We start from the raw sequence: 288,358 nt of genomic DNA on the forward strand, positions 1-288,358 counted from the left end.
AATCTATACCCTAAAATCTAGGGGCTAGTACATTTGAGTAGAAGATTCCAATGACTCCCATAGCAAGCATCTTTTTGGCTTCATAGGACCACCCACTCCACAAAAATAGATCCCATAGCCCCCCTCATGGGAACACACCCTTAGAGATTCTTGAGGTTGGATAAGGATGTGATATTCCAAAAATGCTAGATTCCATAGAAGTAGAATGGCAATTTAAATCTTTGGAACTCATCCTAGTTTTTCAAGCCTTTATCCCCTAGTTATACTATTTCCCCCTTTCATATGTCATAGATTTAAGCTTCCCTAGTGACCCTAAAGTGTTTGAATAATACTTGCCAGGTCTTATTCCTAAAAAGGATGATGGCTCTAAGGATTTAGAAAACTCTTTCCTTACATTCAATAGAGTTGGGAATAAGATATAATATGATTAAGGGTGGTGGTGAGAAGGTTATTGTTTCAAATGAATATCTCTCATAAGAAATTCATATATTGAAGGCCATTACTAAAGAAGACCACAAGGCCAACTATTGAAGAATGGGTTAGGAGGATGAAGCTTGATGGCAAGTTGGGTGGTGGTTTGGTGATAGATTACACAATTATGAGTAGCTTGAGGAGCGGGTGGTGGATATTTAGAATAGAATACCCTAGGAAGAAGAAAAAGATGAAATCCTTAAGAATAGATGAAAACAAAAAAAAACTAAAAATTAGTTGGGGGACCAAATATAATCTAGTCTTTTGCCATAATTTTGTGCAAGCCAAGATGTAGTCTAAAAATTTTCATCTGAAATTATAGCTGGAAGAAAATTCAACTAAGGGAAAGAAAAGGGACAAGATCCAAAGTATAGAGGAGGAATATATGTAGGCTTCTGAGGGGATGAGTCAAGTTGTATCTTTTTCCTAAGGGTGGTGTGTTTTGGGGTGCTTGATGGTTTCATGTTTTTGTTGCTAGTGGTGTTTTCTAGTTTGGTGTGGTTATACTTGGTCCATGCTTCATCGTTTAGTTGGTTCAATGTTGTTGGTCTTTTTGGTTGTTTCCTGATCTATTTTTTGACCTTCTATGTAGTTGCTAGGATTATTGTTTTTGGCCTCCCTGCCTATTTGAGGCTCTTAAGTTTTTTTCTTGTTGATTTAGATTTTTTTTCAATTTGATTTTGGTTTGTAGGTGTTACTTCTTATGACCTTATCTCTACATCTTAAATTGATGTTAATTATTTTGTAAGGGTTTGAGCCCTATCCTTCTTTATTTATTCTAGACATTCTTCTAAAACTAAAAATACCCTTTTATAGATCTTAGTTTCAAGATCACCATCATATAAATTTGATAATGTTTTAATTTATTATTTTATGTTATAATTTCAAAATACTACAAGTAGATAAGTAGATATTTTAATATTTTAATATGATTAAGTACAAGCCATGTGTGGCTATTAAGAATATTTGGATAATGGAGACTCTTAGGAATATGGTTAATTATATTGCTAGTTTAGTTTCTAGTCTTTATTGTTTTAGTACTATCTACTATGGTAACACATGGTTAGATATTTGGATGCTAAACTATATTTATAGTATTGTGTTTTTTTAATTGAATATGGGTGACTAGTGTGTAGTTTTGTTAGTCAATGTGTTGTGGATTGGTTGATAGTGACTATGTCACTAGTGTGTTCCTTTGGGCTAGTTACCTATTTTTTATTATTTCTTAATATCAAAAACATCAAAAAAGATCCTACTTCAAAAAAGGATTAAAAGTAGTAAAACATATTAAAAAGAATCAAAATTCATATTTAGCACTAAAGGAGAGAGTCCTCTTCAATAATATGCCATTATTTTCTAAAAGTGCAAAGATTTGGTAGGGAAGTTTTGAGGAGAGGAAAAAAATTATTGATTTCTAATAAGTTCAACTTTGAGTACTTTTAATAGAGAAAATATACATGTAGAACTATTATTTATATTTTTTCTGCACTAGATATAGATGCCATGTATAATATATTTTAAAATCAAACCAAAAAAATTTATTTAGATGGACATATTTTAGGGGAACTACACTGCATATTTTTCACAAATAAAAAAAGACTTCAATTTTTTTATAAAATGAATAAATTATTTCTATTTTAAAAAAATTATAAACTTAAAATTCATCAAGTTTTACACATCTCATCAGTTTACACCATTTTCAAATTCTAAATGCAAATACCACTTTTATATTGTTAAAATTTAACAATTTGCATTATGTCATCATTTTCCTTTACAAAAAGGTGGTAGATGTTTGTGCTTTTACCTTGATTTGATAGGCTATTTTGATTCTAATTGAGAAAAAGAACCAAATGATTGTAACTGAACAATTTATTATGCATTCAATATAGGATCAAGTGTTGTTTCTTGGACTAGCAAGAAGCAACCAACTATTTCTTTTTCATCTACAAAAGCTGAGTATATAGCATTGTGTAGTGCTACCTGTGAAATAATTTGGCTTAGGAGAATTCTTGAAGATATGAGAAAAAATAAAGAAGGACCTACTTCAATAAAGTGTGACAATCAAAGTACAATCAACCTTGTAAAAAAATCTATTTATCATGCAAGATCAAAGCATATTGAAACAAAACATCTTTTTGTAAGAGAGAAAATTTAGTCTCATATTAGGAGTCAAATAAAAATTTATTATTTCTTGAGTGGGCATATTAGAATAAGAAATTATCACTTCGACACTTATGGCAACTCATGTTTGAGTTGTTTGTAGCATGAGTTTAGTTTAGATACAGATTCCACCAATAATTTTGTATCATCATTTGTTTGTTGCACCCCATAAAGTAAATGACACTTTAAAATTTTGGGTGCCTAATGAAAATGAGATGATCCAAGATATTTAAACTCTTCCATGAAATCAACTTTATCATTCAAATTCACATCCACATTTCCCATCTTGTTAACTATTGAATTCCCTTCATGCATGGTATGACTAAGTTGAAATTCTTTCAACCCCTTCGAAAGCCTTCTTATATGCCAATTGAAGGGAAAAAATTGCCACCAAACATTTGGCTATGTTTTTTGTTCCATCTAGCAATGACTTTGCACCTAGAGTTAAATTGTTATCTTTAGCATCTAGTATAACACAACCCGCTCCACATCTACCTAAGCTACATTTGGATGCTCCATCAAAATGCACTATATCCCACCCTTCTGCTAACTTTATTGGAGTCTCCTCTCTTTCTTGAGACTTTAGAAGGATTATCCCTTGAAAGCACCTAAATGGTCCTAAAATAAATCAAGGCCCAACTAACATCTATTCCTATTGAAATAACAATTGTCATTAACATTGAATTTGGTCAAGTATTGTTAACTTTGAATTCAATCTATTCCCATGTGATGTCAAGTGGATTTGTCTCATAACATTAAATAATGTTGTTGCTTCACATTCCAAATAGATAATTATTTTATAAGAAGTGATAATGGGAGCTTCAAAACTAGGTAGAGGCATTAATTGAATTACAATAGAGACTGGATTATAGTTTTATGTTATAGTGGCTATTTGTTGAGCTATATATTTGTGCAAGCTGTGACAAATATATGTAATGATCCTAAGATATATATCATATTCAAGGTTTTTTTTTTTTTTTTTTCGTTTTATCTAAAGTAAATTCTAAAAGAGTCTAAACATAAACTCTATACGTAATTGTTAATTTCAAAACTATTTTTTTATAATTGTTGTGTCTTATTTTATTCTCCATTAATTATGATTGTATAGTACATAGAGCAATTTATATTCATATTTTTACTAAAATGTAAACATTGCAAAGAATGTATGTTAGTTTCATTAAATAATCAATTATATTTTCTCTCATTTCTAAATCATTCCTCGATTATCATAAAGCTTGGAAAGACAAATAAAGTAAAACATAATTATACCAATAATAGCAGTTGTAAATTTTGTATAAATTATTTTAAAATTTTCAAATACTAGTTAAAATTATAGTGGTTTTGAATTAAGATGATAGGGAGAGGGCCCAATGTTTAGAAAAATCCTTTCTAAATTTGTAGTTTGTACTAGTAAGGTTTAATTTTTTTGTAGTTTTTTACATGGCCATTATTTTGCATAAAAATGTCATTGTACAATTATTTTTTATTGGTAAACAACTGAAGCCTTATATATTATATTAATAAAAAGAGAAAGATGACAAATGTCTTTGTTCAAAAAGGCACTGGTAGGAAATAACGGAGAAGAAACCTCCAATCTTGCTCAAGAGCTTGGTCCTTTACAAAGCACATATGTAAAGGGGGCATACCCCAGTTTTAAATCTTTATTGCCATTTTTTTGAAAAAATCTATACTATATGTTAATATTTTATATGCTTTGTGGTACAAATGGGGTCTTAGGGAAACATTATTTCCTTTGCTTTCTTTCATTTTCTTCTTTATTTCTTGGATTGATCATGTGAATGTTCATCTGTGTGGGTTTTTGAATCCATGATCAACCTCTTGACTATTTGTTCTACAATTAACATTCTTGATGAGAAGTTCCTTACTAATTCTCTGCAACCACGAATCACTTCATACTCATCTTTAATTATTAGTTCTCTCAATCCAACATATATTCTATTACTACTTGAAATATTTGATATTTGAATTTCCAAAATTAGATACTGATACACAAACTTCTTTAACTCGGGGTAATGACACATGGTTAATTTGATGCATTTAATGTTAACTCCATCTATATTATGTGCAATTATTAATGGTCCATACTTCTAAATTGATTAGATTATGTTAGTTGTTAAAATTTAGAGTACATGTTATTTCAGTACAAATACTTTCCATATTCTCATTTGCAAATAGCAAAGTTCTAAAGTATCTAATAATCTCCTCAGATCAAAGGATGAGTCTAACTAGTATTTTTTTAAGTTAGTCTTAGTTTAATTCTTTTAAATTAATAGACTATTATGAATATTGTTAGATGGGTATAAATTTTTAATTGAATCAAAATATAATATGTAACCTCCTATTATGATCAAAATGAGGAGGAATACTTTATCCTTTCTGGTTTACTAATTGAATCTTAAAATTAAGGTCCAAATTCTTTTTTAAAAAGATCTAAACTATAATTCTTGGTAGTAATGTTCTCAGTGTTCACTAATTTTTAATCATTATGAAGTAATCTCCCACTCTATTTACCTATTGATAGCCTTGATAATGAGTGATTCTAAGAATGGATAGGAGCCATGTACCAAGTTTATGAGCTTTACTATCCCCATCATGTTAAAAATTAGTTTAATTACATCCTCTATATACTATAATGACAATTACCATTTCTTAGTTGGTAGAAATCTGATTGTGCTTAAGTTCTCATAATAAATCCTCAATGGTAAAATCTTAAAGGGTAAAAGTACAAAGATGTGTCACCTTTCAGACTGACTTATCAGAACCACTAAATTTGAGTATTTCTATCTTAAAAACATTTTTTTTCAAACATATGATCTTGATAAAATTATTCTAGCTAAGTTATATATGGTCTCACACTTTTCCAATTCGAAATGAATATTAAATACATGTTTTATACTAGTAAGTATCTAATTAATAAAAAATACAACTATTTTAGAAAATTGATGTTTCAATAACTCTTACTATTTATTTTTTTAATAACATATAAACACCATTTTATAAAGCTCAAAATCAAGAATATTCTCATATAAAGTTTATAGTGTTTAAATTAGATATATTATATAGTAATTAAAAAATTCAACAAGTACATATTTTAACACTCGAGAAGATATCAATTTTGAGAAAGAAAAAAATATTAAATAATCTCAAAAAAAATTGAAAATTATGTAGTGTTCTTGAGGAGAGAATCCTCTTCGAGAATCTATAATTCTTTTTTTGGTTGGAATGGATTTATTTCAAAAAAATGTGGTGGGAGATGAAAACTATCAACTTGAATAAGTTGAAATTTGAATCATTATAAAAGAGAAAATATAGGTCTAAAGCCCATTTTTATTTTTGATTATTCTAGCTACATATATTATCAATAACATAATCTAAGATCAAAGGAAAATAAGTTTATTTCCATATAGTTTTGTGGTGGGAACTAGACCCCTAATTTCCAGCATTTTTCAACAACTAAAATTTATCTTTAAAAAATAGGAAAATATATAATTTCTTATTCTAAATAACTATTAAAAATTATAATCCTAAAATTCATCCATTTCTAGGCATTTCATTAGTTTACTTCATTTTAAAATTCTAAATAATAATACTAGTTTTATGTCATTGGATGTGAACAACTACACTTTTGTTAGCCTTTTCCTTTGTAAAAGGGTGACACAAGTTTGTGCGTTTACCCTAAACTCCTAGTTTGTGTCAATTCTATGAAAATAAAGCTCATGAACCATTGATGTAAACTATAACAATTTGATAAAAAGCATAAAAAAGAGGTTCCATAATTAAACTTTATCAAAGATTTACATTATATTAAAAGTTTGAATTTACATATAGTCTACAATATATAGATCGGGATAAATTTATATTGATCTGGATATCAAGATGAGCAAGATCCCTTGAACTATGAGTATCATCTAACAACATATGCCAAAATCCATAATATCTTATGAACATCAAGTCACAAAATTGTATACACTAACCTAGAAATTAAGAGACCATAACACTCAAGGATTGATAAAACCAACCAAAATTAGGACATACCAAAATTTGACAAAAAAGCTAAAAGGAGCCTAACCAAAAACAAGAGACATACCTTGGAGATACTACCACTGAAGAAGAGATAGAGGTATCTAAACATAGTCAAAAAGAAAAAAGAGATGGAGAAAAGATCATAATCCTCCTCTTTCTTCCAAAACACCATGATTAGGTCTTCCACTTCCTCTATGTCAATCACCATCACTCTTGGTGCTAAAACATATGTTGTTTCAACCTACTAGATTTATACAAATTAGGAAGGGAGAAATCCTATTTATTTAGGTCATTGAATCCCACCCTAGGTTCAAGGTAGGTGTTGAATATCCATAGATACTGGTGAAGCCAATCCTTGTTCTATTCTGGGACAATGCCCCTCCAATAGAGGAGAAAGTTAATACTGGCCTCTATCTTAGGTCATTCCTTGTTAAACTAGATGTTATCCCTGATATGTAGAATTGGATGTCTAATAACATTATCTTTCTCCGAACGACCTAGAGGATATGACATATAAACTTTAGCAAGAGGGATTTCCATCTATTAGTTAATTTTAAGCATTGCATGCTCAAGGCCCTCTAGTCAAGTTTGATCAAAGATATTTTGACATAAGCAAATAATCTCTCAATGACCAACATAGGGCCTGACCAGACATGCTATAAATGAGCCTATACTAGAACTATTGGTTTTCTAGGTGTAGTCATATTTGAAAGCATACTCACCAAGTACCCTACTCATAGTCACTCTAGACATATCATCAATAGGGTTTAAAATCCTATTCCATCTCTCAGGTTTGATATTTCTCATGAAGGGTAGAGTTTGGACCTTTTGAATATGAAATAAAGAGATTGTTGACTCCATTATGGACACCTATAGACTGCTAGAAAAATACTTAATAGAGAGTACAAATTAAAATGATAGGAAGGATTAGAGAAAATAAGGAATAAATAAGCCACAAAATCATTAGTCCTTCTTGAGAATCCTAGAAAGTAATAGTTAATGAGTGGAAAGAAGCTGGAGCCAATTCATGTTGGAACTAAGGTTAAATACCAATGATTAGACATTGTTATGTATGAGATCCCCTCCTAATACCAAATTGCATATGGTAATTTGTTTTACTAAATTTATTCTTTTAAATAAGGAGGCAAAAATTAAATAACATTTTAATTATAAATTGACTATACGATGTTTAGAATAAAGGAAAATGTTTATAAATTAGTACTAAACATGGGATAGCATGTCTAAGTCAAAGAGGGTTCTTTGTTTCTTGAATAGTGAAATCCTCTCCTTCCACACCTTTTTTTTCTAAATGGTTTTTTTTTATATTTCCTTCTTGATATATATGCAGATTCCTCAAACTTGTCAACAAGGCTTAGTACATTCTCAATCTTCGAGTTCATTAACCAATTTAGAGTCATCCTTTTTCTTAAAGTATTCAGAACGATTTAAGAATCCACTTCTACAATTAGTTTCTTTATGGCCAATTGTAAACTCAAACTAAGCCCTTCCTAGAGATCCTCAAGTTTTGCTCTATTATTTGTTGTGATGCCTAATGGTTTAGCTCTCTTGATGATCTAGTTTCTAGATTCAGTGTACATAATACATTGTTTCCCTGTCATGCCCAGGTCTCCTCTTGAAGCTCCATCAAAATTTAGTTTTGTCCACCCATGTGGTGGGGGTTCTCATCTGCATTCTTTCCTTGCTTTCTAATTTTTGTTATGATAGACAATCTTCCAGTGGTGTATTAAGGAAGAAAGATTCAAATTTCTTAGCATTCACTTTTTAGTTTGATGCTTTCGTATATTCTTGTAAATTTTTTTAAAAAAATTGGGCTTCTTCTATTGTACTTTCTCTTGGTAGGATTCTATGACTGGAAAACTATTGATGAGTAATGTTTGCGATGTTGTTTTCTATAGTTATTTCTATAATTTTTCCTTTTTCTTGAGTTGTATTTATTGCTCTTCCAAATGCTTCATTCATGATTATGAATTAAAATGGGGATATCGAGTCTCCTTGTTGTAATCCTCTAGAAATGTTGAAAAAACCTTCTGGAGTGCCATTTAAGAGGAGTGAAATTTTCCCTATCAAAATACATTTATATATAATGTTAATCCATTGGTAAGAAAACCCAAAAGCTTCCAATGTAACACATAAATATCTCCAATCCACCATGTGATATGCTTTTTGTATATCTAATTTCATGAACATACATGTGTCCTTGTTCCTAATGGCTAAATGAATGGTTTCTTGTGTGATCAAGATGCCATCTGGGATGGATTTGCCCAGGACAAAACTAGTTTTTTCTTCTGAGTCAATATGCTAGAGCTTTGGATAGTATTTTGTATATTGTATTACATAGTGCTATTGGTCTAAAACCTCCAGGTTCTTCAGAGATAATTTTATTAGGTATCGGTGTTAAAAAAGTATGATTGATCTCTAACAATAATGATCCTACATTTATTGATGCTTCTATTGCCTTCCAAAGGTCCACGCCTATAATCTCCTAGCATTTTTGGAAAAAAGAATGATTAGAAGCCATTGGATCCTGGTCATTTATCAGGGTTAGATTGAAAAGATTCATTTTAATTTCCTGTAAAATAAAGGGTTTATTAAGAAAATGGTAGTCTTCTGAGGTAACCAACTTTGGGATTTCTTTTAGCATCTTGTCCTGTGCTGTCCAATTAGAGCTATCAAAGTTATGAAGAATATTATTGGGTGAATGCACAAAGTTGGGTCAGAATTCCACGGGAGTCAAATCCACAGAATGAGACCTCTTAGAAACAAGTACCCGATTTTTAAAAATGGGCACCCATTTTCGGCTCAAGTACCCGACCCTAAATTTAAAAAATGGGCACCCATTTTTTAAAATCGGGTACCCATTTTTTAAAAGTAAAAAATGGGTACCTATTTCTTAAAAAGGGGTTTTACATGCCGCTTTTAGTTTTTCAAAACGGGTAACCATTTTCTAAAATTCAAATAATGGGTGTCCGTTTCTTACAACATGAGGGAAGATTTTTTTTTCCTCCCTCGAATTTTGGTTTTTGACAAGCTTGGTGAGACCAAGCCTATGCCTTGGCCTCTCAAGATTTGGCTAAGGCATTGAACTAACAAATTCATGCCTTGCCATAATTTTTAGAGGGTCTTCTCGATCAAATTTTTTACGAAACAAAAACCCATTAGAGCTCTCTCTGTCCTAATTTCAAATATATAAATTTTATAGTGTTATGATTTTATTTACTATTTTCTTATTATTTTTTAATCAAAGGTGGTACCTAAATGTATAATAGCAATGTTCACTAAAACTTTAATAACTTTTTTATTTTATAATTTTTCTTAAATTAATTTATATGTCATCAATCTACATTCAATTCTTTTGAAGTTTAAAAAAACTGAAAAAGGTGAAATTTTGATCAATTTATGGTGTTTGTACATGAGAGGTTTTTAAATTTACCTTTATAGCCAATTAAAAATTAATAATTAAAACAAAATTATTAAAAAAATTAAGAAAAATACTCTCATCAATCTTTGGTGTGTCAGGTAACTCCATTTAAAAGGATTCACAAAAATTCATTCAGTTGTGTCAAATTATGGTGTTTGCACACGATCGTGGTATGGTCCTGAAACAGGCATTTTGAAAAAGTGGTTTTTAAAGATCCATACCAAAAAAATAATCTATCATATGGTTATACAAATAAATTACATATTCAAAAAGAAGATCTCAAACACTACAATTTTTATTGCTGAAGTTTTTTTACTTTTTAATCTCTAAATGGCTCAAATTTTGGCATCAATTGACAAAATATTTCAAAAATAGGAAAAACACTTCCACTTTTTGGCCAAAAGTGAGACCCATCTTCTTGCACTGACCCTATTATAATAGTCTTCAAAGACCTCTGCTGTCTTGGTGGCTTCTTCTATCCTCCCCGATTTGTTTTTAATTTGTAATATTTTGTTTATTGATCTATTGTTAATGGAACTATTATGAAAGAATTGCATATTACAATCCCCTTCTACTAACCATTTCTCCATTGACTTCTACCTCCAAAAGACCTCTTCTTTTGCTAGAATGTCTTCATATTTTGCTAATAATTCTTTTTCTTTATTAAATTTTTCATCATCCATTCCATTTTTGATAACTTCTTTGTTCAATTTCTTAAGTTTGTCTTCATTACTTTTTTTTCTTTAAATATGTTGCTAAAGTGAGTTTTATTCCATTTCACAATCTTTTCTTTAAGAATTTTAAGTTTGCAAACTAAACAATATATTTTTAACCCTTTAAAGTTCCCTTCTTGCCACCATTGCTTTACATTTCATATGAATTTTTTTATCTAAGAATGATATATTTTTTCATGTGAATGGATACCTAGAAGGTTTTACAATTTTGACTAATTCAATTCTAACTAGGTAATGAGCTGAGCCTACATATGGTAGTATATCTGATTGAATTTACAGATCTATATTACTTATTTCTCCTTTAAAGAATAACCTATCTAGTTTTTCTACTATGTGGTTGATTCCTTTTCTTTGTTTTTCTAAGCGTAAATTTTGTTGCTAGTTGGAATATCCAGTAGACTGATTTTCTCAACCCATTATTTGAAGTCTATTTTTGCCTGAGTTACCACATGGGATCCCCCATACTTTTCCTCCAAGTTTAAGATTGCATTAAAGTCACCGCCAATGATGAAGCTATCTTTGAGGTTACCTCCCATAAAAGTACTAATCTCATCCCATATTTTTTTCTTATCTATTTTCTGGGTGGGCCCATAAACATTAATCAAGATTATTTGAAGATTATGCATAAATATTTTTATTCTACATCTCATCCAGTTTTTGCTTGAATCCATTACATTAAGTGTTATTTTCCTTGGGTTCCATATGAAACATGGATCCCTCCTGATGCCCCATTAGATTCTACAAATTTTGTTTTCTAGCTACCTAGTCTCTTTTCTAATCTACCTCCTTTATTTAATTTGGTCTCCTAAATTAATATTACTTCAGATTCAAATAAATTAAGGTTATGTTTTAATAAACATTTCTTGCTAGGGGCATTAAGTCCCCTAGAATTCTAGGTTGTGATCCTCATTGATCCATGGGAAGGCTCTTCCCCATCCCTGCATTTAAGATTTCATTGATCCTTTTCTATTCCTTTGCTTTCCTATCAGCAGATCTCATTTCCTTGAGTGATTTCATTCCATGTTTCATTTTCTGTCTACCACATTTTGGGGTGTTGAAACCTTCCTAGTTAATTGAAATGCCTAAATTTTCTATGTACTTTTGAGCATTGTTGATACTATATGAGTTTCTTTCTTCTTTCACCTCCTCCTCCTCTTCCACTATTCCCTTAAAAATCTATTCTCCTAGTTCCATTTCCTCATAATCTCGTTCCTTACTCTTTACAAGTTGTTGTTCCATCTCTTTTCCCTCACTTTTTTGGTCTACATCATTAAGAACCCTAAATTTTTCTCATATTTGATAATTTTCAATTGCACTACTGCCATCTTCTGTCCTCAGTTCTTCACAAGTATTTTGGTTTTCTTGGTTTACTTCCTAAATGTATGTTGTGAATTCCATTGGTATTTAGGGCTCCTTAGAATTTTTCCTTTCCTTAGATATTTGTTGTTCCTCCTTATCATTGTCTTCAAAGAGGTCTTTTCCATTGGTAGGATTTAACTAGAATTTGTGAGTTCTTTTCTATGATTTTTTTTTGGATTATCACATTACTCCAATGTGCTCAAAATGTTGGAGGTATAATATCTTCTTGAATCTATTCTTCTATATAAGTTCCTATTTCTGTAACCTCTTCAATCTTATTAGTTTTTTTCTAATCTGTAGTGTCATTTTCAGTTGTCCTTTTTGGAAGTTCTTTGTCTTCCTTTTCTTGATTTTGTCTTTCCTTTTTTAGAATTTCCATATTATGTTTTGATATGCCTTGGATTTCTACTGTGTGATTTTCTATCTAAGTTGAGATTTCATTACAGCTCTAACTTTTGAGTTGACTATTTTCCTTTATTAATTTCTTTCTTGTTCCATCTTCCAATTTTCCATCTTCCTTTTTGTTGCTGAGTTTTTAATTTTCTCTTCTTTGTTCCCCTAGAGTTCTATTTTCCCATGTTCTCTATGTAGTTAATCTCCTAATTTTATTTGATCATCAATATCATTCTTCATGAGTAGGATTTCATGAATTAGTCTATTGTGATTTTTTAAGTTGTCATCTAAATCTTCTAAAATTCTATTCACTCTTTAACATAATACACAAGTTTGAACTTTGTGATTTTGCTTCGTAGCTCTGGACTTTCCTTAACCCCATTTTTAGTCACTTCTGTAATATTGATTTCCTTTTGAGTTCCCTCTTGTTGTTTTGAGTTCTCTTTTTCTATTAATTCCCTCTACTTCTTCCATAATCTTACTTCATCATCTTTTATTGTTTCAACCTAATTTCCTTTTCTTCCTTTGTCTATTTTTTGTTTGGGTTCTTTTATTTCTCTTTTTTTTTATGTTTCATATTTTGTTTTTTCCTTCCTGAAGCTAATATTACTTAGTGCCTCTTTGATATTATTGAGTCTAGATTCAAGTTTAAGATTGCGTTTAACAAAACCTTGATTTCTCATTGAAATCTTTTGAAAGATTATTCATAGATGAATCTATTTTTTATAATATTTTGGTATTAAGTGTCTTTAGTCCTAATTCTATGTCCAAAAAAATTAATATTGTTGGATTTGTAAAAATATGATTCAATGCTCAATAATTTTCCTAGAGATTTACCAATTTTGTTAAGGATTTGGTTGTGGTTAAGTTCAGGAGGAAAGTTTTTACATTCAAACCAATTAGGTGCATGAAACTTCTTAATTTTTTTTTCATTCTAGTTTGGTTCCCAAGCTAAAAGTTTAACTAAATATCCTCTATATAAACAATACAAAATTGTGACCAGTCTATTTCTAATATCTTTATTTACACAATGTAAATATAGTAAACACTTAGAATAAGTTATGATACTTACCTGATTCACACAAATCATTTAAAGTCTTCTTACCAATTTTGAGGTTAGTTTTTCTAGGTCACTCCAATATGTGTATACACCTAACTCTAAACACTCTAGTCATCTATCCTCTATGTAACAATCACTTATAATCTAGATATCTTTATAATTCTTTTGGTTATCTAGGGTTTCTTCTTTTGGGGTGTTATTATGAATCTCTAAGTATTTATAATTATCCTTATCTCAAGATGATCTTCTATGTGGGGAAATATAAACTTTCAAGCTTTTTTTGAGGGTGTTAAGATACTTGGGTAAATATGGTTCAACAAATCTATTGTGTTTTTTAAGGCTTAAGGGTATATTATTGGCTATTGAAACTATTTTGGGTCAAGGCTTGTTACTGTAATTTGGACTATTGTTTCCTTTGTTCTTCTGGTTGGACGCTATCAAAAGAAAATAGGCCATGTAATTTAACACTCCATCTAATAGAAGAGTTTTTAGTTATAGTATCAATGAGCCAATCTACATGTGTTCTTTATCATAGTGTTTAGAATAATCGTCATGAGGAACCTTGTTTTTTTCATGCATATTATCAAAATTAACTAAGGAATGTCATTAATTTCAATTTCATACTTAAGATCTCATTAGTAGGTGGAGAGAGAGAGAGAGAGAGAGAGAGAGAGAGAGAGAGAGAGAGAGAGAGAGAGAGAGAGAGAGAGAGAGAGAGAGAGAGAGAGAGAGAGAGAGAGAGAGAGAGAGAGAGAGATTATCTCAAATTAAGAGGTCAAGGAGTTATTTTGACCAGCCTTGCAATGGTTCATTTAAGCTAGAGATCATAATCGTGTATCTTAGGGTAGTAAGTATTCAGGTCTAGCTTCAATTAGTGTGCATGGAAGATACCCGAAACATCCATCACAGGATGGTACAATAACTAAAAAACAACATCCTTAACACAACACATGGAATACATTCTAACATGTCATATCAAGAAACTAACACTTGCAATCTACCATAAAAACTAACACTTGTCCACATCCATGGTCATTATATAGATGATATACTAGTAAAATGAGCTATAAAACAAAATGAGACAGTATTCACCCTAACAAACCTGGTATATGAATTGAAGTATGATAATGAAGAGAGATTGATGTGTGTTCGCATCATAGGTTTTAGATTTTATTTTTGAGTTTTCCATGAGTTTTTTAGCTTTATGCATTTAATATTTTTATACATTGGTTCTTAAGATTAAATGCATGAAATTCTAAATCAGCATGATATTAGATGCATATGGACAAATTTGAAGTTTGAATTGAGTAATGCATTTAGCTACCGATTTGATGATTTCGTGATGGTTGAGTGCCATTATTGAAGTCTTGAAAGTGTTATGAGGTAGAGCATAATTGTTAGTATTGATTGAGTCATGGTATTGATAGAGTGAAATGGAAGAAAGTGAGACTAGTGAGGTTTGTAGTGAAGGCAGAGACAATTGTTATACACCCACAAAAGGTGTGTAGTATTAATGAGGTCCTAAAATTGAATTTTTGAGCTACATAGTGAATTATTTGAATCATTTTGTTCACTTTTCATTCGAGTTATCTAAGAGTGGATTGAGATAAAGTTCTTTTCAGCAATTTGAGTGAGTTTGTGAAAGATTTGTTATGTTCCTTTAGCAATAGAATGGCATGAAGTTCATATGCAATTGATAAGAAAATGAAATTGAAGGTTAGTAATGCTTAATTGGTTAAGGCTGAAGCATGTCACCCACCAAAATTTAGAGCATATCTAGAGATATGTGTAAGATCCTACCTAGGGTTATAATGATTCACAATGTAAGATCATGTTATATGTGTAAGATTGAATAAATAGGTGATTTTGAAATGAGGAATGCATATGAAAAGTTATGTGAGAATAGAAGGATGAATGACAAGCATAAAATTGTTGCCAAGAAAGGGTCAATACATGCCCAAAATTTTCTAAGGGTTTTCAAAGGAGAATGGATCAAGATTGTTTTAAGCAAAATTCATGACATGAAACTTTGGTTGGAAGATGGATCAATAAGGATTACCAAGAAAATCATTCATCATGTTACTAGTTACCCTATTACAGAAAGGGTAAAGAATATCTAGTGTTAAGGAAAATATGTGATTGACGAAAACACATTGGCCAAATGGAACAAAAGATGAATGACAATATCTACCATCAAGGATGCGAAGATTGAGTTTGTTGTGAGAATCATTGTACACAAATTCAATTAGTGTAGTCAACCTAATGGTGTGCCATGTGTTTTTATTGATTTGGCATGAAATATTATCAAGAAAGATCAAACTTATGACCTCACAGATCTCTAGCTAACACAACTAGCTAAGAACTTGAGTAGTATAAAGAAAGCAAAGAACAGGTTGTGTAAGTTTGGTTCTCTAATGGTTTGTATTTTCTTCTATGTACAGAATTCATTTCTTACAATTTCTAATGTTGTTTGGGATAGAAATAAATATGTAACTCAAAAAATAAAAGAGATCACAAGTCAAATGGGTGCCAATTTTTAGACAATCATGGATGGGCATTTTGAAGAGTTCATGAGAAAGATGAAGAATAGAACAAGGATTCCTCAATCTATCGTTGATCAATACTACACTGATATATGTTTCCTAGTTGACATAGATTATATTTGTGACAACAAGTTATACCTAGGATTTCATGGTTGAGACCCCTACCATATGAGGTTAAAATTGAGGAAATTAAAATAATAATTACTACTTTTTTGGCTGAGGAAGATGATAAGGAGGCCAAGCCATTTGAAAAAGATGAAAAAGTTATATTGAAGATAGTTTTACAAATCAATACTCCAAAGATAAAGAAGAAGAGGAGTGTGATTGAAAACCTAGAGAAAGCATCAAGAGAAGGAGCTGAGAAGGAGATGCCTCTACAAATCATTGAAGGAAGAGATGAGGAGATGAGTAGTGAGGATGAAGAGGAAGATGACAATGAAGAAGAAGAAGAAGTAAAAGGAAAAGGAAAAGAGATAGTGGTTGTTGATCCATAAAAGGGTAAAAGATAAGAAATTGTAATTACCAAGCCCCAAGTGCAGGAGAGCTTAAAGATAATTACTAAGCCTGCATCTACATCACAAAGAGTAACTAGGTAGAGGTTTAGAGAATCCACCACTTCAGCTATGGGTGGGCCAAAGAAAGGAGTATCTAAGGCTACTACACCTTTCTACGAGAATATTTTGAAAAAGAGAAAGAGTAATTTTGATGAGGCTAAGTCAAGCAAGCCTACTAAGAAGCCAAGGAGAAGGCATGTAATTGTTAAAGAGGATGACAAAGAAGACAAAATCAAAAGATATAAGATAGTTTAGAGTTGCAGTACACAATCCCCCAAAGACAATTGATTAAATTCATCACAACATAAAGGAAAGTGTAGGACTTTCATGATATCATTTTATTAAGAAAGAAAAATTGTATGTTGCTAATAAGAACAAGCTTGATGAAGCTAGTTTAGATATGATGGCTAAATTCAAATACACCCTATTGGAGTTAGGAAACATGATTCCTAATGAATTGTATGCCAAAGTTGAGAGATGGAAATTTGCACTAAGAATTGAAAGAAAAAATAGAGAAGGTGCACTTGCTATGGTTATGCCTGAATTGAGTAGGAAACAAATTTCAAAGGAAATGAAAGATTATACTAAGAAATTTGTTCCTAAAACTAGAGCATTTATGATTCTAAAAGGCTAAATTGAACATTTTTTATAGGAAATTAAAATTATATGGAAGAAGGTATATGGTTTCATGCATGCAGATGAATGGGAGAATGATGACAAGGAGGATAAATAGATAGAACTGGATAATCATGAAGGTTTCAATGATGACAGTGTTCAATTGGGTAAAGAACAAATAGAGACAATTACAATAGCATATGATCTTGAGGAGAATCCAATGAAGGTTGTAACCAATAAGAAATCTAAACCAAAAAGGGATGTGTTAAGATGGGAGCTCCACAAATCAAGTTAGCACAAGAGGTAGTGCTAAACCCAAATCCTGTGCTAGTACAAGTAAAGGACTATCGTAAGATAGACTTACAAGTAGTCACACAACTAGTAGATTATACACCAATTATTCCTATTCTTCACATCTTTTTAGTAAGTTCAAATGTTGGTCAAGGTGAAGCTAAAGATGATGATGTCAAACAATAGGATATGCCAACTAATGAAGGAAATAATACACCTGATCTTGAAAAAGAAAATGATGCTATTGAGGAAAACATTAATATAAATGTAGAAGATGAGAAGGAAGAAAAGAACATAAATGGTCAATAATATCAATCTTCTATAGGTAATAGACCAAGTGGCTCAGAACCTCAACAGTAGGAAACAAAGAAGGTAGGACATCCAAATTTAGCAAGCAAACTCCAAATAGATAATGTTAAGGATAAACAAGATGACTTGATACAATAGCTGGGTACAAATAAGACCAAGGAGAGAAGAAAAATTCTAGTGAAGCATCATAGAAGTGTGAGGTGACCAAGATGGAGCAACAAAAACCAAGTCTAGAGGTACAAACACAAGGTCTGCAACAGACTATACCGAGTAGCACCACACCAAAATCTAAAGGTAAGAGATTGAAGAAGAAAATGAAGTATCCAACAATAATCAAAGGTAAGCCTATTACATTGGATGATGAGATTATAATTCCTAAATGTAATACATCCAACCTGACTAAAGAGGAAATGAGGATTTTCAATAATTTGCTGGCAAGGAAGGCCATGTAAAGAAAAATGAAGAGAGACCATCAACAGAAATGGGCATTATATGACATCAAGGATATATTTTTGATATAGTTGTTGATTATTTAGATGAAAAATATCATATAATTCAGCAATTGGTAAAGATGGTGGAGGAATTGAATGACCCAGACATTAATCCAGAAGAAAATCTTATGCATTGGTTAGAAAAAATAAATTAAATAGAGTGTTAGAGAATGCATCCTAATAGATGGAAATACAATAGATTAAGCTATCCATAATCATAAATGATTTGGAAAAATTAGTTACAAATATAAATACATTTTTTAAATTTTGTAATGATATCCCCTCATATTATAAAATAATAAGGGAGAGAGAGGATAAGATTGATGTCGATCTTTAGAAGGACAACAAAACATTGAGCATGGATCCATGTTCCAGCTTAGTATATTATACTCAAATCAATTTTTTGTAGGGTAAGTAGTCATAATTGTTACATGAAGAATTCCATATTCAAGATGAGGTAACTTTTATTCAAGCCTGGTTACTACCTCATATGGAAATAATGCAAGGACACCTACAAATTGAAAAAGATCTTATTTAAAACCAAAACTTATCTATTGTTGGTAACATGGTGAATCTAGCAACAAAGATAGAAATTGAGAAGTAGATTCTTGAAACTTTGAAGACTAATTAGGACAGCACAATGGCCATAATTATCAAATTGCACCATCTAGTTTTGAAAGAGTTTGGTATACTCTTTGAGCCCCAATTGGATATTATTTCTAGGTCTAAGTGACAAAAACAAGGGGAAAATAGTCTGATCAAATTGTATGATCAAGTAAGTATGAGTATGTATGAGATTTTTTAATGTATATTTTGCACTCAAAAGAAATGGAGTAATAAGGAGATTTATGTTTTGATGTTGGAAAACAAAAAGATTTTGAAAATGCAAGATATAGAAGAATATGTAGATTGAGCTATAGGTATGGTGTACATCCTAAGGGGGAGTACATAGTTTTGAAGTTTTTGGTATGCTAAGTTTTGATCATCACAAGTGTTTTGTCCACTAATGCCAAAGGGGATAGTTTTGGTCATAAAAAAATCATAGTAATGTTAGTTAGTGCAAAACACTTAGTCATTTACAAGGTAGAGTTGGTCAATCATCAATGTGATTGAGCTACTTTATATAGGTTGAGCTATGTAAAGGAGAAGTCTATGCATTAACTTATTTCTAAGTAGTAGTGAATGTCAATCAAATCAATATTCATTGAGTATTAAGTGGTTGTTAATTTATACAGGAGGCAAAACATGGGCTAAGTTCTATAGATGCTAAGAAATAAAATAGAAGTTGAGGACACTACACATTCAGGGACAACATGAAGAACAAGCATAACTAAGTATCAGGAGGGTATATGTGTCGACTTAGACAATATTTGTATATATGTTTAAAATGGCACAAAATCTTATGCAAACCATTCTTTTCAAGATGGCATCATGTTCTTATGATCGACAAGTTAATCAAGGAGGTAATTATACTTGTAATTACAAATTATTAATCCCTACGCAATAGGATTAGCCAATCAAAAAATGGAAGGACTAAGCAGCGAAAAAAGATGAATTTGGATCATTGCTTGAGATCTAGAAATTTCAAAATTGGCTATTTAAGCACAATTTTGAGCAAAAAAATTTCCTTGGAGAGTTATAAGATTTCATGTGTGAAGCTAAGGTGAATTAACAAAGTGTGAAGTAAGGTGACCAAGCAATGCAGAGAGTAATTATTGCAGATAATTCATAAAGAGGTGATTAAATATTGCAAAGAGGTGATATGCCATCAGCATTCAAGTGCAATCCAAAGGATCAAGGTAATGTTACATTCTAACATGTGTATCAAGGTGAATCTCTTAATAGAGTGGTCCTAAGAGGCCTATGTAAATCTCTTAATAGAGTGCTCACTTAATTGTGTAGTTTAAATCCTTTTATCAATGTAGACTTAACAATCTTGTAAGCTCTTAATAGGATAGACCCCTCATAGGGTAGGTAATCAGAAGTGGTCAACCTTTATAGCCCTAACATGCACACTTTATTACTGTAGTAGTTAAGACATTGTGGGTGTCATCCCCAACATAGTTTTACCTTCACCTTGGAGCATTTCTACATCACCATATTTCTTGGGGTGTTTTGATTATGTGTTTATATGTTTTATTCATGCAAGTAGATGTAAGATTTGATATTTCATGTAGTTGCATGTTTGATTACATACAAGGTTAAGGGTAATGAATTGTGAATTGAGTATGAGTATGGTTTATGTTTTATATGGTAAAAAATTTTAGAGATCCTAATTTCACCACCCACACCCACACCCCCCCCCACCCACCCATTGCCCCCCTTATTCTTAGTACCTTACTTTCTAACTAGATTTCTAACATCATGATCAAATGACTCTTTCTAATGAAGACACACAATAGCATGACATTCTTTTTTATAATTATTGTATGTTGGAGCAAGACATCCTAATGACATTAGCATTCATCAATTTAAGGTTCATTCAAATACTTTTTTAGAAATAAATGATGTTAACATGTTAGAGGAACTAGAAAAACTAGAAGATTATTAAGTGCAAAATAATTATCAAATATAATTAAAAATAATAATCCTAATAATTAATAGAAATCAAAATAATTTTAATCATGGTATGCTTAAATAATTATTTGAACTAAGATATGATAAGAATTAGTCACTAAATTACTTTAAGCTAAAATATTTGGATATGTAAAATTATTAATTCATATTCATAAATGATGAACACAATTTGTTTTACTAATAAGAGTATGTTTTAATATAATCTATACTTATACAAGTGGATTTTGTTTCCTATTTGATCAATCTAATATTTTATTCATTTAATATTTTTTTTTTTTAATGTTGAGATAATTCCCTCTTTCAATATAAAATATTTTCTTGTAAAAATGCTAAAATCTATTGATGTAATGGATTGTGCCATTATCTTTATTTGGCACATATGCTCGTATAAAGGTTGATTTTGTAGAAGGAAAAATTGCAATTCATGTATATAGGTGGTTGTACTATATTTGTATTAGAAAAAATCTTAAATAAATCATCTAATACTAATTAGACAAGATCAATGAATTAATTACTCATTTATTGAATCTTTGGGAATCTTATAAAACTAGCTATCGCAATATTAGCCAATACGAAGAGATGGAGTAGCTCGAAGTTAAAGAGGTTGATTCAGGTCATGAGTCTTCTTCTAGTGATGATTTAAGAGAAAACTACGAAAAAAAGAAAAACTTGACCATCACGAATAAAGAAGCATATCAAAGAAACCAAAGATGGTAGCCAAAGAAATTAGGGTTTACGGTGAGTTCCAAAGAACCTCATATTCGGATAGCTAGAAAACCTAGCGACAAACAAGGTAGGGCAAGGAAGGACTTTGATCTACACCCATCCTCTACTAAAAATCTAGCAAAAATCAACTTCACTATTAAAATGTCAAATCCATTTGCTATCCTAGACAAAACATGCAAACTGGAACATCTAGACAAGCAACAAAACAATCACAAAGTGAAGTCAATCTCAAGAGTAAACTCGATAAACAATGAAGAAAGAGTAGGGCATCAAACATTAAAGACACCAAACAACAATTTTAGCAACCGATTCAAATGGTGCCCTAATCAAGTGTCTTTGGTTCCTTCTTCCCATGCCAAGATTTATTCTATTAAACATTCACCTACAATTCAAATTGCAAATAGATATCCCCACCTGATTACCTTCTTAACACTTAGTCTAGATAGACAAATCAATTTTTTCAACCTCACCAAATATGCAATTTTTAATAAAAATACGTTGTTTTCTCAATAGACAGGCTTTCTAGTGGATCCCCTTGTGGATCATAATTCCCTTCTCAAGAGTTACCCCAAGAAGATTGAGAACTCTAGCATCAATCCTCCCCCCTCCACCCCTAAAACATATATTCCACCACACAAAAGAATTATGGACTCTAATCCCTAGCCCCATTCTTCTTTTTTGCCCCTTTCCTATCCTATCCAAACTTGAAGAAAAGATCATCATTATCAGCAATCAAGATAGTGAAAAATGATGTAGGAGTGCTCATATGTCTGTGTATTTGCATTTTGGAATGGGCCTAGATCAAAAATGCTCAATCTTATAACTTGGCTTGAAATTTTTTACAAAGATCAGGTAAGCATTTCTCACCATTCTGACAAATTGCTATACATTCATTGTAGGGATGAGTTTATTAAAAAAGATTTCCTCTACGTATTTGATTGCTTCTTCAAAGGATATGTAGTTAGATTCTTTGAGTGGTTTCTAGATTGTAAGGAAGATAATTTAGATTTTATGATTCCCACCTAGATCACCCTTCAATCCACTCCACCGGAATTAATGCATATAGAAATTATTAGGAAAATAGGTTTTTCAATTGGAGACTTCATTGATTTAGATGACTCTTTTAATTTATGTAATAACATTAAACTTAAATTAATTAAATGCAAAGCAAACACCTCAAAGATCAATCCCATTAAAGTAATTACCAACAAATCTCTCTATAAACTAAATTTTCAGAGATGGGAAGGCAAAATCTCAAAAAAATTCAGACTAGATGATGAGAGGAAAATAACATTCAAAAAGCTTCAATCTACTACAGATCTCACTTGTACCTTCTTCATGATGAATATTAGAAATCAAAGACTACAACAAAAGAAATCTATTATGGATATTAATAAGATCGAGTTTCAATAGAAAATGAAAGTAATATTTAAAGAGTTGGGAGAAGTAAGAAGAGGCAAGCCAACTAAACCAATCTCAGTTTCAAATGATACCAATTGCCCTCTACACATCGCCAAGAAAGTTCAGGGATTAGATCTTACGTGTTATCAAGAGGACATAAAGGGAAAAACTCAAAATATAGAGCTGGAGAATCCCCCTTTATTAGTTAAGGATATAGGTTCTAGTGATATGACAGTCTTGAGGGAATCAAAGGACACCAAGACTAATAAGAAATTCTAGCCTAAGCAAGATGAGATAAGCTGCAAAGAACCTAGTGGAGGATACACTGAAACCAACCAAGCTATGGCCAACATAAGAAGACAGAATTTGGCAATCAGCAGTAGAAAGTGTAAAACTAAATCAAAGTATGCAAAGAAGGGTAAAACTCCAAAAGGCCTCAAAAAATAAAAGACATTTTTAGATGTTGAGCATAAGAGCAAGAATACAAAATCCTCCGGCAACAAAACTAATAGCATAGAAGAGATTGAAAATAGTCTATTATTCTCTGCTGGAACCCAAAATAATGAAAAGATCAAATTTATGGAAGGAAACATGTTGACCCCGTAGAAGTAGCTAGAAGAACTATAGACCACAAAATCTCTGATATCAAGGCAATAAACATGTTTACTAAATTTTGGTAAACTCCTTCTGCAAGGATAGATTGTCCATATCATAACCTATGTGAACATAAGGCAAAGGATAATGGATAGAGTGAGGCAAAAGGATTATTAATTCAAGATCTTAAGAATTTTTTAAATAAAGATATGGAAAAGATAGAAGATCAGGAAATGGTAGTGTTAAATGAGACAGAGAAGGAATATTTGGAACTTTCATCTAAAGAATTGATCCAGGTATTCGATTATGAGAATCTAGACAAGAGCAACAAATCATAGAAAGAGGATCTTATGCAGCAAGTGTTAAATCTAGGTGGAGACAACTATTCTTATGAAGATCTTAAAAAGGACTTGAGGTTAATTAAGGAAGAAGAAAGGAATAGTCTAAACCTCAATAGGAAAGAACACATATTACTAACAGCATAGGGAGATGATCCTAATGAGTATAGTCCTACAAAAGCAGCAAACTACCAAATGGATAACCATTTAATCAAGGAAATCTTAGCAGAGGACAATCAGGTAACATTAGTATCTGAACTTGCAGAAAGAGTAAATAATCAAATAATTTTGGAAAATTTGGGTTTATCTATGAACTAGGAAGGATTAATGACTCCAAATTATGGTAAACTAAAATAGAAACGAGGACAAAAATCATTAAAAGAGTTAAGGGAGGCAGCATGACAAGCAAAGGAACAAACTAAGATCATAGATATTCTACAGGGTGGGAAGGGGAAGAACCTTCCCAAGGAACAATGAAATTCACTACATGGAATGCTAGGGGCCTAAACACCCCTAGCAAAAAATATTTATTAAAACATAATCTAACACTATTTGATATAGAGATTCTATTGATCCAAGAAACTAAATTAAGCAAAGAAGAAGGTCTAAAGTTAGGCCCGAGATTAGGAAATTGGAAATCAAAATTCAAACCATCACAAGGAGCCTCAAGACAACTGGGTATTATCTAAAACTCACGAAAAGTCAATTTAGAAGACATAATGTCCTACACAAACTGGATGGGAAGTAGAGTTTCCAGTACTAAAACCAATCTAAAAATGATAATTATTAATGTTTATGGGCCAACATAGATAGAAGACAAATTATCAATTTGGAGAGAGATCAACACTTTCCTCAATACACCACAAAATGAGAATATCATTATTGGGGAAGACTTTAATGCAATATTAAGCAGACAGGAAAAATATGGAGGGATAAGAACAATATCCAAAGCTATAGAAGAGTTTAGAGAATGGACAGAAAGGAATTCTCTCATTGACATTCCAACAAAAAATAGAGTGTATACATGGAATAATAGAAGAAAAGATTTTAGTTACATAGCAAAAAAATTGGATAGATTTTTCTTTAAGGGAGATTTAAGCAAACTAAATAGAGAAATCAAGGCAGAAATTCTACCTATGGCAGGATCTGATCACTTCTTGGTTAAAATGGAGATCATGGAATAGACTAAGCCAAGAAGGAATCCTTTCAGATGCGAAAAGATATGGTTTATGGAAAAAAACTTTATAAACAATATTCAAAAATGGTGGCAAGAAGAAAAATTTTAGGGATCCAAACTAAAAAGCATAAAAGAAAAAATACTAAAATGGGATAATACACAATTAAAAAATATATTTAAAGAAAATTTAGACATAGAAGAGAAACTGGAAAAAATAAAGAAAGAAGTTATCAAAAAAGGAATGAATAATTAAACCTATCAACTAGAAAAATATTATTTACTAAAACAAGGAGAAATACTAGCTAAAGAAGAGGTATACTAGAAACAAAAATCTAGAGAAAAATGGCTAGCAGAAGGAGATCACAACACAAAAAAATTTCACAACACCCTCCTTCATAGAAATCATAACAACATTTCAAAAATTAAAAATATGCAAGGTGAATCGATAGAAAATCTAGACGATATAGAAAAAATCTTCATGGAATTAAAAATATCCTTAATAATTATGATTCTTATAATAGATTAGAACAAGAACAAATACCTAAGGTAATTTCACTTGACAACAATATAATCCTCAATAAACCATTTTCCTTGCAAGAAATTGAAACAACTCTTTTTAATATTAATCCTAATAAATCACTTGGACTAGATAGATTTCAAGTTTTTTTCTTCCAAAAAAGTTGGGAGATAATAGGAAAAGATTTATGGAAAGCATTGGAAGCATCAAGGAATGGAAGAACTCTATTAGCAGAAATCAACCACACCTTCTTGACTCTCATACCTAAGAAAAACAAGTGTGATGAACTAGGAGATTTTCCCTATGCAATACAATCTATAAAATCTTCTCAAAAACTCTAGCAAATCGTCTTTAAAAACTCCTTCCTAAATTAGTATCAAAAGAACAAATAGGATTTGTTCCTAGGAGATCTATCGTGGATGGTATTTCAATCATCCAAGAAATGATTCATTCAGCAATCAAAAAAAATGAAGCATGAATGCTACTAAAATTAGATATTCAAAAAGCTTATGACAAAGTACATTGGAGATTCCTTTGTAAAACTCTCGAAGCTTTCGATCTTTTGAAGCAATGGATCAACATCATCTTTCAATGCATCTCCACCCCAAAAATCTCACTTCTCATCAATGGTACCCCAAAAGGTTTCTTTAGTATATCTAGGGGGCTCATACAAGTTGATCCTATTTCACCTTTCCTCTTTATCATTCTAGCAGAATCCTTTGGAAGAGAAATCAAATCTGTGCAACTTCAAGATAAATTTAAAGGATTAAAGGTCACCAAAAATGTGAAAAATACCACGCACAAGCAATTCACTGATGATATGATTTTAGCCGGAGTAAGCACTAAGAAAGAGGTAGATAATTTTGAAACAATCCTAAATAATTATACAAAATCCTCTAGACAAATAATTAATGCAAAAAAATTAGAAATACCTTTTTTAAATACTCCAGTAGATAGAGAAGACTATATATGCAATAAAATAGGATTTAAAAAGGGTATCTTCCCTTTCAAATACTTAGGAATTTATTTAGATAAAGGTAACAAAAACAACCAAGGATGGGAATAAACCTTGGAAAAAATAGATAACCAGGCAGAAGCATGGAAAGAGAAATGGCTAAGTAAGGTTGGGAAAACAACAAAAATCAAGTTTGTATTATTAGCTCTACCTATTTATTAACTCTCATGCTTACAAGTACCTAAGAACATAAATTGAAAAATCGAAAAGAAATTAAGAGACTTCTTTTGGAATGGTCTAGAAGATAAAAAGAAGGCAGTGTTGATCCGCTGGGAAAAAATATGTAGGCCTAAAGCAGTAGGAGGCTTAGGCATTAAAAACCTAGAATGGCAAAATGAAGCATTAGCAGGAAAATAGGTATGAAGAATGTATCAAGACAGAGATAGAAAATGGGCTAGAATTCTATATAATAAATATCTCAATGCAACAGAGAACACTTCATTATTTAGAACTAGGAATCCTCCCAGAGGTTTGGCAGCATGGAATTTCATAATGAAGTGTCATCCCATCATAAATAAATATACAACATGGGATATTGGGAAAGGTGATATAGTATTATTTTGGGAAGATTCTTGGAATGGGTACCCCCCCCCCCCCAAACTTGAGTCCACTGTTGTAAACATTAACACCAAAATTCACTTAAAAACTTTATGGGGCAACAAAGTTAAAGATTATATCAAAGAAACCCAAAGCATCATGGGAACCTCCTGGGAGTGGAAACCCGTAGTCAATTGTGGCCTAAACTAGACAGATCAAGAAACCCTTGAAAACATTCTGAAAGATCGGCCAATCATAGTTAAAAATAGGGAAGATAGACTCATCTGGGCAACATCTAAAGATGGAAATTACAAAGTAAAAGAAGGATATAAACAAATTACAAACTCGTAAAAAATGGGAATCATTAAATATCTTGATGAATCTTTGTTGGGATCCAGCAGGGCTTCCCAAAGCTGGCATCTTCCTATGGGCAGCTACTCAAAATAGAATCCTTACAACGGACAAAATTAGAAAAATGGGAATTTAAGGTCCATCAAGATGTATTCTTTGTAAGGAAGATTCAGAAACAACATAGCATATGCTATATCAATGCAAATTTGTGAAGGAATGTTGGATATGGCTCAAATCAAAACTCAATTGGACAACCCCTCTTCCAAAAAAATGGCACGATCACTTAATATGATGGCCAAAGACATTAGACAAGAAAGTATATGGAAAAATCTAGAACATCACCCCAGCAATACTAGTATGGGAGATATGGAAAGAGAGAAACAGGTGAATCTTCCAAGACAAAGAACTAAACTTTCTATCACTCTACAACAAAATTGAGGCTACTATAGTGGAGGTAATAAATAGTGACATAAGGAAAAAGATGATAGAAGAAGGATCATTTTCAGAATGAGATGCAGAAATTAAAAAACATTGGAAACCCCTGATTAATCCACCCCTCATATATAAGAAGAACAATAGTGCAGCTAGAAAAGAATGCGAATGGAAACCACCCCCGAAAGACTAGAAGAAATTTAATTTTGATGGGGCTTCTAGAGGAAACCCTAGCAAGGTAGGAATAGGATGTATAATTAGGGAAGAATCAGGCAACTGGCTAGCAAAAATAGCAAAACCTCTAGGAATTGTTTCAAATAACATGGCAGAACTTGAAGCAATAGAAGAAGGTCTAAAAATTTGTATCAATCTAAAAATCAAGAAAATTATAACCGAAGGTGACTCCCAAATTGTCCTAAATGTGCTAAAAAAAGGGGCAACTCCAAATTGGATATTAAACTCCCGGTTGGAAGCAACATTAAAACTTCTGGAAGAATTTGAAGAAATTAGATTCTCTCATATATTTAGAGAAGGTAATGTTGAAGCTGATAATTTAGCAAATAGGGGCACAGATGGAGAACACTTATTAATTTTCAATCATGACTAATTCATAATTTTTTCAGTTTGGAAGTTCTTCAATGTATACTCTATTAATATTAATTCAATATCCTTACTTAATTATTCTCTACCAGTTTTGCATCTGTTTTAGTATTGGTTTCTGGAAGGTTTTTTTTTTAATGTAAGCTCTGGTGTCGTATGTTATTCTCACAGATTTTTTAATTGACTCGACGAATGCTCGTTTCTCAATTGATTGGGGCTGGGCTCGGCCCTTTTATTAAGTAACATTTTTTCTTGTTTGTATATGGACACGAAATCTTGATATCTGAATAAATCAAAATGTACCCAATTTTTTAATTTTTTTTTCACTCTTTGCTTACTCTCGACTGGGTTTCATTAATTTAGACCATATCACTGCAATCGAGCATGCAATTTAGCTCTAGCCTGCTCACCCCTCACCCCGTAATCTTTAATATTTAAAACTAAAACTACGAAGGGTTTTTGAGGTATGTTTGCATCTCTCCATATCTATCACCCAAAATAGCTATTAATTGCAAATCAAGTAATAAAATTAAACATCAAAAAAGAAAAGAAAAATAGGCATTACTTCACCATATTAAATCATAAGTAGGCCAAATACTTAAAATTCAGCTCAGAGTCAATGCTATAACATTTTAGAGCATTTAGCTAATCCATTGGCAGTTGGAAATTCTCATTTTTATCCTTAGGTTTTGATAGCAACTTTTTCTCTTTTTAAATTAGTCCTAATCAGGCTTTAGCTTTTATCATTCTAATTTTATTTATGCTTAACCCTCTTGGCTGTTAGTTGTTGTTGTTGTTCATTTACCTTATCGACAGGTTTCTGGTTTACCAATGCCCATCAGAACAGAGAATTCTTGTAATTTTTGTTATTTTTTGCTTATCTAATATAATATAAGGCTCCAGCAATTTACCAATTTAAAAAAAAAACTAAATAAATAAATTAAAATTAATAAATGAATTTAACAAATACTATATATATATATATATATAAACAGGCTCGGTTAAGCACTGAAACATCAAAATGGCTTTAAGCAATGTTTGCAATGTTGTATGTCAATCTATCGAAGATCGTATCCTGTACAGACAAATTAACTGAAGCACTGAAGACATAAAAATTGCTATTGATACTAATTACTAACGAATAATTAAAATTTATATTGCGGAGTGTACGTCATGGAGGTATGCGACAACTGTAAGCGAACACAGAAATGGTTCTAAAGCGTTAAAAACAACCCAAGTAAATGATAATGAAGGTGAAACATGGGAAAGACCATTGAAGAAACAAGCAGACATAATGAAATCCTAGGGTAGTCAGATATTGTGTTAGTAAAATCATGTTACTCATGAGAAATGAAATAGCTGGCTATACAGCATCAAAAGCCGTAGGACAATGATATTTATTTTGAATTTAATAATAAAATTAGGAATAGAGAATGACTGTATTCTATCTTATTATCACAGTCCTTTCGATACATGTATACACAATTCCAAAGAAATGGTGGACGGATATTTTTTAATTTAATAATAAAATTAGAAATCGAATATGCTTGTATTCCGTCGTATGCAGGCCTGTTGATGCCTGTATAGATAATTCTAGAAATGAGGGCCAACAAAAAGGCTTTTGAACCTTCGCAAGAGTGTAACACATTGGTTATAAAACAGAGTTGTTATATCACGTCTGAGACACATCTCATATGGCAAATCCTTTTTCATTCTTCTTTCTCTTCTTATTTTGCAGTCAACAATTGCCAGCAGATGGACGGAGTGGATTTAACTACAGTTACTCTTTCCCGAGAGAAATATTGTTGCATGGAAACGCTCTGCCTGCCTCTATTGGGAACACCCCATACATTTCTCTCACGCCATGGTCAAATCTTCCAACGGAAAACTGGGGGTAGGCAACTTATAACAAAGCAGTTCCCTTGTGGATTCACTCTGCCTCCTCTCGCGCTCTCGCCAATTTCTCTTCCTCTTTTTCCTTCGATGTCTCTCCAAATGTCGCCAACAAATACGGGGGTGGACTCACTTTTTTCATGGCTCCATTTGAGTTGGAACCACCTGCAAATGGCGGGAGAAAATGGCTTGGCCTCTTCAATCAGACATCTGATGGAAAAATCTCCAATCAAATTGTGGCAGTGAAGTTTGACACGTTCAAGAATTACCCTTTCGACATTGATAACAACCACGTGGGAAACGACGTCAATAGCGTTATTTCCAAGGTGAATGTCTCTGTGAGCCCTGGTTAACTCATGGACGGCCAGGCATGGAGAGCATGGGTGGACTACGATGGGGCAGCGAAGAAGCTCCAACTCTATCTTACGACTGAATCATTGTATTCATTGGGAAGACCCACAACGCCGATCTTGTCTTATGATATAGACCTCAGTGCGTATCTTCCTCAGATGGTCAAGATTGATTTCTCCGCTTCCAGGGAGTCTGGTTCAACGGAGTCTCACAACATCTGGAATTGGAACTTCTGTTCCCAATATTCATGGGAAATCGAAACACAGTTTCGACATTCACAGCTCCACAGAAGTAGAAAAAGGAATGTTATTCTGCTGTACTTTGTCACAGTCTGTGGGGTGGTAGTTGTGTGTGCAGCAATGGTGTGTTTGGTACTGCTTTTGGCCCGGAGAACTGGACAAACACTTTGCTCATGAAGGCCCGCAAAAGTTCTCCTATTCTCTCCTCCGCGCTGCCACGAACAACTTCAGTAACGACCAAATGCTTGGAAAGGGAGGCTTCGGGCAAGTCTACAGAGGTTTCTTGTCTTCCTCAAAGGAGATCGTGGCAGTGAAGAGAATATCCCAAGGCTCGAAACAAGGTGAAAAGGAGTATATAACAGAAGTGAGTATAATCTCCAAGCTGAGGCACCGGAACCTTGTTCAGCTCTACGGATGGTGTCATGAAAAGGGCCAACTTCTTCTTGTCTACGAATATCTGCCCAACGGAAGTTTGGACAAATATCTATTTGGGAATCACACGAAGGACTATTTGAATTGGAAGACAAGGTACAGCATCACATGTGACATAGCCTCTGCTCTTCTGTATCTCCACGAAGAATGGGACCAGCGTGTTGTGCACAGAGATATAAAGGCAAGCAATGTAATATTGGACGGCCATTTCAATGGAAAGCTTGGTGACTTCGGGCTAGCTAGAGTGATTGAACGTGAGCGTGCAGCATCTGACACGACAATGGTGGCAGGGACATGTGGGTATGTTGCACCCGAGTGTTTCATTACAAGGAAGGCGAGCTTAGAATCGGATGTGTTCAGCTTTGGGGCAGTGTGTCTAGAAATCGCGTGCGGAAGAAAGGCTATAGACCGGACTTTGGATGACCACAATTGGAGGTTAGTCGAATGGGTTTGGGACTTGTATGGAACGGGTATGATTTGGGACGCCGCAGATGCAGACAGGTGGTTGATATCCTGAAAATAAAAACTCTGCTCCCTCCTCTTCCACCGAGTTATCCAGAAATAGTGTACGCTACCTGTCATGGTCCTGTCTCTGCTTTATCGTCCATGTCTGATGGAAAATTTTGCACTGCAGAGAACACCTGGAATATTGAGAGTGCATAACAAATATATGTATTCCCATTTAATGATTATGGCCATGGCCGATTCACAAGGCATGTAATTTGAGAAAAAATAATAGGGATTAAAATTTATATCATACTCAACACAAAATTTATTTTGGAATCACCCCAAAAGCTACAAGTCTACTTCAATCTCCAAGAAATGGTTTAAAGGAAAAAAAATCTTACACATAACTAGATCATTTATTCGAACACTAAGCAGAATATCTCTTCATACAGCATTAATCATTTCTTCAAACGTGCAACAAAATTTGTATTCACACGCACCCATGGCAATGGTTGTACACTAGTTAAAGCTAACCATCGTTACATATTATTTACATATTATATACTCGAACTATTATTTATTTATTATGATTTATTTAAATATCATAGAATGTCACGTGTAATTAAAAAAATGTCTATTGAGAGTTTGAATAAGTTATTCAGACAATAAATATATTCCAGATTTAAATATAATGAAAATAATCAAAAGGATATTCTAGGAAAATAACATATCAAATTAATAGCATGAAAATATAGTTTACTAATAGAAATATTACATGATTCTAGAATTATTTATATTAGATAATTAAAGTATTAGAAATTTTAAAATATAAATATTATTTGAATAACAATATTTTGTAAATTTGTGATCATCTTGTTAATCTTTCTATTATAGGTAACAATGTAGAATTACGATTCATAAATATTATGGATGCAGTCATTACGACTCATGAAATCTTACACTCAATGAATGTCAATGTTAAACTTGTTGGAAATATTCAAGATATGATAAGTTATTGAGAGGGGACGGTTGAATCAGTAACCTTAAAACTTTTCATTAATTTACCCCACATCCATCTATGCTATTGCATGCATTAGTTCTGAAACATAAAACATTCATTACACAAAAAAACACAATATTTTGGTGACCTAGAAACCTTCCAAATAGAAAGTAAAATTGGAGTGGGGATGATACCCACAAAACTTCAATAATGCAGCATAAAGTTGGCCTGTTAAGGCTTACATTGACCATTTCTGGTGATCTGCCCTGTTAGGAGCACAAAGGACTACTAAGTCCACCTTGTTAGAGGATTTACAAACATACAATGAAGTATGTACTCAGTTAGGAGATTTATATAAAGACTATTAAGTCTACCTTGTTAGAGCATTTAGAAAATTGATTCACCTGTTAAGATGAAGAAGTGGATCTACTTACAACTGATTGCTGATAAGATCCTTTATGCATTGATCACCTTATGTGATGAATATAACTTTTCTACCTCTGTATTGACCTTGTTGTATTCCTTGAACTTCTGATGAAAATCCTTCATAGATACTTTTCAAAATTTCTTCACATTATTTCGCTATTCCTTTCATATATGTTTGATATTTTAAAATACATCTTACATATATACCTTTCAAATTTACAAAATTGCAAGGTTGGCCAAAAGACAAGTGAACAAATACATTACAAAGTCGGCCCAATAGTAAATAACTTGGGTTCACTGAACTGACTGGGTGACCTTCTGATACATGACATCCACTGCATTACTCGGCATCATCATGCACTCGGTAGAAGTGAAGGCTCGGTCCATACTAATCACTCAATGCAATTCTAAACTCAGTAACCATTGGTGACTTGGTAGATGTAGTGTCACTCGGTAGATATTGCACACTGAGTTTACCTTGCTTCACTCGGTAAACATTGCTTCTTTCAATGCTCGGTTTACATTGAATCTCCATGACACAAACTTACTGCTTGGTAGACACTGTGAAGCACAATAGACATTGAGAAACTTGGTAGACACTATTGGTCTTCACATTGCCTGTATTTACTCAGTAGCTTCAGGAATGCTAGTGTAAACTACATAATTTCTAAGCTTACAAGGTAACCAATGGATGCTCAGTAAGCATTCAGAATTGAGTAAGTGTTGTCACTAATGAAAAAAATAATCATAATGCCAACAAAACTAGCTATGGTTCTCAAGCTCTACATTTCTAAAGCTTACGATAGGGTGAAATGGTCTTTCCATGATAAAGTGTTAACCAAATTTGGTTTCTCTAGAAAGTTCCACAAAATGATTATGAACTATGTCACATTGATGAGTTGTGATGTTGTTGTCAATAGTACCCTTCGAGGTTTTTTACTATTGGTTTCGGCCTCAAGCAAGGAGACCCTCTCTCCCCTTACCAATTTATAATTGTGGCAAATGTCCTAAGTAGGAACCTAAACAAACTAAAGCTCTCTAGAGCTATTTGTGGTGTCAAAGCAGTCACTAATATCCCCACTGCAACACATGAGCAATTCATGGATGATGTTGTCCTTTTTGGAGAAGCTATTCTATCTAAAGCTAAGGCTTGGAAGTCCCTATTACCTAACTATGCCAATTTGTCTAGCCAATACATTAACTTTCATAAGAGTAAACTCTTCTTTTCTAACACTCAACAAGACATGCAAAGAAACTTTTCAAAATTACTTCACATTACTTCGCTATTCCTTTCATATATGTTTGATATTTTACAATACATCTTACATATATACCTTTCAAATTTAAAAATTTCAAGGTCATCCATAACACAAGTGAACAAATACATTACAAAGTCGGCCCAACAGTAAATAACTCGATTTCACTAAACTGACTCGGTGACCTTCTGATACACGGCATCAACTACATTACTCGGCATCATCATGCACTCGATAGAAGTGAAGGCTCGGTCCATACTAATCACTTGATGTAATTCTGAACTCAGTAACCACTGATGATTAGTAGATGTAGTGTCACTCGGTAGATATTGCACACTGAGTTTACCTTGCTTCACTCGGTAAACACTGCTTCTTTCAATGCTCAATTTACACTGAATCTCCATGACAAAAACTTACTACTTGGTAGACACTATGAAGCATGGTAGACACTGTTGGTCTTCACATTGCCTGTATTTACTCGATAGCTTCAGGAATGCTTAGTGTAAACTGCATAACTGCTAAGCTTATAAGGTAACCACTGGATGCTCGGTAAGCATTTAGAATTGAGTAAGTGTTGTCACTAATGACAAAAATAATCATAATGCCAACAAAACTAGCTATGGTTCTCAAGCTCTACATTTCTAAAGCTTACAGTAGGGTGAAAAGGTCTTTCCGTGATAAAGTGTTAACCAAATTTGGTTTCTCTAGAAAGTTCCACAAAATGATTATGAACTGTGTCACATTGACGAGCTGTGATGTTCTTGTCAATAGTGCTCCTTCAAGGTTTTCTACTATTGGTTTGGGCCTCAAGCAAGGAAACCCTCTCTCCTCTTACCAATTTATAATTGTGGCAAATGTCCTAAGCAGGAACCTAAACAAACTAAAGCTCTCTAGAGCTATTTGTGGTGTCAAAGCAGTCACTAATATCCCCACTGCAACACATGAGCAACTCATGGATGATGCTATCTTTTTTGGAGAAGCTATTTTGTCTGAAGCTAAGGCTTGGAAGTCCCTAGTACCTAACTATGCCAATTTGTTTGGCCAATACATTAACTTTCATAAGAGTAAACTCTTCTTTTCTAACACTCAACAAGACATGCAAAGAAACATTTCTATCAAACTAGAATGCCAAATCCAATCATTCTTGGATATGTACCTTGGTCTTCCTTCCTCCCCAAATAAACCTAGTCACAAATTACTATAATAGTGTCATAGAGAAGTTTCAAAAGACATTGGCGTGATGGAAAGGAAAACTATTAAGTTTTGGGGGTAAGCTCATTTTCCTTAAAGTGTGCCTCCAAAGTATCACTATGTACTTTATGTCTTTTTCTTTAATGCCTATGAAGGTGGCAGATATCCTAGAGAAAATCTAAAAGATATTTCTATGGTCAGGAGTGGTGGAAAAGAGAAAGATAGCTCTTGTTAAGTGGAATCAAGTTTGTAAACCCAAAGAGAATGGTGGCCATGGTGTTAGAAATCTTAAAAGTATGAACAAAGCTCTTGTCTCTAAATTGGGATGGTTAACTTTAGAAGGAGTTAAAGATTGGACTAAGATTCTAAAGGCTAGATACTTATCTTATGGTCCTTCTTGTTTATATCTAAGCAACAATAACCCCAATGGTAGCTTTGTTTTATGGAAGAACATTCTAAAAACCAAGAGCCTGATCAAAAGAGGCAATAGAACCCAAATAGGAAATGACAGAAAAAGCCTTCTCTATAAAAAAATATGGAAGGATGAGGCTCCTATCAAGGAGGTGGTAAATGACCTTCATCTAATAGATTGGTTGAAGGTGAATGTGTTGATAAAAATTATTCAATTATATATTGTCATTGATGTTACACAAAAGTTATACTCTTACCAAGCACTACCAGTTGGAATCAAGTTCAGAAGACTCCAGTATTCACTGAGCAAAAGTTCAAAAGAAGAGAAGTTTATCAATTCCTGTGTAAACTGAGTTAGGTCAGTTACCAAAGGAGTTAAGTGTATACCAAGTTAGAAACTGATTACCAAGTCCTGAACTCAGTGGTAACTAAATGATCCAGTTTTAGCAGACCTCCAGCAGATTAGTTTTATCCATTTGTTGGTTTATGCAAGCTAACTCAATGGATGTTATTTGTTTGTTTGTAAGGGTATTCAAGCCAACTTGACATTGGATTTTATATATATGAAATTTTAAGATGTGAATTGAATGGAGTGCAAGAAGTGAAGAAGATTAGATGCAAATAAGCAAGGATATATGATTAAGAGAGGAGTATCGAATGAGCTGGAAAGAACATTCTAATCAAGGAGGATCTAGAGGATAAGCTAAAATAGTGATTTGAATCTGTAATCTAGTTGCTTCATAAATCCGATCAATCATTGTTACTCTCTAACAATTGTAGCAGTGAAGAAATTCTTAATAGAGTTGACTTAATAGTCATTTTGTAAATCCTCTAACCAGCTGGCATCTCTAGATTGAAGTGTCTTAAGACCTCTAACAAGGACACTCCTAACAGGGTCACACCTAATAGTGTGTTTTGTAGCCTTTAATAGGGTTGGCTCCTAACAACCCACTTCAAAAGAGTGAAAAGTTGTAACTAGTTGCATTAGTAGTTTTCCCAATTTGGGTTTCCGCATTAAATCTTGATGTCACATTTGTTCATGTTATTTTCTTATTTCTTTATCTTTCTACAACTAAGTTACTAAAGGTTAATATATCATGTTGTTTTTTTAACCGAGTTATAGTGAATATCTAATTCTAATCGAGCTTTGAGTTTAAAGAAAGTTTCTATTGACATCTAAGAAATTTGGAATTGTTTTAGTGGTAACTAATTAACCCCTCCCCTCTCAGTTACTCCTCTTATTTTTCCAACAATTGGCATCTGAGTTGTTGGTGCTTGTAAAAAAAGGTTTCAAGGACCTAAGCTAAAGATAAAGATGTCTTATAGAAGAGAGATTCCTAAGTTGAACATAGGTAACTTCAAAGCATGGTAGGATCTCATGAAGTTGCATTTGGGAACCATTGGAGATACATGCCTAAAATTCCTAGCCAAAAAGTATGTGTCACCTCCTGATCCTTTGACTGTGGATCAAATGGTTAAAAAGAATAATATAACACAATGATGATTAGCATTGCTTCTTCTCAGGAAAATATGCTAAGTTTGATGAAGTCAAAGATTGTCCTATTGCTCATGAAATGTGGAACAAGCTACAAAATATCTATGGAGGAGATGACAATGTGAGGAGAGCCAAAATAGAAAGTTTAAGACATCAACTTGATCAGATGAAGATGAGAGAAGATGAAAACATAGAAAAATATAGTGAGAGAATCAAAGCAAGTGTGAGTGCAATTGGAGCCTCTGGAGGAAAAATCGAAGATGCAACAGTATTCAGCAAGGTATTAAGAACTCTTCTTCCTATTTATACAATTCGAGTTTCATCTATTCAAGAGATGACAAAAATGATATAACTTTGGATGCACTAGTGGGAAGGTTAATGGCTATTGATTTGGATAACATTGATAACTATCTTCCTAGATCTCCCAACATAGAATAAACATTCAAAAAAAAATAACCCTTCGCAGAAAGCAAGGAAACTCAAAATAAAAATAGTCTGACAATGAAGAGGATGGAGAATCTAATGATGATCTTGAAGCCATTGAAGACCTCCTTGCAAGGAAGTTACCAAAAGGAAAAGTTAAATATAAAGACAAAATTCTATTGATTTGTTTTTATTGTGAAGAAGTTGGTCACATTATTGCAAGGTGTCCAAACAAGGAAAGTAAAGATGATAGAAAATCCACCAAGTTCAAAGGCAAGAAAGATATCAAAAGCTACAAAGACTACAAAGAAAAAGGTAAGAAATCTTGTTATATTGCTAAAGATTTTGATAGTGATGATGAAAATGAAATGGTATATATTTCTCTTTAAGATGAATTAGATGATGATGATGATAATGAAAAGATGGCACTTATTTCTTATGTAAGCAAGAATGACATGTGGATAATAGATAGTGGTTGTTCTCATCACACGATTGGTGATAAAACAAAGTTTGAACACTTTGAGAACTATGACGATGGAAGTCTTAAATTTGGAAATAATGAACCATGTTATGTGAAGGGAAAAGGTTGCATTGCATTAATTGATGAAATTAGATGTGATAATGCCTACTAGGTTGAAGGAATGAGACATAATCTTCTAAGTGTAGCATAGCTAGACTTGGATTCATTGTAGAATTCATGAATGGGAAGGATGGGATTTTGAAGGGTAAAGGAAACCTAATTAGAACTAGCAATTAGACAAAAGGTAATTTGTTTTACTTGAACTTCACTGAAACTACATATTTGCAAGCTCAAGTGGAGGAAGTCAAGTCACGAACTGTGAGAACTGAGTCTCGAATAAAGGAGACCAAGTTGCAGCCAGTGCAACCTGAGTTGTAGTAAGTACATCCCAAGTTGGAGACAGTTCAAACCGAGTCTCTATCATTAGAAGACAAGTTGCAGATAGAGGAGATATTGAAGACCTTTCAAATGGAAGATTCCAAACCAATTGGAACCCCTATGTCTACTTAACATAAGTTGAATGATGATTCAAAAGAGGTAAATTGGACTACCTATAGATTTATAATTGGGAAACTTTGGTATGTTGTTCATACAAGACCTAATAATGCATTAGCAGTTGGTATAGTTTTATGGTTCTCTACGAATCCCAGAGAAAATCATATGATGGCAATAGAAAGAATTATGAGATATATAGAAGGTACTCAAGACTATGGTCTATGGTACAAGAAAGGAGGGAGCTTCGAGCTGAAATCCTTTACTAATGTTGATTAGGATGGAAGCATTGATGATAGGAAGAGCACTAGTGGAGGAGTATTCTTTCTTGGAAAGGCATTAATATCTTGGACAAGTAAGAAGAAAAATTGCATCTCTCAATCTATAGCAGAGGAAAAATATGTTGATGAAGTAGTTAGCTGCTCCGACGTAACGTGGTTCACGTAACTATTATTAGTAATGAAGGAAGAAATCAAGGATCTAGTGGTTATCTATTGTGATAACACAAATACAATCAATATATATCTAAAAATCCAATGATGCACACCAAGATAAAATACATTGCAATCAAGTATCATTTTCTGAGAGAATTAGTTCAAGATAAACAGGTTAGATTGGAATATGTTAACACAAAGGAGCAAGTTGTTGGCATATTTAGCAAACCATTACCTAAGGATGCATTTTGGTATCTAAGAGGAAGGTTAGGGGTCATTCCCCTATCTGATGATCACTAGAGTATAGATTAGTGATGCATCAACCAAACTACTTTGAAGATCTATCAAGTTGATGCAAAGAAGTCAAAGCTCATTGCATATGAATCAGTATGTTGGGTACATTGTAAAAGGATAAGAGCACAAAGTTGGGTCGCAATTTCATGCAAGTCAAATCTGCGGAATTGGACCTCTCAGAAATGGGTACCTAATTTTCTTAGAATCGAGTACCCATTTCTAAAATCTCACTTCAGACACTTGATCCACTTTTCAGAAATCGAGTGCCTAATTTTTGAATCATAGCTTAGGTGCCTGAACCACTTAAGAATCGAGTGCCCAATTCTAAAAATATCAGGTACCCAATTTTCAAAAACTACAAATGTCCCATTTTTGGCATTTTTGTTGTCATTTTTGTCATTTAGAAAATGGGAGCCCGATTTTAGAGCAATATAGGAGCCCATTTTGACCTCTACCGACCCCCCTGCTGCTATTTTCTGACATACTAGGTATTTTATTTTGTTTTGTACTATTTTATTTTATTATTTTCAGTTTTACGTTTTATATACCGTCAATTTATTATTATTTTTTTCAATTTTAATATACATAAAATTGTAAATTTTCATTGTTAATGAGTATTATCTTCAGATTATTATATTTGTTAATTTAAATAATAGTTCCGTAGATGTTCATTTAAAAATTATTATTTTAGATGTTTTGAAATGTATTTAATATGTAAATTACAATGTTGAATGACTAGATAGATGTAAATTCATTGTTTAAACATGTAATTACATTCAATATTTTATATTTATTTCAAATAAATAGTGATTAATTATAGATTAGTTTGTAAACCATATAGAAAAGAAAGTAAAACTAACTATATTCGTAAGTCTTTAACCTCGACCTAACTATAACTATACAATAAAACCCTAAACATATAACTAAGTATTTAATCATGTAACATCCTCCCAAGGGATCCAAACACAAAGCTTAGTATTTAGTGATTTTACTTATTGTATTGTACTTTGTTTCATTGATCAAAAATGGATGATGTGAACTATTTTATAAATGTATATTCTTTCATCCTCTCATACCCTATGACATGTACAGTGGATGATTGTGCATTCCGAATTAATGCCAATTGGCATTTGGAACAAATGTATATTGTTTAAATGGATTGAACTTGCAGTTATTCTTTCATGTGGATGTGTCATTTATTTTACTTATAGTACTTATAATTATTTAAAAATGAAATGTAAATGTGCTTGTTAAGGAATCGTTAAGGAATGTAATCTCTTATGCTTTTTATGTAAATTATTGTACATGTTATTGCTTGCTTAGTAAAACTTTAGGTTAGTTCTTTGGATCCCTTGGTTGGGTGTTACATAATGTGCTCCCTTACTTTAAATCAAAGTTATTATTATGGTTAGGGTTAGGGTTCAAGTATTAGGAATAGGATTTACACTACTAGTTTTGGATTAAGGCAAAACATTTAGGATTAACTATAATCCCAATTTTAACCAAAACTCTAATCATAACCCTTATTGTCATCCTAACCATAATCTTAATTTGCTAAAACCTACACCTTAATGTAAATAATTAAATAAGTATCCTAAGAACCAAGTACTAATTATAAAAGTCAAACCATAATCCTAACCTTAAATGATAAACTATTATCCTAAATGCTTAACCCTTATCTTAAATATTAATATTCCTAATCCTAACCCTGTCCCTAAATCCTAACACTTATACAATCTCTAACTTTTATTAAAACACTAACCCTAATCCTAAAATATTTACATATATCTAAAGTATTAAATACTAAATATTAGATCCATACCTAAGCAATAACCCTAAGTTATAGTAAATGATAATTTAAAATGAAAAAATCTAAACTCTTCAAATACTAAACTATAGTTGTCAATGATATTTAATCTCATCCCTAATTATAAATTCTGAAATTGTGCTTTAAATGGTAAAACAATGACCTAATACAAAATATTAAACCTTGACATTAAGTTTTAAATTCTAATCTCAAGTCTAACCCTTATCCTAAACCTTTATCCTGAATTCTTAACCCTTAGCCTAACTAATATATCCAAAATGCTAAACCTTTATCCTAAAAATAATCATAAATGCTAAGCCCTTCTCCTAATTCTAAATAAAAATACTAAGCTTAGATATTAAAACCTAATCGTGACATTAACTATGATTTACATATAAGGTTAGGGTTTAACATTTAACATTTAAGATTAGGATCTAGTATTAGGATTTGTATTCAATTCTAGAATATAAATAGGATAAGTATTATAATTTAGATTTTATAATTAAGGTTTATATTTAGATTTATGATTAAGGTTTATAATTAAGATTTATTATTAAGGTTTATAATTAAGGTTTATATCCACCAACTCATTAAAACAACTTAAGAAAGATGATAATTTATGAAGTTGCTTCCACCTACAAATCAAAATTAGGAAAACATCTTTTATTAATCATTGAAACTACTGAGGCTAATGTTTGGATGAGCCAAGAGTAGTTCGCATGTGGAAGACAAGTAAGCATCCAAAAGTAATTATAAAAGATGTGATTAATATAATACAATTTTTTCTAATAGTAAAAAGACTTTGGTCATAATTAGAAAATGCAATTAATATAACACATTCCAACATAGAGATTTAGAGGGAAGAAAAGTTCTATTAGCAATTCATAACAATTGTTAAATAATAAGTTAAGATTTAAATTACTAAAGAAGATATTATAAGTTTAAGTATTATGATTAGAATTAGGATTATGATTAGAATTAGGATGATTATGGTTAGGGATAGGGTTCATGTATTAGAATTAGGATCTAGACTTATAGTTTGCATTAGCGGATAATATTTAGGATGAACTATAATCATAAATATAAATCAAATCATAATTCTATCTCTAAGCTTTCATTCTAATTGTAACCTTAACTCTCATCCTAACACCATCTATTATATATCCTTTAAACAATAGCACCATAATAAATATCTAAAACCTAAATATAATTTTAACTAAAACCATAATCCTAGGTAAACCCTAACAATCTTAAGCTTAGCCATCATGAAAACCTTAAACATAACAAAATTCTAAACCATAACCTTGCCATAATCTTAACTTTGTTTTATCCTGAGATGAACATATAGTCCATAATGAGAATACAATCCCCCAATGTCACAAAATACATGTACATAAAAATTGATCTAGCTACTTGAATATAGAAAAGGGAAACAATTTTGAGGCAAACCCTAGAACAAACAACACATTAGAAGTTGCATTCTTAGTCGCCCTGCTGATTTCTGCATACTTTCCTTCAATAATCTTAATTATCCTCATTTTTATCTCATCTTGTCCTTATATTTCTTAATGATTTTGTGCATTTCCTCACAAGTTTAGTAGGCCAAATAAATGCATAAATAGTGTTGAATAACAAATCTTGTAGGAGTATCAAAATATATTTCTAATTTGATATTCGTTGCCACAACCAAATGAGAATAGTGTAAAATCTTCTTTTCGGATTGGTAGTCTTCAAATGCTAGTAAACCATTTCTTCTTGTTAGGTATCTACGTAGCTAGGTGCTAACTATAATGACACACCCAACTGGATACTGAAAATCATCATCATCTACTTGATGACATATCAATTTTTTCTTAGGTTCCACATATCTAGCTAGCCAATACTCAGTTTGTTCATTGTTATTACTAGGTGCAATAACAGCATAAACATGTCCTACAAGATAAGATAACATACATAAACACTTTAGTCACATGAGTACATATGCAAATTATATAAATATAAGCATGAGATCACAACAAAATCTAATTAAATTGTGCATACCAGGTTCTATGAGGTCTGAAATATGATCATAGTCTTCTGATGCAAAAGTAACATTATGGCCTTCATTTACTATATCATCTTGAAAATGTGTGTCAGTAGGTGCTAATGGTTTTTGTTTCCAATCTTCAACCCATTATGTATTCTCGCATTCTTCCCATTCACTTGCAAGACAAAATTGACAAAAACAAGCAAGCTCCCTAGTCAATATAGTCCAAGTGTTAGAATCTGAACTCCTAAATGAATGCCATTTAGCTGACCCACTAATTGTATCACAGTCATATCTTGAAAGGATATTCTTCTCTTCAATGAGGTAGAAGAAATGTTTGATTGTAGAGTTCTCACTTGATCCCGTGTATAAATATTTGTTACACCATTCGACAATCTCATGTGTATTTTTCAATTTAGGTTTTTCCTCAAATTTTAATTGCTCTCTACTAAGGGCTCTCTTCACGCATGCACCAGCACCATCATGTTCTCTTTTACCATGTCCAACCTCAAAAAAACTCCACACATGTTGGATGTTAGTTTGTTTGTGCTTCCTACTCAACCAATAGAACATTCTAGCATTCTTGAATTGTCTTGTACAATTATCTAACCATATCCAATGTTGTGTCATTTGAATTTGTCTTTCTTTTAAATTATCATAAAAGACCATGAAACAATATTGGATAAACTCAGATGAATGGAGTTTATTATCATTCATATAAAAATGGTACTCTCTCAATATTTTTTGATCCTCCTTTGTGCTATCAGGTGCATGCCTATAAACTATATGAACATAAATTGTTACTTGCACTGAATTGTAATATTGTGGTTGTACCTCTTCTTACAATGCAAGTGTGTAGTTCTCTGCAAAGTCAACAACTGAAAGTATAGTACCAATTAGAAATGTATTTTCTTATATATGTGAAATTATCCATCAAGCCATCTAGCATATTGAGGGTGTTTAACATATTTTTGTATGATCATGCACTCTTAACCTCATCCACAAATGCAAGACAACTAACTTTATCTGTAACTATATCACATCTTCTTCCAATATTTCCATCCTTCAATGGATATTCAATAGTTTTGAATCTTTTTACCTCAACTAATTTTTGTCCAAAAGTAGTCAAAACATTTTTATGTAAACATTCATCTAACAAAGAAAGATTGCTACACATATCACATGTACCAAAAAGACATGCATTGAAAAGAAAGTATTGATCATTAGGTGGCTTACAAAATAAACCTGATATGAAATCCTTTATAGTTTGAGGTGGTACTTTTATACCACATTCCTGCAACATTTCTTTACTATGCATGGTACCACATATAGATCAAAATACATCATAATGGTAATGAAATTGAATATGAGTATTACAACAACATGTGATTCTTTCCTTGTTAATCCTTACATACCATGGTTTACAATTTTCAAAAGACCTTTGACTAATGGTAATATTTAATACCTTACCATCTACAAATTTTCTAAACAATTCAGTTTGAGTCATGTCCAAAAGGTGTTTAGGATGTGGATCACGTATTTTTGACCAAATTCTCAATTTAAGAACATCTTTTGAATTAGGTGATACTCTTGTATTATCATGCCAAAAAAATTCAACAAAACTTTTAAGTTCACTAGTAAGTTTCATATCACATCTCGGGAGTCTACCACTAGAAGTCCACAAAATATTTGCTAGATCACATTCAAAGTTAACCCTTCTCTTTATAGCTATTTTTAAAGTCTTAGAATTCACATTAAGATATCCACTTATGTTGCTAATCAATCTTTTGTTAGTTGTTGATTTGTTCACTAAAGCTGTTTTTATTGCTCATCATGCTGCATTCTTATCTTTAGAGTGACTTCTCTTTTCAATAACATCAAAGGCACTAGCAACAGTGGATACAACTTGTTTTAAAGACTCATTTTTATTCTTGAGTTTTGCATACATTCCTAACCTTCTCATTACTTTTTGCATTTTAGACATTTTAATTAATTGCAACATCAACTGACATTGAAATCCAAATTTCTTATTATAAAAAAAATGTCTATATAATCTATTAGCATGTGTCCTAATTTGTCTCCATGAAACCAATCCCTCAAGATTATCTAGTACATCATTAAGAATATGAAAATTATGTTCAGACACTTTACTATTATTCTAACATGTTTGTTCAGTAGTTGGTATTTCTATGTCTACATTCATGCAATTTTTATTTTCAATTGACATTTCATTTTCACTATTATTTGAGATTTGAATCTCAATTTCAATTTTTCTTGGTATTTCTTTCGAGGCATGAATTTCCATTGGAGTTTTTTATGCATGATCATTTGAAAATTTATTTTCGTGAAGAAGATCTAAATCGTTTAAATCATAACCTACTTCTGAAAAATTACCAATTTTATCACGAAAAAAATTTGAGGGTTTGGAGACACACCTATATTGAATGTATGATTAGAATGTGCACCTGAATTTCCTTGTATTGGGTTCTCTTCTTTGGCCCCTTCATCCATCATGGTATCCTCAATTTCTTTCTCGTTTGAAACATTGTTCAAGTTGTTCAAGTCTCTAATTCTTTCTCTTCTCTCTCATTGACGTCGTGATTCATTCTCTTTATTTGTTGCAATCTCCTCATCAGTCAAAACTTTTATTTTCTTCTTTCTTCATTCTTTTGATCCTATGTTTGCACCAGTTTTGAATTTGAATCAATAGCTTGCAAATTGTAAAACAAGACAAGAAAATAGAATAACTATGACAAAAAAATTTGTTGCTGATCGAAACTATTATTCAATCATTGAAAGTCAGCCTATGGGGTAGCTTTTGGGGCCCAACAGGTACATAAGAATCAGGTACCCGATTGTTTAAAAATTGGGTACCTGATTCTTTAAAAATTGGGTACCCACTTACAAATCAAGTACCCAATTTTTAAACAATCGGGTACCTAATTTTGAATTACAAATCAGGTGCCGATTCTTGAGACATGATTGGGAATTTGGAATGGCAGCAACTTTTGCATGGGATTTTACTTTAGGGAAAGGCATGGCATAGGCTTGGTCCCACCAATCCATGCCTTTATGATCCATTTTTTTCGAAGGCATTTAATCGACAATTTTAGGGATTGTCATAATTTTTATATGGTCATCCCCATTGAATTTTTTGATGAAACAAAAACCCATTATAGGTCTTACTGTTCTGATTTCAAAAATATAAATTTTATAGTGTTATTAGTTTATTTGTTATTTTTCCATTATTTATTAATTAAGACTATCTCTTAAACATTAAAAAGTGACATTCACTAAAACTTTAATAACTTTTTTATTTTATTTTCTTAAATTAATTTATATGTCATCAATCTACATACAATTCTTTTGAGGTTAAAATAAATTAAAAAAAGTGAAATTTTGATAAAATTATGGTGTCTGTACACGAGAGGTTTTAAAATTTACCATTGTTGTAGAAGTTAAGAAAACCAACTTCACAAATCCTCAAGAACACCTACATGCAAATATCCTATAATGAAGAGAAACCAAAAAAATGGAAAAAGCAGAGCTTAGACCTTCTTAAGAATGTGAGAGCAAAAATGTATTCTAAGTTATGAAAACAAAATACAAAAGTTTAACCTTTTAAGGTGAACGAAACCCTAAAGGAAAGAAAACTAGGTTTACGCATTAAAATTAATATAAAATATTAATTATATGCACCTAAGAGAGCTAAAGCAACTAGAGTAACAAATAACTTACTCTAACACCCCCCTTAAGCAAAGCTTAGGAGGAAGCAAACCTAGCAAACCTATGAAAGCAGGAAAATGGATCCCGACAATAAGGCCTAATCAAGTACCCAATACAAGGAAATCTCTGTAAACTAGAGAAAAAGGAGAAAACCCAGTGGGAAAAACCCCTCTCCAAAAAGAGATGAAAAAACAAAAACAAAAAAATAAAAGGCTCAAGAGACTCTCTCAAAACCATAAACAACCCCCCCATGAGAGAGAGATGAGACATCAAAGCCCCCCCCAGAATAAGGAAGCCCCTGTAGAAATGAACGAACCAATGGAACTCCAATGCGAAAGAAACAAGGGCATAGAACAAGGAAACCACTGAATGATAAGAAGGCCTAACTGATGCTCAAAGGAGTAGACATGAGGATCTTGAAAAGGAATCCCCAATGCAGGTGTGCTGACACTGTCATTAAAGAGGAGATGAATGTCCTCTATAGAATCTGCAACAAGTTCTCTTGAAGGCTAGATGAGTGGAGCTGGAGGGTCTAGCAAAGCTGAAGAAGAAACAACTTCAACGGGATGTGGTGTGGTGATCTCAAGAACAATACAAAGGTTCATGTGTCTTGATGCTCTTGCGAAAGAGAAGAAGTATGCTTCAATGATGGAGATGGTGGACCAAAGTGCGAGAAGGTGTAGAGATAGGTGGTATGATCAACTATCCCTATAGCAATAAAGTCTCCTATTTCACTATCTCAAATGTAGACTAAATCGACAATGAACTCAACTGTCTTCACTGATCCAGTGTGTGTAATCTAATACATCGAGAGAAGGTTTACAAAGAGAGATGGAACATATAATACATCATTGAATGTGTCATCCTGAATGCGAACTGAACCTTTCCTGCAGACTGTTAGAGCAGTGTTATTCCCCATGAGAATATGAGGAATCGGAGAAGCCTCAATAGAGGAGAAGACCCCTTGAGAAGATGCCATATGGTGAGAAGCACCTGAATCTAGTTTCTAAGGGACCTGAGAAGGGGATGCAATGGAAGCCTATAATGCATGACTCTGTCCAAAATCTGGTGAAGATGTCGAAGAGGTGGATTAAGACTAAAAGGTAGACCTCAAGAACACCTGCATGCAAATATCCTGCAATGAAGAGAAACTAAAAAAATGGAAAAAGCAAAGGTTAGAACTTCTCAAGAATGTGAGAGCAAAAATGTATTCTAAGTTATGAAAAAAAAATTAAAAAGTTCAACCTTTTAAGGTGAACGAAACCCTAAAGGAAAAAAAAACTAGGTTTGTGCATTATAATTAATATAGAATATTAATTATATGCACCTAAGAGAGCTAAAGCAACTAGAGTAATAAATAACTTACTCTAACAATTATAGCCAATTAATAGTTAATAATAATAAAATTATTCAATAAAAAAAAAAGAAAAAATATTGTCATCAATCTTAGGTGTATTAGGTAACTCCCTTTAAAAGGATTTACGAAAATTCATTTATTTGTGTCAAATTATGGTGTTCGTACATGAGCGTGGTATGGTCCTAAAATAGGCTTTTTGAAAAAAGTGGTTTTTAAATATCCATACCAAAAATATAATCTATCATATGGGTACACAAATAAATTACATATTCAAAAACTAGATTGTGAACACTAAAAATTTTATTTCTAAAGTTTTTTTATATTCGATCTCTAAATGCCTCAAATTTTGACATCAATTGACAAATAATTTTAAAATTAGGAAAAACACTTCCACTTTTTGCCCAAAAGTAAGACCCAACTTCTTGCACTAACCCAAAATCACTATATCAAGTCTTTGGCATTTGATGTCAAAGAGGGCAAGAACCATGTCATTGGGAGAGATTGCTATAATCAAAGAAGAATCAAAGGTGATAATCTACACGAGGGAGAACTTGATCTAATGGAGTTTGAAGATAAAATGGTAGAGGGAGAATCTCAAAGGGAGTTCTCATTGATGGATAGAGAATTAGAAAAAAACTAAAGATATTATAAAATATTATAAATTGTTTGATTGCTCTAAGTTTTATTTTCTTAATGATATGTTGTCTTGTCATCAATGCCAAAGAGGGAGATTGTTGATAACAATTATTCAATTGTATATTGTCATTGGTGTTACACAAATGTTATGCTCTTACCTAGCACTGCCAGTTGGAACTAAGTTCAGAAGACTCTAGTATTCTCTGAGAAAAAGTTCAGAAAAAGGGAAGTTTAGGAATTCATGTGTAAACTGAGCTAGGTTGATTACCAAAGGAGTTTAGTGTAAACTAACTTAGGTCAATTACCAAGGAGCTCACTGGTAACCGAGTGACTCAGTTTTAGCTGACCTCCAACATATTAGTTTAATCTATTCGTTGGTTTATGAAAGCCAACTTAGTTGATGTTATTTGTTTGTTTGTAAGGGTATTAAAGCCAACTTGACATTGGATTTCATATATATGAAAGGTCAAGATGTGGAGTCAATGGAGTGCAATAAGTGAAGAAGATTAGTTGCGAATAAAGAAGGATATCTGATTAAGAGCAGAGTATCCAAGGAGCTACAAAGAACATTTTAATCAAGGAGGATCTAGAGGATAAGCCAAATTAGTTATCTGAATCTGCAATCCAGTTGCTTCATAAATCAAGTCAATCATTGGTACTCTCTAACAATTGTAGCATTGAAGAAATATCTTAACAGAGTTAACTTAAAAGTCATTTTGTAAATCCTCTAACTAGGTGACATTTCTAGATTGAAGTGTCTCAAGACCTCTAACAAGGCCACTCCTAACAAAGTGATTTAAATCCTTTAACAAGTTCACACCTAACAATGTATTTTGTAACCTTTAATAGAGTTGGCTTCTAACATGGCTCGCTTCAGAAGAGTGAAAAGTTATAACTACTTGCATTGGTGGTTTTCCCAAATTGGGATTCTACATTAAATCTTGGTGTTACATGTGGTCATGTTATTTTCTTATTGCTTTATCTTTTTGCAACTAAGTTACTAAAGGTTAATACACAATAATATATCAAATTTCTTTGTTAACTGAGTTATAGTGAATATCTATTTCTAACCAAGTTGTGAGTTTAAATGAAGTTTGTATTGACATCTAAGGGATTTGGAATTGTTTTAGTGGTAACTGATTCACCCCTCCCCTCTTAGTTACTCCTCTTATATTTCTAGCAGGATGTGGGGGAGAAAGTGGAAAACTACTTAGAATGGGAGAATGGTAATTCTAGATAGAAGGACCTTATTAGTTTGTGGCATGTTCAACATGAGGCTAGAAGAATTAGGCATGTTAGTAAGGATGTAGTTACCTTTATTATGAACTTGCTCCCTAATCCTAATCTCTTTAATCAAGCCCAATAGGAAAAAATGTTCTGGAGATATAACAACAATGGTATCTTCTTTGTTAGTTTGGCCTATAGATCACTTGAAGATACTTTAGTTGCTAACGATTTCTGGAAGAGTATCTGGACTCATAATCTTCCACCAAAAATTGAATATATTTAGTGGACTATGGTTCATGGAAAAATCCTCACACTAAACAACCTATCTAAATGTGGTCTCATGTTAGCTAATAAATGTGCCTTATGTGAAAATAATGCAAAGTCTGTTAGTCACATTCTATTACATTGCTCATTCAAAATTGAGATATGGAATTTGGTGTTCATGGAATTTCATCTCACCATGGTGTTCCCTAAAAATATTAAGGATCTAATGATACAATGGAAGGTCTCTCCTTTCTCTCACCCTATCTCTTCTAATGTTTGGGAAATAATACTTCTTTTGTTCAGCTCGTGTGTTTGAAAAGAAAGAAACGACATAATTTATAGAGAGAAAAATATGGAAACTGGTTCCATCTTCCAAATTATTAAAAACATCACCAAGGATAGTATAAATTGTGCTTGTTTCCCAAAAGCCTTACATTCTCCAACCTTCTTGATCCAAAGCTAAAACAAAACTGAAATATCAAATAAATTTTGATACATATGAACTGGTAGAAGATCTGGAAAAGGAAAAGGTGCTAGTGGATTATGCCCAAGAAGGGATTGTTAAACTATAATGTGGATGGTTGTTCCAAAGGCAACCTTGATATTACTAAAGCTAGAGGAATTATCAAAGACTAGAAAGGTGATATTATACTTGGCTTTGCCAAGTTGTTGGGAATTAGGTTCAACAACTATATTGAGGCTATAGCAATGTGGTTTGGTACTAAAACTCTACAAGACTTGGAAGTGGACAAAGTTGAGTTGGAAGGAGACTCAAAAATCATTATTGGCCTTCTTTTAAATAGAGTCAAACGCCCATGGAGTATTGCCCCTTTAATTGATGATCAGAAAAGAAGGTTTTCATCCTTTGACAGTGTGGTAATTAAGCACACCCTTAGAGAAGGGAATAAAGTTGCAGACTACCTAGCTATATGGGGTTTAAACTATGAGGAATGGAAGATGGTGACTAAGATGGAGGGAACACAAGAGTTCAATCTAATAGTTTTAAATGATAACAAAAAATATAATGGTACATGGTAGGAGTATAGGAGGTTCCAGGTGGACTGCCAAGTAGCCAAGTCAGTAGGGTTTGGGCCCTATGATCATTAAAGGAAACAATCCTATTGAGATATTTTTAAAAATTATTCATAATATTCACATTAATGAGGTGTTAATCCCCGTGAATCTAAAAATTAAAATTAAAATTGTTTCAATAATAAGGTTTAATCATGTGAATCTTAACCCATCTCTCTCTCTCTCTCTCTCTCTCTCTCTCTCTCTCTCTCTCTCTCTCTCTCTCTCTCTCTCTCTCTCTCTCTCTCTCTCTCTCTCTCTCTCTCTCTCTCACACACACACACACACACACACACACACACACACATATTTCCCAAGATGGTTAATAATCTTGTTGTCAAAAATTTATGGAGTCAATTTGGAAATTACCCCACTCAACCAAGGCATTTTGTGTCACATGTCATCATGATTTACTACATGTGTCACATCAACAATAGGGAAAGGGCTAGCTTTGTGAAAGGGTACAAAGCTAAGATCGAGAGTAAGATCTGTAGTAAGATTTTTATAATATTAATGGTTTATATTTTTCATCACCCTAATTTGGAAATAGAAAATTCTACTGTGCACTCAAACCTACTTAATAACATCCATTTCCTTTAGTTTTTGGAGGAAGTTTCCATGATGAGTAGTGTTGTAGACAAAGGTGTTGACAAGTTGAACTTGGGTTTTGAGAAAACTAACCAGTTGTTTGAGAAGGAGAACATCATGGGTGGACCACCGAAATGTGTTGAACCTAGAAATAGAAAAGAACTGGAGTAAAACAAGGAAATTTGGAGTTAATTTGTCAAGGAGGGATTACATTTTTATATTCAAGCAATGAAAAACAACAACATCATTCTTTTGACTAACATTCTTATATTCAAGCAATGAAAGACAACAACATCATTCTTTTGACTAAGTTTGCTAATTCTTGGAACAAGGGTCGGGTGTAGATCAAGAGTATCAAATTTGTGGTGATGTCAGAGCTGATTTGTAAAGTGACAGGCTTGGATTATGTTGGTGTTCAAGTTGACAGAAGAGCTATGCTAGATTATAGTAAATTTAGGCATAATTTCTTTGAAGGAATAGAAGAACCAATTAGAGTTAGTTCTAGAAATGGGTATGGTAGGCTCTCCCTTCCTAGTCATTTTTGTGTCATATTTTATAGGTTAATCAAGAATTTCACTCTTGAAGGTCGATATATGACCTATCATGCCTACCATTTTCCTTTCCTTCGCATGTTGAGAATAGTGAAAAAGTTACCATCCTGTTCTTCCTGATTTCTTCTTTGGTCAACAACATTGTCTTGGGAGAAAACCATTTCATTCACCAAGGGCTCATTTTTTCCCTCCACCATCATGTTTGTGCTCACAATCCAGGTTTTTGTAGATGTCTCCCACTCATAGAAAAGCCTAGAATGCCTAAAGAATCTAGCACTTCTATGGTTATTGAAGAAATCTGCATTAATAAATCCCAAATGGAATCACCCCATCTCTCAGATAACCCTCTTTCCTCCAAATCCAAGAAGCATAACATTTCTTTGAAACAATCTATTTTTCTTGAGGCCCCCAAAAAATGGAATGATGCTTCTACTAAATCTAGCTCTATCAGTACCCCTAAAAAATAGAAAATGGTAGAAGACATTATTGATATCAGAAAAAATGATGTGTGGGAATTTTTTGAATTTGAGGTAGACGATAGAGATATCAACACCAAAACGTAGAAGGGGAACTCTAGTTCTGAGGAGAGAAGATCAATGAGATTTTTAAAAAATAGGGAAGAGCTATAAGGAATAAATCAAGGAGGAATCCCACAATTCCCAAATGGAAGGATAAGGTGGAAGAGACGGAAGTGGAGGACATGCCGAAGAGAATTGAGGTTTTCTCCTCTAAAGATGCAAATTTTGAAGCGGAAGTGGAGGATACTGATGAGTAAATTCAATTTCCCTAAGAATCGTAAGTGGTGGTGGACTTAGGATTTTTGGTGATGAAGAGATCAAGTCTTATGATAAAACTGAGGTTGGGGAACAAGAATTTTTGCCTCCTAAATTGTCCAAAGTCATTTGAAAGACTTCAAAAAGGACAACAAAAAAAGTTTTTTTGAAATTAATGAGAAGATTCAAGAGATAAAAAAATAAGTTCAAAAAGGCCATTGCTAAACATGAACTAGGAGTGGCTATTTATGCCATCTACAAGGTGCAGAAGAAAATGATGAGAAAGGTTGTGTTTAGGGTGATCAATGGGAAGAGTAAACTGAGAAAGAAGAGACAAACCAAGGAAGAGAAGTGCGATGAGATAAAGAGTGTGATACGGATAGAGAACTAGATTGAAAAAATCAAGTACCTTAATGAAGATCTAGGAGAACATTAAACAAGCCTACTTCCTCATTCCTATGTTTTTGGTTCTTATTGGGTTTTTTGGTGGTTTCCTATTTCATATGTGGTTTCTCAAAGTAGTTTTCTTTCCCTTCAACATTGTCAAGTTTTCTTCTATTAACTAATAACTGTGATGATCCCCATTATTTTTGGGGTAGTAAGACTTTTAATTTGGTTAGTAAGTTTACTAGTTTAAAGTTAAGACTTAAGTTAGTTTTAGATGTGGATGGTTTAAACTATTCAAAAAACATGGCTAGTTTTGATTAATTTTGATTTCCTATAAGTTTTGGGTTGGTATTAGAGTTTTCTTCTCTGCTTCTTGGCTATAATGGCCCAGGGCAGAGATGGTATGTGCTCTTTGTTTTTTTTTTCTAGGTTTAGGACCCTCTTCCTACCTTTTTGAATCAAAATAATGTAGAATTGTCTTGCACACCTACATCTATTAGTTTGACTTTATTGATGATTGTGGTTGGATATTCCCCTATGATCCTATGTACTCATAAGTTCATATAAGACTTTGTCACAAGATGACCACCTTTTTTTTAGACTACTCTTTTTTATTTCTCACATAGCTCTCTAAGGAATGTATTTTCTATCAACCTAAATACATCCTAGATATGCCTTATTTCTTCCTTATGTACTTATGTGGTTATTTCAACTACGAAGCGGTCAATAATACCTTTTCTCAAAATAAAAAGTTTGATCTACACATTTTGTCAATTTCTAATCGATTTTTTTTACCTACATAAGTAGGTTTTAGCTCACATGGCTCCTATAGTCAAGGATAACATGGAGATTTAGTCAGGCTTAAGTAGGACACTCATATTTGGTTCAATTACTTAGGTGGCACTTGTGGGCTCATTTCTATTGTTTTCATTTCTTGTTTCTACCAACACCAACATCTATTTTTTTCTTTATAAGTGATAATATTTTATTAATTAACAAAAAGAGGTTACATACATGCATTCAAAATAAGGCTTGAATGCATGAATCTACCATTCCATCCATTCAAAGTAGCAACATCAATTGTACTACCCCATCTACCATCAAAACACAAATGTACATTTATCTTATGCAGAGAGACAGATTAACCTTATTAGGGAAAATGGACACACAAAATAGCACCAGTCTGACACGTGAGATTACACATTGTTTCCCAAATGCTTCAGCATCTCCTCTCTAGACTCATTCTCCATTACTCCACCTTGCTTTGTATCAATCCTACCACTGGAAATAAAACCATCCTAGAAATCTCTCCTACCTCATTTTCCCTTATCTTGGTGTGAGTGTGCTTCCGCTTCCTCCTCCTTTATTTTGCCATCATGTGTTGGTCAACCTCGTACTGTTCAATGAAAATAATGAATTCAATCCAAGTCATCCTTACCTCCTCTACCCTCTACAAAATAAGAGTCAATGAGATAAAACCCATGAACAATTGAAAGCCATCAATTGCACCCTCTACTTGCCTCCAAAGTCCTTTTGTAGTTCAAAACTGTACACCAATCTCTCCCATGTCCAACCAGTGCATAACACCAAAATGCTACTTTGACTCCATACAAATTTTTATCACCATTGGTGCTTCATCTCTTCTCTAAGGCAGAAGGAAAGTCTAAACAAAAAAAAAAGAGGAGATGTACACATTAGTCCTTGGTTGAAAGTCTTTGCTAATAAACTCCTTTCAAAATAGCCTTCAAATAATACCAATAAACACCTCTTTATCAACAAGAAACACCTCAGCCAATCGTCTTGGCATTAGTTACCCTCAAAATCTCAAAAAAAAAATTCTTCTTTGGTGTCATCAAATTTTTTAAAATTCTACCATGATCTTGTTCTTCTCAATTGCTCCCTTCAAACATTATTGATTGAAAGGTCCTATGTTGTGTGGCCCTAATCAAAGATCCTCCTAAATCTAGAAAAAAATTCCTATTCACTTTACACCACAAGGGATGATTTCATTCCAATCATTGCACCATCTTTCCATTGCCAAAAATCTATCTCACATGCCCTAAGTCATTGTCTCCACACATAAATTCCCCCAATCATTTTGTGTCATCATTTCTTTGTTACACCCCATAAAGTAAATGACACTCTTAAATTTTGGGTCCCCAATGAAAAGGAGATGATCCAAGATCTTTAAACTTTTCCACCAACTCAACTATATCTTTCAAATTCACACCAGCATTTCCCATCCTGTTGACACAATTTTGGGATAAGTTATATTGAAATTTGATTGCTTTCTTTATATTGGGTATTTTAATTTTCTTTTGCATACCTAAAAAAAAAAAAAAATTTATATTTATTCATATGACTATATTAGCACGAAGAAAATATTATGTTTCTAATTATTTTGTAAGTTCTATTTTCTTGGCCAATCGAAGCTACTACAATGAAATCTTGATGGAAAAGTGGTTATGGTTAGTTGTAAGATTTAGATGGGTTATATGTAATGATTTCAATAAGAATATCTATTTCTTCTCGTTTCATCTTTTGACATTTAAGGATACATATTGATATTTTCATTGTGATTATGGTATGTATAGAGAATTAATGATTTCATTGAGTAAAAGTTGAACTGCCAATATGTTTTCCATGGGTAAGATGGAATTGCATTTAAATGAAACGGTAAAGAAAGTAAACTTGGATGTTTAAAATTTCTTAAGTGATTTCATGTATTAGTGTGTCCATGATTTGTCTTATTTAAATATATTAATGACTTAGGACACAAATTTCATTACTTCATAGTTTTACCTTGTTAGCTTGCCTCTAGCTAGTTGGCTATCCTTCATATCAAGAAGGATTCTGGGGAACGTTAATATTTCATGGTAGGGTGGAAACACACTCCTACAATTTTCTCACCTTAGATAACTTTTTTAAACAAATTTTTAAATATTCTTTTAATAAGGACTTTTTTGAGGACTATGTGTTCCTTTGTTTCCGACAAGGTGGTAATGGTAATTTGATTACTTATTTTTGTCATTGATATGTATTCATATTTTATCTAATCAATATCTTCCATTGATATGTATTCATATTTTATCTAATCGATATCTTCCATTGATATGTATCGACAAGCTGGTCAAACTTTTATTTAAATTAATATAATATCTCTTATGGTCTATATGCTAGGACTTATGATAGAGGGTCGACAAAGTGACTAAGTGGGGTCGGAAAAGCTACATTAGTTCGGCATTTTTTTTTTCCTTTTCCTTGTTTTCTTATGTGGCTCTGCATTGTATTTACTTCATCTTATGCTCATTCTATAGCTTTGGGATCCGGATGAGAGAAGAACAACCCCACTAACAACACCCGTTCCATCTCTTCACCATTGCAATTCTAATCCATGGAAAAAGATAACGTGAAAATTAAACTAACATTACTTTCGAACCAAAAGAATGAATGTGGGCAAAATGATAAATGATTTTGAGAGGAATAAAAAAATAAAGGAAGATTGAGGTTGCTAATAGCACGGACAAACTCAAATAATTTGTATAGCGTAGGCAGCGATTATCTCGATATCTATGAGGTAACACAGGACTGGTTGAAGGAGCCGCTGGGAGGAATCAATGTGTAGAAGATGAAATGAGACATTAGGTTTCAGCGATCAGGTGAAGTAAAGATAATGTGTCAGGCAACCAAAACCATATACAGAGAAATGATGTCACCCTGCGAATTAAACTAACCCTCGACGTGGATCAGTGGAGCGGTTATGAAAGCCATGGCGGGCATTTGCAATGTGTAGTGGAAAGCAGGTAAACTGAAAATCTAACTACTTCGACCATGGCACCTGTATATGTAGAGACTTACACGCAGTCATTTTACAATCAACTCACTTGCATCTCACCTCATTCGGTTAGCTAAACGAAATTGGAATATTTGGAGGAGAGAATGGCACCTAGGACTAAAGAACTTTTTCTGATGGTTCTTATTGTGTGTTGTAGCTACGTGAGTGCAAGTAGAAGATTATTAACAGATAAAGAGAACCCACCGGCAGAAGAGGAAGAGCCATCAAGTCCAAAGACCATCATATTCTTCATGCATCACATTGCGGAAGGAACCAACCCCACTGCTAAGCCTGGACTTCCCATGGGCAGTGGTCCTCTCCCGTTAACCATTCCAAGTGGAGCAATCAACAATTCTCCATTCACCACTGGAGGACTACAGGGCTTAGGGTTTCAGAATTCCTTCCCCAACACAAACATTGTTAACGGCGGGCAAAATGCGTTTGGAGGGGTCTCGCCTATTCCGCTGAACAATGTAAATGGAGGAGCGCAAGGCATAGGCTCACTTATTCCCGGCTTAGGTTTTCAGAACTCTTTTCCCAACACAAACATTATTAATGGCGGTCTAAATCCTCAGAATCCTCTTGGAAGTGCCTCAGGTATGGTGTTGAATAATGTGGTTGTGATTGAAGACACGTTAACAGAAGGGCCTGATCTCCACTTCTCTGCTGTGCTTGGAAAAGGGGAGGGATATTACTATCACTTGCCCACTCCTGCTGAGGAGGAAGATCTCAATACAATGCTTTTGGCTTTTACAGCCAAATTTGAAGGGTCTGAATACGGAGGCAGCAGCATTGAATTCTCGGGCAAAGACGACATGGCATTGGAAGAGAGGGAGATTGCAGTGGTGGGAGGCAGCGGTGTGTTCCACAATGCTCAAGGCCATGCTCTCATTGAGACCGTTTCCCACACAGTGGATGAGACGGTGCTTAAATTTACGGCCACTCTCACCTATGAATGAAGTCGTCCTGACGTTTCTCACTCCACAACGTTTCTTTTGTTTCTCTCACTTTGGGCTCATCTTCTTCTATATAGTGGCTATATCCATTTTCAATAGTTGTATGTTTCTATATGTTCCATTAAGTTTCATTTTTCAAAGTTTCATAAATTTTCATAGATTAAAAGTGTTAAAAGTCAAAGTTGACTTATTTTCTCAAGCTCTCTCAGTTCATGCTATGATTCTAATCTAGAGAAAGTACACATTCAAATGATTTTTCAAAAACTAAACTGTTATGTCTCTATAATTTGTGAAAAATGAAGTTTCCTAAATGAAAAAAATTATAATATAGAATTTGAAAATATATTTAAGAATTGTAAATTGATGGGTGTTTTAAAATTAATAAGATAATGATATTTGTAGAGAATATTTTCGAATGGGTGTCATTTTACAATCTATTTGATGTCAAATATAGAAGTATTGTATCAAGTTATTAGTAAATTAAATAAGATTAAATTTAGAACAAGTGAAAACATTATAAATGTTCTTTATTTTTTTATCCCACCAAATTGATATGTGTTACCTTGAATTGTTAAGTGTTATATAATGTATGATTAGGTGATAAGTATCTGATTTATAAAGTGAAAATACTAGTAGTGAAACATCAAATTGTATTAAGATTTTATTTAATCAATTTAAGATTTATAGATTATGTTGGCTGAATTTCAATTTAAAAGAGATACATTCCTAACTATAGATTTTTTTACAAATGTTCTGACACTGAAATTCAAGAGATAAACAAGTACATAGAAGAAAATGGGTAAATTAACACACTAACTTATCAATATATCTAAAAGCTACACAAAGTGAATGTGTTAAAATGTGTATAAATGAACATGATGTAAGTGCCCACAAAATAATCATAATATAAATTTTATAACACAAAATATACAACTTTACATAATTGAAAAAAACCTTCACAAGATAATTGCATAAACAATTCTCAAATAAAATTTCTCTGGATATTCTTTTATATTTAAATTTTTTAATTTGAAGTCGTCTTATTTGTTTCTAACTTTCTTGGATATTTTAAATGTTTTAGTTTTGAGATTATATTTTTTTATAATTTTATTGATTAAAATTTATAAGGTAAATGTGCTTATTCAAAATTTCTTTTGACTATGGGAAAGTTACTTTTTAAAACAAATGAGAGGATTTCAAATGGTCATCAATAAAATCAAATTTTGATGGAGTCTTAAATGTTTTCAAGAAATATCAAGGGTTGAATATCTACTTGCAAATGAATAAAACTAGTGTAGACCTAAATTTAGATAAAGATATGTAAATGATGCCAAGAGGTATCATTCTCAAGGTATTTATTTTGTTTTATTATAATTATTCCATTTTATGTAAAGTACACTATAAAAGATTCCCAACATAAACTCTATGCACAATTTTGTTAGATTAAAAAATATCTTTGTTATAAATTTTGTGAATTTGATTATGAGTGTATATTAGATAGAGTAATTCATATTCATTGTTTACTCAGTATTAACAATTTGAAACTTCTCTTAGGAAACTTCATTAGTTATTCCCAAAATGGGTTTATCCCAAGAAGATAGATTTTGGATGAGGTCATCACTTCCAATGAAGTTATGCATTCTATGGAAATAAGCAAGAATCCAGGCATGGCCATGAAGCTAGACATTTCCAAACCCTATGTTGGGCGATTAGGCTTTGATGAGATATTCATCTCATTGGTTAGAGAGATAGTTAACTCTATTCAATTTGGTGTGCTCTTTAATGGAACCCCAGGAAAAAATTTCAAGAACGCAAGGGGGGTGAGACAAAGGGACCATCTCTCACCATATTTATTGATTATTGTGGCAGAAGTGCTTGGAAGGAACTTCCTAGCTATGGCAGAACAAGTTCAGTTAAAGGGAATTAAACCAACCACCACTCTCCCCTTGGAGGTGATACAATAGTTTATGGATGACACGTTTCTCTATGGGATTGTGTCTATCAAGGAAGTTAGGCAATGGAAGAAGGTACTGGGGGGATTATGTTATAGTGTCAAGCCAGCATATCAATTAGCAAAATCTAATTCATTAACACTATGAGGAGCTTACAAGATAAAATCACTAGAGAATTATAATGCCAACAAGCTGACCTCCCCAATAAATATTTTGGATTACCCTCATTGTTAAGGAAGTGTATCCCCAATTTTGGAATACCATCATCAAACTTACACAGAGGAAGCTTGTGGGGTGGAAAGGGAAGGTTCTGAGTAATGTCAGTAAATTACAACTCCCTATTGCCTCCTTACAAGGTATCCATGTTTACTTCCTATCCCTATTCAAAATCTTTGGTAAGGTTAGAGACTCTATTGAGAAGATCCAACATAACTTTCAATGGGCTAGGATGAAGGACAAGGATGAGTTTAGTGGCTTAGGGAAAGGTCTACAAACCAAAAACTCAAGGGGGGTTAAATTTAAAAAGAACCTTTGATCCTAACAAAGCCTTAATGTCAAAGATTGGATGAAGGTTAATTAAGGAGCCTTGGTGGTGCAAGATCATGAAGGAAAAATATATAACAAGAGGTTCTTTCCAATACAACCTTGGAAATTATGGTCTTCCAAGGGACTCAAGGATATGGATTAATATTGTGAATAGTTAGAAAATTTTGAGTAAAGGTATAAGATGGGTAATGGGGGATGGGAGACGGGTTAGATTCTGGGAGGATAACTAGTTGAGTCTCGCCCTAGACCAGACCCAATTCAGTCAGCTAAAGGAGGTGTGTATAGACTGATTTGGCTCGAAAGTGAGTAACTATATAAAAAATAATAGCAGATGGATTAATCTACAACAAAAACTATTAGCTCATCCTCTGGCCTAAAACTTGTAGAAATGCTTAGATAAATTATGGGTCCCAACTTTCCCAATGGAGGATGTTGTGGTGTGGTAGCATAATACCTCGAGAGACTTTATTATTAAATCAGCCTACAAATCCTCATTGATCCAAAGAAATGCATTAATTGGAAATATGTCTAGAACCTGGGGATCATTCTCAAAGTGAACTTTTTTGGGTGGATGGCTCTAGACATGGTAGCATACTTACAATTGACAATCTTAAAAGGAAAAGATTCTAGTTGATGAATAGGTGTGTCTTGTGTCAGTCAAAGGAAGAAACTACCCCCTACTTGTTGATCCACTGTCCTTATGCTAGGGAAGTGTGGTTAGGCATCCTGATTCGATGTGCAATGGATTTTCAATGACAATCTTCAACAATTTGTTCATGGATGAGAGCTCCATGTTTAACATCCTCTCATAAGACTACTTTGAAAATTGATTCCCCCATATGTCTATTGGTAGAACTATAGAATTAGGAAAGAAACAATCAAATTTTCAAGGATAGATCTCCCCACCCCACCCCCCGCTTCTATTACTCTCCAATTGATTACTACAACATTACATGAGTTTATCCTCATTAGAAATGGCAGACCCCCTCTCACCCCTGACACCTTTTGAATGTGTTATTGTAGATAATTGGTGAATTAAGGATTTGGTCTCCAAGGTTGACAACTCTAAATTGTTGCCCAAGTAGCTTGTTAAATGGGAACCTCCCCCTCTCTAGTTCAAACTTAAAAATTTGATGGTGCACGGGGGAGGGTCAGGTTGTTGCAAGTGGCATTTTAAGAGACAACCATGGCAATCTCTTTATGGCATATTCTTACAACTATGAAGAAAATAGTAGTAATTTTGGCAAAGTTATGAGTCTATTTTTGGGGGTTAAATTTTCCAACCTATGGGATATTCAAAATTTGATTGTGGAGGGAGATTCTGAGCTAATTATTGAAGCTCTAAAAGGAAGAAATAGAGTTAGCTAGAATATATCCCAAATAATTAAAGATCGTCATAATTTTATATCGAGACTTCGGGATACATGTCTATTCAGCATATTCATTGTGAAGGCAATGGTGTAGCAAATGCATTTTCAGTGAAGGTATATGAAACTCTGGACACATGCACCTAGGAAAATGTAAATGAGCTTCCAACTCACATTTAGGAATTAATCAATAAAGATGCCAAATGTTGATGAGATCTTTTACTAATTCTACTTATATGGCTTTTTGGATGGTAATTATTACTTGGGGCAGCTTGCTAAAAGGTGACCATATAAGTATTAATTTAGATAACACCATGATTGGATAGTGAAAAGGTGATAAAGTTGTCCAAAAACTTGCCTATATTCATACACCATTTTTTTTCAATATTTTAGTGAGATTTTGTTAGAAAGGAAAGGATGAAGATTTTTTAAATTAAAGGTAATCACATCAAAAATAAAGAAAGTGGGGTTTTAGATGAGGTGGAAAGTACCAAAGATAATAATGGGTTTTTGTGGATTGACCATGTTGAGTGGCTTTATTTCTTGATGCCATTGTATTTGGGTATTCGTCATTTTATTTTCTTAACTTCAAATTTTTTGGGTGCTCTCTCTAGTTTTTTTAGTCTTCATCCGATCCTATGTCAGATATCTCAAAAGATTTTACTGAGGATCTAGTGAGAGTGGGGATATGGGTGGGAACCTTGTTCATATTGAGCCGCGTACTATTGAAAACTAGAAAGAGGTGACATGGACGTATCTAAGAGAGAGGTTTGGTGCCATTTATGCAGTGTATTGAAGGATATGATGAAGTGATGTCTATGTAGTTTGTGAACTCTTGGTAATAGGAGAGTGGTTGTGAATGGGATCTCATTGAGATCAATTAAGATGTCATAGCTAAGGTTGGTGGTTTCTCCTTGAAGGGAACAAAATGGAGGAAACAAACCTATGTCACTAATGAAATGAGTCTCAATCTTCTATTATGACCTATAGAAAGCCTGGTGTAGAATCGTGGTCGGTTTGTCAAAATGGAGCTTCTAGATCCCTGGAAGGATGTATGCTATGCTATTATGCGACATCTCAAACTTGAGGGTAGATTTCATAAATTTTCTACTACTACCATTTCCTCATATTAAATCATTTTTGGAATCATGACCACATATCCTTCCTATTTTTTCTTCTACATTCTATGGAAGACAATGTCTTTAAGGTTAGGGAGAAGATTAAAAAAGGGAAACCCTACACTATCCTTTACCAGGCCTTTATGTGTAAATTGTAGGATTTTCAAAAGAACCTTTACCTCATCCATACTATAAATGTGCAAGTGGTTCTTCCTAATTTGGCTCTTTCTACCTCTACCACATGAATCTCTTCTGAGGTGTTGTCCACTGTGGAAACCAAAACCACGAAACCCACCCTCTTGAAGCAAATCAAAATGGAGAAGGATATCCAGATTGTGAACTTAGATGTTGAAATTGAAGGTGGAAGGAGGTGATCCTTGAGAAATAAGAAGAGGGTCAATGTTGTCCTTGGACCTAAGCTAGAAAACCCCCTAGCTATGAATCCATTGATAGTGGTAAGCACAAACCACCTTAGAAAAATAGAAGAGAAAGAGCTCTCAGAGGAAATATGTTAGAGAAGAGGAAGAAGAAACTATTAGTGAGGGAAAGGGCGAGGATAGTAGTTAATTGAGTCGTCTTCTATCTCATGTCTTTGATACTCATAAGAACAATACCCTTGATATGTCGAGGGTGATAAGGAGGAGACTCTCACCTCCCCCAGCATCCTACCGAAAAAGGTGATCAAGCCCCTGAGAGAGACACTCCACAATCCCCACCTACTAGTGTTCAAAATGAGGATTTGGGGCTCACTAAAAGAAACCTTAAAAGATTGGAGGAAAGGCAGTAGATCTTGGAGTAGAAGTTTGATGAGGTCACTAGGTTTGTTATGAGGGTAATGCATTTGGTGGCCTCCACCCTTCACCTTTTGCATGCGCAAAAAGAGGGTCTGACTTCTGCAGCAGGAGTTGACACTACGGGTTCTCTTTACAAGTTCTTGGCAAATTATTAGTTCCAACTACTACTAGATAAACCAGAAGGGAGGGAGAAGGACAAGGTGAATTAGTTCCCCCTTTAGTTTAAGTTTAAGTTTTTGTTATGCTTACTGTTACAACACTCAGTCTATGAGGGTTATGTTAATGATGCTTTTATGACCTCATGTTTATTATAATGTTTGTATATTTGGTGTTGTATACAATCTGTAGAACTTGCTTTCTCATAGTTGGGAAACTTCAGTGTGGGGTTTTTTGAAATGGAAAAGTGGGGTTGGTTACTTATGGTTTTCCCTTATTGTTAGCTATTCTGTAGTTTCTTGTTATTCGAGTCAGCCCTCATTTTTGGTTGATTTCAATTTCAAAAACATTGCAAAGTACGTAGGTGAATTTCCTTAAGTAATCAATTATATTTTCTCCCATTTCTAAATTATTCCTCAGTTATCATAAATTGGAAAGGAGGTATAGAAAAACATAGCTATATGAATGATAGTGCTTTTGAAGATTATAGACATTGTTAAAAATGTTTTCAAATACTAACTAAACATCTGGATAATGTTAAGAAGAAGAAAATGAATAATAAGTCCTTTCAATATGACCCATATCAATACTAATGGTGGGAAAACGAAAAATTTCATAATAGTATATATGGTGTTCAACTTTTTTTAAGCATATAGATATGAAAAAGGACTCCAATGGTTTTCTCTCAATATTTCAGAAGAGGGAGTACAACATAGGAAACCTTGTCTACCTAACTGAAGAAAGATTTTTCATAAAAGAAGTTTTGTTGAGTTTTTCATATATATATATATATATATATATATATATATATAAGTGGTGCACTATCATTAAGAAGGAAAATGAAAGCTTAACCATTACTCGTCAATTAGGGCTATCATATTTTCACAATCCACAAGAATTCTATGTTTTTTTTTGCGGGTTTGAATATGTGCAAGAATTTTAGCATCAGCATTTCAATTTGCATTCCATCATTTGAGCTATTGATGTTTTTTTCTTCTTCATTTGTTTGGTGAGAGATGCATTTTGATCTCACTTGTAGACATTCAAGATGAATTACGAAAACTAAATTGTTGTGTCTCCTTAGTTTGTGGAACATGAGGTTTCCTAAATGAAAAAAATAGTATAGAATTTGAAAATATATTTAAGAATGGTAAACTAATTTGTCAAACATGTAAAATTTGCTTGAAGAATTTAGAGTAAACTATATATGTTAAATGTATTTTTTGCAAAAATTTATTTGAAAATAAAAATAAAAATATTGATGTTATACAATTAATTTTTCAATCAAACTATGTTAAAAGATATATATATATATATATATATATATATGCAAATCAATGTAGATATGCATTAAAAATGAATATAGAAATGTGTGTGTGTGTGTGTGTGCCTATATATATATATATATATATATATATATATATATATATATATATATATATATATATATATATATATATATATATATATATATATATATATATCCAAGAACAAATACATTCAAATTTGTAATGATTAATTTAAGAATTTTTTTTTCAAAATTATTTTGAAATTTAATTATTAAATTCAAAAATTAAAAATTAAAAAAATCATTATTTATTTATTTATTTCAAAAAAAAAAATTACTTATTTTTTAATAAATGGGTTTTAATATTAATGATTTTACTTTTACAAGTCTAGTTAAATTACTGATTGGATATAATTTATTACATGTTTATTAGTTTGAGAATAATTAGAAGTTTATATATATATATATATATATATATATATATATATATATATATATATATATATATATATATATAAGTGAAGTTGTAGTGGAGTTCACTAAATAATCATCTAGTTATGGTTATTTGATATTATATGAAGAATTATAAATAATTAATTAAAATTATAATGTAATTGGAGTTATCTGTAATTACACTATGAAAAAGGAAAATTAAATATTAAATTTAAAATTTATTATTAGATAACAAGAGAGTATATGGTTCAAGATAGTTTTATATTTTAAATTATAGATTTATTTTGGATTATTCAAGAATTAAGAAGAATGATATATTTAAAACTTTATTTATTATTGTTAGGGTATGTACACAAATACGGGGGACTTAAAAGTTGCCACTTTTTGAATTTCACCCATCCAAGACATAGTACATATAAACTATATTGCATATAATGCACTATGCTTTATATTACTCAAACCATAGGATTGGGGAAGAAAAAAATTAGGGCATATGCAATATGTTTTTTCACAGTGTGTACACACTATTTTTCTCATAGTGCGTAGACACTATAATGCATACATAAAATTTTAAAATAGCATTAAAATGTTATTTTTTCATATTTTTACATGTGTATGCACTATAGTGCATGCGCACGATGGAAGGCAATTAAGATTACCATTCCTAAGGGTTGTATTTGTCATGGATATCCAATCCAAAGGCTTGGATGTCTTAAACTAGTCTAAGACATGATTTTCAATAAATTTACAAAATAAAATGTATATTTAGTTGTGGCATTCATCAAGTTTACTTGCAGTTATATAATGAGATAATCGAGTTACATGAGATCATGCATCTCTTTGTTAACTATCTAACCATATAACTTTTTTATATTCAAATTATGTTAAGTCTTTCAGTATTAATTTGTTTTGCAATGAATGTCCATTTTTTGCCAAAAATCAACATGTAGTATTCTATGGATAGATTTTTGTTCTTTTGTTATTTGTTACAACAAGTTACATTTTTAGAAACTAGAGTCCATTCTACACACTTTTTTATTAAAAATGACTTCTGATTAGTCTTCAATGATTTCAAGGATTGCCTAAAAAAAATTCACATTTTCGAGATGACGACACTTAAAAAATTCATAATAAATCAAATATAGAGTTTAAAAGTACAAAAAAATCTAGGGTAAACTACAGAGTGTTAGCTAACTTTTGACAAGAGTTATTTAAGTTTTCAAAAAAAAAAAAGATTTTACAAGGAGTAGACCTATTGCTATGTTATAAATTTACAAAAAAAAAAAGGACCATTTTGTGTGCTCCCCATTTTTCAAGCCCTTAAACTCCACCATTGAACAATAAAGTTAGTAGTTTAGAAACTAGATTGAAAGGGATGTTGCTTTTGTTCTTGTCATATCTTCAAATATTGAGCAGAACTATCTTTCATTTCTTGTTAAAGTTCGAATTTTTCATATTTCATAAAAAAGTGGCAACTTATACCCATTTTATCACACTATGTCAAAAGAAATTATAAGCTGCAACTTATACAATGTTAGGTAACTTGATTTTATCGATATTCAACCACACAAAAACCTGGTGGAGAGCACACAAGAAAAGTAATCCATTTTTCGATATGCTTGTTTGAAAACATGTCTCAAACCTATCTGAAGCCACCAAGCCTTTGAGTTGGATCTCTAAGGCAAATGCAATCCTTGGGCTTGTTATATCATTAAAAAGTGTGCTCGTACAATAGTGCTAGCACACTATAGCGCGAGCACACTATTAAAATATAGTAGTTTAACTAGCACACACATGCTATAGTGGGCACACACTATAGTGCGTACTCTTGCAACAATAAATAAAGACTAGAAAACCCATTTAAACAGGACAGAGTCATGTCAATTTGAGCACTGGGATCATATACATAAAATATAGCGTTTAAGTATACATAAAATATAAAATATACACTAAAATATAAATTTTAGGGCATACTCATGCAAATTTGGGCGCTCTCTCTCTCTCTCTCTCTCTCTCTCTCTCTCTCTCTCTCTCTCTCTCTCTCTCTCTCTCTCTCTCTCTCTCACACACACACACACACACACACACACACCCCTTGTCCTTAGACATATCATATGGTCAAATGGGTATAAGGGATCATAAGATATCTTGTGACCCCTTTTGACCCATTCATGGCATTATATATGTGCTAAGGGGTCCTTGGACCCCTTTAAAGAAACATTATTCAATTGAATGGGTCAACAGGGGTCATAGGGTAGCCTATGACTACTTTTGACCCATTTGACATGTAGTATGTTTGTTAACGGGTCCCTCAGCCCCTCAAGACACACATTATGTGATTGAATGGGTCAAAAAGGTTTGTAGAGTATTCTATGACCATTTTTACCCATTGTAACGTTAAGATGTGCGTTAAGGGGTTCTTAGATTGTTTCAAACACACATTATGTTGTCAAATGGGTCAAAAGGGGCCATAGGGTACCCTATGGCACCTTTTGACATGTTTGAACAATTATATATGTATCAAGGGGTACTTAGACACCTTAAGATAAAAAATATTTGATTGAATGGATCAAAGGAGTGATAGAGTACCCTAAGACCCCTTTTGACCCTTTGAAACCATTATATCTATGCTAAGGGGTCCTTATACTCTCTTTTAGCCAATTTGATCATATTATATGTGCTATGGGTCCTCAAACCCTTCAGACACACATTATGTTATCCAATGGGTCAAAAGGGATCATAGGGTACCCTATGACCCCTTTTGACCATTTTCAAATACTTTATAGGGTGAAAGTACAAAGTTGTGTCACCCTCTGTGATATTGAAGAGGGTTATGACTAAAATGCTTACGGTCGTACCTATTTTGGCTATACCAATTTCAGCTAGAGATGTGTGGTAGTTTTGTGTGCCTATGAGGCCTGTAACATTTCAGCTGAAAGGGTTTCGGTTGAAACACCACAGTTTTATAAAACTGTCGAAAACACTTTGCGACTACCATTTTCACTATAGCGGTTTCGAATTTCTTGGAGAGCGGTCTAGGTGTTTTAGCCGTAACGGGTTAGTGGCTTTTTTTCCTTTTTTTAAATTTTTTTAAAGTGTTTTTTTATTAGTAAATGTTAATGGTAGTAAAATTAATTGTTTTTTGCATGTTTTATGAGTGAATTATTTAGATTTGATAATTTTTTAATATATTTAAACTGGTTTTTAGATTTGTAAGTAAATTATTTAAAACATAAGCAAGAATGTAGTCAAACATTAGGTAAAAATGTAGAAAAACATTAGTTTAAAATGTAGAAAAACATTAGGTGAAAATGTTAAAAAATATTAGTTAAAAAATGTAGAAAAACATTAGGTAAAAATGTAAAAAAAATTAGTTAAACAAGAGACGCGAAGCGTCATAGTTGCTCCCTATACCAACAATCCCAGTCCTCCTAATGCAAGTGTTAATTAACAAGCTAACACGAATATGAATGCTCATTTAATTCAGATGGATAGCTAATAGCCCTCATTTTATTCAGGTGGATAGCTAACAAGCTTTCATTAAATGATATCCGTGCAAATTTAGTTTCTCAGACTTTGATTTTTTAAGGTTTTTTTCTAATTTCTGATTGGAAAAAATATTTTGCTTCTTGCCTTTATTGTTTGAAGCCAATGAAATCTTAGATAGATAGTATTTTAATTGTTTGAAAAATATGTGAAAAATAATAGACTTTGTAATAAACTATTGAACTGAAAAAATATTGAAATCTTATTGGACAATTTAATAATGTATAAGCATCTTAACAAATGCATAAGTATTCCTGCCATGGGCAAGAACTAAAAATGCAGAAAAATATTAGGTAAAAATGTAGGAAAACATTAGCTAAAATGTACTACCCTGTAGTTAAATCAAAATCTAATTTAGTCAAGAATTTTATTTTTTTTATCGCATATACATGTGTACACATAATTATAATTTAATCAAGAAAATTTATTTTTTAAATTATCACATATACATGTACATTTACGAATATTTGTTTTTCACATTTGCATGAGCACGTTAAAATACATTAGATATGGTCTATAAGATAATTTGTTTTAAAAAATGCATACATTACATGATTGAATAGCACCATACATTTAATGTTGTGTATTTATATGTACGTGTGTTTCAAATTAAATTTAACTTTTATTATTTTAATTTATACACTTGTATGTTTGTGTGTGTGTGTGTGTGTGTGTGCACGCGCTCGTGCGCGCGTGCGGGTATGTGCAGATCTCTAGATATTTATCAGTCTTGTAGCTTCACACTCATATCCTCATACATTATATACATATATACATTATGGCATCTAGTTTTGGGAATGGTGGTCCTGCATCCTTAGGGGATGCTAGTGTCCATAGAGGGGATCAGAGTGCTAAGTCTAGCACAGCACGCAAATCGACATCCTCCATTGAGGATAGAGAGCAGTTATTTAGAGATACACTTGCCAGATTATCTCCTGCTATAGGGATTTTGGACTCCTCACTTTCCTCTTCTACCACCCTCCCTAATAGGGAGAAGATCATAGTGATGCGAGAGGAGCTATTTCGTATGATTCAAACCATTCAATCATACAACCCTTTTGATGATATTAGTATTGAGACATTTTATTCTTCTCTATCTCACAATGTCACTAGCACTATGAAGTATAGATAGGTTGACACTAAGGTCTCCATTTTCATGGTGAAGACCATGTTTTCATTTTATATAAATAGAGCTAGAGTTAGAGGCTACTTTGCGACGAAGTGTACTGATGAGCTCGTCGCACCATTCATGTATCCTTGCTGGTTGGCTACTCATCATAGTTGGCCATAGAAGGATGAATTCCCTTTGTATTTCTGCAAACAATTGTTTGTAGAATTTCATTTACACCACAATGTTGATTACACAGATTATCCAGGTCATGTTGGGCAGGGTTTGGGGAGACTTTCAGACAGATTCAGACCCACAAACACTCCTGCACCCATTAACAAACGGACAACAGTGGGTCCAAACCTTTTGGTTATGCTGAGAGGTCCAGAGATGGTTGTTGCAAGCCAGAGTGTTCCTGATGACACAATCAGGACACAGATGTATTCGAGCATTGCCACCATCGCCATACAGTTGCAGGAGATTTCTTCTGATCGGTGTGGTAGATATATGTTACGGTCTCGAGGTACCAATGCAACTGCATCATCTAGCGCAGGTGTTGATGATGCATATGGGGTAGTAGACATACCTTCTCCACTAGAGGTTTCTGCAGTCTCATATTTGGATGCATTGCATCATTTGGGATCCTGTTTAGTATCTGATCTTTTGGATTCATATCGAGCATTATCTATAGTCACAGAGATTCCACTTCATGACATCAGCTCTCAGATTAGTCATATTATGTCACGTACAACAAGATCAAAGGGTTCACAGAGTCAGGAGGAAATTCCTGCACCTTCTACTGCTACACAAGCCCCTACATCACCAACCCCAGCTACTCAGGACCCTACAGCACACCCCCCCCCCCCCCCCCCACCAACTCAGGATTTCACTACTAGACAACCTAATCTATTTACCTCTATGCTTTCAAATGACACTATCGACTTGGACACTGATAATGTTTTACCATTGCATGATTCAGATATCAGTCAAATTGGCAGAGCATTACATGATGCTACGGTAAATATGTCTATATGTTTAAATTTATTTTAATTATGGTAAATATGTCTATATGTTTAAATTTATATTTATGTGTGTGTTTGTGTATGTGTCATAGGGTCTGAGTGATAGTATGTTACATTTTGGTGATCTCCAAACACGAACAAATCCTACATATCTTGAGTCTCAGGTATGAACATTACAATTTAAATATATATTTGATTTATATGTATGGTATAATTTGTCTAAACATAATTTGACACTATCATTTGACACAGGGTTCAGATGCAACTGATAGACCCTTTTGGGGACATCCAGGATCAGGAGGGGATGTAGCCGATTAGATCATGGCCTTTTATTTTATACATGTTATTTTGGAGACATTTCATATAGTAGTTTGGGTTTACATGTTTATATGGACACTTTGATGTTTTATATGTTATTTCCAGATACATGTTTATATGGAAACTTTGATGTTTTATTTATGTTATTTGGAGACATTTGATACATGATATTTTTATACATTTTCTATGGGTACATTATTCTCCAGATGTATTTTATTATATATATGTACATGTCTCAAATGTTATTTCATAGATGTATATGTACATATGTTCATGTTGAATGTGCATGCATATTTTCAATATTCATATTTTTATTAATGTTTATGTACATGTTACTGGTCTTTTAATGTCTTAATATTTTGTGTTTATGTATGTGTTATTCATGTTTTTGTATATGTTATTCATCTTAATGCCTTATTCATGTTTTCAATATTCAAGTTTACATGTATATGTTATTCATCTTAATGTCTTAATCTAAGTGTAATTTACTATATTTAACGACATGTCTTAAGGGGAGATCCTAAATTATACATAAGAATGTAGATTAATTTAATGTATTGTTTATTTCATAGATGTAGGTATATATGTTCATGTTAAAAGTAGACATGTATTTTTTCAATATTCACATTTTTATGTATATGTTATTGATTTTAATGTCTTTATCTAAGTGTAATTGACTATATTTAATGACATGTCTTAAGGGAAGATCCTAAATTATACATAAGAATGTAGATTAAAATCTTATTAAACTGTGTGGTGCTACATTTTCCTAATACATTTTGACAAACATTAAAACTTATATAATAACTTTGATTTATCTCCCCTGTTTCTTCTACAAAGCTCTCCATGTATTGTTGTTTCTTCTAATCCTTTGCACAACAACCAAAGATATCTCTGAGTTTAATTGAGTCTTCTCAATAATCAATGGGTTTTGCTATGTTGCAACAATCACCCATTACTATCACCATCTCTCATGTATGTTTTCAATATTCGCATTTTTATGTATATGTTATTGATTTTAATGTCTTTCTCTAAGTGTAATTGACTATATTTAATGACATGTCTTAACGGGAGATCCTAAATTATACATAAGAATGTAGATTAATGTATATTTTATTTCATAGATGTATGTAAATATGTTCATGTTAAATGTACACATCTATGTTTTCAATATTCATGTTTATGTATATGTTATTGTTTTTAATGCCTTAATCTAAGTATAATTAAATATATTTAATGACATGTCTTAAGGGGAGATCCTAAATTAAATATTTTATAAGAATGTAGATTAATGCATAGGTAAGAATATAACATATACATGTACATAAGAACATATAAAGAGTATAACCTAAAGAATGCATGTTACAACATTCAATTAATAAAAGTTAATACATATAAGAACATAAAGATTATATACAAACATAAAGAACATGTATCATATAAGAACAGAAAGATTATATACATAAATACATAAGAGCATTAACAATCAATAAGAAAACATAAACAATGTATATAAATACATACAAATTTACTAAAAGGGTTGTCTTAAGGAGAGGTCTTGGTGCTAAGGGGATGTCCTAATAGGTGGTCTTAAGGGGAGGTTAGGTAATAGGTAGTCCTAAGGGGAGGTCTTAAGAGGTTCTCTTTAGGAGAGGTCCTAAGAGGTTGTCTTAAATGAGATATCTATGTCTAATTTAAATAAAAATAACAAAACATGTCTAATTTTGCATATCCACTTGATAAATGATCCAATGTATACAAATTTATAAAACAAATGTCCTGTCAACATTAAATGTGAAAGTATAATCTAGCTATATAGACATAGCTAAACTAAAGCTCCAAAATAAGTACATAGGTAAACTAGAGCTCCACAAACATTGTATTGTTAGGATCCTCTCTAGTTTTTATTATCTCTAGAAGTTTTTCATGTTCTTCAATAGACAGTTTCCACTTTTGATTTCCACAACGTCCTCTTCTTTATATTGCTTCAAATTGTAACTTTGTTGCTATAACATGGATACTGTAATGTAAAACTTTTCCTCCAGGCTTGTATTCAATAAATTCAATACCACTATCAATTACCCTTGTTTTTTGATAGTATGTTCCTTCAATAACAACTGATCCAATTGGATATGATTGTCCATCAGCAGCTATAGTTCCTTCTAGCAACTTGTGTTTTTCTTTTGTGCATCTTAAAAGATAATAGTCCACATTTTCTGCATTATCTGGTAAGGCTTGAACTACAAAAATATCTCCTGCATGTATATAAAAATAGATAAATATAAATTAATTTTAAAATGAATATACATGTATATTAATTTATATGTGTATGTGTGTGTGTGTGTGTGTGTGTGTGTGTGTGCATACAAACCTGCCATAACTAAATCAGAAATGCGCTCATAATCAGCTAAATATACAAGATCATGAATGTCAATGTCAATGATAGCATCTTCAAAAGGAGGCTTTCTAACTATCTCCTTCAAATTCCAATGTGAAACATATCCATTCACAATATTTTCACATACACTCATTGGATTGTCCTTAATGCAGTCATCACAAAAACATGTTTTCTCTCTTACTTTAATTACTGGGGGTTTATGGTTTCCTGTAGTCATCGCTTGATGTAAACTTCTAATACCAGGAATCATTTAACAATTGTAAGGATTAGATCGATCTATATCTGTTACAAATACAAAAAGTAATTGTCATATTGCAAAATAAATATTTAATAAAAAAACTCAAGAATTTGAAAAATAAACTAAAAATAAATATAACTTCGTTCACCTTTCACTTCCCAAAAGTAACACTTATTGTATTCAGTATCTCGAGTAGCAAAATGAACTTTGCACCATTCAACAATTTGATTTGCACTCTCTATCCTATTCCATGTATGTACATACAACATGCATATATATAATTTAAAATATATGCACTACTAGTATTAAACATGCACATTAAATGCATATTTACCTGCAAGTTCATGTTGTCAAAGCGCATGCTTTATACATGCTCATGCTCCATCATGCTCCCCTTTTTCATGTCCACTTTCAAAAAAATTCCATAAAAACCTAACATTGGTTCTAGCATGTTGGATTGCTAACCAATTAAATGCTTTTGCAGATTTGAATTGTCCTGTGAACATGAAACATGATAAGTAGAAACATTTATCTGTCTACATGTATCAAATCAAAATAGGCATGTCCAAATAAATATAAGTTAAAATAAAGTTAAATAAATGTGTAAGTTTGTGTATACTAACCTGCACATCCATTAGACCAAATCCAGTGCACATTTATTCCACAATTTCTAAGATCTTCAGAGAACATTGCAAAACAATGAGCCACATAACTCCTATCATGAACTCTATCATCACTAATATAGAAATGAATCTCTTTGATGATGATGTGTTCATTTTCATCCAACCTTTCTATCTCATCCACCTCAAATTGTGCATGTCTATAGGTCACTTGCACAAACATTGCAACTTGTTCAGAATGATAATATTGCCCTTGAAGCTCTGTTTGAGGTGCAAATGTATAATTCTCAGAAAAATCTACAACTGAAACTATACAACCAGGTGGAAAATAATTTTTGGAATCATGAAATTGTTTAGCTTGCAATCATGCACCATGACAATGTTGGATATGTGGATATATCAATGGACGGAACTTGGTCATAAACTTATCATAACGCAATTCACTCTCCTTCAATACAATTTTTTTGGATTCATCTCCTGTCTTATTTTGGTATGTTTCATATTCATATCTCATCCATGACACTGGTGTCGATTCATTAATATTCTCAATTTGCATTTCAGAAAATTTGTGTAAATCTCCACAATCTTTAGACTAATTTTTGATGCATTGCACTTTGAACTCATCTGAATCTTCTAATTTATCACATAATATGGAATTCACAAATTGTGTTGCACTGCTAGGGATGACCAAATTAGGATCAAGTATTGCCATAAATTTTTTATATGATTGCAAGTGTAGACCAAATTCAACATGGTTTCAACAACAAGAAGTTTCACACATCTTACTCATGTGTACAAAGGAAGGACACAAACTCTCAAACATTCTCTGACATATTTTGACATTTGAAAATTCTTTCTTGAATGTTTGAAATAATTCACTTTGAGTTATATCTATGAAATTTTTTGGATGTTCAATTTTGGCCCCTGTCTCTTGATCTTTAATTTGTATAGTATCATGTCTGTTGGAAGAAACACAAGAATGTGTGGTCCAAAATTCAATAACTTGTCTTTTCACATCTTTAGAAATTATGTCTTTTCGAGGAACTCTACAAATATTGACCCAATTATTGTCAATGTTATCATCTAGCATATTTCTCCTCTTGATGTATCTCTGAACAGTTCTTCTAGACATATGTGGTATATCAAAAATTGCACATACCTATTTTCTATGTGTCAATTTTTTACTAGATATAGTAGTCATCAATGCTCTACGTGCATTACTCAAATCACCTCCTCAAGTTGTGTTGTCAATTTTGTTATAAGCATTTTGCAAGTTTTCAACTATTGCTTTATTAATACTATGTGCATGATTTTTCCTATTATCAAGACCCAACAACTCCAAAACATGTCTCATATATTTTCTCCTAAATAACTTGACAAATAATTGTGCCTGTTCAAATATACTTTTATCTTTGAAATATTCATCACACATGTTCTGACAATGCTTTCTAATAGTGTTATCATTTATCATATCTTTAGATGGAATTTAGTTTAAAAGTAGTTCCTCATCCAAATTCATCAAATTTGTTATGCCTTCTAATTTGTTTCTATCAGTAGAACTGCCAATTTCTTCTTCATTGCTTTCATTCTCTTCATGAATCTCATCCTATTCAGAAATTTCAGTAAGTTGGTTTTGGTTACATTTTGTATGACCTTTCATTTTGTCATCTCTTATTCTATCATATTTCCTTGATCTTTTCCTTTTACTGCCCATTAAATACTTTAATCTACAGAAACAAAAAATTTAATTTAGATTTTGAACAATAAACACTAGCTAATGCTTCAATTTAGAATACATAAAAATAAAAATAAGTAGATGGGAAAAAACACCTTTAAAATATTCGATCCTTTGCAATTATGGTTAAATTTGCAAAATAGTTGCTGAAAATGGCTTAAAAAATCGTTGTCTTTTGAAAATGCTCTTCTATTTTTCATTATTTTCCATATTTATTAAAAAAAAGAAAACACAAATCTTATTTTATACATGAAACAACCAAACTAACCGCTAGCAATTTGATGGGTCGACAGGGGTTTCAGCCGAAACCCTTTCGGCCATAACTTTCTATGTGGTAGCCACATAAGCAAAATTAAGAACTTCTGCAAACATCTCACTTTGAAGGCCAATTTGACCTACTAAATTGAAGTTTTTTTTGAAAACTAAAAATATACTTTGGTAGGTCTCGGAGTCAAGATTATGATCATATAACTTTTTTATTATTTTGATTATGGATAATATGTTATAATTTGAAAATATTACAAGTAGGTATTTTAAGATTCAAGAAGATGTCTATTCAAAAATAGGAAAAAAATAGTAAATCATGTTCAAAAATTATTATTTTTTAATGTTGCACTAGAGGAGAGTCTTCTTCAAGAATATGTAATTTGTTTTTTAAAAATATGTAAATTTGATGGAAAAAGTTTGACGGGAGGGAAAAAAAAAAGTCAATTTCTGATAACTTTGACTTTGACCAGTTGTAACTTGAAAAATATTAGCCGAATTTTAATTTTTCTTTTTTGGTGCACTAGGTATACATGTCAACTCTAACATATTCCATAATCAGACCAAAATATGAACATTTTCATATATTTGTTTGACAGGAAAAAACTCTATATTTTCAACATTTTTAAAAAATAAAAAAATAGAGTTTAAAAAATAAAAAATAAATAAAATTTTCACTTCATTTTTAAAAAAAAAAATTACAAATATAAACTTCATCCAATTTTACACATTTCATTAGTTTACATCATCTTCAAATTCTAAACACAAATGCCACTTTTATGTCATTAAAGTTGAAGAGTTTAAATTCTGATATCACTTTTCCTTTATAAAAAGTGACACAGATTTGTGCTTTTACCCTATAATTATCAAGGGCTCTAATCACCCCTTTAGACACACATAATGCAATCAAATTGGTCAGAATGGGTCACAAGGTACCCTATACCCCTTTTGACCTATTTGAACCATTATATGTGTTATAAGGGGGTCCTTAAACCACTCAAGAAAGACAATATACAATCAAATGGGCCAAAAGGGATCATAGGGTACCATATAACTCCTTTTGACCCATTTGAACCATTGTATATGTACTTAGGGGTCCTTAGGCCCTTAAGACACACATTATGCAGTTGAATATGTCAAAAGGGGTCACAAAGTACCCTATGACACCTTTTGATCCATTTGAACCATTATATGTGTGCTAAGGGGTTCTTAAATCCCTTGAGACACACATTATGTGATCAAATAAGCCAAAAGGGTCAGAGGATAGTTTGAACCATTATATGTGTAAGGGGTCCTTAAGCCCCTTAAGATACATATTATATGATTGAATGGATTAAAAGGGATAACAGGGTACCTGAAGACACCATTTGACCCATTCAACCCATTATATGTGTGCTAAGGGAACTTTGGACCCCTTAAGACACAAATCATGTGATCGAATGGGTCATAGTGTACCCTATGGCCCCTTTTAAACATTTCAATTGTATTATGTGTGCTAAGGGGTCCTTAGACCTGTTAGGACACACATTATGTGATTGAATGGGTCAAAAGAGGCTATAGAAAACACTATGACCCCTTTTGACCCATTCAATCATATTATATGTGCTAAGGGGTCCTCAGATCACTTAAGGGGTACATTATATGATCTAATGGCTCAAAACAGGTCATAATATACCTTATGACCTCTTTTAACCCATTCAAATGATTATATATGTGTTGAGGGGTCTTTGGACACCTTAAATCATACATTATGCCTTTGAATGGGTTTAAAGGGGTCATAGGGTATCCTATGACTCCTTTTGACCCATTCAAATCATTGTATGTCTAATAATGTGTTCTTAGATACTTAAAACACATTATACTATCAAGTGGGTCAAATGGCTCATAGGGTATCCTATGACCTCTTTTGACTCATTAGATCCATTATACGTGTGTTAAGGGGACATTATGTGATCAAATGGGTCAAAAGTCATGGTAGGGTACCCTAAGACACATTTTGACCCATTCAATCACATTATGTGTGCTAAGGGATCCTCAAACCCCTTACGACACACATTATATGATCCAATGGATCAAAAAGGGTCCTAGGGTACCATATGACCCAATCAAACCATTATATGTGTGCTAAGGGGTCCTCAAACCACTTAAGACCAATTCAAACCATTATATGTTTGATAAAGGGTCCTCAAACCACTTAAGACATATTATGTGATGGAATGGGTCAAAAGGGGTTGTATGGTACCATATGACCCAATCAAACCATTATATGTGTGCTAAGGGCTCTGTAGACCCCTTTGGGAAACATTCTGCAATAAAGTGGGTCAAAAGGGGTCATAGGGTTCCCTATGACTTCATTTGACCCACTAGATCCAATATATTTGTGCTAAGGGGCTTGAAGACCCCTAAAGACATACATTGTGTGATTAGATGTGTAAAAAGTGGTCATAAGTTCCCTTATGACCCCTTTGAACGCATTCAAATGATTATATGTGTGCTAGTGGGTTCACAGACCCCTTAAGACACATATTATGTGATATCAAATGTGTTAAAAGGGGTTATAGAGTACCCTACAACCCCTTTTAAGCAATTCTATCACATTATGTGTGCTAAGGGGTCCTCCAAGGCACACGTTTGTGATCAAATAGGTCGAAAGTAGTCGCAGGATACCATATAACCCATTTTGACCCAATCAAACCATTATATATATGTGGCAAGGGCTCCTTACACTCCTTAAAACCCATAGTATGAGATCGAATGGGTCAAAAGGGGTTATAGGGTACTCTATTTTACTTTTTACGCATTGGATCCATCATATGTGCATTAAGGGGTCTAGAGACCCCTTAAGACACACATTATGCAATCAAATGGGTCAAAAGGGATTGTAGGATAACCTATAACTCCTTTTGACACATTCAAACCATTATGTGTGTGCTATGGGGTACTTAGACCACTTATAACAAACATTACTTGAAAATCTAGAATAATTTTTTTACATAGAAATATACTATGTTGAAAATTTACACAGTGCACTAACGCTATAGCGTGCTAGCACTATTTTTTTGAAAAAAATCAAGTCTATGGTTCACACTATCTGAACCATAGTGCAATCATGCAATACCGCAATCACACTATTGCGCGATTGCACTATGTTTGGATTGGAAAAAAAAAGTGACATATTTTTGGTACCACAACTTCGTGCACTTACCCTTGTGATTTTTATATGAACATTTTGCAACCAAACTAAACTCTAACAAATACTTGTATCATTTATACATCTCGTATTGAGCTTTTGAGTTTTGTCTATTAAGTGCATTTAATGCTTTATTTGGTGGTGTTCATATGAGAAACTTAGTTGGCCATTTAGGAATGCACACTACAGGCTTGTGAGGTAGATTTTTATGGTGAGTTGTTATTATTACTTTAGTTATTTGTTAATTTGAGGCTTATGTGTATGGTGTATGCTTTTGAGAGCATTTATATGACATTTGAGGTTTGAGAACCAGTTTGAATTAGTTGCCTTTCATGGAAACGAAATTGATTATCATTATTTTTGTGTTTTATGAGACATATTTGTGATTTGTGAACTTAGGGTATGTTGTATTGGTACATTCTAAGGAGTGGCTTACAATAGGGATTTGGGGCTCAAAGTGGCTAGCATTAGGGTAATCTATCATAAGTTTGGTAACAAGTGATAACATTGTAATAATATTTAGGATAAAATATTAAAACTATAAATAGTGTTATTGCCTCACCAATGCCTTTAGTGCTTGTATAAGCTAAGGGTGAGAAAGGGATGATACCTAGTGAGAGGTATAACTAGTATTCAATCTTCATGAGATGATAATTTGGTTCTGCACGGGTCACATTGAGGATCTAGGGTCCAATGTGACTAGTCCAAGGTAATTCAACGCTTGAGGGTTTGGGGTCTAGTTAGAGACTAATCTAGGGTAACTCAAGTAGTTTGACCACATGATGACACAACCTAATATGTATCCTAAGTCTCCTCCATATATTTTGTATTTTCCTATGGTGGGGGTTGTATAGTTTTGGTGGTTGGTACTTATTGGTTGTTGTCATTTATTCATTGGTTATTATTCTTTTGATGACTAGAATTTGATTTAGAAGTTGATATTCATTTAGTGGTTGTTCTATTTTACCATTTGTACTTAATTTGGAGTTGGTATATGATTATTGAATTTGGTATGTGGTTTTGGTTTTGGTCTATTATTGTTTCGACATTCATTATCTTTTCTTTATCAACTGTTGTTCTACCCTTGAGGTAGAGAGAGCTTTTAGGATCACTTGTGTAGGAATGGTTTTTGAGATATGATATTTTTGTTTGGATCATATGTTATCTCCCTAGAAAGGTGGGAGTGGGCTTGATTAGGTCACCACAAGGTCGAGAGGTAGTGAATCTCTTACCATTAAGGTCCCCCACTAATTTGCATGGCTGTTGGATGGTCCATTTTTGTTCTTATCTCTTGAAGACTTTCTATTTAGATATTGTACCTATGTAACCATGTATCATATATTTGTATCTTGAGGTTCTTACGGGGCAATGTATTTGTATTTGGTTGATCATACATACTCCATGGCATGTGTAGTGTATGTTATGTATTTGGGTGTACCTCATTATATTGATTGTACTTATGTATTTATTATGAGAGTATGTATCTATTTTCTTTTATAGATGTGAACATTGAACATATGAATAAATCTAATTAATAATATTTAAACAATTGTGATTCAACGTTAAGGAACCCTTGAGAAATGGAAATTGGTATTCTATTGCTTATATGTATATGATGTGTATGTGTTATATTACTTCTGCATTGTGGTTATATTCAGTAAACTTAGTGTTATATTTAGGTTAATTTATCTTGGGATCCCTAGTTGGGTGTTACAATTATCTATGTTTTTATTTATCTCCTCTGCAATTTTTTTTAAGGAACTCGCCCAAAATATTTGAGATGCTCCATGTTTCATTTACATCATTTCAATGATTCTTGTAAAACCTTTTCATGCACAAGCTTTATGGGTCATCTATTAAGTATATAACCTCACCCAAATATTCATTTGAAAGCCTCTTGGCTTAAAACGTAGTTCTTAACACTTTCTTGATAGTCATATTCTCTCTTTCTTACTCTTTTTAGCTATGGAGTAGAGTTGTAGATTTTTATTATTATCCCTATTCCTACAAAAGATTAACAATGTTTTGGTGGAGTACCCTCCTTTATTAGATCAAAGGACCTTGATAAGACATTTGCACTACTAATACAAGGCCTTGAACTCTTTAATTGTACCTTCTATTTTTTTCCTTTAATGAGCAGGCCTATTCCTTTCACTTGTAGTAATCAATGAAGGTCATAAAAAAATGTTTTCTCCTAAATGGTGAGAGTTTACAAGTGGACACATAAATCTAATGACACTTACACAAATTGTGTTTTTTTTTTCTCCTCTCCTAGACTTTCCTAATAAATCTATCATTTAATTTTTTATTTTTCTCCTTGGGTAAAAAATTATAAGGCAATCACCCTTTAAATTTGGGATGCTCCATGTTTCATTTACATATTTTTAGTGCTTCTTGTAAAACCTTGTCGCACGCGGCCTTTTTTGAGATCTATTAAGCATACAACCTCACCCAATATTCATTTGGAAGTCGCTTGGCCCCTAAAACATAATTCTTACCATTTTCTTGATAGTCATATTCTCTCCTTATTCTTTAACAATGGAGTAGTGTTGCATATTTTTTCATAATATCCACATTCCTACAAAAAATGTAAAATGCTTGTAGGCATACCCTCCTCTATTTGATCTAAGGACATTGATAAGGCATCCACAATACTAATACAAGGCCTTAAGGGTACGTTTGGTAGCTTGAACTAGATAAAGATAGAATTGTCAAATTCCAATATTTGATAATTCTAGAAGATTTAAATCTAGAAAATGGTTACAAATATGGTTGAAACCATTTGGTTCACTTGGAATTCATAAATAGTAGATGCATTTTCTGCATTCAATTCCATATTTCTAAAATTGGGATACTACCTACACTAAGTATTTTCCAAAATAATAAAGAATCTCAATCAATACACAACAAGGTCATGCATATTCCACCATACAAAAAATATGTTCGTTCGTTCATTCATTCCTTCGTTCGTTCGTTCGTGCATTCGTTCATGCATGCGTGCGTGCGTTGTGAAAGACAAGAATAGATATTAACTTTCCCAACTTGAGCACTAAATACATATCAAGTACACCAAAATGTAGCCATGGAACCTTAGATAGTGTTCATTCGTTCGTTAGTTCGTGCGTGCATGTGTGCATGCATTGTGATCTATAAGACAAGAATAGATATTAACTTTCCCAACTTGAGCACTAAATACATATCAAGTACACCAAAATGCAGCATGGAACCTTAGATAGTGTATAGAATGGAAAAAATGATTTGATAGTAATAACGAGGAATTAAACCCAATTGATAAAATAGAAATTCCTATTTACACTTATGACAGTAAATCTCTACCCCAAATACATGGATACAGACAACACATAATTTAACATTGTCTTCTCTTTCTATAAATTTGTACATCAATCTAATCTCACACACAAGATTTTATTCAGTTTGTAAAGGGTGGGTAGATCAAACCAGTTGCAACACCTATTGAAGTTAGTCTTAACTTGTCTACTTTGGACGTGTCAAATCTTGTGAACCCCAATCGTTACAAGTGGTTGATTGGAAGCTTGATGTACTTAACAACCAACATCCAACTGTTATATATGTAGTGAGTTTGGTCTCTAGGTTCGTGTCAGAGCCTAAGGAAACACATTAGAATGCAACTAAAAGAATTCTCATATATGTAAAAGGGACATTGAGTTATGGTCTCAAATTTCAACATTCAGAGGATAGTTGATTGATTGGCTATACGGATCTAGATTGGGAAGGTTCTACAAATGATAGGAAATATACTTCTAGTTACACTTTTAGCCTTGGTTTTGTAGGATTCTCTTGGAATTCCGAGAAACAACCAATGGTATCACTTTCTACAACAGAGGTGGAACACAAAGCTACAACATCAACAACTTGTCAAGTTGTATGGCTGAGAAAACTATTAGAAGACTTGCACAAAATTCAGAATGAACTTATCTTGTTGTATTGTGACAACAAAAGTGCTATACAAATGACAAAGAATCCAATTTTTCATAGTAGAACCAAACATATTGAGATACAACATCACTATATCAAGGAATTGGTTTAAGAAGGTTTCATTGAAATTGTGTACTACAGTACAAAAGATCATTTTGCAGATATCTTCACAAAGGCTCTAGCTCGTGAAAGATTCTAGAAGCCCAAAGATCTACTTTATGTTCTTCCCAATGGTCATTATGAGGGAGAATGACAATAGTAATGCGCATTGGGTTTCCTTTCTTGACTCTACTATACCATATTAAATATATGGTTGTATGTATTTACTTTTCTAGTTGACAATTGCAACTCTTTAATATTGTATTTTGGTTGTTGGTACATATGGTTGAATTCCATAATGTCACCTACCATTTATATAATAGATGTCTTGCCTCTCATTTCTTCAAGGCAATTTGGGGCTTTTGTGATTCTATTTGTTTTGTGATCACCAGATCACCTATTCTTTAATCTAGTTGCCTTCAATTCTTGCTCCTTTTTTTGTTAAAGATAAGCACTCTCTAACTTTCATCAACAGTTTATATCATTTTTCACCAATTGTCCAAGAGTCGGAAGTTTCTAATCTATCTATAGAAAATCATAAATATCATCTATTTTTTGGCACTATGCTTAGTCTGGATCATGAAAAATGTTTTACACACCATTAAAACTATTTCATTTTTCTCCATTTTGATCTCTAACTAGACATTTTATCAATGAAGGCAAATAGGTTTTCATTTGCACTCATGATTGTTGCATCTACTATCAAAATACAAACTTTAGCATTGTCTTGCTAAATTACGTTATACATGGTAAATATTTCAATTATATGGAATCAACCACCTCATTAGTCATAATTTCATTTTCTTTTGACTAATTGCAATGTGTTTCTTGTATTCATTAGCAAAATTACCATACTTAGGAAAATAATAGTACTGAACAATATTTCTATCATGTCTCTTATTTGAGATATTATTGTTTTATCTCTGCAAATAGTTGTGAGTTGCTTGCTTTGTCTTGGTTGATAACATCTTTTTTTTTCCTCCTCCCATTAGAGTTTCATTTGGATTTTTACTTCCTCTCTGCCTACCACTCATATTGGCTTAAGCTTTGAAGAATACTCATGGGTTTAAAGTAAATTCATCAAATTACCAACAATTGTTTGTGAAATCTTTATTCTTGTATATCGCAATGAGTATGGGGTTAACTAAATAAGAATACTTTTAAGAGATTTTCAACAATCTTTTGATCTTAATATGTACACCCTAAATTTCAATTCAATTGTTAATATACAAACTCTTGTATGGAACTTTGAATTGAACTCAGCACATGATTCCAATCTCCCTTCTGAAAAATAACAATTTGACTTCATCCTATCAATCTATAAGTAAGAGTTTTGAAGAATTTCCATGTATTTTTTTATATTTAGTTGGAAATTGCTATTCTGAAAAGAACGACCTCTACCAAACTCCTTTTCATCTTAAAAGTTATGTCTGAAAAAATAGTATTATTCTAAGCTTTATGCATACATCTTTATATTATTATTTTCATGGTCATTACCCTTATCGTGCTATTTAAGCTCCAAAGTTGACATCTGCGAGAATGATTTGAACAGTATTAATGAGATGCATGAGTTTTCAATACATTTTAGATTTCACAACATAAGACTTAGTAAAAACAGCATCTCAATATCAGACAGGGACCGCAGCTATATTACCACAGACCTATGGCTTGTTCTTTTAATGTTAAACATTTTGTTCATTAAGCATCATGAGGGTGAAGAATAGATGTCACCACACGGCATAAGTATCAAATCGGAGAAATATCATTATACCCAAATTTGACAGTGGATTCTTTCGTTAGAATATGGAAAAATTTAGCCCTTTTAAATTAAGCTTTGCCTCATCTAGAAGCACAAATCTGAAAAAGACATAATAAAGCAAATTCGGATTCCATTAGTCTGGTCAATTCTGTCTTGTGTCTATTTGGACCTGGAATTAATGCGCCTTAAAGTATTTAACCCACCATTACCGTAATTGAATCCAGCTCAATAATGGGTTCCAGCACAAAAGCATAGGGGTGTATACATTCGATGCTCTGCTTTATTCTCATGTGTGGTAAAGAAAAAGAAATCCATCTATTCTAACAAAAGATAAGGGCCGAAAGACTAAAAGCAGATAATATATTGCTTTTCTGATCAATAAATTTGAGTGCAAATTAAAACCTTTCAAACTTGCAGAGGCGTGATCATCTTTATGATTTGTGTTACAAAATCTTTAGTCCTTATGCTCTTGGTGTCGAGCGTTGGAGAGGAAGAGGCATGGTGGGGGTAGTTGAATTGGTGGCATATGTGACATGGGATATATGGAAGGCCAAGCCGAGAAGAGCCCTTCTCCCTCTCAAGCATAATAAGTTGCTTCGAACCTCAGATGATCCGAGTGACAGCATATGAGGCAGACACAAAAATGAGGAATTGAAGTAACTCATTGGCAAGCAAGTGTCAATCGATTCTTTCAATTTGTGTTTGTCCGATGAACTTCTAAATGAACTTCTCAACTGAATATATCACATATCATCTTTGTTTTCTATTTATTCAATTGATATTTTTTATTGTATTGCACATCATTTTTATTTTAAAAATTTATAAGATTTTTTTTTAATATATTTTTTAAGAGTATACATATCCTTGTCAGTGCTATTCTAAATGATAGAGCCTTGAGGCTTACCTGCAATAACAAAGACTCTTTTACTTATCCAACCAGTGTTTTTTTCTTTAAGACTACTTCAAGGAGAGTTAAAGTGTGAAGGCCAACAGTCATGTTTGTCTTTCAGTTATGAGTTGCATAAAATCTCTGTGACATAAGCATATCTAACATTTTTCATTAATTGCTCTAAAATTTCTGATTCATAGGCCTATTAATATAAACTATGATCAAGCGTACGAAGCTTGGGTCCTAGCAAGCATACGAGGCTGAGTACCAAGAAGGCTATTGAAGTAGCGTCAGGTTTGATTGCAAAAGACTCAATTGAAGAAGTTGCTATTATTGGAAAGAATTTGGCTAGAGCAGCTAAGGAGTTGGTTTAGTAGGTTACTTTCTTTTTTTGTCTTTTTCGGCTCAACTTCAAGGTTTGTGGTCCTAGTCTTTGGTTCTGGTTTCTGGCCCTAGTTATGCTGGTAACTGGTAGCTGTTTCCCTTTGGGGATTTTGATTTGGTCGTAATTGTATCTATTTTCAAGTTTCAGGTATGTTGGAACTATAGACACATCTTTTATGAATGATTGATTTGTATGGGATTGCAGGTCCCCGCAAAACCTGTTTTTAGTTAATTCAATATATATATATAGATAAACTATGATCTATAAAACAAGATGGATTTACTTATCTTCAAATTACACTTCCATAAAAAAATTCCCACATCCTCTATTTATATTGTGGTGTGCTCACAAAACTAGAGGGCACATAGAGGACACTCACCCAAAAGATAAGAAGAGCTCAAAAGATAATTTTAATCTTAATCAATCCACTCATAAATGGAAGCCTTTTTTTCCAAGAGGACATTGGTTTCTGGAATTTAGAGCTTATTTGCTTCTAAAGCTCTCTAGTGATGCCACTATTGAAAGAGGCATATTATGGTAGGTATGTGACAAGTTTTTGATATAAGGTAAAATAGGTATTAGAGGGACTTGAAATTCTTTACATAGAAATGTCACCTAAGAGATAGACAGCCAGCTGACAGCTAAACCCACCAATGAATCAACACAAAAACTAACAAAAAAGAAAGGAAGCAAACTATTGTGACTCCTTATGAGTCTTAGTTGTTCAAGTTTGTGTTGATAGAATTGATTATGACCATCTCCAGCAGCTCCTATTCACTTTCAAAGGGGTTCTTGGAATGATTTGAAGCACAAGCACTTAAACCTTGTTCACCTAAATAAGTCCCTTGTTTGCCTTTAATCACAACTCCACTTGCATTATAAGCATCATTTGACACACTCGCTAAATCTTCTTCCCTCAAATTCTCGGACTTTCTAGTGCACTTAGAGCCCTTTAGCATTGTTTTCAATGGTGTTTTGGCTCACCTTGACAACCATATCCAGATTCTGATAGACCTGCTGAAGTTTATCTTCCAATGCCTTGATGTGGTCCTCATAATTATTCTTCAACAAGCTAACATACTTTGCCACACTAGTGCAGGAGCACCAAGTAGGTGATCAACTTGGTTGGTGTAGGCTTGATGTTTTAGAGGATGTAAGAGACCTATGTAGGTCATGAGTCAATAAGGGAAACCTTAAAGACAATTTAGGCACCATAGAATAAGCAATAGATTTTCTAGGTCTTACTGGATCAATCAATGCTAAAAGTTGCTACTAGAGCAAGTAGGGCCAAATGTTGCTCGGAATGGGATTTATGGGAAAATTGGTCATATCTGATGTAATAGGGGAGGAATGATGTTGTTTTTGTCCTATGAGTATGTTTATTCCCTTGGGATTCATTTAGAAGCATCTGGGAGCAAATTCACACCTTTATGTGAAAACTTGTTCAAAACTTGCATGACAACTTTTTATGTTGCTTGAGCAATTTTTTTGCATTATTTTGCAAAAGTTGCTATGCAGGAGAAAATCAGTTATGGAGGCCTCAATTCGATTGAGAAGGTTGAGTAGGAGCTAGTTTAAATATGTTTTATGTCCATTATACACAGGTGGGACAGTTTTTGCAGATATAAAACACTGTGATAATTTTCCTTAATCTGTACAAACATACTATAATCTCTTGCACCATTTTGGATTGATCTCTTTTTTTTTCTGTTGATGTATAGTAACTACTAGTTGATATCTTTCATTTTGCATTGGTATTTTCATTTGTTTCAAGTTAATAGGAGGATAAATAAATTATTGCCTAAAACCGCTTCTTATTGGCAGTTCTAGGGTTTATACATAAAAATGCACCTAACTTGAATTCTATCCATGAGATTTGCATGCCCTTTGGAGGGATGAAAATAGGGGTCTTGTACTTCATGTTGCAATTGGAATTTCATAAGAGAACAATCTCTGTTATTTTAAAGAGCAAGCCCTAGGTGAGAAACCTGTTATGCCCGGCTAGGAAATTGCAGATGTAGACCAAATAACATGGAGGGGTGGAATGATTAGTTGATTGTAATGGTAGGAAGAAGTCAATTGAAGGTAGAGAGACCTAATTGAAAGGTTAAAAATTAAAATCAATGTTGAATCCTTTTCTCAATTGTTAATCCAAAAGTTGTGGTTCTAAGCCTTACTGAGCCTAAATACACCCAATTTTGGAACAAAGGATTGTACAGAGGACACTAACCTAAAATCTCTTAATTCTTTGAGATCTCCCAAAAGGGTATTGGGAATGGTCATTTGTTCATGTGTCCTTTGGAACAATTTTTATTTTTTCCTTGAAAATTGAAACCCTAGGCCTAATTGGGGGCTTGTCCTAGTAGGTCCAAAGCACCTATTTGTGAACTCGATAAGGAATAGATTCAAGAGACTTCAAGAGTGATTTATACTAAGCAAAAGAGAATTGAGTATGGTCATTTCACGTAGTGTTGCTCCATGAATACATTTGGAAGAGGATATGAGCAGAAATGTCAGCCTACCTTATGCTGTGGAGAATTTTCATTCGTCTAGTTTGGGGAAGCCTTGGGGGAAACTTATTGTATGTTATGGGAAGATCATCTAGAACATACCATTTGTCGAAGGAAAAAAGAGTGAGTGAGTTGAACCATTGGAAGGTATAAAGAATAGGTTGAACCTAGGGCCTTTCCTATCACACACCTTCAAGAATAGATAACATACTTTTATTCTCAACTCTATTCTTAGGAGAATCAACTTTTAGGAAAGAGCAAGTGCTATAATAGCCATTGTCTCTACCAGAAGGTTTATAAAGATTGTGAGGAAGAATCTTTGTTAGGACACTTTTACAAGATACTATTGATCTTTTAAAGCCACTAACATCTATGTTGAAGAAAAACGTGTCTTTCAGAAGGACAAGGGAAGGAAAAATAACTTTTCAGAACATAAAAGAAGCCACAACAGCAGCCCCCACTCTTGTAAATCCTAATTTTTCTAAGGACTTTACCTCATGTTCTTATCGAAATTTTGATACCATCTCAACTATATGTGAAAATGAATGAGGAAGGTTTTAAAAGGTGGAGCAAGAGTAATTGGGTCACAAAGAACAGATGTAGAGCAATTTGGGAGCTCAGTTTGAGTATCATCTAAGCATATAGGAGCAGTTCCAAGCCAAGTCAGCCTCATCCCAAATAAAAAATGCTGCAGATGAAATCAAGGCAACGGAGACACTTCAGCAACCACTCCTCTTAGTTTCCCAATCATGCAGATCTGGTCTTTCTTGACATTTATTTCCCTCAGAGATGTTATCGTATATTCTCTCTATTGTTGGATGTAGGCAGCAACTATGCCAGGAATAGTCAAATAAGACTTTTGTCAGTTAATGTAATAAAACATACTTTCGAGGGGGTGTTAGTTGTGTTATCACTTGGTGACGGTTGGAGACTTAACCATGTTGATTCTATTTGCATGGAGTTTGTAACAAGTGAAAGGGTGGTGAATGTTAGTATGGATGTTAATGTAAGACTTTGGTACAATCAATAGAGTAACATTCTTCCATTTGAATGTATTATGTGTTTGCTATAGTATTGTTCTTAACTTCTTCATACTGTTCCTTTATGATTAACAGAACTTTCTGCATGACATTAGTACATAGTTAAAGTGATAATATTACTTCCTTATGTAGCATATAAACACTTCCATATTTGGCACACAACGTTGAAGATGAGAAACGACGACTCATAGGGCTTAGTTTATTTAATTCTGCAATTTTCAGCTAAGGGTTGTAAAATATCCCACCCCTCTATGGATATTTAATTTTCTGATTTTTTGACTTTCTTTTATTTCTGATTTCTGATTTTTATTTTGATTTTTCTTGCGTATAATGAAAATGAATGTTTGAAAATGAAATTAAACAATTCCTAGTACAAAAGACAAATAACTTCTCCAAACTTACATATATTATTTGCATTTAATTACAATATCTAGTTACAATACTGAGCATACCCCAGCCCAACCACCTCAGTAGGCAAGATCTATCAACTGATATTAAGGGTCTAAATGTTCTCAAACAATAGCAGAACTGATGCTTACAGTTCTGAAAATATGATGTAAGTACTCTTTTCCCAATGCCTAGGGTTCCAAGGCAACACAACACCCCAAATGACCACCTAGAAAGATGAATTTCCTAATTAAATACAGATGTATATTGGTCAAGACTGGCATGCCCTGATTCAGGGTCTGGATCTGGTCTGAAATGGCATTCCCAAAACCCATGTTGGTTCATGGAGAGGAACAACCTGATTTGGAGATGGTACAGCCAGCAATGGCAAACCTCTAGTGCATCCAATATGTAATTAAAACCCTTCAACCTGCTCTCATTCAATTAAATCCAATTAAGCACATTTATAACTTCTGAATGAGATTATCAAATTGAATATTCTAGGGTTACCTTCCACACCTGCAAACGCTATTATCTTTGAGGGATTTCATCCTCAAAAAGCTATGGCTTCCAGAAACCAGCAAACCCTTGTTGCGGCTCTTCTCCTGAAATTTCTAAACAAGAATGAATTAATGAACTCTAAAGAGCCCTTTTATGACTTTCCTAAAAACCTACAATTGGGACAAAATGGAATCCACTTTTACTTTTATTTCATCTCAACTAATCGTTTAATGTTGATGGTGCACCTATAAAGGCTTAGTAAATAACTTCTAATCATTAAAATGATTAATGCAATTAATACTCCTTAAACCCCCTTGATGTAAAGTCATTAATCTAATTAGTATTATTAAAGTCAAAACTTTAATAAATTAATATTAGTCATTAACTCCAATAATTTCCAATATTGAGGAAATAAACTCACATAATAATGAAAAGTAAGATCAAAAAGATTATGCATTGTGGAAATACTATAACTACAATAGTGGAACATTTAATCAATATGCCAACTACCCACTAGTAGTCTTGGTACCCACCAACTACTCGAATGACTCACTATAAATAGTATGGGACCAAAATGCTCAAAAAAATTACTAAAAAATGTAAATGCAAATGGAGCTTCAAATACATTTAGAAAGCAAACCGCCAAAAAACTGAATCTCAAAGATGGAGCTAACTGAAACAAACAACCCTAGATCAGGAAAAAAGCCCCGAGTCACCCACAAAGGGTCCCCTAAATACTCTATAGGCCTACCAGGACCAAAATCGTAGGCTAATCCATGAACCCTAATGTTGGGTAGAGTGGGGATGTTACAAGGTGTAACTTTAGATGTTCTTCCAGCAAGAGACATTGTTATATAACTCAAAACCAGTCATTATGACCAAATATTGTGTGTAATCTTTCATTTTCAAAGCAATACTAATTAGTAAATTACTTTCAAACTATATGCTACTAAAAACACACCTTTTGCAGCAATTAAATCACTTATTTTACCTTCTCAAGACTTGTCTTACTGGGAGTAAATGAATGATTGATATATCTTACTGAGTTTTATATTCACAATTCTATCATTACTCTCATTCTCAATCATCTTCAGGCAGATAAATCAATCAAATGCAATTTATAAGTTGTGTTTGTTCAAAACATCAAACAAACTTTATCTGTTATAAAAAAACATGTTTTCCTTCTAAGAATCGTAGAAACTAAACCTTCTTACGAAAAAATGATGTATTAGTAAGAAAAGCATGAGTTGTACAAGTAGAGTGGGTTATTGAGTAATTTTGTGTAGGAACAACAGCAGTATAGGTTGAAAAAATCCATTTTGGTGTGTAGCACCTCATGTTTTCTTTTTGCGTGGCATCCTTGTGGATTACTTCCAAAGTTTTGTGGTGGTACCTCTATGCAGTTCGATGAGAATTCTTGTGATACCTTGATTTGGCTCTAAATGCTTCCTTGTTTCCCTGTAGGTCGTTCAGTTCACCTTATGCTTGGATGGTTATTTGCTTGCATTGTATGATCATGTCAGACCAATGAAAGGTTGGTACCTTTGGGGTGTTCTGATTTATGTTGTTAAATGGACAAGTTGCTTATGCCCTTAAGCCTAGTTGTGAGAAGTTGAGAACCATTTTTTTGTGGCCTGTTGCATGCCTGATTTAGGGTGCTAGACCTTCTATGGCTATGATCACGACTATATGGACTCATTGTGCTCTTGATCATTTCATTTCAAGCTTGATTCATTAATGATGCTTCCTAATTATTCTCATGTTATGATTTTAAATGGGCACTATGAGATGGATTTGTTTATAGCACATTCTGTGTTTATTTCTAATATGATTGTTGTTGCTATGATAGTACTTGGTTTATTTTATATCTATGGATATTTTGATTATGTAGATGCCATTGCGATTTCATGAGATCGATTGAGGTACATGCTAGTGGTCACTCAACTATGTTTGTTTATCATGTTTAGATGTTATCATGATGCTATTATTGTCTATCTATGGTTTCATTCTTTATCTATGGTATCATGCTCTACAATTGACTATTTTGTGGAGTAATGACATTAGTGTATGGGATTTTAATCTCGAGAGGGTTCATTTTCGTTTCCTCTATTTTTGAGCCACGTGAGTTTGTGCCTAAGCTTAACCCTACAACCTTGGATCATTCCTTGATTTGATGAGTTTGCAATCTTGATTTTATTGGATGATTGTATGTTTTGTATTTGAGAGCCAATGGGATAATCCCAGAATCACAAGATTTCAATTTTGATTTTTGGGCATTTTTCATGAGTACCTCAATTTGTGTGCTCTCCACTTTTGGACTGTCACCATGTTGGTGTCTTGGTTGTTGGCCTTAGTTATCCCCATGATTGTGGTGGAATTACACAATTGGCACGAATAGAGATCATTCCATTCGTTTATTACCGCGATCCAAACTTCCATTTTTATGGTTGTGTGTCAAGTTGTTCGATAGAAGGAAACTGGTGCTTCTATATACTTCGAGCTTTGAGAGATATCCTTGTGTTCTATAAGGAAGCTTCATGAATTCCTTTGAAATACGTGCTCTTAAAAAAGTGGCCAATTGAGCAACTTGACATGTTTACCTTGTGTATGTTGTACCTTGCTAAAGTTTCCCACTCCTAAATAATCAATTAATTATAAACAATATCCTTCATGTTCACATGCAACAGTCATAATAACTACTCTACGCAGTCAAATAAAAGCGATCAACAACTATAACTGAATAACCGAATCCTAGCACAAGAGAGTAACTGATCAACAATATTAACCTACTAACATATCTTCAATTGAAAATGAAATACATAAAGTAAAGTACCAATTTAAAAAAGATAACTTTAATGTGGAACATATCCTTTTCTTGTGCAAGTCTTGGCATCTAGTGGAGAAGAGAAGCATTGTCAGGGGCTTAATCTCCCAACCGCAGACCCTTAAGTGTTCTCACACAATCTCAACTGAGAAAGGCCCTCCCTACCAGAGATTAGGCATGGGATACCCTTGTCCTGTCACCAAGCATCCTGATGTTAGAGTGTCGGCTAGGCAGCCAACTAGGCTATGGATACCTTTCATCAACCTATCTACCAACTACTAGCAACCCTAACCTCTAGTGCTCAAAGCGGCAAACATGCCACTAATCCTACCGCTCAACTTGACAACAAGAATTACACACTTTGATCGCCATGAGCTGACTCAATTTATAGTTATTTGTTTATATTCATTTATTGATATGTTTCACTCTAATTAATCATCTATGTTTGCAAGCTAATTCACATAATCATTGATTACCATCCACACCCTTCATCTTGACCTTGTTGGTCATCCTTGATGAATCTTGATGTGGCTATTCATGATCCTTAATCAATTTTGATTACTATAATCATGAATTTTCTACCCATCCTAGGCTTATAACAGTTTATAACAGAAGGTCCATGGGCATTATATTGTCATAATTAATAATTCTCTGGTAATTCCTTTTCATATCTTAGAGAAATACAAATCATGTCACTGTATTGGGATTGCATAGTATTTGTATTCTTCCAAGCCATTTAGGTTTTGATAAGAACATGTAATTACACAATGGACAGTTCAAAATGTGTTCCTAAGAGCAATTTATGGCCAATAGCTGAACAAAAGTGAACAATTCATCACCATGGATTCTAGTTCATCTGGCTCTTCTCGTGACATTAATATTACTCATACTACATGCCCAAAACACAGAGCCTGTACTCATAAAAATAAAAGAAAAAGATGTGCAGAGAGAAAGCACAACCCAACTTGTAGCAAGGGTCTGGTCACCCTCAATGCTGGTAAGAACTGGTATGCCTGGCACAACTCCTTGGCTCAAAATGGGTTCAATTCGTAGGTAAATCAACAACACTTATTTATGCAGATTGTCGCTGAGATGCAATGGCAAATATGAATGCTATCTCAGAAGTGAATCAATGGTTTGTTGAATGTAATCCCAAATAATAACAATGGCTAGTATGAATGCATCAATGGCTCATAGAAAAACAATGACTAGTATGAATCAATGACACTGTGGGTGTAAAGGAAAGTGAGAACAATGGCTAGTATGAATGAAACTCAAATGTGCATCAACAGCACTATAGTTGCAGAGTGTGGATGGCAAAGCAAACATTTGGAATTCTCAAAAGATTGCATGTGCTGATGCCTCTTCTGGTAAATATGAATTGCAAAAGAGAAAGAACGTTTTACTTGCTCTCACGAGCATGCTCGCTTACAAGAAAGATGAGGAAGGTGGCAACGTAAGACTTCATTCAAAAGCCTCTAAAGAGGCCAATAGCACATGTGGCTATTTCCAAAAAAGTAAAGAATTATTAAATAGGCCACTAGAAAATGAAGAGGGTCGATGACATGAAATAATATTAAAAGCATCGCCAAGGTTGGAAATAATAATTAAAACATTGAGATTAGATGGAAATAATAATTATACTCCATATGTTCACCATAATGATACTTTACTTTATTAATATATATAAGAATTGTTCTTAACTTGATTTATGCTGAATAATATTCCTTATTATTTAATTATATATATGTATATAGACCCAATTAGCTCACAGTAATCACTTGGTATACCCCTTGCTTGCCTAGTCCGGTTTTCCCTTGACCAAAGTGGTTTAGGACCCATACATGTTAGCTCAATGCTAAGAGGTTCCCTCATGCCCTTTCCTTTTTTGGCAATGCTCCCCCCATCCCTCTTCATCACATTCTTGAAGAAATAGTTCATCAAGGTAATCACATATATCAAAGTTGTTTAATAAAAATCAAATAATCATATTAGTTAAGCCACATGCCCTTCGTATAACATCATAATGAAACCATTATTCCAAATTCCCAAGTTCCCATGAAATTAAACGAATAACCAGCACTTCCATTTCACATGAAACCATAACGATTAACTAACTTAACCGATCAACTCAACTTCACATGAGGTCTCAAGCGCAATAAGGAATGTTTTATAATTCAGAAAAAATAGGGATTTAAAATATGTGAACACTCAATGTCATGGCTTGAGTGTTTTAGGGGTTGAGTTGTTCTTATGCTATTTCCTTTGTTCCTTGGCCTTTCTTGATCCTTGATTTGAGATTGCATCTTGATTCACTGGTGTAGGTGTTAAGATTGCATTATGAGCACAATTGAGTTGTGCATTGTCAAGATCTTTAAGAGACCTGTGCTCTTGGTTTAAACTAATAGAATGTAGCATGCTTCTTTATGGTTTTATGGCTTTTAAGTTTTCTTGCTTCATGCCTTGTTGCATTATCTTGCATTGTGCCTTGTTGTTATAAAAAGATGAGCCTATTTGGCAAAGTTTCATATTAACTTTAAATACACAAATGTACAAAATATCATTGTCAAAGAGTTAGAGTTCAAAACTCACAATACATATTTCATTTTAGATTGTCATTAAATATTGAAATTTAAAATCATTGATAGTATGATGCTGATTCACATGCCAAAGGATATGAGATGTGTGGTTAACAGAAATTTCGTATTGCTCTTCTAAGAGCGAAGAAGGTTAGCATGAATGTGGCCCTATAAGATATTTCACAAGGGTACAAATACTCAATGACTTCCATTTTTCCAACTATTGAATTGATGTTATAGAAATCTCTTATTGCAATTCTGGTGACCTTTTCATGACATTATAAGAAAAATGAATAATTGTACATAAATGATGAGTCATTTGAGTTAGACAACTAAGAAGATTGATCAGAAGACTGTAGTGGCTATCAATAAGAACTAGAGTGTTTTATGAAACCTTATGCTTATGTTTTTCGGTGGAAAAGATCATTTTTTGATCAAGAGACAGCAAGAGATGGAAATCAAAGGAACCCTCAGCATCGGGATTTCCAAGGCCGTCTCTAGTACCAAAGATGCATATCTAGTATTAGAGGTCTCTAAGACACATCTCAGGGGGTAGGAGACGAGACTCCTAGTAACTATGGGTTTAGTTGATGACTATATATCCGAGTTATTAAGGCTTGCAATGATAGTTCCTATTGTATCAAAGAGGAGACTTGTTCTTTTTATTGAAGGCTTGATTATAGAGATTAAGGATTGGGAGAAGGCATTTGACCAAACTTTACAGGATGCATTAAAAGGGAAAGAAACATGGAGTTTTCCACACTCAAAAATAAATTTCAGCCTAACTGATTCCAACCAATGAAATACAGGTAAACCTTTTCAAAATGAAAGGCCTAAAATGGAAAACATAGATGAGGAGACAAAGTGAGCTGCAAAGGTAGAAAGCATGGTTTGCTGAGTTGGTTTGCAAGTACTCAGCAAGTCCAAAACTTTTGACTCGGCAAAAATTTGGCAAGAACTCAGCAAAGACTAAACAACTTACTACTAAAAATTAAAATTTCTTAAAAAACACACTCTGTGCAAAACTAAAGTAAAAATTGATATCTCAAAAGAGAAAATAAATGGTTTTATAGGAAAACAAATTTGTTTTAACAGACATTCTACCCATGTACACATTTTTATCCATAATTGTTTTTTGTCCATAAAAACTTGTGAATTAAACTTCTAAAAACTTGTGGAGTATTAAAAATTAGAGTACTTGGCAACTAGGTCAAAAGTACCTCAAAAGAGGCAAGGTTTAAGGTTCCTTACATTGAGGTTGTCTCTAATAATGAAAAAGAAAATGACAAAGCTAATTCAAGAAGTGAACATGAAGAGAAAGATGTTAAACCAAGAGACCAGATAGTTGGAGTTATAGGAGGGGCTTTTGCTACTCTATCAAGTCGACCTAGATACAATGCACTTAGAGATAGAAGATCCTTCAACAGTTAGAAAGTGGCCAATTTGATTGATGGTTGACAACTTCATCAATGAGGGAAAAAAGGAAACTTGAGCTTTGCAAATGGATTTACTATGACATGCACCAAAAAGGTATTAAAATTGAGCATAATGCTAGGCAATTATATTATGAGATGATTTCAATACAGTGGGAAATTAGAGAGACAAATGTAGTTTTGGGAATACAATAGTTATAGTCTCTTGGAAAGTAATCCCAAAAATATTAGACTGTAGAGTTGAAGTTCAAAGAAGATGAAAAAAAATGTAGGACTTTGAGGCATGTACAATGGAGCTACCATAGTTGTCATTGCAAAGAAAATGGAGGCTCCATTCATGCATGGTGAGATTGCTTGGGCAGCCACAATCATTCGTTTCCACAACACATCTTCGAAGGATCAAAGAACTTACCATGTTGATACTCACTCATTGTGGGACAAACATAGTTTGGTGTATAGTGATATTCCTCACAGCGGACCGTCAGATAGTCAATTTGAACATATGATCAGGTTGGATATAGGGAGATGTTTGTGAAGTGGGAGACAAGTACCAAGGGTTAAGATACGAGTCTCCTTGTAACTAAGCTATATATATATTGAGAGAGAGAGAGAGAGAGAGAGAGAGAGAGAGAGAGAGGGCAACTGCCAAAAAAACTTCAATTGCCTAGTAACCTAACTATACATGTTTATGTTTATCATCTGATTAATACACATTTCACATAATTTATTAGTTTATTACTTTAGAACATTATATGGACTGTTTATAGAAATGCAATGTCTAGATAGATTACCATTTATTTTTTATTTTCAAATATATAACTATTGTAGAAAATACAATTAAATTTGGTTTATGGTTGTCGCAAGGTAGGATGGAGAAATGTACCCAAGGACATTCACCAACCACCCTGCTAGAGTATGCACATGCCAACACAATATGGAAGGAACCACAAGAAATAAATTGATTCCAAATGCAGATATGATGAGACAATCTTCCTACAAAATGTCAGACATAAGGCCGACCCGGTTGTAGCCATAAACAACTGAAATACAATCTGTAAGCTTAGAAGCTTAGGCTTATAGTGCAAAACTTATGATATCTTTCTTCTACTCTCCTCAATACTACTTTCTCTAATCCTAAATCTCAAATATATAGCCAGCAAGACCACAAGTTGGCTTGTCAAACAATTTATTACAAAATATAGGTCCTACCCTAAAGGAGAAATCAACAACCAAACAACTATGCAAAATAACATCTGCAGGGACAAAGATAGGTCCACACGAGATCCACAAGGCCACGGAAAACCTTGATATCACAAAAAACCTCGCACAAGCAAATAACCACACGTTACTCGATATGCCAGGAAATAAGCATGCCGAAGGATAACTCCCACAAGGAATGGAATTAATTTCCGCGATCATAGGATAAGGATCCATGATAGGTCTCCATTAAGAATCCAACCACGTGGAAAGAACACAAACAGCAAGGGCCATTCTACAAACAGCCAAGATGCTCTCGCATCAATGGTAGTACTATTACTATCAGTACAAATCATCTAAATTAGAAGGAGAAAACAAAAGCCACCATGCACACTAGTATAGACAAAAGAAGTTAACATGTGAGGCCTCGCCCCGACCCTTCGTAGCCATAGTTGTTACTTTATCATTTTGATACTCACGACTCGAGATGCTGAGACATTATCTGATGCTTTGAACATATTATATTATTTCATGCTATTGGATGTTACTTTCCGATATTTGATGTTTGTCATTTAATGTTTTATGTATATGTATGCTGATGAAATCAGTAAATGTAGGATTGAGACTTTGATTTAAGAGATTTTAAATGGTTAAGAATTAAGCAGGATGAAGAAACCCTTATTGATGTATGTTTCAATTTATGTGAATTTCTGATATGTATACATATATGTACATGTGATTTTATGGGACTACTGATGTGTGCAATGAGTGTGCAAATATTTTAGCCGAGAAACCCTACGGAGGAACAGAACTAATCTCTATGTGCTAATTTTGGAAAACTTGTTGTTCGTAATTCAAGTATTGTATTGTGAGATGTATGTATCTTTCTCTGTTCAGTGAATGTTAGTGTTCGTAACTATGTTCTTTTAGTGTCGCTTGACAATCATGAATTGTGTATGCTCTTCAACGTGTTGATTAGGGTTAGCTGTGTAACGTTTGGACCTAAGTCGGATTAAGTTAGTGTTAGTTTGCTATTGGGTTATTAATCGAGTTTAGTCACCCTTAATTTGGATTAGTTTTAATTTATTGGTAACTTAATTAATATTTAGAGTATCTTTAGTTATTAACCTTATTTTAAAAAAAAAAATTGTTGTGTTTTTGCCCTCGTATTTTGGGCATGACATAACAAAAGAGAGAAATGGAGAGAACAAGAGAGGTGATGAGAGGCTTACAGAGGAACTAGAGAAGCATTCAAGAGTGACAAGCAATGAATGCCTACGGCTTTCCAAATGATGTGCAATGTCAAAGTCACAATTTAAGCCATCAAGATTTTGATGGTCAGGTAATTATGGGAGGCAATAAATGCAACAACCTTTTGATAAACAAGGGAAAGAATAATAGGATGATAAAAAATGAAATATCTGACTTTTCCTGAAAATATGCTGCCGATGTGGAAAAAGTTAGAAAGGAGACTTATACTGAAACTACTGGGTGATAGACGAATCCAACAAAACATTTCTCAGAATCTTGGTTATAAGAGAGATGTTTGGCCAAAGCATCAGTAAAACTACTGGCCTGCATTTTAGATTGTTTGTAGATGCAATGATGCAAGCAACCACAATATGCCAGATATGAATGGTATCTATATCTAGACTTTAAGTAGACAGGAATGCTGGAAGAAAACAGGAAACAATCTTGTAACATAGACAAATCTAACAACTATATGAATAAGAAGGCGCATTGAAAACAAAGGGAAATAATTGAGGAAGTACCAAAAGCTAAACAGTTGTGTGAGACAGCCAATTACATTGATTGCAAAATTTATATTCCAATCAGTGTGGCACTATTTGTCCCTACAATCTAGCTAGCACTTTATTTGGATATAAAGGACAAATACATGTTGGAGAAGCTCAAAAACGAGTGTGTCTAACAATATGAGCCAAGAGCTAGTAAAAGAATTCTTCGTATCTGAAACCTTCTCTTCCAAGCATCTATACTAATGCAAGATACTTCAAAAGATAATATAGAAAGTATAGAACTAAGAATGAATACGCATAATTAGCATCTTCTAGATAAAGCATGGAAGACTCAGTAAACTGCATTGCGATCCTCAAATGTTGACTGTCATTTCACGGCATAGTATAAAACTACGTTTCGACTTTTATTAGTAGTTTGCTCCCAGACAAAGACATCATGATATAGCTTGTTGATTAATACAGACAGTATGGAAAGGAGTTGATTAATAAAGGCAAAATAAATCATAAGTTGAATAACACAATGATCCTGAAACAGTGAGTTGATTAACGAGTTGCTATGAATTAATTAAGGAAAAGGCTTTGTTAAATCTGTGTGATTTCCGGACGTGAGAAACGCTTGTCTCTTTTAGAGAACGTGCTGAAAAAAATTGAAAAAGAAGAAACATAAAAAACAAACATTGGGATGATGCTACAAGAGTTGGACATCACACATGCTCCAGGAATAATCATTCGCCATAAAATAAAATTTAATCATAAAACAGCAAGAATATGCAAAAACTATACATAAGAATGTATTATAAGTGCCTAGTTTTAAACAAAGAAAAAGCCTTTTTAAATCTAAACATCTATTAAAATCATTTATCTATTTTATTGGACTACCATTCAACTAAACTAGAAAATCTGCCCTTTCTAAATCATGTGCTTTCATGGTTCCAAAGAAAACGTCATAGAAACTGAAAGTAAAAGCTTCTTCCTACTAAGTTAGAATGGAAACACGTTTTCTAGTGTCTGGCCAAAAACACTACTTGTTGTGCATTGTAAGGGCTTTACATTTATGAAAATCATGAAATGATAATGTTATAATATTGATCAATGTTAACATCATAGTTACCTCAAAGTCTGTACAATCAAGGCCTAAGTTGCATATTTTTCCAACAAATTCAATATTTGCATCTGTTTATTCAGCTTGGCAACATCAACTGGTGTGTTTCCTTCAGAGTTTAAAAAAGTTCTGTCAATTAAAATTTACAACAAAATGTGCATGTAAGATAATCAATTAATTGTACAAAAAGAATGTAATTTTTACATTTATCATTTCACTGTTTTACAGTAACAATTTTTCTTTACCATGCCTTTACTGTCCCGTCCCCAACCCCTTAAGGATTATCTGCAGTCTTCTCTTATTTATTCAAAAGATGGATATAACACTTTGCAGTTTCAGAAGCACCAACAAATGACAATTAGACAGCATCTTTTATCACAGAATAAACTCATAAAGAAATGTATTAATTAAGAAATTAGAAATATAAGTTGCTAAGGTGTAAATCAGCAAGGTGGTAACCTTTACAGTGTTCTAAAATGTGCTAGAATTTTATGATTAAATGTTCTCCAAGTATCTCAAGACCAGACATCTTATCTAGCTCTATCACTAAAACATACATCAAATTGTATAAAAATACAAAATTCTTTAAAATAAACAGACTACTCTAAGATAAAATTGAGTAATAAACTTCAAAAAAAAATAGAGAGGGTTCTATCATCTCAATGTTGAAGCATTAAACCACTGAATTTCTCAATCAGCATGATTTGTAACCCTCCTTCTGAATCTGAACTATTGCAGTTACTATGCAATACAATTTGACCTCTATTGAGCAGGGTTTGCAAACAGGAACATGAGTTGCATTTGTTCATTTTCTGCTGCAATTGTTACATCATCTCTCCCCTGGTAGTTTCTACTATTGAAATTATAATTTCTGGTGGTAGTGAAGTAGGGTTCTGGCCCCCATTTGTGTCAAAGCTAATGCCAGTGGTTGAATAAGTAAACTGAGTCATGGCAACACATATTTTAGGGTGAGTCACCGGAGTTGAGATGTCTGATTTCTTCAAGCTGCTGGTAACGCTAGTTAGGCAACTACTCCAAAAAAATATCTTAAGATACATTTGAATTTTTTGTATTTGCAGAGACAAATCCTACAGATGTAGTTCAAATATTTCAGTTTGCTCCACCATAATTTGACAATTTGTTGATTGTCCACGAAGGCTTTAAAGACAATAAGATGTTTCAATGAATGAACATGATGAGCTATGTCTACAAATAGTTAGGAGTGGTTACGTTGCCCCTTAATATTATCTAGTGCATGCCCTCCCTGCTCAAATATTGGACTTTAACTTACATTCTTGAATATTTGGTATGTTACATGTGAGAACAAGGGAGGGGTAGCCTTCCTGTGGATTTTTCTAGAGTTGTAAGCATCTCATTATATATTGGAGATTCAATATCCTCCATCGATTGTAAATGTACATCATGAAACAACTCTTGTCCAAGGTGGAAGCTAAAGCCTTCAGCCTTTAGAGCATTGCTTCTCCAGTGAATCAAGGCGTCAGATGCTTATTCTGTATCTTTCCTGTCATTATTTTAAATGGACTACAATGTTGATCAGAGATTTATACTGGAAACAAATCCAAAATCTATGATGCTACAATTTCAAGAAGCCACTGAATTTAGAAATTGGTTTTGTCTCCAATGGTTTGCAATTATAAGACAGTGATTCCGAAGACTCTGACTTGTGTACAATGCTTCACCATTAAGAAAATCTATGGCAAGACCTGCCAAGATGACAGAAAATTGACAAGCGAACACCCTGAGCATGATTTATTCTTTTTAAGCACCATCTTCCTATGTTCCATTTAAGATTCTTAACATCCAGTATGGCATGTGTGTCACGGACATTGTTTCAACTTTCATATTATGCATGCTTCAATGACTTGTCCAATAGTATTTTTTAAAATACGCATGACACTCTAAACAATAGTATTCAACTTTCTTAATTCAAGTTACATGAAAAAGAAACATTAAGGGATGCTTATACACAGTTAAGGGAAACACAAAATAAATAAGAAAGCTCAATGAAAAATGTACCACATGTTTGGAGAGTCTGGACATGTTTTAACTTTTAAAGGCAGAAGCTTTAAATACAAAGTATTTTATAGTTGTCTTATGGATATTGGTGATTCAGATTAACTATTTTCTATTTTACAAATATAAGTATTGCATTCAAGTTAGTATTGAAGAAAAATTGTTGTACTTAGATAAGTTCTTATCACCTGCTTTCTTTGTTGTTTATCTATATCTGCATATGCAGAGGAATGCGGAGCAATTTATTCATCTTATATGATGCAAAAATTTGTGGCTTTTCCATTTTGAGGGCCTATGCATTTCTCTACATAACCCATATAAACTCTGGTGCAAGAGCACCTAAATGATTTCATGCTCCATGAGGCCATTTCATCATTTTGGTTTTACATTTGTGTCTTTGATGTAATAAGGCCATATCAAGACCATGTCATGTGGGTTTGAGTCGATAGGAGCCTTTGGTAATCAATTAAGATGTTTGGATCAAATGTTGCAAATATTTACCAAAAAGATGTAAGAATTGTCATGTAAAAGTTGTCAATGTTATCAAAACATTAAAATGTTGTCATTAGTGTTAACAAAGGAGTACCTAGTTAGTTGGGAAGTTATAAAAGGTTTTGATATAATATGTGATGCAATTTGAATATGGGGGTTGGAAAGGGTTGGAGATTGTCGAAGATTGTGAAGAATAAGAACAAGAAACCCTTGCTTTTGTGCATTATTTCTGAATTTTTCTCATGTTGCTGAATGTTCTCATGGTCGGTATGGATTTTATGTTTCATGTAATGATGTGAAACTGGTTGGAAAAACTAGTTTTGGAAAGTTATTTTCATATGCAATTGGTTTCATCAATTTCATTGAGATTTGTAGAAGTTATGACATTTTTGGTACAGGCTATCTTAAGTGATTGATTTTTCCTGTAATACTCCAAAAGAAATGCATGGTGCAGATTGGTATGGCTAATCATAGTCTGAAACAAATGGTTGAGAAATAAGTCTAGTTTCATTTCTTTTTTGTTTCATCTAAATTCATTAAGTTTTGGATGAGTCATGACATTTTTGGTGAGAGCGGGTCTGTAATAAAACTAGGGTTTCCAACAAGCATTAAGAAAATTATATCTTTGTATTGCGCTATCCAAAAAGGCTCAAACTCAGTGAGAGTCTTCTTTATATTTCTACACAAGGTTCCTACCAAGGAATTTGCATTATTTGATCATTTGGGAAAGATATGGAGGTGTTTATGTGTCTTGTCATGGTAAATATTGTCATAACCTTTGGTAAAATGAGGTCTTCACAAAATAATGCATTTTTGATTTGTTTGATGTAATGATCATTTATATGCCACCAATACTCATTGTGAGAGGCCATAATCAGGCTAATATTGTATGTACTTGATGAATTTTGGATAACATATGTCAATAGGCCAAAGAAGCAATGTATCTAACTGGTATAAAATGGAATGTCCCCCGAATGTATTTAAGTACAACTTGTATGTTTGATTGATGCCGATCCTTCCTCGCCATCAAATTGGTATCAGATCTCAAAGATCTACGCAAGATAAGTATTGGGGAGTTTGTGTATTGCCCCTTTGCAAGTTGAAGCAAGAATCTGGATGCAAAAAGGGTAGGTAGCAAAGAAGAGAGGAAACCTAGGTGAGGTATCACGAAGGCAAAAAGAAGCAAGGTGAAAGAGACTTGGCTTAGAAAGAAGAATGGAATACTTGAGAAGATTAGTCCATAGAGACCTGTAGAGTAAGGAGGTATCGAGCAAGAAACAAGAGAAAAGAAAAGAGAGACGTGAGACAAAGAAAAGAATGAGAACGTGAAGTGAATTGATAATAAGCAAGAGATGGCAGAGATGAAGCATGCCTTGGAACAAATAAGAAAACATAGAGGAAAAGAAAAGAAGAGTGGAACCTGAGATACAAAAGCTTCTTGAGGAAGAAAACCAAGGAAGTGATTCGCATTTACTACAATGTTCTCATTCTTGTGAGCATTTGAGTTTGACGGTGTTGAATCCCCTATTTTGTTAATTTTAAATATTATATACAGCAATTGAGACTTCAAGCAAGCGAATTGGAGATGGTTGGTTAAATTGGTTATTCGATATGGTTTCATGTGAATTGGAAATATTGGTTATTCATAATGGTTTCAAGTGAATTGGACATACTAGTTAATCATTATGATGTTATATGAAATGGAAATTGATGCAGAGCCACACCTTGGAAAGCTCAGGAGGAATACTCACTCAACTGAGTTACTTCAAGGGGCACAACATCAATCAGCCGGGATCGAACTCGAACCAAACTCAAGATTGGATTAATCAGAATATATAAATCTCCATAGTTTATCTTCACCCGCACACCAAGATCTTTAACCCGGAATGTCCTCAAAGAAAATATATTTGCACTTTGACAAGAGAGACCAAGATCGAATTGCTGCCAAACTCCATAGTCGGTTATCTATATCCTTTCTAAGGCAAAAATTGAAACTTTCTCTATTACCCAAATTCGAATGCCTCTCTTACATAGCCAACCGGCTTATTTAAAACTGACTCTCCTTTTCTAATAAAAGGGTGAGAAACAATTTTTTCGTCTTCTATCCAAGAAAAGGATAAGAATCCGAAACTGCCTACTACCTATTATTGGAATCTGACAATCATGCAGTAGGCCACATTTTAAATATCTACGTTTTTTTTCGTCTTCTATCCAAGAAAAGGATAAGAATCTGAAACGTTTTTTCTACCAATATTAGACAGTCGTTTTCTAAGTCAGGAATATTCCAAAAATTGCCTACTACCTATTATTGGATTCTAAAAATCATTAAACACTCCACCTACGAACTAAAAAAAAACTATTCTAATTTAAGATCCACACGCCTGGTCCTAGGTGGCTATATCTGGAGAGCTTATAGAACTGCTACTCTAGGTATGCCACCACATGTAGGACATTATTACAAACTTCAAAAACTAAAAGCATTTAAAACATAACATTAAATTCCCTGTTACATTTTCAACAATGTTGCCTCCTATAGCGTTTCTCTTCTCTGTCACTACAGCATACTCCCCTGTAGAATGAATCTCAAGTCCTCGTGAGATGATGTGTTGTAGAAATGAATCTCATTTTTCTTTCGAACTTTCCAATTTCTTTGAACTAGGATGAGCATATCTACAAGAAAAACAAAAATAATATCCAACTTCTCCACCTTGTAGCTTTGATTCTTTAATGCTGTAAATGTCACAGAAAATTCTCCAGCATGATTCACTATACATGAAATCTGCATCCCTGCATAAACATTATTAGAAGAAAACATATCATCAGCATTAAGATGTTTTCTTTTTGAATATGAGCTTCCTTATACACCATGTAATGTGCATCATATCTATCTTCATCAATAGTAACCATAAACTTATCTGCTTCTTGACTATCAACCAGTTTCACATCTTGAATCTTAAGAATCGTATTTATCTCTTCTTCCTTTATTAAACATTTATCATCATCTTGATCTTCTGTAGTAATCTCACTTTCAAATATCTCTTTCTTATTACAACTTTGCTCAAGAACAATAACAGTATTGCACTCTTTCCTTTCTTCTTCAAGCTGAGTTTCCATACTACCGCCATGCCTTTTCCATTCTCCCACAATGGCTGCAAATTTTTTCCATAAATCAGATTCTTCTTTAGAACTTACTGTTACACATTCCTTAGCTTCATCTTCATGCCATTCCTCTTGACATTTTTCTTCATTATGCATATTTAAGCCTTCATCAGTTGCCTCCAAAATCTTTTCCATAGGAGTACCTTCCAACATTGTACTCTTCTCTATTTTCAAAGGACATGTTACTGTTCCAACCACAGATTGTTTGCATTCAAATCCAATAAGGCTTGTCTTGTTACTGCTCTCGTTAAGAGATACTTGCTGCACTTCTTGTTGCTGCACTTTGTGTTCTTGTTGCACTTCTTTCAACTTAGCTTTATTCTCTTTCAACTTAGCGTCATTCTCCTCAAGTCTCCTTCTCAAATTGTTTATCCCCTCTTCTATCTTGCTTAGCTCTTCTCTTTGTTTTCTCCTTTCTTCTTTCTCTCTTTTCTTCTTTTCCTCTATCTCCTTCTGTTTAGAATCCTTTCTCTGCTGATACCTTCTAAAAAGATACAATAAAGCTGCTTCTTCTTGTCCCATCATTCCTCAGCTAGGTTATTTTCTTCTTATCTAGTCTCCTGGACTTCTTCTCAGACTATTTCTCTCAATCTTTCACAATCACACAAACATATACACAACTACTTTTTCCCAAACCTTTTGCTGAGCTCTGATACCAAAAATGATGCAGAGCCACACCTTGGAAAGCTCAGGAGGAATACTCACTCAACTGAGTTACTTCAAGGGGCACGACATCAATCAGCCGGGATCGAACTCAAACCAAACTCAAGATTGGATTAATCAGAATATATAAATCTCCATAGTTTATCTTCACCCGCACACCAAGATCTTTAACCCGGAATGTCCTCAAAGAAAATATATTTGCACTTTGACAAGAGAGACCAAGATCGAATTGCTGCCAAACTCCATAGTCGATTATCTATATCCTTTCTAAGGCAAAAACTGAAACTTTCTCTATTACCCAAATTCGAATGCCTCTCTTACATAGCCAACCGGCTTATTTAAAACTGACTCTCCTTTTCTAATAAAAGGGTGAGAAACATTTTTTTCGTCTTCTATCCAAGAAAAGGATAAGAATCTGAAAAGTTTTTTTTACCAATATTAGACAGTCGTTTTCTAAGTCAGGAATATTCCAAAAATTGCCTACTACCTATTATTGGATTCTAAAAATATTAAACACTCCACCTACGAACTAAAAAAAAACTATTCTAATTTAAGATCCACACGCCTGGTCCTAGGTGGCTATATCTGGAGAGCTTATAGAACTGCTACTCTAGGTATGCCACCACATGTAGGACGTTATTACAAACTTCAAAAACTAAAAGCATTTAAAACATAACATTAAATTCCCTGTTACATTTTCAACAATGTTGCCTCCTATAGTGTTTCTCTTCTCTGCCACTGCAGCAGAAATGGTTAGTTAATATGGTTACTTTTTATGATTGCATTAAATGATCTGAAAAATATGCTATTACCATGTTGTACTATCCCAAACTGGATATTTACTAAACTTTCCGTTCAACAATATATTCAAAAATAAAACGTTGTAGATCTTTTCCGGCACAATCGAAACTAGCAGAATCCCAATAGATATATAATCAACTTCTTCTTAAATATAATATCCAAACTCAACATAGACAGATATAATACGATGTGCAATAAAACCAACAAATTCTCCACAAGAAAATAATTGTCTTTCCGAGATACTACTCAAGATTTGAACATATGAAGGTACGTCACAAATCAGTAATATAAAACCAACAATGTAAACCATAGGAAATAACCTAGTTGATAGTTATCTAGCTGTTTCCTCAAACTGATATTCAGCACTTCAATACAGGCAGATGTATTGTGAAATGCAATAGAATATTAGAAGATTTACCATAATATGTTAAGTCGTTCTTCTCATAATAGTATTCAAGATTCAAGCATATAAAATGCATTACAAAAGAGTAACATAAAAGACCATTAAATTCTTATACAACTCCTTAGAACACGTTATTGCATTTTACAACAACGATACAATAACCGACTTCCAACATCCAATCCTAAATACAACTTAACAGTCAGATTGGAAAAACTTAAGAAAAGAACCTGGTAAGCACATGCGAAACACCTGAATTGATGTCTCCCCGAAAAATGGGTTTGCGTCCAATGTCTATCGGCATGAGGTGTTGTGTCCTCATACTAGCTGAAAGCTGAAGCTTTCCAAACACTCTCGAAAGAGAGAAACTGAAACTTGAAATAATAAATCATCCTTCTTCGGCCATGAGCCTCTTTCCCCTTTTAATACACAAATAAGATTCTTCAACTCTCCTCTGGCTTTCGTCCTATTTCCTTGTGACTCTTCAACTTCTCTCTGATAATTCTTCTTATTCCCTTAACCTTTTAATAGTTTGAGTCTGTGTCTTCGAGTCAATTTTAACATTATAAAAAATAAGAGCAATGTTTCTAATGTCCCAAAAAGGGGACATTACAAATCTCCCCTCCTTAAAATTGCTTGTCCTCAAGCAATCAATACCAGGATCCCATTCAAGTCTACAGGTAGCCTTGTAGCCCAAACTGAAAACAATTCTGGTCACACTACGACACAAGATGTCCCTGTGCAATCTATATCTCAACCGGATCCTTGGATCCCATATAACTCTCTGAAAAAAACTCTACGCTTGTAAACTGAATAACTCTAATCATCACTGAATCCAACCTCATACTAACTAGAATCACAACAAGGTCCCCAAGAAGCCAAAAATACACATGGTCAACACCTGGATCCCAAACCTTGTTGTCATAACCAGCCAATATGATAAGATAGAAATGTATCAATGAACCATGCATAATCCAATAGATGATGACAACCCGACCAAAATAGATGATGTAATAATCAAACCACTCAAAAATCGAGTGTAATACCCTAGGCACAACAAATACCAAACTGTCATCTTCAATCTGGGGATTCTCCGAGTACATAGGTACTATAAATAAGAATGAAGCTAAAAGAGCATTCCCTATGATCAGCACATAACTCTCCTCAAAAAGTACCAAAGACTATCCAATGACTGATGTATATAATCCAACCAACTCCTGTATGGTGCGAAATCATGAACCCAATGTGGACTGATCCAATGATGAACAACCATAGTCAAATCACCACTTCCATCTTGTGACCCATATTCATTACTAGGAATCATTCCAGGATTCCATATCTTGAAATGAGAACCATCTTCATCATTATGATCAAAAGGAGAGTCCACGTTTATCCTAAAAAGAGGATTATTAGAAATCCAATCAGCATCTACTTCAAACACGGAGTTATCGATAAGCTGAATGTGATCTAAAATTTTGGTACTTTGTCTTTTAGGGCAACTATCCAAGTCATAAGTTTGTTGAATGCTATCAAGCTCAACAATGACTTCTTTGAAAAACTCTTCTCTCACCTTACCCCCATATTTCCGAGAGTAATTTGTGACCTTGATTTGATCTTCTACTTTCTGAAGAGAATCGAGCATCATCTAATGCCTCATGAGTATCTTTAACTCCCTTTTGGGTTCCATAATCTCATTCCTTTCTTTATTCAGCTAATCAACACGTGTTTCAGCAACCTTAAGAAGGTTATCCCTATCAGAAAGCATATACAAATATTTTGATTTCATAGTTTCAAGGGTTGTTTTGACCACTTGCAAATTAGGAACAAGCCATTCTTCTTCCACTCCCTTTGAACTTTCCTGTAGAGGTCCTCAATCACCTTGTGAGTGCTGTCATAACATACCAAAGATGCCACAACCATTTCTTCATTAACCTTTAGCTAGTTTCTAAATGCATGCATTTCATTATCACGTTGATACAGCTCAATGTCTTGTAGTGTCATATTGGATTGTTCCTCTGAATTCCTATCATGAAAATAGGAAATATATGGTTCATCACCCAAAAATTCCAATCTACTATTACCTCGTGTGCAGTCGATCTCATCAACATGCTTGTCAAAGCTAATCTCCCAATCACCAATATAGAAACTTGCACCTTGTGTCACCTCTTCTGCATGTTCATCAAAAAGTTGTAAATTAATAGTGGTTGATTGCTCTTCGTTTTCAAGGTCCCCTATTAGATGATTTTGTTCTACTGGAAATTCATCATACATAGTTTTGTACTGGTCTATTGCAAGGAAATCATGAGTTAATTCAAGATACTTCATTTTTGCCAAATTGGTCTTGTTTTGGAGTTTTGGATGGAACTCTATGAAATCACTTAAGGCTAATTCTTTTTGAATCTTTGGAGGAATTTTTTTGTACTCATCATACATATCAAGTACCTCTGTTTTGAAATACCATTTCTGGTTTTCGTTTTGTTGAACACTTGACATGACTAATGAAGCATCTTCATTCTTTTCCCACATATCCTCCAATTTTAAGGAAGTTTCTTTCTATTCTAGCCTTGTTTCAGGGTGTCACATTTTAAACCTTGTTGTTTCCTTGATTAACTTCAACTTTTTTTCTTCTAAGGTCCTTTTTGCATTTTCTTTCTCTTGTTCGGCCAGTCCTAAATGTCTGTCTAAACCTTGTTGCACATATACCTTTTGTCAACTAACTGGATTGTCATCGGTATTTTTGTAGCCGATGGGGTGATTGTCGTCGATGTTTTTGTATTCTGTAGCCGACGGGTAAATAGTTTGTAGCGGATATAATGTTTGTGGCCGACGGACTCCTCCGGGAAGGTTCGGCAGATAGTATTTATATCCCATTTGGGATCATTGTAAATCATCTTCTACTATTTTCATCTTATCAAGCATAATGTATGTCTGGCATATGCAAATATAATTCTGCTATTCTGTTCCATTGTCTGTATGTGTTCCTTTAATTTACCCGTACGGTAAACACCTTTCGACTTTCCAAGGTTTTGATCTAATCCTCAAGCTGTTTATTTGCTATAAAGTATTCAGACTCCAATCCATGCAAACCTTTGACTCTTCCAATACTAGAGCGTTAATGATGGAGGTTATTGTTAGCACCAAAATTTGCACCCTAAAACTAAGCACCTAAATACTTAAAAATTCTTGTGAACATGGGAACAATCATGAGTTTGTGGGTAAACTATGTAGGTGACTGAACCTCCGGATTCTAGGCTGGTTCTTGTTTGATGCTATGTGATGCTCCACCTATACTATGAACTTTTGAGGAAAGGGGGTAGGAAGTATGAAAAGAGGATTATTTAAACCGAAAAGGTGATGCACCAAAACAAATGATGAAGGATTTGACATTTTAATAACACAATGATGTGACATACAATCAACTATGAGATATAGCTTTGATGAAAATCTCTGCATAAAAAGTGTTTTAGAAGAAGGCTTTAATGAATAATATCAAAAGATATAAACCATAATCAATATTATTTCATTAAACTACACAACTTATGACCTATGCATAACGATTTTACTAACACAGATGGGTGCAAAAATGAGACATAAATTTAAAGGTTCTTGAGAAAACACAGAAAATAAACATCAATCACCAGCCTTGCACACAGAAAATGAGTCCCAACGTAGATCTAGCTAACTGTATTATGCCTTCAAAGGTCAAAGAACATCAACTTTAGAGATACAATTCAGAAAAAATGAGAATACAAAGGACAATGGAATGTCACAATAGTCTTCTCTTCTTTTTGAACTACATCCATCCCTCTTTTGGTATGACAGTTTCAGAAAACTAAATACAAATCTCTTGGGGGTTGAAATCAAAAAACAAGGAAATAAAAAGGGAGTCAATTCTTATCAAAAAAGATGATTCACTACCTCTTAACCTTACTAAGTCAAAAAAGAACCTATGACACACCTTAAACTGCCCTTACAAAACTCTAACTGATCATAAAGACCCCCAAAAATAACTATTCAAACCAAATCCGACCCAAGTTCAAATCCCTATAATCCCTCCTCATGATTCAAAAGATTTGAAACACTACGTCTTCAGCTAATATTTCTCCTCTTTATCCTCCTTTAAACACGTCACACTTATCCTAAGTGTTGGACATAGTAAAACAATGAATAATATAAGGAACAAAATGTTGTAAAGGTTTGCAAATTTAATAAAAATATAAAATAGCTTATAAGAACACTATTATATATTTTATTTTACATACGATTTGCAAAAAAGAAGTAAGTGTTTAAAAACACTTATAACCCGTGGCATATACAAGACATTGGAAAAAGAATGGGAAATAAAAACCCACCTATGTGCCAATGAACTTCAAAATTTATGAAATGGAAGAAAGGGAAATATATTGTATTTGTAACCCTAAAGTTGCTCATTTGCATTTTCATTATGGCATTGGAGAGAATGGAAGAGGGAGTTGGCTAGGGTTTTTTGAAGCCATTATTCTACTTCATCTGCCGTCGCCATGATTATTTTGCATTTTTTCCTTGTTCTGCCATGACAAGAAACACATTTTACTGCTGCTTTCATCATGTTGTAACTAGAAGCCACCATTCTTGAGATGCTTCTATGGATAAAAGGTAACGTTTTCTTTGGATTTGCAAGGCACATTTTCCTTGAATGAAGAAACAACTTGTCTTCTGTAGTCGCCATGTGAGCTTGTTGGTCTTGTTTCAATTGCAGGCGCCATGTTTGAAGTCGTTTTCAGTTAATTTTTTTTTTTTAAATGCCATGCATGCTTATATACCTGTTCTTTTTATTTCTTATACATGGTTGTGCATGGCTTTTCCTTACTTTTCTTGGTGCAAGCTTCATCTGGGTTATCATAAACCCGATTTGGAGGTTACGACTGTTGTGAATGTGCATTACTGGTATGTTTTACGTGAGCATCTTCTTTCATTTGCAGCTGTAGATGGTATTTCTGGATGGTTATGTTTGATATTTAGCTGGAAACTCGATTTTTCTGAATGCATACACCAGTATTGTTGTAGAAGCAAAAAGAATTTTTGGGTGTTTATTTTCTTTCGTTGTTGCTTGGGTCATCCCTTCTTTGCTCACTGGTGCTGGAAGCACGATTTTTTCTGGGTAGGTTTTCACCTTTTTTAATGCCGCCAGTCCATGAAAGAAATTCAGTGTTTGTTGTTCAGGGTTTCTCTTTACAACCCTGTAGCTGCTCATTATGTTATTCGCTACCTAGCAGGGGGTTCAAAAATGTTGATCACCACCTAAAAAAAAAAAAGGTTTTGTTGATTGAATTCTGTGCTCTTAAGTAACTATACTGTACCAGCTCTTGCCTTTTAAAAATATTCAGATTTTAAGGTCGGCTTTGATCCTCTTATGTGTAACATTGGAAAATGAGATTATCTAGCTTTTCCATTCTTGGATAACTCACCAAAATGATAAGCAGCAGTTACATCATTTCGGTTTAGCTGAAGCTTGTCCAGTAGGAGGTGTTATCAAGAACTCACAATGAATTCTCCCAAAAGAAAATGAATGTAGCTTCTCTAATGATAACCCAGCATTTCTCTTTTGATTCATGCTGCTGTTTTGTCCACATTTTTATCTTTTATTGTTGAGTCATTGTTTGACAGTCAATGGTTTTTACCATTCCTTTCCATTAGTTTGATCTTTGCAGCAATAATAATTGATATTAGAAGATCTCAAATAATATCTTCGAGCAAATTCTGAGCTTGTTCAGCATGTAACTACTTAAAACAAGATTTCATTGCCATTGCTACTCTCTTTGTATATTGTCATAGCAACTAAAGACAAGAACTGTCATTCTAGATTCTTTTATAATCTACTTATCTAACTGTAGATGCTGTAGTTTATTTGAATAATTCACTGTCTTTGCATGCCGAAATAACTATTTCCTGACTATTGGTACTCTGGTTTTTTGAAACAATTTGTCAATATTTGCTGATTGTGATAGCTCTTCTCATCACCAAAGTTGGGAACATGCAATTTCTTATTAATAGCTCCTTATATGCAGGTGAGTCATTGTGCTTATTTTTTAGATTTAGTTGCCATCATAAAAGGTATTTTGATGTTCTCCTGGGTATAACATTATGATAAATCTGGAAGGTAGCAGCTAGCTTTGCAACACAAGACCCACAATCCAATGCAGAAACATGGCATTGCTTTTTCTTATATCTTTTAGTCTTCAACATTAAATGGAAGTATCATAAGTTTTTCTTAAATGCCTTTCATATGCAGCCCATAAGTTTTCCATTCAACATTTTTTAAAGCTTGTCTATTGAAATTGTAATAGCATTTGGATAGTACTATGATGCCATCAGGATAAAGAGCTTTTAAGACTAATGAATGATATGCAATTGTACCGAATTACATTCTTCACACTTGTCAATTATGATTTTTTGTGCATTATCTCATTAATTCCGTTATCAATGTTCAGCATGTTTTTTACTTCTACTAGAAATTAGCTCTTTCACTGTAGTAATGTTCTGTGGTGTCTCCATACTTGATCCTTCTTGCAGCAAGTTATATTCTGAAACAACTCTTTGAGTGTTGAATTATCTCGTTCTGTAATATTTGAAAAGTATTCCATGAGGTTCGAGCACGGGCTCATGACACTCATAAACTACTCCTTTGTGATCTGTATTGTTTTTGTATGTATTCAGAATAAGAGAAATATGACATGTGCGGGTACGTAGTTTTGGATAATCAGTCATTGCTTAGCTAACTCCATTCTTTCTTATGTAGGAAAATGAGAACCAGGAGCTACCAGATCGAGGACCGGACTAGGAGCAGCAACAAAGAATGCTTAACCAGTCAAAGGCTCAAAAGGAAATGACTGGTTACCCCTAACTCCTCTCATATGTCATACCTTTCTTTTATTGTCAATATGTATAAAAACAATAATTAAACTCACGGCTTGTGTGAGATATTTTACTTTCAACATTTCATTCTTTTATAAAATATCAATTGCATATTCAAGAATTGAATGATACAACGACATTTATATTCTTTTAAATATCAAATGAAAAGTGCTTTCAGCAAATAAAATTTTTAGGGCTAAAATTTGCAGGACTGAATTTTAACGTGTGTTAAAATCAAGTAACATTTTTGGCGACCTCTTACTGTTTGTCTGCCTACTAGACACTAGATCAATAGCCTTAACAAGCCATTGGTCATGGAGTCTAAAATTATGCATCCTAGCACCTAGACCTTACACGACGCAACTTCTAAAGTTGCTGGTTGAGTTTTGAATGCATGTACATGAGTTTAATAGGACTTAAAACTCTTATTAAGCTGACTGATATGTATGGTCAAATTCAAGTAATAGCTTTAGAAGTGAAACTTTCATAATCTGACCATCTTATTGATGTATCAATGAATGGGTGGGTTTGAATGAATGCATATGAATAGGAGATATGTGGATATACATGTATGTATGGTTGGTAGCAGAACTTGATTAGCTGCAACATTATGTATATGCGTATGCATGTGTTTGCTAGGTATGTGTAGGCGTTTAAACACGTGTTGATGCATGCATGAATGGGATAGGCAAATTATGAAAGCTTAACAACACAAACCAGCAACTTGACCAACCTAAAACTTAAGGAAAATAGGAAACTAACCTAGGAAAGAAAACAAAAACTGACATGCGCTTGGACAGCGCCTAGGGAAACTCAACTAAAACGCAAATGCACTTATTGAAAACAAGAAAACTAACCTAATATTTACAAGATAGGGCTGATAATTCATACCTCAAAATAACACTTGAGGTGGATTCCATTAACTGGAATCGGCAGCACCTCACCCACCATATTAGACAACTGGAACGCATTATGTTCTTTGCATTGGGTAATGATAAATGGACCGCTCCAGAAGTTATCAAACTTCGTATGCTTGCTTGGCTTTCTTTTCAACACGTCCCATTTTAACACAACATCTCCCTCAACAAAAAGTTTAGAAGAAGCTTTCTTATTAAAAGCCCGCTTTGTTTGAAGCTGATGATATTCCATTGTTTCCATAGCTTTCCTTCTAGATTCTTCTAATTCCATCAGTTTCGCATATCTTATAGCCATAGGATCTTCCCCCTCAAACATTTGTAACTAATGCACAATATCTAGCTTAGTTCAACAGATAACAGTAATCGAGCTTCCTTCCCATAGACCAGCACGTAAGGAGAGTTTCCTATGGATCTTTTAGAAGTTATACGATCTGCCCACAATGCAGCTTTTAAACAAGAATGCCAAACTCGTTGATTATCTTCCATTACTCGTTTGATAATCCTTATTAGATTTTTGTTGGGGCTCTCAGCCAAACCATTCCCCTGAGGATAGTAATTTGGGGATGTACTTAGGTAAATACCATTTTTCATAGCCCACTCTGTTATCTTCAAACCAACAAAAGCCAAAGCATTATCTAATATTATAGATTCCGATATACCAAATCTAGTAATTATATCTTCATAAAAGCTCAAAACAAATAACTCGGTTGCATCCTTCAAAGGAATGGCCTCAGTCCACCTAGTAAAATAATCTGTTGCTGTGAGTACCCACCTATGTCCAGCACTAGAAGGCAGATTGATTGGTCCTATGAAATCAAATCCCCATTTTATGAAAGGCTGATCAACTTGAATTGGCTGCAAGGGCATAGCTGAAAGCTTCTCTTTCCTTGCAAAAAGTGCACACTTCACACACTTTTTACACCATGCGTAACAATCTTTAAATAATTCTAGCCAATGGTAATCAGCACGCATGATTTTCCATGTTGTAGTTCTAGGGGCAAAATGACCTCCTGAGTCTCCATCATGAAATTTTGTAAGTACTCTTTCCACTTGATCAGAGTCAATACACCGTAATAATACACCATTGATATATTTTTTGAACAACATATCATTCAATAGGATATAAGGAATAGACTATAAACAAAAATATTTCCGCTTAGCTTTATCCAAATGTAGTGGACATTCACCAGTTTTCAGAAAATGAGTCATATCATGCACCCAACCTCCATCTTTTGGTGGTTTCTCAGCTTGCACATCATTGTTGTTGAACAAAACAACAACTGTAACTGCATCATTTTCATAATTTTGACTTGCTGCCATTTCCTCACACAGTCATTTACCTCTTATCAGTTTTGTGACGTTGATATCCACATCAAATTCCATGACTTTAGTAATCCATCCAACTCGTTTTTCATTCAAATCTTTGCTCAATAAAAATTCCTTTACGCTCGGATGGGTTACCAAAATATGTACTTTATTAGCAGCAACTAGGGTCTTAAATTTTTTCAAGCTGCGTACTACTGCAAGCACATGTTTTTTCATAAATGTATACCTGGTTTTATAATCAATTAGAGATTGACTGAAAAAAGCTATGGGTTGCTCATAGTTGTCATTATTCTTCTGTACAAGCATTGTAGAGTTGTTGTCAATGCTACCAACAACATACAGAATGAAATCCTTAGTAAAATTCGAACTAACAAGAGTCGATGAGGTTGATAATGCCTCCTTGATGGCTTGAAAACGATCCTTCCCCTCTTTAGTCCATTTGAACTCTATGTTCTTCCTCAACATTGCTGTTAATGGCTGCTGCAACCTTGCCGTATCTAGAATGAATCTTCTGATAAAATTTATCCTTCCTAAAAAACTCTGCAAACCTTTCTTGTGATTAGGTACTAGAAATTCTAGGATGGCTTGCACTTGTTCGAGGTCAACAGTAGCTCCTTCCTTGGACACAATGTGTTCTAGCAACTTACCCTCATGCACTATAAAAATGTTTTTTTCCGGATTTAGGGAGATACCAAATTCTTTGCACCTTTCAAAAACTTGCCTTAAGTGAACTAAATGTTCAGCTATAGATTTACTAAAAACTATCACATCATCAAGATAAACCAATAACAAATCATAAAGAAGACCTTGAAATGCGTGCTCCATTGCCTTCTAAAATGTTGCACCAGCGTTAGACAACCCAAAAGGCATCCGTTTGTAGGCCATAGTACCTCATTTTGTTGTGAAAGTTGTCTTGAATTGATGAGCTTCATTTACACGCACTTGGTTGTAACCAGAATAACCATCCAAGAGCGAAAACCTTTCAAAACCAGCTACCAGCTGAAGAATCTACTCCACAGAAGGCAGTGGATGGCGATCTTTGAGGGATGCCCTATTGAGATTGCAAAAATCTACACACAGCCTGATCTCACCATTCTTTTTCCTCACTGGAACTAAGTTTGATACCCAAGACATGTGCTTGATTGGAAAAATGATCCCTTCCTCAACAAGCTTAGTTAATTCCTTGATCATTAGTGGTTCCAGCCTTGGGTTTATAGGTCTTTGCTTTTGTCGTACAGGTTTCGAATTTGGGTCCAAATCAACCGTGTTTTTTACTATCCTTGATCAAAACCTTTCAAACCAGAATACTGCCAAGCAAAAACTTCTCGAAATTCTTGACAAAACTCTTTAAATTGTTGTTTTTCTTCAGCTGAACAAACTTTTCCAACTTCCAAAAATTTGCCTTCCGCTATTTCCAGCTCTTCAAAATGATCATCTTTCACCTGCATCCCAACTTTTCCCTTCTTCAACTGATCATCACTGTTGAAATTGGACTCTAATGCAACTAGTCCTTTTGGAACTTTATTATTTTTCGACTAAATAATCTGATTGTCATATTGCTGTGTTATTTTATTGTGATTTCTAACAGCAAAATGCTCTTCTTCTAACAAGAAAGTTAGAATATGTTCATCACTATCAAAAACCTGCCAGTTGACATCATTATCAGGGATAGATGGCCGGATAACCAACTTCACATGTGCCTGTACCTTCTCTCTTTTAATATCTTCTATTGGATCAAACTGAGCCCCAATAGCAGCTAGTCGATCTGCATATTTATTTTGGTTTCTGGGAACTAAAACAACATTAAAGGCATTGAAACCTTCAATTAAATCCCATACCTTGTTCCTGTAGCATTTTAAAGCATGGTTTTTTGCAATACTTAGGCCTCTAACTTGATTTACCACTAACTCACTATCGCCATAAACTTTCAAAAAGCTAATACCACATTTCCTTGCCCATTCAAGACCAACTATCAACCCTTCATACTCATCTATATTGTTCGTACAAGAAAAAGCAAAACGGAAAGCTGAGTAATACCTTTCTCCGGAAGGCGATATAAGCATAGCCCCTCCTCTAGAACCATTTTTACTACGAGAGCCATCAAAATACATTTCCCACAACTCATTTTGCTGATTGGACAATTTTGTAGCCCCCTTTTCTAGATTAGGAATCACTGCATCCAACTCATGAATGATATAATTCCCCATGCTCGCTTCCACAACCTTATCGGAAGGACTGTCAACAATATTTTCTTCTGCCCATTCTGTAACAAGACATCAAGAATACCGCCATTTTCATAACTATCGTAAATAACAGCAACTGGATTGCCCACACGTTCATGATTCATTGTTGTTGCATCTGAAATTACATTTATAGTGCTAGGAAAATACAGTTCTATATGATCTTTGGCCAATCTCTTAGACTTAATGGTAACTTCTGTCCCATATTAGGTCCTAAACAATATATGAGACCAGTCAACAGATAGATAACCACCTATTTTGGCTGTGAAATCTCTTGAAAGACACATGGCAAAGTATGGGGGTAAGTCAATTACACAAATATCTTGGGGAACAGCAAAATTAGGACAAGCATGAAGTGTAAGATCTAAACCCTTAATGATCCCTAGGGTATTTACTGCTGTTCCATTTAATTGGACAACACTTTTCTCTAAATGTCGATACTTGAGTCCTAACTTATCAGCTATTTCTTTGGGCATAACGAAACTGCTGGCACCACTATCTACCATATAATTGTGGACTAGTTTATTACCTACAATCACCGTTAAATAGAAAGGAGGGGGTTGACGGTCTTTGACTACCTCATTGATTGATATATTATTGCTGTCTTGCGGATGATTTGTAAGTACGCTGCCTCTTACTGCTGTTGCAGATCCACTTTCACCTTTTAGCCCTTCCAAAGCAGCTTGCAACATGTCCTTCTGTCCTGGAATTGCCAGCATGTCCCATACTAACATATTCACATTCAGCTTCTTCATACTATCCACAATATTGAATGGTACAGAAGGTTTTGCCTTTTGGTGGGTTGTTCCATATCACGGTCAGCTTGTAAATGAGGTTGTCCTTTTGATGCAACAAGTGGATTCTTTTGTAGCACGTGCCTTTGTGGAGTGGATATCTGTGCAACTACTTCACCTTTATTGTTTGCTTTAACTAGTGTTTGTGATGCATCAGCTACTTTACCAGCTGTATTGTTGAGCTCAAAAGCTCTCTTTTTAGTTCTGGTGTAAACAGCAGTTGTAGGATCATCTATATTCACACCACAAACTCCTCCCCTTGCCAGTATAAAAGTCCAGTCTCATTTGGATGTTGATTCTGATGTGGAACAGCATCATCATGAGGTGCATCTTGATGGGCCATCGGCGTATTCTGTACCATCAATGCTTGGTTGATCACAACATTTGCACATGTACTTTGATTATGTGGTTGATTGTATGGAAAACACCACTCATAATCAACAGCAAGATTATTCTAAGTAGATACTAAATCCTTTGAAGTATTGGCTGCAACAGGATTATATGGTTGAAATGGCCTTGAATTTACATTCTGCCTATTTCCTTGGTATCCTCCTTGATAATTCTACTTGTAGCCTTGATAGCCGCCTTGGTTCTGCTGTTGGAAATTATTATTTGGCTGGTAAGGCCTTAAGCTTTGGAATTGTTGTTTCTTAATATTTATCAATTCATTACCGAATGTTTGTAAAATACCTTTGATTTCATGTAAATCATTCGATTGAGCTGACACACCATTTGTAGCTATTGTTTGCTGCGAATTTGGAGATGGTAGTGCTGGTGCTAGTGGTATCATTGCTAATGGGACCTCTTGTAGTGGTACTATAGGCTATATAACCGGCGCTGCAGGGAAAATAGGCATTGGTGGCCTTGGAGCTATCTGACCAGCTTGTATCAAATTATTCTCTACTCTAATAGCTAGCTGGTAAGCTGCAGGTAACGTGTTGCCACCCAATGTTTGGATCATAACACCAATACTGCTATTAAAAGCTCTTAAATAAGATAAGAACACATGTTCAGCAGTAGGCCTTACTGTCACAGGAATTCTTTCCCAAGTTTTTTGAAATCTGAAATTAAAATCAGAAACTTGCTCATATGGTGTTCTTTGAATGGTGGCCAGCTGTTGAACCAACGATATGTGATCAGAATTATCTTTGAAAAAATCGCATAGTGCTCCACCAAGTTGATCCCAATCTGCTATTGACTTTGCAGCTAATCTTCTATACCATTCCAAAGCCTTTCCTTTGAAAGATGCAGCTAATAGCCTCACAGCAACATTGTCTTCGGTAATATGATGTAAGGCACACAGGTTTGCAACATCCTGAATGTGCTCGGTGGGGGTAACTTGGTCTTCTCCTGAGAAATAAGGCAGAGTTTTGAGGGCTACCACTGGTATATCATCATGATGAGTCAAGTTTAAAGGACTGCCCTAATTAAAAGTGGAAAAAACTCTAGCCATTTGAGCTAGTAAAGTTTTATTTCTTGGTATCTGGACTTGAGCAGCTGAACTATTTGTGAAAGCACTAACTCTTGCAGCAAGAGGTGTTGACCGTGCTCTCCTTGTGTAAACAAGAGTTTCTTGGACTTTTTCAGATGTCCTCTTTTCTCTTCTGTAAGGAGACAACTCTCTATACTGAAAGTTATCTGATCTTCTTGAGTGTCATTTAATAAAAGCGTAACAACTTTGATTCTTCTAATTCTTACCAATAGAGTCGCCAACTATGCTGAAAAAAGACTTAAATTGCAAGTTTGCACAGTAAAACCAGCAAATAAAAACAATATGTTATACTGTCCCACCGGGCGTGCCAAAAACTGTTAGCACCAGAATTTCCACCCTAAAACTAAGCACCTAAATACTTAGAAATTCTGGTGAACATGGGAACGATCACGAGTTTGTGGGTAAACTATGTAGGTGATTGAACCTCCAAATACTAGGTCGATTCCTATTTGATGCTATGTGATGCTCCACCTATACTATGAACTTTTGAGGAAAAGGGGGTAGGAAGTATGAAAAGAGGATTATTTAAACCGAAAAGGTGATGCACCAAAACAAATGATGAAGGATTTGATGTTTTAATAACACAATGATGTGACATACAATCAACTATGAGATACAACTTTGATGAAAATCTCTGCATAGAAAGTGTTTCAAAAGAAGGCTTTAATGAATAATATCAAAAGATATAAACCATAATCAATATTATTTCATTACACTGCACAACTTATGACCTATGCATAATGATTTTACTAACACAGATAGGTGCAAAAATGACACATAAATTTAAAGGTTCTTGAGAAAACACAGAAAATAAACATCAATCCCCAGCCTTGCACACAGAAAATGAGTCCCAACGTAGATCCACCTAACTGTATTATGCCTTCAAAGGTCAAAGAACATCAACTTCAGAGATACAACTCAGAAAAAATGAGCATACAAAGGACAATGGAATGTCACAATAGTCTTCTCTGCTTTTTGAACTGCATCCATCCCTCTTTTGGTATGACAGTTTCAGAAAACTAAATACAAATCTCTTGGAGTCGAAATCAGAAAATAAGGCAATAAAAAGGGAGTCAATTCTTATCAAACAAGATGATTCACTGCCTCTTAACCTTACTAAGTCAAAAAAGAACCTATGACTCACCTTAAACTGCCCTTACAAAACTCTAACTCATCATAAAGGCCCCCAAAAATAACTATTCAAACCAAATCCGACCCAAGTTCAAATCCCTATAATCCCTCCTCATGATTCAAAAGATTTGAAACACTAAGTCTTCAGCTAATATTTCTCCTCTTTCTCCTCCTTTAAACACATGTCACGCTTATCCTAAGTATTAGACATAGTAAAACAATGAATAATATAAGAAACACATGTTGTAAAGGTATGCAAATTTAATAAAAATATAAAATAGCTTATAAGAACACTATTATATATTTTATTTTACATACGATTTGCAAAAAAGAAGTAAGTGTCTAAAAACACTTATAACCCGTGGCATATACAAGACATTGGAAAAAGAATGGGAAATAAAAACCCACCTATGTGCCCACGGACATCAAAATTTATGAAATGGAAGAAAGGGAAATATATTGTATTTGCAACCCTAAAGTTGCTCATTTGCATTTTCATTAGGGCATTGGAGAGAATGAACGAGAGAGTCAGCTAGGATTTTTTGAAACCATTATTCTGCTTCATCTACAGTCGTCATGATTATTTTGCATTTTTTCCTTGTTCTGCCATGACGGGAAACACGTTTTACTGCTACTTTCATCATGTTGTAACTAGAAGCCACCATTCTTGAGATGCTCCTGTGGATAAAAGGTAACGTTTTGTTTAGATTTGCAAGGCACATTTTCCTTGAATGAAGAAACAACTTGTCTTTTGTAGTCACCATGTGACCTTGCTAGTCTTGTTTCAATTGCAGGCGCCATATTTGAAGTCGTTTTCAATTAGTTTTTTTTTTTTTTTAAATGCCATGCTTATATACCTGTTCTTTTTATTTCTTATACATGGTTGTGCATGGCTTTTACTTACTTCTCTTGGTGCAAGCTTCATCTGGGTTATCATAAACCCGATTTGGAGGTTACAGCTGTTGTGAATGTGCATTACTGGTATGTTTTACGTGAGCATCTTCTTTCATTTGCAGCTATAGATGGTATCTCTGGAGGGTTATGTTTGATATTTAGCTGGAAGCTCGATTTTTCTAAATGCACACACCAGTATTGTTGTAGAAGCAAAAAGAATTTCTAGGCGTTTATTTTCTTTCCCTGTTGCTTGAGTCGTCCCTTCTTTGCTCACTGGTGCTGGAAGCACGATTTTTTCTGGGTAGGTTTTTACCTTTTTTAATGCTGCCAGTCCATGAAAGAAATTCAATGTTTGTTGTTTTGGGTTTCTCTTTACAATCCTGTAGCTGCTCATTATGTTATTCGTTGCCTGGCAAGGGTTTCAAAAATGTTGATCACCACTTTTTTAAAAAAAGGTTTTGTTGATTGAATTCTGTGCTCTTAAGCAACTATACTGTGCCAGCTCTTGCCTTTTAAAAATATTCAGATTTTAAGGTCGGCTTTGATCCTCTCATGTGTAACGTTGGAAAATGAGATTATCTAGTTTTTCCATCCTTGGATAACTCACCAAAATGATAAGCAGCAATTACATCATTTCGGTCTAGCGGAAGCTTGTCCAGAAGGAGGTGTTATCAAGAACTCACAATGAATTCTCCCAAAAGAAAATGAATGTAGCTTCTCTAATGATAACCTAGCATTTCTCTTTTGATTCATGCTGCTGTTTTGTCCACATTTTTTATCTTTTACTGTTGAGTCATTGTTTGACAGTCAATGGTTTTTACCATTACTTTGATCTTTGCAGCAATAATAATTGATATTAGAAGATCTCGAATAATATCTTCAAGTAAATTCTGAGCTTGTTCAGCATGTAACTACTTAAAACAAGATTTCATTGCCATTGCTACTCTCTTTGTATACTGTCATAGCAACTAAAGACAAGAACTGTCATTCTAGATTCTGTTATAATCTGCTTATCTAACTTTAGATGTTGAAGTTCATCTGAATAATTCACTGCCTTTGCATACTGAAATAACTAAATAACTATTTCCTGACTGTTGGTACTCTGGTTTTTTGAAACAATTTGTCAATATTTGCTGATTGTGATAGCTCTTCTCATCACCAAAGTTGGGAACTTGCAATTTCTTATTAACAGCTCCTTATATGCAGGTGAGTCACTGTGCTTATTTTTAAGACTTAGTTGCCATCATAAAAGGTATTTTGATGTTCTCTTGGATATAACATTATGATAAATCTGGAAGGCAGCAGCTAGCTTTGCAACACAAGACCCATAATCCAATGCAGAAACATAGCATTGCCTTTGCTTATAATATTAAATGGAAGTATTATAATTTTTTCTTAAATGCCTTTCATATGCAGCCCATAAGTTTTCCACTCAACATTCTTTAAAGCTTGTCTATTGAAATTGTAACAGCATTTGGATAGTACTTTGATGCCATCAGGATAGAAAGCTTTTAAGACTAATGAATGATATGCAACTGTACCAAATTACATTCTTCACACTTTTCAATTATGATTTTCTGTGCATTATCTCATTAATTCCGTTATCAATTTTCAGCATGTTTTTTACTTCTACTAGAAATTAGCTCTTTCATTGTAGTAATGGTTTGTGGTGTCTACATACTTGATCCTTCCTGCAGCAAGTTATATTCTAAAACAACTCTTTGAGTGTTGAATTATCTCATTCTGTAATATTTGAAAAGTATTCCATGAGGTTCAAGCATGGGCTCGTGACACACACAAACTACTCCTTTGTGATCTATATTGTTTTTGTATGTATTCAAAATAAGAGAAATATGAAATGTGCGAGTATGTAGTTTTGGATAATCAATCATTGCTTAGATCTTTAAGATCTAACTCCACTCTTTCTTATGCAAGAAAATAAGAACCAGGAGCTACCAGATCGAGGACCGGACCAGAAGCAGCACCAAAGAACGCTTAACTAGTCAAAGGCTCAAAAGGCAATGACTGGTTACCCCTGACTCTTCTCTCATATGTCATACCTCTCTTTTATTGTCAATATGTATAAAAACAGTAGTTTAACTCACAGCTTGTGTGAGATATTTTACTTTCAACATTTCATTCTTTTATAAAATATCAATTGTATATTCGAGAATTGAATGATACAAGGACATTCATATTCTTTTAAATATCAAATGGAAAGTGCTTTCAGCGAATAAAATTTTCAAGGCTAAAATTTTCAGGACTTAATTTTAACATGTTTTAAAATTATGTAACAGTTATCAACCTTTTGTTGCTCATATGTTATAGCTCCAGCTTTGGTTAACCATTTTGTCAATTTTTCTATTTCAGATTCTGTTATTTTTCTCTGGTTTTTACATTCACACTCTAAATCCGAGTATAAAAGCTCATCTCTTGCCTCACTCAATGGCATACTCTCTCTACTGTAGGCCTTTTCATTTTATCAATTACATGTACAGATAGATTTGCATCCAGAAAAGCACATTCAGTCAGTGAACTGGAATTATTTATGTCATCTTTCTCATTCTGTTTACCATCAGAATTTCAGTTCTCCTGCACATTTATAAATCATTCATCTCCCACTTTATACGGTGCCCAATAAATAAATTTATATTCTCTCCAAGCAACTATAGAAATGGTCTAGTTAATGGAATATATCAATCATCTAGGAGCGGCACCAATTCATAGGTGGGTTTGATTCTTTCTCCAAACTTTTCGAAGCCGCCAATAGTGAGAATTTTAGTATTCCTATTCACACTTTCTGATTCTATCAACTAGTAACTGATCTGTTGAATTGTATTTAGAGTCATTCGCAATATTCCCTAGGTGTTATTGAATGGAATTTCTTCTGCATAGACCCCCACACTTCTCCCACACAGTGCCTATAGCATCTAATCAGCCATTGAAGGTAAACATTGCTCTGACTCTGCCAACAACATCAACTTCAATAGACCCTAAGCAATGACAAAGGATTATTCCTTCATTCGATGACAGTAATTAAAGATTTCCTTTTTGCAAATACTGTGATTTCTCCAAAGAATGTAATGACCATACACTGCAGACAATATATGATTTGCTGCCAAGAAGCATCAAGGTAACGAGTGCCACAAAGAATTAAACCAATCCTCTAATTGATTTACTTTAGAACTCTCAAAATAATTCAGAAATGATTTGTCTTCCATGTATGCAGCCTACTAATGTGTAGAGGATGGATGGTCTGTGCAGCTACCGTCTGGACCACCATTAGACCCACTCGGACATTCCCGAGCCTCCAACAATCTCGTCTGCTCGCACTGTCAGAACCTACCAATACCACTACAGATGCGATGTCTTGTGCGGGGCATGCCTTCCTCCTTTCTCAAATGCCACTATTTTGTCTCATATTCGCCAAAGACAAATATCCTCCATGTCTTCTTGCTTTGAACTAAACCTGGTGGGTAACGTCTTTGCCAAGAACCCATACATTACTTTGAATGCATGTCTACAACCAATAATATTTTTATTCTCTGTCGATACTACCATATATTTTCTGCAACACAACCTGATATTTCACAAGATTACCTTTCCCATTCGCTGCCAAGTCATTCACGATAAACCAACGACTCGTCACTTTCAACTATATGCATTCCTCTTTGCATTAGACTAAATACATCTCCTAGTGTCAAAGGGATTATTTCCAGCAGGCTCTTAATTTACCCAAATACTCAACTCTTTTCTTCATTTCTTCCTCTAAGCTTCCTTCTGACTTTCTCGGCCCAATGACCTTCCATCTTCTTTCTTGACTCAGTTTTCTTCTATTGGACTAGCATCTATATCCCTACTGCTAAGAAACTCCCAAAATAGTTTTAGAACTCGAACCTTATTCCCATGAATACCTTTGGCATGCGATCAATCAAATTTCCCAGAAAAATACTCTAGAACAACTTGTTGCTCCATTCTATGCATATGCTCGAGGGAAAACCAATCTATAAACCAAGAGATTCCCGTTAACGTAGATGAATTCTATAGTTGCTAAAATGTCATCCAACCCACCATTTGCACCGTAGCATCTAGTTGCTTCTCGACTAAGAATTACAAAAGATTCTAGGAAGCTGATTTGAAAATGTCAAGCATCCATATCTTATATGGGAAAAATCTCCTTGTTCTGTGGATAATTGATCACTCTCCTATTTAGCCTGTCATTCAATTTGTATCTCCTGAAAACAAGAAGCTAATTCCTTCTAGATATAGGCATGTCCGTGAGCAGCATCTACATGAAGAGCTATACATTTCACCAAAGATTTTGTTTGATAACCACCTTTCTTGTGTAGTTTGACAAGACACTTTAGTGACTGATATGAATCTGGATTTTTGTGCAAAAGCTCCTCATAATAGTCTATAAGCAATTTGGGTTGTTTTGGTGTCAATGACTCTGCAAGCCTAGCCCTCAAGCTGAATCCAAATTTTGTCACAATCTATAATTGTACCTCGAGACCAAAAAGCCAACCACCTACGGCTTAGTTACACCAATTTGCAAATGACAGTGATTCAATAACTCCATAGGCTCTAACCCGTGCTAATCTCCACCCATTTGTATTCGCTTTAAGGAGAAAAGCAGTTTGCTACCGTTGTTGAATATGATCCCTCAAACGTTTATTGATATAATCATTGTGTATACTTTCCAAGCCACTACCTGTACTAAAACCTTTATTCCTTAATGACCATGACTGATGCAAATACAATGCTCAAGACTGCATATCCTCCTTAGTTCGGTTCCTCCTTAATCTAACTTAGATATGCAAATTTGACCCTTCATAAACTTGTCTCTATTATAAGTTCACAGGCTGGCAAAAAGACCAGCTCTGATACCACTATAATATCCTGAACTAGATATTTACAAAACTTTCCGTTCAACAATACATACAAAAATAAAACATTGCAGATCTTTTCTGACACAATTGAAACCAATAGAAATTGCAATAGATATATAATCAACTTCTTAAATATAATATCCAAACTCGACATAGATAGATATAATATGATGTACAATAAAACCAACAGATTCTCCACAAGAAATAACCATCTTTCCGAGATACTATTCAAGATTTGAACATATGAAGGTACGTCATGAATCAGTAATATAAAACCAACAATGTAAACCATACGAAATAACCCAGTTGATAGTCATCTGGTTGTTTCCTCAAACTAATATTCAGCACTTCAATATAGGCAGATGTATTGCGAAATGCAATAGAAAATCAGAAGATTTACCATAATATATTAACCGTTCTTCTCATAATAGTATTCAAGATTCAAGCATGTAAAATGCATTACAAAAGAGTAACATAAAAGACCATTAAACTCTTATACAACTCCTTAGAACACGGTATTGCATTTTACAACAGCAACACAATAACCAACTTCCAACATCCAATCCTAAATACAGCTTAATAGTCAGATTGGAAAAACTTAAAAAAAAGAACATGGTAAGAACATGCGTAACACTTGAATCGATGTCTCCCCGGACAATTGGTTTGCATCCACTATTTATCGGCACAAAGGGCTATGTCCTCATACTAACTGAAAGTTGAAGCTTTCCAAACACTCTTGCAAGAGAGAAACTGAAACCCAAAATAATAAATCATGCTTTTCCAGCCATGAGCCTCTTTCCCCTTTTAATACACAAACTAAGACTCTTCGACTCCCCTCTGGCTTTAGTCCTATTCCCTTGTGACTCTTCAACTTCTCTTTGATAATTCATCTTATTCCCTTGACATTTTGTCCTTTTTAATAACATTAAATTGACCTTTTAATATTTTGAATCTATGTCTAAAAGTCAATTTTAACATTATATAAAATAAGACTTCAATATTTCTAATGTCCCAAAAAGTGGGCATTACACATGTTAAATTTCTTCTTGTAGGAGCATGATAAAGGGGTGTGTTGGCTCCTGATTTAACAAGTTTTGAACAACCCAATGATAAGAATAAATACATCTAGGGAATAGCTACTTCCCATATTTGACGCATGTATTCAGACATCGAGGCCAACTATAAGGCTAAACTTCTTCACTTCAAGCTGTGCAAAACCTAGATGGGCAGACCTTAGATTCACCTATATGACCATTGCAAAATATAGATCTGAATCTAGACAAAGCAGATAAAACCTTTGAATCTTCTTCACCTATGCACTAACAAAGGTATGAAATAGCTAATAACATGACCTATGAGAGTCACAAGCTAAGCGTGGGTATCTTTTTCAGCTCTTCAAAATAAAAGGGAAAAAGATATTGATTAAGAATTGATTATCAGCAACCCACATATGAAACAACAAGAAACAAGAAAATCCTATGACTAATCAGTGCCCTATCCATTGGGCATTCCACAAACCACAACATCCATTAGGCTATTGGTAATCTATCCATTCACTTTGTGAATCAGACATCAATATTCAAACTAAATCTCATACTCATCAGATCCTTCATGAAATTTGCAGCCCTGCCAAGATACATCAAGCATTTACATTATTCTTTGAACCAAAGGAAAAACACATCAAGACACACAACCCAAAAACAAGATGCAACTGGATATATGTTCTTTCTCCATAAATCACAAAAGATTACAAACAACAGAGATAAGAGACAAGAATCAGAATGAGACTAAGTTCATTTGCTACCTTTGTATTCATTTCTTTGAAACAAGTACATTCAAGATGCATGGAAATGACTCATAAAACACCTAATAGATCTGAACTAAACCCTATCACTTCATTACTGTTGTTCATACAGAAAGAAAATGCCAAGAGAATGGTGGAATCACAACTAGAGCCTTGCTCAATAGACTGGAACTGGCAACATCCAACCCTGTAAAATGTGAGAAAAAGGAAAGATATAGGAGGTAGAAGAATCTCGGATCTGATCCGAAAGTGCCAAATGTCCACTTGAAATTCTTCCACTTGTTGTTGCAAAGCATCCCTCATCTCTCCTCTTCCAACTGAATATCAAATCCCCCTCATCTGATCTAACAAACTGATTAAAATATCTCCAAATGATTGACAACCTCTTTGTTAGAGGCCAAAACTGTTGCTAAAACTTGTGCCAAAATACCCACCAAATGGTTTCAAAGAAAAACATGACTGCTAGAAATACCCATGCCAAATCTGGAGAAACCCTTTTACCCATTTGCCCAAAAACTGAAAATGAAACTGCAAGGTAAAAACAAGACTGTCTATTCGAGAAGGCCCCAATTTTACAAAACCACTAATATCTTTTACTCGGTTCAACCTACACATATTCAAATTGCAAAAATGGATTTCTCGTTTTCTCCCCTTTCGAGCGATATATAATAGTCCTATATCAGGACAAAAATGGCCCCCTTGGTAATTATTTGAAGTTACAAGCTTTGGAGATAGACATGCCTTAAAACATTTGAAAATATTTCATCCTTTATATAGTCTAAACTATAAAATATACTTGCAAATTCATTTTAAATTTTTCCAACATGTGTATATAAAACATGAGAGCAAGATTATCAATTTTGTCTCAATTATGTCTTTCCCTCCATTTGTTCCTCTTGTCAAACCTAGTCAACTACTCTGTAGGTGCCACGTGGCAGCAGCTTACTCACTGATTGGATGCCATGTGTCCATTTCTTATTAGTCGAAAATTCCATCTCACTTCCCACTAGTCACCACGTGTCCTCATCACCATCTTCGCAACTCATTTTACTAACTGCTTAATAATTGTGGAGATGTCACGACTAGGCACTAATGGTTAGTCGCGACATCTCAACTGTTAACCACTAACCGGCTCTTAGCCTTGCGATCGCACGCCCAACTCCATTGCTACCTCACGACCCTTCAACTCAACTGTTTATAAACTATAGAGATATCACGACTAACCACTACCAGTTAATCGCAACATCGAGGCCACTAACCACTAACCATCTGACTAATCGGAGATGTCTGGATCACATTGGGTTGTGTGCCATGTGGCACCTCTCTATTCATCCAGCTGGCGTTCACGTCGTCACATGGTCATGCATGTAACTTTTCAAAATTTACCACTTCACTAAATCAATCGAGCTCAATGTGGGCCCACATGTACAAGGCTTGTGTCTCAAAAGGGTGTTGTCTTTTAGACAACTAACTATTGTGCGTGCCTATATAAAAATAGCTAAAAAAATTTCAATCCCATCAATGTGTGACTAACCCTTGTGTGTTGAAAGTAACAACCCCTGCAACTCATGTAGTCACCCTGCTCTTTTGTCTACATATGATTGCTTGCACAACCAGAAAATCAATCTCCAGAATTTTTGTTTGACCTGTGCTTTATATATTCATTCATCTCGTCATTTTGTGCCAAATGCTTATCAAGATCCAAGCATTTTATACGCATATATTCATCTTTGGTATGTTCCATCCACATACACATGAGGAATCAATAAAATAATTTGGCTGTGTACACCTTTCGTTATCTTCTATCAATGCGAAGGGAAACACGATCCTTGAAACATTTTGCATATCACTAAGAAAAAACTAAATCAATGCCCTACTAATGTCCTTGAATTTCTAATCGTGGGTGCCCCTCTCCTACTATTCTAAGGCAATTATTCGGGAGGGGTAAGAGTCCCTATAAATAGTAGGGCATTCCCATCCATCTATTGATCTACAGCCCCCCTGACCGATAGTTAGTAGGGCTATCAATGTGCAATCGAAGGCCAATAACTAGGCAGGAGTCGTCTAGATCTACTTCCGGTTGAATCCCATCCTGTCTTGCTAGTGGCCTTTTTCGAATGAGGTATAGTCTAGATGGTCATGCACCTACGGAGATTGATAGGCATGGGAGTGTTGTCAAGTTATTGAAAGTAAGATGTTTGATCAATCGCCTCATAGGGCACGACTGGGTCAGGGAATGAATAGGAATGAGAATCACATGCCCTTTTGGTTGCATATGTTCAGACCATTGAATTGAGAATGGCATACATCCCTCTGCAATTATCTTGACACATCTTTAATCTCTGCATTCTCCATCAACCGCACATCTCAAAATTGCAAAACATTGAGTACACACACAACAAATTGGGTTTTCTAGTCTTGTTACAATCATCATATAGATGAAATGGGCTACCTCTTAACAAAGGATCCATCCTGCTTAATGAAATGCCTCCCACTTCAGAGACAACGTCTCTCTTCATTCTCAACATTTATTGTATGTGTTTGTCTTCCTACGCAGGGAAGTATCTAGCACATAGGAGTGGCCTATTGACATTTTAAATTTCAATCTCCACTCTGCCCGCAGGGAGTATGATTTAGATCCATTTATTTTTGTTACTTGCTACAGATGGACTGGGGAAGTATTCAATATTAATAAAAGTCCTTTGCTTGGAATGGAGAACTTGCATCTTTCATTTTTCAATAGGGATTCTCTATCTCATGAAATTACGCATATATTCCTTAAGAGGAGTCAATATAACAGTCTCCCCAACCCACGATGCCCATTTATCTGCTTGAAAACATCTCTTATATTGAGAACTAAGGTCTCACAATATACGCATTCTTGACTTAAAAACATTATTCCCACCATGAATTTCTAATATTCTCGCATCCCATTGTAAAAACTTGAGGTCACTAATGAGGGTGATGCACATACCCCTCCTTTGTTATCATTAACACCCTAAGCATTTATGAAAACCTTTAAAACAAAGATTAGACTCAATTAAATGGGATGATGGCATTTATGTCATCATTAGTCCAAATCCACAATTCTCATTTGTAAGTTATACTCCCAAATGATAAAATGACTCCTCCATCTAATGGAAATCACCATTCCATCATTCTTATTTTACAATGTTTCAATGATCAAGCTCAGTTTAACCTCTCAAAACAACTTTATGCTTGAATCATTATCTTAGCATCCTTATAAAATCAGTCGAACCCCAAAGTGGGTCCGGCTAAAAAACATTTTGTATTTCAAACAACTGAGCCTTCAAACTAATCCATCGAACTCATTGAACAAATCTGATTTAGATTCAATCACTAATTGGTCAATTAAAACTTATCTTTTACCTTTTTTGACAAGTGTCACTTTTGCATCGAGAGCCTCTGAAGCTGACTTTTAAAACTGACCAAAACACATGACCAAGTCTTGGCACCTGACATACTTGCTCTCTAGTCAACATTCTCTCGGTCTGCCGAATCGTGTCTCATGAAGACATTAGAGTCAAAAGGTATGTACTGTCGAAGTTACTCATTTAAAATGTTCCTGCAAATTACCTGTCAGAAAACAACAAAATGCATTTGGATTTAGCTTCAAAAACAAGTCAATCAACCACTTGGAAACATGGGATAGGGGCAATGGTAGACTCTTATATGAAGAGTATGAGTATGCATTTTCAGCTTATGACAATACTCAAGCCGAATTTGGTAAGTGTCTGAAGTTGGCTTCTAGGAATTGTAGGACTGAACATCTTGTCAAAACAGGGATTTTTGCAAATGGAATGGACATGTGATAGTGTGTAAATGGATTCGTCAAGAATTGAAAATTGGCACACTTGAAGTATTTTCAGAGTAGAACACAATAGTACAATCGGTTTGGTCTCATTTGTCATGGTTTCAAAGTTATAGCATCCCAAGCAAGGCTGCCAATCAATCTACCGATCCTATTACCAGTGAACTTTAGAAATTGCTTTTAGAATCATAGAAAGTCTTTGACCCCTAGAATGCAATGCAAAAAGAATTTTCTCAATAGGGTCAACTGGGTCAAAGTTGTAACTGGTCAAACAGGGCTAGTCAACAACTGTCATAAAATACAATTGGGCAATTTTAAGTTTTTGCAAATGGAATCAGCTTGGGAACCTCATCAAACAAATTCACCAGACCTTGAAACTACAGACATAGGATGTCATTTATGACTACAATGTGGTGGTATGACCATCTCTCTAGAATACTCAACGGGTCACAAAGTATTCATTGTCAAACAGAACTTCTTGGAATTTTGAACAATGTGCATCAAAACCTTGTCACAAGAAATCAAAACAACTTGAAATCTAGAACATAGGTTCTCTGATATGCATATTAGATACTCCCAACGTGGCAAGGCACTAAACTTTACTGGGTGCAATATATTCAAATGCCAACTAGGCTTCCTGTCACTGTTTGACGCTTACGCAAAAATGCAGATTTGACATGCTCATAATTACACTTAACAAAATGATTCAAAATGACAACTTATCATCGTGAGACACATGCATGTATTGAATGAAAGGTGTTAAACACTTGAAACACATCATAGGCCTCAAAATGATAGCCGAGTACACATGCATGAAAAGCTCTTATAGGGGCTTGATTAGCGATTTTTCAAAGTGGTACTCAAAATCAGTGTTGCAATTTTGAGTCCCAACAGGGTGGAAGCATTGTCAAAGAGGGAATCGGGCACAAGGGCACCAACTTTCCATTGAGACAACAAGTATGAGTCCTAACCACCATGGCCATGGGAAAATGAGCTAGGCAAGCAAAGGTATACCAAACGTCCACCATGAGCTAATCAGGTCAATGTTATCTCCAAAATCTGCACCCTGAAATTTGCTTTAAGTCCTAAAACTTGCAGCGATTTTGGAGAAACATGGGATCAGCCAAAAGTTGTGGGTAAGTTATAACTTGGCTGAACCTCCGGATCCTAGGCTGGTTCCTGTATAATATATCTTATACCTTACTTATACTAATGGAAATGTGAAAGACTTTCAGATGGAAAAGGGTAAAAAGATGACCTAAAACACGGAAAACTTAAAGAAGTAAGGTGATACACCAAAATTGATAACACAGATTACTGCTATACTTGAGACACAATGAAAGATTTGACAAGACATTCACAAGAAACCTTATTTGAAAATCTGCTAATTCACATCAATAATTTAAGAGAAGGTCTATGAACTTTGAAAATATACGAAAGGAATTTGATCACAATCGAATACATCAATAATTTGAACACAACTCAAAACCTATGAACAGCTATTTATAAAGAAGGTACAAGATAAGACATCATTCAGAAAGGCCTATAATTAAAACACAATTTGAATAACATCAATCACCTTAGCGCACACAACTAAATCTATCAACTTCAAAATTGGTTCCAATGAAAACTCTATTTTCATCAAAGTTCCTCAAAACAGTACATCTGCATAATGGATCAGAATCATAACAAATTACACTTAAGGATCAAATCACATAAGCTAGGCAAGCAAGGGTATACCTAAGGATCAAATCACATAAGAATAATTCCCTCAAAATCTGAACCCCCTTCTCAAAAATAAGAGTATATATCAACAATACAACTGTCCTAAAACAGGAAGCTGGGTCGAAATAATGAGTTAACTCATTATTAAAAACCACTAAAAGTTCCAAATTCATGTTCAAAATACTTCAAACTGAGGTTCCACTGTCCATGCATGAGAAAAACTAGAAAAAGCTCCCCAAACTGCCATAAATAACTCCATGCTATATTCTGAAGTCTTCAGTCTGAATTGGGCCTCTAAAAAATATCGACTGAAGTTATTCCCTTGAATTTTGGCATTTGTTAAATACCAACTCCTTCCTTAACTCCATTTATTTGCATGACTTTTTCTTTTACCTTTGGACTTTACTATTATTATTATTATTGCATGAATATTTTATTATTTTTTAATAATTGATTTATAGACTATCAATTATAAAAAATAATAATAATGCAATTAAAAAATAATAAAAATAATAGACCTGACTTAAGAGTCTATCCCTTTTATGTGCACAATCGTTAAAATTGCATAAATATTCATTATCTTTAAATTGATTGCAAAAGAATCAATTAAAGTATAATGACATGAAGTATATGATGCAAAAATTAACTCAAACAATGCAAACGTATTTTAAAAATCTCATGCAATAAATATCTCCATCCTCTAAACATATGCAACGGACCCGAAATTCTCTTAAATGGCATTAAGGAATTTGATAAAAGGAAAGGCGAGAAGTTTATTTGTCATTTTTAATGCATCTATCTTTGCGTAAGAGGAAGTGAGGGTTTCTTTCAACCCTAGCCGCCTTAGAATTCAGATCTGCGATTTCTCTGGTTGCTGGAGAAGCCGTGACTGTGGTCGTGAAAATGCATGGATTTATTGACGAGAGCAAAGTGGTGTCTGCTGTTACTTGGACGCCATTTTCTGTTTTACTGTCGGCATGAGGTATACGTATATTCTTAAAGGTTTGACTGAGAAGTTTTATGTTATATCCGGCCGAAATCTGCTCCTTCTGTTATGGGTTTTGGACGTCTAGAGGTTATGTATTCGTGACATGCAATGTGGAGGCTTTTTCCTTTAGCCGACTAGTATTTGGCTTCGAAATCTGTTCTTTGCTGAGTTCTATGTTGGCATGTTCAACCCAGTTTTCTTCTTGTTCTTGGCCGCAGATTTACACCTTTTTTTGCATTCTGAATCTTGAAAACTCTGATTTTCACTAGTACTATCAGATGACTTCTTCTCTGGACGAAAGATACCTCCAACGTATTCTCCAGTTTTCCTGGCGTGTTCAACCCATCAGTTTGTAAATGATCAAGATCAGTGTATCTTTTTTTTTCCGTCTTTGTTGGTGTATTGGCTGGCTGATCATCATACCTCCTATCTCCTTTCTATCATTTCTGTGCAGTTTCTTATGTATGTCTCTTTTTATGTGATTTTGATAATCATATGGCCTTTCAGTGTTTTGTAGGGATGGCACACCGCTCTCTTGAAAACTGATATCAACATATTCTTTTCCATCTTCCCTGATGGTAGATGCATCTCTCTGCATATAGTTTTGATTGTCAGACAACTTTTCTAAAGCTTGCTAGTGTCCATCCATTCGTAATGCAAGATCAGCAATTTTATTTCCACTTTTGCCAAGACTAGTAGCACCTTCTTTGACATTATTTGGATGATCTGAGCAGTCTTCTTGATGTAATTCACCATCTTCTAACTCATATGGAGTATTTAATCCAACCTCCATTAGTCAAACCAAATGAAATATACGTCATCCAGCTCTACTGGCACAAACACGTGAACATTTCCTCCATTCTTTGAAATGACGATCTTTTGCATGATTTTTGCCTTAGAGTTATCTCGTAATCATATCTGTTGGTATAAAACCCAAAGATCTATCTCTGTTATGTTCTATCATGCTTTGCTGAAAGTAAAATTGCTTGTTTCTTTCTTAGAAAACGTATCAGATCTGTTGGTAATCTGTTTGTTGGTAGTTTGCTAAAATCTGAACACCTCTTTTAGTCTTAGACCAGTGATTTTTTTTTTTTTTGAAATGTTGCATACTTTCAGCCCTGTATTATGTTCGCGAAATGCTAACAGTTATGCATCTGTGCTGGTTACATTCAATTCATGCCCTGATTTCATATGCTTTATTGATTTTTCACTGCTATCTGAGAATGACATTTTAATTACACTTTGCTCTCTTCTGGTTGTATATGACTTTTTATGTCATGAAAGATTTTAGTAGAAATTTCTGAGCATCACATTGCATCAATAGTATCTTGTTGTAATGTATTTCTCCCTTTTCCTTTCTGATATTGAATAGTATTCTTTTATATTATTCAGACCTGTGATTTCACGAGAGTTGCTGAATGCTGAAAAATAGTTACACTTTGCCACATTTATCTCTATTCTGAACATTGTGTTTTTCCTAGTGGTGTTGTAAGTTTATGAATATTATCTTGCTTCAGTTTGCATTCTGACCGTGGCTTTCATTCTTTCTCTATGAGTGAGACAAAAGATTTCAAAACTTTTGACAGTTCGTCCCTTTAATACTTTTGTGCTTCATGATTGGCGTCTCTGTTTGCTGGTGTATGTCTGTATCTTACTGATATGAATAGCATGTAGGATGGTAAATGCGAGATTTGAGTGAGTCATCAGCATTGCTTAGATCCATTGGATCTAACCCATTTCTCCTTTGCGAATGCAAGAATTGGAAGCACAGAACGGGCAACATCTGGAACAGCGAGAGGATGGACGCAGTTGGATGCCACATCACCGGTCATTACAGGCAATGACTGGTGCCCATGAACCTTTCTCCTTTTACTCTTCAATTTAGTTATTGACTTCAGTAGGGTATAGATATATGTCAGCACATAGAGACTACTCTCACAGTCAGATGTGTGGGAGAAATTTACTTTCAGCATTTAATTTCTGTCATGATTTACTCCATCATGCAAATATTGAACATTATTTCAAAATAAATAAAATACTTTTCTTTGATGTATTTTCTGAAAATTACTTTGAAAGTAATAAGCATGTATTTTACTTCATTTGAACATATGTGAAAAATGAACAACAGTCAACACATTTAACAACATATATAAAAGTATTCACTTGAGCATTGAAATGAATTAAGAACAATTGTTACCTTTAAGAATGGGTCAATCTTGATCCTTTATATAATGACAAAACATGTTCTATTATAATGGCACCCATAGTACTTATATACGTTTGTACATGTACACACATGTACATGTATGCTATATTCAAATATGACATAGGTGTATGAATACTTAAAATACAACGTATACACAAAATACAAATATTTGGAACATTATATATGTGTGTGTGTGTGTGTGTGTGTGTTTGCGTGTGTGTATGTTACATATACAAATCTATGTAAATATAATAAGTACCATTATATTAAAACATAAGGACTAAATTATTATTCCATCTTTTGTCAATGCATTATTATTTTAAAGTCCAACAGACATTTATTCTTTTTGTCCCTTTGAGTTTATAAATCAAGAATGTAACTTATGTTACACCTTTCAAGTCGCCTTGTAAGTAACTCCCTTTGGAAGAATTATAACGTTAAAATGAGCATAGCTCAAAGGGAAAGAAAGTAAGTCATTCTAAACGTTGTGACATTCCTCTTCATACCCAACGATTTATAATGGCAATAGCAAGGATTTAAGTTTACACATTGGAGTCGATCCAAGCCAGATTTCAGCAATTTATCCAATAGTCGAAACTAGACGCTCCCTTGCATTTTGTAGTCTACCAGGACATACATCTTTCTGCACTTTTCCATTACATTTGTTATGATATAAAACTCTTAGATCGAGCTAGTTTTGAATAAGGATTTAAATATATCCTAAACTGTGCCACTCGGATTCGGCCTATGAATGTATGATCTCTAAATATGTTTAAGCCTTCCAGTTTGCTTGAATTTTGTAATGACCCAGCTCAAATCTGATCCCAAAAAGCTCATAAAGGTTCAAGAAAACACTTTGCATACAAGGGTCATATGACTGATATAAAATTTCAGTTTGCTTTTATGGCTCTTTCCTTCACTTAGCATCAATAAAAATGCTTGCAAGCAGACTCTGAATTGACTAAACAATGACCTATCATGAATGTACAACTAATTTTGGCAATATACAATGCATATATATGATCTAAACATGAGAAAATGAACACCTACAGCCAACTGGCATTTTTACAAACAGTTGGTATGCAAACTAACTAGCTGATAAATAATGCTATTGAATTGCTCAAATGACACCAGCAACTATTATATCCTTAATTGCAATGAAATATGGCCAAGACTAATACAATGCTCATGGAATATGGCCAAGACTTTTGGCATTTACATGGATTACAAAAATGATAATATTGGTATAATGCACACCTACAGCTAAAACTTATAACACCTAAAATGCAATGCTAACAAAGGAACCTGGTTGTAGATGGCTGTAATAATTTTCTCCAATGCTGTCCTTTCTGCTTTGCTTTTTTCCGATCTGCTTTTTTCACTTGCTTTTTCAAATCTGTTTTTTCGCTTTGCTTTTTCGGATCTGCTTTTTCAAACTGCTTTTTTGGATCTACTTTTTTGGACTGCTTTTTCAGAGCTTTTTTTTCGGACTGCTTCCAAAAACTCAAACCCTCAAGTAGTCTGAGTATACAAATTAAACTCAACTTGAAATGGCTAAATACCACTTCCAAAGTGCAACCCTTCAGAAAGTCTTTCATTTCCTCAGTTATGCAATCTCTTGATAGGTATCGTTCTCAAGGATTATGCTAAATATTTGCAGACTATCAAGCTCCACAAATGCTCATAGAAGATGTAGTTGAGTTACCAAATCCCGTGTATCCAAATGGGAGCCCAAGCCCTCTATTTATCTACTTTCCTAAGAAGTTACTAAGAACTTCTAGAAACATCCTTTTCTAAGAAGTTACTAAGAACTTCTAGAAACATCCATTATAAAATCCCATTATAATGCACTTTTATTATTAAATAACTTTATAAAATAAAAAGTGCAACTCAACTTAGGATTATAACATGTGGGCCCCATATAAGAAGTAATGATAAAATATAAATAAAATAATATCTCCAAGAGCATAATAAGCCATCCAATCCCCAAATGAATGCCAGAATGACTCTCTTCTCACAACCACCAGTCTACAAGAGTCCGTGATAGATTGATTCGGCACGCAAAACGATGTCAGCCAAAACGGGGACATTACAAATTTATGATCAGAACCAACCAATTTAATATGCATGTAGTCAGTCTAGATAAGAGTTGATTTACTTGTTGCTTATTTATCTGTCTTTCAAGACTTCAATAAACTCGAAAAAAACCCAAACGGTGCGCTCTTATACAGTGGTATATACAATATGGCTTTGAGATAAGATGAGGAACCTTCACAGTGTGTAAATGATATTATTATTGTATGCCATGAGACTCTTTAATATCCATACAAGGCCCAAGTTGGGCAGCAAATTTATGATTGTGGTAAACAGTATTATCCAAGACCTATGGACAGCCCCACCTGTGATTCATCAAGGACGACCAAGCATGGTCGAGATGAAAGGTGTGGGCTGATATCAAATGATTGTGGTAAATATCCGCAAGCCAATAAATGAAAAACAGGAACAAATCAATCATTAAATGAATTATAAGAAATCTTTAATGGTGAATCAAGTTAGCTCATGGAGGGCAGTAGGGTATAGTCTTGTTTGTCAAATCAAGTGGTGGATGATCAAGTACAAAGTGCCCATGTAAGTCCTTGGCCAGGGTAGGTTACTGGCAAACTTGCTACTATGATCACTACAGGTCGGGATAGCTTGCAGTCGGATGGATGGGTTGATGGGAAGGACTCCGCAGTCAAGCTGACTGTATAGCTAAGACTCTAACACCAAGATGCTCAAGTGGTAGGACGAGGTGGTATTCTCATGCTTGATACCGCATAGGGTAGGCCCATTCTCATATGAGAGTGAGGGGATACGTACGGTCTATGGTTGGGAGGTTAAGCCTTTGACAGTGCTTCTCCTTTCCCCAAATGCCATGACTTGCACAAGACACAATCAACACTACATTCTTAGCATCCACGGCTAGCGAGTGTCTTTCTTTCTAAATGTTTACTCAAGTTCAATTAATTATAATTATTATAGGACAGTTGAAATTATTTCCTTATATTTATATAGTATTGTTCAAAGGTATCTAGTAGAAAATGATTTCTTTATCTTCCATCATGTAATAGTTAGTTATGATGAGAGTTATAAATTGCATTAGTTTGATTACTCTATTTCATCTATTAGTCAAGGCAATACCGAAATTTAGTAAATCTGTTTTAACAAATAGTCCCATGCATGTGAATATAAGGGTTAGAAAATTTAGATGTTACAGAGGGATTTGCTTATTATTATGACCCTCGTAAGCTTGTACAATGGATAAGAGGGTCCAATTAGGAGTTATGGAACTCCTTAGGTGGTCATTGCCAACATTTATATCACCATATCTTTCATTTGTTTTGAGGCATTGATATTCAAAGGTTTCTAGTTTCGTTTTGAGTGACTTACTATTCATAGTAAGCAAGTGGATGTTGGAAAGGAACTCTTACTATTTTTGGTAAGGCATCCAATTTGACAATCAGAGTGGGTTAGCCAATAATGAAGTCAAGAATCATTAAATAATCGTTATTAATGGAGTTATGATGTTTAATTATTATTTAAGTGTTACTTTAATAGTTATTAATTATTTTAAAAGAATATCATATTGGCTTTATGTGACATTATAATTAAAGGAGATTTCATATCATAAAATAAAATTACAAGTGCATATGAGGAATAATATGAAGTACCAATTCCAAGGGAGATACAAGCGATTAACAGTGCAATTAATTAATTATGATTTAGAAACCAAATATTAAAGCATTTAATAAAGTCAATGCGCAAGCATTTTGATATTATTTTGTTGAGCATTGGAGAACGAAGACTTCAATGTTTGTGCAATTTTGAGGCTGTGGGATATCAATTGAGATTATCACTTGATTGTGGGCTTCATCTAGAAGTACAATTTATGCTACCAAGTGGAAGATTTAATCTAGGGTTTGAAAGACTGGAAGGTATATCTACAATAGATCTAGAGATTCGTATTGGGTGCCATTTTACATCAAGAAATCAAGCATTTAATTGGTAGATTATAAACAGCTACAGCAGAGACATGTTAAGTTGGCAGATTATATATAGTGTAGGGTGGAGACTATCATTTGTAGTAGGCATTTATATACCAAGTTCTCTAATTTCTTGTCAAAACTCTGGTAATTACATGTTATATCTTTGTAACTAATTGGCACGAGAATTTTCAATAAAATGTTTCATTACGCTACTGCCATATAATTACCACAGGTAACAAGGGGATGTGTCCCCGCCATTTTTGGGTGCCACACCCGAAATGGAGACTCACCCAGGATGGGGGGATGGTGTTCTCATGTCCCAGCGGCGCCACCAACTCGCCATCGAGAGGGGGACATCCCCGTTTGGGGACTTGGGGACGGGGACGCGTCCCTCAACCCAACTGGGGACAGCCAATCGCCCCCCTTCTTAGCACATAAAAAAAACTTTTAAAAGGTTTTGATATGTTGTTTTTTATTGTTTGCTAACCCTAGGATATGTGGGCCCATTTAGAGGTTGAAATCTCATTAAATCTCTATGTTTTCTCATTTCTATTTGTTTCATGGTTTTCTAATTTTTGCAACAGCAGCAAGAAGAAGAGTGAAGAGCTCATAAAAGAGTGATTATTTGAGTGAAGAGAGTGTGTGGAAGGCAAAGAGGAGTAAGAAAGAGCAAGAAGAGGAAAGGCAAGATTTTTCAGCTTGTTCAAGAGATTTGTGAAGCAAAAGGTAGTTTTTTTTTTATGTTTTTTGATTTTTTATTTATTGTGCAAGTAAAGATCATTGATTTTTGTTTCTAGTTTGTAGCTTTTAGTTCTTAGTTGAATTTCATTCCTAGATTTTAGTAGATGTTTCTTGTTTCATTTCCAAATTTTTGTTGCTTTAATTTTACTTCAAAAAATTATGATTTTGAAGAAGGGCATAGGCTGAAAGCATGTATTTATTTTATATTTTTTTCATTTTGTGAAATGCAGTGTGAAAATGAGCTCTCGAGATCATGACTCAAGTGGGTTGAATCACAGTGATGATGAGATGGATTTAGAGGCCCATTCTCATAGTGATAGCAGCCAAGCAGATTATAACCCTGAGGTTGAGCATGATGAAGAGAATGAAAAAACAGATTCAAAATCAATAATTGGTCATATGGTCCACCAAATATAGATCGCCCCTCCACTTTTTTGGCAAAGTGGGTAGGGGTAGTTATGATCCTAAATCTCCTCTCGGACAGTTTGCAACAAGGATAATTGCATGAACAGCTACACGTGGTGATACAAGGAACTGGAAATGTAACATTTGTAAGAGAGAATGGTTTTGGGAGCATCACTAGAGTGAATGCACATTTCCTCTTTCAGACAGGAAAAGGTGTGGGTCCATGCAAGTGCTTGACATAAATGCAAAATTTGCATCACAAATGAGTTCACCAAGCTTTGGAGTGTTCCAGATGACTTGGAGTTGAGGTGCCTACCACCTTGACTGGTAGGAAACAGGTTCAAAGTTTTTAGCAAGCTTATGAGCAAGGGCAGCCGCATTTTTCTACTCCTAGTCCTAGGGGTAAACCACAATATAGACCAACATCATTTGGAGGGGCAGCCTCAAGTCCTTCTATATGTAGTGCTATGACTGAAGAACAAACCAGCAAGGGGAAAAGAAAAGTGTTATCTGAAAGTAACCCCATAGTTGATTTATTTAATGCTCATCTAAGAGAGGAGATAGAAGAAGTCATCGATAGATTTCTTTTTTCCAATGGCATACCTCTTCATGTGACAGAGTCTCCTTATTATAAGGAGATGATGCAATTGGTGGCAAGAGGAGGACCATCATTTGTGTCACTAGGTGAGCACAAATTACGGACTATAGTCTTGGATAAAGAGTATGTCAAGATTGTTTTAGAGAAGAAGAATGTGAGGCCTGTTTGGGAGGAGTATGGTTGCAGCATCATCATGGATGGGTGGATGGACATTAAGAACCATCCACTCATCAATATCATCATTACATGCATAGAAGGGCCATTTTTTCTTAGGGCTACTGATTGTTCAGGGCATCGAAAGGATGCTGATTTTCAGTTTAATATACTTTGGGATGCTATTAAGGAGCTTGGGCTAATAAATGTGGTCCAAGTAGTGACAAATGCAACACTTGTGTGTAAAGTTGTAGGGAGACTTGTTGAGACAACTTACAGACATATTTGGTGGACTTCATGTTGTGTGCAAGCCATGAACAATGCAGTAAAGGACATCGGGAAGATTCCCCAGAAGGGAGTAGTGAGCAATGCTAGTGATGTGGAGATGTTTATTTGGAATCACCACACATCGCATGTCCTTTTCAGGACCTTCACAAGGAAGGAGTTCCTAAAACTAGTTGAGACCCAATATGCATCCTTCTTCATTCTTTCAGAGAGAATGATTGAAATGCAAGAGCCATTGCAAATCGTGGTTATAACGAATGAATGGAATAGGTGGGATGGGTCTAGGACAAAGAAGGGGATGAGGGTGAAGGAGATAGTGAAAAGCGATGTATTCTGGAGTGATGCAAAATACATTAATGTTTCTTTCATCACTCCATTTTTCTAGGTCATCAAATATGGGGATGGGGATGCAGCTACTCTTGGAGAGGGGTACGAGTGCATTGATGTTATGCTTGGCCAAATGAGGGCATTTATGCAAGAGTGACCCCAGTTTAGCATTTTACACTGAGTAGATCCAGCCTATTATTTAGCATAGATGGGACAACTTGAACACTCTTGTACACATGGTTGCTTATGCATTGAATTCGAAGTGGTACTGTAATGACCCCTTCTGGTCATTCATTTATTTACCCCTTTTTTTATTAGTATGCTTTTGTAATATTTCTCTCTGATGATCCCCTTTCAATGCGTTGATATATATATATATATATATATATATATATAAGTGCATTCATAGAGTTGTGTCCTTTTATATTAATTATATTAATAAGGTAATTATTAATTATATATTATTTTTAATGATTATATATTATATTATTATATAAATTATATAAATTATTATTAATATTAATAAGACTAATATTATATTATATTATTAATTTAAATAATATTATGTAATCTTATATTAAACATACCATCAAATTATTATATTAAATAATTATATATTATTATACATATTTTAGATATATCCAATATATGTATTTCATATATATTTAATATTATTTATCTTATTTGTTATAATTAATATTTGTATCATCATAATAATTTAATATTATTATTATATATATATATATATTTATTTATCATCAATATTTATATATATGTAAAATTGTTAGAACTTTGACTATTTAATTCTTTATTCCTTACTAAAACTTACTCCTAAATTGGGACATCACAGGTACATGACTAGGCCTAGAAAAGTTACACCATTGAATGATGATGACGTAATCTATTATCAATTTAGTACACTTGCACTTATGAATATTCAATTTTTTAATTTATTGATTTTAACATTTGAATTTCAGGTGAAGGAAGGATTCTTCAAGTGCATTGATAGGACGTATGACATTGAGAAAGCGAGTACGGTTCGCACTAAGGGGACCAAATTTTCTAGTCTTAGGGGTTATCTAGCTAGAACAAAGGCCGACATAAAAAAAATGGCACAAGAGGATCTTATTTTGTGGTGGACTTGTCATCGACCCAAATCAACAACTATGACACTAGCCATCTGTCTCCTATCTCAGGTTTCTTGTTCTTCAATTTTAGAAACTTTACCTTTAACTTTCAATTTCACTTTTACTTTTAGTCATGAATTTCAATTTCAATTTTCCGATTCTCATACTAGTCATTTGATTGCTATCTTAGATATCTAGTTCTTCAGCTTCTAAGAGGAACTGGTTTGCTTATAGCTTCATCCAGTCTCTTAAGAGGGACAAGCTTACCTCTAAGAAAGAAGAGAAGCTAGTGGTTGAACATTGTTCCTTACGTATCAAAGATCGCAAGGAACGTGTGTACAAGGAGACCTCTGCAACACAATGGGATATAGAGCCAGAGGAGCCCTCAGAGATTGATGAGAATGCAAATACTTCTGATGCAGGGTTGGTTGGTATTCCTCTCACGACTCTTACGCTTGAAGAGGCCAAGAGTTTGGAGGATGAGATTGTTGAGCCTGAGCCTCAGGATGACATGGATGATTGGAGGTCTCTAGGAAGCCTCTACTTGACATTTTGTCTTTTGATTTTGTAGTTTGTACTTGAGACTTGGATATTTGAAGTTTGAAAGTTGAAACATAGAACATTAACATCACATGGTTGATGCTACTTGATGTAATTAAGTTTATGATGCCATTGAATGATTGATGAGATAATGATACTCATACTTTTGCTAAATTGATAATAGATATCTATGACTTTTGAATTTGTTTAATTACTTAATTTATTTGATAGAAGTTAGAAGTTAGAACTTACATCTCTTGTATTGTTCATGAATCACTATTCAATGTTCAATGCAATGTAAAACTAAACTAGCAATAGAGAACTTGATGAACTATACTTCATATTTATGTCTTATATTGGTATACATCTTTTTATAATTAGCATTTTAAGTATCATATGTATAGTATATACTACCCCCCGTCCCCCTCTCTTGTCCACCCGTCATCCCCAAATTGAGGCCCCTTTATCCCCATGTCCAAGAAACTTGTCCCCCTGGTCCCTCGTCCCCTCGTCACTCCATCTCGATGTAACTATGATAATTACTGGTTTGCATGTTATGTGTTTGTCGAAATGCCAATGGTGATATAGATGCTTACTCATCATCAATTAAAGGAGTTGAATGTCAATAACTGCCTCTCTCATATTTAGTTTGCATGCCAACTGTTTATGTTAGTGTCTAGCAGTTGTAAGTGCAAATTTACATTGTGTGGGTCATCTATACGTATTCCAAAGACCAAAATAATCTTAATTGCATTATGGTTCTTTGCATAGACTTCTTAGTAACCATTTGAAAGCATTTAAATCACATTTAACATCCATTCAAGAAATCATTATCAGACTGAAACATTGACACAACAAATAAAGAGGTTGCATGTGTTGATGTTTGATAGCTTTAGTCGGATACCTATTATATAAGAGATAATTTATATATGTGTGTTCTTTATATTGAGATATACGGTCATTGTTATATGAGAAAAATTTATATATATATATATATATGACATTAAATTTATTATTATTATTATTAATTATTTGATTAATGAATAGACATGTCCCATGAAGGGATGTGTCTATTCATGGCCTATTCTCTCTATACATAAATCTAAGAGGATGTTGCATTTGGAACTCACATACCTAATAAGGCAATGCTTAATACACTTGTAGCAGATACGAAAAACCAACATGGTATCAGAGCCATGGTTGGAAATGCATACTATTAAGCATGGATAATGTGTTCAAAACAATAAGGTAGAAGTGATGGGAGTTGTACTGGTTAGTGTGAATATTTCTAGAGAGGTTATACCAACCTTTGCTCGAGTCTTGTTGCATACATCATTCGGATGACACTTAGTCTATCCTATTTTACGGACTGAGATAATCCAAGTAGCTAATCACCATTCCTAGCATGCTGCATCAAAATTAACAACTGATATTTTGGACCCTTACAAGGCACCATTACGAGTTGAAGGATGGGGATAAAGGAATTGCAGAAGTCAGCAAATTGTCTATAGGAACTATGCTCCCAACAATCCATGCCTCGGTTTTGTTCAAAGCAGTGCAAGGCCTACTGGTACTGGTAACAGTTGGGGCAGAAAATATTTTAGTCTCCTTACGATCTTCCCAACTTCTAGCATCTAAGATCTCTAATTCTAAACTAGTTGCAATTTCTGGTTGTGGGCATCTCCCTCATGAAGAGCGTCCAAAAGAATTGTTAGCAGCTATAGTACCTTTTGTCTCTAACTTGCACATGGAGTTAAATTTTCCAGATAAATTCTTATTTAATGAATAAAGATAACAATTTTGTGACAGTCTCGATGCTCTAATTGATGACTTTGGCACTTCTAAATGGACATTTTAGTGTGTGATGCTTGTCATTTCAAATGGAGTAATAGTACGATTTAAAGCAAAACCAGATGAACCTAGCTTGCTATTGAATTAACTAATGCACTGAAATCAGAAGAGGATATGGTTTGAGACAGAGGAAGTTGCATTTAATTCCGAAGAAGTCTAAGTAGAGTTTGCCAACAAAGGATACAATTTTTGCAATCCACTATTGCACAAAAGGGTGTTCTTGCTATACTAATCACAATTCTCAAAGGTCGTTCCCATTATAGATGAAAATGGCAGCATCAAACATGTGTACGTGATAGAAGTTATTTTACAAAAAATGTAAAGGACTTGTGGTAAATGATAAGGAATCAATAAAAAAAATTGAATCAGGGCGACCGTGTGTATAGGGTTTTGAAAGTATAGATGGTCAGTGACCACCCAAATGGCATTCACAACTTTAACATCAGCAAACACCTAAGAATAAGGTAATATATTAAAAAAAAATTAATAAGGTGAGTATGCTTTATTAGTCCCTGCCTATTTATAGGCAAGGAACTAATGTTTTCAGTAGACCCCATCCAATTAATTTCTGTATTCTAAAAAATCAAGTTCTAAGGTTTAGCAAAGTTTTTATTTTTAAATTAATTTATGTTGATTTATTACTATTTTCTAATTGGTCAATTGCAATTTTGTTGGGGTTTATGTTATTTTCATAATTCAAAAAATAAGAAATAATAGGAAAGACAACATTGATTGCAATTACAGTTGTCATCCACGCAGGACTTTGTCAAAGTTTCATTTAATGGTTGAGAATTTGTTGTACCAGGGTAATTGAAAGCAAAATTTGATCAAGTGATCCGGACAATCTTAGAGAACTATCACAGTCAGTACTGACAAAGGCCACTCACCGCCTCAAAAACTGCCTAAGCACATACCACAAAAAACCAGATTCAAAAAATTGACCTCCATCAGATTTGAACAGGGCACCCTTCTCAACTTTAGATTGCTATACCCGGTGGATAAAGCGTATACAAGTCTCTAAAATGGCAGATGGAGTTGAATATCATTTTAATTTACATTTAAAACCACTCCACATACAAAGAGATTGTAGCCATTGGAAGAAGTGCAGAAGTTATAGCATAGAACCCTTTCCTGTTTTAACCATAAGGTCTATAAGGTTAATCCAAAACCGTAAGGTCTATAGGTTAATCCAAATGGTTTCCTCATGAGAAGCCACTTCACTATTTTTAGCTTCCATTTGTCTTCGGGTTACAACCAATTTCGCTGAAATCTTTTGGTTTGTTGTGTGAAAAATGTCAAAATAAAATTAAATAAAACAAGGTTCAAAATGATAAAGGAAACATGAATGCCTTAATTTTACATTAATATAATAATTTCATTTTTTCAGATTTTCTTTTTAATTTTTTTAGATTTTCATTTTTCTAATTTTTATGGATTGGGTTTGTGTATATTTTAATTCTAAGATTAAATTAATATTAATATTAATATTAAAATATAGACTTATAAGTTTTATTCATTAATTTATTAAAGAATGTTTTTTATATTTTTATATTTAAAAATATTATTGATCTATCTTAAAATTATAAAAGTTATGATGTAGAAAATTTAATTTTTTTTCATGATTATGAAAAAAAAATCTAAGTTGAGTTTATTGAAACAATGATTGAGATGTAAATATTTTATCTATTTAAAAATAAATAAATAAATCTTCCAAAATGTAGATTGAATTTTTTTAATCTTAACTAACTTGAATTTTGAAATATTCAATCATTTAAACTAAAACTAAAATTAAAGATATTCAGTGAATAATATGATCAAGTTCACTCCTTTCTTACTTTACAAACAAATGTTAGTGGATAAGAAAGGAAGAGAAAGAACAAAAATATGTATATTCATATTTATTGGATTTGGTTGAGCTTTTGTCTTTTATTACCTCTAGCTCTTTTTTTCCTAATGAAAAGTGATTAAAAATGTTTGCATGAACGTGGTAATATTTATTTTATAAATATGTTTCAACTAATAAAAAATATTCACAAATAATTTATTATTGCCACAATTTCAAGTGTATTTGCATTTATTTGTAAGAGATATGATGAGGTAAGTTGCAAATGTTTAAAGCATAGCCTCATCATCATGTTTAATGAAAAAGGCTTATTTTCAAAAACTTATGTTTATTTGAACAAATCTACTTAACTTAAAATAAAATATAAATAAAAAGGCCTTTTTTCTCTTAGTTACATAATTATTTCAATTTCAATTTACTACTTGATTTTGAATTTCATCATTACTCCCAATTTGTCACAAGTTGGTAACGTGACTCACGGCGAGTCATGTGAGTTGCGCGAGTCAGCAAGCCGCGCTGACCTCACCAAGTCACAATGACTCATGACCTGCGAGCGGCGACTCACAGGGAGTGACTCGCCTGACCCGGCTGAGCTTGACCCGGCCATGGCAGGCAAAAATTTGACCATTAAAATTTTTTTCAACTTTTTTTAATGTTTTTTTTTTACATTTCTCACTCATATAACCCTAAAAGGGCTCCCATAACAATCTATAGTGAAAAGAAGAAAGAGAGAGAGAGGTAGAAGAGGAATAGAGTTTTCTTGTTTTGCAACCAGCTGAAAGGAGGAGAAAAGCTTGCATTTGTGACATTGGAGCTTGCATTTAGATCATCAAGAAGTTTATAGGAGCTCTTCTCAACACTTCCTAAAGCACTTGAAAGAGGTAAGACTTGATTGTTTAGATTTTGATGATTTTTTTGTCTATGCTTATGAGTTTTTTGCATGAATTTTTTTTGTTTGTTTATGAGTTTCTTTATAACTTTAGATCTTCATAAAATGCAATGCTGAAATGGTAATATTTGGTCTAAAATGTCTTATTTCAGCAACCTTTACCTTTTTCCTTAATTAAATCATAATGGCTTCAAGAGGTAAAAAACCCAAGCTCTCTAAAGGCAACAAAAAAGATGAGTGTTGGAAGTTCACCATAAAATTTCCGGGTAGAAAGAGAACTCAAACAAAATGCCTATTTTGCAACACCATTAATAGTGGGGGGATAAATAGATTAAAATACCATATTATTGGCTTACGTGGTCATGATATAGAGCCTTGTGGAGCTGCAACTGTTGAGGCTCAACGTTTTTGTTATGTAGCCTTGGAAAAATATGAACAAGAAAAAGAATTTTTAAAAAAAACAATTAGAAGAGTTAGCTTTGATTGGTTCTAATTCCCTTCCACGCTCATCTGCAAATGTTTCTGAGTCAATAGGCTGTGTTGGAGAAGGTTCTTCCCATCCCCCCTATCGTCCTAGTGCTTCTGTTGCTTGTGCTTCTTCTACATCTATTCCTTGCACTTCTAGTGATGCTACTGCTGCTGCCCCTTCTAGTAGTTTTGCTCTTCTTCGTCCTAGAGTCAGAAAATCTAGTAAGTTGGACAACTTTTTTGTACTGCGTACCACTCCTGGTGTGCAACCCTCACTTGAGAGCATGGGCTGGAATAGGGAGATGCATGAAGCTGGAGTAAGAGCAATTTGCAAGTTTTGGTTTTTCTGCAACATTCCATTTATAGCCGCCAAGTACTTCAACTTTTCAACTTCATTTATATTTGATTGTTTTACGTTTTAAGTTTTAAAATTTATATTCAATTTTATACTTTTAACTTGATGTTTGAAAATTTGAAATATGCTAATTAAAATGTTTTTATAAATGTAATAGGACTCCTTATTGGCAAGGGATGATTGATGTAGTTTCCATCTGTGGTGCGGGGTCCAAAGCCCCCACTGAAGATGGGTTGAGTGGCCCCCTCTTGCTAGATATGGTTGAGGATAAACTTGAGTTGGAAGACCACAAAACGTTTTGGAGTCAAAAGGGGTGTACCATCATGACAGATGGATGGACAAATAGGAGGTCCAGAACCCTCCTAAATTTTCTTGTTTCTAGCGGAGGTAATTCATCATGCTCTACTTCTTGAAGTCTAAAATTTAATGTATACTATTATTGAATAACGAAAATTTTGTTTTATTGAGTATTGATTCTTGAATGATAATTATTTTGTTTAATTTTCACTTTCAGGATCCACCATGTTTTTGAGGTCCATAGATGCTTCCTCATGTGTGAAAAATGCAAAATTCTTATGTGAGACTATTGAGGAGGTCATAAGGGAGGTGGGGGAAGACAATGTTGTCCAAGTGGTGACAGATAATGCAACTAATTATGTTGCTATAGGTAAAATTTTAACTTCTAACTTTCTAAGTTCTACTTCTAAAAAAATTGTTTTAGTTTTTCATTAAATTTTGAAAATTAAAAAAATTTTAATACATTAAAAAATTTCATTGTTTACTAACTAATTTAAAATTGCTGCAGGAAAACTTTTGATGGAGAGACACCCAAAAATCTTTTGGACTCGATGTGCGGCCCATTGCATCGACCTCATGTTAGAGGATATTGACAAGCTTGTATGGGTGAAATCATGTGTTACCAAGGCCAAAAATCTTTGTAAGTTCATCTATAATCATGCCTTGGTCCTCAGCACTATGAAGAAATACATGAAGGGAAAGGAGTTGGCTCGTCCTGATATCACAAGATTTTGCCTCTAACTTTATCACACTAAAATCCTTACTGAGTTCAAGGTTAAAGTTGAGGTGCATGTTTGTTGGTCTAGAATGGAGTTCCTCCTCCTTTGCGAGCAGCCCTACAGGGACAGATGCAACAAAATGCATTTATGATGATGATGATTTTTGGGAGCCATGTTCGAAGATTGTGGAGGTAATTTTAAATTTTAAAAGTTTAAGTCTTAAAATTTTATAAATTAATTTGTCTCATACATATTTTTGTTTTATTTTCATTGTGCATCTTTGCAAAGTTTCATCATTCACTAAATTGTTTTTTTGTTTAATTGTTTTGTAGATCACCGAGCCCCTTGTAGCCCTCCTACGAGTTGCTGATGGCAAGAAGCCCTCTATGGGCTACATTTATGAGGGCATGGATAGGGTCAAGGAGACTATTAAGGCCAAATATGTAGGAGTTGAGGAAAACTATGGCCCTATTTGGGACATAATTGATAGGAGATGGCAAAATCAGCTTCATAAGCCCATCCACGCAGCAGCCTATTACCTCAATCCGGCATACCGTTTCTTTGATGATTTCAAGGCAGATGAGGAGGTTCTTAGTGGCCTATACACAGTGGTATCGAAGATGTCCCCTAATCCCACAGATATATTGCTTGAGATGGATGCCTATAATAATGCATCAGGGCCCATTTTTTCAAGTCAAATTTGCAAAGAAGGTCGTACAAAATTGCAGCAAGGTAAAGATTGCAGCTTAAGCCTTATACAATCTAGTTTCTAAATTTCTAGCTTTAAACTTAAAGTTCAAATTTTGAAATGAGACTAATATTTTTTTGTTTTCCTTTTTTCAAAATTCAGATAGATGGTGGCAAATGTTTGGGCCTTCAACCAAAAACCTTTAGCAAATCGCCATCCACATTTTGAGCCAGCCAAGTAGCGCTTCTGGATGTGAGCGCAATTGGAGCATGTCCGAGCACATCCACTCGAAGAGGCGTAACAGGTTGTCTGTGCAGAAAATGAAGTCTAGTCTTTGTGCACTACAACCTGCACATTAGGATCAGGGAGATTTTGGATAGTGACACCTCTCCGATTACTCTAGAGGAGGTTGATCCAGAGTCTGATTGGATCACTGAGGCTATTGAACCTGTCTTTGATGATGAGGACCTACAGTGGCTTGACCAGGCAGATAGAGAGGGCCAGGCTGAGGCTGTGGCTATGGCAGCAGAGGACTAGAGAGCTCCAGTTGTTCCTAGTGGCACCTCACAGACATTGGCAGAGCCAGAGGCAGAGAGTACAGTTGATCCTAGAGGCACCTCACGAGCTGATGCTATGGCTACTGAGACATCCAGGACCTACCTTAGACGCCTTACTAAGAGGCATTTTGTAGATTATACTGAGCCTGAGCCTGAGGTTGAGGCTGAGGTTGGGGATGAGGATGAGGATGACGACGATGATGAGGATGACGATGAGGATGAGCCTGAGGATGAGGATGATGATGACTCTGACTAGGAGTCATAGCTATAGACTTATAGTCTTGGTTTAACTTTTTGTTTAACAGTTTAACAGTAACTTAATATATGATCAGCATTTGGAACATTTGAATTTGATGATGACTATTGAATCTTGATGTGTTGGATTTCATAATGCATAAATGATAATACATATACATTTTGATGGTTTGCATGGATTTATCTTAGTTTGACTTTAATTACTAGTAATATAGTATTTACTTTTAGCAATTTACCTTTGTAAGTTTGTAACTTAGTAGTATTGTACATATGTAATCGATGTTTGACTTTTAAGTTTTAAGTTTTTAAGTATGTGGCATGTGCATTATGATCAAATTATCTTCTATTTAATGATGTTATTGTGTCTTTACGCTTTATTCAATAATGGGTGCATGGAATGTTCTTTAAATCCTAACAAATCTTAAATTTTCGAAGTTTTTTCACTTTGCCGAGTCACCGCCGAGCCGGGTCACGAGTCAACTTACCCTTGCCGAGTCCGAGTCGAGTCCGAGTCTCGTTACACTGGGACTCAAGCTCTACAAAGAGCTCTTGTTTATTTGAATGATTATCAATTCAAACAACATGTTTATTCATGATAATATTATAATGGGAGAAATCCTTAATGTTATTATTAGAAATATAAAATAGAATAAAACTTATAATAATACTAAATATAAGTAAGAATTTTATTTTTTAAGAATGAAATAATAACATTGTTTCGAGAATAGAGATGATATTATTATTTGTTAATATCATTATCATTATTAGAAAAACTAAATGTTATTATGATCAATACATACTAGAAGAGTTATGTGCCTTGATCTTTGCCTCCGAGAATATTATTGCTGGAAGAGTGAGATCAACTTTTAGAGGGAGCCTACGATTTCATTAGAGGCAACCTTGAAAGAGAGGGAGCAGATAGAGGATCTGATTCAATCAACTTCTGGTGATCTTAGTCATATTGATTCAGAGGGAGTAAACCAAGCTGAGATGGGTTCTCTGGTGATCAATAAATTGTAGCAGTCAAGAGGATTATGAGTCATGAATATACCTCGTGACTCTGTGATTTTAATGGGCCTGTCCCTATGTACATCATGAGGAAGTGACGACTTCCAAATGATGCCACTTGTATTTGCAGAAGTTACTATAAGGTGGCAATCTTAAAATAACTTGTATTATGAAATCAAACAAATAGATTATATGATGAATGTCTTGCATCTCAACATTCTAGAAGGTCAATACTCTTGATATCAGATGTGATATTAAACTTTATTTTGAGCATTTGGTGAATATCATTGATATTCTGGGAGGTGAATACTCTTGATATCAGATGTAAAATACCAACTCTGTCAACACCTGAGCCCCCATCAAACTGATACTCACACCCAATTGCACTGTGGAGATAGTAACAACCATAGGTACCTAAAACACACCACCAACTCCAACCTCTGCCAAACTATCCTAGGTGTGTAGATATTGCAAGGGATCTAATTTGCAACTATCAATCCTATTTGCAAAAGATGGTGCAAACCCATCCCATAATGGATGATATGAAACTAGAGCCAACCCACATCGATGTGAAACCAAATCCTATACCTATGGGTCAAAATAAAAGTGATAAGCACTCCTCATAGTGTAATGTCGATAAAAACTCCCAATCATTGTCAAGGGCTCATCAGTATCAGTCTGATAATTAGAAGATCGCTCCAATCTCTGACTCTGAAATACTAGTTGGGTAGGATCCTAGGCAATCCTCTCAGAAAACCCAAACTCAATATCCCTGTGGGGAAACATAGTAGACAGAGTCTCTACAATCTTTCCCACCAACCTCTGAATGGCATGAGAGCCTCGGATGAGACTACCCTCAGACACTCTGTATGAATACTCCCTCATATCCAAACTCTCTAAAAGATACTCCATGAAGGACTCTGTGCAGCAATAATTATATGTGGAAGCATCAATCTACTCCCCTGTGACCCATAGTTGATCCCTCTGAAAATATGGCACTGCCAACTGTCCAATGCTATTAGTTGTATGAGATGAAGAAATAGATTCGCTTCCAACAAAAGAAAGCAGATCAACATGAGAGCTCGACTCCACTAATACTCTCACCTTATCCGTACCTAGTGCACCTATATCCTGGATGGATGTGTCTACCACATCATCACATCTCTCATCCCCAACCATGGAAGCAAACTCACCACCAACCACAATATGTAACTATATAGGGTCAGGGGCTGGTGTCAATTGTACCTGCTCTAACTCCATGGTGACCTCATCCAACTATGACTCCTGAAGAGCCAATTAAGTATACTGAAGTGAGTCTACAGTCATTTCAAGCTCTTGGGTGAGCTTAGCCACCTCCTCCTCTTTCCCTAACAACATCTCATAGCAAGTGCTACCCTACTCCAGAAGGTAATCCCTGTCAGCAACTAATTGAGAGTAACCATGCTTCAAGATCCTAATAGCCTCTTGAAGCGTATGAACCTCTGTTAGGGAAAAACTACTATCACCTATTCATCTGACACAAGAGCACCCCAACCAGATGTAGCTAGCATCTGACTGATAGCATCGTAATGCTCAAGAGCTGAAGAAATGTCACTATCACTCAACTTTAGCTGACAAGTCACATGATGCCTCTTTAACCCCTGACTCCTATGCAAGTTATCTATTTCAATAATTGCACCGTGATAGTAAACTGAATCAGAACTGCCCACCACAAGATTGCTCATACGTGTGCTATCGTCCTCGCACAACTCTACATCTAAGATACAACTACTACGTACCTCAACAAACTCCTCATCTGAGGAAATAGTAGCCCTTACAGTATCAATCTCCTCGCATGTCTCAACTTCCACCTCAATAGTAAGATCCTATAAACATCGATCTTGGTACCCATCCAAAAACTCCTCGAAGTCATCACCCAATATCTAACAAGGGGTGTCATACCCAATACAGCTCATAGCATCATCAAACAAATCATCAGAGGTCTCCATAATATTTGCATCCCCACCACCTAACAGAGCCTCAATTGCTATCACCTGACTTCGCACACATGACTCTATGCCAGACTATGAATCAATAATGCTAGAGCATGAACCCACATCTACTGACTCCGTTGTAACACCCAAATCACCAACATCACCACTGGGTGACTCCATACATGCCTCCGTCCCACCTAAGGAAGCAACTGCCTCCTACACAGGAGCAACACTACGATAGCTAACATATAAGTTTCCAATAATAATCCCCTCAAAAGAGTGTGAAGTATGAATAGTAACAATGACATCAATTGTCTCTACACTAATGCAGCAACAACTCTAGGAGCCTCAACCTGTTGAAGCTCAGTGCCACTATCCTCGACTACTACTGATACAACCACATGTCCCTGTGAAATAAGTCCATCATCAATACTGTGGATAGGACTAGCAGGTGTTGTACTAAATATAGGTACATCTGCATCATGGACACCTGTCGGAGAAAACTCAAGCCTCCTCCCCAACCTTCTAAAGGCGAAAATCGTACCTCACGGCTCCCTCAACCGTCCTTGGATTCGACAAGCTCTTTGCCAACCACTACTAATGAAGCTTAAGTTTCTCCATACTCTCCTTCAAGGCATTTAATTTCCTACAATCCTTCTCACTACTTTGGCAGCTCCAGGAACTACTAGTCCTCCTATATCTGTCCATAGCTAGAATAAGCTAGAGTGTTGGTCACTCCGAAGACAACAATAGATCTGAAATAAAAAAAGTTTTCCTACCCCACAGGATAGTAGGAAACCGCTCTAATACCATTGTAATAACCCTAACCAGTTATAACTTCAACAAACACCAAATTCTTTTGTAATTCAATTGTTTGACATTTCGTCAAACACTTTGCAATCAAGCTTTGATACCACTGTAATAAGCCTTGTTGGCTCTCAAACAATTTGTGATGAAGAATTGATTCCTTTTTTTGTTTTTGATATTTTGCAATTTTTGATATAACAATATAGCAGCAAAATAGAAGATATTGCAATAATAATTTGAACTCAAATATTTGGAAATTACATAGGGAATATACAACTGAAAATTGCAGATTTTAATACCAATTTAGATACTAAGTATTTTCACAAAAATATCAACAACCCAATTGATAAAATATCCCCTATTATCTAAATCAACAATACCCAGAAAAATTAGAAGTTACAGTCTATGAACTTACATGTAGACATGCTTTGAAAACCCTCTAAAATGAAGACTAGCAGCAACAAAAGAATTTTCCAACAAACAAATGCAACTGCAAATATGTTGCTCCCAAAGTACAGATAGAAAATAATGCCCGACAACAAATATAAATGGTACCCAACCAACTCCAAATTAACTAGCACACAATTTGTTATAACAATTCCATTGAATGCCTTCACAAATTCGAAAACAATCTCTAGCAACAAGAAAATTAAACTTCTCCTTAGCAACAGTTAATAAAGTAGGAGAAAAAGGCAATTGTATACCTCAGCACAACTGCAAATGTAATCCTCAAAATGAAAACTCATAATTGAATCGACAATACTTCAGTTGTAGATCCCAAACCCTTATACTTCAGCAAGGGCACAAAATTTCAGAACTTCAGAAGTGTCACAAAGACAACAAGAGAAAAATAATATTTAATTGGATGCCTTACTCATCGAATGGGCTCATATTTATAATCTCCAAATGGCACAAAATTTCTCAAATGAACTTCAATTAAGAAGCTTTCCACACGCAACATTAAAATATAATAAAGTGTCATACTCTAATTTATTAATTGCTTTTGGCTCCAAAAATGACATTTTCCACCATAACTTGATATTCTAACATGTAAGGCCATTGTTTTTTGTTCCCACAATTTAAAACTTTTTGTCCCAGTTCCAATGAGCTACAATACTGGAGTGACCAACCAACAATACCAACAAAAATAGCAACCTTAGCGTATTTAGATGAATAATAACAATAATTCACCCGTCTTGGAAAACAACTTAAGAAGCATCAGAATCAAAATCTAACAACACCAAAGTGATCCTGATGATGAAAAATGATGAATGAACCTGATGGGGTGACTTATTATAAATAGACACTCCTCTAACTCAAATGAGCTCATCGGAACCAACAAATTGACTTACTATAAATAGTAAGCCCCTCAAACGGAGCCAAACACACTATACGCTACTCGAAAGCCTATAACCACACAATTGAGACCCTCAAATCCCACTATCCGCTCGCGAGGGTCGCAATGGTGAACTAACCTGACCAATTGTAGGACCCTGCTAAACATGGAGATATTAAATTAAAAATATAACATAAAGTGCACTATAGTTAGTTTAAGTGAAAAATTAAAAGATAAAGTAACTTAAAAACATAACATAAAATGAATTTAAGTTATATTTTTCAAAAAGTGAATGTCAAATTTAAAATATAACATGAAATTTTTTATTCATGCAATTGCATCAAAAAGGTCAACTTTTTGGGCACTAAATTGGTCATATCTTTTGATTGTCAACTTCGATTAAGCCCTACGATAGATCAAATCGAAGGGAAAACCGAAAGCAATGACTTGTGCAAACCTTGGTGGCCTCAAGCTATTGAAGCCCAATGCCATTGACCATCAATGACACTAAAACATCCACATTTCCTTGTGAAATAAGTTCATTGTCATCACTACAGATTGGACTAGTTGTTGTACTAACCAAAGGTTCATCATCATGAATGCCTGTTGGAGAGAACTCACTCCTTCTTCCCTGCATCCTCAGTGTCGATCTACTAAAAGTGGAAACCATGTATCTCGCTGCTCTATCTACCATCACTAGATCCGACAACCTCACCTCCAATCTCCTCTGATGAAGCTTAAGTCTCTCCATACTCTCCCTCAAGGCATTTATTTTCTCACTATTTTCCACCAACTCCTAGAACTACTAGGCTTGAGGTGTCTATCCATGCTATTGATACCACTATCATAAACCCCTAATAGTTATAGCTCAAACAACACTAGTTTTTCTTTACTATTTGGTTGTTTGACATTTTGTCAGACACTTGGCAAGCAACCTAGTTACCATTGAACATATGATATTTAAAATTTCAAACACAAAATCAGAAAATGCCGCAATTGATCACAAATTTAGGTTGATTTTGGCTTCATAATTTTTGCATAAATATATACACTTATACACAAGTCTGAAATGATTCACCAATCTTTGAATTCATTTATTGACAAACCATACAACAATATAATGAGAATGGAATCGAATTGTAGACTAGTGCCTTATTATGCCACTGGTTTCTATGCTTCCAAGAAATTCAGAATTTGAAGCCTACCAGCTATATTTTTGAGCTTATGTAACATAGAATGACTTATAAATTAAGAACCTGGAAACTACACAACAGAAGATCCCTTCAAGTTACTCCACCAACCCACATTAAGCTTTAATCATGTAAAATAGCCACCTAAAGAGATCGCAGGCTTAGAAAGTTGCAATGCAGGCCCTATGATGTGAAATGCAGCCACACTGAATCAGATTGCAGGCCCCATTAAAGCAAACGTGGGCCACAAAAAATGAATTGTAGGCCTCCAATCCTAATTGCAACCTGCCCAATGCCAATATCATTCCTCACAGCAACGGTGTCTAATTGCTGTATGCCAAACAATGCCCCAAAAGACACAACCACAATGTCAATTTTTAGAATATATAGTCACCTCGGCACTGCATAAACACAAGATCGATTTGCCAAGGAAGAAAGCCCAAGTTGGTAGCAATCTCCAAACAACACAACTTGAAACACTAGTATCCCAATTTGTAATTACTCTGAAACCAATCTGCAGATAATTAAATTGCTTCAGAATTCTCCTTCCCTGCCACTGGAATACAGTAAGGAAGGACATCCACAATCTCATAAGTTCAAAACTCAGCTACAATAGACGCACTTCAAGAAGTAGTTACAATTTGCTTTACTTTAACAGAAAATTGCAAGACAAACTCAGAATCAAACCCTTATACTTCAGCAAGTGCATCGAAATCATCAAGCTCAAAAAAATTCTCACCAAAACAACCAAAGCAAATAGATAATTGGAAGCCTTTCTCATCAAATGGGCTCATATTTATAACCCAAATAGGCACAAAGTTTCCCTAATGCAACTTCACTTAAGGAACTTCACCAACACAACATCATTTTATAGCATTATTATAATAAAATGCTATTAAAATAATGAAATTTTGATAAATAATTAATAAATATGAACCCGTGCAATAAATAGCCCCACTTGATGTAGATGATGGCCAATTGCCAACGCTGCCATCTACACTGCCGAATATGGCAACTACCTAAATTTTACTTAATAAAAATAGGAAGTCCATAACTGAGACCCCCCATATCACCTTGTTAGCTCACGAGGGTCATTATAATGATTTGACTCATTCCACTATAGGAGCTCGCCAAAAATGGTAACATTACACTTTGAAAGCGAAAGAAAGAAACTACAAGAAAGTCCAAGCACACTCAAAGCAATAAGACATGAGATTTAATGGAAAATAATTTGAAAACGTTTATGGAAGCATTAATGGAACAAAATGAAAGAATTGGGCAAGTACTTCTCCCGACCTTACAAAACATGGATAATTCAATCAATAACATTAAGAACCATTCCCAAAATGGGAAAGACATAAGCTCAAACCATTGAGAAAATAATGACAGATCCTTTGCATCAAAGTTACCAAAACCATCTATCACACCCAAGGAAAATACACCAAGGTAGTACGATGAGATGAATCCGCCCATAAATAGCATTGAGGATATTGTTGTCATGTATTGTATTTGTATTTTCTTATAAGAGTGTTTCAAGTATTGGCACAGTCTCCCTGTGATGATCCCAAGTATCAAATGCTTATAATAGTGTTTCAAGGTTGGGAACCATTTCACCATCATTTGCATGGTTTAGAGGTAATGTCATTGTGGTAGAGGCTTCTACAAGGGAATGAGCCTCGTGATTATGTTTCTTCATCACAATGTATATGATGACATATAAATGTAAGAGGACCAGGATATGCATCATACCTTACAATCATAGTATTGTCTTCATATTCATTGAAACCTACACAAGTTGGTAATAAAAACTTTCAATTACCATTAGATGCATATCTTTCAAATTCATGCTCTAACAAAGTTGAAGTATCATCACTATTAATAAGACTTCATCATAAGTTTTTCTCTCTTGGCTGGAGTGAAACATTTAATACAAAAAACTCATTAGTTGAACAATCTGAAAAATAAGGGGCATTATCACAACATGTTTCCCCCTCTCTACATGCAACTTCAATACTTGACAAATCGTCACAATTATACTCATCACAAGAAGAATTATCCTTACTACTATTACACTCCTCATTTTCCACATACATGCTGGTATGAGAAACATTATCATTCATGCATTCATCTTCTACATACTGTAAATCTTATTCTAAATGGCTACAAGACATTTATCATCATAAGGTTCATCACACTCACTATGAGTGTCAGCATTATCAGTATCAAGAGATCCTTTACGGTAACCATTTTCAAACAAATTACTCTCAATCTCTTTTATAGATTTTTCAATATGCATAACCTTTTCAGCTCCCCTTTTATCATGGCAATTTATTCACAAACACTTTCATAGCTTGGTAAACTACTTTTAGACTTGGGGTCCAAATCCATTTTGTTAGCCGACTGGATGGTTCTGGCGGTGTTTTTGTATTCTGTAGCCGACGGGGTGATGTCCGGCGGTGTTTCTGTATTCTGTAGTCGACGTCGTCGGTAAATAGTTTGTAGCGGATAGAATATTTGTGGCCGACGGACTCCCTCGAGAAGGTTTGGCGGTAGTATTTATATCCCGTCTGGGATCATTGTAAATCATCATTCATCTACTATTGCGAATATAATTCCGTTGTTCATGTTCATTGTTTGTATGCGTTCATTTTCTTTACCTGTACGATAAACATTTGGCGTCGTTGCCTTATGAATCTGGAAGGTGGGCGGAATGAAGATTAATGCCAAATCAGCTTAACAAGGATCGAAATAAGGCTAAGGGAAAAGATGGAATCCGTACTGCACAAGAACATTTAATTCTGGCACAGCAGGCCGAACGGCGACGGAGATTTCAGAAGATTGCCGAAGGACACTGAAGCGCAGAAGAATTGCTGGAGGAGACTCGGCAGCAGGTGGAATTGGTGGAAGAAGCACGGGAGGAGTTCTTGAACTTGTGTTCGCCAAGGGAGGAAAACTCAGGCGGAAGAGCATCAACTTGCACGGCTCGCAGTGCCGACGGAGCACGAGCGTGGAGTGACCTCTTCGTCCAGGATAGACTTCTGCCAGAAACAATTTCGGAGGATCCTTCTTCTTCACCAAAGTTCGCAACTGTCGACACCTCCGGTGCAGGAGTGCAAACCGCCGGTGCAGGAGTTCAGACTGTCTGTGCGAGAGTTCAGACTGCCAGTGTGGGAGTACCGACCGCCGGTGTGGGAGTTCAGACTGCTGGTGTGGGAGTGTTGACCGCCGGTGTGGGAGTGTCGACCGCCAGTGTAGGAGTGCAGACCTCCAGTGTTATGGCGGGATCCAAAGAAAAGCTGCCGAAATTTGAAGGCGATGGTACAGCCGACCCCATCCGACATTGTAAGACATGTGAGACGATCTGATGGCCAAATGGAATCACAGATGCCGACGAATGGGCCAAGCAATTTCCGGCAACCCTACGGGGTGTCGCAATTGATTGGTTTTCGGATATGGATCCGCAGAAGCTGGATACCTGGGATAAGATTAAAGAGGAGTTCCTAGCAGAATTTAAACTCTTGCGGGACGATAATGAAATTGTAGCAGAGATTTTCAATAGGAAACAGGGGAAGCACAAAACTGTCCGCATCTACGCCAGGAGATTAAAAGACTTAATAAACAAAATGGAAAGCAAGCCGGCGGACGGATTACAGAAAAGGTGGTTTGTGGACGGCCTACGCTCGCAGTTGCGGAGGAAAATGAAAATTGTGCCACCGTCGTCATATGTGGATGCTTATAACAGAGCCCTGGACCTTGAAAGTGCACGCAAGACAAAGAAGAAGAAAACTAGCTCCTCTGATTCTGATGACAAAGAATCTGTTGGAGATGATAGTAGCGACGACGAAGGTAGTAGCAAAAAGGGTCGTGCCTTACAGAAGGATATGGTTCGAATGATGAAGGAGTTTAAAAATATGCAGAAGGAGCCAAAAGGTAGTGCACTGTGTTGCACGAAATGTAAGACCGACGCTCACACTAAAGGATCGTGTCCGAAGAACCAATTTTGTGATATTTTTCAGATCATGGGCCATTCGACAAAAGACTGCCCCTTTAACATGAAAACAAGAGGATCTCCGCAGGTGCTTCTCACACAAGAGGCTTCCCCGTTAGGTAGTAGCGGAAACACGAATGTCGTCGGCGCTACATCTGGAGGATACAAGAATAATCGGCGTGGACAGAATAACAACAACAATAACAATACCAATACGAGCAGAAGCCGGATCCAGTATGATGCACACGAACGGCCGTTTATTCAGTGCCGAGCATGTAACTTGTGGGGGCATTTTGCGCGGGAATGTCCAACAGCAAATACACCTCAACTATTGTGCCGATGGTGTGGACCCGGCGATCACGACAATTCAAAATGTCCAAAATCTGGAGTGAACTTGATCACTGTTGGAGCGGATGAGGAAGAAGTTCTGGCAATTACGCGGCAACAAGCAAAAGAATATCCGGACCTTGCCGAAGAAAAGAAGAAATTTGCGGCAGCACGGGCGGAGGTTGGAAAAGTATCTCAAGCAGTAACACCTCCAGACACTGTCGGCACTTCAGCGAGGAGTTCCGTAGAACAAAACATAGTACGACAAATTTGGCAAACGGAGGTGCAAGTAAAGGTAAGTGATTTGCTTCTCACCATGCCCCAACTTCGATCTGCTCTTTCAAATATGGCAAGAGAATCAAGCCTCGAGAAGGAAAAGTCACCAGGAGAACCGAGTCAACAAAAAGAAAAGGAAATTGTTACGAGAGGAGAAGAGCAGATGTTGTTGGCGCTGACATTCGGACGGCACCCTGCAGTTGTCAAGATGGGGATACTTGGACATGTTCTCACAAACACCATAGTGGACGGAGGGTCCGGCGTAAATTTATTGCCAGAAGAAACCTGGAGGAAACTTGGACAGCCGACATTGTGGCCTTCAAGGTTTCAGCTACTGACCGCCGATCAACATGGTATTAAACCTCTGGGTATTCTCATGGCACAGCCGGTAACCATTAGCACCCAGCCGTTCTTGATGGATTTCGTGGTGATTCCATTGAAAAGGAAAGGCTATGACGCCATCCTAGGCCGTGGGTGGCTTATCGAAGCAAGAGCTCGACACGACTGGAAGAAGAACATTTTATCCCTTGAAAGTAAAGGTCGTCGATTCGTCATTGATCTGCATACCCAAATGGTAGGGGAAGAGGCCTTGTCGTCAGATTCTGAGGGAGAGGAGGACGAAGGTAGACAACGGATGGAACCGGATCAGGAGGGCGTCCTCCGATTGGACGGGGGAACAACGGATGACGACTTGGATTCCGTCAACGGTCTCTACCACTGGCAAATGGAGGACTATGAATTATTTCACAGCTGCAATGTTCTGTCAATTGAGAACGAATATTCGAAGGAGTTTAGTGAAGTAAAGGAGAGGGAGGCACCGTTGGATGTTACACCCGCCCATGCATTCAGTGAAGGAGAGACAATCAAGTATAATGAAGCTACGCTGCAAACAATGAATTTGGGGGACGAGGCAGAGCCGAAGAACATACTAGTCGGAGATAATTAGGATCCAGTACTCAAGGCCACGACATTCAAGATATTTATGGACTACAAGGATGTGTTTGCATGGACATACAAGGACCTCAAAGAAGTACTACCGGAATTGTGTGTGCACCGCATCCCGCTGGTGGACGGAGCTGTACCTGTACGAAAGCGACCTTACAGGATGAACAAGAACTATGCCGCACGGGTTACAGAGGAAATCAACCGGATGCTGGAAGCTAGCATTATCTTCAAGGAACAGACCAGTGAATGGGTGTTACCGATAGTCATTTCATTGAAGAAGGATACTATTCAGATCTGGATATGCGTTGATTTTAGATGCCTAAATGCAGTGACGATCAAAGATCCTTTTCCGCTTCCTTTCACAGATAGCATTCTAGAGGAGGTTGCAGGACATGAAATCTACTCTTTTATGGACGGGTTCTCCGGATACAATCAAATTTCTATAGCAGAGGAGGATAAGTTGAAGACAACGTTTGTTGTCGAAGATGGGGTCTACGCATACAACCGAATGCCTTTTGGGTTGTATAATGCACCGGCCACATTCCAGCGGATTATACTGCATATCTTCGACAAGATGTCTGTGGGAAATTTCAAAGCCTTCTTGGATGATTGGTCAATATTTAGCACGGAGGACGGACACCTGGCAGCACTTGGTGAGTGTATGGAGAGATGTTGCAAGGCCCGGCTAGCACTGAATCCCAAGAAGTGCAGATTCATGGTTCCGCACGGCAGACTGCTCGAACACATTGTCTGTAAGGAAGGATTAAAGACGGATCCCGACAAGGTGAGAGTCATTCTTGAAATGCAACCATCTACTAATGTGACGGAGGTAAAATCTTTTCTCGGGCATATAGGTTATTATTGGAGGTTTATTAAAAAATTTGCCAAGGTGTCCCAACCGTTAGATAAGTTAACCTGCAAGGAAGAATCATTTAGATGGGATAAAGAGCAGGATGAGGCATTTGAAGGGTTGAAGGTACAACTGGCTACGGCACCCATCCTGGCATATCCGAACTGGAATAAAGAATTTCATGTTTATGTGGATGCCTCCAACTATGCAATCGGCGCGACCCTAGTACAAACTGGTAATCACGGACCGGATCATCCAATATACTTGGCCAGCTGGTTGCTCTCAAAGCCCGAGCAGAACTACAGCATGACTGAAAGAGAAGCGTTGGGAATGGTTTATGCTGTGTAAAAATTCCGTCATTATTTGCTTGCTACACCGTTTGTGTTTTATGTTGATCACCAGGCCCTGTTGTACATGATTAACAAACCCGTCATCCAAGGGAGGATCAGCAAATGGTAACTACTGTTGCAGGAATTCACTTTCAAAATCATTGTCCGGCCAGGAAAGAAACATGTCAGTGCCGACCACCTGTCGCGGATCAGAACAGGGGAACCAGCGGAGGGTGTGAATGATGACTTCCCTGATGCACAGCTGTTTTAGATTGGCGTACTGCCGAAACCGGTCAACAAGACAGTTTCCCACGGGGATGTCACCAAATGATAGGCGCAAGTTGATAATCAGGAGTCGTACGTTTCAATTGATCAATGGATTGCTCTACAAAATGGGGCCGGATCATACTCTTCGGCGGTGTGTATTGGAAGAAGAGATACCGCAGGTGTTAAAAGAAGCACATGAGGGTCTCGCGAGAGGACACATGGGACCCGACACCACTGCACGGAAGATATTACTCGCAGGACTCTGGTGGCCGACGGTGTACAATGATGCACGGGGATGGGTCGTCGGATGTGACACTTGCCAACGGATCAGGAAGCCGCTGAAAAGAGATTTCATGCCACTTCAACCCTCTCATGCGCAGGAACTTTTTGAGAGATGGGGACTAGATTTCATTGGACCACTGAGGGTGAGCAAGAGTCGACGGTGTCGATACATCATTGTTGCAATGGAGTACCTAACCAAGTGGGTAGAGGCCCGTGCATTACTAGATAACTCGGCCGTCAGCACCGCGAAATTTATTTATGAACAGATCATCATAAGGTATGGAATCCCGTTACAATTATCAAGTGATAGGGGAGGTCATTTTGTTAATCATGTTATTCGACTGCTCAACACTCAGTTCAAGATTTATCATTCACTGTCGAGTCCGTACTATCCAAGAGCAAACGGGCAGGCAGAGGCCACCAATAAAATTCTAGTATCCATCATCTACAAATCCTGCGTGGTGGAAGGTGCCGATTGGGAGAACTTACCCGCTGCCCTGTGGGCGTACTACACGGCATACAAGGTGACGACAGGGCACACACCATTCCAGTTAATGTTTGGACAGGAAGTAGTGGTCCCAATGAAATTCATGATTCCGAGTCTCCGAATAGCGTTGGAAAACAAATTGGATGATGACGAAAGCTTACAAGAGCGATTGAATAATTTGAATAAACTAGAGGAGAAACGGTTGTTGGCACAGTGGGCCACTGAAGTGGCACAGAACAGACGCAAGCTCTGGCATGATAAGCATCTCAAACGTAGCAAATTCCAGCCGGGACAGTTAGTATTGAAGTATGATGGTTGTAATGAAATCAAGCCAGGAAAATTCAAAGTGCAATGGGTTGGACCATATCAGATCCGAGAGATTGGTAACACTGGGGCAATCAAACTGGCGACCTTGGACGGACAAGAGATGGCTTAGTTAGTTAACGGATCTAAGTTGAAACTATATCGCGCAAGAATGTTCTCGTCGTCATTGAATCCTTCAGCGTCGTCATTACAGGACTCTCTCGCGGCGACGTCATTTGGAGGTACCACTGTTATTTGATGTATTAGAATTTTGAAAAAAATAAATAAAAATTTAAAAAAATTTTTAAAAATAATAATAATAATAAAAAAATTGAGGGCCCCGCGGACAGAAAGGCCCCGCGGGCAACAGTCTGTCCGCGGGCGTTACAATCAAAGCCCCGCGGGCAACTGACGACCCGCAGGTGAAGAAGACAAGGCCCGCGGACAACAGCCTGTCCGCGAGCGACAAAGGAAAGGCCCGCGGACAGCCTGTCCGCGGGTTAAAATAAGCCCCGCGGGCAACAACCTGTCCACGGGCATAAAACAATTATTCCTCCACCAGGCCGTGAGTAAGAAAAGAAAGGATGCGGGTTAGAAAAAAAAAAACTTCTCTGCTAGTTAGAGTTTCTCCTCCGCCAAAAATAAGCCCGTGGGTATACAAAAAAAACAAATAATCAAATGTCTATCGTGAATGGAAGAAGTGGAGCGCGGGTGAGATGCAAGGAAATTCATTATTTTCTCCTCCTTTTGTCAGGGAAGCCGCAACAAAAGCCCTAAAGGCAGAGTAAATCAAATGGACGGGGCCAGCCCTTCCACGGGTGACCGGCAGATGTGCATCGAAGAAGAAAAACTTATTTACAGCGCCTCCTAATCCCTCACAAATTTTTGGTTTCCTGTCGCAATGTTGGTATTCAGACAATTGCTCCTGTCCTATTCAAACAGATCAGAATGCAAATGATGAGGTTACATGAATTAAAATACCAGAAAAATGAGGAACAATCACACGCGGGTGTTGGCAATAATCACAGGACGAACTCTCTGCACCTAGAAATTATTGAAGGCAAAGTTGGGTTGTTTGTGTATTGTTTTAATTGGAAGGACTGTTGATTAAGATTTGTCTTCTCCTCTTCCGCGGGGCAAGCGGAAGCCGTGGAAGAGTCAGTTCGCAGCCAATATGGAAAAGAATTCAAGAGTTTTGGCATCGGGGATTCGAGTTGCAGGCCCCTCCGGTTCTAGCAACAAGAAACAGAAGACCAAGGAGGAACTCACTTATCTCACCATCCAGTTTGAAAGTCTCAGTGGGAGCGAATGCCGGAAGTGGTGGCAGGAGACCCCAGAGGCAGACCAGATTAAACAGATTTTGATGCGGGCACAGGTGCATTGGGCCATCCAATTTCCCATCTTTTCCATCCGATTGTTCGAATCAGTTTTGCGCACCATGATAAAGACATATAGCGCTCCGAGCAGAACAAGTACATTCCTGTACAAGCAACATCAGATGACAGTATCTTTTAAACCTAGGGATTTCACTAGGGTCTTCGGCATCCCTGGCCCCGATGGGAGGAAAGTGGAAATCAAGAATCATAAATTATCACAGGAACGGAAGGAGCATTGGATAGATCTAGTGTGCAGGGACCTTACAACCTGGAAAGGGAGACAGCGGTTCAAGAGAAAGTGCAGAGGGCTTCACAGAGACTTTATTCGAGAGGGTCATTGGCGTTGTATCATGGACGTCATCAAGAGCAGGTTGACAAGCGCCACCCGGGCCTCAGATATCGCATTGCCACAGATTGTGTTTATGAATGGTATCATGCAGGGAGTGGTATATGATTGGGCCTCAATACTTGCCGACAGGATGGAAGAATTCATGACGCTTCAGCACCGAACATTTTTTATGCTGCACCATGCCATCGGGTTGTTTCTAGAGGCTGCAGCTAGTCAAATTCCAATGGATGGCTTTGAGGCTCCTCCAAGGGGCAAGTTGGCAGACGGGGAGCCTCCCGTATTCTACTGGCGACACTTAGATACAGGAGGATCAGCATCAGGTCACAAGAAAGTACTCCGCGGATTGGCTGCTTCCGGAGAGACAGATAATGGATGGGAGGGCACTTCGATGAGTGACGAGGCTGAGTCCATGGAAGAAGAGGTGAGCACTTCGACGGAAGCTGATGGTGAGGCAGCGGGTAGTGGGCCCACATTCTTTACCCCTCCTCAGTTTTCAACTTCGACGCACTTGACTACCTTTTCGACAGTCATTCCAGCATTTGGTCAGCGTCATGCCCCGGTCCTTATGACTCCTCCAGCGGAGGCAGATGTCCCACGGACAGTGACGGAGGTGGTCCCACAGGCAGTGACGGATGTTGTCCCACGGACAGTCACCGAGTCATTACCAACAGCTGTAGCGGAGGTGATTCCAATTGTACCAACAGATGTCACCGTCACAGTCCCACCAAGAGCACAGTTGCCATCGCCAGAGTTTGAGCCGCAGGTTCAGTTGGAGGTCATTGATTGTGATGCAGTGGTCACTATTTCATCATCTTTTTTAGCAAAGGCCGAGTCAACCCAGCCAGTACCGGAGAAGAACATGGAGCTTGCGCATTCCAATCAACCGGAGGTGATGGATAGAGCTAGTGAGTTTCTGAGGCAGTAGTTCCGACTCACTCCGGCGAAGCGAGGTCCGTCCATTCAGTCTCCTAGGCGTTCAAGAACATCACCAGCAGTACCAGAGCCTCAGCTTCAGGAGGAGGGAATGCCACATACCGTGGTTGCGCCAACAGCAGAGAAGGCGGCACCGGATGTGGGCATGGCTCCCGCTGATGAGGAGGAAAACAATGATGCGGAATGGTCGTTGGAGGCCTTCGTAAAGGACTATGGGTCGGATGAGGACAGGTGTCGGGATTACCTCAGGATTATGAAGTCTGCATTGAAGAAGGGACACGATGTGGCAATTCAGGCCCTGACTCGGCGGAGGGAGTGGCACTTGACTAGAGCGTATATCCATGGGATTTGTCCTCGGCGATTTCAGAATTGCTTTGTAGACAAGGGCTGGCCGGCGACAGAGACAACTGAGATGTTGGCAGATTGGGCCACTGAGCCAGAGTTGGGACCCAGTGATACCCCTATGATGAAGCTAGCACATGAGATTGTGGGACTATACAAAGATGTTTACTATGGTCGTCGACGTGCGGAGGCAGGCAGAGTTGCAGCAGAGAGATCATTGGCAGCTGAGATTGAGGCTAGACAGAAGCTAGCTGCCGACTTGGCCGACCAACAGGCAGCATGGGCCACAGAGCGGACAGCACTACTGGCAGATTTGGCAGCAGCGGTGCAGGAGAGAGACGTGGCTAAGCAAGGTATGGAGGCAACGGTTCGAGATAAGGATGCGCGCTGAGCATGAGATGGAGTTAGCCCGGACGTAGGCCATGGATGTGGCGCTTCTTCTAAAGGAAGCCGTCGAAGTTAATTCTCAGATTCAAACAAATCTCCGCATCAGGACAGAGCAGGTGTATGAGTTACGTCGCTAGCAGCACACTTCTGGGACGCCCCCTTCTCTCTAGTATTTCTTCTGTGGTCTGTAAGTTGTCTCCTAATTTTGTTAGCCGTCAAGAGACGACTGTTTTTTTGGGGGGGATGGTGTTAGCCAACTGGATGGTTCCGGCGGTGTTTTTGTATTCTGTAGCCGACGGGGTGATGTCCGGCGGTGTTTCTATATTCTGTAGCCGACGTCGTCGGTAAATAGTTTGTAGCGGATAGAATATTTGTGGCCAACGGACTCCCTCGAGAAGGTTCGGCAGTAGTATTTATATCCCGTCTAGGATCATTGTAAATCATCATTCATCTACTATTGCGAATATAATTCCACTGTTCGTGTTCATTGTCTGTATGCATTCATTTTCTTTACCTGTACGGTAAACACATTTTAAATAAAACCTCTCTTCCTAGAGCTGAAATCACTAAACAGAAGAACTTCTTTCTACCAAAGAGAAGAAACATAAAAGACTCTCTACCTTCTGCAACATTGGTGATCCATATCCAATTCATTCAAGAAATTTGCACTCAAAAGATATATACACATCTACAAAAATCTTATGTAAAATTACAGCAGTAACTCTTCACTTTCAACATTATTTATACTTTAACTATAGACTTCAATAAGCTGAAAATCAGAATTATGGTAACTTACTTGATATGTTCCATTTGCTTATGGATTCCAAGATGAGAGACTTGCTTTCCCTTCAGAACATTGCAGTTACTTCTTACTCTAATAAGGTTGAAGCTCACCCATACATATAAAGTAGAATGCAGCTCCAACATGTGTCATGTGCAATTTTACTGAAATCTTTACAACATAAAATATTGTAGTAACTTCGTAGCACTAGTAAGAGACAAGAGTTGACACCCAATATGAAATTAGGACTGAATTTTAAATTAAAACTTGCACAAGATTTACAAGTCTCAAATACTCATATGACACAAAACTAAATGGCATAAATCTCCCTCAAAGATTCACAATGGCTTTCCCACACCATGAAAGGTTCAATTCACCTCTATGCACTTCAATGAATAACTCACTGGACTACAATGTGAAAGAAGCATATGTGAATGCTAGATAAATTTTTAACACAACTTTCAATATTAATAGACATGGATTTTCTCATTCTTTTCCCAGTAGAGTTGTAATTTTGTTGCATGACTTGGTTGGGAAAAATAAAGCTGAAACATGTGATTGAATATGCAGAAACAACACCAAAGATTCCAACACATTTTAACAAATAATTTTATTAGTTCTTCTCCAATAGAGTCACTATTTTGTTGGCTCCTGATTTGATAGGATTATAAATACCCACCCAACGATAAGAGTAAATACATCTAGAGTGTAGCTACTTCCCATATTCAACATACTTGTTTAAACATCAAGACCAATTAACAAGGAAATAATTCCTTCTACCTTTCAGGCTCTGCAAGACCTAGGTAGGCAGACCTTGGATTCACACAAATATAACCAGTGCTAAAACATATTCTAGAATCCAAACAAAAAAAGAGTATAACCTTGATTCTTCTATACTTATACAAAAAAATAGGTACGCAATATTTAGTTACACAACCTATGAATTCACAAGTTAAGTGCTAGAAATAGATAATACTAAGAAGGTGGGGGGGGGAGGGGGAAGGTGAATCAGTATTCTACTAACTTTTTCCCATAACTGAATATTGTTAATTACTTTACAACATGAATATGAAAGTAAACCAACAATGCTGAATAGTAGATAAATCCAAACACAAAGAGAACTCATAAAACCATATTTTGTTAACTAGGGAAACCCTGGCCAAGGGAAAACCCCAATGGGGATTGCACCCATAGAATGATTCACTAAACAAAAGAATCATGTTAAGGATGTTGACTCTGTTAGGAGTTGGTAATACAATTACATATTTATGCAAGAAGAGCCCACTGCCCAAACACGCAATTATACAATTCAATTCCTTAAACAAAATGAGATAGATACAAAAACCTCTTTATTGTTGTCTATTGTACTTCGCATATCTCTGATCTTACATCAAAATTGATGGGGAGCTTCTTCACTTAGAGCTTTTCTTGCTCTATCAAGGCTACTTTTTAGCCTACTTAGGTTTACTTCTCTAACCCCAACCTAGAGGATCTCCTAATCCCCTTCGTCCAAGAAACTCACCAACCAATTTACTTTCTACTCCTTTTAACGCCAAAACCCCAACTATGCATCTTTTGGCTCAATAGGCCACACTCCACCAAAAGCCATTAGAGGGTCAAAATCAAGTTTGCACCTTCCTTCTAAGGCTCTCACCACATCTCATGCAATTCTGCATCAACTTAATAGGTCTAGCTCACCCACAACTCCAAATTGCCCCATTTGTCCTTGTAGCCCTAAGAGCCCCTATTAGCCCTCCTAGAAAAAATCCTTAACAAGGCCTATAGATGTCTATTAGACATTGTTCCACATTTACTAGGGGTTGAATATTTTCTTGGTTTCCAGCCTCCATAGTGTCCGTACTGTACAGTTTCAGAATACCCTTATTTTGAGGGTTTCAAGGGCAATGATAGCAAAACACTTGCCAAATGCTCTAGACTCAACATCAAACCTCCTCCTCTAGCTTTTGGACACCTAATACCTTACTCCACCATTGCCCATTCAACATCGGCACGTGTCAATCCTCTGTTCTTGCTAGAACTCATTTACAAGCCTCATTGCACCTTGCCAAGCCTTCATTTGCTTGCCTAGGGCTCGCTTGTAAAAATAGCTATTTGACTTCCACAAACTCCAAAATGGCTATGTACATTATTTATAGAGGCTATCACTTGATTCCCAAAAGCCATAGTGTTTTGACCATGGAAACTCAATCTATAGCTATTTGAATGTTGATTGCTCAAAACTGGGCAACAAGAAAGCAAAAGCTAAATAATTTTCAAAACTTGGTTAAATGACAACTAGTGACCAAAAAAACTAGTATAGAATCAAAACATGGATCCAAGAAACTAATCCAACCAAAACAGTAGGCACACCAATCCAACTATTCAAGAACTCTCCAAAAATATGTTTTCTATCAACAAAATTCCTCCTTCACTCATGTGTTGTCTGTACAAATGCATAACCAACCCTTAGAAATGAGTTGGAAGGTGTTTATATAGGTTCTCCTAACCGCCTTGACCTTTGGTTCGAGATATAACCACCCATTTTGTCCTTTCCTAAAAAAGTGCAAAAATTGCAAAGTTGTCAATGAGCAATTTTGACAACTTTTGCAATTTTGCAATCTAGGCCTCCAAACTTGTCCAGTTTGGTTTCAATGCTTATAAAATGAACCTAAAACACTTAAGGACCTCCACTGAACACTTCTCACTCTATTTTTGGCATTTTGCCACATTTTGCCCCATAGAGCAAATTTAAGCATTTCTAGTCTCATCAGAACTTAATTGCTAACAACATGACTCAACCTTGAATCCTACCTAACCACACATCTAAAACACAAATTTAGATCCTAGGGTAAGGGGAGTTGTACCATTTAGGAAATTTTAAGAAGCAAAGAGGCATTAGGCACTTGCATAATTAAAGGAACACACAAATAAAAACATGATATGTAAAATGGATAGAGCAATTCTTCCACACTTCAGTGAATTAGATAATATAACAGCCCATGCATGGTGACAAATGTTAAAACCTATTTCCAATGACAAAAGATGTCCGATTTATTATCGTACATTTAGAGAGATTGGCTCACAAATGTTGGCACCCTAGAATCTGTAATGTCCCCATTTCAAAGGCTTAATTGAAGGAGTAATATTAAACAATAATAAATAAATAATTATTATAATTATTATTAAAAATAGTATTTTAATAAGATATCAAATTATTGTTGATATAGTAGCAATATAAAAATGATATAATTACATAAACTATAATGTAATTATAATACATAATTATATTATAATATCGTCTACATTAAATAACTAAATATATTTATCAAATCTTAAAAATGAAAGTTTACCAATGATTATAATCTAAATTTAATAGAAAATATTCAAACAAATAATATCGTCATCAAATAAATGATAATATAAAATAGAAAATTTATAAATATAGAAAATTTATAAATATGAGATATTAGTCTCATTAATCAATATAAATTCAAAATGTGATAATAATCATAATAACAATAATTAATATCATTACTAGATAACAATTATTATTATTCATGACTCAACCTATGCTTGAAAGGTGCATCTCTTCAACATTCAATATTTACAAGATATATTATGGGGTTCGGACTCTTTCGAAGGATCATCACGGATATATTTTATATTACTACCTTACCATTTATAAATTATTTTAAGGGGAACAAATAGGGAAGGAACCATCGGTCAAAGCACATCAGAGCTGGATGGGAATTGAAGAAGACCATGAAATCCCAAAAAATCGCAGAAAGAGTAGATAGAGACATCGGCAACTCAAAACAGAACGACATACACCAAATCGAAGAAAGGCATCAAAGCATATGCAGCGACAATGATTGAAGGGCAGAAGGATCAATATGCAAGCAGTGAAAGCTGGAGCACGACATTAGAGGAGGAGATCAGTTCACAGTCGATCAAATATTCACCGCAGTCCATAAAGGAGGATCATCATTTGCACAAGGAGGATACAGTAAGATAGCAGTCTATATACATTGGTTGTAGATTAGGGGAGTAAGTTATAACAAAATGATGAGTACAAACAACGATATTACACAGAAAATGGAGAAATAAGGTGTCGGCAGGGACTAAGTACAATACACCATATACAATAGAAATAATTGCCACGTGAGCTTAAACAAGAACATAAGGCCAGAGGCAATTTCAAAAGATATCATTCTCAAACCAAAAAGACTTCAGATTCACCCATAACTAAGTAATATTGGAAGAAGCCTCTAATGCAACAGAATATATTTGGATTCATATTAAAGGAATAAGCCAGCACATCCGGAATATAATCTAATTCATATCCAACACAACTCTCCACCTTTGACGAACAAGAGACACCCAAAGTAGAAGACTGGGCCATATCAATTCCATGGAACATAGAACCATCGTAGTATACAAGTCTCAGGCCAGGGATAACAGAGCAGTGTCAGCAGCAACAGGGAGAGGGTAGAATAACATAGCCGACTCTGCTTAACCAGTATAATAGATTTGTGAGGGAGCTATCACGGAATTGAGATCAAATAAAGTCTCCATCTATTGGAGTGAGCATCTAAATTGGATGTGACACCAAATGATATCCTTTTGGAATAACAGTCAGCAGAGGGATTCAATACAATTTGCTATTATATACAAGTTAGAGTTCTCAGCCATAATATATGAAACCTATGGCATTGATCATATACAAAGGAGACTAATATCCAGAACTGAGATATATTGTCAGGTTCAACTGGGGCTATCAATTAAACATAAAATTAACTTAAATAATATTCATTCAATTAAAGACATCAGCAACAGCTGACGAGGGACAGTACAGAATCCACACCCAAGGACACCAAAATGTAACTTCCTACAATGGATTCTCACAAAAACTTATTAACAGATTCGATTAGAAACACACAAAAATATTTTAAAGAATTGACTCAATTAAAACAAGGAACAATAGAAGAATACATAGCCCAATTCCAAAAAAAATAGTCAAGGTATTGGGAATGGATGAAGATAAGCCAATCTAACTGTTTGTTGAAGGACTTAAAGGTTCACTTCAAGGATTAGTAATTTCACTTTATCCAAAGTTTCTAGAGGACACCATTGAAACCACCTTAAGGCTAGAAACACCATCTACAAGTAATAGATCCCCAAATAAGAATACAAAGCCTTTCCACAAGAAAGATAGATTTCAGTCTTCTTTTTGAAAATGATCATTCAAAACTCCAAGGAAGTACCCATGTTATGATTCCAAGGAAAGATGGACACTTGAACATATTTGTAAGTAAAAGGAAGAGAAAAGCATGTCATAAGTGTAAAAACCCATGGGCAATAGGACATAAATATGACATTAAAGATATTAGAATGGAAGACTTGTGTTATACATGCAAAGAAAAATGGGATCTAGGGCATATTTGTGGGAAAAGAAGCCAAGCACACAATATAGAGGCAATACTTGACACAAAAATAGAAAGAACCTTGTACAAGAGAATAAAGCATAACAGAGAAGGTCCTAAATGTATTCAATCAAATAATGAAGGAGAAATAAACCAATGGAGCTTTATGGAGGAGCAGCTCTAGCAGCTACAATGTAAAATGTCAAAATAGACTAAGTCTTGAAACAAATATTATAATATTAAGATATGCTTTGTGTATTCATGTGTATACTTACTGTATACTTTGTGTTTCCATACATTCATGTGTATACCTTGAGTATGCTTTGTGTCCTCATACATTAATGTATTTTCATGTGTATGCTTCATGTGTGATTCTAGATTTTAGTTGATATAAACCAAGAGAATAATTAGGAGTGAACCAAAATATATGAATCATTTAAGGCATGCTATCATTTAAGGCATGGATAATTTACTATATACTCTGTGTTTCCATACATTCATGTGTATCCCTTGTGTATGCTTCGTGTCCTCATACATTAATGTATTTCATGTGTATGCTTCATGTGTGATTCTCAATTTTTTTTTATCTAAACCAAGAGAATAATTAGGAGTGAACCAAAACATATGAATAATTTAAGGCATGCTATCATATTTAATTGGTAAGGGTTTTGTATGGTTCTTGATGTTAATTATATTCTGATCAGCATTTATTTGAAGGGATTTGGCATCTACTTTGGTAATTTCTCTATCATTTCAACATGCATACATAAGGAAAAATGCCATTAACATAAGATTGTTTGTTTGGGGACATTACAGATTCTACATATTATTACACCTAATCATAAAGGAGAGATTCATCCTTATCAAATATGTTATAGCCATATTTTTTGAGACATATTGAGATGTTGGCATTGTTGCCATTGATGTCAAAACCTTCATACCAACTACTTGGTTGTATCGATTGGTTACCAGTAGTATCAGTTGGATAACTATTGGCTATGAGTGAAGTATCAATGGTTTCCATTATATACAGAATAGGATTAGTATGTGCAATTTTAGTGCTTGGTGACAGACGTACTTGATTATTCTTGTGGATTACATCCTTCAATATGATTGTATACTTTTGGTGATTGTAGTTGCATTGTGTTTTTTGTCAGTACCTATTGGCTGATATGCTAACAGAGTTCTGCCAGGTGTTCTTGTTATCTGGACAATCTTGCAGCTCATCACATAGTTTTGATATAAAGGTTAAATCATGTTTTGGATAGATTCTATCTAGTTTCATCTATCAGTGGATTCAGATATTTTATTGACCAAGGCATATTCTTGGTTGTGGTGTTCCGATGGTTCTAGAATTCGCCTATCTTTTGGTCAATGCGATATGAAGTGTATGTATCTGAAGTGTGACCTATAATTAGGTCTTGTGGTAACTTGCTGTAAAGATCTCTTAAGTATGAGCTAGATTTAGGATTGGTGGTAGTGCATTATTTTCAATTCTAATATCTTTTTGATTTGTAGTTGAGATACTTTGTTGGTATGGCTGACATATGTATGATTGACTGCTTATATGAATAGAGAAGACCTTTGTATCCAAAGTATGGCATGAGAATATGGAATGATATGAGAGAGTTGGAAAAGGTGTTATAAGTACAAGTTAGTAAGTACTTGACAATGATGTATGCGAGTTGAAGCTATAAGTACTTGACAATGATGTATGCGAGTTGAAGCTAAGTGTGGAAGATTGTTGTGGAATCAAGAAGAGCCTTGCATAAAGACTTGCAGTGGATCAGACAGTTGCATACAGTGAGAGATTAGCGATCGGATCTACTGTTGAATGTGGTAACTGAACCAAAAAGTAGAATTGTTTCATGCATATTCATATGCAATCTTATCAGTTCATGTTTTGTCTATGAAACATCTTTGTTGTTATACATCTGTTGTATAGGGTAGTTGCAGTGGATCAGACAGTTGCATACAGTGAGAGATTAGCAATCGGATCTATTGTTGAATGTGGTAACTGAACCAAAAAGTAGAATTGTTTCATGCATATTCATATGCAATCTTATCAGTTCATGTTTTGTCTACAAAACATCTTTGTTGTAATACATTTGTTGTATACGGGTAGTTAGCCTGACCAACGATGAGTGTCTATACAAAATCACCTAAACCGTTGTTCCTTTCATGAGAATTGGCTTCTCCATGGTTTTTCCCTATTTGGGTTTCCACATAAATTCTGGTGTTCATTGTGTTGATGCTTTGTGTCTTATGTTAAAATCTGTTATAAATTTCAGAATGTTTTAAATATTTGACGGCAGAACATAAGTTAATATATATATTTTTCTTAATCATTTGTATGATTTGTAAGTTTATGGAGCTATAAAGTTTAAGAAAGTTCTTCGGAATAACAAATTCACCACCCCTCTCAGTTATTCGGTTTGTTCAACACACTTTTGGCTTTGTGATGGCCATTTCTTTAGAATTGAGCTTGGTTTTTGAAAAAGGTTTGTTTCCTACACTTTTATTACTTTAATAAAAAAATATTTATTTTATTTTTGATTTTTTGATAATTTTTGTTCTACTCATCCTGAAAGTAACATAAATTGCTTCCCATTGCTTCAAAGTTCAAAGATCTCTGCATTGGCTAAAATTTATCCATTTCTGACCAAAAAGGTGTGAGCTCTTCATATTATGTTTTTTTTCCTTGTAGTCCATTTTTTTAACTTTTGTTCCCAAAGGTCATATGATCAATATCACTTAAACAATCCATTTTTCATACCTAGGAAAGTGCTCTCTCCTTTGATACACATGGAAACTCTTTTTAGAATTTCTCTAGTTCTTAGATATACATCTTCTGTCTAAATTTTATGTAAATTGTCACTACCTTCAATGGATAGGACTACTTCTATATTGTCATCCATACCAGATGAAAAAGGATGAGTGGATACACTAATGTTATATTAGCAGTGGACAGAGGTTAAAACGGTTCAAAAATGAGAAAAAATAGGTCTTTTAGATTGAGCAGCTCCAGCTATGTTGTTCTTAGCATAGTTAGCATAATCGCCAAAAAATCGGCGAGTTTCTACTAATCGCCGAGGTTTTGGGACCGGCGAGTTTTTCCCAGATTTAATCGCGACTCGGCTAGAGAAAAAATTGCCGAGTTTTTCAGAAAAACTCTTTTTTTTTTAATTATTATTTTTAATTTTTTTTTTTTTTTTGTTAAAAGCAAAAGGCAAAAAGCCTATATATATTATGTAAAATAGAGAATTACAATATGCTAGTAAAGCTGGGAAGAGGAAGATGTGATTGTAATAATGTATTTACTTCTAGTTTGACACAAACTATTTATTATTATGCTTCCCGCCATCAGCATTCGGCATGAGAATGCAATTCTGTACCCACTATATATATATATATATATATATATATATATATATATATATATATATATATATATATATATATATATATATATATATATATATATATATATATATATATATTGTGCTTGTTTTTTTTGTGTTCTCTTTGATTAACTCATTAGATGCATCTTCTCATTGAAATTTGCAAAAAAATGTATTTTGAATTAAATTTCAGCGGTTTTTTTAGGTTCCCGAGTTTTCCGGAGTTTTTTTTTTGTAAATAGCCGATTCTTTCCTGAATAAAATTTTAGGGGGCTTGGTGAGTTGTTGCCGAGCCCAAGTTTTCCAAATATGGTTCTTAGCACTTAAAACAAGATAAAACATTTTAAAAAGCTACAGAACGAAATATACGGGCAGCAGCAAAATTGATAGAGTGATAATCAATATATGAAAGCATATGCAATCACAACCAAAACAAGGTTTTACTGACATTTACAGGAGAGCCGTATTTACCCACGTTCTTATAGTATATACTATATACAATATAGTATAATATTATAATGAAAAGAGCAATGGCCATCGAAAGAAATAGCGTATATCTTGTTGCAAGGGTTGTTCAAGTTGGACTAAGGCAAAAATAAGTAGATTCTTTCCACTATAAATGATGGTAGTGGAGGAAAAGGTAATTACAAATACAGGGCTTACGAGATCATGTGGCATATGTTTATGTATATAACTAAAGTTTTTGAAAAAGAAACTACATTGCTGAATAAAAAGAAAGGCCCACATGTCTTACATTGAAGCTCCGCCCTTGAGAAGAAACTCAGCACATTCATATCGGCCATATGCAGAAGCATAATGCAGAGGAGTATTGATGTTTTTCTCAGTAGCATGCACCGAGGCACCAAACTTGAGCAAAATTTCCACACACTCTGCCTGTAAACAAGATGTCATTCATTATTTAGTACGCAAGCATGAATCCAATACTGAAAACATTCATTGGACTACAAAAGAGATATGGGCTGCAATTTTTAAGGAAAACTAAGAGTACTGATTCATCAGCACATTTATTCGGGATTGTAAGGTTTATAGCTCAGAAACAATAGTACTGGCCCAGATGGCGATAATGCACTAAACAATACTCATGACTTGAAATTTTGAAACTCATTGAATTATTTGAAAAGCCAGCACTTGCCAAGTGTTGTGCCCTTATCTGATCTATCTAACATGATACTATGAACAATAGAATATAGAAAACTGTATAATTGAACTGTAGCACTGAATTAGACACCAAGAATATAACCAAGCTGCTCAGCAGTAACCCTGTTAGTTCTTCGAACATGATGAGTAACCAAAATAGACTAAAAAGAAGATGGAATAGACACATTGAAGCTTGGGTTAGATATTTGATTATTGAAAATGGTAATATAATAAACAATGACAAAATAAAGATGACAATATAATTGATGATGTTAATTTGAGTCAAATATTTCATACATTTGAAATTCAAACAAAAGATATGGAATGACAATGACATTACTAACAAGAGAAAGTTAAAATATTGCAAAGACTTTATTAAGAATAGCTTGACTGCTCTAACTACTTTTTGGTCATTTTGAGCTTCAAATAAAAGTATTGCTAGGCTAAGGTCTAATTAACCTAAATGAACGCTGCAGAAGCTTTGTACGAAAAATCTATGTCGAATAGGGCAATAGATAATTACTTCTTTCTCCACCTTAAAACAAACAATGAACAAAGGTGAAGGACATATAATGAGGTGGGTTTGGAATCGGAAATGTGGCTGTTTTTCCTTGTACTTGATTTTTTTGTAGTGGTGTGTGTGTATGCGTCCGCATGTGTGCGTGTGCATGTGTATGTGTGTGTGTGTGTGTGTTCTTAACCTTGATGAAGAGACCCTTACAGTTCTTCTATGTCCTCAACTTCACCATAGCAATTCTCTTGTCTCCAGACTAGTAAGAAAGGATTCTCATGTTTTATCTTTGGTCATGAGAATTTTCATACATTGCCTGTCATTTTGTTGCACATATATTTACTATAGCTTTTAATGGGGAATAGAAGAGAAATTTACTATTTCTTTGTTTTCTTGAGTGTGTGTAATGGCACTTGAAATGCTAGTTATGAAAAGATGTATAAGAAGTAAAATTGCAAATACTAAATACAAATACTTGAACAATTAACAATGAACATTGAATATTAATAGAATATTTGAATTTTAAATAAAATTTCAAATTGACAAATAAATTTGTCGAGTTGGTGAATGGAAGACTCCTATTATATCAAAAATGTCCTAATTTCTGAAGATGATTATAATGAGTTGCGTGATATCAAAACAAGTACAAAATGTGTCAAAATGTTATATAGGGAAGCCTCTAATCATCCCTCAAGGAAAACTACACTGAAACTCAATAGAGTGGGTATAAAAACATCAACTTGATTTGATGTGATTCCCCCATCAATTTCTTCTTTTGTTTTATAATTTGAAAGTGGAGGTCTGGGGCAGTAGCCCTAGTGGGGTCAAGAGACCAAGCATATTTTCCTTCTTACACAGCCTTTGGATTCTTCATTTTTTAAGCATCTTCTTCCCAAAACTGATGTGTGGTGTTTGGTCTTGAATACGTAGGGGTCCAAGGGTTGGGGCATGTCACAGTGTAGCACTTCTTTAAAGTTAATCCAAGCTAAGAAAAGTGTTTGAATGATGCTTGAAAATAAAAATTTCAATTTATAGACACACAAGGTTGGACATTATCCATGTGTGCATGATTGTACTATTTACTCTCCTATCTAATAAAATGAGTACATGCTACCAAATAAAGAAATGTCTTTATTATCACAAAAAGTATTACAAAAGTAGTGTTGGAATACTAACACCACTGAGAGAGGGGCTCAAACAGTGGTTTTCATAAACTTTGACAACTTGAGACAATTACAAGATATGAAACTTAACACATGAGCAAGAGACAGACAATACATAACAAAATGACAGAATATTTTACTGTGGAAAACCCCCTAGGATAAAAACCACTCTTCAATCCTTTCTTTTACTAGGCCTTTCAAGAAAATAGTTTTAGAGCTACAACTCTGAGAAGCAACAACACCCTTTACATTTAGGAGCTGCAACTCCAAGGAACAACATCCTTAATTCTTGAAGCACCTACTTCACAATAGCAAAAGGCACTCACTTATACAATTTGAGAATAAAGAATTCAAAGGGTTACTCTGTTTCCATACAAATCAATTATCAAAAACTTGTTTAAAATTTATATATCAAACAACTTTACATAAACTAACTTCATTGCAGGCTATAAGAGAATTAAAAGTAATGAACCAACTTCACAATTATATTGAGTAAATTTCCATTGTTTTCATCAAACATTTTGTCAGTTTCCTGTCACACATTCATTCTCTATCGCATTCAAATCTGCGAACAACTTTCTGCTCTATCAATACTGATTACAGCATACTTCTTGTACTTAGAAGAACATGAATCTGCATACCATTTCTCTATCTCAAAATTGCTCAACTATAATTTCAATGTTACAATCTTAACCAGAGAACCAACCTTATAAAACTGATGTGCAAGTGACATCTCTCTTGTTATGGCTTCAAGTATGGCAAAGACTCAAATCTATTGGGGACTTGGTAGTTTCTTTGTCTCCTTAGTCATGGTGAGATCAGCTCTTTCTTTTGATATACTTTACCATGAGTATGACATAGCCTCATAGTCCTTAAGTGGGGGCTGAATGTATCATCTTAAAATAAAAGCACCCATCATTTAATACCATTTAGCTCCCTTCCCTTTTGTGATTTTATAGTCCATGGATGCATTTGTGCTCAAACAACTATTTCTCCCACTCTTTCTCCTTCTTTCCAATTCTATTTGTGTTGTTTCTAAGACCCCGAGATTATCTCTCCTTGGGATAATCTTAGTATAGGTTTGCTAGGTCAACCTGTACCTCAGCCCATTTTGGTGTAGGGGGCAGTTTTGTCTTAGGGATTCAATTTGCAAAATTTGGTGAACTCATCGGATTGCTTTGTTTTCAATCCAAAAAATTATTATAAAAGCTTGGGCATCTCATTTTTCCATCCACTAGTAATAACAATAAATTTATGCACACATAAAGGAAACTCAAGAAACCTGATTTAAGGCATTCATCAAGTTCTCAAAGCAATTCATCTAGCATTCAAGGTGTTCTCAAAATTCGAGGATCCTTTGTGAGCATTTCCTCTTCAAGATCTAGCATTTTATTGGCCATCAACGGAGGAGATCTACATTATGGCAATCATCTTCTTCTTCCTTTGTACACATCTACATCCATGGCTCCATGATTTGTTATTAATTAGATCCATTGTGTTTGTAGAGATTTCCTACATTCTAATAGAAGATTCAACTTTCAACATCTAGCAATAACAAAACTCTTTCTAAGAAGGGTTTTATCAAGTCAGGTGAATCATTGCATTTGTTTTACTATTTTACATACTTTTTCATACTCGTCTCTTTCAAGGTTAGTTCCTAAACAAGGGCTTGACGAAGGCAAGGGCTCCCCCCAACAAAAATCAATTTATCATATGTGCAGGAACAAGTTATCAAAATTGCAAATTGAAATCTGAAAACAACTGTTAGGAGCTATCTACAAGAACATGGTCAGCTATAATTTTTTCTTTTAGGAACACAGTCGTCATCTCGATCATATTCCTATGTAGGTCGGCCTGTATCTAGAGATCAGAGATTTTTGCGGTTTTCGGGGTTTGGTTCCAGATCTGCAGACCGATTTTCCATCATCCTTTCTAATCGACAATATTCTGAGCATAAAGGTCACTTCCACTTCCCTTCTTCAAGGTGAGTCACTTTCCCTCTCTTCCTTTTATCTGACAGATCTGATTTCTTTCTTTAATGGGGTTATACATGTATCTCTTGCATTTAAATCAATTAACCCTAGGCAAGTTAATCAATCAATTCAATCAATCTTACTTTAAAATCTAAAATTAAAGAACATTGCATGAAAGAGGAATTACTTGCGTACTTCCCTAGTATAATTTCGATTTTGTATTGGCATGTATTCATCGTATTTTGGTTTTGCTAATCTAACTTAAGTTATATTCAGAGTTATTTTTGGAAGCTCCTCTGTCTTGTATTGAATGGCTTAGGGTGAAGATGTTTAACTAATGAACTCATCTCATCTAGTTTACATCAATAAATTGTTTGATGTCATTTTCTCCCTAAACAAGTGGAAATTGGGAAGACCATCTAGCTATATGATAGGTACAAGAAGGAAATATTGGATCTCGATTCAATATCACCATTAATTGTGAAATTCACAAAATGGTGGCTCGAGTGTCAATTAGCAAATTGAAGGTTTCTAAAGATAGCCTAACTTATAAATTTATGGGGCATCAACCATCATGAGATGATAGATCATGGCAATCATCTGGAGTGAGGATTGCAAAAAGATAAATCCCATTAGAGAGTATTGAACGAAGAATAGGGAAGAGTGTTGTCTAAGAGCTGCAGTTGAGGAAAAGATCAGCAACAACTCCATCACCCAGTGAAATTCCAAGCTTACAAGGAGATTGACCCTTTTACAAGGGGAGAAGTTGAAACCTGTAGGAGAAGTATAACATAGGAAGATCAAATAACTAGGCCAATGCAAGAAAGAGAAAGCACCAATGCTGTAAAGTATTGTCAGCCTAATCAAGGAATCTAGGATGTAGTCTTGAAAGTGATGTTTGAAGAACTATCTTTGTAACATGTCTAGGGAACCCCACCCCTTATTGATCCTAGGCTACATGGTGATTCTCAAACTGAAATGGGGTTCGAAGAACTTAACCCCAAGGTAAGTGTAAGAGGATGTGATCTCGATCTCCAAGCCCTAAAAATAGAAGTGAAGATAACAGGCCTTCAAGCAGTTGAAGACCATCACCCGAGTCTTACCCAAGTTTAGCACTAACTACCATAAGTCACGAAAGGAAGCCAAACCCTCAAGAAGCCATTAAAGACCCTTCGGAGAGCAGGCCAAGAAAAGCACAACATTGGCAAAAAGCTAAGTTATTGATTCTAGTTCTAATGTTGATGGGGGTGCAAGGTGCTGATGCGTGGATGCGCGAATTTTTTTTGGGGGGAATTTTGGATGCGTTTGGGTGCATCCATACATAAATATATATATATATATATATATATATATATATATATATATATATATATATATATATATATATATATATATATATATATATATATATATATATATATATATATATGTAAAGTTGTCAACAATAAATTATGTATGCAAAGAAATACAAGAAATATACAAAAATAAACCATTCATTGAATCATTTGTAATGTTCCCGTCATAAAATAAATATTTAATCAAACCTTTGTTAATGGGCTGATTGATTTAGTATATCTCGGACCTATTTTTATTTTATTGTTTCCATAGGTAGGTGTGACGTCGGCTATCTTTGTAAACCCTCGAAAAGCTTCTCCGAAGGGTATTTAAGCACGACATGTAAGTAGTAGTAGGTATGCAATTTGGCTTATTATTTTCTTTATACTACGATTTCTCGTTGGGATTTCTCTATTGTTCGTCATCTTGGAAGTAAATGATCTTCCCTACTTGGTTGTTCTGGTTTCGGTGGGATTCAGCCCTCACCCTATTCCATTTGTGTGGTTTGGTTGGGATCTGGCAAATCAAAGCGGCATTTTATCTACCATTGTATCTGGAAAATCTGAAGTGTTATTGTTATTTCTCTACGTGCAATCATCTACAAATAGTTATTGGTCATGAGTGGTCTTTCTGTGTGGATGCGTAAAATACTCTCGCGTAGCAATCACATTCTGTCACCCTCCACCCATACACCATCTACTTGCAACCACACGGATCCATCAAACATCACCGTACAGAGCATGAAACATCACCATACGGCCTCCCTCAACCTACTTTTCCATACCATACGACCACCCTACAACACTGTACAACCAAGGCCTAAGACATCGTACAGCCTGCCCCTTCTCTGTCATATGGCCAATTGTGTCTCCCGTACAGCCACCCATAAAATACCGTACGACCCGCACCATTTACTCTTGTCCACCGTACATCTCTCCTAGGGATGCGTAAAATACTCTCGCGTAGCAATCACATTCTGTCACCCTCCACCCATACACCATCTACTTGCAACCACACGGATCCATCAAACATCACCGTACAGAGCATGAAACATCACCATACGGCCTCCCTCAACCTACTTTTCCATACCATACGACCACCCTACAACACTGTACAACCAAGGCCTAAGACATCGTACAGCCTGCCCCTTCTCTGTCATATGGCCAATTGTGTCTCCCGTACAGCCACCCATAAAATACCGTACGACCCGCACCATTTACTCTTGTCCACCGTACATCTCTCCTAGGGACCTACGACCCATACCTTCCTTCCTGTATAGCCTATCTACAGTACAAACCATACAGCCATTCAGTGTTTCCGTGACTGGCTACCAGTTTGGGGTACAACGCTACTAATGGAATATTACAATGGTATCAGAGCCAGTGATTCTGCCAGCCTATGGAAGTGAATGCAAGTTTATATCTGAAGGACAAGACGAAATAACCTTGTTGGTAGAATGGCAAATCCTCAAGATCCTATTAAATAAATCATGAATCTTTTAAGAGAGTTGAGCAGAAACCAGATACAAGTCAACGAAACCCAAAGGCTTATGCAAGAAATGCTACAAAATTGGCTGAGGGAAAGACAACAGGAGAACAAAACAGGCATAGCGACAACTCTATTTCGGGAAGGACAAACTCTCAACCCTCTCACTCTCGACCCTCAATACCCATCTTCCTTGGACAGAAGCACCACACAAAGAAAGAAGGCCCACTTTTAGGAAATACAAGAAAAACTTCGAGAAGATTAGAGGAACGCAAATATGGAAGGTGATATATCTTACAAAGACTATGTTGATCTAAGAATGAGATATTCAGGTGGGGGAAATCGTGATTATTTTAATGATGATCTCAAGAGAAAGATCAAAAAAGTAAACTTATCACCATTTGATGGATCTGGAGCCATCACTGCACATGCATGGGTTTTAAAGGCAAACACCTATTTTCAACTCAACCCAATGCCCGAAGAGGAAGCAATCAAGATCGCAGCACTCCATCTGGAAGGAGTGGCACAAGAATGGTGGCACCATGGATTGATTACTCTTGGCCATGACCAAGTAACATCTTATGTCAAGTTCATTGAGAGACTCATTGACCGTTTTGATGGGAAGGATCCTGAACTAAACTTCAAAGATCTAGCTCAGCTAAAGCAAACAAGTATGGTAGACAATTACATCACTGAGTTGCAAAGGTTGTCAGTATTAGTCATAGACATCTCTGAAAGACGTTGAATTGTGTTATTCATGGATGGGCTAAAAGAGCCTTTGAGAGGCTAGATCAAAGGGTTCAACCCGTGCACACTCAACGAGCCAATTAAGGTGTGTGACATGGCCGCATTTTTCTCCAAAAATCACGTGCTTATGCCAACACTGTCCCCACAAGAAGACAAAGACAAGGAGCCAATTTAGAAAAAAACTCTATTGGATGAAGACTCTCGACAAGAGCTCCAGAGGAAAAAGCTCTCTTTCACGTACAAGGAACCATGGGGATCAGGTCATCGCTGCCTTAGGAACGGAAAGATTCATTACATTGAGGTGTTTCCTGATGAAGACGAAGGACAAGTACCTATAGTGACTAGTGAAGAAAGTAACCAATAGGAGAGAATAAGCGCCCTGATACAAAAAGGGGGTCCCATTGCTACCTCCACTACAATGGCTACAAGTAGTATCTTCAGGGTTCGCAGCACACTTCATAGGAAACGAGTCGCAGTCATGATTGATAGTGGTGCCACACTCAATTTCATCAATTCATCTTTGGTCACTAGTAAGGGCTTGCATGCAGTAGGGCATGGAGGATTTGAGGTTAAGGTTGCTAGAGGAACCTTGTTACACTGCACTCATGTGATCCCATGGCTAAAAGTTTCCATGGGAAACTATACCTTGATAGATGATTTCTTTGTCATAGATTTGGTTGATACATATATCATATTGGGCATCCAGTGGATGGAGACCCTTGACCAGTACACCCAAAATTTCAAGAGGATGGACTTTTCATTCGAGACGGATGGCAAGAAGGTACTACTGAGGAATGTCAATTTAAGTATCAAAGGAAGTCACAATCAAGAAGATGGAGGCCATTTTTAAACACGATATGACGCCATATGCTACAAGTAAAAACATAATAGTCAACACTTTACCCCATTCCTTAGATAATTGGCGGGCCCATCTATTGGTCGAGTACTCCAAGAACACTTTTGCCATATACATGATGAAAGATACCAAGTTATTGATGATATCATTTACTACGGCAATAAGATCTACTTGGTACCTAACTCAAAACTGAAGAAGCTGATTATAGAAGGTTTCCAAGAATCGGATTTGCATTTGCTTGAGGACAAGCAAATTTTGGGGTGAAGGGACTGTAATGTTCCCGTCATAAAATAAATATTTAATCAAACCTTTGTTAATGGGCCGATTGATTAAGTATATCTCGGACTCATTTTTATTCAGTTTTTCTTGTGGTTAGGTGTGACCATCAGCTATCTTTGCAAACCCTCGAAGAGTTTCTCCGAAGGGTATTTAAGCACAGCACGTACGTAGTAGTAGGTATGCGATTTGGTTTATTATTTTCTTTGTACTACGAATTACCGTTGGGATTTCTCTGTTGTTCACCATTTTGGAAGCTAAAGATCTTCCCTACTTGGCTCTTCCGGTTTCGGTGGGATTCAGCCCTCACCCTATTCCATTTGTGTAGTTTGGTTCAGATTTGAAAAATCAGAGCGGCATTTTATCTATCATTGTATCTGGCAAATCTGAAGTGCTATTGTTATTTCTCTATGTGCAATCATCTACAAATAGTTATTGGTAACGAGTGGTCTTTCTATGTGGATGCGTGAAATACTCTAGCATAGTAATCACATTCCATCACCCTCCACCCATACACCATCTACTTGTAACCACACGGATCCATCAACCATCACGGTATAGAGTATGAAACATCACCGTACAGCCTCCCTCAACCTACTTTTCCATATCATATGACCACCCTACAACACCATACGACCAAGGCCTAAGACACCGTACGGCCTGCCCCTTCTTTGTCATACAGCCAACTATGTCTCTCATACAGTCCACACCATCTGCTCTTGTCCACCGTATGGCCCATACCTTCCTTCCTATACGGCCATTCGGTGTTTCCATAACTGGCTACCAATTTGGGGTACAATGCTTCGGAACATTACATCATTGTCATAATCAAATTGAAATAACAGTAATGTCTAATTACTAAAGTACTCAAGTTCAAGATTCCAATGCAATTCGAATTACAAAATCAAAACATAGTTCATGGTTCAATGTTGATCAATCAAGAGTCAAGGCTCAAGATTCACAAATCACATTCAATCATTCAGAATCATAAGGATTCTCAAAAACTCCTTAGTCTCATCATCTTCTCCTGTTACAACACTTGCAAGTTCATTTGAACAATGCATGGTTCCAATTATGCTAGATGCACGTGCTATGATGTTATCAACATCATCATCCGTCAGCACAGTAAGATCCTAAAGTGTTGCATCCAAGTTTGCACATTCAAGGGCTACATCCCAAAGCTTGGTTGACCCTTCCTTGTATCCATCCTCCTTACGTGACAAAAGATGCAAGTTGGTATGTATATAAACCAAGTCCTTAGGTTTCTTTGAGCCCAACTGGTTGCGCTTCATGAATGGATATAGGAGTATGTACTCCAATTCAGTTTAGCAAAAGAACTTGCAACCTGAATAGTGTTCATAAAAATTTAAAATTAAACATACAAACGAAAAGCAAATTAGAGAATGTTAAACACTAAAGTGTAGAATACAACTGCTAAATAAATAAATAAACGAAAACTTACTTGTGAGAGGATCTTGATTGCAAGAGGTTGTAGATGCTTGAATGGTTGACCATACATGTACCACCATGTGATAGTTCCCATGTCATTTTGGTCCTTTATTGCATATGGAGTAAGTTTTGATCCTGAAGCAAATAAGCCCAATTCTTGCCTAACCTTTTTGAGCATTTCATTATCCAGGAAGAGTCTTGCAAATGCAGTGTAGCACCCAGTAGCAACTTCTTCATCCGCATATGGTGCAATTCTATCTGGCATAGCAAGTATTTCATGGCTATAGTACCTTAGAGATAAGGCATATGCAAGGAGGTGCAATGGGGTAGTCACCCTCTACCAAGGATGATGAATGATATCCTCCACCTTTTTGCACAAGGCTTTACATTCTGTGGGGTTAGTCTCATGTGCTTGTATGGAAAGCTTTACCTTTTCTATCATGGTGTCCATGGCATCGTACACATCCCCCAAGCAAGGTGCATCTGTATCGGCAAAGCATAGCATAGTCACAATAGGCTCGGTGAAATCCAATGCAAATTGCACACGAGCCCACTAATGCTCATCAAGTATCATAACCCTGACCTTCAAGGCTCTCTCTGAATTTGAAGCCTTCCATATAGCCCATTGGTTACAAATAACCATTTGGCCCAATGCTGATTGCACCTTGAGGAGTCGTTTCAGAACAACAGTATGAGATGCAAATCTAGTCTCAGCAAACTATAAGCAAGTTGACAATATGACATCAAATATAAAACGAAGTTATAAACAAGAAATTTGATAATTGAACATGAATATAAAACTTATTCAAAATAATTAAATAAATGAAACTAAGTAATTACAATTTTAAATCTACCTTCAACAACTCCAACTTGGAGAATGATCTGAATATAGATTGTGACATGTGGTGGTTTGTCACAAACATTTGTATCTCCTCTCCCTTGTGGTATATTTGCTTCACCCAATCTATTTGGGTGCCAATTTGTTGCATGACCAAGTTGAGAGAGTGTACGGTGCATAGTGTCCAAAAAATATGGTCATATCAAGACTCGACCAAAGCACCCGCACCCCTACAATTTGTGCCATTATCTATGACCACCTGGACCACATTCTCACTATCCACCATCTCTATTGCCTCAATGAGAATTCTTGAAATGAATTGTGAATCTTTAACTTGTCCTTCACAATAATAGCCTTCAAAAACATTGCCTAGGGGACATTGCAATCACATTTATCAATGGTTGGTTTCTTGTGTCTTTCCATCCATCAGATGCAATAGTTATGCTAGAAATTTTCCAAGATGTCCTAATCGGTTGAAGAGCTTTGTCTATAGAAATCTTTTCTTTTTGCAAAAATGTAGTACGCAATTGTTCAAACCCGGGACTAATGTAATCAGCTAGTGCTCTAAGGATGGCTGCAACATTTCCTTCCAATATGGTGATCTTACCAAATTGAAAGGAAGATCATTGGCATAAAGGCAACGTGCAATGGCTTCATCAGCAATCTCTCTTGCCTCCATTTTAAATGCTTGATCCAACGGACCTCTTTTGCGGGTAATAACTTCTACTTCATCATCCTCCTCTCCCACTTCCAAGAATGGATGTTTGGAGGATGCAACATGATCGGTGGGCACATTCACTTTGCTCTTTGTAGGTGAAGGTTTGTACGGACTTGTTTTTTATTTGCTCACTAAACGATCAACAACCTCTTGTTCTTTTATGAATCAGGCTAACTGTGCATTGCTCAACCTTTTTTCATCTTTACTTCCCTTGCACAATGCTATTCCTTTACCAGTAGGGCCCATAAAATGATCTTTGGCCCGAGAATATGAGTTGTTAAATGGTTTGCTATGACATACTTGCATCTCCAAATGTATGACCCACCTCCGGAAACCTGTGATGATCTTGTGGTGTGTCTCCATAATGGAGATGCCACATCAATATTGAAGTTATCACTTCGTTCTTGCCCTGTTGCTAAACTTTGACTATCAATAGTGACCATTCTTGCACAATAGGAACTATGAATCTAATAAGAAAATAGGAAAAACTAACTTAGAAATGTTTTGAAAAACTATGAACATGAAACATATAAGTGCAAGTATACAATACAAAAATACTAAAAAAATATGGCTACAGTTATTCCTTCATTTCTTTAAAACGAAAAAACCAAAAATCTTGACAAAATTCTTCTAAAACTTGAAAAATTCATGATCTTAAAAAAATCACTAAAAAAGCTCATGAAATGGATCGAATACTTATCTTAGATGCTTAATTGTCCTTTGTGGAAGCTCAATAGACACCCTACGAATGATCCTCTTCAAAACTAATGACCTTGCTTTCAGAATGGCACAATAGAGACCAAATGAGAACAGAGCCCAACTAAAAACAAAATGGGAAGAATGGGCAATGAGTGGCCTCTTTTAGGGCTGTTTTACGGTTGTGAGGAAAATAGGAGGAAAAAAAAACATACGAAGTACATGTTTTATTAAGTCACCTAAGTGGCTAGCCACTCAAAGCATCTGGATGCTCACGGGATGCACTCGGATGCTCTACCAAGCACCTTGCGCACATCCGCAGGAGAAGGAAGCGCTTCCTGGCAGCGTCCCCCACGCACCCTCCCGCATCCGCTCACCAAAACGCATGAACATCCACATCCCCCTCTATCCTAGACGCGTCGGTAACTTAGGCAAAAAGAAGATTGGAGATTAGAGATTAGTGCGAGTAACAACCCTCCTCAAGGAGCAAGAAATCTCAAAGGAAAGCCTTGAGCTCATCGATGTAAATGCCAAACAAGGTCGGAGAGAGAGAGAGGGAAGCCTTGCTTCACCCCAATGGTGCTTTGAATCGGATAGGAGAACTCTTGCACATAACCTGAACCTGCCCACCACAGTCTCGTATAACCTCATAATGGCCGCAACTAGAGTCTCGGAAATCCCAATATATCTAAGCCTTTCAAGAAGTGCCACCTGAGGAATAGAGTCAAACGCATTGCAAAAGTGCCACCTATGACCTGGTTGAACCTCCGGATTCTAGGCCAGTTCCTATCTGATATATTTGATACCTTACTTATGCTAATGGAGACATGAAAACTTGCATGGAAAAGGGTAAAAAGACAAACTTGAACATGAAAAGCTAATATATAAAATAAGGTGATACACCAGAATTGATAACGCAAAATCCTTTTATACTTGAAACACAATGAAAGTTTTAACAGATAATCACAAAACCTTAGGCTTGGAAGAACTGCTATTTCATATCAATAATTTAAGAGAAGATTAAGATTTGAAAATATACGAAAGAAAACTAATCACAATCGAATATATCAATAATGAAAACACAACTCAAAACCTATGAAAACAGATACCAGATAAGGAAGATGCAAGACAAGACATAATTCAGAAGGTCTACCAACAAAACACAATTGAATAACGTCAATCACCTCAAAGCATACAACCAAAACCTTTATTCCAAAGCTGATTACAATGAAAAATGTATTCCAATCAAAGGCCCAAATAACAATATATCTGCATAATAGCTCAAAATAATGAAGAAAAAGATACCAAAGACAAAATCACTTAAGCATCCCTCTTCTCTCAAAATCTGAACCCTCTCTTGAAAAGCAAGAGGGTATATAATCATCTCCAAAACAATACCACCTTCCATAAAATCAGGAAGTCTGGGTCGAAATAATGAGCTAACTCATTATCAAGAACCTCTAACAGCTCCAAAAATATGTCTCATATATCTCAAACTAAGTCTTGACCATCCATGCATAGGAAAAGTCTAAAAAAGACCCCAAAACTACCACAAATAACTCCGTAATGGACTCCAAACTCCTGAGTCTAAACTAGGCCTCCAAAAATCACAACTGAGACTCCCCCTTGAAATTTGGCATTAAAAAATGTTAACACCTTCTCAACTACCTAGTTAAACTTAAAATTGCAATGCAAACTCCCTTTTTAAAAATTGAACTCTCCCCTTTTTTTAACTTATTATTAAATTGCATTTAAAATTATTATCATTTAGTAGTTGATTTATAGTTTATCAACTAAAAATAATAATAACATTTACAATTTGCATGAAATGTAATGCAATAATAATAAATTATTAAAATAATAATATAGATATTAAAAGATAAAATCTATGTTACTATTTTAATAAAAAGTAAAACATCCTTATTATCCCTATTTCATGGATCCGAAAAATTCATACAAAGCAATTAAGGAATTGATAAAAGGGAAGTCGAGAGTTTGATTTCTTATTTTAAGTTGTTTCAAAAGGCTGAAGGTAAAACATGGCAGGGTTATTTTGAAACCCTAGCCACCATGAAGGCTCAGACCTGCAATTTCTTTGCTAGAAGATGCCATTTAGCTGTTGTATTGTTGTTTTATAACTCTTGGAGGATTCTTAGATTCGTAGCATGAAATATGGATGGTTTTTTGAGGCCGTCGATTGGTTATTTGCTATTGTTTGAAGCCGAATCTGCCCTTTTTCATGGGTTTTTTCTCTTGCTGGGTTTTGTTGGCCGTGAGCGCCATTTCTTTCCTTTCTTTGGCCACGGACTTCTAACGGCAAGCTGGGGTTTTGGACGCCTAGATTTTCTTGATTTGTTTTGCTGAAAAACGTCACATGATGGGCGCCATGTTTTAATCTCTTCCATTTGCAATTGCTGATATATTTTTGGACGCCTAGATACTTCAAATTTCTCTCATTTCATGGCATGAGATTATATAATACGGTAAGTACTGGTTTTTGAAGTAAATTTTTTGTTGTAATGCAGATGCCATATTTCTTCCATGTTGAGTTCTGCATGTTTGGACGTTTGTAAGTTGTGATTTTTGCTCTGGAAGTGGTCATATTCTGGGTACCATATTTAAGGGTGTTATTTGCAGGGTCAGCTGCAGCTGTAGCCTGTCTGCTTTTTCTTTTAAATGCTATGTCTTTCTCAATAGGATTCTCTATGAAATCAGCCTTATTTTTCCTTTCATCACTTAGACATGTAAACTTTGGTGCCAGATGTTCTTGGTTATCTCTATTAGATCTATTATATTGTGACTGGCTATTTTGATGATCTGAAGCTTGATCCTTCATAGTGTCAAATGTCTCTGAAGTTCTGTCCTTGTTACTTGAAAATTTCCATTGCAAGCAACCATGGATGGCTTTGGCATATGGCCTCAGATGAAAATAAGAAATTATTGTTGATGCCTCATAACTGCAAGATACAGTTTCAAGCAAAGGGCCTTCTACACTGCTAAGAGCTAACTCGATTGGAACCCATTTAACCTCTACATCAGGGAATGAACTAAGAGGATCTTCCTTTATGCAGCGCATCATATACAACTAACTATTTGTCTTTGCTCTGTTTAACGAATATACTAAATGCTTTGAAAGCATTTCCAAATCGCACTCATCAATTCCAAAAGTCTCATACATTCCTTTTGCAGTGTTTGCATCACTTGAATTATACCAACAGAGTAACTGATTTATAGGCAAGACAACATTATTATGATGATTTCTGATCTCCTTCAACAGCCCTGTAGATTTTGAAAATGCACATTGAATCCTTGTTGATCCCACAATTATTTCTCCGTTGATATGTTTTGGCTTGCTGCCTTCTCTTTGCACATGCAGAAATCAATCTCAAAGCTCCATATAATGCTGTATTTTTATTTTTTTACTGTGACTGATAACTCCTTTATGAACTGGTACTGATGAACACTATTTGTTTCTATCATTGTTATGACTTGCATCTGCTACCTTTATGACACATTTTTATCACTAGCTGAAAATGGTTAATTTTTGTAATCAATAACTCCACCTGTAGCTTTTTGCATATGCGAAACAAAAGGTTTCAAAACTTAAAAGTTTGTTCCTTTGATGTTTCATTTGTTGTTATTGCTATTGCATACCAATCACACTTGCTACACTTATCCTGTTTTCTCCAGTTATTATAAGTAAAAGGTTTCAAATCGAAATGATTTGTCCCTTTAATACTTTTACTTTCCGTGATTGACTTCTCTATCTACTGATATATGTCTTTATTTTGCTAAGATGAATAGCATGTAGGATGATGAATGTGAGATGAAGTGAGTTATCAGCATTGCCTAGATCCATTGGATCTAACCTATTCTCTTTTGTGTATGCAGGAATTGGAAGCATGGAAAAGGCAAGATTGAAGACAGCAAAAAGACGGATGTGGATGGATGCCACTCCACCAGTCATTACAAGCAATGACTGGTGCCCATGACCTTTTTCTCCTTTTACTCTTCTTTCATGTTATTGATTTCAGTAGAGTACAGATGTATATCAGCAAATAGGGACTACTCTCACAGTCAAATGTGTGGGAGAAATTTACTTTCAGCATCTTCTTTCCATCATGATTTGTTCCATCATACAATCATTGTATATTATTTCAATATGAATAAAATGCTTTTCTTTAATGCAATTCTGAGTATTACTTGAAAGTGATAAGCATGTATGTTTTACTCCATTTGAACATGCGTGAAAATTGAGTAACAGTAACAGCAAACTGAAAGGCAAGATTTAAGGCAATCTCAAAATGGAACATTACAAACTATGATCATGCATATAAACTTGTGCATATTTCTAATGCACATACAAGTAGAATTTCTTCATATGCCTATCCTTCATCAATAATAAAATCCTACATTCTTCCAAGGTAATTGATCTTAAATAATTTATTAGCTGTTTCTTACCACTCTACGTTGAAACTATCATTGCATACTATGAATTATATTTCTTAGCATGTGCTCTAGAAATCTAAGTCACAAGGTTCGAGTTCGAATTCGAGTTCGGCGACTATGAAATTCGGATAAAATTCGAGACCTCAAAAATGTCGGAAAAAAATCGACATTAAATTCACCTATATAAATTAATTTTTAAAAATTATAAATAATAAATTTAAATTTAGATAAATATTATACAGAACAATATTGTAATTTAAAAAGAAAAATTATATCTACTACTATTTATCACATAAAATAGTAATATTATCTAAATATTAAAAACACTATATAAATAATAATAATGATGATGTTGATAAGATAAAAAAATACAATAAAAATATCACAGTATATATAAAACTAATAATATTAACATATAAATTAATATTATCTAAGCATATAAAACTATAGTATAAATAAATAACATTTACCACTTTTGATTATATTTTAATTTGAAGTGCGCTTCAGATATATAAACTTCATAACATTAAAAATTAAAGATGTACCCGACTGGCATTACAATTATTATTATACAAATAATAAAAATAATATTAACATACAAAACAATATAATTTTAATATATAAAAATTAATTACGGATAAATAATTTGGAGTAAGATCATTCATGTATTCTATTGAAATCTGGACTTTATTTGATCGTGTTTGAAGCTGATTCAGAGGAGTATATGCCATTCGATGAATAATGTCTTCTGCTTTTCGTCCATGCCATAGCGTAACGCGAAACCTTTTCATAATGGTGCTCACAGAGACGATAAAAGCACAGACATAAACCTTTGTGTAATGGCGCTCTAAGAGACAACACAAACACAGACAGGGAAAAAACACAGATTAACGCCTCTGTTTGTAGGTTAAAAAAAGCGGAAAACCCTTGAAGACGTTTTATTAAAGACTGCTTGATATATCTGTACAAATATTAGGCGAACTTCAATGAATTTTTTGTGCTGTTCTGAAGTTCGTGGAATTTCGAACCTGATGGTTGAAATTCGCCGAACTCTGTGACTAAGCTAGAAATTAATATCGACATGTATCATGGAAAAATATGTCCAAACTCCAAAATCACATTCAAAAATGGATGTTCTTAAATTTAAGTGAAATGTAACTTTTGCACATACAACAAAAAAAATTGATAGGCAAGCTGGCATTGGCATGTTGTAATGGCTAAGTTGTGCTTTTGTTGCCCTTACTATCAAGGTTCAAACCACCACTGCGGTTCTATTGTTGAATGTTTTAATGGGGATGAGATCTCCCAGGGACCTCACTGCTATAGTGTTTACCCTTATTTTAAAAAAGAAAAACTGATAGGCAGAAAATACAAAGACAAGACAGATCCTTACATTTCCATACCCACAGGCAAAATGCAATGGTGTCCGTCCTTGAGAATCTTTCTGATCTTTGTCTGCACCCATCATTAGCAACCTTTCAAGACCCTGCAAACAAGTTTATATCTTCATTCTAGGGAGACAACCTAATAAGAATTGCTCACATCAAGTGAAGTAGTTTAGACATTCTTACAAACATCTTGATCTGTATTTCATAGTAGCATTATAAAAGACGATGTAAAACCTTGAGATCACCAATACTAGCAGCATGGTACATGTTCAGGAGTGGTTCAGACTCAATATCTGCATCAGATTCCTCTGATTGTGTATCTTCAGACTGGTTGGATACTGAAGTGGATGATGGTGTGCCTAAGTGGAAAGCATATCTAAGCTTACTCAGCACCACTGGATCATTTAAATGTCTACAAAAGAATAATTAACAATACATAAGATGGATCAGTATAGAAATCTACACATCCTTCTTATCTACATTTTATCAATTGCACATTCTACTGCTCTCCAATATTGATGCCATTTTATTCCCTGTTCCACTCAAAGAAGCTTACTGAATAAGATTCAGCATTATTGTGTGTCACAAATGTAGAAAAAATGGGCATAGCAATGGAAACATTATTTGTTAAACAATACCAGCATCTGATATGATTACAAATAAACATTGCATACAAAAATGATCACAAGATGAGGTCTTCAGGACTGGTTTTTACTTCATGAGAGCAGATGGCCCACTTTGTATGATGTCATCAAAAATAGGCTTCAACATGGGATCATTCTCAACTTGGGCTAACTTTGCATCAAATTGTTCTTTCTGTGCAGAACTTGAGAAGCTCTTGATCATGTTTGTCATTGTTGCATCCTATAAAAAAGAAAAGGACCATCTTGGTCGACAATTGTTTTGTATAGCTACATTACAATATAGGTCATTTACCAAGAGTAGTTAAAAAAATAATCATTCTATATAGGCTACTGAAAGTATAAAATAATACCTGCATCATGGCATCCCGAAGGAGCTCCGCCATTGTCACAAACTGTGGATTTCGCATAACTTGTTTCATGCTCTTCACATATTTCTCAGGATCCAGTTGGTGCACAGTACGCTGCCCATCAACCTTCACACTCTCCTGGAACTGCTGGGCCATGTCATGAAAGGCCGGATCCTTTGAAATCTCAACTGCTAGATTCGTTATGCTTGGATCCTAGAAAAAATAAATGTCAACCATTACAATCAGTTTTCAAATTCACTGCAATGAGATTCCCAAGAACAAAACCAAGAAGTACAATAAATACATTTAAAATGTCTGACATCACTGAGAACTCAAAGGTATTGGCCAATGCTAATCCACTATCTCCTTGGCCTTCATGTCTCATTCTCTCTGAAGACATAAAAGCAGAACTACTACTGGAAGCAAATGAACCAACTGAAGTCTGGTTTAACGTGTTTGATGCATCTTTTGGCCTATCTGTCACAGTGAGTTAGATATCCAAAAAAATAAGTACAAGTACAAAAAGCCATAAGTAGAAGACTATGACAATCTAAATCATGGCTACAGTACACAAGCAAAGTGCAATAAGTTAGTTTAAAGAATTTCTATATGCAATGTCTCCAAGTTGGAAGCTAAGAGTTGATAAAAGATTTAATAAGTTCTTGTTCAAATATTGAAACTTACTTATAAGAACAAAATCACATCTACATAATCTCAATGTTTCTAAGACCAATGCAAGAAAGAGATGAGTGAATTGGAGAGAATCATTGATTAAAATATTTATGTGGAAGAGGCTGAAGTCTTACAGTGGTTAAATATATGATTCTTTCATTCAATATGATCGATGCTCTATCCAAAGAAAATAATTTCCTTAACATATCAGTGATGGCATCCATGAGGAATCAACTAAGGTGACAAGGTAGAGACTAGCAAATAAGAAGAATGAGAAGGCAATGAGCAATATTGAGTCTTCCATGACAGTGATTAAGGATATATTCAGATCATTGACAATATATAATCCTTCAATATATCAGCGTTTGCAATAATTAGCAACCATGATAAACTTCAACAATTGCAAGATGTCGATAAAAGAAAGCACCAACTAATCAATGATAGTCAAACCAATGATAATTGATAAACAAGCATCAATGGACAGCAATTAGAACTAAGTTATGGAGAAACACTATCACTAGCAATGTCCGTAATGAGAGGCCATGATAACTCTATATGAAAGAGACCAATCACTAAAGATAACATAACTAACGATTAGGAAGTATTAGGAATGGAGCTGCTAATGAAGGGACATGAGTAATGCCATAATAGAATGACTTTTCAACCCAGCAACAAGATATAAGCAGGCACCTAAGTTATCAGTTCCAGTTCGGGGACAAGAACGAGAACGTGGTACATGGGTACATAATAGTCTTTTTAAGGGTTTGCATAAGTATGGGTACGTGTGCGTGTGCACGCGCATTATATATACAAAAAAATAAGAGAAATATAAAAAATTGTAAAACTAAATCATTTCATAGTATGATGTTTGACCATTAATCAATGCCAAATGCCAAAATATACCTTAAATTTTTTAATACTTGATCATTGATCTATTTTCATGAGTCTAATAAAAACCAATACATTGAATCAAATAATAACAAAATGCAAATGTAGTTCATGAAACCTTAGTTACCGGATTCGTGAATCAAACCCTGGATTTGGATTCGGGTCAGATCCGGATCCGGATTCGCACATGGATCCGTGAGGATCCGGGCAGGGTCCGTGATCCTGCCTGTGGATCCGTCAAGATCCGTGGCCCAAGGATCCTGATGGATCCACAGGTAAAATCAAGGATCTTGCTCGTATCCTCAAGGATCAAAGCACGAATCCTGAGGATCCAGCACGAATCCATGGCAATACAAGGTCAGGAACAGAACCCAAAGGAAACCAACCTGAGGGTTAAAGGTGGAACAATGCTGATTATATCATTGTATTTCCTTGTATCTTTCTGCGGTGTAGTTCTGGTTACAAGATGGATCTCAGTAATCCTATTGTGAACCCAGTTGCAGTTCGTTGTTGGTGCAAAACTTGGGTTGAAAGTTGAAACCCTATGTCTGAAAATTGAGAAAACTGTATGAGAAAACTTCCTCTATTAATTTTATATCTGAAAATTTCAAAAGATGAACACAAAATCTATGTTGCAGGATTTGGCAGGTTCCAAGGATGAACCTGCTTTTAAGAATTTTCATATGGGTCATATCTTAGGTATGTCTGACTCAATCTCTTTTGCCTCATGTGACTATGGATAGGATTTGGGAGAGGTCTCCTATCCACCCAAAAGCTGGTAGCCATAGGCCAATGAAGTTGTTTGATTACATACATAACATGAGATGAGTGTTGCAAACTGTTTAGAGTAAGGTGTACCACTAGATGGATGACACAGTTCCCCACTTCTACCCTAATATTCTTAAGGTGTAGCCATTATCTTAGGGTCTCACCCTAGATATTAGCAAGGCAAACAAAAATATATTCAAAATAAAAAATTTCAGCACCCAAAGAAAAATCTTTTATGCTGAGAGTGATGTTAAGTTCCATAGATTTTCTATCCATAAATGTTTGCAATTTCACATTCTCATTCTTGTTTCCTAGGATATAGGCAAAATGTAATTAGAAAAGAAAAAAATGACATTTTTCAACTTCTTCAAATGTGTACCCATCACCTTTGCTTGTGTAAAATTGAAAATAAATAAAAAGGATGATAATATTCGTAAAATAAAGCTTTGATCTTAATTACTAAATACAAAGAATGAATGCATGTAATAATTATTGATAAATTACGAAAACATAAAATCATGAATGTGAATGTTCTGATTTTCTTTATAATCATGAAAATAGATCAATTATCAAGTATACTAGATTCATAGATGCATACTAGAATCATAGATTCATACTATGAAATAATTTCTCTTAGTTATATATATATACAAATCCTCTATGAATCATTATTGGAAAAAAAAAAAATCCCGAATCCATGGATCTGATTCGCGTGCCCGAATCGGATTCGTTTCACGAATCGGCAACTAAGCATGAAACTTGATTCAATGTTCAATGTTCATCAATCATCATAGGGATTATCAAAAAAATCATCATCTATGAAATTTTCAGCGGCTGCATATTAAGGATTTTTTAGGTTTAGGGAAAATTTTGAATTTTTTAAAAATGTTGTTAACTCAAGTTTGGGCCCACTTTTAAATTTTTGGGTTGTGGGTTCTCACAAATTTGCACCCAGGCCAGGTTTGTGCTGGGTGCAAGCCCACCACTATAGGTGTACATAGGTTCGCACACCCATAGCACTAGGCATGCACCCTCTATGCACCCAACATGAACCCACATGCAAATCCGTTACACGTTCACATCCTAACCTAGTTTGAGAGCTTAAGGTGAGAACTCATTAATGTAGGGAAGCACTCTTCCTCATTCATTCAAAAAGGAATAGAATACATTATCATTATTTTTTTGTATTGGATCTGCTCTGTTTATACTGCCAATCAAGCATATCGGGTGCACATGTATATCAAAGATAGCATCCATAACTATTGCATGAATTGATTGTTAGATCATCATCAGATGCAACATTATTATTGTTGCAAGAGCATATTTACAGATTAGAGATAGAAACTAATCATTGTAAGCGATGGTACTCTCAACCATTACCTTGTTAACGCATTCTTCTTTGATTGACTTGAGGTGAAATCCCTCATTCCACCCTCTGCAAGTAGGTATGATGGATCCACCCTCTGTGAATAGGCATGGTGGAGATGCATTCTTCTCTAAGAAAAGTTTGAGGTGAAAGCCCTTGTTTGTGAATAGATATAGAAGATCCACCCTTTGCAAGTAGGCATGGTGGAGATGCATTCTTCTCTGGGAGAAGTCTGAGGTCAAAACCCTTGTTCACCCTCTACAAATAAGTAGGGTGGATCCACCCTCTGCAAGTAGGTATGGTGGAGATGGATTTAAGTCTAAGTTGAAATCCCTTGTTCCACCCTCTGCAAGTAGGTATGGTGAATCCACCCTCTACGAGTAGGCATGGTGGATGTCGTGGAAGAAATTCCATGACGTAACACTTTTGTTTATTCACTATATGGGAGTAGCCATGGTGAATGTCATTGCATTTTTGTGATGAGCACTTGTGTTTCCATTCATGGAATTAGGCATGATTGATCCACCCTATGAAGTAGCCACGGTGGTTATGTTCACTTCCATTTTCATAGGAGTAGCCATAATGGTTTTCAATATGTAACTCAAGTATTGAAGGAATTCTCCCTAGCTAAGAGGGAGTGTGTATGTGTAGCTAGGTTAGATCTCTTCTAGGACTGACCTAGTACACCTAATAACTAATTCGCCTATCAACCTTAGCCAAAACTACAAGGCTAACTGGAGCTCTATTATTAGGCAATGATTCGTATATGCAAGGCCATTCTTGCATTAATAGAAAATGAATTTTGCAATATATTGAATATGCAGTGTGCTCTGGGGTGATGATAAGAATTTATTACCTATGGTTTGGAAGGCAACAAATTTGATGGTTTACCTATGGTTAACGAGCAGTACCATAGAATTAATATGACAGATATGGCTTTAACAGAGAAAAGATGGGTTCCAAGACCAAACAAGAAAGATGAATCTTTTGAGATATGGACTCTTCGAGATCATAGATCAGATCAGAAACATTGCTTTCAAACTTCAATTCTTTTTTGAATGAAGATATATTTAGTTGTCAAAGAAGTTAACTTATGCCTCTATGAACTTTCTGTGCTAGCTAAGGAAAATGAGGGGCAATTACCACCTTCCACTAAAGAATTTGTATCAGAAGATCAAGAACGATCAAAGGAGGACATGGCTCTTCAGAAAAAGGTCATCAATTATTTTACGAGAAGAGCAGGAATACTATAAGGCTCATCTAAAGCGGCAACTACCAAGCATATGTTATCCAAGCAACAACTCTTCACTACATAATTTTTCAGGGACTGAAAAATTCCCACTTGGGAAGGTGCAACTTGAAATAGATTATTCAATTTTAAGTTACCAAATTCTCTCCAACAACCCTCAAAGCCTGGTTCGATTTTGTACAATGTCTAGTCCTTGTCAAATTCTCTCCAAACTAACCTCCAAAGCTACGAATTTGGTGCAAATCCTGTCAAAGAAACCTGGGCAGAATTTGCAGTGAATTTTGAAGAATTTGTGGCCCAAGAGCCAATACTGGGCTGAATTTGGTCTCAAACATTTCTTTAGACTTTTTTTAAGTGGTTTTTTACCTGATTTGGTTTATATTTGATACTTTCAACCCTAAAGTGACCACTAAAAAGACCAAAAAAGATGGTCTATATGTCATATATGCATTCATGAATAAAAATGAAAAATTTCTCAAAGAAAGAATCCAAATTGACAATAGGTGACATCCAAATTGACTATTATTGAGGAATTTCTTTAAAAACTATATGATATCTTTGAATCTCGGGCATAAAATTTGAAAGTCAACTTTTGATCTATCCTGGTTAGAAATCCTCTAACTAATACAAAATAAAAATTCAGATAACTGCACTTATCTTTTGACAATTCCTTTCATTCTCAAACTGTCCCCTTGATATGGAAATATGTTCCACGCATGTGACCAGGCAAGTGTATCATGTTGTATGTATGGCTAAATGATGAAATTAATATCCTATTGAACTGAAACATAGATATGATCGTGTATTTTGTTATGTTGCTTTACTTTTAGCATGGTGATGTATGGACTTTTTTGTCATTGGATATATATACACACACATACATATGTTTAGAAAACCATATGTTTTGTACTGATGAACCCAAAACGAATCCAAACCCAACCCCAAAAAAATTGGACGAATTTCAAACCTAAATCTCAAACCCGCATCCGTACCAGAATCTGAACCAGCAACTTAGACTTTTAACAGATGGAAAAACATCAACAGTAAGACCCTAAACATTGAAAACACTGCAATGGAGCAGCAATATTAGTTTACAAAAGAATGGAAGACGATGAGAAAAGATTGTCTCTCAGAACCCATAGTTGTTCCGCTACAGTAAGCCCGATCCAACTGGACTCTGAGTTTATCATTATTATAGTCGAAGTTATGTGCATTTAGTGCAAATTCTATCAATTCATTCAAGCATATCTTTAACTGTACAAATCTAACATGGTGAGCAGTGTTGATTATTGTTATTTAATATATATCTGTTCTTGTCTTGTCAATTATACAAGTTCATAGATAAATTAGAAATTGTAGTTATAAGGAATTCAAGTAATTTTCCCATATTTCCCAATTATCTTAAAAAAGGGGACATTACACTATATGAGCTGCAATTCAATCAATCAGCCATTGAATATGCAGTGCAATTTGAGTACCTTCCAAAAGCCAAAATGAATTTTAAGATCGGATGAAGAAGTAAATGCACATCAAGTCTTGATCCTAGGTAGACAAAAATGAAAAACTAGGCAGTACTTGGAGGGAACCTTCTCTCCTTTTAATGTGCACCCCTGGATGTCCCAAAAAACTAAACCAATTTGCTGAAAGGAATTTTGTCAAACAGTTTGCATGCAACCTCTTATTTCTCCGTTTAATGTTTTAAACCCCTTATAACTCCGGAAATCAAACGTTTATTTGTTTGTTGTGTTTTGTACATGGAATTGGTATCATACAACATAAACAAGAAAGAAACTACAATAATATGCAAAGTGGAAATGAACTGTTGCTAATAAAATGTTATTTTCAGAATTCATAAAACCAAATACATGGCAGATTTAACAACTCACTAATTACTTCAGAAGTATTGACATAATACTCCAGCCCATGCTTTCGAACTTGCTGCTACAATATTTTGTCCTTCAATCAGTCCACTACCTTCGTAATACCATTCCCTCAAAGCGGCATAAGCATCGGACAAGTAGTGAAGAAGATATGAGCAAAATACCAAATCTGCCTGTAGCCGGAAATGCAACTAAACTGCCTAATAATGAAGCCAATAACAAAGAATTCCAAAGGCCAAACCCCAAGGGAATGACGTCTAGAATGTTACAAGAGAGGATAGACGTCCTCAAATGCCAAGAACGGAGCTGCAACTCACACACCAATTTCTTCTCATATTCAACCTGCCTAATGAAGCCACAAATGCTTCCTTTTATTCTATTTCCAAGGGTCCACTCAACTCATATGGGCAATGTGGGATAAAAGATGTGTAATATATAAAACATATATTAAAATACCCCTTATGTCTCCCTTGGGTACACATCACCATAAAATAAATATTAAAGTAACACTTTAATATTTTACAATTAAATTAGACGTTACTTTAATAAAACTTCAGGCATTAAAATGTATTAGCAATCGGACTTCGAATAATGCGAGTGATAGCTCATCGGAAAGCTCTAACCGAGGAGTATCGAATCCAATCACCAAAATTGACCTGCATTGTGTCCTGCCGACTTACTAAAAATAGTAAGTATGCCTGAAACTAAGTAAATCAACTTCGTTTTGGCCCAAACTGGAAATGACTAGGCCAAAACACTCCAGGATCCCATTAAACCCTTCGTTAGCCCTCGGGACCATGTAGAACAAGGCTAACGCACACACACTTGGTCAACTGCTAAAATGGGGGCATTACACTCCTATTCCACTCGGGAGCAATTTCTATGTCTTATAGAGTTTTGTGAGCTTAGCTCATCGACTAATGATCAAAATGAGTTTCTATGAAAAAAGGCCCAATATAAACAGATCAAACAGCCAGATTCCTTTTTTATCAAAGATATTAGAAAGTTAAAGAGGCTCCCAGGGATGATTTTGGTGGATTGAGATGTCTTGGTGAGAATGACAAGATAAAACCTTCAGCTTGTTAGGATTCATATGGGAGATAATTTTGATGAGAACATGTGTGCATACCAATTTTGATGATAACATGTGCATATACCATATGATTAATAGTAATATTGGTAGTTCATTGAGTTGAACACTCTGCCTTTGCAAGAAAAAGTGTAGATCCAACTATCTTTTTGAAAAGAAAGTTCCAATTTTATAGTGTGTTTGTTCAGATTATCTTATTTTCATATCAACTTTTAGACTCATCTGCAAGATACTTTCCTTAGGATGATAACTTTGCACCATAGAAATTTTCCCTGACTGACTACATCAGAAATGCATTGAACATCATTATATTATGACAATTACGCAACTTATGATGTCTCATCCAGCCTTGTGTGTAGAAACAGAGGAATTTAGTAGTATTGTGTTCTATATAAAAGTGAAAAAAAACTTCATGGGGAAGACCTGGTTGTGAAATCAATGATACAGTTGTCCCAAAAAAAAAATTATATTATAGATCATTTACAAACTTTGTGCTCATTCAAGCAACAATATGAGACCATTATACGCTTATTCAAAACAAATACGAGCTCCTTGCAAGAAACCGCACTAGAAACAACAATTGGAAGACCAAGAGTCACAACTTAGAATCCACGTTTTACAATGAGACAAATACAACCAATAGAAGATCAAGAGCTACAACTTAGAATTCCATAAAGATCTCACTCTTGGGATTTAAACCAAGGTCTCCACAATGAGAACTCGTTGCTTCAACCAAGCTAAATCCCATGGACAGCATATTTTTAATAAATGGTACCCTAACTATATAATTTGAATGTTGACTAATATATTATTCCAGTGTAACACCGGTGCTTGGATACATCGGGATGTCAAGACATCGAGATGGCCTCAATTTCAGACAGTGGGGGAGTAGTGTTGTGCAGAGTACATATAATACTGGAAATACTAGTTATGAAATGATGTTTCAATATAACATACCGAATTGAAATACTTGAACATAGCAAAATACCAACACGAGCCAGAACCACTAAACAATCAACATAGTACATACCCAATAATAATATTCAAAATTCAAAATTCAAATAGAAATTCAAATACCCATCCCGGCAGTGGTGTGGTTGCAAAATGGTAGAGGTGGGGGTACTTGGGTACTCCAAGTACTTGGTGTGGGGACATCTCAAGGATGGGTACTTCAAGGTTTGTGGGGTGTGAGTCCCCGGGTTTCACTATATTATTCTTTATGTAGGAATTTTGTTTGTATTGCATGAATATCTCATTATCAAAGAATTGGTCAAATACGGTAACCTAGAAATACAAAACATTCAAAAAACAAAGGTTGGCTAATAAACTGAGATGATTAAACAAAAAAGTGCAAGAGACCAATCAATCAACTACATAGGGCACCATGATTAGCACAGAAAAGAAAATCATTTCCAAACTGGGGACAAGGTATGACAGGTATGGCATGTCAGTGTGTAGCTAGGTTGGATCTCATATGGGGCCAACCTAGTACACCTAATGGCTAATTGGCCTGTCAAACTTCGCTAAAACTACAAGGCTGATAGGTGCTCGATTAATAGGCATTGTTTCATATATATGCAAGGCCATTCTTGCATCAATAGAAAATGAATTTTGCAATATACTGAATATGAAGTGTTCTCTGGGGTGATGATAAGAGTTTATTATCTATGGTTTGGAAGGCAATAGATTTGATGGTTTGTCTGTGGTTAATAAGCACTACCATAGAATTAACATGAAAGGTATACCTTTAACAGAGAAAAGATGGGTTCCAAGACCAAACAAGAAAGATGAATCTTTTGAGATATGGACCCTTTGAGATGATAGATCAGATCAGAAACATTGCTTTCAAACTTCAATAGCTTTTTTGAATGAAGATATATTTAGTTGCCAAAGAAGAGAACTTGTGCCTCTATGAACTTTCTGTGCTAGATAAGGAAATTGAGGGGCAATTACCACCTTCCACTGAAGAATTTGTATCAGAAGATCAAGAACAATCAAAGGAGGACATAGCTCTTCAGAAAAAGGTCATCAATTATTTTACGGAAAGAGCAGGAACACTAGAACATCTAAAGCGGGAACTACCAAGGATGTGGTATCCAAGCGACAATTCTTCACAAAATAAATTCAGGGACCAAAAAATTCCCACTTGGGAAGGTGCAACTTGAAATAGATCATTCAATTTTAATAGATGCAAAACATCAACAATAAGACCTATAAACATTGAAAATGTGAAATGGAGCAGCAATATTAGTTTACAAAAAAAATGGAAGATGATGACCAAAGATTGTCTCTCAGAACCCATAGTTTTTCCAGTAAGGTAAACCTGATAGAACTGTACTCTGAGTTTCCTGAGCATGCCAATGTTAGTGACACATCTTCTAATCAGTTCACTTTATCTTCCCATTGAATGTCAAAGAAAAATTGCAACTGTTTCAGCTGTTCAGCATTTAGATATTCATGTATTGGGTTCATATTTGATCTTCCAAGGATTTTACAGCAGTTTTATCGGAGTGTGTGCAAAGCATAGATAATAGTAGTCTGTATTCAAGATTAGAATTTACTGGGATGTTGTAAGATTCATATTCTGAGCCTAAAACAATCCGACTCCATCATTTTGGGAGTCATTATCCCTCATGCATTGCTAGTTGAATTATTGAAAAGGAAGAACAGAGGCACAACCATTTCTAGGTTGAGATTTACCAGCACAGGGGTTCCATATATTCCAAATGCTTCTCTAGAAAATGTTAAGCGATTGTGTTCCTAGTCCAATGCCTTGAAACTTTTGAGTGCAGCTGCAGCATATCATGTTGTCTTCAATTATTTCCTAGCATAAGATTTGTGCTGGTGAAGAAAATTATAAATCAAGACAAAAAGAAAAACATAAAACACAAAAATTATAGGAACAAAAAAGCATCTCTGTGGATAAGCTTAGAAATCTTGCATACCATGAAGGAAAGAAATGTTTTGCTAACGGAAGTCTAAATTTAGCTTTAAGTACTTTTTGTGGTTGCATGATAGGATATGGTTTCGTAGGGATCAGTCCTGAGATGAGATAGCTAAGGATTTCAACATGGAACTGTAGAAAAGAAGGGATTTGAAAGGGGTTTTGGGTATCAAATGTGGGTATGAAACATGAAAGAAAGTGCACATTTATTCACAAAATTCAGGTACAGACAGAGAAATTTGTTGTCAAAATTGATAGTTACAAATTACAATATTTATTTATTTTTGTAATGTTGACAGAGCTATATGATAGTGGAAACAATTGACATTTCAGCATTTTTACACTACAAATCTCGAATAATGATGTGGAAAAAATTATCGAGGGCATGCTTAAGCACACTATTACTTGATGAGTTCCATCAAACAAAGATTAAGCTGAAAATTTGGTTCACATAAAATATGGCTTACCTGATGAGATGAGTTTAATCAAACAAAGGTTAAGCTGAAATTCTTCTCATCTTCAACAAGCATTTTCAAGGTATAACACGCTTGTTTTGGAAGAACGCTTACAGGTTTGTAAATTTCAAGGTAACAAAAGGAAGTATGAAATCAAAGTTTCAAAAACAAAGGTTACATGCCTGTTTCTTTGGTGTGTTACAAATAATGTAGGGTATGGAGCTGATAAGATAAGATACTTAATAAATTTATTAATGTCTAACTAAAGACCACAAAGAGGATCTAAGGGACTGCCAAGTACAAAGAAAATAAACCAGAAAACAGCAGGACCACCAAACGGTGACCAGGGAAAAGCTAAAAAAACAAAGGGCATGAAAGGGTGGGAGCAGCAGCTAGCCCCCGACTAGCTGCTCCCCACTGTGGAAAAGAAATCCAGGACCAAAGGATAGCAACTAGGAAAAGAGGAGGTCATGTGTCGTCTCTGAGAACCATTCGAAGTAAAAGTGTTGATTTTTTGTTGTGTGCGACTCCTATGAGGTCTCATGGACCTAGTGTGACCAGAGGAGGGGGTAACATGCACCCACTTGGTACCTTGGGCTGGAGAGGTCACAGAAAAGGAGGTGATGAGTTGATCAATGATCTATCTTGGAGGAGACTGGATCTGTAGAGAGTGGTTCCAAAGTCTCATGGTCTCTTGTAATAAAGTGCAAGGCATTGCTAATCGGTATACTCAAAGAAGGAAGAAAGAGACTGACATCCTCTGGAAAGACAGTAAAACCTCCCCCTGACCACATAATGAATGGGACAATGGAAGATAAAATGTGTCTCTGTCTCCACCTCCCCCATGTCGCAAAGCTGGCAGACCCAGTCCTCCCTGTCAATATGGCGATCAGTCTGGATACAAGATGATGGGAACCCACTCTAAAGGAGCCTACAGTGATGCAAAGGGCATGTGTCCAACACCAAGAAAGATACAAAGGACAAACAATGATCCATCCTAAATAACAATAAATTGCTCAGCATAGAAGGTCATCCTCGGGCGGAGCCCCCTAGGGGCTTGACCCATGTAGTAAGAATGTATTGTCAGTAGATATCCATCCTAATGTCTCTGTTCAACTCCTGCGAAGAAGGGAGGAGATGATCAGGGGCATCCAAGGAGTGCTGAAAGGGAGGGAGGACAGTATGGAAGCATGTGCTGATATAGAAGTAGGGTGTTTCTTCAAAGTCTGTAGCCACTGAAAAGATGTATGAGACCCAGTCAATTAAACCATGTTTATAAACTTTGCACACGGTACAAAAATGAGGTTTTCCTTACTGTTTTTGTAGTTTGTCTTCTATACATCTACCCCATTTTAGTACAATACTTACATAGTAATGGAAAAGTTTCAGTATAGTGAAAATGTAATTCAAGTGCTTGGGTCAAGAGAAGGAAAAACTTAGCAATTGATATTTAAGAATATAGATGGCAAACAGAAGAAATGTCATTTTCCAATTTCAGATTGCTGGTGTTCTATTCATCATTTGTTCTTCCTATAAAAAATCATCTTATTGAACTTCATGATGGTTTCACCTAACAGTTGCTAAATTTAAGCAGTGTACCCAAACAGAAGAGGTTTACCGGCAAGGCATACCTAAAAAGTGTTATAAAGATTATAACTACTTTGACCTAATTTAAACTCATAAACCTCCACCAAGCTCAGAACATCCAAAATTATATAACCCGAAGGTAAAAGGCAGTGGAAAGATAAATAGAAGTGTTTGAAAAGGGATGTTTGGATGCCGTACAATAAGGCTGTCCGCTAGTTGTTGGTTCAATTCAATATACAAAACAAAGCTCAATAAAAAGAGTTCCACCTTTTTTCTAATTTTTAACACGTTTGCAATTTTTTTAGCAATACTTGACTACAAATATTAAAGCCAAAGTCTCTTGCTAATGAAAACATCTTGACTCTGTCTTTTAGGGCAATTGTTCAGATGTTAGCCTGTCTAATCTTTACATGATAGAATTTCCATTGTACCTCTGTTATTCGTTTGATGTAATTCTTATAATCTTTATTGTAAAAGAAAGAATAGTTGATCAGAATAAGTATCCATTTATTCAGCCAGCAACTTGGGACAGTTTCTGATGAAATATCAAAAAACTCATAGATCACCTTGCTGGTGGTGCAGTTCCTCCACTGTTGATCAGAATTTAAAACAATTATGTTATCAGAAAGTTTATGATGTGTACAATATATATAAATGGTGTCCCATTGTAGGCTTTAAGCTCCGGCGGAAACACGTTCGAAAGGCTAAAAGTCTGCAAGCTTAATATCCTAAACGAACTTCTAGACAACCCGAAATTTTGTGCTTTCATGCAGCAAAAGATTATTCTCTCAGATTTCTTGGGTAGCGTTTGGCACATAGTTTTTCAGATTCCTAGGCAAATTGTTTCAATTTGTATTGTTTTAACTTAAGTGTCCAGCTATATATGGTTAAAATTCCATGAGTAAAAAGCCAGAATGTTTTAGTTTCACATATCTCCTCTTTCCAATATCATCTTGTTCCTTGAGTGTATTTCTTTTGTTTTGATTTCATGCTTTCATGACATATTAGTGTGTTAGTAATTTATTGCATTGTGTACCGATCAAGTGCACATATAACAAAAACAGTTTAGTGAAAAGAATATGGACACCTAGCCCAAACTAAGAGAGAGTGACCAATCAAATCCAACTTATTGATGGCTATCAATATTAACCTGAACCTTACGGTAAAAGAAGGGGAGTACAGATAATTTTTCATATGATAAAACCTGTGATATTGCTATCAGGATTTAACTGTGTAATTTTGAGTCAAACTCATTGACTCATGTTTCATGAGTAGTGATTCAACATGAATCCATCTCTCATGAGAATAAATGAAACACTTAGCACTCATTGGATCTAGGTGATGCTCCCAGAGGTGAAGCACCGGGACTTCCCAGGAGGTCACCCATCCCAGTACTACTCCAGCCTGAGCACGCTTAACTACAGAGTTTCCTTCATGGTTAAACCCAAAGCTTGCAACCCCATTTGCAAAACCTTCTAAGGGCAATAAAAAGAAAAAAGAAATAATCCATACAGATCCACAATCAGCTGAACTAAATACACGTCTCAAAGCTTCTCATATGTTCTAAAAAAATATTCTCATAGTTTATTCCCACACCAAACATGCCCACAAAAATTACCAAAATTATGAAGATCTAATCAAGCGCAATAAGATCGGTCAGGTAAATTACAGAAAGTTGGTTGACCTACTTTACAATCCGCAAAAACGACAACATACGATTTACGGGAGAATATCATACAAACGTATGTTCATACCTCTGTGTAAAGGAGATGCAGATTCAGTTGCATCGGGCATTTCAACTTCCTTGTTCTTGATATTCGTCATGGCCCGGGCCTATGCATACAACGGTTTACCTATTTGTGTGTGTTGGAAGCTAGTTTGAGTGCCAATTGTAAACGTTCCAAAATTATTTGTAACGAAGAACGAGGTGCTGTCATTGGGCAAAAGATTTTAAAAAAACAGACAGCTTTCCTCGTGTGTAGGGAGTTTGGGTTGACCGTAACTTTTAAAAAGGAGATGTCATCAAAGGAGGTGGTCGCTGCTCGTGGAAGATGTAAAGTGCATTATTTGTTTTTCTCGATTGGAGATATTCTAAATTTGCAACATTATATTTAATAACCCATAAATTTATTTCACGCGATGGGTTTTTGGGTTTGTATTGATTACCTATTCCGAAGAATTAATTATAAAAAGCATGCGTCTCTCACCTAGTTATTAGCAAATGAAAGGAAATATATTATAAAAATTTTAAGGCCAAAAAGTGTTTCGCATTAACATGTTTATTGGGCATATGAGTTTGTTGGTAAACAAATTTGTCACAGTAGAATTTGCCCAACAGAGTGTGTGGCAAACCGTTCACAACAGTTGGATAGGCCCTTGGTATGCGGTCTTCCTCTGCGTTTAGAGAGGCAGCTCCCTCGTATGATATGATTTTTGAAAAAGATTTTTGAATAAGAATTTAAAACTTTAAAGATTAGGAGAAAGTCGTTCAGGATGAATGCACCACACACCCTCACAACCTTCTTCGGTAAACAAGCTTGATAACAAAGGCAATCAAGAACTACACTTGAAGGCAACCAGTATTATCAAGTACATTCATTATCATTCGTAAACACTCGCATAGCACCATGAGAATGTCTACTACTACATATAACAATTTTGATTTCAAAATAAGAAACTCAAAGCACATCTCATTTCATTTCCTTGCACCAAGAAGACAAAAGAGATTTTTCAATTTCAGAGATAAAAAGTGTACATACTTTCCAAAATTTATCTCTCAATCAAAATTTCAGCATAGTGTTCCCTTATTTTTCAAACCAAAAAGTCCCTTTACAAAGCTAAAAGGTGTCCTTATATAGACGCAGAGGTTAATAACTACCTCTTCGTGGTTAAATACTACCCCCCAAATATGTGATTTGGATGAGGTTAATTAACCTCCACAAAATTAACCTTAATGAAAAGAATGTTGAGTAATTTATCTTGATAGCCATCGGATCTCCTCCTTTTAATCTTGACTGATGAAGAAGAGTCAGAGCATGTGTTTTTACAATCCAACTCAAAAAGGTATTTTGCCACATATTCACCTAGCTCCAAATTAGAATGGATTCTACATGCACCAAGCAGAGATCCCCAAACAACAGCATCTGGTTTGACGAGCAATCTCTGTATAAAATCAATTGCTTCGTTCAAGCATGCAGCTCAACCAAGAAGATCAACCATGCAACAGTAGTGTATCATTGCAGGAGTCACATTATAGTATTCATTCATAGAATTGAAGTACTTCCAGCCCCCATCCACGAACCCTGCAAGGCAGCAAGCTAAAACAACTCCAATGAATGTGCTATGATTTGGTTTCGTGTTTAAAGATTTCATCTTTTCAAAGAGATCTAAGGCTTCCTTCCCAAACCCATGAACAGCGTTCCCTACAATGAATGCATTCCATGACACATTAGTTCTCCTAGGCATTTTATCAAATGCCTTGTTTGCATCCATTATATTTCCACATTTTGCATACATGTCAACAAAGGTGCTTCCCACAAAGATATCTAAATGTAATCCAGATCTGATAACATCTTCGTGGACCTGTTTTCCATGCTCTAAATTTGCTAAGTTGGAACAAGTCGAGAGAACAATGGTTGATGTATCACTATCTAGCTTCAAACCAAATGAAAGCATTTGGCCAAATAGCTCTAGGCTCTCATCAAAACATTGGTTCTGTGCATATCCTGCAAGCACTGTGTTCCATGCAACAAGTGTACGCTTGGGCATTCTTTGAAAGAATTTATAAGCATCTTCGACATTACCATTCTTTGCAAAACCTACAACCATAGATGTTCGGCAATCATCATGTTCCATGGGACCACATTTCGTGCAGGCATTTCGTCGAATAGCTTTTGTGCATCCTCCACATTGCCACCTTTTACATACATGTCGACAAGGGAACTCCTTACGAAGACATTAGGTAGAAATCCTCTTATAATTATCTCCTGATGAATCTCTTTGCCATGTTCCAAAGCTCTCAAGTCCACACAGGCTAGGATAACAACAACATAGGTAAAATGACTTGGCTTGATTCTAGATCGCTACATATTGTAAAAAAAAAGGACAGGGCTTCTTCCCCACACCCTTTCCGAGCATAAGCAAAAGTCATTATAGTCCAAATAATACCATTTCTTTGAGGGATTTTATTAAACACATCTTGTGCAGCATCTATCATTTTACCAGACATTATGAAATCTTTGTCCCCACTACAACTTTATAAATCTCTCCTTCAAATGCATAGTGAAGAGTTGTCATGCCATTTTCGTCCTGAGCAGTCACTGAAGCACCGTAGTGAAGAAGCAACTTGCATGCATCTACATCTCCTTTCTCTGAAGCTATGTGAAGAATAGTCTTCCCTTTCTCATCTATGGCATTGACAAAACTATCAGTACTTCTACTACGTAGCCTGCAAAACTGTCGCACGTAAAACTCCAGAATGGCTCTCCAATATCTTCCACCTTTATAAAATCTAGAAGACAATATTCATCACCTTTGTAAAATCTAAACCTCCGAGTTGTAGCAGAACCCATGAAGTGTATAATATTCTCTTCTTTTGTTACAATTTTAATCATGCTCGATAGCATTTCTTTGATTGAATCCTTGCCGTTATAGTTCATATCTCTTGCTTTCTCAAGTGTTTTTCTTCCTCTTTGATAATGCCATCGAATCACAACTGCCACTTTGTTTTAAAACTTACGTGTGACACAGGTTAAAAACTGCCTCATAGAGGTTAAGAAATACGTGTTTTTGGAGAGGTTAATTAACCTACTCCAAAATGCGTGTTTTGAAAGTTATCATTAACCTATTTAAGAGGTTAAGAAAAATGCATTTTTGGAGAGGTTAATTAACTTACTCCAAAATGCGTGATTTGAAAGTTATCATTAACTTTTGAGAGGTTAATGGTTAATGATAGATTTGAAAACACATGTTTTGGGTCTCAACATTAACCTGCGATAATTTGGAGCTTAGAAGCCGGATTTTAAAAATTCCAAGTGTTGTGCAGAGCTGGGAACGAGCCAAAGACATGAAGGTTTAGAAACATACAAAAACTCAGAGATAAAAATACCATTTCAATGATTAAAATCAGGCAAGTTTCAAAATATTAACTGTGGCTTATAGCATTGGAACAATTCTATAACCGGGCAAAAGGGTTGTTCAGAGAGCTCAATCAGTAATCATAACAATTATATTAAGAAAATCACAAAAAGAAAAAAAATTAAAACAATCATAACAATTATATTAAGAAAATCACCCCGAAAAAAAATCACAAACAATCATATGTAGAATCATTGAATGATAATAATCATGTTTAAAAAACCTCTCACACAATTATATTGATTGTTCTCATTGTATTTATGAAATTTTGGTTTGGATATTTTATTGTTGATATTTATTAATTAAAAATATATTTTATTTAGTTTGGCCTCTTTGAATTAGAAAGATTAGATTATTCATTTTCAAGTTTGTTCGTAATACTAATTAAGTAGGTTGATGAAGTTAACTAGTTATTAAATGACCTCTATTACCTAATTAAAATTTATTTCATTTCATATGTTTCTATAATAATATTGTTTGTGAAGAAATACATGTCAATTTTTATTGGTATTAATTTTATAACTTTTAATTAGATGAATGAATTAGAGTCTTATATGAGAATTTTCCAGATTGCGAGATGTGATTTTTTATTCTCTTATTCCTAATTTGCATTTTTTTTATCTATTTATTAAAATTGTATTAAATTTCTATTACAACACTTTAGATTGTATATAGATTTTAGATGGAAAACTATGTATTATAATAGTAAAGTAAATAATTTGATGTTTCTTACTTTTCTAGAATTATTGTAATTATTTTTTGAATTATAAAGAAATACATTGAAAAAAAATTATATATTATTTAGTGTAATTATTTATTACAATTTATAGATAGGATGTTATTTCCTTCAATTTTCATTAATTAGTAATTAAAATTTTCTTAATTAAATATTTTAATACTATATATTTGTTAAAAGTTTGAATTGATAAATATATTGTAGTTATTTCTTATCAAAATTATTATTAAATAGTTATTTCAATTTTCGTTGAAAAATATAATATTGTAAAACTATAAAATTAATATTCCACTTATTTCATAGGTATTATAATGTGTGAATCTTATGTGAATTAATGTGTTGATTAGACAAATTGATGCTTCTTTATTTGAATCTTATGATGTGTGAACCTTACGTGAATTCTAATTAATCTGCAACTACATCATTGTAAAAAATGAATTACACTTAAATATTAAATCTTGTTCTTAATAGTTTTTTTTTTCTATTAAGATAGTTTAATAAATATTTACACTACTAGTTCAGAGTTCTCAAAAATAACCAAAAAAGATGAACTTTTCACACCCCCCTGCATATATACACTTACAAAATTAGGGGGGTGATGGTATCATTTTTTTTTTTGACTAACAGTCCATTACAATTACTATTTACATTACATGGATCAGCAATTTAATAAACTGATATTAACTTATTGAAGTTAACCCCATCCATCCTTGAGGTCGAACACCTCCTCATGGGTCCCTTGTTCAGCTTCATTCTGACTGTTAACTTGACTGGGCACTATATTCCAACCATCATGTTGTATTGTACCTTGCTCTTCCTGAATTTGGATTGAACCTTTAATAGACTGTTGATCAGCTCTCCAATTGGATTGAACAGCACCAACCTGCTTCTGCTCCTAGTTATCTATATTTTCCCATCCTATCTGAGGAAGCTTAGTTTGAGGGCCATCATGCAGCTACCATTCACTAATATAATTGTTCAAATCATCCATTTTTGTTGGAGCCAAGAAGGATTGTAATCCTGATATATATTTTGTTGCTTGCACCTGTTCTTTCTTTATCATTAAACACCCTTCACAAACTAGCTTCATGAAGTATGATCTTGTGATTTTGAGAACCAAAGATACCTGTGACATAATATAAAAATGGGTGACTTTAAGATTAAACTCAGTAAGCTTCCTCCTCTCAGCGTGAAAATTTTCTTTATTCTTGTCCTTTCATAGAGTCCATAACACTTAATATTGTTATTAATAGTTATGAAAGTAAACATTAATATATTTCATACATATGATAAATATATAATATAATTATATGATCAAATAAATAAATATATATATATATATAATTATAGCTAAATTTATATACCAATTAAAACTAATATTATTAAAGGCATGTACTAAGCCACTATGTGGCACTTGTTTATTATGTGGAGAACCCTTCGTAGATGAAATTTGCGAAAATTATTTAAATGTTATGATGGCATTTTGATCAATAAGATTGATATTTTGTTTAGGTTAGCCTCTTTGAATAAGGGTTATATTATTCATTTTCTAAAATGTTTGTAATACAAATATCTATTAATAGAGAAATCTTCGAAGATGAAACCTCTAAATTTTCTTTTAATGTTGGGATGACAATTTGATCAGTAAGATTGATAGTCTTCCAATTTCACATCTTTGAACAAGTGTCACATTGTGGCTAAGTACTTGATGCATTATAATAAATATAAAATATTGATATAAATTTTTAATTAAATTTAATGTTCTATTAAAGTTAAATATAAATTATAAAAATTATTTTAATATTTAAAAATTAATTTGGAATATATTATAATATTATTTAATTATATTTTAGTTGTATAGTTGTTATATATCATGTGGAGTTGTTATAAGGTATCTTAATATGATATTAAAGTCTCATAATCTACACCTTATTTGTCTTTCTAGTTTTATTAACCATTTAACTCTATTTTGCTTTCTTTGGGTAGGGGTGTGCTTGGGAAATAATGGCAAGTGAAGGTGGATGGGGTCTTAATGAGCTTTTACAAAATAGAAAATTTGTAATTAATTGTTAGATAACTGGGAGAGGAGGGCAAGGAGGGGGGCTGGGCTGGGGTTGAATCAGTTGTATCTAATTATTCTACAGGCCTTTCAAACACTTTAGTACCAATTCAAACTTCATAAACTTTCATATCAATAATTCGATAACCACATTGAACTTCCCAATAAAACGTATAATAACTTTACTTTAAACTGTTATCTCATTATTCTCTACTTATACTAAGTATCAAAATAATTACTTAGCTTATACTGAGTTGTAACATTAAACAAATAATATGAAAATAAACTTTGCAACACATAAGAATTCACACATTTGACATAGATATTTAACATGGAAACCCTGTGAGGGGAAAAACTACCTGGGAACTAGAAACCCAAATATTTCACTCTTCTTAAGTGAGCTCTATTAAGATCCAACCTTGTTAAAGGTTACATGCACATTTTTAGTGTGATTTGGTTAGAGGATTTTAACCATAACCAAATATTATCTATACCTTATTACTCCTTGACATTTTTAGAGACTAGCATGCTCTAAAGGACTTACAAACATCATTAATTGATACTACCATATAGGATTTCAAAGACTTGTTAGGTCAACTTGGTTAAGAGATTTTATCTGCTATAATGGTAAGAAAGTATCAATCAAGTGATCTACTAGGTTTAGCACTACCTTACTTGTTCAAATCTCTACTTCACTCTATCTCTACATTCTGATGTCTTACTGGTTGATTCACACACTCACACTTTTAATTAGCACTTCCTCTTGCTTGATCTTTGCACTTTTATTCAGATCGGTTCACCTTCTATCTTCTTCCACTTCAATCAACAACAATCAAAAACCAAAATAAATATCATTCATCTCCTTAAATAAGTAACTACACCATTCTAGACTCTCCCATATTTTTCCACTTAACCATGATCGTAGATCTCAGATCCAATGAATTTTGTCACTCAAAAAATATTTGCACCTTGAACTTTGTGCTCATCTCCATTCTATTAAATCTCTTTCATCGGATCTTCATTACATTTCTCTAGTTATAGATCTTATAAGTAACTTTGACTTTATCCTTTGAACTTCTCGAACATTCTTTATTTTCATAAAAAATTAACCTCAGATTAATCTTTTCTTAACTTGTTCTTTTATGTCTAGGCTTGGTGAACACTACAACATTACTTGATCAATACATCACTCAGTCAACACTAAAATGACTTAGTTAACACTAAACTTTACCCTTTTTTTTGTCAGACACTTAGTGACAACTGTAGTAACTTGGTTAATACTGTATTCCTTTATTCACAGATCAAACTATCTTGAATATACATTATCTTCATCACTTAGTCACATCATTACATGATTGTAAAATAATCATACCAATATTATATTGGCATAGTCCAACTCATTCAAGTACCCATCAAATATTATACTTATCATCTCTTTCATCATCATACTTTCTTCAAATCCTCTTCATCAATCAAATGATCTAGTACTCTACTAAATTGGCATTATGTCTAACCAACTAAGGCTTGACATCAATGAAAATGTAACAACTGATGTGACTCTTTTACATATAATAAAAACATTATCAATTAGGGGTAACATTAATGGTATGATGATTATGAGGTTTCATGCCTTCAAAAAATATAAAGCTCTTCAAATGGAATGTGGAGTTGGTTTTTAAAAGTACATGTTATTTTTTTATTGAGTGAAACAAGAATAACAAATGGTATAGATGTTGATGATTGGAATCCAGCTACAGACAAATACATTGCCCATCAATAATCTGTGAAGGATCTTTTAGGAAAGGTAGGTTTTGGATTTTATTTTGAATGAATGATTGCAATCTTGTATAGCTTAAATAGACATTGAGCTTGAGAAAGTTGCTCATTTTCAGTTAGTGTTATTAGGTGTTTTTTTAAACACAATTATTAAATTGTGTACATTGGCTTCATTGAAAGATTTGGTTACCAAAGGGGACTTGATCATATTCAAATATCTCTTCTAGAATCAATAAAAGACAACATACAATTTGTAGTTTTTTTTTGCTAAGTTAATATGTGATTAGTTTGAATTTTGAATACTTAATTTGAATTGTAATATAATGGATGGTTTCACAACTTTTTACAAGAAATCAATAATAGAATAATTCACTTAACTGACTTTATGTTCATGCAAAAACTTACACATGATCAAATCTAGAAATATGAGAAACTACTTCTTGGCTAGATTGTGGAAATCTAATGGTATTAATGTTAAAGGGTGTTCCCCTTAATAACACAACAAACAATAGAAACAAAGAACAAAAAAAATTGCGAGAATAAAAAATGGGCTTCTTATTATTGTTGCAAATATAGAATTACATAATTACAATATGCAAACCCACATGGGTGCCTTCCTTACAACATCTTGCAATACAGAGCTATGAATATCACCCAGAATTGCCCTAGACAACATATGGGCCCTCCTTATATAGGCACTTTTAACCGTCCGAGAAGGTTTTAAACACTAAACCCTAACCCTTAAGGCCAACCTAGCTCATATTAAATTATTCCATTACACTTTATTACATATGATAGACTCAAGATAATTTACAAATTACATTTTTAGATGGGTCCACTTGTGGAGACAATAACTAGAAAATTATTGAACCGATGGGCTATTATAACCCCATTCTGGAAGCCTCGACTAGCAATCTACAATGGCTAATTCCACAAGCATACATTAGTTGAGGTTTTGCCTCATTTTGGATCAATTTGGGCCTTCATCGCTAGATTTAAAGTTTGGATAACCAAAATTCATACCAAAAATCTGTAATGACTGCACCAATACATATGATATGACAATAAAACTCAACTAGTAGGTTGATATGTATAAGATAAACCTCCACATATGAGATTAGAAAAATCTGAGCACATAATACCAACTTACTAAAAGTAGCAATCTCCCCCAAATAGAAAATTTGTATAGGAATAGAAATTTGAGAAGTCACCTTGTCACATCTCAGTTAGTTAGAGAAAAACCAAGATGGTCAACCTCCTCGCACGCTAGCCATGATGAATCATCCACTAGCCTCCCTTTCCATTTGACCAGATACTCCTCATATGTTATGTTCCTTGTGCTTCTTCCCACATGACTATCCAATATCTCCTCAATCTCCTTTGTAGCCGAAGTAGATGCTGGAATACTCCATTGTGCTTCTATAACTTCATATGCATCACTTCCCTCATAATATTCTATCAAATCTGAAATGTTAAACACTGCAGAAATATTTAGTTCAGCATGCAACTCTACTTCATAAGCATTTCCATAATTATGTTTTTTCACTATATTGCATGGTCCAAACTTCTTCATTTTTAGGTTATTATATGTACCCACTGGAAATATCTCCTTCCTCAAATGAATCATGATCTTCTTCAATTTAAATGGGGTCTTCTTCACTTAGATCTCTTACTGTTGTAGCATACCCTTCAATTTAATATCTTTACCAACACTTATAATGGTGATCACCAATACATTTCAATTCATCTCTATATGTGATTTTTATTATAGGATATTATACACTTAATAATGAACTTTTCATAGTAATTCAAGGTTACATCTATGAAATGGCCACCAAATCCATTAATATACTAGTAAATTGTTCAATATTAAGCAATTTTTTGAATGTGGTAAGCATAAATACATTCCATTTCTTATGGTATGGATTCAGAACATCCAATATCTTGTAGTGGTTAAATAAATGTTTAGAATTCAATTGGAAACATCAATAAACCTTAAATGGGGTTTAAACTTCAATGCTTACACTAATGGACTATAAAGATAATGTGTTTTATTTACTAGTCTAAAAATAAATGCTTATCCATGCCTCCTCATACATTATACTAACCTTTCATAGGATTACAACATGGAATATAACTTCTTTAACTTATTCCAATTGGTTTTGTGGTGATTAGAAAGGATAAAAAAATCCTAAAACTAGTTTCCCACCCAAACTACCAACTAATTGTTGGTTTTTGAATTCATATTTACTAACTTTCTAATTTCAACTTCTAACTAATATCTAACTTCAAGGTCTATGAAATTTTGATCCAAATAAGCCCCTTTACATATTTTGAAGGTATTTTACTTGTCCCCGATCATGATCCCACTTATTCATACTTGTAGGTCGAATGGTCCTTATAGGACCATTTGAATATTTTGACAATACATTATATCCATTACAATCAACATCCATTATTGGCTTCACCAAGTCATAGTTGATGCATTGTGTCTTCCCAATGTCTCCTTTTCTCTAATGATTTCTCCAAGGTCTTGGTGGTTTCTTGGGTGACCCTACATCACTTATGAAAAGACCATTTCATATAATGCCTCTTTAACAACTTTTTGACTCTTTTCCTAATTTGAAACATACAATACTTTCTTATGACATTGACATCGTCTCTCAAAGTCTCTAGAAAAATGTCAAAAAAGAAGCAATGTTGTATGTGGCTCATGTTGTATCCTAATTATTGAAAGGCATACACTATTTCCTTGATAACTAAATTTTCAATATCCATATATAACTAGGTCTAAGAAGATTTGTTTTACTTTTAACATTGTTTTGCTTATTTTCTAAAGTTTATAGATCAAAGTTACCATAGTCTGATTTTTGCTTCTTGTGAAGGACCATGTCAAATAATATAAGTGAAAGATCAAAATAGGGAGACAATTTCTAGATTGTGGTCTAACTTCCAAAGATAAGGCAATGGAAAATATTATTGTCCCTAAAAAAGTTGCAAGGGCTTAAACACTAGAAGACTCCTAATTAAAACAACTAAGATACATATGGTCACACTGAAGGGGGTCTAATTATCATCCATTGATAATTTTATTGTTATATAGTTTTAACAATTAATATACATATGAAATCACTTGATGATGAGATCATGATCATGATTTATTTATGTTTATCATTTTTATATAGGTTGATCTCCCTAGGGAAATATGTGATATAGACCACGACATCCTGGAGAATATGATTTTGGAAGTGTAGGAACATGGAGGTGCAAATAGTGAAATTGAAGATCATGATCTCATGGAAGATGATGATCATATGCCAGAGAACACATTTGAAGATGATGGTATGAATACATTGATACATGACACATTTGATATTGGCTCAGATTATGATGATGATCAGGATGACATTGATGTCATCCATGATATACCTCTACTTAATAAGGAAAGCATGACACTTTACAAAGGCTCCCAAATAACTCTTCTCTCGATTGTATCGTTGATGAGTTTGAAGGTTATGAATGAATTATCCAACATGATAATGTCATGTATGATAAGTTTTCTCATATATGTCATTATAGTAAATAAAGGGTGAAACATATGCCATTAATATTGTTTATATTAACAACTTGTAATTTTTGGTGTAGATTGATAGGTGAGTTTCTGTCAACATCATCAAATACTATCCCTTGCTAATATCAAGAACTATGTGCCACTATGAAAGATATTGGAATAGAGTATCAAGCAAAAGATGCTTGTCCCAATGATCATATCATTTACTATAAAGAACATGAATTTGTAACATAATCCCTAAATGTAATATGAATCGATATCGACCATACCAAATAACAAAAAAAGTGCCTCACAAGGTTCCTCATCACATCCCCATTATTCCACATTTGTAATGATTATTCAAGTATAGTAGCTTGACACAATTTATGGATTACCATGCACACGATAGAAGTTGAGATGATATTATTTGAATGACTATGAATAGTTAGACATTTATGAACATAGAGAAAAAGTGGCCACACTTGAAAGAAGGACCTCAAAATCTCAAGCTTTTGTTTGTTGTGGATGGTGTCAATCCATTTGGAGAGCTAAGACTTGTTTATTCAGTCTTACCTATTTTTGTTATCAATAATAACCTTCCTCCATGGATGTCAATAATGAGGGATCACATTATGTTATAAATGACTATTTCAGGTATTTTATCATTTAATAATTATCTATATGTAATTATAAGTCTTGCAACAAAAAGGTCACCATAGTTATCTAATATTATTGTTCATTAAACTAGGTAAGTACCAAGTTAAATATATGAATGTATATATTGAGCCACTCATCGATGAGTTGGTGGAGTTATGGAATGGTGTCACTATGCATGACGTCTCTAGACCAATAGGAAAAAGATAATTTTAATTTCATGCAATGCTTGTATGGACAATAAATGATGCCCTAGGGCTAGTAGATTAATGTGGTATGTTATGGAAAATTCAACTTGTGCATGATAATTCTAATTATAAAATTAACATATTTAATCTAGATGTATCATTATCTTATAGGTCTTTAAACAAAGGGGAAATTTATATGTTGAGTTTGTGGTCCAAAGATGAAATCTCATCATTCAAAATTTTTAGAAACTAGGTTTTTTATGGGTATAGGCATTTCCTCCACAAAAATCATAAGTATCGAACTACCAAAAAATATATTTTCAATGGGAAAGAAAAGAGTACATCAAAGCCATGAAGAATTGACACCTTGCTTATGGAAGTTGGATTATAACAAAATTAATCGTCAAGGTAATATCATTCCACCTAATGGTTTATGTTTGGAATTTATGTATTAATATTATGTTTTGTTTGTTGACTATGTAATTGATGATTGTGAAGGTCGTGAAGGCATTACTCACCACCTTCCAAAGGGACTAAAATTTTATCCAAAATAATTTAGTAGGTTGTCCTATTACAAGCAGCCATAAATCATACATTTGTTTGAAACTTTGCATGTTGGAAATAATATAACAAAGAAATTGGGGAATTATTAGATGGAAGGCATGAAAAAGAAAAAATTGTCAAAAATTGTAGTGACATTCATGAATCTAATAATGCAATAAAAAATTTCATCGAATCAAATAACAATGGATGTTGGATTAATATGAGTTCTTTTCTTTAGTTATTAATGGATCATCAAAGTGGTGCCATAAAAGAAGTAATACAAAAAAAAAAAAAAATTCCCATAGAATTTACTACAAACATAAGCAATCTCATATCAAAGAAAGGTGAATTTGGGTCAAGGTTGAAAATGCAAGATTGACATAACTATTAGATAAATAAGAGGAGGGGGGTTGAATCAATTATAACCATTTATCCTATAGGCCTTAAAATAATTATGTACCAACTTCAACTTCATAAAATTTTAAAACATTAACTCAGTAAACACATCAAACATCTTAATTCCAACTTATAACAACTTTTCATCAAACTATTTGGTAGAATGTTTACAATAACTAAGAGAGGAGGGGGAGCGGGGGGGGGGTGTAAATCAGTCATTCAAGATCCATAAGTATTGTTTGAAAAATAAAATATTAAACAATATCTATTATGTGTATCCTACTGCAACTTGGTCTCTACTGTAAACTTAGTAACAAAACTAACTAGTAGTCCATTGTCCTAAGATAAAAAAACTTTGCTAGTTGTAAACATGTAAATGTAAAGCACCATAAAACATCCAACACAAGTTTGACTCTAGGATTTAACATGGAATAATTTTGGAAAAACCACCAGCAACATGCCACCATTTTTCACTTTTTGGAAGTGAGCCATGTTAGGAGCCAACCTTGTTAAATGTTACAATACACACTATTAAATGTGACCTAGTTGGAGGATTTAATCATAATATTAGAAGTGGCCTTATTAGAGGATTTTAAATCATTCTAGTAGAATGTCACTTGTTAAAGGATTTACATAGACTATTAAGTCCTGTAATGAATGTTAGGTTAACCTTTGACTAAAAGGATTTCAATAAAAAAATGTTTACAATGATTAGAAAGAAAATGGTAGGGTTTGATCTATATGATTACAACTTACTTTTGTAGTTTTAGTTCTCTATTCAATTCATGTTCTCATTCTCTGATAAGCCTTCCTTGTCACCTTTTTCCTTGATTTTCTTGACAACTCTTCAAGCATTGACCCTTCTCTTCACAACAAACTTAAGCCTTTTTCTTAGATTCACTTATCAACCTCAGCATCTTTGTTCCCTCTTACTGGAAACATGCATAGATTCTTTGCATTATTCTCATCTTAGCATATCTCATTTGCACTTTTACTAAATTTCATCTCTGTACCTCCTTAAATAGGTAATTCTAGTCCTTTGTCATTTTCACAATCACCATAGATCTAAGGGTTTGTGATTCGATTCATCGGGGTCATTGTATATGTTCATCTTCCTTCTTTTCTAGAAACTTCTCATCAAATTCATTCATTAGGTATCTTACATAATCCTCTCCTTGAATTAAATGATCCATCTCATCAATCCTTATCTTCAATATAATTTCCATATCCCAAGAAATTAACTGAGTCAGATGGAAATCATGATTTCTCGTATGCATTAAAAATACTGTCACTCTGTAATGCCCCGCCCGGAGATCCTTAGAACAAGGATGAAATACAAGCCAAGATATATTTTTAAAACAAGTGCAAGTGCACAAGACAACAACATACATGGATCACAGAGATCACAATGGAAGACTTAACCACCATCCCGACAACCAATAGACCTCCTAACACCACTACTTGATCTGACACAACACTACAAGAACAAAAACCTAAAAATGACAACTAGCACTAAGAATCTCAAAACTACCTGACCATGGTAATTTAAGGCAACCCAAAGGGTACTAGAAACTCCAAAAATCAAACCCCAAAAATAAAGGGAGACACCCCCTATTTTCCATGCAAGAACTTCCTCTGCCATAATTCTGCGCAAAGAAGTGCACCATGCCACACGAAGAAGTACCTTCGCATGCGAAGATACACACAAAAGCATGAAGAAGTGTTTGACCATACAACCAAAACACCTCAAGACTAGTGTAGGGTTTTGCACAATGAAATTCCAAGCCACGTGAAGAAACCCACTACACCACATGAAGACTTGCATCCTCGTGCGAGAAAGTGCAATCTCGCATGAGGTCTTAAGTTAGCGTGCAACTATGAAAATTAGGAGGAAGCTAAGAAATATAAGATTTTAATTTCCTCCACACCAGGGAGTACCAGATCCACATTTTGAGGGAAAAACACTCAAACAATACTAAAAGATGGAAAGATAGAAATAATTATCTAACCATCTAGTCCAAAAAGCGAAGGAAAGGAACAAAAAGGAAACATTGCAGAGTACAAAAGCAACATCTTAGTAAATGAAAATAAGATCACAATGAGTAGTACAAACAAACTAAATACGTAGTTCCTCCCAACCGTCAATGGCATCATAAGACCATTATGGGCCCTAACCATCCCCCACGTGTAACATCCCAAGCCACCGAACAAATCATCAGTACTATCATAATAATGATGTCACTACTAAAACATGCTACAACATAAGCATAAGGAAATCTAACATGCTAGAAGCAAAGAATAAGATAATCCTACAAAGTAGATAACATCATCTATCACCTGCTACTCATCATAATAAGAAAATGTGATAGTAACTAACATCATTTGAACATGATATACAAGCATCCCAATGAAAGCATAATTCACAAGGAAGCATACTCTAGAACCCGAAGTAGCAAGTGAAAACATCCAGCAACGGTCGCACTAGGACAAAAGACTATCTCTGTACATTGGTCCCTAGTAGTGGTGTAGGTAGCTATGCCTCCCAACCACATGGCACTTGCTAATGAAGATAATGATCCAACCACAAACATAGACAAAGAAAACATCCATGGCTAACACACACACTAGGAAATATGATGACTGAAACTAAGACAAAGATAATGCATAAACTATAGGTCTTGGTTAGACACTCAATGGGCTACTAAGTAGGTGCTAACATCATGGAGAGTTTCTTGGAATTGGCAAGCCCAAGCTTAGATTGTGTGTCCTCAAGCTTAGTTGGGTGCTCACACATTGTGTCCTCAAACTTAATCGGATGCTCACACATTTTATTATCTTAAGTTTTATTACCACCTAATGTTTTTATTTAGTTATCATTTATATATAAAGCTCCCTCTGCCAACCCATGGTGTCATGATCGTCGGGCTGGGAGATAGAAGCCCCCTCCATATGCTATCCTACCCTACCCATGCTCATCCAACAATGAGTGCTCGTAGGCATGTAAATTCTCAATCCAACCCCATGATCATAACTTTTGAAAGTACCATGGAAGATCAGGCATCACAAGTCTCTCAACAAATGTACATGCACATACTCATGTGTGGTACACCACCATCACGAAGATCATAGCACAAGGACTAGATGAGAACACAAAGCAAAAAGTCACTCAATCGAAAACAGAATCGAGAGGACAAATGCAAGACACATCCCAATGCAACATAAAAGTGCAACAAAGGTCTGACCAACATCCAAATGGATTGTCCAAGCCCATGACCAAACTCATGCCAAGAAAACCTGAGAAAATAGGGCAACACACAAAATGAGGTAAAAACCCCAAAATTTTGCAAAACTTCAAAATTAAAACCCATTTGACCTTTGGGTACAACAACCCCAAAAATAAAAAATAAATGAGTTTGGACACCGTATGCAAAAATGACCAACATAACAGCTCAAAACCCCAAACCCTCATCCCAAAAACAAAGAAAATATTCATGCCTGACCAACTTGGCATAACCAACAAACATAAATAGAGGGGAACACTAGTTCCCAACCTCCTAACATCCTGCTACAAGAAACAAAAGCTAAAATGGAGCAAGAACAATAAAATGGGAAGACCCTACCTGACAACAAAAAGGGTAGAAACTAAAACCCGTAGAATAAAATAAATATCCCATCAAAACCGTTGAAAGTGAAGACAAAGCAAGAACTCCCCGAGCCAGATCCAATGAGACTGATCTCATGAAAAACCCATGCTCACAGCTCCCAAAACAAATAGAAATCGAATCCTTTAGAAGAGGATTCTCAAAAGAGCTCTCAAATTTCATTTTTTCAAAAAGTGAGAAGTGAATAATAAAAATCTCAACAATACTTATTCACTTTTCAAGTGAATAGTCAATTAGGGTAGATAGCCAATTAGACTAGCTAGACTTCAAATTGACCCAAATGAAAATAGGTTATTTTCTGTAAAGGGAATTCACCTAAGACAAAGCTGCCATAAAATAAATCCAAAAATATTTAAAGCCCAAAATCACAAAAAATTACTAAACAACTTCTACGACAATGCAAACCTCTAAATGCATAGACACGCTTACTGATCTAATCACATAATGCAGATGAGTTCAGATTTAATAATCACTGAAAGGTTTTAATATAAACAATTAAAATAAGGATAAATCAACCATACAGGGATGACATTGGTAAATATGAATGGCTGAATCACTAACTCCATGTGCCACTGCCAGGGATATAAATGTTGCACACTAAAACTCACAATCAAATTTAATTGCATATAATATCATAGTTGAAGAAAAATGCATTAAATACCTAATTAATCCATTTACATCACTCACGTTTGCATAAAGCACAAAGATACAAGAATGATGTAAATAACCATAGCATAAAATCCATGACATAGAATAATCAAAAAGTATGTCCAAAATACCAAATAATCATATATCATCATAGATCTACTATCATCTCAAAATGGCATCAACATGCAAATATGATAAACTAAACATCATAGCAGTAAAGCATCTATGATATTGAATCAAAGTACAACATCCGACCCTTAGGTCATCACAAAATACAAATAATAATAAGAGTATCAAGTATCTCTCATAGAATCAAAGTACAACATCCGACCCTCAAGTCATCTCAAAATACAAATAATAATAAGAGTATCAAGTATCTCTCAAATCAAAATCGACAAGGTATAGACTACAAACATGAGAGACACCACATCCTCCCCCACTAGCATAGGTTTACTCCTAGAAGCTAGCAAAAAGGTAAGGGTATAATCCCCTCAGTCATGTAGCATCCTCCCAAGTCATAGAGGTCTCATCGCTTGGGTCCCATTGGACCCTTACCTACTCTATGTCCCGACCTTGTAAGGTCAGCCTCCGATGTTATAGGATATGAATGGGCTCAAAGTAAGATGCTCGTCTACTACCTGTAAGGCATCCCAATAAAGAACATGGGTCACATCTAGAATATACTGCCTCAAAACAAAAACATGAAAAACATCATGGATGCGCGATAGGCTAAGTGGCAATGCTAGTTGATAAGCAATAGGACCAATCCTTTCGAGGATCTCAAAAGATCTAACAAAATATGGCACCAACTTAGAGCCTTTCCCATAATGGATGGGGCTCTTCTTTGGATGCACTCTTAAAAACACCCTATCACCAATAGAAAAGTCAGCGATCCAACCATTCACCAAACTCATAAATATTGATGGCACATTAGTTAACCCAAAGGGTACAACCGCGAACTCATAATGCCTATATCATGTACAGAAAGATGTTTATGAATGTTAGCCTCTTGAATACAAAGTTGATGGTATCCTGACTTTAGATAAATCTTTGAGAACACTCATGCTCTCTTCATTCAATCAAACAAGTCATCTATCCTTGGTAAAGGATAGAAGTTCTTCACTATCACCTTATTCAACTGACAGTAGTCGATGCACAAATGCAATGAAGCATCCTTCTTCTTCACAAAGATGACTAGTGCAACCCATGGGGATACAATGGGATGAATATGGCCCTTGGCCAATAATTCCTCCAACTACAATCTAAGCTCACTCAACTCCTAAGTAGTCATGCACTAAGGAGCTTATGAAATCGGCTCTGCTCCTAGTACAAGATCAATTCAAAAATCAATGTCACACTAACACATCTACATACTCATGAAGGATTTGGTGATCATCAGTGTCACTGAACAACTCTCTACTTCCTTGAGATCACTAATAAAAATGAGAAACAACTGGTAACCTTTCCACACACTTTTTTTCATCTGATTAGCTGAGATCAATCGAAGTGAGACTAGTCTCAGGACTCCCAAAAAGTTCCACCTTCCCACCTGTATCATCAATACATTGTATTTTCTTACAATGCTAATCGATATTTTCTTGATGGGTGGCTAACCAATCCATGCCCAACGCAATGTCAAATGATCCCAAAAGTAGTATGTGTAGATCCACTATGGTGGTGAAGGTTCCCAAATTCAAAACACAACTCTTAACTAATGAGTCAACAACCACCTTGGAGCTTGAGGCTAACTTGACCTACCACCTATCAACCTTACACACTTCCACTAGCCCACATCATTAAACAAGATATGGTGAAATGAAAAAATTTGAAGCACCAGAGTCAAACAAAACTGAAGCTAAAATACCATGCAATGTACCTATAGCCTCGACTATTGTACCTTGATGATCCACTTGATGGTTGTCAACCACCACAAAGACTCTGTGATTCTAAACCACATCTCCTCTAGTAGGCTCATATCTCATTGCGCCCTTACCAAGTCTTGAAGATGGTTTAATGGAACACTCAAAATATTTATGGCCAAGGTGGCCACAAGAAAAATAGTTTTCCCCAAAGCTGGAACCTATTCCACAACCACCCTGAGTAGCACTAGGGTATGGTGCACTACCCCTACTAGAATTTTGTTGAACACTTTGAGGAGGACGATCTTGTTAAGCTTTTTGTCCTTGATTTTGATTATCTCCTTTCTTTTCAGAGGGACTAGAAGATTTGCCACTCTTTCCCCGAAACCTCTTCTTACCCTTACCATGATAACCACCCTAAGAGGGTTCTGACTGGGCTTGAACCTTTATCAATGACTGAGTGAACTAAGAATCATGCCCTAAATTCTGAGCACTTTGGTTTTGGAAACTAGATCTACCACTAAAACCTCTAGCGAGATTCTCCTCTACAATACATGCTTTCTCAACAATGAGTACAAGAGTCCTAGGTTGATGCATACATACTTCTCCAATGAGGGCATCCTTGAGGCCTCAGATGAAATGGTGAGCTAGGAGTAAATCATCATTTTTGTAGCATGAATTCTGCCTTAATTTAAAGAATTAGATTTTGTACTGATCTACTGACATGTTCCCTTGTCAGATCATGTGGAACTCATTAGCATGTTCCTCTCTAAACTAAGGAGATAAAAATCTCTCTCAGAACCTCTCCTCAAAGATCTCCCAGGTGAGATCTACAACACTAATCTGAATCTTCTGACTCTCAAGATTCCACCAAATGGATGTGTGGTCTCTCAACTACATAATTGCATAATGAACTCTCATGTTGGTTGAATATGGATACATGGTGAAGCAACACTCCATGTCCAACAACCAAGTCTAGCCTTGAGGCCACTTCCCTTGCCATCATACAATGGCAGTTTGGGTTGCTGAAGAGACTTCATGATATCCAACCTAATGGAATCCTCACTATTGTAGTCCCGACCACCCTGACATTGCCCTCTACCACCGGGTGGAGTAAGAGAACATTCCCATTCACATTCGTCCTCTCTATGCTCTAAATGATGGGAATCTCCATGATGAGATCCCTCTTCTCAATCATGATCCTATTGGCCCTCCTCAACACAAGGGCCCAACTGAGCAAGAATTCCCTGGAGCACTGGCAACAATGCCTCCATGGCATTTTGATTAGTGTTATTACCTTGTTCTCCCTCTCCTTGCTGACATCCCTCTTCTTGGTGTTCTTCTCCATGGTTATCGCTATGGGTACCACCGTGACCACCAAGTCTATGTGCAGGAGGCATCGTTGTGGGAAACAATTAGATCACAAGCATAAGAGTCAAAACATGAACTAACAAGAAATCAAAATAACAACCATAATATAATAAAACACAACAAAAAACAAAACCATAGTGGAAGCATAACACATAGATCCTAATGTTGCAACATGGGCTTTGATACTAGATGTAATTTCCTGCCTGGAGATCCTTGCAACAAGGATGAAATACAAGTCAAGATTTTTTTTCAACAAGTGTAAGTGCACGAGATAAAAACATACATAAATCACAAAAATCACAATGGAAGACTTAACCACCATCCCGACAACCAATAGATCTCGTGATGCCACTACCCAAACTGACACAACACTACAAGAATGAAAACTTGAAAATGACAACCAACACTAAGAATCTCAAAACTACCCGACCATTGTAATTTAATGCAACCAAAGGGCACTAGAAAATTCAAAAATTGAACCCCAAAAATTGAGAGAGACACCCCCTATTTTCCACCCGAGAACTTCCTCTGCCAGAATTCCATGTGAAGAAGTGCACCATGTCACGCGAAGAAGTACCTTCTCGTGTGAAGATGTGCACAAAGGTGTGAAGAAGTGTTTGAATATACAACCAAAACACCTCAAGATTGGTGTAGGGTTTTGTACAAAGAAATGCCCAGCCATGTAAAGAAACTCACTACACCACATTAAGACTTGCATTTTTGCATGAGTAAGTGCAATCTCACGCAAGATCTTAAGTCAACACACAACCATGAAAATAAGGAAAAAGTTAAGAAATATAAGATATTAATTTCCTCTACACTAGGGAATACCACATCCATATTTTGAGGCAAGAACACTCGAACAAGACTAAAAGATAGAAATATGGAAATAACATATAACCATCTAGTCCAAATAGAAAAGGAAAGGAACATAAAGAAAACATTGCAGAGTACAAAAGCAACATCACAGTAAATGGAAATAACATCGTAATGAGCAATACAAACAAACTAAATACACAATTCCTCCCAATCGTCAATGGTATCATATGGCCATCATGGGCCCTAGCCATCCCCCATGTGTAACACCCCAAGCCATCGAAAAAATCATCGATACTATCATAATAAGGACATTACTACTAAAACATGCTACAACATAAGCATAAAGAAATCTAACATGCTAGAAGAAATGCATATGATAATCCTACAAAGTAGATAACATCACTTATCACCTGCTAATCATCATAATAAGGAAATACAACAGTAACTAACATCACCTAAACATGATATACAAGCATCCCAATGAAAGCATAATTTACAAGGAAGCATACTCTAGAACTCAAAGTACTAAGTGAAAACATCCAGCAATGGTTGCACTAGGAAAAAAGAACATCTATGTACACTAGTCCCTAGCAGTGGTGTAGGTAGCTACACCTCCCAACCATGTGGTACCCGTAGGTCCACACTTGTTGTGCTAATGGAGATAATGATCCAACCACAAACACATGCAAAACAAACATCCATGGCTAACACACACACCATGCAATATGATGATTGAAACCAAGATGAAGACAATACATAAACTACAAGTCCTAGTTAGACACTCAATGGGCTACTAAGTAGGGGCTGACATCATGGAGAGTCACTTGGCATGGACAAGCCCAAGCTCAGATCATGTATTGTCAAACTTAATTGGGTGCTCACACATTGTGTCCTCAAACTTAATCGGGTGCTCACATATTTTATTATCTTAAGTTTTATTACCACCTGGTGTTTTTATTTAGTTATCACTTATATTAAGCTCCCTCTACCAACCCATGGTGCCATGATTTCCAGACTACAAGATAGAAGCCCCCTCCATATGCTACCCTACCCTACCCATGCTCATCCAACGATGAGTGCCCGTAGACATACAAATTCCCAACCCAACCCCATGATCATAACTTTCAAAAGTACCACACCAGATCGGGCCTTGCAAGTCACCTAAAAAATGTATGCACATGTACTTGTGTGTGGCACAACACCATCATGAAGATTATAGCACAAGCACTAGATGAGAACATAAAGTAGAAAGTCACTCAACTGAAAATAGAATTGAGAGGACGAATGCAACATGCATCCCAATGCAACATAAAAGTGCAATAAAGGTTTGACCAACATCTGAATGGATCATCCAATCTCGTGACCAAACTCATGCCAAGAAAACTTGAGTAAATGAGGTGGCACACAAAACAAGGTAAAATCCCCAAAATTTTGGAAAACTTCAAAATTAAAACCCATTCGACCTTTGGGTACAAAAACCTTGAAAATCCAAAAATAAATGAGTTTGGACATCGTATGCAAAAAATGACCAGCATAATAGCTCAAAACCCCAAACCCTCATCCTAAAAATAGGGAAAACGTTCATACCTGACCAACCTAGCAAGACCAACAAACAAAAATGGAGGGGAACACCAGTTCTCAACCTCCTAACATACTGCTACAAGAAATAGAAGTTGAAACAGAGTAGAAACAATAAAATGGGAAGGTCCTACTTGACAACAAAAAGGGCAAAATTGAAACCTACAAAATAAAGTAAATATCTCGCCAAAACCACTGAAACTGATGGCAACACAAGAACTTCTCGAGCCGAATCCAATGAGAATGATCTCGTTAAAAACCCATTCTCATAGCTCCCAAAGCAAACAAAAATCGAATCCTTCAGAAGAGGATTCTCAAAAGAGCTCTCAAATTTCATTTTTTCAAGAAGTGAGAAGTGAATAATAAAAATCTTTTTTTAATACTTATTCACTTTTTGAGTGAATAGTCAATTAGGGCACATAGCCAGTTAGACTAGCTAGACTCCGAATCGACCCAAATGAAAACTAGTTATTTTTCGTAAAGGGAATTCACCTAAGAAAAAGTTGCTAGAAATCAAATCTAAAAATATTTAAAGCCTGAAAACCCAAAATCACAGAAAATTACTAAACAACTTTCACGATAATGCAAACCTCTAAATGCACAAACACACTTACTGGTCTAATCACATAATGCAAATGAGTTTAGATTTAATAATCACTGAAAGGTTTTAATATAAAAAATTAAAATAAGGATACATCAACCATACAGGGATGACATTGGTAAATATGAATGGCTGAGTCACTAACTCCATGTGCCACTACCAGGGATATAAATCCTACACACTAAAACACATGATCAAGTGCAATTGCATATAATATCATAGCTGAAGCAAAATGCATTAAATACCTAATTAATCCATTTACATCACTCACGTTCGCATAAAGCACAAAGATATAAGAATGACATAAATAACCATATCAAAAAATCCATCACATAACATAATCAAAAAGTATGTCCAAAATACCAGATAATCAAATATCATCATAGATCTATTGTTATCTCAGTATGGCATCAATATGCAAATATGATAAACTAAATAGCATAGCAATAAATCATCTATGGTATTGAATCAAAGTACAACATCCGACCCTTAGGTCATCTCAAAATACAAATAACAATAAGAGTATCAAGTATCTCTCAAATCAAAATAGACAAGGTACAAACTACAAACACGAGAGGCAATACATACTTGACCATTACTAAGTTTTACTAATCAATCATTAGTGAATTGTTTAGTCACCACTGATGCTTATTCAATACTGAATTTTCTTGGTACTTACTGTGGCTTAGTTGACACTAAAATCACTCAACAGAGTCTTGAAAATTCCTTTATCTCTTACTTTTTTGCTCAGTCAAGTCTTACATAACTAATTTATATTGTCTCACACTATCAAAACTTGAATGTCAACATGATTTAAAACATCACTTTGTTTTGTCAAAGTCTAACTACTCAAATGCCCATTGTAGCTTCCTTTTCATAACTCAACCTTTCCTCTAGGTTCTTTGTTTTGAGAAACTTCTCAAATCCTCTTCATCAATCAAAAATATATGAAATTTAGATCATATAGCAACATGTCCCATTAGTAGATTTGACATCAATGACAAAACAAACATTGTTCCTATTGTAGTTTCCAACAATATCTCTCATTGGCATTGATGGAAACAACTCAAATATGTTTCATTATAGGAATACAATCTCCCTCTTTGTTACCATGCAATCCAAAAGATTTTGCTTTCATGAGTGACCAATAGCCTTAGTTTCATCATGATTCTCATCTCTACAATTTCATAAACTCCCTCTAAGTTCTGAGTTTAGACATCCTCTTGTATACATATTCTCTAGTTCTATTAAAATATCTCTAGTAATTCTCTCCCTCTTTGAAAACAATGCCAAAGACACAAGCTTTCTTGGCTTCATTTACTTTATACATCTTGATTATGTAGATAACTACATTTCTGGCTGAATTCTATAATCTATCTATGATTGATGTGTTATATTGTTCTTCTTCTTTACTTGAATTGATTGCCTTAGGCACCACCTAAAGTGGAACTGTTTGCATCAATGTGTAAGGTATTATGATTAACATATTTGATGCAATGCACCATTTTTCCTTAAGTTGTTTTTCTTAGGAGAATCACCCCTAATTTACCTCTAAGCTACTCATGAGCATCTTTAGGTAATGCTTTAGTGAATATGTCAGAACTTTTCTCTTTGATATGCACATATTCTAATTTCACTTCTTTGTCTTGAACTAGTTCTTTCAAGTAGTGATACTTGACAACAATGTGCTTTGTTTTAGTGTGCAACACTGGGTTCTTTGATATTTTGGTAGCACTTGTGTTATCACAATAGATAACCACTAGATCTATAATTTCTTCCTTCATTCCTTTTAACAATTGCTTGATTCACATAATGTTTGAACAGTTCACTGCAACTACCACATACCCAACCTCAACTGTTGATTGGGAAATATAGTTCTATTTCTTGCTTGTCCATGCCACCAATCTCTTTCCTAGAAATAATTCACCTCCACTAGTGATTTTTCTGTCATCAATATTTCCTACCCAATAAGAGTCAGTGAATACCTTTAATTAAAATCTATCACTTCTCTTACAATACAATCCATAATCTTATGTACCTTTCGAATATCTCAATATCATTTTCACTACCATCATATGATTCTCCTTAGGATTTTCTAAAAATCTAGAAACTATCCCAACAACTAATGCAATATCAAGTCTACAATGAACAACATATTGCAATTTCAAATCATTGATATGTATAATTTTTGGTTCACATCAATAGATTCATCACTTTTAGATAATTTATGTCATGTAGACATAGGTGTGCTTACTGGTCTTGATTCCTCCATTCGAAAAGTTTTTAGTATCTACTTGATATATTTCAACTGAGTAACGAAAATCCAAAACTTCATTTGATATACTTGCAAACCAACGAAGAATTTGTTTTCACGAAACATTGAAATCTCAAATTCCTTCTTTATTTCATCAGTGAATGATTTGCATAATGCTTCTTTACCTCCAAATATAATGTCATCAATAAAAAATTTAGATAGCAGTACTTCATTGTTCTTACCAATTGTCAAATATAGATTACTATTATCATTTGTCCTTTCAAAACCAATCTTCATCAAATAATTGTATAGTCTTAAATACCATGCTCTTGGGGCTTGTTTCAATCCATATAGAGCTTTGTTTAGTTTACATACCATGTGTTAGAAATATAAGAGGAGTAATTGAGAGGGGAGGGGTGAATCAATTACTACTAAAATATATCCTAGATCCCTTAGATGTCAGTACAAAATAACCTCTTAAAACTAAACTCTGCTGAAGCTCGACAAACACACAAAAAATGTTGTAACTCAGTAAATACTAAAAATGCTAAGAAAATACTTAACATGCAAATCTTAAGATATTATCTATAATTATTATTATTTTAACTTAGGTGCAAACACATAAAAAATAACATGAACACATTTGACACCAAGATTTAATGTGGAAACCCAATTTTGGAAAAACCACCAATTGAAACGAGTTACTAATTTCCACTGTTCTGAAGTGAGCCCTATTAGGAGCCGACACTATTAAAGGTTACAAAACACACTGTTAGGTGTAACCCTGTTAGAGGATTCAATTTCCCTGTTAGGAGTGGATTTTTTAGAGGTCTTTGGACAATTCAATAGAAATTCCACCTTGTTAGAGGATTTACAAATAGATGTTAAACCAACTTTGTTAAGAGATTAAGATCACTACTACAATGGTTAGAGAGTAATAATGAGATGACTTGATTTGGATGCAACTGAATTGGTGATTATAGATCTCAATTCTAGCTTGCATACTTGATCCTTCTTAATCGAATATATCTTTTTAGCTTCACAAGAATATTCTACTTATCCTTCTGATTCACTTCCTCTTAGCATCATTAAATCTTCAATATCTTCCATGCATTCATATACTTTTAATTCTCAACTTGACCTTATATTTATATATTTTATGTTTTCAAGTCATCTATAATATAACTTAGAATAATTAATATTCATCTCCTCAATCAATTAGAACTAATAGATAAATCAATTGAGCTTAATATGCCAAAACAAGGAAATCCTTTGTTAGCCAACCTTGCTTGATAGACACTAACTCAGAAATGATTTTCCTATGTTAACCAAGTGAACTTGGTCAACACTACATATTTACAAAGTTCTTTTGGTAACTAAGTGAGCTTGGATAACATTGGTTCTATCCAACATTTCCTTCATTAACTGAGTAAGCTTGATTAACACTCAACTTTCACAAGCCTTTTTTTGATGCCTGAGTGAACTTGGTAGATATTGTCTTCTAAACTAGGTAAACTCTAGAATACTTGGTAGACACTAAAAACTTTCTTGAATGCCTGAGTGAGCTCGACATACACTGATTAGTGATGATATGAAATTTTGTGTAACATTAAAGACAATACACAATTAATTAATTGTTCCAATAATCTCCCTCTTTGGCATTGATGGCAACACAACATGTCATAATACAATGAAATTTTTTAAGCAAGAATAAAGTAAGGAAATATCCTCAGTTTTATTTTGATTCTTATCCATGAGAACTCCCTTTATCAGTATGAACTCTTTTTGCCTTTAGCTTCTCCCTCTATCAGAAAACTTTTGTCTGCTACAACTTCTTTTGCCAAGTTCATTCTCCTTTTGTATGTTTCTTTACAAAATTTCTATAAGATATGAAATCAAACTTCCGCCTCATGCCAAAGACAATAATCAGTGAATATCAATGTACCTCAAGTACTGATTCATTTTCAATATTCCCTTGTCAATACCACATGAACTAATTGATCTTCAACCTGCTCTAGTTGATGCATCACTAAACTTCATTTAGTGAGCTTTAGATAAGGGAATGACCCCTAGCTTACCTCTTAGCTACAAAAATGCATCCTTAGGTAATGGCTTGGTGAATATGTCTGCAATTTGTTCTTTTGTATTCACATATTCCAACCTTACTTCTTTATCTTGTACCAATTCTCTTAAGAAATGATATTTTATAGCAATGTGTTTTTTTTTGGCATGCATCACTAGATTCTTTGATATATTGATTGCACTGGTGTTATCACAATATATAACTACTAGATCCTTGATCGCTATCTTCATACCTGCCAACAATTGTTTAAACCAAACAATATTAGATTGATTAACTGTTGCTGCCATATACTTTGCCTCTATTGTGAACTGAGATATACAATTTTGTTTCTTGCTTGTCCAAGACACTAGTATTTTACCAAGAAAGAATGCTCCACCACTAATACTTTTTTTATCATCAATACTTCCTACCCAATCGTCATTTGTGAATACTTTTAAATCCAAATTGCTTCCTATTTTGTACCATAAACCATATTCTTTAGTATCTTCTAGATATCTCATGATTCTTTTGATTGTCATCATCTAATTTTCTTTAGGATTTATAAAGAATCTTGCCACCATACCGACTACTAATGCAATATCAAGCCTTGTATGCACTACATACTGTAATTTTTCAATCATCGACTTGTATGTGGTCTGATCTACCTCTTTGGAGTCATCATTTTTGGAAATTTTATATCTAGTAGACATAGGGATTCTAATTGGTCTTGAATCTTCCATTCCAAATTTCTTTAGTATCTCCTTGATATATTTAGATTGAGTGATGTAGCTACCATATTTCTTCTGTTGGCTCTACAATCCAACAAAGCTCTCCAAACATAGACATTTCAAATTCTTTACTCATTTATTCTAAAAATGCCTTGCCTAAGTCATCATTTCCTATGAATAAAGTATCATCAATGAATATTTTTGCCAACACAATCTTTTTGTCTGCTCCTTCTTTGATATACAGACTGATGTTATCATTTGTTGTTTGAAAACTAATTTTTACCAATTAGTTATGAAGTCTTTCATACTAAGCTCTAGAAGCTTGCTTGAGACCATATAATGCCTTGTGTAATTTGAAAACCATGTCTCTTTTGCTGGGATCTACAAAACCTTTAGGTTGTTCAATGTAGACTTCGTCATTGAGAATTCCATTCAAGAATGCAGATTTTACATCCATTTGATAAACTTTAAATCCTCTATGGTTTGCATATGCTAGTAAAGTTCTAACACCTTCTAATCTTCCAACAGGAGCAAAATTTTCACCATAGTCAATACCTTCTTCTTGAGAATAGCCTTTACATATGAACCTCGCTTTGTTTCTGAAAAATTTTCCATTTTCATCTAGCTTATTTTTAAATACCCACTTAGTGCCAATTAAATTTGTGTATGTGCACCAAGTTGTGGTGTTAAAAACATGACACCTAAATTTTTTTTTAAATTTTTTGCCAAGTGCATGCATGCTATAGCACGTGCACTCTTTGCAAAAGTAAAAAAATTTATAAATAGACTACAAACTTGTGGCCCATTTTATCATTCTATTTGGCTTTTGTATTTTCCTCAACAACGCGCACACAAATTGAAGAAGTTGAAGAATTTTGTCACCCACCTCCTCAAAATGCCTCCTCGTCACTGAAATTCTAGATCAGGATCACTTAGTATGTTTTCTACCCTTGTTTTTGCATTGTTTTATATGTTTTTTTATTGTTTTGTAAGTTTTTACATTGTCTTGTAAGTTTTTTTAATTTTTCTTTAAAATTTTTTATTTGTTTAGATTGCAATTGGTTTCTTATTAGGAAATGTGAATAATCAACTGCCAAATCCCCAGTCATATCAACAAAATCAAAATAAAAACCCTCCACAATATCCTAATCAAAGTCCTCCATAAGAAGAAAATCAAAACCCTCCACAGCAAGAGTAAGAAATTCCACAACATGCACCAATTGGAAGACCTCATCCTAGCACCCAAAATAACATAATGAATGAAATAAAAAGGGGAAAAATGAATTAGAAGCACTCATTGGTAGGTTGAAAGCTTATGGACAAACCAATTTGATCAGAGCACAATTGACATCCTCCCTCGAGTCCATTATGACCCATGTAGCTTTTGTTAGTGGTTAGTTGGATATTTGGTGTGTTAAGAGGGATGAACAAAGAAGATATTATGCAAAAAAATTATCATGCCAAGATGTAAAAAAAAAGAAATACAAAAAGGTAGCATTTTGCATTGTTTAAAAAGCTTGGAGAACAATATACTGTTAAAACTACAACTAAAAAATTCCCCATCCATTGGTTCATACATGATAGTATTAGAAATAACTTTTGGGATAGATGGTGGATGGTCTTTGATGCCCCTCCCTGCAATAATCATGAGGTTCCAATGTGTTTCTTAAAGAAATTGTATTGTGAATTTGTTATTGGGGAGATCCCCAATTATTTTGATATATTAGAATCTCAGGGTAGAGGTGGGGGGTCATCATTTGAGAGGCTAGGGGCACTCATGACCCTAATGTAGTTAGGGCACCTATTGTCAAGCCACAGGGTGAGCATGTGATTATTCCTTTAGTTGTGAAGGAACAAGTAGAGACTAGCACCCCAGGGACTATTAATGCTTTGACACATGCCCCCATTCATTGCATGAGTACATTAGTTGAGGAGGAGCCTTCTGTGTGTTGCGGTCACATGTGCACATCATGTAGATCCTTATACACATTTGGCAGTCATGTTGGAGACAATATGGATGATGGGCTAGTCACTGATGAGCTCCTAAGCCAGATATTTGCATTGACACACAGGTAAATTATAATTATAATAAACTAATTTGATTTAATTTCATATGTATAGTGAATGACTAATTAATTAACATGTATTGACATTGTTCAAAATTTAGGGTAATAGTGTTGGCGGCCCTAGTACAGATTCCTCAACCCCATTTTTTGTCCCGTCAATGAGTTAAGAGGTATGTATTGATTTAATCATTTAAATTAATACATATATTTATTAATTAATCATATGAAAGATTGACAAAAAAAAATTATGCATGTGCATTAGTTCTCTATGGGACCATCAACATTCACAACTTACTCCGAGCCTAGGCATGATACAAGCTTCATAGAGGTACATTTATTTCATGTTAATTTAATTCATTTGATTATATTTGATTCATGTTTCATGTTACATGTAAATTTTGTTATATGACATGTAGCTATTGATGTCTGAGACTCCTCATCTTCACCAATCCATTGATCATGGAGTTGTTGCAATGATGACTAGTTTAGAGCCATTGACCAAGGTATGAAAGAATTTTCTTGGTTTTTGTTTTTGTTTATAATAGTTAGTATCAAAATTTCTAATGTTATTTATAAGTGAATATATTGATTGAATTATTGTAGGGCCTTATTACACTTGATGATTCACGAGCCTTTGAGGTGGACGTACTGAGTGACTATTTGATGGCAGTACGAAAATAATTAATTTTATGTGTAAATATATTTGATTTCAATGTATAATAATTATTGATTCATATCTACTTTGTTTGTATTAGCTTGGGTTAGAGAAGAGCCTAAAGAAAAGGACAAGCAAGTGTGTGAGGAAGACTCCACGATCCCCATTATCTCCCTCCACATGACGACCAAAGACCTCTAGGGATTTGTTTCCTTTCCCTTATGGGAAGGAGAAGATATAGTTGATAAACACACATGTATAGGAATTAGTGGACATATATGTTGGATTTTATGTCAATGGACATATTCAATATATATTTGATGTATATATGACATTTTATATTTGATGTATGACATATATTTGATACATGACATTATTAGACTTATGACATTATTGGTTAATATATGACATGTTTGTTCATATATGACATTATTGGTTATTATAATATATTATATGTTTGTTAATGTATGACATTATTGGTTATCATAATATATTATATGTTCGTTCATGTATGAAATTATTGATTATCATAATATATTATATGTTCATTCATGTATGACATTATTGGTTATCATAATATATTATATGTTTGTTCATGTATGAAATTATTGGTTATCATAATATATATCTTATTTCACTTGTTTAAATTTTAAGTACACTTCATGTATTTCATTTTAATGTAAATTGCATCCAAAATGATGCAGAGTGCTCACACCAAAAGCTAGTGGATTCTGAGTAAGAACACTTTTAAGGAAAACTATCTTTCCCACCTTTGTAAGTGTCTTTAAAGACTCTTTCCAACTTAGTTATAACATTGAACCAAATTCTACCCAACTTCACCAAACTACTTGATCACTTTCCCTATTCAAGACTTGGGAAGCAATAAGGAAAAAATGAGCAAATTTGAGAAATGGATCATAATCAACTTCTTGCTTCAAACTAACATCTTAGACACTTCAAGGAACACTTAATAACTATCTTACAAACTTTAATTTGTCATTTATTCCATCATTCCAAGAGATTCTTCAACATCCTATGAGTGAAGAGAATCTTCCACATCCTATGACTGTATTTTCTTTGCAACAACATGCAATTTGCTGATTTTTAGATAGCTCTTCACAAAGAGAAGTGATCATGTTTCAAACCCATGAAATGGCTATTAAGAAAACCAAGAAGATCCTTAACATCTTCCACTAACTCCATTCAGTGATAACATGTAGCTAAAGTGGTGTTTCATTTTGACAAAGTATGAGTTTGCTATTGCAAATAGGAAGTAATGATATTTGACAATAACTCAATGATCCTATATACAAGTTTAACATCAGCGGTGATTCCTTGCCATATAAAAAAAATTAATAATCACCAACACCTTATGCCTCCTGTAAGGGTATTTTCATCATTTGACATACATTCCAACTAATTATCAGTTAGTTTGATTGGTTACAAGGTTAATTCCAAGGTTTTCCAAAAAAATTGCTAAAATTGCCAAAAAGTTGTCAGCAACCTTTGTTGCAAAATGCAATTTTTGCACTAACTCTTCCTAGAACTTAATCAAGTGGTTTTTTTATAACAAATAGGACTTATATAAGATGTAATAACTCTCAAAACACTTACTGAGTAAACTTATTAACAAAAACAACAACAACAAAAAATTGTTAGGACTAAGGCAACTTGGGTTTATAGGTGACCTCAAGTTCCTTGACCTTACAAACAAGGATTACCTTATTACCATAATAAAAACATGTTTAAAATGAGGTGTATGGTCACCTCTTTACCTTCTATCATGAGTCTCCATCATTGGATGAGATGACATATCTAGTTGCCACAATCAAAGATTGTTGCCCTATGGCATTTAGTGACTCTTAGGGACGATTTGGCTTGGTGTGCCTAAGAATGTTTGATCCCTCAACAGGATGGGAGGAGCTTGGGGCTAGTGTTTACACAACCACTTGGAGCTAATAGAATAGATAGTTGGATCCCATGATGAAAGGTGAGAGATATTTGGCAGTTGACAACTTTGTACTAGCCAACACTACAAGTTTCAACATCACTCGAGATGGCACTGCAAAATCACCCGAGATGGCACTACAAAATCACCCGAGATGGCACTAAAAAATCAAAATGGAATAAGATCTCAAAAAAGAGAGAGAGTTTATTTGAGTTCTCCTCAACATGGTCCTATAGCACCTAGAATCGCATCCATGCTTCACATAAGCTCCGAGATATGCCTGGTCAAAGATCGTTTCCCTATGTCATTTAGTGACTCTTAGGGACATTTTAGTTCAGCATGCCCGAGAATGTTTGAGTGTTCAATGGGATGAGATGATCTTAGGGATAGGGTTTACTTGACCACCTAGAGCTAACATAACATATAATTTGATCCCACAATGAATAGTGATGGAGATCTGGCAGTTGGCAACTTTGTACTGACCAACACTACAAATTTTAGCATCACCCGAGATGGCGTCACAAAATTAAAATGGAATAAGATCTCCAAAAAGTGAGAGAGATTATTGTATTTATCTACAACATGGTCCTATAGCACCTATAATTACATCCATACCTTGTATGGGCTCTAAGATATGCCCCATCAAAGATCACTGCCCTATGGCATTTAGTGACTCTTAGGGAAGATTTAGTTCGGCGTGCTCGAGAATGTTTGAGCACTCAAAGAGATAGGACAAGATTGGGGATAGGGTTTACCTAGCCACTTAGAGCTAATGGAACAAATAGTTTGATCCCATGACAAATGGTGAGGGAGATTTGGCAATTGGCAATTTTGTATTGGCCAACAGTATAAGTTTCAAAATCACCCAAGATGGTGTCGCAAAATCAAAATGAAGGAAGATCAAAAAAAAGTGATAGAGGTTATTGTAGGTCTCCACAACATGGTCCTATAGCACCTAGAATCACATCCATACGTAGCACAAGCTCCAAGATATGCACCATCTAAGATCGCTACCCTATAGTATTTAGTGACTCTTAGGGACATTTCGGTTCAGCATACTCGAGAATGTTCGAGTGCTCAATGGGATGAGATGAGCTTGGGGCTAGGGTTTACCTAGCCACTTGGAGCTAACAGAATAGATAGTTTGATCCCATGACCAATAGTGAGGTAGATTTGGCAATTGGAAACTTTCTACTAGCCAACACTACAAGTTTCAGCATCACTCGAGATGGCATCACAAAATCAAAACAGAGTAAGATCTCCAAAAAATGAGAGATTTTATTGTAGGTTTCTAGAACATGGTCCTATAGCACTTAGAGTCACATCCATACCTCATATGAGCTCCAAGATATGCCTCGTCAAAGATTGCTGCCCTATGGCATTTAGTGACTCTTAGAGACATTTCGGTTTGGCATGCCCAAGAATGTTCAAGTGCTCAACGAGATGGGACAAGCTTGGAGCTAAGGTTTACCTAGCCACCCAAAGCTAAAAAAATAGACAGTTTGATTCCATGACAAATAGTGAGGGAGATTTGGCAGTTGGCAACTTTGTACTAGTCAACACTACAAGTTTTAGCATCACCTGAGATGACATCACAAAATAAAAATGGAGTAAGATCTCCAAAAAGTGAGAGAGTTTAGTGTAGGTATATATAACATGCTCCTATAACACCCATAATTGCATCCATATCTCACATAAGCTTTGAGATACGCCCTGTCAAAGATCACTGCCCTATGGCATTTAGTGACTCTTAGGGATGTTTCAGTTTGGGATACTTGAGAACATTTGAGCACTCAATGGAATGGGATGAGCTTGAGGCTAGGGTTTACCCAGCCACTTGGAGCTAACATAATAGACATTTCAATCCCAGGATGAATGGTGTGGGAGATTTGGTAGTTGGCAACTTTGTACTGGCCAACACTACAAGTTTCAACATCACCCGAGATGGCATTGCAAAATCAAAATGGAGTAAGATCTCCAAAAAGTCAAAAAGTTTATTTTAGGTCTCTAAAACATGGTCCTATAGCACCTAGAATTGTATTTATACCTCACATGAGCTCCAAGATATGCCCCATGAAAGATCATTGCCCTATGGCATTTAGTGACTCTTAGGGACATTTCGGTTTGACGTGCTCGAGAATGTTTGAGCACTCAATGAGATGGGATGAGCTTGGGGCTAGGGTTTACCTAGCCATTTAGAGCTAACATAATAGACAGTTCAATCCCACGATGAATGGTGAGGGTGATTTGATAGTTGGCAACTTTGTATTGGCCAACACTACAAGTTTCAGCATCACCCAAGATGGCATCACAAAATCAAAATGGAGCAAGATCTCCAAAAAGAGAGAGAGAGAATTTATTATAGGTCTCTATAACATGGTCCTATAGCACCCAAAATCACATCCATACCTTGCACGAGCTCCAAGATATGCCCTGTCAAAGATCGATGCCCTATAGCATTTAGTGACTCTCAAGGACATTTCTATTTGGCATGTCTGAGAACGTTTTAGTACTCAATGGGATTGGATGAGCTTTGGTCTAAGGTTTACCCAGCCAATTGGAGCTAATGGAATAGATAGTTCGATCCCATGATGAATAGTGAGGGAGATTTGGTAGTTGACAACTTTGTACTAGCCAACACTACAAGTTTCAACATCACCCAAGATGGCGTCACAAAATCAAAATAAGTAAGATCTTCAAAAAGAAAGAGAGGTTATTGTAGGTATCCAAAATATGGTCCTATAGCACCTAGAATTGCATCCATACCTTGCACGAGCTCCAAGATATGCCTTGTCAAAGATTGCTGCCCTATGGCATTTAGTGACTCTTAGGACATTTCAGTTCAGCATTCCTAAGAACGTTTGAGTGCTCAACGAGATGGGACAAGCTTGGGACTAGGGTTTACCTTACCACTCAAAGCTAATAGAATAGACAGTTCGATCCCATGACAAACAGTGAGGGAGATTTGGCAATTGGCAACTTTGTATTGGCCAACACTACAAGTTTCAATATCACCTGAGATGGCATTGCAAAATTGAAACGAAGTAAGATCTCCAAAAAATGAGAGAGGTTATTGTAGGTCTCTAAAACATGGTCTTATAGCACCTAGAATCACATCCATATCTCACATGAGCTCTGAGATATGCCCCATGAAAGATTGCTGCCCTATGGCTTTTAGTGACTCTTAGGGACGTTTTGGTTTGGTATGCCTGACAATGTTTAAGTGCTCAACGAGATGGTATGAGATTGGGGCTAAGGTTTACCTAGCCACACACAGCTAATGAAATAAACAATCTGATCCCACGATGAATGGTGAGGGAGATTTGGCAGTTGGCAACTTTGTACTGGTCAACACTACAATTTTCAACATCACCTGAGATGGCATTGCAAAATCAAAATGGAGTAAGATATCCAATAAGAAAGAGAGGTTATTGTAGGTCTTTGGAACATGGTCCTATAGCATTTAGAATCACATCCATACCTTACACAAGCTCTGAGATATGCCTCGTCAAAGCTCGCTGCCCTATGGCATTTAGTGACTCTTAGGGATGTTTCAATTTGACATGCTTGAGAACATTCAAGTGCTCAACAAGATGGGATGAGCTTGGGGCCTAGGGTTTACCAAGCCACTTAGAGCTAATGGAATAGATAGTTTGATCCCATGACAAATGGTGAGGGAGATTTGGCAGTTAGCATCTTTGTACTGGCCAACACTACAAGTTTTAGCATCACTCAAGATGGTATCACAAAATCAAAATGGAATAAGATCTCCAAAAAGTGAGAGAGGTTATTTTAGTCTCCACAACACAGTCTTATAGAACCTATAATTGCATCCATACATCACACGAGCTCCAATATATGCCTGGTCAAAGATCATTGCCCTATGGCATTTAGTGACTCTTAGGGACATTTCAGTTTGGCATGCCCGAGAATGTTCGAGTGCTCAAAGGGATGGGATGAGCTTGGGGCTAGGGTTTATCCAACCACTTGGAGCTAACAGAATAGATAGTTCAATCCCACAATGAATGGTGAGGGAGATTTGGCAGTTGTCAACTTTGTACTGGCCAACACTACAACTTTTTAGCATCACCCGAAATGGCATCACAAAATCAAAATAGAGTAAGATATCCAAAAAGAGAGAGAGAGGTTATTGTAGGGATCTAGAGCACGGTCTTATGGCACCCAAAATTGCATCCATACCTCACATGAGCTCTGAGATATGCCCCGTCAAAGATTCCTGCCTTATGACATTTAATGACTTAGGGATGTTTCAGTTCGGCATGCTTGAGAATGTTCAAGCTCTCAATAGGATGGGACAAGCTTGAGGTAGGGTTTACCCAACCACCCAGAGCAAATGGAATAGATAGTTTGATCCCATGACAAATAGTGAGAGAGATATGAGCAAGATATGTATGCCTAGCCCACTTTGTGCAAGATATAAGAAAAAGTTTCTAATTAGGAAAAATTGGGTCTTTTTGAGTTTTTGGTCAAGATAGCCTAGGATTAGGTGTTTTTGGTTTTTTTTTAATAGTTCGGAACTTTTTCCAGGTCCTAGAAGTGAAATCTAGTGAACTTGCAAAAGTTGCACTTTTTGTGCAAAATTGCAAAAGTTGCTTAAAAATGCAAATATGACTAGAAACCTTCTAACCTTCAAAAAAATGTTTCCCATGCTCATAAACCTGAGCATGGATAGTTACAACTTCACAAGCTTCCATTTCTAACTTTTTTGCAAAAATTGCAAAAGTTGCTCTAGCAACTTTTTGAGCAACATTGCAACTTTTGAGCAATTTTTTCTCTTTACATATTTAGGTCAAACGGGTCCATCTAGGACTATTCTAGGACCTAGTTAAGATTCCTTGAACCTATTAGGTAACCAAATACCTTAGTTTCCCATGAATATTGAAAGGGAATGAATAAGCAATTGGCTACTAGCTACAAAATTTTTAGATAGAGAAGTAACAAGTGCTATAGAATTGTCCACGGAGCAATGTGAAGTAAAGCCTCAAATTGGCTCAATAGTAGGCAAAGAATCTGGTCACACACTTCATTCTAGCACCACAGATGATTCAATTAGAAATGTCTATTCGTCAATGGCCTTGCATTTACAGAACTTGGAAAGCAAGATACTCAAGATAGGCATGATCCCTCAAATTTATCATCAAAATATATTAATGATCTTAACAAAACAACAAAAAGCTCATTGCCACCTTTAAATGGAGAGTTGAGTTTAAATGGAGATTGTCAGTTCCCAAACATGTCCCAGTCAGGTAGATGACTAGTGCAAGAGCACCCATTCTAGATTAATCAAAGAAGGCACCTAAGGATCCTAGATAGTTCACTTAGGATAGGTTGTGATGCAACAGTGCATGGTGGAAGCTTATAAAAGGCAAGCCACTAGGCAATTAGATAAGGTTGGAATCCTTTAAATTTCCCAAAAAGAGGGTTTAGTGTTGGGACACTTATCACAAGCATTAATAATGAACTTATCACAGGCTATCACAACCCAAACAAGGCAGGGAACCTAATCACTAGATTTTCCTAAGTTCAAAAGCACCAAAACATAAGGATTCTCTGAAAGCTTAGTAAGTGAACTGATGTAGAGAGCACAACTAAGAAGCTTCAAATGGGCTTCCCACTCTTGAAATCAACCAACTAGCTATCAAATATTTAACCTTATTAAAAGGTTTCAGCACACTCCAATCCTCCAATGGATCAAAGAAACACGCTCTCCAACTTTACCAAGAATTCAAGGACAAAGAACCAAACTTGCCCACTTTATGGGTTTTGCACCAATCTCCCACAACTAGGTTAATACTAAGAAAACACCCTAGAAGTTTTTCCCAAGGTTTGAATCATACACTTGCACAAAGCCTCAAACCCCAATTTGGCCTAGTAGCCCTCTAAGCCCCTTTTAGCCCTCCTGAAATGGTTTTTGGGATCTAACTTCACAAAGTTTCAAACAAGAACCAAAAAAATTTAGGTTTTTGAATACCCTTTTCAAAGTTACTTCAAACCTCAAAGCATCAAGTTCTAGCCCCACTCTAGCATTCCCTTTCCTTCACAAAGCAACACAGACCTAAGTGATCAAGTTAGGCTTGGTTTACAAAGAAACCAATATGAAATAGGGTCATGGAAATGAAATAAATGATTAGAAAGGTTCAAAAACACTAAAATAAATCATTTCCAAATGCTCAACCGTTCACCAATTCCCAAACTCCTTCCATTCACAAATCAACATGCTACAAGAGGTCAAATCTTTCATGGTACTTGATCTAGGGCTTGATTGCAGAAATCACAAAACACATCCTCTAGTATTTAAAACCTATAATCTTCAAAAGGAACCTAATAAATACCATTTCCCAAGTGGCCATGAAATTTTAACCAAGGAAATTGCAGTTGGAGGCCCATTTTTGTCATGTGCACCAAAATGTTGTCCTAAAAACCTAGTTTCACTAAAAATGCAATAACTTGAGTTAGAAAACATGTAGAATGATGAGACTAGAAGAGAAAAAGCTGATTCAAAGATATATCTCAAAAATCCATCACATATGGTTTGAAAGTCTATAAAATTGATGTAGTATGCAAACAACAATAAAGATGACTCCAAAACTAAATTTCTTTCTTTGCAACTTCTTCCAATCCGTACATTAATGCCCTCTAGACCTCACAAATGAGGTATATATATATCTTCTATGTCTATTTTAGTGGTTACAACAAATATTTTAATAGTTATAACCCTTTTCCCACTAAGTTGTAAATTTGAGCAAATTTTACAACTTTCAATAATGCAACTTTGCACAAAAGTGTAATTTTTACATTTTTCACTTGATTCCACTTTTAAGACTTGGAAAAGGTTCTAACATACCTAAAACCAACTAAAAAAAACTAATCCTAGGATTTATTGACCAAAAACATTAAAAATCCCAAATTTTTCTAATGAGCAACTTTTTCTTATAAATTGCATAAAGTGCCTTAAGCATACAAAATGGTGTCTTTCTTTGACAACCATGGACTTCTCATCCAAGGTTTGTTTATTCTAGCCTAAGTAGGTAAAAATAAATATGAAAACTAAAATATAAACCAAGTTCCTTGATGCTCTACATTAGGAACATACCCCAAAACATGAATGAAAAGATAACAATGATCATGGAATGGAATACAAACACACCTTAGACCTATTAGGGTATTTATAAAATAGTTAAAATGATTATGTTGTGTCCAAACAACATTGATATATAGTTACAATAGTTTTCCATTGAAAAGGCTAGTAGCCCTTCAAACTATAAATTGAACATAATATGGAAAAACCCCACATGAAGACATAGATTAGAGTGAGATTCAAACACCCTTTTAGGACATATAAAACATATGTAAAGCTCACAAACTAGAAGAGACTAGAAGCCACTACTATAACGACATTTTGAAAGTGTTGATAGGCCTAATTAGGATGTAGTTACACTACAAGTACCTTTTCATACATGGCAATTTGCAAAACAATTATTGGAACATCTAGGGGCATGTAAAAAAAAGTCTAAATCCAAAGTTATAGAACTTGGATCACTTTGGAGAAAAAGTTATAATTACTATGGTGAAATGTTGAATGGTGCATGTATGGATCCATACATGTAGGGTATGTTGGCAAAGTTCATTCCTTGCTTGACCATTTGTTAAACCTACAAAATCATGAAGTAGATTGATAGGGCTTGCATTCCACTAAGGGGAATCAAATTCCCATGGTGGAAAGTGCCAAAACAACAAGGCCCTAGGTGAAAACTTTGGTTTAATGCTGATTTCTAGGCACCTTCAGAAAAACTTGAATAACTTGCAAACTACAAAAGATCAAAATGTGAAACCAAATTCAAATAAAAGGTAACTCACCCCTTTAACTCCTAGGGTCACTAGTGCATGTCCCAACATCTACAGCAGTCCATACCTCTCTCTCTCTCTCTCTCTCTCTCTCTCTCTCTCTCTCTCCCTCCCTCCCTCCCTCCCTCCCTCCCTATTCAATCTAATGAACCAACTAGATCTACTCTACATTTTAATGTCTCAAGTATTGCCTCATGGTCTAACTCACGAACTTTCCAAAGAGTCTTATTATGTGGTTTTTCACCATATTTTATCAAGTTGACATTTGATGTGACAACAAGGTTCAAATACTAAAAAATCTTCCTCTCTATTTTCCAATCCTAGAATAACCACAAGTTAGGGTTCTTCATAGAATATTGACTAAGCCATGTGCCAATTACAACCATCGCACCGATATGGTACTCTAAACCTTCACCATTTATTATTGAGTGATCCAATTTTCGTTTGGCTTGGACATAACAACACAAATAAAAATATGTCCCTTCTTCATTGTCTTTAGGTGCAATAACAACAAAAACATGGCCTGTAGTGATAAATGTACAAAATGTGGTCATTAATTTAGAAAATACTTAGGTAAAAATTATAAAGCTACATATTGAAATTACAAAGATATATATATATATATATATATATATATATATATATATATATATATATATATATATATATATATATATATATATATATATATATATATATTACCAGGTTGCACTAGATTAGAAAAGTGGTCAAAGTCAATGGACAAATCCATCTCTACCTTTTCCAGTGCTTGTGGGGGATGATAGGTGTGAACTAGGTCCAAAACTCGTATATCCCATTTGTCCACCCATTCAGTCGACTTACAGTCATTCCAATTTTCCTCTGCACATGATGGACAATAACATGCCATTTTTCATGTGTGGATACTCCATGAACCTGCATTAGAGATTCTAAAAGAGTGCAACTCAATTGATCTTATTAGTGTACAATAATCCTCATATGGTACAATGTTAGTATTATCTATCAACCAAAAATATCTATGAACTATAGACTCACCTTCCTTACTTGGACCCACTGTAGCATTATACCACTAGATGATGGATTTTACATTTGTCAATATTGCTCCATCTTTGTACTTTAGTTCTTCATGAGCTAAGGCTCTTTTGATGCATGTGCTTGCACCATTATGCTCTCCCTTTCCATGACCAACCTTTGTGCAATTCCACATATATTGAATTTTAGACAACCTATGCATCTTGGTTAACCAATAGAACATCTGTGCATTCTTGAATTGAGATGAACAATTGTTTGACCAAATAATATGCTAACGATATGGTATGCTCCTATTAGCCAAATCTCCATAAAATAGTTGAAAAAAACCATGTACAAACTCTGTAGAATGTGATTGATCATCGCTGATGTATAAATGGTACTCCCTCAAAATCTTCTTGTCATCATGTGCACTTGTAGGTGAATGCATGAATATTATTTGGACAAATATGGAAACCTGTTGAGAAGTATAATACTTTTCTTGCACCTCATTTTGTGGTTGTAGTGTGTAGTTCTTTGTGAATTCTACAACCAAAACAATGGTATCCAATGGAAACATATCCTTGTATAACTTGAATTGAAAATCAAGCCATTGAGCTCTATGCATATGCCTTGCATACTCATAAATAATCTTTTCAGGAAAAATCTTCTTGAACTCATACATTGGAATCTTTTCAATGACTAAATCACATCTTTTACCCTGTTTCCCATCTTTTAGAGCATATGTCACTGTCTTATATTTTTTGTAATCTACTATTTTATTTCCAATTACATGTGTACTATCCATATGTTCACAAGTTGATAAAAGTTGCAAAGAACCACAAAATAAGCATGTGTCATCCAAGCATGATGTCTTGTAAAATTGTTGGCCATCCCCTATTTCACATAAAATGTTGGATATGAATTCCCTTGAAAATCTTGGTGGCTTATTCATGTCACAATCCTGCAAAACAAAATTGGAATGCAAAAACACACATATATGCCTAAAAACATCAAAATTTACGCATCTCAAAAAATCTTGACTTATTCAAATTTGAGAATACATACCAATAAATTTGGCAAAAAATTGTGCCTAAGTTGAGTCCAAAAAATGTTTTGCATGTGGGTCATGATTTTGGCTACCAATCCTCCTTACAACATCTCTTTGATTAGGGGAAACACATGTGTTATTTTTCCAAAAATCTTCAATCAATGATTTCAAAGCTTGACTAATTTCTTTATCCTTTCGCAGTAGTCTACTGCTAAATGTCCATAACTCATTTTTGTTGGATCTTCCAATCTCTTACACCTTAGCATGGTTCTCCTTAGAGTACCTCTACCTATTTTCAATGTTTTGCTTGTCTTTTTCATGAGTTGAGCTTTCTTCATTTGGGTATTTACTATTGTCGATGTAAGTACCCATCTTGTGATATTACTATCTTTGGTGTGTGATTTAGAACCCACTTTGTCATAAGCACTCATTATATTCTTTACAATTCTTGTTCATTTGAATCATCCATTGTTCTTAGCCCAAGAATCTTCATGATTAGCCTAAATTTTAAATTTCTCATTATTTCAACAAATAATTGGCATTGACCTGTAATATTTAGTTATTCAAAGAATAATCTCCACCTACGATTAACTTTTCTTTGACAAGTACACTTGCTAATCTTATTAGTTATTGATTTCAAAATGTTAGTATCAATATCAATCAAATATTTTGGTCTTCTAAAATGAATTCTAGAAGGTGTTATAATCTCTTCCATTCCCTCAACATTTTGAACATCAACATAAGGTTGAGTGCTTTGCGTGCCTTGAACCAAATATGATGTGCCTTGGCAATAAGATGCAAAAGATGGAATATCACCTACTTGATATGTTGATCTTGTGCCTTCAACATGACATGATGGAGTGCGTACATTGTCAGATCTACAAATTAGCATCTCTTCAAGATGAGATGATGATATGACTCCAACATTGGAAGATGGTGTAGCTTCATAATTCAATTGTCTTCTTGAGCATAACAGTCTCATTTATTCTCTTTGTCTTTCCAATTCTTTCTCTTTGTTTCTTTGTATCGGTGGTTCTTGTTCCTCTTCGAAAGTTATTCTTCATTATTACTTTGTAATTTTCTTTGTTTATATAGTAGTTTCATTTTATATCTTTTAATTGCCAAATCTCTCTCCCTCTCTTCTGTTGTTCGAGTTTTTGATTTCTTCCTTGGCATTATAATGATTTCTGTCAAATTATTCAAACATCTCAATTACTTACAATTTGTAAATTACAAATCATTCAAATACATATAAAAATTGTAATTATTTTAATGAATACACAATATATATTAAATGATTTGCCAAATTTCTAACCATTTCCAAATTAAAATTCATTCAAACATACAAATTTCAATGAATTCACTATATATTAAACAACATGTCAAATTATAATCAAATTTGTCTCTATATAACAACAAAGAATATTTAAAAAGAACCGCACTAACCTTTTCTATAGAAAGAATATTAAAAAAGCCTTCAAATAGCATATCTAATGATTGAATTTGGTGTTTTCTTGCTTCAAATAGAATGGAAGAATGTTCTAAAAGCCTTCAAATAGTGTTTGCTAACTTCCAATAGCTCGAAACCCATGTTTTCTGTTGGAACAACAAAATACACAATAGACAAAAAGTAGAATATGGATCAGCAGGGATCCAAACTTGCATTATGAAAAAAAGAAGAATATGGATCAGCCCCTACTCATTCTCACACTCTCTCCCATCCCCTACTCTCTCTCTTACACACACTCCCATGCCCTCCCTCTTTCTCTCTCTCTCTCTCCTTCTTTCACTTCCTCTCCCACTGCCTACTCTCTCTCTCTCTCTCCCATCCCCTACTCTCTCTCTCAGGCTACTCTCTCTCTCTCCCCTCTCCCATCCCCTACTCTCTCTTTCACACACACAAACACACCCATCCCCCCTCTCTTTCTCTCTCTCTCCTCTCCCATCCCCTCCTACTCTCTCTCACTCACTCTCTCTCTCCCACTGCCTACTCTCTCACACTCTCTCACTCTCACTCTCTCCCCCTCTAATCTCTCTCTCTCTCCCTCCCATCCCCTACTCTCACTCTCTCTCTTCCATCCCCTACTCTCTTTGCCACCCCCTACTTTCTCTCACACTCTCACACTCTCTCCCATCCCCTACTCTCTCTCTTACACACATTCCCATCCCCCCTCTCTCTCTCCCACTCCCTCTCCCACCACCTACTCTCTCTCTCCCATCCCCTACACTCTATATTTTTCTTGAGTTACTCTCTCTCTCTCCCCTCTCCCATCCCCTACTCCCTCTCTTTCATACACACACACACACTCACATCCCCCCTCTCTCTCCCCTCTCCCATCCCCTACTTTCTCTCTCTCACTCTCATCCTCCTCTCTCTCTCTCTCTCTCTCTCTCTCTCGCTCTCCCACTCCCTCTCCCACTACCTACTCTCTCTCCCATCCCCTACTCTCACTCTCTTGCATCCCCTACTCTCTCTCTGCCACCCCCTACTATCTCTCTCTCTCACACACACTCTCTCCCATCCCCTACTCTCACTCTCTCTCTCCCATCCCATACTCTCTCTACCACCCCCTACTCTCTCTCTCTCCAATCCCCTACTCTCTCTCTTACACAAACTCCCATCCCCCTCTCTCTCTCCCTCTCCCACTTTGTCTCCCACCACCTACTCTCTCTCTCCCATCCCCTACTCTCTCTCTTGGGTTACTCTCTCTCTCCCCCCTCTTCCATCCCCTACTCTCTCTCTCTCTCTCACACACACACTCCCATCCCCCCTCTCTCTCTCCCCTCTCCCATCCCCTTCTGTCTAGATCTCTCACACACACTCCCATCCCCCACTCTCTCTCCCTCTCCCACTCCCTCTCCCACCGCCTACTCTCTCTCTCTACTCTCTCTCCCATCCCCTACTCTTTCTCTTTGCCACCCCTACTCTCTCTCACAATCTCACACTCTCTTCCATGCCCTACTCTTTCTCTTACACATACTCCCATCCCCCCCTCTCTCTCCCTTTCACACTCCCTCTCCCACTGCCTACTCTCTCTCTCCCCTCTCCCATCCCCTACTCTCTCTCTTTCGCACACACACACACACACACACTCCCATCCTCCCCCCTCTCTCTCTCCTCTCCCATACCCTACTCTCTCTCTATAACGTACACACTCCCATCCTCCTCCTCCTCCTCCTCTCTCTCTCTTCCCCCTCTCCCACTCCCTCTTCCACCACCTACTCTCTCTCTCTCTCTCTCTCTCTCTCCCCATCCCCTACTCTCAATATTTCTCTCATCTAGTACTCTTTCTCTCCCACCCCTATTCTCTCTCTCTCACACTTCCTCTCTCTCCCATCCCCTACTCTCTCTCCCCTCTCCCATCCCATACTTTCTCTCTCTTCCACCCCTACTCTCTCTCACACTCTCACATTCTCTCATGCCCTACTCTCTCTCTCTCTCACACACACACACTCCTATCCTCCTCCTCCTCCTCCTCCTCTCTCTCTATCTCTCTCTCTCTGGTGCAGAGGCACCTAAATTTCAAGAAGACAAAGATATAAAAGTTAGAGAAGCCATTTGTAATAAGTTGTAAAAAGAGGTCTTAATATGATAAATAATGTAAAAATTTTTATTTAATTGGTGAATGGATCTATTGACATCCATCTAAAGTCATTTGAGTCATTATGTTGGTCTAGGTTGGGTTTGTATGAAAGTTGAAATGTAAAAATGAATAAAATACATAAAACGTTGTCAAGAATGCAAAAGGGTCAAAAGAATGTGAAGGGTTAGTTTAAAGGGTGGTTTGGAAGTTATAACCAACTAAAAAATCCATAAAAATGGATGTAAGGTCAAACCAAAGCATTAAGGAAAGGAAGAGATACATTTTGAAAGAAATTTGGTAATATCCTAAGTTGTTATTTTGATTGGTTTTCTGTTTTAGTGTTGGTTCTAGGTATTGCACGGACATGTACAGCCTAGAAAACATGTAAAATTTGTATATTTGGATAGAGAAGTGAATAAAATTTCTTTTTGCTTTGGTTTGAATTTACTTTATGAAGAAATGAATAAGTTATGGGCATTTTTGTGATAATGGGTATTTGCAGATTTAAGATTTCTTGAATACAGTCATGTTGCAGCATGTGTTACGGACAAATTGTGGAGACTCGGGACCTCTAATAATATTAATTGGAAATATATGTGAACTAAATTTAATTTACAACTGGTTTGGATCATTTTAATTTTAATTTGTGAAAGTTATGAGCATTTTAGTGGAAACTGGTTTTTAAAGATATCCATTCAAGATGAAGGCAGGGATTTGTGCTTGAAAAATTATATACGAATGGAAAAAATAAATGGCTTACAGATTTGGAAACTAGAATCATAGATGGATAATGTGGAATTGTTTTGAGATTATTTAAATTTTTTTTTGTGAAAGATATTTGATGCCCTAGGCAGAGTTACCAGTTTTGGTTCTGGTTTATGACAGAGAAAATGGGTCTTGATACAAAGACCATAACTTGTAATTGGTTTATTGAAATGGTACCATATTTGAATATGTTTTAGAATTACTAATTTGGAACAATTCCTCCAAAGGTTTTTTCAAGAAATGTTATATATTGAAAGTTATGAAAAATGAAATCTGATATAGAAATCAAGATATGTGAATGGAGTAAGGTTGATATTTTTGTGTTGGAAAATGTTTTGTTTTACCTTGTAAGATGCCTCTAATTATAGAGTTTATTTAATGGATTTTGAAGGGATCAGCATGGATCCTATTATTTGGTTGATTTGAAAGATGCTCTGCATCATGTCTTCTGAGCTCTGATACCAATATGATGCAGAGCATCTTTCAAATCAACCAAATAATAGGATCCATGCTGATCCCTTCAAAATCCATTAAATAAAATCTATAATTAGAGGCATCTTACAAGGTAAAAAAAAACATTTTCCAACACAAAAATATCAACCTTACTCCATTCACATATCCTGATTTCTATATCAGATTTCATTTTTCATAACTTTCAATATATAACATTTCTTGAAAAACCCTTTGGAGGAATTGTTCCAAATTAGTAATTATAAAAAATATTCAAATATGGTACCCTTTAAATAAACCAATTACAAGTTATGGTATTTGTATCAAGACCCATTTTCTCTGTCATAAACCAGAACCAAAACTGGTAACTCTGCCTAGGGCATCAAATATCTTTCACAAAAAAAAGTTTAAATAATCTCAAACCAATTCCACATTATCCATCTATTATTATAGTTTCCAAATCTGTAAGCCATTTATTTTTCCCATTCATATATAATTTTTCAAGCACAAATCCCTGCCTTCATCTTGAATGGATATCTTTAAAAACCAGTTTCCACTAAAATGCTCATAACTTTTAAAAATTTAAATTAAAATGATCCAAACCAGTTGGAAATGAAAGTTAGTTCACATATATTTCCAATGAATATTATTAGAGGTCCTGCGTCTCCATAATTTGTCCGTAACACATGCTGCAACATGACTGTATTCAAGAAATCTTAAATCTGCAAATACCCATTATCACCAAAATGCCCATAACTTATTCATTTCTTCATAAAGTAAATTCAAACCAAAGAAAAAAGAAAGGTTATTCACTACTCTATTCAAATATACAAATTTTACATGGTTTCCAGGCTATACATGTCCGTACAATACCTGGAACCAACACTAAAACAGAAAACCAATCAAAATAACAACTTAGGATATTACCAAATTTCTTTCAAAATGTATCTCTTCCTTTCCTTAATGCTTTGGTTAGACCTTACATCCATTTTTATAGATTTTGTAGTTGGTTATAGCTTCCAAACCACCCTTTAAACTAACCCTTCACATTCTTTTGACCCTTTTGCATTCTTGACAACGTTTTATGCATTTTATGCATTTTTACATTTCAACTTTCATACAAACCCAACCTAGACCAACATAATGACTCAAATGACTTTAGATGGATGTCAATAGATCCATTCACCAATTAAATAAAAATTTTTACATTATTTATCATATTAAGACCTCCTTTGACAACTTATTACAAATGGCTTCTCTAGCTTTTATATCTTTGTCTTCTTGAAATTTAGGTGCCTCTGCACCACTCTCTCTCTCCCACTGCCTACTCTCTCTCTCTCATCCCCTAATCTCAATCTCTCTCTCCCATTTCGTACTCTCTTTTACACCCCTACTCTCTCTCACACTTCCTCTCTCTCCCATCCCCTATACTCTCTCTCTCTCTCTCACTAAAGTGCATACACACTAAAGTGTGCACACACTATTAAGACTCAAATTTTAAAAAGCTTTAAATAACACATGCATACTATAGGGTGCACATGCTATTTAAAGCTTTGCATTCTACCAAGCCTACGGCTTAATTTTTCTTTGGGGATCCAACACAAAGGTTTGGAGTCTATAAACTGGTTTGAGATGTGTTTTGCTGCAAGCATACAAAAAATGATTAATTTTTATTGTGTGCTCTCCTTCAAGTTTTCTTGTAGTTGAGCATCGATAAAATTAGGTTACATGACATTATAGGTCTTTGTATTAGCTATATAATCATATAATTTATTTTTTATTTGAACTATTTCAAGCCTTTCAACTATAATTTCTTTTCAATGTATGTCCATTTTTTTGTCAAAAACCAACATGTACTAATTAGGCTATAGATTTTAGCTCGTTCATCAAATTTTGCAACAACTTAGTTTTTTAGAAACTAGTCTCCATTCTACACACTTTGAAAAAAAAGCTTTGATTTTAGATTAGTTTTCAATCATTTCTAGGGGGAGCACATAGATATTTCATGTTTTTGAAATGTGTCTAATTAAAAAATTCATTAAAAAAATACACATTATAAAATTACCTGAAAAATCTGGGATAAACTACATAGTGTTAGGTAATTTTTGACTAGCGCAACTAAATAATTTCAAAAAAAAAAAAGGTTAAAATTTTAGGGGGCCCACACTTTGTACCATGTTATGTTTTTTAGAATAAATAGTATGACCTTCTGTGGCCCTCTTTTTTGAGGACCTAAAACTAAACCATTTTGAAAAAAAAAATAGTAGTTTAGAAACTAGATTGAAAGGACTACTACCTTTTTTTTGTCATATCTTAAAATTTTGAGCGTAACTCTCTTCAAATTCTTGTTGAAGTTCAAAAATTTCTAATTTCAGAAAAAAGGTGTCCACTTATACCCCCTTTTTGGCACCACAACTTGGTGCACTTACCCATTTTATCCTTGGTTCTAGGAACAAGAGTCCAAGTTTTATTCTTCTCTATTTGTTTTATTTCTTCATTCATTGCTTCAATCCAACTTTCATTATTCAAAGCATCTTTAACATTTATAGGTTCAAATTCAACAAGTAAACATGTACCTTTCAATTTGTTTCTTATCATTGTTCCATCTGATTTGTCTCCAATGATCTGGTTAGGTGCATGATGCTTTTTGACATATCTTGCTAGCACAGGTTCTTTGGATTTGGAGTTTTTTTACTGATTTCTTCATGAAATTTAGTATTAATCTTGGTTCCCACTATCTTTGACTCGAGTCCATCAGATTCGATTTGCTCTAGTAATAGCTCGGTAGCCTCTGATTGTGACTCAGGTCCTTTAGACTATGACTTGGGTTGCATTGTTTACAACTTGGTAGATGTTGGAGATTTTAGGGACTTGAGAGATGAAGCTTCTTATCTACTAGATAGATTTTGTAGGGTATCAAGTTCATAGTAAACAAATGTTTGGTAATGCATAGGCTCTTTTTGCTTTCTTTTTCACTCTTTTCTACAAACTCATCAATTCTCACATGTGCACTTTCTATAATTTTATGAGTAGATAAATTCAAGTATTTATAAGCTTTACTTCTGTAGGAGTACCCTAGGAATATGCCTTCATCACCTTTAACATCAAATTTACCTTTTCTAGATTCTTTCAAGATATAACATTTGTTGCCAAATACTTTCAAGTAACTTACATTAGGTTTGTAGCCATACCATAGTTCATAAGGAGTTTGGTTTGAGTCTTTCTTTAGTTGTACTCTATTCAAAGTATGTACTGCAGTGCTGATTGCTTCCTTCTAGTATTTGATTGCAACATTTTTTTCTATCATTAGTATTCTTGCACAATCTATGATGAATTTGTTCCTTCTTTTAGCTATACCATTTTTTCGAGGTGTACTAGGGATGATACTTGTCTTTTAATTATTTTTTCAATGCATAATTCATTGAATTCATTAGAAATGAATTCACTGCCTATGTTTGATCTCAAACATTTTAACTTCTTTCTAGTTTCTTTTTCTACTCTTTCTAGATACCACTTAAAATTTTGAAAAGCTTCTAATTTTTTTTATAGATATATTACAATCATCATTCTAGAATAATCATCAACAAAAATAATGAAAAACTTATCTCTACTGTAACTCTCTATTCCAATAGGTCCACATAATTTTATATGTACAAGCTCTAAGACTTCTTCAGAACGATGGTTCTTGCTTTTGAAACTTGTTTTTCCCATCTTACCAATTTGATAGTTTTTGCATAGACCCATATCAGGTTTCCTAAAGCTAGGAATACCTCTTACTTTTTTGTTTTTGCTTATTTTAACCAGATTATCAAAGTTTACATGACATAATATTTTGTGCCATAACCAACTTTCTTCTACTTGAGTAATAAAACATGAGTTTTCACTCAGATCTAGATAGAATAGGTTACCTTTTGTTTGCTTTCTAGATCCAACCAGATTTCCTTTTCCATCTAGTAGTGTGGCCTTCCCATTCATAAATTCTACCTTGAATTCAATGTTATTCAATTGTGCCAAACTTAGTAGATTATGCTTTAGTCCTTCAACCCAATAAGCATTATCACATATAATTTCATTGGTCAATAAGATACATCCTTTTCCTTTTATGCAACAAGGTTCATTGTTTCCAAATCTCACACTACCACCATCATAATAGTCCATGTGCTCAAACTTTGTTTTATCTCTAGTTATATGATGTGAGAAGCCACTGTCAATAATCCATGTATCATTTTTTCTATCATGAGAGATAAGTGCCATCTCATCTCCTTCATCATCAAATTCATGTTTTACAACAATATATACCATTTCATCCTCACTATTATCAGAATCTTTAGCCATAAGACAAGATTTCTTATCTATGTCCTTGTAGTTTTTGAATTCCTTCTTGCCTTTGTACTTAAATATTTTCTTTTCATCCTTGTTTTCTCTATTTGGGCACCTTGCAGCAATGTGACCAATTTCTTCACAAGAAAAGTATATCAAAGAAATCTTACCTTTTTACTTTCCCCAGCCTTTGGAATATTTCATTGCAAGTAGGACTTCAACAACTTCAAGATCACTATCTGAAATATCTTCTTCTTCTTTACTTCTTGATTGATTGACCTTTGATTTCTTACTCTTTTTATTGAGTGAGAGTTTAGCTTCAAATACATACTCAATACCTTTGGAACTAGGAACATAGTTATCATAGTTATCCAACTCAAAAGTTGTCAATCTTCCAACTAGAGCATCCAAATTTATATTGCTATTTGGATCACATCTCATTTCTTGAATAACATACACTTAATTTCATAGATAGGAAGAAGGGTTCTGAGTACCTTGCTCACAATTTTTTTGTCATCAATGTCTCCTCTAGATGTTTTGATTATGCTCACACTTGCTTTGATTCTTTCTACATATTTTGCAATGTTTTCATCTTCTCTCATTTTTATCTGATCAAATTGTCCTCTACGACTTCCTACTTAGCTCTTCTTACATTATCATCTCCTTCATAGATGTCTTTCAATTTAACCCACATATCACAAGTTATAGTACAATCTTTCACTTCATCAAATTCAACATAATTAAGAGCAGATGCAATGTCAATCATCATGTTGTTATGATTTTTATTTTCAACAATATCTTAAACTGATAATGTTCTAGGAGGAGTCTTGTATTTAGTATCAAGATACTTACAACCTGAATCACTGATAGTTACCAAATGTAACTTCATAAGTCCTTGCCATGCTGCTAAATTGTCTTGATTCAACTTGGGAATCTCTCTTTTGTAAGACATCCTGATCTTTAGCTTAGGTCCTTGAAACCTTCTCTACAAGCACCAAAAGCTCTAATACCAGTTGTTGGAAATATAAGAGGATTAAATGAGAGAGGAGGGGTGAATTATTTACCACTAAAATATATCCCAGATAACTTAGATGTTAGTACAAAATAACCTCTTAAAACTAAACTTTGCTAAAGCTCAACAAACACATAGAAAATGTTATAACTTGATAAACAATAAAAATGCTCGAGAAATACTTAACATTAAAATTTTAAGATATTATCTATAATTATTATTATTTTAACTTAGGTGCAAACATATAAAAAAATAGCATGAACACATTTGACACCAAGATTTAATGTGGAAACCTAATTTGTGAAAACCCACCAGTTGCAACCAGTTATTGATTTTCACTCTTTTGAAGTGAGCCTGTTAGGAGCTGACCCTATTAAAGTTTACAAAACACACTATTAGGTTTGACCCTATTAGAGGATTTTAATCACCTTGTTAGGAGTGGCCTTGTTAGAGTTCTTTGGACAATTCAATAGAAATGCCACTTTGTTAGAGGTTTTACAAATAACATTTAAGCCAACTTTATTAAGAGATTTAGATCACTGCTACAATGGTTAGAGAGTAACAATGAGATGACTTGATTTGGATGCAACTAAATTGCTGATTATAGATCTCAATTCTGGCTTGTATATTTGATCCTTCTTGATTGAATATATCTTTTTAGCTTCACAAGGATATTATGCTTATCCTTCTAATTCACTTCCTCTTAGCATAATTAAATCTTCAATTATCTTCCATGTATTCATACACTTTTAATTCTCAACTTGACCTTATATTTATATTTTTCATGTTGTCAAGTTAGCTAGAATATAACTTAGAATAATTAATATTCATCTCCTCAGTCAGCTAGAACCAACAGATAAATCAATTGAACTTAATATGCCAAAACAAGTAAATCCTTTATTAGCTGACCTTGCTCGATAAACACTAACTCAAAAATGATTTTCATATGTTAACCAAGTGAACTCGGTCAACACTACATATTCAAAAAGTTCCTTTGGTAATCGAGTGAGCTCAGTGAACACTAGTTCCATCCAATATTTCCTTCATTAATTGAGTGAGCTCAGTTAAAACTCAACTTCCACAAGCCTTTTCTTTGATGCTTGAGTGAACTCGGTAGATACTGTCTTCTGCACTAGGAAAAATTTGGAATGCTTGGCAAACACAAAAAAATGTCTTCAATGCCTGAGTAAGCTCGACATACACTAACTGGTGATGATATGAAATTTTGTGTAATATCAAAGACAATACATAGTTAATCAATTGTTCCAACATCATGTTCTTCTTGTCTAGGTCCACAAATCCTTTAGGTTGTTCTATGTACACTACTTCGAGTATACCATTCATAAATGTGGATTTGAAATCCATCTAATATACCTTAAAGTTTTTGTAGGCTGAATATGCAAGCAAAGTTTTGACTCCTTCCAATCTTGCTGTAGGAGAAAAAGTTTCTCCATAGTCAACTCCTTCTTGAGCATATCCATTGCATATTAATCTTGCTTTATTCCTTGTAACTTTACCTTTTTCATCTAGCTTATTCTTGAAAACCCATTTTGTTCTAGTTACATTTTTGTATTTTTGTCTAACTACTAGGGTCCAAGTGTTAGTATTCTCAATTTTTTCAGTATCTTCATTCATTGCCTTGATCCAATCCTGATTTTCTAGAGCATCCTTCACTGATTTGGGATCAAATTCACAAAGTAAGCATGTATCATTTTTGAGTCTCTTTCTTGTCATAACATCAAACTCCACATTTTTGATAATTTTTTTAGGTTTATGATGTCTTCTTACATACTTGGTTAGCACAAGTGGTCTCCTTCTTTCTTCTTCAACATGTTCATCTTGAAAAATAATCTCAACATATCTTTCTTGTTCAAGTTCAGGTTCTGATTTTGTATTGTTATGATTATCTATTTGATGGTCAACATTGCTTGTACGTGACTCAACATCTTCTGCTTGTTGCTCAATTTTCACTATATGTTGCTCAACAATCTATTGTTGCACTTTGTCATTCCCTGTCTGCTAGGAAACTGCAGCTTGGTTTTCTTGTTCATTAGGAGTGTTGGGAGCATAATCATCTACATATATGAATGTACTATAATCTTTAGGTTCCCTTACATTAAACATCATTTCTTTCTACAAATTTATCAACTTTCACATTAGCACTTTCTACAACTTTGTTAGTGTTAGAGTTTAAACACTTGTAATCTTTACTCTTGGTAGAATATCCTAGGAATATACCATCATCACTCTTTACATCAAATTTTCCATTCCTATTATCTTTTAATATATATCATTTGCTTCAAAATATTTCACATTAGGAGCATACCCATGCCATAGTTCAAAAGGTGTAGCATTTGTACCTTTCTTGACTTGTACCCTATTAAAGTATAGATAACAATATTGATAGCTTCTCTCCAATATTTCTGAGATACATTCTTCTCCATCACCAATGTTCTTGCATAGTCCATTATTGATATGTTTCTCCTTTCAGCTAACCCATTCTAAGGAGGGGTCCTTGGTGCTAACATATGTCTTTTAATTCCTCTATCATTACATAATGTATTGAATTCATTGGAAATGAATTCACCACCTCTACCAAATCTCAAACACTTCCAACTCTTCAGTGTTTCCTTTTCAAATCTAGCCAAATACCACTTAAATAACTAAAAAGAATTAGATTTAGCTTAAGAAACATCATAGCCATCATCCTAGAATAGCCATCAATAAATAAAATGAAATACTTATCTCCACAATAGCTTTGAACATCAATAGGTCCACAAAAGTCAAATGAACCAAATCCAAAATATCACTAGATGTGTATGTTTTGCTCTTGAAACTAGACTTTGACATTTTTCCCAATTGACATTGTTTACACATAGCTTTGTCAGGCTTCTTTAGTATCAGCAAGCCTCTTACTTTCTTTATTTTACTAATGTTCACCAAATTGCCAACATTTACATGACACAACCTCTTGTGCCATAACCAAAAATATTCTTGTTGTGCAAACAAACATGTTTTAGTAGATAAATCTAAATAGAAAAAGTCTGCTCTTGTTTCATCACCACTTCCAATCAACTTACCATCAACATCATATATCTTGGCCTTTTTGTGATGGAATGAAACTTTGTACCTTGATTTGTTTAACTGTGAAACACTTAATAAGTTATAGTTAAGTCATTCCATCTAGTAAACATTGTCACATTTGATTTTGTTAGTCAATTGAAATGTACCTTTACCTTTCACAACACATGGAATATTATTATCAAATTCAACACAATTGCCTTTGTATGGTCCAATGTCCTCAAATTTATTTCTATCACCAATCATATGATTAGAGCATCCACGATCAATTATTCATCTATCACTTTTGTTCACATATGAAATTAAAGAAGTTTTCTCATCTCATCAGAATCTTCTTTTATAGAAACATAGACAACTTCATCGTCATTACTCTTAGATTTAGTGTTAGTTTCTTCTTTAGCAATATAAAAAGATTTCTTAATATAACAAGATTTCTTACCTTTGTCATCCTTGTTCTTCTTGTAGTTTGAGTCATCTCTTCTTCCTTTGTACTTGCTTTCCTTTCTCTCATCCTTGTCTTCTCTATCAGGACATCTTGCAACTATATGACCAACCTTGTTGCATGACAAATAAATTATAGGTAATTTACCTCTACCTCTTCCAAATCATTTGCAATAAGTGCTTCAATTTCATCAAGCTCATCATCATAAGTGTCACCATCACTCTTCACATATTTGCCTTTTCTTTTGATAAGAACCAGTTGTGACTTAAAAGCATATTCAAGAGTAGTTGGTGTGTAGTTATCAACATTAGATGTCTCAAGAGCTATAGGTCTACCAATTACACCTTCCAAAGTCAAATTTTTACCTAGAGTACATATCAACTCTTGTATTTAAGAAACCCTAATGGCATATATAAGAAGTAGAGTTCTCAATACCTTTCCTAGCATCGTGTCATCTTTAATCTCTCCATTTGCAACTTGAATAACATTGACAACTTCCTTGATTCTTGTACAATACTGCACTATGTTCTCACCTTCCATCATTCTCCCTTCATCAAATTTTCCTCTCAGGCTTTCTAATTTAGCTCTCAAAACATTATCATATGCTCCATATATGCTCTTAAGTTTGTTCCACATCTATTTTGCACTATCACATTATTTTATATCATCAAACTCTGCATAGCTTATGGCTAGAGAAATCTCAAACATTTCTTGATTGTGTTCTTTCTTTTCTTTTAGTTGTTGAGTAGTCATAGGAACAATTGTTATCTTCACATATTCATTTTTCCACAAAGTTTGTGATCTTTAGCTTTAAGTACCTTCAAACTTCTCTTTATAAGCACTAACTACTCTGTACCAATTGTTAGAATGTTTAGTTATTGAGATGGGGAAGGGGGGGGGGGGGGGAGTTAATAAGTTATTCAAGGTCCATAAGTACCATTTGAATAATCAAACATTAAATAATATATGTTCTACTTTTCCTATTGTCTCAATCTCTACTATAATATTAGTAACAAAATTAACTTGTACTCCACTACCCTAAGATATAAGACTTTAATAAATATAAACATGTAAATGTAAAGCATCATAAAATATTCAACAAAAGTTTGACTCTAAGATTTACCATGGAAATCAATTTGGAAAATACCACCAGCAACATGTCACCACTTTTTTCACTCTTTTGATGTAAGCCTTGTTAGGTGCCAATCCTATTAAAGACACACTATTAAATATGACATAGTTAGAGGATTTAATCATCCCATTTGGAGTGCACTTGTTAGAGGATTTTAGATCATTCTAGTAGAATGTCACCTTGTTAAAGGATTTACATAGACTGTTAAGTTCTTCAATTATTGTTAGGTCAACCTTTGATTAAAAGGATTTCAATACAAACTATTTACAATGATTGGAAAGAGAAAAATAGGATTTGATATGTATGATTACAACTCACTTTTGTAGTTTTAGATATCTATTTAGTTCATGTGCTCATTCTCTAATAAGACTTTCTTGTCACCTCTGTCCTTGATTTTCATGGAAACCCTTCAAGAATTCTTCCTTCTCTTCACAAAAAACTAAAGCCTTCTACTTAGATTCTCTTATTAACCTCAATAACTTTGTTCCCTCTTACTAGAAACATGCACATATTCTCTGCTATGTTCTCTTCTTCGCATATCTCATTTGCACTCTTACTAAATTTCATCTCTCTACCTCCTTAAATAGGAAATTCTAGTCCTTTTCTATTTTCATGATCACCATAGATCTTAGGGTTCATGATTCAATTGATCAGGTTCATTGTATCTTTTCATCTTCCTTCTTTTCTAAAAACTTCTCATCAATTTTTTTCATTAGGTATCTTACCTAATTCTCTCCTTGAATTAAATGATCCAACTCATTAATCCTTATCTTCAACATGGTTTCCATATCCCAATAAATAAATTGATTCAGATGGAAATCATAATTTCTCACACTCATTCAAAATACTATCACTCAACTATTACTAAGTTCTGACGCTTTATCATCACTAAATTGTTCGGTCAATATTGATGCTCGGTAAACACTAAATTTTCTTGACACTTACTATGGCTCAGTTGAAACTAAAAACACTCAGCACAATCTTCGAAATTCATGATCTTTGACTTTGTTTATTGGTTAAGTCTTACATAAGTGATGTATCTTGGTTTGCACTATCAAGACTTTAACATCAACATAATTTAAACAATCACTTTAAAAAAAAAAAAGTCTAACTACTCAAATGTCCATTGTAGCTTCCTTTTCATAACTCAACCTTTCCTTTAGGTGATTTTGTTATGAGCAATTTCTCAAATCCTCTTCATCAATCAAATAGATATATCATTTAGATCAGATAGCAACACATCTCACCAGTAGATTTGACATCAATTATAATACAACAATTATTCCTATTATAGTTTCCAACAACTATTATTTCATTATTTCTTAATATATTGAGTATTAGAATAATCATCGAGCTTATACCAAGTTGCATTATTAAACAATTAGCATGAAATAAAATTTTCAACACAATAAGAAATCCAACATTTGACACAAGTATTTAATGTGGAAACCCTATAAAGGGGAAAACCACATAGGAACTTACATCCCAAATAATTTCACTCTTCTTAAGTGAGATTTGTTAGGAGCCAACCTTATTAGAGGCTACAAGAACATTTTTAGTGTGACCTTATTAGAGGATTTTTACCAAAGATCATCTAGACCTTATCACTCCTTGACATCTCTAAAGAGTGACCTTCTCTAAAGGGCTTACAAATATTACTATTGAATGTTATGATATAGGATTTCAAAGGCTTTTTAGGTCCACTCAGTTAAGATATTTTTTGGCTACAATAATAAGAAAGTAATAATCAAGTGATTTGTTAGGTTTTTGCACTACCTTGTTTGTCCAAATATCTACTTCACTCCATCTCTTCCTTCTAATCTCTTTCTAGTTGATTCATACACTCACACTTTCACTTAGAAATTTCTATTCTTGATATTCTCAATACTATTATGCTTGATTCACCTTTTGTCTTCTTTATCCACTTTCAATAAACAACAACATCATGATCAATAATGGTTAGTAACAAGAAACATCTTGTTCATCCCTTTAAATAGCTAACTATCGCCTTTCTAGAATCTTCCAAATTTTTCCACTTAATTACAATTGTAGATGTCATATTCATGCAATTTAGTCACTTGGAAAATATACTTTCTTCTTGAACTCTATCCTTTTTTTTAGATTATTAAATCTTCTCCATTATATCTCCTTTGAATTATTCCATCCATTGATCTTATAACTGACTTCATCCTTATCTTTTAGATTTCTCAAACATTCTTAATTTTCACCAAATACTAGCCTCAAATTAATCTCTTACAAACTTGTTCTTTATCTTCATGCTCAATGAAGACTATAACTTGCTTGGTCAAAAAATGACTTGGTTAACATTGAAATTGTGTGGTTAACACTAGATTTAAATTATTCTTCCTTGGATGCTTGGTGACAACCATATTAGCTTAGTAAATATTGTGTTCCTTCATTCATCGTGTAGTTTACTTAGTGTAGCTTTAACATTAGTGTAGCTTTAACATGCATTTTTCTTATGATTATGTAAAGGAATAAAAAAAACATTATACTATTAGAGTCCAAGTCATTCAAGTGTCCATTAAATACCATACACTTTATTGGAAGTCTTATTGGGAAGAAAGATACTAAGAAGTTAATTGCATTCACTACTAATCCATCTCATATCTTAGATCATACACCATATAATCATGAACTATAAAAATGAAATGAATCTAACTATGCAATGGGTACAGATGAGAGGGATCATACCCGACAACAAATGGGGGCTATGAATGCCCATCTTCATGACATCCATCAATATGAAAATATAAACATATAACACAAAGATTTTGGTAACCTTGAAACTGTCCAAGGCGAAGGTAAAACTAGGGTGGGGATCACATCCACAAATCTTCAAGTTGCTACAACAAAAAAGTTCTCCTATTACAGCTACAATTTTGATCACTTCTTATGATCTACTCTATGAGGGGTTTTCTTGGTTAAAATCTTTACAAGACTATTAAGTCTACTTTTATTAAAGGATTTAAACTTACAATGAAGTAAGCACTATGTTAGGAGATTTAACTAGAACTATTAAAACTACTTTATTAAGTGATTTTCGCTAAGACACTGGCTATAATGTCTTAATACCCAATCCTTCAATTTTATCTCATGAAGCTGATTATAGATCTTCTCTCTTTAATTTCTAAATATTATCTCCTTGTCTTATTTACTCTATTCTACCCTTCACTGCTAGGTTTCTCTATTTGATCCCTTTATCAAACTTATCCTTCCTTTCTCAATCCTTATCCTTTTCATACATTTGCAATCTTCCTTCACATTCCACAATGATTTAAGGTTTGATCCCTTATTAATAAGACACTTGTGGAAGGTTATAGATCAAAATCAACTATCCATATTTCATTCTTTTGCCACTTAGTCCTTCTATTTTCTAATTGGTTACTCTTCCTTTCTAGGAATCGATGTCCTTTGAAAAATGCGTAATTAGTTTCTTAACTTTCTTTACCTCAAAAAATATTGTATAGAATTTGGCTAAAATGATTTACATAAGTGTTTGTGCCATTAAAAACACATATGCCAAAACTAGTTTACTCGAAAATTGAATACCTTAAAGCCTGGTCATAATAAACATTCATGTTGTCCCTTGGCTTCTATAGGCTCGACATGTATTGAATCACTTGGCATAAATTAACTTTATATCACTCAGTCTCCATATGTTTCATTCAACATGTATTGTCACATGGTGTCTACTAGGATGTTCGACAACCTTTGACTTGTCAGTATGTAGTGAAATATAAACAAGTCCATGTAGCTCAACCTTCTTAGGATGGCTTGGTTGTAGTGATGACTGACTAACACTTCCTAGGAAATGACTATGTGTTAGACACTAATAGGCAACAAGGCTTAGAGATAAACTCCCCCCCCTTTGACATTAGTGGCAAAGACACTTTGTCATGACTTAGAAATTCATTAAAATTCCATAAAATAAAATAAAATAATACTCCCCCTCAGACTATGATTCAGTCTTCAAAAGCTTGACTCTACTATATACAATATATGTACATGGCTTCGATCTTGCGATCTCTAATGCTGGTTGATTTGATTTCCCCTTTGTAATTATGATCTAACTTCCCTTGTGAATGATGTCATGAATTATTTCCCCTTTTTATGATACTCTATATCTTGGGGTTTGTAGAGGTCAGTTGATACTTGTCCAAAAAAAATTTGCAATTTGATAAAATCACCTCTAATCCTTGATTCCATCTAGATCTAGCTGATTCTATGACCTCAATCTAGATTTCTAGCTGAGCAGCTAGATCAACCAAACTATTTGTAGTTGAGAGATGAAGATCTCTCTTAACCAAATCTTATGCAACTAATAGTTCCTTCTACATCCTCTAGATGAGGTAGAAACATGGGTTTTATTGAAATTAATTTATATCTAATGTTGTTGTCTTTAGCCATTATATTGGCTAATCTTCCTTGACTAAATGTCAATTTTTTATATGAATGAGAGCTTGAACTTGCATTCTTGCTCGATTAATTAGCACAAGCCTTCAAATCTTCTTATAGTTGATCAATGGAGTGTTGATTATCTATAATGAAGAAATCAACATCACAAGTTTATATAAAATGAATGAATAATTGTCAAAATCCCTTCTAAGCTAGTTGTAAGGTTAGAAAGCTCAACTTTCCTTATTGCAAGTTCTATTGAGACTTTCTCCAAAACTTTTTCTTAGACCATCACATCATCTTGTCATTGGTCTCAATATCTTTAGTATTCAATTTTTTAACCATATACACTAATTGTTCCAAAATTGGTCTCTTCTCATTCACATTATGAATATCAAAAGCATCTACAAAAAAGTCTTTAATATTATGGAGTACCTTCTTTTTCTTGAATTCCCTTCTTAGTTATTCTTAAGTTGTCTTGTGACTCAAAAAATCTTGTAGATCTTGCATTTTCTCCAATGTCATATTGTCAGGGTCATACTTAGGTAGTATGATGATCTCATCTAAACTTACTAGTGTCTATAGTGTGCCAAACTTCTATGCCATTATCTATGACTAAGGGGTGTTGTTACTAGGTAGTGATATTTGCAATTGTTTCCCCTTTGTACTCAGTCTTAGTTTTTGTTGTTCAATGTGCTTCTATTAAGTTGAAGCATCCTGTTGAACAGGTGTAATAGTTAATGCACTAGTGTGAACAAAAGTTGACAACTAAATAAGAGCTTGAATAACCTCTTTATCCTTAAGCTTCCCAGTGTTGAGATAATGGGTGTTGCACACATTGCACAATATTTTAATTATTTTATTTTATTTTATTATGTAATGTTCCACGTAGATGGACATGCAACATGGAAAGATTTCCATGGGATATACTTGATGAGTTGCATTGTAACATTGTGATAATATTTCATGTAATTATTTAATATTGAGGAAAGGAATTAAATTTCCAATATTAAATGTGGGGCTAGTGGGTTAGGTAGCACATGGTTAATGTAATACCACTTGGTGGTTTTGTGAGACTTGCTACTATATAAGCAGCCACAAGGGTAGTTGTTGGTGTGAGAAAGGAGAGAGAAGATAGAAGGAAAAAAGGCAAGAGTCAAGCAGGACAAGGCTTGATAGGTTAGCCAAGGGAGCATTTGTGAAAGTTGGAAGCATGGCATGGGATGTGTGCATTCATGCTTATTCACATGGATTGCTTGGTAGTGGCTATGGCTTTGAAGGCTTCCATGGTTGTATTGTAATGGTATTTTTGTTGAATAATACATGGTGATGGATGCTTTTGGAGGTTTCGCAGGGTATATCTTGTGTCACAATTTTTATGGGTATGTTGTCTATTCTCTTGCATGTGGATTTCAATTGCATATTTATCTCATATCTATTATGGGTTATGTAGAAATAGTTATATTCTTTGTTGCAAGTTTCCTTACACTCAGTCTCTATTAGCTTGAAATTTTCTACCTTCTTTTCTCCCTCTATGGCATCTTAAATAGACTGATCTGCTTCACCTTTCTCTTCTACTTTCCTATCAATAGCATATGTAGACTTTGGTAGCACAATAATGGCCTTGCCTCGTTGCTTAACACTTTTTTCTAGAACAACTATTATTGATGTAACCTACGTAGTAGTAGTTGAGGCACTATTAATCCATGGATAATGTTGCATTTGTAACAAAATTGGATTGGTGCATGGGAGAGGTGTTTGAGGTATTTGATTCAATATTTTTCAAGTCTTCCTTAGTTAATATGTTATGATTTTATGGTGATGAATCAAAAAAATCCTCTATAGTGATAACATCCTAATTTTTCACTCTTCTCAACCAACTTCCTCACTTCTCCTTCTAGTCTCTCAAGTTCATCATCATTTTCTTGAATTTCTAACTCTATAGCATTACTACCCTCTCCCTCTTGTTCTTCTTTTGCTGATGGAAGTAGCAAGCCAACTGATTTATTTCTCAACTTCATCTTCTTTATTCTTTAAAATTTTATATACCCTTACTTTTCGCACAAATTTCTTGGAAAAATATCTTAGTGGAATAGACATATGTTTCTTCCCTAAATCAAACATTGTTTGTGCCAGTCTAGTCTCTTTTATTTTCCTTTTAGTGGATAATACCCACTTCCATTTTGCATCTAATTTATTATACAAATCATCAAGAATACCTTTACCTAATTCTATATGTGTATACTTAAATTTTATCATTATATCCATCATGAATTTCTCAACTCTTTGCTAATCTTCCTTATTTAAAGAATCATATTTAATCTATGTTGGGACTCAAAATTGAAGCCCCGATTTTGAGTACCATTGAAAAATCAAGCCCTATAAATGCTTTTAAATGCATGTGTACCTGGTTGTCCATTCAAGGACTAAGAGGTGTTTTATGTTTCTAACACCTTGCATTCAGTATGCCTATGTGTTCCATGATGATAAATTTCCATTCTGAGCCATTTTGTGAAGTTCCGTTTTGAGCAATGTCCAATTCTGCATTTTTGCCTAAGTGTTAAACAACAAGAGGAGGCTGTGTTTGTGTCTAAATATCTCGCACCTAGTAATGTGTCATGTCTTGTCACTTTAGGCGTGTTTAATTCCCATACTAGTTAGCCTATATTTTAGATTTTAAGTCATTTCAAATTTGTTTGCCTAGGTTTTGAAGCCCTCAAAGTTAGTCATTTATTGTTGTCATGCTGATGTGAATTGTTCTAAATTCTGGGAAGCCCTATTTGACTTGTTATAAATTTGACTAGTTGACCAAAATGCTAAAATTCCTTTTGTGTTGCATTTTAGAGGTCAAAGAATTTCTATGTTTCAATTTTGAGCTTATGAAAAATCTATTTGATCAGTTTTTGAATGTGATTCCAAATGCAAGTTGTAACTTTTTACTGGTGTCAAGAAGTGTAGATTTTTCAGTACCCCTATTCATGATGTCATAACTCTGAATACATGATAGGTGAGATTAATGGATTGTACCACTATGTTGTACTCTAAAAATACTTTAAGTGTGCCAATTTTCAAATTTTGATGAATCTATCTACACACTTTCCTAGGTCCTTTCCATTTGCAAAAAATGCTTTTCTGCCATTGTTTCCAGCTCCCTTTGACTGCTCTCCATTTGCATCCTGTTATTCATCATAAGCCCTAATCCTAGATTTATATTGTCCTCATGGTAGTGGACAAGTTCCCTAGTTTTCATTTCCTCAAGTGTCAGTTTGCCCTATTTTTAAAGACAAATTCAAACGTGTTTTAGTACTTTTTGACATGTTTTCTTCCAGATAGTTTTGAGAGGGCAACTTCAATGGTCAATATCTTTTGACTAAGAATTTTTCATGAGATGAGATTTGATAGGGTATGAATGTATGGAACAAAGGACTAGTATTGTTGATTTTAGAGCCCAATTATCTATTTGGGTCAATTTTTAATGCTAGTCAAAGGACTTCTTGGCACGAAATTCACAAGTTGTAGAAAAGGGAAAATTAAGTTTTAAAAGTTAAAAAAATGATTTAGATTGTTTCTAGTCAATGTTAGATAGTCAAAGGATCAATTTTTCGAAAATGAAATTTTTTTAGCCAAACCCACTTTGGGGTTCGACTGACTTCAACAAGATGATAAGGTATTCAGGATTGGAGTTGTTTTAACGTTATTATAATAACTTTACTTTTAAATGATTATTTTGGGAACACTGTTATTCAATGTTAAATGATGTGTAATTATACATAGAGAGAAATAAATAAGAGAATCAACCATCAAAGCCCATACTCATTTTAAAGGTTCCATATCAAATGGCCATATTTTTGAAATGCATTAGAATGGATCATGTGAGTATGATTCATCTGGGTTTTTGGAAGATGGATTACTTCAGCATGTATTAAGAGGATCATCCCTATTGGAGAATGTTGCCTAGCCGAAGTTGTGATCAGCTTTGATAAATGACATGTCTACACAAGTGGATAAGAGGTCTATTTTAAAGGTGCCCAAACCTCAAGCACTTATTATTAATCAATGTGTTTTTGAGATGAAAACTTGAGATGAATGTGCATATTTGGAAAGGTCTACTTCTTCTATGGAAAGTCTTATGAGAAAATTTATGCATGTTGATGTGCAATTTAATTTTTAGTGACATCTTATTAGTTTTTATCGGCTGAGATTTGATCCATATGGACTGGAATCCATGAAGGCCAACATGAATTTCTCACAACCCAATAGCAAACAATAACATCTAAAAATTGACCTACAAAATAAAGAGTGGAGCCATGGTAGAAATAGAAGATCACACTAATTGCAAAAGGTATAAGTAAAATTCAAAGAAGAAGTGTATTTAATGCCAATAACTGCTCCCTCCACCTGCCAGATGAAGTAGCAAACATTGGAGGCTAGCTAAAAGGGAGAACTCCACATTAGAGGAAGCTCCATGTTAAAAGACTAGGCCATAGTTTAGGAGGCAACGCCAACAACAACAAGAGAGAAGAAGAACAAGACAAAGAAGTCAAAGGGGAGTGAACTATCAAAATTTTTAAGAGAAAGAAAAATTCACCAATGATGAAAGAACATTGAGATGAAAGGCATCCCCAACCACCCCTATCCAATTCAATCGACTCTCTGTCCAATAAATACCTTCTTTTAAAATTATATTGGGAAATCCACCCAACTCCATGTCTAAAAAGGAGGGGCAACATGGAGTAGAAGCCCATAGTCCATGACATGCTGTAAGGAAAGCTCACAACATTGGGGGGGTTTGCAATAGTCTTCAATGAGAGAGAAAGTCTTGAACAACATCAAAGAGACTTCACATAGAAAGAAGACCACATGAGTAGAGGAATAGCTAAAACTTTTGAAAAAACAATATCCATGGAGTCGATAGCAACAATGATTGATGGAAAAGTGGCTGCACTAGAAATAGTAGGTGAAGTCGCAGCTAAAGTATCCAGAATGAGATACACACTTGGTAAGGTCCCAAGTTTAGCTGCAATGCTAGTTGGAGCAAGAAGAGATTCAAAGATTTACGTTCACTACAAGAAACA

General features: G+C 34.8%; 2 protein-coding genes, 3 long non-coding RNA genes and 2 pseudogenes across 17 annotated transcripts; 5 read left to right on the top strand and 2 right to left on the bottom strand.

Annotated features, from left to right (window-relative positions):
• The first annotated feature begins 30,761 nt into the window (after positions 1-30,761).
• LOC149531041 (L-type lectin-domain containing receptor kinase IX.1 pseudogene) lies at positions 30,762-32,160 on the top strand (annotated as a pseudogene).
• Positions 32,161-74,609: 42,449 nt separating this feature from the next.
• LOC149531042 (ankyrin repeat domain-containing protein 2A-like) lies at positions 74,610-220,963 on the bottom strand. 12 transcript variants are annotated; one of them, XR_016358539.1, is made up of 10 exons: positions 220,619-220,961; positions 206,270-206,442; positions 205,969-206,178; positions 205,690-205,838; positions 205,209-205,386; positions 204,980-205,072; positions 186,687-186,826; positions 103,778-103,897; positions 92,895-92,980; positions 92,377-92,805 (listed from the first exon to the last, which is right to left on the bottom strand). XR_016358539.1 is itself a non-coding variant. In XM_089809147.1 (9 exons), exons 1-8 carry the CDS (start codon positions 220,686-220,688, stop codon positions 103,801-103,803), a joined length of 1,110 nt encoding a protein of 369 aa, XP_089665273.1. In that variant the 5' UTR covers positions 220,689-220,961; the 3' UTR covers positions 74,610-75,159; positions 103,778-103,800. The 12 variants fall into 12 exon arrangements, 7 of the variants coding, with proteins under 7 accessions (XP_089665273.1, XP_089665272.1, XP_089665277.1 ...); XR_016358543.1 differs by having other exon boundaries at positions 103,778-103,877; positions 220,619-220,959; XR_016358542.1 differs by lacking the exons at positions 92,377-92,805; positions 92,895-92,980 and adding an exon at positions 74,610-75,159 and having other exon boundaries at positions 103,778-103,877; positions 220,619-220,959.
• On the top strand, positions 87,049-88,692 carry LOC149531043 (uncharacterized). The gene is made up of 2 exons (XR_016358959.1): positions 87,049-87,835; positions 88,254-88,692. It is a non-coding gene; the product is annotated as an uncharacterized LOC149531043 (long non-coding RNA).
• LOC149531044 (uncharacterized) lies at positions 94,288-129,212 on the top strand. Its single transcript, XR_016358545.1, has 3 exons — positions 94,288-94,410; positions 118,096-118,189; positions 128,941-129,212. It is a non-coding gene; the product is annotated as an uncharacterized LOC149531044 (long non-coding RNA).
• On the top strand, positions 156,074-158,669 carry LOC149531045 (uncharacterized). 2 transcript variants are annotated; one of them, XM_089809636.1, is made up of 5 exons: positions 156,079-156,443; positions 156,571-156,723; positions 156,862-157,263; positions 157,405-157,804; positions 157,923-158,669. In XM_089809636.1, exons 3-5 carry the CDS (start codon positions 157,144-157,146, stop codon positions 157,964-157,966), a joined length of 564 nt encoding a protein of 187 aa, XP_089665762.1. In that variant the 5' UTR covers positions 156,079-156,443; positions 156,571-156,723; positions 156,862-157,143; the 3' UTR covers positions 157,967-158,669. The 2 variants fall into 2 exon arrangements, with proteins under 2 accessions (XP_089665761.1, XP_089665762.1); XM_089809635.1 differs by lacking the exons at positions 157,405-157,804; positions 157,923-158,669 and having other exon boundaries at positions 156,074-156,443; positions 156,862-157,144.
• On the top strand, positions 180,762-203,327 carry LOC149531046 (uncharacterized). The gene is made up of 2 exons (XR_016358544.1): positions 180,762-181,114; positions 203,029-203,327. It is a non-coding gene; the product is annotated as an uncharacterized LOC149531046 (long non-coding RNA).
• A 1,099-nt stretch (positions 220,964-222,062) lies between the features above and the next one.
• Positions 222,063-222,719, bottom strand: LOC149531047 (putative pentatricopeptide repeat-containing protein At3g23330 pseudogene; annotated as a pseudogene).
• Between the last annotated feature and the right edge of the window lie 65,639 nt (positions 222,720-288,358).

Source organism: Cupressus sempervirens, chromosome 11, assembly GCF_028749045.1.
Source record: "Cupressus sempervirens isolate cs-2001-9-10 chromosome 11, ASM2874904v1, whole genome shotgun sequence".
Classification (NCBI taxonomy): domain Eukaryota; kingdom Viridiplantae; phylum Streptophyta; class Pinopsida; order Cupressales; family Cupressaceae; genus Cupressus; species Cupressus sempervirens.

Bases quoted from the DNA above. Each gene is read 5' to 3' on its own strand.
- LOC149531045 (XM_089809635.1), top strand. From the start codon at position 156,233: ATGATTGATGTAGTTTCCATCTGTGGTGCGGGGTCCAAAGCCCCCACT. The intron at 156,444-156,570 runs GTAATTCATCAT...TTTCACTTTCAG, and splicing joins TTTTCTTGTTTCTAGCGGAG to GATCCACCATGTTTTTGAGG. The intron at 156,724-156,861 runs GTAAAATTTTAA...AAATTGCTGCAG, and splicing joins AACTAATTATGTTGCTATAG to GAAAACTTTTGATGGAGAGA.
- LOC149531042 (XM_089809147.1), bottom strand. From the start codon at position 220,688: ATGACGAATATCAAGAACAAGGAAGTTGAAATGCCCGATGCAACTGAA. The intron at 206,443-220,618 runs GTATGAACATAC...TCACTGTGACAG, and splicing joins TGCATCTCCTTTACACAGAG to ATAGGCCAAAAGATGCATCA. The intron at 103,898-186,686 runs GTAAGACATGTG...TTTAATTGACAG, and splicing joins CTCAAGGGCGGAGCTTCAAT to AACTTTTTTAAACTCTGAAG.